This window comes from Ascaphus truei, chromosome 1 (genome assembly GCF_040206685.1).
Source record: "Ascaphus truei isolate aAscTru1 chromosome 1, aAscTru1.hap1, whole genome shotgun sequence".
NCBI lineage: Eukaryota > Metazoa > Chordata > Amphibia > Anura > Ascaphidae > Ascaphus > Ascaphus truei.
The window spans coordinates 506,797,889-507,086,246 of NC_134483.1; the positions used below are offsets into that span (position 1 = coordinate 506,797,889).

The 288,358-nt window shown below is 42.7% G+C and overlaps 3 protein-coding genes and 2 non-coding genes across 7 annotated transcripts; 3 read left to right on the forward strand and 2 right to left on the reverse strand.

Annotated features, from left to right (window-relative positions):
• The first annotated feature begins 11,503 nt into the window (after positions 1 to 11,503).
• Positions 11,504 to 11,587, forward strand: TRNAL-UAA (transfer RNA leucine (anticodon UAA)). Its single transcript has one exon. It is a non-coding gene; the product is annotated as a tRNA-Leu (tRNA).
• A 3,156-nt stretch (positions 11,588 to 14,743) lies between these two features.
• On the forward strand, positions 14,744 to 16,051 carry LOC142463022 (uncharacterized protein F54H12.2-like). The gene has a single exon (XM_075565262.1). The coding sequence runs from the start codon at positions 14,744 to 14,746 to the stop codon at positions 16,049 to 16,051; it is 1,308 nt and encodes a 435-aa protein (XP_075421377.1).
• A 10,240-nt stretch (positions 16,052 to 26,291) lies between these two features.
• On the reverse strand, positions 26,292 to 26,375 carry TRNAL-UAA (transfer RNA leucine (anticodon UAA)). The gene has a single exon. It is a non-coding gene; the product is annotated as a tRNA-Leu (tRNA).
• An 18,262-nt stretch (positions 26,376 to 44,637) lies between these two features.
• Positions 44,638 to 167,294, reverse strand: ACOX3 (acyl-CoA oxidase 3, pristanoyl). Of its 3 annotated transcripts, XM_075570008.1 has the most exons (19): positions 167,095 to 167,294; positions 166,150 to 166,350; positions 160,313 to 160,499; positions 157,873 to 158,106; positions 154,459 to 154,533; positions 150,549 to 150,638; positions 147,433 to 147,576; positions 144,223 to 144,311; positions 111,997 to 112,093; positions 110,527 to 110,709; positions 105,231 to 105,353; positions 99,472 to 99,592; positions 98,336 to 98,458; positions 96,465 to 96,578; positions 52,944 to 53,059; positions 51,545 to 51,719; positions 50,631 to 50,698; positions 49,403 to 49,489; positions 44,638 to 46,133 (listed from the first exon to the last, which is right to left on the reverse strand). In XM_075570008.1, exons 1-19 carry the CDS (start codon positions 167,277 to 167,279, stop codon positions 46,014 to 46,016), a joined length of 2,532 nt encoding a protein of 843 aa, XP_075426123.1. In that variant the 5' UTR covers positions 167,280 to 167,294; the 3' UTR covers positions 44,638 to 46,013. The 3 variants fall into 3 exon arrangements, with proteins under 3 accessions (XP_075426123.1, XP_075426136.1, XP_075426127.1); XM_075570021.1 differs by lacking the exon at positions 166,150 to 166,350; XM_075570012.1 differs by lacking the exon at positions 110,527 to 110,709.
• A 296-nt stretch (positions 167,295 to 167,590) lies between these two features.
• On the forward strand, positions 167,591 to 226,081 carry TRMT44 (tRNA methyltransferase 44 homolog). The gene is made up of 11 exons (XM_075570035.1): positions 167,591 to 168,044; positions 171,870 to 171,987; positions 182,261 to 182,480; positions 183,167 to 183,235; positions 184,765 to 184,872; positions 186,050 to 186,121; positions 195,607 to 195,713; positions 206,692 to 206,875; positions 211,253 to 211,667; positions 223,268 to 223,384; positions 225,776 to 226,081. The coding sequence occupies exons 1-11, from the start codon at positions 167,678 to 167,680 to the stop codon at positions 226,060 to 226,062; spliced, it is 2,064 nt and encodes a 687-aa protein (XP_075426150.1). The 5' UTR covers positions 167,591 to 167,677; the 3' UTR covers positions 226,063 to 226,081.
• The last annotated feature ends 62,277 nt before the right edge of the window (positions 226,082 to 288,358 follow it).

Below are 288,358 nucleotides of genomic sequence, written 5' to 3' on the forward strand. Positions count from 1 at the left end.
TAAATACTGTAGATGTTAACTAATCCATTATCTAAGAGCTATATCTGTCAGCAGTAAATATGTGATGTCAAACCCCAGTTCCGCTGTAAATGAGATGTTGGTTAAGGTGGCAATTTACAAAGCTTGCTAAATATCCTGTCATTCCATTGTTCTATGGTGGAGGGTTTTCGTAACTTTTTTTTTACCCATCGTGAATTATTTTATGTATGGTGGAATCCTACCCCAGCTTCATGTTGCAGAAGGCTACTTCAGCAGACATTGATACTAAGGGCATCATTATGTATGAACATAATGGGATACATTAGTTAAATCTAATCAAACAAACATTATATTATTAATGTTACCAGTATGATATCTCATAGAATTCCAGGTTCATTCCTGTTTAAAACTGATAGACATTTAAACATATTTTGAGGGTGTGGTACAAAATGTAGAATTACTATAAAAAACTCAGAAGACCAATTTCCATGGGCGGAGATGATAAGATATTACTTCCATCTCTACTCTTCTAATCTAGAAAACATGTTGTACTAGCTTCCAAAAGGTGACAGCGTGCCAAAAAACCAACATTATAATATGTGATTATACAGTACTTCAAGCAAACATTTGGCTGTTTAAGTTAAATAATGAATTTAAATCAATAGAAAAGATCATGGTGCCCTGTTCTATTATCGCTCACCATACCAGCTCTGCAGGAGTTCCAGCATCCTGAGAGACAAGGTGAAAGACCTCTAAGCATCGCCTACACATAAGCAATATCACTTTAGGAGACAGTGAATCACTTTGGTGTGGCCCCTCTTCTATTGGCCGGGGTAGATGTGTTACACATTGTGACATAGTTTCAGGATAGTAGGCAGCTTTCTGTCTGATTTATAACAGAAAGTGCAGACTTAGTGTGGATGTGATCTGCTCCACAGATTCACAGTCACTAAGGCTGGTGGATAGGAAATCCATACCAGACTTTACAATGGTTCTGGTTTCCCTCACCTGCTCTCCTAATTGAGGAACAGGAATATATTGCAGTTCGTTTGCCTGCTTCATTCTCTCTTAGAGCCTGGAGGCTGGGAGGATGCTGCTCCCCAGGATCAAGTTCAGGGTATACGGACCCTTCACGTTTTGCAGCATCTGAGAATCTATTGGGATGCTGTCCCCATCTGACAGTTAAGAATTGAATGTTATATCTGTATGTTATATAAAGTTGGTAACTGGCTTACCCAGCCAACATTGCAGAAAGGGATATGCTGTGAGTTAGACACCTGACAGGAGAAGATGTTATTTTTATGATTTCTTTTGTTTCTTAAAGTGACTGTGTTTGAAATGTTTCGTGTCACTAATGGAAAAATAAACCTCTGAAGGTTGAGGGCTGAGTGTCTCTTGTGTGTATACACGTGTTTGTCCTCCTTTTCTATAAATTAAACCCTAGAAGACTGTGTCATGAAGAGCCTGGCCAAACGGCAGTGCTACATAAAGGGAGCAGTTTGCCATAACATATATAAGAAAATCCTATTTATAAACTGAATTAATACTTCATTGACTTCAGATACCAAAATATCTAGCGAAAAACCTTATGAAGTTTAATAGTAATAACATATTGTAAAAAATCCTTAACTTGATGTTTTTTCCTAACAGTGAATTCATACTGTACCATCATAACTTCTTGTGACACAATGCAAAATTAGCATTACTGGTAAAGTTTATTTATTTATTTATTTATAAAATATTTTACCAGGAAGTAATACATTGAGAGTTACCTCTCGTTTTCAAGTATGTCCTGGGCACAGAGTAAAACAAATAATACATGGTTACAAGTACAGTTACATAAATGAACAAGGTATACATTATATACAAGACATTGCGTGCACAGTTAAAGAAAATATATATTATGAGCGTATGAAACAGTTACAGACCAGATTAAAGTGTGAGACAGCCTTAGATTTGAAAGAACTTAAGGTGGTGGTGGATATGAGAGTCTCTGGTAGGTTGTTCCAGTTTTGGGGTGCACGGAAGGAGAAGGAGGAACGTCCGGATACTTTGATAAGCCTTGGGACCATGAATTTTGGAGTCTAATCTCAGGTGATAGGTGCTGCATGTGGTAGGGGTGAGGAGCTTGTTCAGGAAGCTGGGTAGCTTGCCCAGAAAGTATTTGAGGGTGAGACAGGAAAGGTGAACTTTGCGCCTGGACTCTACTGATGACCAATCTAGTTCTTTGAGCATTTCGCAGTGATGTGTGTTGTAGTTGCATTGGAGAACAAAACGACAAATTGAATTGTAGAGGGTGTCAAGTTTGCCAAGGTGGGTTTGAGGAGCCGAGCCATATACTATGTCTCCATAGTCAATAATTGGCATTAGCATCTGCTGTGCAATACTGCACCGACACACTTTATTCGAGCAAATACCCGGTATGTACCTGGCAGATACCTGGAATGCGCCGCTCCTCACCTCTGACAAGCCCCGTTGCATTTGCCTTCCCAGCCTGGGTTCATGCCTGGCTGATGGGCGGCTGATCTGTTAAATGATAATGATTAGGATTTAATAGGCTGCAATGCTTCGCGTGTCTACCAGATGGCATAAATTCATGAATTGTAATGCAGTATATATATATATACTGTGCAGTATTGCAGCCAGCGGGAATAAAATGCTTCAATCCCTGCATGGAAAATAACTCAATGCACTCGGGCAGAAAACAGTCATAAACCTCAATACACCCGGGTATACCCGAATTCGTGGGACAAGCCGAGCTCGAATAAAGTGTGTCGCCAGTGTACGCTTTCTGACCAGGAGACTTAAGGAGGATTTGTTCCTGTAAAGTACCCCTAGTTTGGCATAGGTCTTGGTTGTCAGGGTATCAATGTAAATCCTGAATGTTAAGTGGGAGTCAAACCATAAGCCCAGGTATTTAAAACTAGTGACAGGTGTTAGGGTGGTGTTAGCGTTGGTTCTAATCAGGACCTCAGTCACTGGAAGCTTTACAAATTTAGTCTTGGTCCCAAATACCATTGTTACAGTCTTGTCAGTGTTTAAAAACAGTTTGTTTTGGGAAATCCAGTTTTCGAGTCTCAAAAAGTCAGACTGAAGTATGTGTTGAAGGTCAGAGAGGCTATGGCTGTGTGCATATAGGATTGTGTCATCTGCATACATGTGTATTGAGGCTTCCTTACAAGCTGTGGGAAGATCATTAATGAACACTGAGAAGAGTAGGGGCCCCAGAACAGAGCCTTGCGGGACACCACAGGTGATATCCAGGGGGTTGGAGTTAGAGCCTGAGATGGACACATGTTGGGATCTTCCTGATAGGTAGGACTGAAACCAGTTTAAAGCATGTTTCCCTATTCCAGAGCTCTGGAGTTTGTTAAGCAGGATAACATGATCAACTGTGTCAAAAGCCTTTGCAAAATCTAGGAATACGGCACCAGTGAGTTGACCCCGTTTCATTCCACACTGGATTTCATTGCAAACTTTTAGCAGGGTAGTTACGGGATCTATATATAGATTTACCAACTTTGAGAAGAATAGCCATAATGCTGTGCCAGCAAACCATTCCATTCAGCTCCAGACTGAGGAACATGAAAAACATATTTTTTGTTTCTGGCTCCAAGCCCAAGAATAATTAATTTTGAGAGAAAAATTGTAGCTTGGTATAATGTGCAAATTAAGCAGCAATGAGTCACCAAATTCATGACTGCACTGGCGTGGTGAGCCAGTCACCTTCATGAGATTGGTCTGACCAGATCATGTGTCACATGCCAAATATTTATGGTTGAGCAACAAAAAACAGCTGTACTCATCTGTATGGAGCAGTGCACTAATGTATGTTAGTCATTATCTGTGCTTAATCAGCTGCTGGCTCTAATCCAGCTGTCAAACATTGAGACAGCTCAGGATCAATCAGAAGTGAGAGAAATGTGCCAACTGGACATTATTCTGTTTTAATTATGTAACTATGAATGTAATAATGCCCCTTATTAACTATTTGCATGTGTTGTTTAATAAATGATAACACACAGCATGTAATCAGTCACTCAAACCCAATATTTGTTTTCTGATAGATTGTAATGGTTATGTTCAATGCTTATTTATGTTCAGGATTTATACTGCGACTAGACCTTTCAACAACAATATTGTTCTAAAAACAGGCAGGAATTTGTACAATAATTCCCTCTGTACAATGTAGCTTTACTGTCATATGGTAATGTATCTATTAATAACCTCTGTTTTTTTTAATACATATAAATACGATTATATATATATATATACTGTATACAGTGTTCGACAATTATATACATTTACACGCCCGGGGCATGTGGATTTAACCCCCGGGCGAGTAAATATTGGCCCAAGCAGCACACGTGTGTTTTTTAAATTTCCCGCACTCGCGCTGCTATTTTTCCCGCGCTCGCGCTGGAGAAAAAAAAAAAAAAGCCGGAGGCGGGTTCATGTTGTTGGGGGAGATTACCCCGCCTCCGGCTCTCTGAGCAACTTTCCCTCCTCAGCGCTTCCACTCCTCCCCCTTCCGGCAGCCAGCCCCTTCCATGCCTGTCTGCCTCAGGCCCCTGCAGGGCCATCTGTCGCCCCCCCCTCCCATCGGGCCATCCGCCCCCCCCCCAACCCCAATCTCTCCCGGCCTCAGTGACCCCCCTCACCCCAATCTCTCCCGGCCTGCGTGACCCCCCCTCTCCCCAATCTCTCCCGGTCTCAGTGACCCCCCTCACCCCAATCTTTCCCGGCCTCCGTGAGCCCCCTTCCCCCCAATCTCTCCCGGCCTCCGTGACCCCCCCTCACCCCAATCTCTCCCGGCCTCCGTGACCCCCCCTTACTCCAATCTCTCCCGGCCTCCGTGATCCCCCCCCCCGACACCCCAATCTCCCCCCCGACACCCCAATCTCCCCCCGACACCCGTGACACCCCAAATCTCCCCACTCACTCCCGATCTCACCTCCAACTCCGTGTCCCCGGCCTCCGGTGACCAGCCGCATCACTAGCCCCCCCACTCCTCTCTCCCCTGCATCCAGATCCCTCACTGCCACCCGGTGACCCGCAGCGACAGCCGCCGAGGCCAAGGGCGACACCCGGCCTGCTGCTTCCTCGGCTGTCACAGAGACCGGAGACCACAGCGATCCACGGTGAGTAAGGGGGGGGGGAGAGAGAGTGTGTGTAGGGGGGGAGAGAGAGTGTGTGTGTAGGGGGAGTGTGTGTGTGCGTGTAGGGGGGGAGTGTGTGTGTGTGTGTGTGTGTGTGTGTGTGTGTGTGTGTGTGTGTGTGTGTGTGTGTGTGTGTGTGTGTGTGTGTGTGTGTAGGGCGGAGAGAGTGTGTGTGTATGTGTGTGTGTGTGTGTGTATATGTATGTGTGTGTGTGTATATATGTGGGAGTGTGTGTATATATGTGGGAGTGTGTGTGTGTATATATGTGGGAATGTGTGTGTGTATATATGTGGGAGTGTGTGTGTATATATGTGGGAGTGTGTGTGTGTGTGTGTATATATGTGGGAGTGTGTGTGTGTGTATATATCTGGGAGTGTGTGTGTGTGTATATATGTGGGAGTGTGTGTGTGTGTGTGTGTGTATATATGTGGGAGTGTGTGTATATATGTGGGAGTGTGTGTATATATGTGGGAGTGTGTGTATATATGTGGGAGTGTGTGTATATATGTGGGAGTGTGTGTATATATGTGGGAGTGTGTGTATATATGTGGGAGTGTGTATATATGGGAGTGTGTGTATATATGGGAGTGTGTGTATATATGGGAGAGTGTGTATATATGGGAGTGTGTGTATATATGGGAGTGTGTGTGTATATATGTGGGAGTGTGTGTGTGTATATATGTGGGAGTGTGTGTATATATGTGGGAGTGTGTGTATATATGTGGGAGTGTGTGTATATATGTGGGAGTGTGTATATATGTGGGAGTGTGTTATATATGTGGGAGTGTGTGTATATATGTGGGAGTGTGTGTATATATGGGAGTGTGTGTATATATGGGAGTGTGTGTATATATGGGAGAGTGTGTATATATGGGAGTGTGTGTATATATGGGTGTGTGTGTGTATATATATATGGGAGAATATGAATGTGTGTATGGGAGTATGTGTGTGACACCAGAGGTACCCCCCCCCCCCAATCACTCACCTGCCCCGGTCAGTCAGTCACCCCTGCCCCGGTCAGTCAGTCACCCCTGCCCCGGTCAGTCAGTCACCCCTGCCCCGGTCAGTCAGTCACCCCTGCCCCGGTCAGTCAGTCACCCCTGCCCCGGTCAGTCAGTCACCCCTGCCTCGGTCAGTCAGTCACCCCTGTCCCGGTCAGTCACCCCTGCCCCCCTCTCTCTGGTCTCCCCCCGTCTCCCCTCTCTCTGGTCTCCCCCCGTCTCCCCTCTTTCTGGTCTCCCCCCGTCTCCCCTCTCTCTGGTCTCCCCCGTCTCCACTCTCTCTGGTCTCCCCTGTCTCCCCTCTCTCTGGTCTCCCCTCTCTCTGGTCTCCCCCCTCTCTCTGGTCTCCCCGTCTCCCCTCTCTCTGGTCTCCCCCGTCTCCCCTCTCTCTGGTCTCCCCCTCTCTCTGGTCTCCCCCCTCTCTCTGGTCTCCCCCGTCTCCCCTCTCTCTGGTCTCCCCCGTCTCCCCTCTCTCTGGTCTCCCCCCTCTCTGGTCTCCCCCCTCTCTGGTCTCCCCCCTCTCTCCTCTCTCTGGTCTCTTTCTCCCCTCTCTCTTTCTCTCCCCCCTCTGTCTCCTTCTCTCTCCTGTCTCTTGCTCTCTCTCCCTCCTCTGTCTCTTTTTCACTCTCCCTCCTCTGTCTCTTTTTCTCTCTCCCTCCTCTGTCTCTTTCTCTCCCTCCCTCCTGTCTCTTTTTCTCTCTTTCTCTCTCTCTCTCCTCTCTCTCTCCTCCTCTCTCTCTCTATTCCTCTCTCTCTCTCTCTCTCTTCCTCTCTCTCTCTCCCTTTCTTCCTCTCTCCCTCTCTCTTCCTCTCCCTCGATCCCTCTCTTCCTATCCCTCCCTCTCTTCCTCTCTCTCCCCCTCTCTGTATCTGGATATCTTATTTACCCTATATATCTTAACTGTCCTATAATACACCAATATAACTTATACTGCTTTCTTCCAGATCTGACTCAAACTTCACACGGAAGACATCGGAACCCCCCCTAACCCAGAAGACAGGTAGGGAACACATCCCCTCCAACTTATAACATTGCGGGAATGAGGTACCTGGACATTGACGGACTGCGGATCAGGTAAGATCCCAGGCGGGATTGCTGCTTTAGATATTGTGAAGCGGGGACGTCCAGACACTGGTTAAGGGGTTCAGGAAACTAGTAATTCACCTGTGGCTTTTATTTCTAGATCCGACATTTACACACTTACACACACACACACGTAACAAGGACTAATTGTAGTATAATGTAATAAATACATTTGTCAAAAACGAATGTTGTTCTGACTAGGAATTTATTAAATGTATTTTATTTATATATTTTATTTTAAAGCGGGGTTGGGGGCGGGACTAGGGGCGGGGTTGGGGGCGCGGTTGGGGGCGGGGTTGGGGGCGGGACTAGGTGGCGAGTAGATTTTTTGGTTGGGCGAGTAGATATTTGGGTGATTTGTCGAACACTGTAGATATATATATATATATATATATATATATATATATATACACACACACACACACACACACACACACACACACACACACACACACACACAGTGTTCGACAAACCTATACATCTACACGCCCCGGACGAGTGGATTTAACACCGTGGCGAGCTCCTATTGGCCCAAGCAGCACACATGTTTTTTTTTTTTAATTTTTCCCTGCTCGCCCTGGAGAAAAAAAAAAAAAAGCCGGAGGCGGGTTCATGTTGTTGAGGGAGATTACCCCGCCTCAGGCTATATGAGCAGTGCCTTCCCTCCTCCCCCGCCTCTCAGCAATACTTTCCCTCCTCTCATCAGCGCTTTCACTCCTCCCCCTTCAGGCAGCCAGCCCCTTCCGCGCCTCTGTCTGCCACAGGCCCCTGCAGGGCCATCTGTTGCCCCCCCATCTGCCCCCCCCCCCAATCGGGCCATCAATTTCCCCTCACCCAACCATGCCATCTGCCCCCCCTCCCCCAATTGGGCCATCCGCCCCCCCCACCTCAATCAGGCCATCCGCCGCCCCCAACACCCCCACCTCAATCGGGCCATCTGCCGCCCCCCCCCCACCTCAATCGGGACATCTACCCCCCCTCCACCTACATCAATCGGGCCCTCCTCACCTTAATCGGGCCATCTAACCCCCCCTCCCTCCCCACCTCAATCGGGCCATCCGGTCCCCCACCTCAATCGGGCCATCCGCTGCCGGCCCCATCATGTTGGGTCAGAGCATCCGCAGGTTCACCACCTCCGTCATCCGCAGGTCCCACTACGGAGAGGGCCCAGGCCAGGTAACGGGTGTGCCCTGGGAGGGAGGCGGGACATCACCGCAGCTCGTGCTCTTCCCATGTTCCGGGTGCAGTGAGGCTCAGGGCGGCCCTGTGTCATGTGTGAGGGCTGGGAGGCCTCACGATGTCCCTGGGGCGGCCTCGGCCTTGTCTCTGTGTGGGGGTCCCCGTTTCCCCCCTGTCCCCGTGTCAGACAGCGGGGCGGGAGATGGGATGTACCCTCAGGTCCCCGCTTCCCCCCGTGTCAGCCCGTGGGGCGGGAGATGGGAGCGGGGATGTCCCCCCAGGTCCCTCCCCCCCACAAAGGGAGATGGGCGCGGGGGGGGGGGGAGCGTGGTGGTGGTGCTGGTCGCGGCCTTTCCTCTCTCCCCCCCCTGTGTGTGTAGAGAGAGTGTGTGTGTGTGTATATATGGGCGAATGTGTGTGTGTGTGTGTGTGTGTATATATGGGAGAATGTGTGTGTACACTGGCGACACACTTTATTGAAGTGTGGTCAGTTCCGCAAGCCGGGAGATTTCCCGGCTTGCAAGTGGCATCCCCACGGCGTGCCGCGTGTCACCGATGCGCGGTCACGCGTCATCGGGTGCCTGCGCCCCCTGCACGCGCGTCCATGGGTCCCCGAGGGAGCCCTGGTGTCCCGCGATGTGGGGGACGGCGGCAGGGGGTTCCGGGGGACCCGGCGGACCCGGAGAGGAGAGGGGGAAGCCGCGATCGGCGGGCCTCTCCTCCGCTGCTTCGGCGCGCGCCCGGCACCCTCCGGCGCGCGCCAGGTAACTGCTGCGGCCGAGAACGGGCAAATGCTCGAATAAACTCGGCCGCAGCAGTATATATGGGAGAGTGTGTGTGTGTGTGTGTATATATGGGAGAGTGTGTGTGTGTGTATATATATATGGGAGAATGTGTGTGTTTGTGTGTGTATATATGGGAGAATGTGTGTGTGGATATGGGAGAGTGTATGTGTGTATGGGACTATGGGGGGGTACCTCTGGTGTCACACACAATCAGTCACCCCCCCAGTCGGTCAGTCACCCCCCCCCCAGTCAGTTACCCCCCCAGTCAGTCAGTCACCCCCCCAGTCAGTCAGTCACCCCTCCCCCAGTCAGTTAGTCACCACCCCCCAGTCAGTCAGTCATCCCCCCCTCTCTGGTCTCCGCCGTCTCCCCTCTCTCTGGTCTCCGCCGTCTCCCCTCTCTCTGGTTTCCCCCGTCTCCCCTCTCTCTGGTCTCCCCCCGTCTCCCCTCTCTCTGGTCTCTCCCCTGTCTCCCCCCTCTCTCTTTCTCTCCCCTCTCTTTCTCTCTCCCCTCTCTGTCCCTGTCTCTCTCCCCTCTCTGTCTCTGTTCCCTCCCTCTCCCCTCTCTGTATCTGGATATCTTATTTACCCTATATATCTTAACTTTCCTATACTACACCAAAATAACCTATACTGCTTTCTACCTGATTTGACTCTCAAGCTTCAGACGGGAGACATCGGAATTCCACCCTAACCCAGAAGACAGGTAGAAAACACCTCCCCTCAAACTTATAACATTGCGGGAATGAGGTACCTGGACATCGAGGGACTGCGGATCAGGTAAGATCCCAGGTGGGATTGCTGCTTTAGATATTGTGAAGTGGGGGCATCCAGACACTGGATAAAGGGTGCAAGAAATTAGTCATTCACATCTGGCTTTTTTTGTAAATCCGACATTTATACACACACACACACATGCAACCAGGACTAATTGTAGTATAATGTAATACAATAAATAAACTTATGTCAACAACGAATGTTGTTCTTACCAGGAATTTATTCTATTTTTATTTTTTTTAAAGCGGGCCTGGGGGCGGGACTAGGGCTAGGTTGGGGGGCGGGACTAGGATGGGGTTGGGGGCGGGGCTAGGACGGGGTTGGGGGCGGGACTAGGACGGGGTTGGGGGCGGGACTAGGTGGCGAGTAGTTTTTGTTGTTCGGCGAGTAGATTTTTGGGTGATTTGTCGACCACTGTATACAGTATAAACAATAACATGTATTTGTTCAAATATGTTTTTCTAAGGTACATTAAAAACATTTTATTCATTGTTGCCACCATTATTTATTGGAATGGTGACAATGGGAATCGGTTACCTAAATTCCAAATTGGAGAATTTGTCATTTGGTCAAAAGTAACATCTTAAGTAATTGGCACTGTTTTTATTCACGTGATGAGCCACAGCACACAATACTTTTCCTCTTCTATATATGGGTAATACATCCTACTACAGTATGGCATTTAGTGTGCCCTTAAAATAAATCCTTTATCAATTAAAGATTTTGGTACAGTTTTTGGTTAACAAGAAGAAAGCAAGTTTTTTTTTTTAAATGAACCTCAATCCAATTGGAAACGTCAAATTGCAGATACTTTCAAAGTAATTACAAATAGAAATCGAGACCTGTACTGTATGCAACGAAGTCTACAGGTGATCATTTCTCTTATATTTCCCTCTAATTTATCTCACTGCAGAGACTATAAATAGGACACACACACACACAATCTACATAAGTAGTAGGGAGGCATACATTATGTCAAACTTTTTTTGACAGGTACCACGCCCCCTTTTCCCCTAAGCCCCGCCCCCTTTTGGCCTTAAACCCGCCCTATGTCCCGCCCCTTCCGTATCCGGTCCCGCCCCATCCGTATCCGGCCCCGCCCCCTGCGCATTTTTAGGTTGCCGCCCCCTGCGCCAAAAAAACGCGGTTGACGCCCCCTACGCCAAAAAAACGCAGTTGACGCCCCCTACGCCAAAAAAAACGCAGTTGACGCCCCCTAAGCCAAAAAACCGCGGTTGACATCCCCCAGACTCCATTTTTTATTATGATGTGCATTTTTTATTCTTTTTTGTGATTGGTGCGTACTGTTGACGTAGATTGGAGGGGGCGTATACATACGCGGGGCATGTCCGGGCATGTTTATAGGCTTTTGGGGCATGCCCGAACATGTTTTTTTCATACTGGGGCATGTCTGGACATGTTTATTCTGAAATAACGCCGTGCGCATGTCAGAAAAGTTCAAATGACGTTGAAAAGAGGGCGTAGCATTTTTTTTTAAATTCAGACAGAATACGGCTTTAAGAGGCTAAACCCTCAAGTGTCAGGGTGGCCGAGTGGTTTAAGGCGTTGGACTTAAGATCCAATGGACGTATGTCCACGTGGGTTCGAATCCCACCCCAGACATAATATTTTTATATATTTTTTTTTTATTTGTATATATATTTTTTATTTGTATAGAGACGGTACAGGGATTAGCCGCAACAGTCGGGGGTTACATATAAATAAAAAGCACAATTGTATGAGTCAAAAATTGCTTATTTTATTTTTTAAAAGATAACACAGTTTTCACCAGGAAATAATTACAAGACGTATTTACAAGTAAAAAAGTAAAACGGCTGTTAAGGCCTTAATAGACTAAAATCATCTAGAGGCGTTGAGTTAGTACGATACATAGTATAGAGGGACAGCAATACAATGTCTTATTTTACAGAGGGAAAAAAAAAAAAAAATTAAACAGCTTATTTACAGTTTCAACCAGGCAATAATTACAATTCGTATTTACAAGTAAAAAAGTAAGTGAGTCATTTCAAAAGTCTTTGAAAAGCTTTTCATAGCAATTGATGCAATAACCTCATTAGCAGATGTTGTGGGGCCATAGTAAAAAAAGTAAATAAGTCATTTCAAAAGTCTTTGAAAAGCGTGTCATAGCAATTGACGCAATAACCTCATTAGCAGATGGTGTGGGGTCATAATGACAAGAAGCTAGACAAACACCATGGTTGTTAACTGAGTGCAGAGGTGTCGTGGGAACAGCCTCATTAACAGCGGTAAATAAGGCATTTCAAAAGACTTGGAAGAGCCTTGAACTGCGGGAGATTGTTTTAAACAGAAGCTGAAAACACCATAGAAGCATTATATTGTTTTATGAAATACTATTAAAGAATGCATAGCCATACAAGCTCAAAAAAAGCGGATGCACAATTACGAAAAATATATTACACGCCGAAAACGCCTGGTTCCTTTGGCGGCATACAGAGTTTAAATAATGCAGCACAAAAATACGGTATTTCAAACGCAACGGTCAAAAATTATCTTTCAGAGCAAGATGTCTATACGTTATACAAACCGGCGCGAAAAAATTTCAAAAGGAATATGATTTTAGTGTCCAATATCGATTCGCAGTGGCAAGCCGACCTCGTATCAATGATTGATTTTGCCAAGTGTAACGACGGAAATCGTTATATTTTGACCGTTATCGATATTTTGTCAAAATACGCCTGGGCAAAATTGTTGCAAAATAAAAAAGGGTTAAGCGTCGCTAATGCGTTACAAGAGATTTTTTTAGAGGGAAGGGTGCCTCAAAAGTTACAAACTGACGGGGGTAAAGAATTCTTGAATAAGAATGTTAATTTACTGCTCCAAAAATATGGCGTTAACAGGTTCATCGCCGGCAACGCCGTTAAGGCAGCCATTATTGAACGCTTTAATAGGACATTAAAAACGAAAATGTGGCGTTTTTTCACAGCACATAATACGCACAGGTACAGCGATGTGTTATCAGACTTAATATACAGCTATAACCACACGCCACATCGCACCATTAAGTGTGCGCCAAAGGATGTAACACAAGCGAATTCTCTCACCGTTTGGAATACTATTTATAGGTCACATGTATGTTCTAAGAAACTTAAGCCACTTTTAAAAATTGGAGACCACGTTCGGATATCAAAATATAAAGGAGTTTTTACAAAGGGTTATGAACAGTGCTTTACAGATGAAATATTTATTATTGCTGATGTACGCACGAAAGGCGTAAAACCGCTGTATAAGATCACAGATAGCGCTGGTGAGGCCATAGAAGGCTCATTCTACGCTGAAGAGATACAAAAAATACCAAAGATTTTAAATCGCGTTTACAGAATTGAGAAGATATTAAAACAAAAAAGCGTAAGGCGTAAAATCGTCTACTACGTTAAATGGTGTGGATACCCTACAAAATTCAACAGCTGGATAGAAAAAGCACAACTAACTCGTTTGTAAAAAGACGTCACCATGGAGGATATTGCCTTTTATGTAACGCTGCCTAGTAATGCGTCATACGAAACGTTCCCCCAAAATGACATTTCTAATTATACGACAAAACTAGCCAAGCCCATTATTTTAAAAGGTGAATGGGAGGTTGCTTTAACAGAAATACAGTATCCGCATACTTGGAATACATTTGAAAACGTGGACGGTAACGTATCTGTAACACAACTAAGACCGCCGTTACGGAATGCTGCGCCAGACAGCACATTACATGTATCAACGCTAAACGCCATTAAATCAAACTTCATGGTAAAAGCGGGGTATTATAGTGATATTAATGAATTGGTTAGGTCTATTAACGAGGCGATGGCCATCAGTAAAGTGAAATTGAAATATGACGACTTTGAAAGAACAGTATCTGTTCCGGGTTCACATCGCTTTACAGCCTCAGAGCGTATGATGAACATTCTAGGCATGGATTCTAATAATATCGATAAAATTGAAAAATGTGATAAAATATGTGCAGATATAAAAAACGGCTTTTATACAATATTTGTTTATACCGATATCATTATGCATCAACGCGTAGGTCACAGTTTTGTCCCCCTACTGCGGACTGTTGAAATCACCGGCAATAATAATGATATCATTACGCAGCGCTACATAAAGCCTGATTACATACCCGTCAGTAAATATCACATCGATTGCATTACAATCGAGATAAAGAACGACCAAAATAAGAACGTCTCATTCAAGTACGGGAAGGCCATTGTAAAACTGCACTTTCGCCCGCGCAAAGGCTCTCTGTATTGAGGGACCGGCAACATGGTGGCTGTTAAAAACTATGGAGAACCACAGGTTTACAGTATGTACTATAGAGCACAAGCGGGAAATGGCTTACAGGGCTTTCATGGGAGCCCTTATATGTACGGCCGTGGATTAGCAGGCGTTTTCCGCAGTCTCTTTAGACGGGCGGTGCCTTTATTCAGGCGCGGCTTTGATATTGTAAAACCTCATGTAAAAACTGCAGCACTAAATATCGCTAGAGATGTTGTGGGTCGTGTTTCAACCGCTGTGACGAATAAAATGGGTGGTGCAGCACAAGACGGATCAGGACTCGTGTACATCAGTAGAAGCAGTGCTAAAGGCAAACGCAAGCGCAGCGTTGCATTCCCACCCAGCACAACCCGTTATCAAAACAAAAAGAACAGTCGCAACGTCAGAAAGAAGAAAAAAACCTCGCGACAGAACTTAAACGACATCTTTTGATTCATTTGACAAGACAAAAAAATAAATAAAAGTTATTTCAGCATGGCGTTTATTCACACCAACTCCATAGAATGCGCTAAATCTGAACTGGATATCTTTGAAATACAGCCTACACAGACGAGCATAGAAAAAAGTCTGTATGTGGAAATACAACCGTTGGCCGCCCTTTCAGAAACGGCACCGTTGGAGTTTTATATCGCTGGCAACGGGGAACATTATTTCGACCTCAATAATACTTTGATTTACATTACGTGTAAAATCGTCAAACAGGACAATACACCGATTGCTGATGGAGCACGCGTGAGTCGAATCAATTATCCGATAGCAACGCTTTTCAATCAGTTAGATGTAACTTTGGGGGACAGACTCATATCGCAATCCAATAACCTGTACGCATATCGGGCGTATATTGAAACAATTCTGAACTATAGCGCTGATGCATTATCCACGCAGTTTACCACCGGTTTATTTTACAAGGATACAGCGGGGCAACACCAAACCCGCACAGTGGGTGGTGATAACCATGGTTTTACAAAGCGTTCCCAAATGACAGAACGTGGTAAAGCCGTAGAATTACTGGGACATCTACATAGCGATATATTTTTTCAAGAGAAACTTATACTGAACGGTCTGGACTTAAAAATTAAACTCACTAGAAATAAAGATACATTTTGTTTAATGTCTGCTGAGGCTGAGCCGTTTAAGATTCAAATTCTAAACGCGTCGCTGTTTGTCAAAAGGGTGCAAATTGCGCCGGCTGTGCGCATAGGTCATGCGCAGGGGCTTTTAAGCGGCAACGCAAAATACACTATCGACCGTGTGGGGATGAAAATTTATAGCATCGCGGTCGGAAGTCGCGTATGCAATCTAGAAAACCTGTTTTTGGGTCAATTACCCAAACTGGTCATTATAGGATTCGTTGATAATGACGCTTTTTCTGGTGCTTACGATAAAAACCCCCTTTGTTTCAAACACAACCATGTGAATTTTGCAGCGCTGTATTTAGACGGCGAACAAATACCGACAAAACCGTTTCAACCAGACTTTGAGAATGCTAATTCTATTAGAGAATACATGGCCCTGGTACAAATTGCCGGTAAACAAAATGCAGACGCTGGATTTCTCATTAATCGTGAAGAGTATGTTGAGGGGTACACGCTATTTGCGTTTGATTTGTCACCCGATCAGGAACGCGGTGGTCACTTCTCACTAATTCGCAATGGAAACCTGAGGGCTGAAATACGCTTTTCAAGGGCTCTGGATAGAACCGTTAATATTATTGTGTACGGCGTTTTTGATAACGTTATTGAGATAAATCAGAGAAGAGAAGTGTTATATGACTTTCTCTGAATAAAAAAAAAAAAGAATGAATACCGTGCAAATAACACAGTTTTTAAGCGCCGATCGATTCACCCGTGGATTGTTTCAAGGAGTTTACCCCTGCGATTTATTACCCCGTCGCGCGCTGACAAATGCACCCACATGTTTCATCATAAATACACATCCTCATAACGGTCCTGGTGAGCACTGGTTGGCGATTTGTTTTGATACAGATGGTTCTGGACATTTTTTCGACTCATACGGATTATCACCAAAAAGTGAACTCTTTCCTAAAGAAATTTTACAGTTTTTAAATACGAACGTGAATCGTATAACGTTTCAGAACGCACAGTTGCAAGATACTTTGTCTTCTGTCTGCGGTGAATTTTGTATTTTTTTCATTCATCACATGTGTAAAGGTTTAACATTTGAAGAGATCTTAAAAAGTTTCACTAATGATTTAAAAAAAAAATGACCGCATAGTCGCTAATTTTGTGAGAAAGCGTATGAGCCATTTTAAGCGGCGATATGTACACATTGACTGTACACAAAAATGTGTGGCCTGTTATAAAAATATATAAGGCCATTTTTTTAAAAACATGTGTCTGATGTGTAATGTTTAATAAAAGACTAATTATATTATACACTGCCAACAATGTCTTGTTTTGTTTTATTTTTATGGTCTTTTGCAGCACTTTGATAATATAGATAAGTTAGTAAAAAATAAATAAATATATATATAATAAATCAGAAGGGTTAAGAACAGACCTTATAATAATTAAAGCTATTAAACAAAGAACAAGACAGCCTCAAGAGGATTGTTCACACCCCCACTAGCCATTGAAGGTGGAGCTACGAATTGTTAGAGCCTCAAGAAAAAACTATTTAAGAGGGGGCTTTTGAAATACTTCTGTCTCTAGCCTCATTGATCGTGAGTGCCCTTACATCCAGTCTGTGCCTAGCAGTGCTCTCAATATAACGGCATGGTGAGTAAACATAATATTGACTGTATTGTTTTATTCATGTCTGTCTTTTTTTCAAAACTGTGATATAATATACCTAAACCCTGATATATTATTTTATAGAATGATAATTACTGTATTTTAATGGCATTGAATGTATTTTTATGTAAACTTTATGTAATATACAGGACCTTTTTTTTTATTAGCGTATATTGAGTGTATTGTTTTATTCATATATGTCTTTTCAAAGTAGCATTTAATGTTTTTCTAAAAAGTGGCCCCGTTGATAATATAGTACATACTGTAGAACCTAAGGCCATAATATATTAGACCTAAAAATGTGATATAATATACCTAAACCCTTGATATATTATTTTATAGACTGCTAATTACTGTATTTTAAGGGCATTGAATGTATTTTTATGTAAACTTTATGTAATATACAGGACCTTATTTTTTATTAGCGTATATTGAGTGTATTGTTTTATTCATATATGTCTTTTCAAAGTAGCATTTAATGTTTTTCTAAAAAGTGGCCCCGTTGATAATATAGTACATACTGTAGAACCTAAGGCCATAATATATTAGACCTAAAAATGTGATATAATATACCTAAAACCTTGATATATTATTTTATAGACTGCTAATTACTGTATTTTAAGGGCATTGAATGTATTTTTATGTAAACTTTATGTAATATACAGGGCCTTTTTTTTATTAGCGTATATTGAGTGTATTGTTTTATTCATATATGTCTTTTCAAAGTAACATTTAATGTACTTTATTTTTCTAAAAAGGGGCAAGTGTATTGTTTTATTCATATATGTCTTTTCAAAGTAACATTTAATGTACTTTATTTTTCTAAAAAGGGGGCCCCCGTGATAATATAGTATCATCTATTTTATATCATGATATTTAGTGTATTTTAATAGCATTGATTGTTTTGTTTTTTGTCCGTTTTTTTATCAGACTATATTGAAGGACTTTTAATGATAATATTTAAAGGCCTAGAATTGATTGTACTTTATAATACATGCAGGCTGACCGCTTCCAAACATATATTGCCGAAAATACACAGGGGAGTTCCACAGAGGCAGACCAAGAATGTAAGAATCGACAGAGGCCGCTTAAGACAGCTCTTTTTTTTATTTTTATTTCTTTATTATTATTTATTTATTTTTGTAATTTTCTTTCATGTAGTTTTGGCTGCTGCACTTCAAGCTGAGCGGTTGGCTAATGACGCTCTAGACTGTCGATTTGGAAAACAGGTTACCGATGGTGCGTATTTATATAAAAGCGGTTGCATATACTTTTTTTTTTTTTACTTTTAAAGTTACCTGTGTACATGAATAACCGCCTATGCGGTCTTTTATGCCGTACAGAACAAACCAAGGGGGGTACGGAAAACGGTGTACGATCTGTCAAACGTACGATCAAACAGCACAACCCTGATCCGTCCATAATGACAAATCAAAAACGGGGTATGTATGACAATGTATCGCTGTTATATTTAAAACTAACACTATAGACATGTTTTGAACTTATTTAAAACTTTATAGATTACGGCTGTAATTATATATCTAAGTGGACTAAGATAGTGTTTCTATTCATTTTATTACACTTTTTTTTTATAGCCGACATTAGGGGTCATGCAGCCACAATAATTGTGTAGTTATTTTTTTTATTTTTAAATGCTGCTGTCTATTATAAAACTTTTTAATAATGAGGTCATTGTTCACAGCTTCAAAAATGCACCGGCACCAAAGCGTTAGAAGCCCAAAAGTCGCCGCTGAAATGCAAATCCAGAACAAGAAACCACGGGCCCCGCAACCTGAAAAGAAAGTCAACGCTGAAATGCAAACCCCGAACAAGAAACCACGGGCCCCGCAACCTGAAAAGCATGGTGAGTCTATTGTGCTGTAATTCAAGCATCTATATACGTGGTGTTGCGTAATGTAGTACTAACATAGTTCCTCAAGCTGTCTGGACTTTAATCTATTAATGAAATGAGCTGACAGTATTCTTTTTTTTTTTTTTGTTGTTGATGTTTTTAGCCTCAAAGACGACCGTAAGGCATGCCACTAGACGTGTTCCTGATAAATGTAACCCTGCACACGACAATGAGCAGCCCAGCACATCAAAAGCTTTGTACGGTGTAAAGCGACCAACAACAACGGTTACGGTTACAATCGAACCACCACCAGCTACAATGTTGAACTCCCCAACAGCAAAGGCGGATATCATTTCGCGTGCCACCGGCGGTGAGTCAGCACGCATAAACACAACACCTGTATCAGGCCTGCAACAAGCCCAGTTGGAAAATATATTGCGTAGAATTGACTTTGGCAGACGCCCACGTGTAAATGACCCTGCTGTTGCACAGCCAACAATTAAAAGACGAAGGGTGCCTTTACAGGACATCACACCGGTCACAAACAGTAAAAGTCAAGGGTTTCCTTTACAGGACATCACGATTGTCACAAACAATGATCATGGGGCGCAGAAAGGTCAGTCGGGTAACTGTACGACGATTAATGACATTGATACACCGCATTATTGGCGATGGTTCTATAATCATTTTGTTTTTTGGATAGATTTAAATCGGCTTATAGAAAATGTAATAAGCGACTTGAAAACATTGATTTTTGTGAAAGAGCATGAACGCGATTTAGAGCGCATGAAAGCCTTGTTATTAAGGCTTCGCCGTTCAAGCGATATATTTCACAAGGGTGTAATGCATCTAAAGGGGGATTCAGGGGCCAACAACCAAAACATAATACACGACGTAATAATAACAACACCGTGTACTGACAATACACACCCAAAAGCCACAACAGCGCTGTGTATAGAGGACGAATCTGACATTGAGAGCCGGGGTTGTACTGAATACCTTTTCTGGGTGGATGTAAAGAGGTCTATCAACGCATTCATGCGTGAACTGTATTCACATTGTTGGGTGCCTCATGTCGAACGCAACATGTGTATGGAGCCGGCGTTCAAACTAAAACTTGATCGTTTAACGACTGTATTTAGCAACGGGGCCCAATTACTAACCAATTCATGACTAAATATGGTGGGCAGGGGCTTAGATCAACACCCCACGTTAAACAGAAGCACGCAGAGCAGCCAGCAGATAAATTATGTTGTAGACAACAACTCAGAACACACGCCAGAATGCTCATTAATGCCCGTTAGTACAGGTGATTTATCGACCCCCGTTATGAGCCCCAACTTAATTGCGGTCGAACATCCCCAGAGGGGTATAATGCCATTAATTTCTGTACAGTCAGAGCCATCTGTAAATGAAATTAATGTTGAAAGGTCTGTACTGCCGGTTGAAAATAGTGTTGAAATACATACACCACTGATAATACAGCCCCCTAACGATGCGGCGGATCAGTCTGTATTTTTGGAACGTGTAGCGCAGTACCAAAGAGTACGACAAAATTTTAATGCTGTGGAACATTTTGAACATTTTCAATTTGTAAATCTTGATCGTATAACATCATTTTCAGTGGCATTACAGGCGGTACATGATTCTATACAGTGTACATTGAATAGACTACTGCCCGACATAGGACCCCATGACATGGTGCAATTACGTCTAGACGGTGACACGTTAAATAGAGCTTTATACTCTATTAAACGCTCTAAGGACGCCTTAAGCGCTGAGACGTTTTTGGAACATGTGGCAAACATGTTACAAAGCAACGCGGAGGTTCTTGGTGACGGTACTTTAAGACTATTGGTCATAATTGTTAAGAACAGAGTTGGTGGTGTGATGCACCGTAGACGCATTAATTCAACGCCTTACAGTCGCATCGTAAACAAAAAAAGACAATTACTCTTTGACTTAAATAACGACAGCCATAACTTGTGTCTAGCAGCCAGTCTTTGTGCCCTGTTAGAAAAGAGAGATACGGCTGACGCTGTGTTACTGGAGAAAGCACGTTTGATACATCGCACCCTGGGTATTCCTGATGATCGTCTAGTCAGTTTTAGCGACATACCCGACTTTGAAAAGCACTTGAATGTAACCATTAAAGTGTTCTACCACAATCGGGGAGAATGGCAGTTTTTTAATACAAGTGAGCCCTGCAAAGAGAGGGTTTTATTTATATACCATGAAGACACACATTACTTTGGCGTAAAAAAAATAAACGCTTTCATCGGGGCCAATTACTTTTGCGATTTTTGTCATACTCCATTCGCTCACAAAAATAACCATTCATGCCGCTATTTTTGCCGATCGTGCCACAGACGGAATTGTGTTGAGGTCATAGCAGACATGCCTAGGTGTCCTATGTGTCGGGCATTTTGTCGTTCACAGGATTGTTTGAGTGAACACAAGAAACTAGCCCAAGCTGCTAAAATAGATTGTAAACGCAAGAAATACTGCGACCGTTGCGGTCGCTACACAGATGACGATCATGATGAATGCAGAGGTTTGCAGTGTAGAGTCTGTTATGCTTACATCGCCAGTTTTGACAATCACCTGTGCTACATGCGCCCATACAAACCACCGGTCCTCACTGACAACTACATTTTTTATGACTTTGAGTGCATGCAGGAGACGGGCGTACACATACCAAATTATGTCTACGCCATGCCTTTAAGGGATGATGAAGAAAAAGGTTGTGCCCAGTCTTTAGACGGCACTGTGGGTTGGGAGTTCCAGGGGCCAGAGTGTTTGGCTGATTTTGTAAAAAAATTCATAGACAGGCCCTTTAGGGAGTACACTTTCATCGCACATAATGCAGGCCGTTACGATTCCTATTTTGTGGTGCAACAGCTGCTTAAAGAGAAGATAAAAATAGAATTACTAGCACAAGGCGGTAAATTATTATGTGTAACAATACCTGATCTGAATATCAGATTTATCGACTCTTTAAATTTCCTCCCCATGAAGCTCAGTAAGTTGCCACAGGCCCTGGGGTTTACAGGCAGTAAAGGATATTTCCCACACTTTTTTAACACAGTACAGAATCAAAATTACAGCGGTTCTATGCCCTCTATAGAGCATTACGGCCCCCAGTACATGATGGCCGACGAGAAAACGGGGTTCATGACATGGTATGAAGCGAACAAACATTGTGATTTCAATTTTCAGGCTGAGCTTAAAAGCTATTGCATTGAGGATGTAAAAATTTTGAAGAAAGCCTGTATCTGCTTTAGAACCAGTGTCATAGAAATGACAGAGCATACGGTAATGAGCGACCGTGAGTCTCAGATTGGTGAGGAAGATGTCTATAATGTGGACCCCTTTCAGCTGACAACCCTCGCCTCTGTGTGCATGGCTATGTATCGGCTCAAATTTTTACCCAGTAACACCATCGCCATTGTACCCCCTGACAATTACAACATCACAAAAAAACGCTTCTCTACGCCCGCCACACAGTGGCTACTGTATGTGTCTTACAAGGAGAATATAGTCATACAACATGCTTTAAGGGGCGGTGAAAAGATGGTGGGTAACTATTTTCTGGATGGTTATGCGGTTATTAATGGTGTTCAAACAGCCTTTGAATTCAACGGCTGCTTTTACCACGGCTGTCCCATGTGTTACAATGAAAAAGATACAAACACTGTTACATCTCTCACATATGGTCAATTGTACCACAAAACAGCCATCAAAACACATTTTCTAAAAAACAAATGTGGCTATGCGGTGCGTGAGCTGTGGGAGCACGAGTGGAAACACATGTTAGAGACCGATACGGATCTAAAGGCGTTTCTACTTAAAAGTGATTTTCCACAACCCATGAACCCCCGTGATGCACTTTACGGCGGCCGCACAAACGCTATTAAGCTGTACCACAAAACGGCGCCCGGTGAGAGTATACATTACTATGATTTTACCAGCTTGTATCCTTTTATCAACAAAACCAAAATGTACCCCACCGGTCACCCTAAGATCATCTATGAGAATTTTCTCTCTTTTGACAGGTACTTTGGGATTGCTAAAGTAAAAGTCTATCCGCCTAGAGGCTTATTTTTCCCCATCCTTCCTGTTAAAATGAATGGCAAGCTCATGTTTCCGCTATGCAGCACATGCGCCGTCACCAATCAGACGACGCCTTGCTGTCATACGGATGAGGAGCGCTCATTGACCGGTACGTGGTGTACCGTTGAAATCCAGGCAGCGTTGAAGAAAGGGTACCGGCTGTGTAAAATTTTTGAAATTTGGCACTTTGCATGTTATACAAAAAAATTGTTTGCTAAATACATTAAGGTGCACCTCAGGGACAAACAGGAGGCATCTGGATACCCCAGCTGGTGTACAGACGAGGTCAAAAAACAAAAATACATCAGCGAGTATTTTTCAAAAGAGGGTATACGTTTACGCGCTGATAAAATAGACATTAACCCGGCAAAAAGACAAATTTCTAAACTGTTTCTAAATTCTTTGTGGGGTAAATTCGGTCAAAAGACTAATTTACAAAATACAAGCATTGTAACAAGCCCTGATGAACTTTTTGGTTACGCCTTTTCAACGCAATACGATGTGTCATCTTTAGACTTCCTAGATGATGACACGGCCATGGTTAGCTGGAAGTATACAAAGGAGGGATACACTGTAGGTCGTAATGTCAATATTTTTATTGCCTGTTTTACGACGGCCTATGCCCGTCTTGAACTGTACAATATTTTGGACAAGCTACAAGAGCGGTGTCTCTACCATGACACTGACTCTGTCATTTTTGTTAGCAAAACAGGTGACTGGAATACGCCTCTGGGTGACTACTTAGGGGAGCTGACTAGTGAACTACCGAATGGTACATACATTACAGAATTTGTTTCCGCCGGTCCCAAGACTTACGGTTACAAGCTTTCTACTGGTAAAACGTGTCTAAAAGTTAAAGGTATAACACTGAACGCTGCAAACGCTGAATTGATTAACTTTGACACTTTAAAAGATATTGTCCTGGACTACCCCTTACACTCTGATCCTGAAGATCAGAAAAAGATTGTGGTACAACAGGCTGGGATTGTCCGAAATAAACGTTACTGGCAGATTGAGACTCGTCCTCTACAGAAAACACAAAAGTGTGTGTACACGAAACGACAGCTGACCAACGACTTCACAACCCTACCCTTTGGTTACTAATTATAAATCTGTAATGGATATCAGGCTTCAACATCCTTTCTCGTGTATTTTAGCCGGGCCGTCAAATTCAGGGAAAAGCTATTTTGTTAAACAGCTTTTGCAACATTCTAGCACTCACTTGTCGCACCGACCTGATAATATCGTATGGTTTTATGCATGCTGGCAATATCTTTATGATGAACTGTTAAGCACTATGCCCCACATTAGATTTATTGAGGGTATACCCGCTACATTTAATGACGATGCTCTTTTTCCCCCTGGTAAAGTGAATTTGACAATCGTTGATGACTTGATGGAAGCAGCCAGTGAGAGCTCTGAAATTGAAAAAGCATTCACCAAGTATGTGCATCACAGAAACCTCAGTATCATGTACCTCGTACAAAATGTTTTTTGCCAGGGTAAAAAAAGCAGAACCATAAATTTAAACACTAAATATATGGTTCTTTTTAAAAATCCAAGGGATAAATTACAAATTAACACCTTAGCTCGTCAAATGTATCCTGGTAAATCACAATTCTTTTTAGAGGCATTTGAAGATGCCACACGGTCCCCCTATGGTTTTTTGTTAGTAGATTTAAGAGCCACGACCCCTGATGAGTACCGCTTAAGAACCGGTATCTTTCCGCCTGACAACCCCACAGTTTATGTTTTAAAAAAAAAAAGCGTTTCTAAAAAGAGATAACTATCTGTAAATTGTCATTACTTGTAGTCGCTCCGCCGTTGTAAACATGTCTAACCGACTACGCCGCAATTGGCATACTTTAAAAGCATTAATAAGGGCTTCACCAAAGCAAAGAAAAGTTATTCTGTGTTCAGCATCTAATGATTTAGTCACCGCCATATGCGAGATAGCCCTCAATGCTCTAAAAGGTAAAATACCTTTATCAAAACGGCAAATTGGCATACTTAAAAAGTGGCGTAAAATTATAAAAAAGCTGAGCGACAAAAAATTTACAATTGTAAAAAAGAAACGCCTGGTGAAGCAGTCCGGCGGCTTTATTGGCTCTCTTTTGGGTTTTGCTATACCGCTGCTGACTGGCCTTCTCACTAACCGCTAATGGAATATGCTGAGAAAATGTACCTGGTCCCCAAACAAGATATGGATCGTTTACAGCGCCCCCCACAACGAGTGGGCGACATACGTGAAGTTGCCATGCATCGCCTAGATACAGACATTAATGCGATCTTAAATAGCCATAATTTATCAGAGGATGAAAAGATAAAAAGATACACTACTGTACTGCAGAAATACTTGGTGCATGCTAAACAGAGCGACGGGGAGAAGAACCGCCTAACCCTTTTAATGCCCACTGATGAAACAGCCTCTCACCCTTTACATTTCCAGGATATTGCATCATCAGATACGCCTGACAATTTGATTCGTGAGGTTGTTACTAACGTGAATGTCCGCTTCAAGAAAAATGCAGAGTTATTGCTCAGTAAAATGTTTCAGGCTAAACATATTACAAGCTGGAATGACAAAGGGGAGTTTATTTATAAAAAACAGGTTATACCGGGCTCTAATTTACTGGATTTGGTACGCGGTGTTACACAAAGTCACACTGTTACAAAGCGTAAAATACCACAGGGTTGGAGCCCTTTTCTGGCTGCGATGGCTGAACTGAATATCCCCTCATCGGTTGTGGGTAATGCGACAAATAGAGAAAGCCTGGATCGCTTAAAAATACTGCCCCCCGATACAACGAACCCTCCTTCATCATCCCTTTTAACTCCGCAGAAAAGAACCTCTGATTTGCGTTACAGTTCTTTAAGTGCCCCTGGCTTAACATCCCCGCCGGGTTATTTACTAAACAAGAGGAGGGGTAGTCTATTATTGCCGTCGGCTGACTGGTTGAAACTGTAAATAAGCTGTTTAATTTTTTTTTTTTCCCTCTGTAAAATAAGACATTGTATTGCTGTCCCTCTATACTATGTATCGTACTAACTCAACGCCTCTAGATGATTTTAGTCTATTAAGGCCTTAACTGCCGTTTTACTTTTTTACTTGTAAATACGTCTTGTAATTATTTCCTGGTGAAAACTGTGTTATCTTTTAAAAAATAAAATAAGCAATTTTTGACTCATACAATTGTGCTTTTTATTTATATGTAACCCCCGACTGTTGCGGCTAATCCCTGTACCGTCTCTATACAAATAAAAAATATATATACAAATAAAAAAAAAATATATAAAAATATTATGTCTGGGGTGGGATTCGAACCCACGTGGACATACGTCCATTGGATCTTAAGTCCAACGCCTTAAACCACTCGGCCACCCTGACACTTGAGGGTTTAGCCTCTTAAAGCCGTATTCTGTCTGAATTTAAAAAAAAATGCTACGCCCTCTTTTCAACGTCATTTGAACTTTTCTGACATGCGCACGGCGTTATTTCAGAATAAACATGTCCAGACATGCCCCAGTATGAAAAAAACATGTTCGGGCATGCCCCAAAAGCCTATAAACATGCCCGGACATGCCCCGCGTATGTATACGCCCCCTCCAATCTACGTCAACAGTACGCACCAATCACAAAAAAGAATAAAAAATGCACATCATAATAAAAAATGGAGCCTGGGGGATGTCAACCGCGGTTTTTTGGCTTAGGGGGCGTCAACTGCGTTTTTTTTGGCGTAGGGGGCGTCAACTGCGTTTTTTTGGCGTAGGGGGCGTCAACCGCGTTTTTTTGGCGCAGGGGGCGGCAACCTAAAAATGCGCAGGGGGCGGGGCCGGATACGGATGGGGCGGGACCGGATACGGAAGGGGCGGGACATAGGGCGGGTTTAAGGCCAAAAGGGGCGGGGCTTAGGGGAAAAGGGGGCGTGGTACCTGTCAAAAAAAGTTTGACATAATGTATGCCTCCCTACTACTTACATAGTTGATGGTGAAAATAAAAAATGACTAGTGGTATTAGCCAAAGAGGAGTTTTGGGAAGGTGGCATACCATACATGGTGGTAGTTGTGGTAGAAACGGAGTGTGAGTATGGCGTGTTACCCTACAAAAATATCAGAAATACTTGAGCCCCAGCAGCCTTTTAGTCCTAAAAGAAATAAAACTGAAATGTAGGTTTTATTGACGTCATCATCATCCTCAATGCCAGTCTCTGCAGCTGTATCAACATTACTAGTATCCTATCTCTCTCCCTAAAAGTAGTAGTGGTGGTGGTGTGGGGGACAAATAGGACACTAGAGTGGAACAGGTTGTCCAGAAAGAACTGCATGTTGCTGGCACCACTCGAGGTGGCTTAGAGAGATTATCCATCCATACCAGAGTAAGCCGATGTGTCATTAGTGTGAATGAGAACCAGGCTCTGAATATACTCCCACAGTAGAAAAACCAATTAATCACAGTGAGGCTGATACAGAGTTAGCTGATCACATAGACAGAGAAGAGAAGGACTTTGAGAAAGAGTATTTATCGGGTGCAGCCGAGATAGCACAAGTAGGGGGAGGAGCAGGGCAGTTTCTGAAATGCAGTTTAAGTCAGCAGCAGCAACATCTACATTATATCTATCCCTCTCTTACTCAATCCAGTAGCCTTATTTAGCTTTTTATGTCAAGCAGCTAGTCTCCCTCCATTCTCTTATCCACTCAAAGATGAAGAGTGTGGAGATTTTTTATTTAACATACAGGATAAGGATGACGGTGAAGTCAGTTGTTATTTCTGCCATGCCATTGTGATGCAAAGGACAACAGGCACTAATCTGGGTACCTCTGCACTTATAGGGCATATGAACCATTGCAAATATGGCGGGAAATATTAAGTATTTTGATCAATCTGGTTCTTCAGCAGTGTAATGGGAGACCAGTACTTTTAACACCTTTATCTACAGGGATCATTCACTGGGCAAAACAAGGTAGTGGAATAAAATTAGGTTTATTCTGGTGAGACCAGCAGACATACAGATATTACACAAAATACAGAGAATATACACTTACTGGGGGTCTGGGGGAGACACTAGCCTAACTAGGTGCAGGGCGCCTGCTTCAGAAAGCTTACCCTGTCCGCTCCTGGTCCAGAAACTTCACAGTACCTTCCTCCGGTAAGATACCAGCCTATATCCCTTAACCGCTAGCAAAGCGGAAATAGAACTTGGCCGCAAATGCCGGACTTAGTCTCAGCTAGGCAGGCTTCTCAGGCTAAAAACGAAGCCGGTTGCTCTGCTATTCGCAACAGAGCAACTTTGAAAAGCCCACCAACACCTCACCGACCTAAGCCTGAAATCGACTGGTTCTCCGATCGGCCAGTACCCTTACATAGAACACCGAGGTCTATTTCCAACATGGAGCAGGGGTTGGTGACCAATCAGAGCACGGATCATAAGTCAGCCAGCCAATCAGAATGAGGGCTCGTCTGGCTGCTGACGTCAGAGGTGGGGGCGTGTCGACCCGGCTAAGAAAGCCGGGCGAGCGGAAAATATGAATTAGCCCATGGAAATCGTGCATATGAGCAGCGGTTTCCCACAGCAACCCATTGCTTCCCGCTGGGAAGGATCCACCAGGTCTGGCAGTCCAAGTCTCTTTCCTGCGGGAAGCCCTTGTTCTTCGACCCAGTACTCCACCGTTCCCCGCTCACCAAACTGTTCTGACACCTCTGAACTTCCCTTATCCCCTTTGACCCACGGTCTCTATACAGATATCCCGGCTCCTATGTAGATACCCGGGCTGACTGTATAGAGATCAATACATACAGTATAAAAAACAATACATTGTTTTATTAAACTTCTATCTTTTGGGGAACATCATATGGGGGAAATGGGGTCTGGGATACTTGTGGTCAAAAACCAGGATTCTGGGGGACATTGTGTAGCTCCGGTGTAATTCACCTCGCATACTCGCAGATCCTGCCTGCACGTTGAGAGAATTACGGGACTACCGGTAACTTTGTCCCCCGAACTCCTCCACAACATCTAAATACATTTTGACCCAAATATCCCCTTTGAAACTCCAACTCCCGAAATTGCATGTCTAATGTATAAGGGGAAAGGGTAGAACACACACCAGGACAGGGTTTAGGTATACATTACAGTGTCCCTGGTTTATGGTGCTACTTAGCTGCCAGGGACCCACGGTTTTCAGGGGTAACCAGTCGGGATTCACCTTTATTATGATGACTGCTACCCCCTACCATCACAAGCGGTTAATGTGGTTACAGTTAGTTTTAAAAATACAAGATATTGTGTTTATCACAGGTCACGACCTTTCCTGTGTCTGTGCTCGTCTACAAAAAGGGCCTAATTGGGATGGGGGGGGCAGGAGAGTATCATGGGTGGCCCAATAACAGTGAAATGTGTAGGCTGGAGACAATAACCAGTCAGCCTCAAAGAAAACTAAGTCTTGAATTATGACTTGTGCATCCCAGAGAGAGGTGACAAACAGGTCACCAATTAGTTGGAGGACTTTATTAAATAGAAGAAATTATGGGACTTATGGCAATTCATAAAAGTACCAAATGGATAATTGTCACCATTGCGAATAGACAAATCAAATCGTACCACAAACTGCATGGGTAAGAAGTGCAAAAGACAGTTAACTGTTTTTCCTGCGAAATTACACGCGAGGCTGTCAAATTGCATGTGGAGTACACAGACATAACCGTGAAGATGGTGTCTGTCTAAGTATTAGAGAAATTAAGATATAAGGTTTTTCATATATTTAGGCAGACTTTAAACGTCAAGAAATATAGTTTTTTTCTTCTAAGGCCTGGGACATAGTAAGCGCTTAGGTGCTGCTGCTCGCTCTCGCTTGCTGCCGCTCGCTCTACCAGGAGCTTTTTGCTGTCCTGACAGAGGAGACAGCAAGCGCTTGGGAGGCGGGTATCACTGTGTGTGTGTCACTTGGTAGCTGTCAGTGTGTGTGTGTCACTTTGAAGTGGTCTGTGTGTTTGTGTGTCACTGCGGAACCTGTGTGTGTGTGTGTGTGTGTGTGTATATATATTATATAATATTTTAAAAATTAAAAAAAGACATGTTGTGAGAATAAATTATTTATTAACATTGTGCAACTTTGATAAATATATTCACACGCGCACGCACACACACACACACACACACACACACACACACACACACACACACACACACACACACACACACACGCATACATACACACATATACACACACACACACACACACACACACACACACACACACACACACACACACACACACACACACACACACATACACAAACACACACACACATACACACACACATGCATACACATACACACACAAACACACATACACACACACACAGGAGACATGGATCGGGGCAGAAGGGAGACATGGATCGGAGCAGAAGGGGGACAGGGATCGGGGCAGAAGGGGGACATGGATCGGGGCAGAAGGGGGACATGGATCGGGGCAGAAGGGGGACAGGGATCGGGGCAGAAGGGGGACAGGGATCGGGGTAGAAGGGGGACAGGGATCGGGGCAGAAGGGGGGACAGGGATCAGGCAGAAGGGGGACAGACCGTCAGGGGGCGGGCGCGTCACTGGCCGGGGGCAGGCCAGTGACGTCACGGAGCTGGTTCGCCCTCATTGGGCGAACCGCTCACGTGACCGGCCTGTCTCACCGGCAAGCGGGGGAATTTTAAATTCCCCTAAGACCTGCGCTGTAATTGCGGCTGTAGGGGCTCAGTGCTGAGCGGGAGCGCGCGTCAGCACGCTTCCGCCAGCAAGCGCCAAACATGGCCAAGGCCTAAGTCGTAAAACTGTCAAGCCATTAGCTTATTTACATTAGGAGTGGGTCTTATATGTGTTTCAATGCAAGAAGGTCTGGGCATAAATGTTGGCATGTGTCACGTACAGCACACTTGTGAGCACGTGACCTGCATACATAACAAGGGTTAATACTCAGCTCGCAAGTGGTCCCACTTTTTACCTCTGCAAAGGTACCTCAACTGGACAATATCTCCCCTAAATCTGTCCCCATATACCACCTGTCATGAACAGCACACAAGTGGTCACATGACTTAGATATGCAACCAGGGTTAATACACACGGCTACTCTAGCCAAGTCACCTTTCGCCTGTGCAAGGTACCTCCAGTGAGTTAATATTAACCCCTTATTCAATTGCAATCATATCTATAGACTGAAACCACATGAGGTATGCAAATAAGAGATATCAAATTAATATTTGAAAGTGCCCCAGGTCCCTGTTTATTATAGGAAAAACTATGCACTTTAACACACAAAAATCAGTGGTAGCAAAATGTGTCCAAAAACATAAATACTCTCCCCAGAGCGTGCAACAGTTCATTCAGAGCCCAAAACATCACTTATTATGTCTGTGGGTGGTTTTCTGGGTATGCACCTTAACCCTGGCTGTGCTCAAAGCTGTGACCATGCAGCAAGCTTAAGCCTATAGGGAACCATGTTAAAAATGGTTATTGAGGCAAAAAGTGACACTGTGTGCTCATTTGCATGTCATTTCCCAGAATCCCGTGCTGCAGTGGAAGTGCTGTATGCTGGGTGATAATGGGGAAAGGCGGGGTTGCAGACCTGCCTAAGACATGCAGATGAGCATACAGTTATATTTGCATATATATATATATATATATGTAATTATTTTACACATTTACATTTTATTTTTCCAATAATATACAATCTTCCTACATTTATTTCACACATCCCAGGTACTTTTATCTTACACATGGAATTAATTTTAATATTAGATACACATTATAATAGCAGAGTTTAACCACAATTACAGTTCACTGTTAACTTGGATAATGCAACGAAGTTAATGATATGCACTGATAAGTTTTTGAGAAACACTTATGTAGGTATTTAGTTTTATATATGTCTTTTCTACATATATTATATATAGTATATATATTTTATTATATATATATATATATTGTTATACAACTAGAATCCTTATATATTTTATTATTATTTTTTCACCACATCCTCACTATTCCTGACAGCTGCCTTTGTCCGTGGCATAGGCATGATATATGTTTGTTATGTATTTCCTAATATCTCCTGGTCTATATAGGTCATTGTGACGTTTGTCATTTAAGGGGTTAATTAACTATCACGTATAGTATTTACATTATATGACTTTTGTGTTATCAATTTGTCATGACCCCTGTGATGTTTCATGTAATATTGGCCAGAATGAATTTAAGGGGGAGCTTCATAGGACTCATTCCTATCTCCATTTATCTGTTAGTATTAATATCTACATTGTTTATAGGTCTATTTAATTACACCTTGATGCTTTATCATCTAAAAGATAGTTCCCCTTTAGATTCATATATGGCGAGCTATATTTTCTATGTGACAAATGATGCACTCTATCTCCAATCCAGCAAGCTTCTTTAAATATTTTTAAATATTTTCAGACATATTTTTATGTTTAAGGCATTTGCATATATGTTGGAGCACTTAGCACTTTCAGCTGAGAAGGGGGGACGATCAAAGTAATTGAGATTATTGGACTCTCTATATAAATAGCGGACCTCCCCCATCTCCACATCACCCTTTGAAAAAGTTACCCGAGAGTGACGAAACGCGTCAGGGAGCGTCATCACGTCAGACGCATTGACACTGACGTCATCACCGAGCGCTGGAACGGACGGATCCATGCGCAACTGCTGCAGAAGCCTGTACTACACGGAGCCATCTTCCAGGACTCTAATACAGTTGTATTGAATACTATCTGCCCTGGATACCTGTTGGGACTACGATCCTGATACTGCAATACTGGGACTGCCCCAAGACGCTGCAGACACGAACCGGATGGTGGTGATTATATCACACAATGCTTGTTTTTATTGTACCCTTGTGAGTGCATTTTTTATCCCCCCTCTCCCCCTCCCCTCATTAAAATACTATTTTACGCTATGGGCGTGCGCTCTCTCTTCCTGTTTTTCCCCTAGATTCACTGTGGACTTGGTTTGACCACACTGAGAGCTGCCGGAGACCCCCCACACCGGAACCAACACCATTACTGGACTTATTTTTGAGGACTGGTTTTTATATATTTTTTTCTCTTATATTATCCATTTATTCCTTTTGTTTCTCTGTTTATTTATTTTTGTCATATATCTATATGTATACAATTATCATATTGTTTTCTGGTTTATAGTTTGATTGATTTGGTTATATATATGTAATTTTTACTATATGGTACATATTAGTTATTATTATTCATTAATTATATTATTTGGTTTATGAACTTTATAGATTTAGCTTAATAGAGGCGCTGCTTTTTTCTTTTTTGTTTGTCATATATATATATATATATATATATATATATATATATATATAAAATATATATAAATACGGTACCTAGAATACAGAAAAAGGATTACAAGAACATACAATTACAATAAATGCAGAACAGTTTCTCAAAATAACAGGATCAAAAAATAAACAGAAAACCCTATACACAACATTACCATATATCCAGATTTTCTCCCAGAGAGGTCACTGGTGAAGTAATTATGAGATATCACGTGTTTGGTCCAAAACACTACTTTGTTGAAATCTGAATTCCTAATATATCGCTAAGACTTAAATATTATTTTTCCCCATGGAAAAAACATAAGCCCACCCCCTGTCGTAAATTGGCTGTGAGATTATTTTTTTAACTCTGTAGTAAAACTGTCACTCTACAAGAATTACATTTAAACCTGCCTCAGGATATAGCCGCACTCATAACTTCCCTTCTGTAATACTTACACACACGTGGGCTACATTAACAGATTTGGGCGCTCATCATGTTAACAACGAGACTAATCATAACTGTCTTAATCCTAAATTTGAGTAACAAATGGATATCTGTCCCTTTGTACCTCTTAAACATGCTGTGTGCGGTGTCAGAATTTACCACTCTATGTCACGGATACACAAATGCAACTCCCAGCATGTTCAGCAGATTAAGTCACATGATATTCTAATTTTTAATAAAGTCACTCTTGGGTTGAATACTGTATTAGCCACGTCCCCTGAACCTTGCAGAACCCTCCAGAGAATGCCTTTGAAGGTAGCCCTAAACAGATCCTTTTTATAAAGTTGTTCTCCAAACCATAGGGGAACGGTGGTAAAAGCCATGTAAGAGAAAAAATGACATAGTGCAATAATGCTAAAAACAGCGATTGAAAAAGTGAACAAAAAGGCTATAAATTTCCTACTCACAATTGAGCAAGAATTTAAAGCATACATCCAAACAGTGGCAATGTTGTCTCTAGATGGTATGATGAACGTAGTCCTTTGGATCTCAAAGAGAGAAAGAAAGAGCCATGGTGCAGATCAACTAAAAATATATTTATCGCACAAACTCACAAATTGAGGCTTACACTGTGTAAAAGATCAACAGGCAGGATATATCAGACAATGTCAATGTGGTCAGTCATGATCTCACCGTTTCCACGGCTAACCGAGCCTCCGATCATATCCACATCAGTCGCAACCTCCGACATCAGTTCCGGTCATGCTGATTCGTCCATCCGCGAATGTCAGCAGGTGCTTCTCTCTCCGGATCACGCAGTGAGCCACACTCTATGCGTTTCGCTGAATGGGTTAACAGCTTCCTCAAGAGTGGTTCCCTACTGCATCATAGGTGGTATATATACCCACTCGTATAACGTAAAGCCCTCCTTGTTTCCTCTAAAATACAAGGGGCACATCTATGCTAAATCCAGCTTAATTAAATATACTAAAAGCATAATAAAGCACATAAAGAGCCATAATTTCATAGTAACTAAATAAAATACATAATGTAGTACAATACAATATAAAAGACCAAATGTTCAGATAAAATAAAATTATGATGTCTCCCAAAGACATACATAAATCGAAGATACAAGAATAAAACAGCTATTCAGAAGGAAATACATATATGCTAATATGTATTTCCTTCTGAATTGCTGTTTTATTCTTTTATCTTTCGATTTATGTATGTCTTTGGGGGACATCATAATTTTATTTTATCTGAACATTTGTTTTTTTATATTGCATTGTATTAAATCATTAACCTCTGAAGCACCAGATATATTAAAATACATAATATCTCATTACATTATCATGACAGCATGTTTGAAAAGAAAAGTAGAATTCAATAAAGGTGTGTTTGGGATCAGACACGTGAATTCTCATCTTTCTGCACCAGTGACCTCTCTGGGAAGAACTTAAGACGTGTGGTAACGTATAGAGAATTCCGTTTGTTTTATTCTAAGAAACTATTCTGCATTTATTGTAACTGTACAGTATGTTCTTGTAATAATCTTTTTATGTAATCGAAGCACTGTCTTGTTGTAAATTAAATCCAAACTTTAATAAGTTATGCTTTGGGCTCTGATTAAACTATTTTTGCTAATTTCTGAGCAATTTGAATTTAAGAACATTTTCACAAAAACGCAAACACTGCAAACAATTTTGCGAACTAAATTTGAAGACATTTATTTGTACAATTCTATTGACTAATTTCAACATGTTTTCATCAAAATAAATACCCAATAGAGTTTATGAAGACTGGATATACTGTATTTGGATGAAATTGCAAGAAAGAGATATTCCACTGGAGAGAAGGTGAGCAATAGTGTATGGGAGAGAATCGAGAGAGACAAATGAGGATATAAAAAGTGAGTGCATTCAATAGCAAGGGAGAAGAGGCAGCTAAAAAGGATTCTCGGCCAATCAGGTTTATGCCACCTCAATTGTATTGGTTATTTCTGATGCTGGGCCAAAGACATAGTTTTAAGTATTCCATTAAATTATGAGCAGTGTGTAAATCCACACTTTCTCCTAATATTACTTTTATCTAAATTGCACTCTGATGTAACCAATGCTACCAATAGACTGAAGCTAAGAAATTTACTGTATGTTCAATATGCCCTTCAATATCAGTTTTTAAACTTTATTCAATATCCTCAATAGTCTCACTGATTGATTTACTAATGCCCTTTCAGTACTACTCATTCTTTATAAAACATAAATAACTTTGAAGATAACTATACAGCCGTCCACCAGAATACGAAGTGGTTCACAATATAGCAAGGGTTTTCACCCTAGTATCCTTAGTGCAGGTAAAAAGTTCCAGACTTGCCAAAAGTTCCCAAAATAATTAGTATTTGTTCAGACTTGAATCTGAATGTGAAATGCATTTGTTGGTATAACTACTACACCTGTTATATACACCTTAGTATTGTTCCATACCAAAACTAAGTTCCTGTATCACAACTTTCACAAATGTGTAATGTCCCTTTCTTTGTATTTGCGCTCCCTTCTCACATTGCCCTAACCCATGTGTACCACTTGGATCAGGGCTGGGCAATTCCAGTCCTCAAGGGCCACCAACAGGTCAGATTTTCAGGATAACCTGTGAAGCAATAGAACAATTTCACAAGACAATATTTTTACATTGCAGAGATGTTATGCTCTTCTTTAATTGGCTAGTAGAGTTGAAAAGAGCTGACGTCTGGATGCCTGGTGTTCTTCAGCTTTAGAAATATGTAGACAAACAAAAATAATGGCGCCTCTCCCAAGGAATAAGTATTTTTCCAGAATAGTATCATAGTAAAATGTATCATGACAGCCTAGCTCTACTATGCCAACAATACAGCACATAAACATGATTTTTGGGGAATCATTTCCCATCGCAGTTACACACTCTAAAGATAATAACGGACATATTTCATGTATTCTGCATCAAACTTTTATTTAAACAATATATAAGATCTGAAATTGGTCTGTTACAATTGTGTTTTTGGAAGCTGTAATTTAAATAATCAATACATTTTAATGGAGAATATAATAGTAAAATAGTTTGCTTCTACTGGTTCAGAAAACAGCTCTCTTTGCTTCAAGAGATAGAACATATAAAGAAAAATCATAACTGGAAAACACAGACAGATTAAGAAAATAATACGATGTATCATATATTTTACAAAGAAAAGAGAGGATGGGTGCACCAACAACAGTGCAAATTATATCACATCTCTTCAGTCCTGATGAAGCGTTTGGTTAGATCGTGAAACGACAGTCGGCTTTTTCTACCAGACCCCTGGTCTAACTCCTAGGATGTGATGTAATTTGCACTATTTTTGGATCTCTCGGTGGCACGTGGAGGTTGATGTAAATATGTATTTTTACGTGTGACCTTTTGTATACTGCTAAATTTGTAAACCTTTGGATGAATAAAATGAGAATTTTTTTTTCAGAAACTGGTACACCCATCCTCTTTCTTTGTAAAACATATTTCGGATTATTTGATGGTTGATGCACAGAAGAGAATCTCCTGAATATGTGAATATGAACTTTCAAGTTGAATTATGTAGTCTTGGTGCCCCCAAATAAACTGCTGTTTTTTTAACATTGTTTATTTTGTCTCATCATAGCCACTATATCTGATTTAATATTACAATTTATTACATGCATCTTTAGCTGCTGTTGGGAACTGCAAGTTAACATACAGTAGATATTATACATTAGACAAAAATATAGGATTGTTGGGACTGCAACCCCATGAAAAATAGCCGAACCCACAAGATGTAGAAAAAATTAAAGAAGTTTATTGATTACACGTTAAATAAAATACAAAAAAAGACAAATCTCCTCCCGCGCGTTTCTCACCTTGTTGGCCCTTTCTCAAGGAGCACATTATTATCATTATATATTACTCTGGTGGCTTTTGTCCCATGGCGATATGTACCCGTCTTTTGAACACTGTACCTTACACATTACTGCAATGGCTTTTGGCACACAGTGATGTGTACCCATCTTCTGAATACTGTACCTTACATATTACTGCAATAGCCTTTTTCACATGGTGATGTGTACCCATCTGAATGCTTGTATCTACTTCACTACTACTGTCGACAACCATCTCTAGTTGCTGCAAAATGCAGAAATTGAGGATTTTATTTCTCTGTTTATTATATGTAATATATTATACAGTATGTAATGATCTGGACGTATATACTAATCATCACTGAGTGAGCACTGCTTTATTTTTAAGTCTTGAAACAGACTGTTTTTACCATCATATTTTCACTAGTCCTGTTCCTAGACCTCTGTTGCTAATTGAGGACATTGTGAGGGTGAACATCTGGCTGAGAAAAAACATGTCTTACTCAAAGCCTAGTGGTCAATGTTAATCTTACACATGTTGTGCCTTGCTGGACCTGATGTAAAGGGGAGATTCACTAACCACCAATGTGGGGTATCGCACACAATTCTGTGTTAACTGCTATACAAGTCAATGGCAGTGAACGCCAGATCAAGGTGTGCTACCCCGCATTGGCGCTTAGTGAATACCAACCAAAGAATATACATTTTGGAGAGTAATGCACAAAAAGGTAGAGTATATCGCAAAAAACTACATGTCAAAGACAATCTGGATGTTCCATTAACCCTATTTTATTAACAGAAGTGATCGTAATAAGCAGTAAACTGGTAAATGGTAACTTGGCAAAGAAAACTCACAGAGAGTAAGAGATGGAACAAAATGCATATAAAGTATATAAGATACATTTTATTAACATACAATGGATATTTTAACTATTGCTTTTTTATATGGATATATATGAACATTTGCTTATAAATTCATCATTGTTTGTGATAGAAACAGTTATTTAATATGGTGCATGTCATCTATCACACTGTCATATTCTCTAGCCTGCTGTTCCCATGCTTGGCCACCGGGACTGCTGCCACTCTCAATGTCTGGTTCTAGCCTGCAGTACCTATACTTGCCCACCGGGAGTGCTTCTGCTAAACTAAGGAACATTCCAGACTCTGATACCTGACACCTCTGCACCTGTGCTCCACCTCCCAGCCTGCCTATATAAACCTCCCTTTCCTGTTCCTCTTTGCCTGTTTATACTGGTTCTTAGCTTCTGCAAGGTTCCTGTGTTTACTGCTGTGCTAGCTATTGCTATCATCCTGTTCCAGTTTCCTCGTTGCCGACCTCTGCTTGTTTCCTGACTTCGCTACCTGCCGCCTGCCTCGGACCCCTGCTTGTTTCCTGACTTCGCTACCTGCCGCCTGCCTCGGACCCCTGCTTGTTTCCTGACTTCGCTCCCTGCTGTTCCTGCCACTGGGATCCACTTCAGCCGAAGTCCAATCCTTGACAGAATAAACAGGCCCTACCATGGATTCCGCCGGAACAGACCTGGCCCAGGCTCGGACACTGCAGGACTTACATGTATCATGGTTGGTTTCCAAGAACAACAAGGACACCTTATCAAACGTCTTGGTCACGTGGAAGAACAGGATACCCTCCGGAAAGAACAGGATGCCCGCCAGGTAGAACGTGATGCCCGCTGGGAATAATGTGTCGTCCGCGCGGAAGGATGTGCCCTCCGCTCAGAGGAACGAGCTGCCGCCGCAGAAGCTGAAAACCGTGAACTACGTGCAGCTTTAATCACCGCATCTGTTCAAAAGACTCTGACTGTGCAAACCGCGCCCCGTGTAAACCTTCCGGAAAAATTTGGAGGAAAAAGACAATCTTTTCGGGATTTCCTTAATCAATGCAGACATGTGTTCAAGCTTCAGCCTACCATCTATAATACCAACGAAGCCCAGGTTGGACTGATAATAACCCTGCTCAAGGATGAGGCCCTTGCTTGGGTCTCCCATATGTTAGAACAGGATAGCCCACTACTAAGGGACCTGGATGAGTTCATCGATGCCATGAGTCTTATTTTTGATGACCCAAATCGTAGTGCAACCGCTGAGGCAACTCTGAACAATCTTCGTCAAGGAAGACGCTCGGCAGCTGAGTACGCCGCTGAATTCCGCAGATGGGTTAACGATACTGAGTGGAATGAGGCCGCGCAGAAATATCATTTTCGGCAGGGTCTCTCGGAGCAAGTTAAAGACGAACTAGCCCGGGTGGAGACCCCAGAGAGATTTCAGGACTTTGTCCGTTTATGCATCCAAATTGATCGCAGGCTTACGGAAAGACGATTGGAGAGACAGGGGTTCATGCCAAGCAACCCCGGGTTTAGAGATGTCAGTACCCCAAGACGTTCCAGGGAGACTGAGGAGGAGCCGATGCAAGTAAATACACTGCGGGGACCCATCTCAACCGGGGAAAGGAATAGACGCCGAACAGAAGATCTCTGTTTATATTGCGGAAACGATGGGCACTATCTCGCTGATTGCCCAAACAAGTCTAGGCGGTCTTCTTTCCAGAGACCTAGAAGAAATCAGCTGCACGCTATTTCAAAAACTGTTCTCTCTGCTTCTCAAAGGAAAGATAACCCTCCTTCGCTACACCCTCATCTCCTGGTTCCTATTATCATCGAGGAAGGAACACATCGTTTTTCAACCACAGTAATGGTCGACTCAGGGGCGGCAGGGAATTTTATGGACATAGAATTCGCCAAGAACAATTCGTTATCATTTGTAGCCAAGGAATCGCCAGATAGGATGGAAGTCGTTGACGGTTCTCCCTTGAGCTCTGGACCTGTTACCCATGAAACCAGTAACTTAACACTAATCATGGAGCCCAATCACCAGGAGAAGATTTCATTTGGTCTCATTCCATCACCTTTGTTTCCAGTGATTCTGGGAATTCCATGGCTCATGATCCATAACCCACTAATCGACTGGAAGACCAAGACACTCACGTTTCCCTCGGAGCACTGTCACCTAGCCTGTCTACCTAAAACTCCTATACCAGAGTGTGTAGGAATACAAAAGATTTTCTCGTCTCAAGAAAATCTTCTGCTGGCTCCTTACTCTGAGTTTTTAGATGTGTGTGACAAGAAGAACGCGGATACGCTTCCCCCACATCGCTCTTATGACTGTCCCATTGAATTATTACCAGGTGCTGCTATTCCGTTTGGAAGAATCTATTCCCTCTCAGAACCGGAATTGAAGGTCCTCAATGACTACCTACAGGAGAACCTATCAAAGGGTTTTATCCGACCCTCTACTTCTCCAGCAGGCGCTGCGCTCTTCTTTGTGGGAAAGAAAGACGGTTCTCTACGCCCCTGCATTGACTATCGGGAACTAAATAAGATAACGGTGAAGAACAGGTACCCATTACCTGGGGTAACTGATTCCTGAACTATTGGAAAGAATTCGGTCAGCCAAAATCTTTACCAAATTAGATCTCAGAGGAGCGTATAATTTGGTCCGCATTCGACCCGGTGACGAATGGAAAACAGCCTTCCGAACCCATTATGGGCACTATGAATATCTGGTGATGCCTTTCGGACTCTGTAATGCCCCTGCTACCTTCCAGCATTTAATCAATGATGTCCTCCGAGAGTTATTGGACCAATTCGTAGTGGCATACCTGGATGACATCCTAGTCTTCTCAGATAACATCATGGATCACCAGAGACATGTCCGAATTGTCCTTGAGCGTCTCCGTAAGTACAAATTATACATCAAGTTAAAAAAATGCGAATTCGAAAAAACCAGCATGCAATTTCTCGGTTACATCATCTCTCCCGAGGGTTTGAGTATGGACCCAGGCAAGATTCAAGCCGTGGTGGAATGGCCAATCCCTCGGAATGAAAAGGACATTCAGAGATTTGTGGGTTTTGCCAATTTCTATAGACGTTTTATTAAAAATTTCTCTGGCATTATTGCCCCAATCACCAAACTCACACGGAAGGAATTCCCCTTCAAATGGTCTCCTAAAGCGGATGCGGCATTCGAACAATTGAAGTCACTCTTCACATCTGCCCCTATCCTCATCCATCCAAATCCAGAATTACCATTCATCTTGGAAGTGGATGCATCCGACTCCGCTGTTGGGGCCATTCTGTCACAAAGAATTGGACCCAAGATGCTCCTTCATCCATATGCCTTTTATTCATACCAAATGTCAACAGCTGAACGAAATTATGACATCGGAAACAAAGAACTCTTGGCTATAAAAGCTGCATTCTCTGAGTGGAGACATCTACTGGAGGGGGCCAATCACCCAATTACGGTCTATACGGATCACAGGAACTTAGAATTCATTCGATCCGCAAAGAGACTGTCTGCGCGACAAGCCAGGTGGGCTCTCTTCTTTGCAAGATTTCAGTTCCACATCTCCTACCGCCCTGCCTCCAAGAATGGAAAAGCCGACGCCTTGTCACGGTCCTTTCCTAATCCTAGTTCAGACAAAGAGCAAGAAGAAACTATTCTTCCAAAAAGAAATTTTTTGGGCGCCACATTCTCCGCCGATCTCCTCACACGAATAAAGGGAGCCTACTCAAATGACTCTTTTCTTAAAAACCCTTCTCCGGAAGCAGAACTATTTCTATGTGATGGTCTCTGGAACTATAAGGATCGTCTTTAAGGAGGTAAAATTAGAGGTGTTCCAATTAATGCATGACTCCCGACCCGCTGGTCACCCAGGTGTCCTCAAGACACAGGAACTGTTGTCTCGCTCTTTTTGGTGGCCTAAATTAGCACAAGATGTTAAAGACTATGTCCTCTCCTGTGAGACTTGTGCTAGGACCAAGACCCCTCGAGCATCACCTGTGGGTCTACTGCAGCCCCTTCCGGTTCCAACTCGTCCTTGGGGGTCCATATCAATGGATTTTATTGTTGACCTGCCCCGATCAAGTGGACATAATACCATCCTGGTAGTGGTGGATCGACTTACAAAGATGGCTCACTTCATTGCAGCACTGAATCTTCCTTCTGCAGACCAGACAGCCAAGTTGATTGTGAAAGAGGTGTTTCGGCTTCACGGGGCTCCTGATGAGATCATATCCGATAGAGGGGTACAATTCACTTCAAAATTTTGGAGGACCTTTTGTTCCTCTCTAGGAATTCGTTTAAATTTATCGTCTGGCTATCATCCACAATCCAATGGCCAGACAGAAAGGACCAATCAGACTTTGGAACAATACTTACGATGTTTTGTTTGTCATCTCCAGGATGACTGGATTGATTTCCTACCATTAGCTGAGTTTTCTTACAACAATTCACATCATTCTTCGACTCAGAAGAGCACCTTTTTCTCAAATTATGGATTTCATCCAACCTTTATTCCTCGTTTTCCATCTTCGGGCCCCATTCCGGCAGTTACAGAGAAACTGGAGACTCTGCGAGACATCCAGGAGACCCTCAAAGAGACACTTCGTGAGACTCAAGTAAAGTACAAAAGAGCAGCAGACCAACACCACAGACCCTCCCCAGAATTTCAAGTCGGGGATAAAGTCTGGCTTTCTACAAGAAATCTACGTCTAAACGTTCCAACCATTAAATTGGGCCAAAAATACATCGGGCCATTTCGCATCTCAGCACTAATAAATCCAGTGTCCTTCAGATTAGAGCTTCCTGAGACCATCAAAATACACCCTGTGTTTCATTCTTCTCTGCTGAAACCTTTCCGTGAGAATCCGTTTCCTGGATGGAGACTTCCTCCCCCTGAACCCGTCCTCGTGGATAACAAAGAGGAATTCATTGTGGAGAGAATTTTGGATTCCAGGTTACACCGAGGGAAACTATAGTACCTGGTTCACTGGGGGGGCTATGGCCCAGAGGAAAGGTCTTGGGAACCCAAAAATTTTGTACATGCTCCGCGACTAGTCAAAGCTTTTCACCGGAGATATCCAGACAAGCCTAGCAAGGATCATCCGGAGAACGCTCTTGGGAGGGGGGAGTAATGTCATATTCTCTAGCCTGCTGTTTCCATGCTTGGCCACCGGGACTGCTGCCACTCTCAATGTCTGGTTCTAGCCTGCAGTACCTATACTTGCCCACCGGGAGTGCTGCTGCTAAACTAAGGAACATTCCAGACCCTGATACCTGACACCTCTGCACCTCTGCACCACCTCCCAGCCTGCCTATATAAACCTCCCTTTCCTGTTCCTCTTTGCCTGTTTATACTGGTTCTTAGCTTCTGCAAGGTTCCTGTGTTTATTGCTGTGCTAGCTATTGCTATCATCCTGTTCCAGTTTCCTCGTTGCCGACCTCTGCTTGTTTCCTGACTTCGCTACCTGCCTCGGACCCCTGCTTGTTTCCTGACTTCGCTCCCTGCTGTTCCTGCCACTGGGATCCACTTCAGCCGAAGTCCAATCCTTGACACACACACACACACACACACACACACACACACACACACACACACACACACACACACACACACACACACACACACACACACACACACACACACACACACACACACACACACACACACACACACACACACACACACGATTGCCAGCTAATAAATGTAATGCACAAGCTATATATAATACATGAGAGACGTTCTTTGGCTCACCTCCAGATGAAGCACCTGCCGTGCAAAACGTGTTGGGATTGGTCGGACCCTGTCTGTGACTTCAGTTCCGGTTCCTACAGCTACGCCTTATGGACTGCACACATCTGCAGTGGCATCTTTTGCATGCCGGATGCCATTTACTTTGCTACCCAAAATGTGCATTTGACTGTGCTGCTGTGAACTCTCTGATGTTTTTTGAATTGTAAGTTCGGATATTCTCTTTTAATACTACAGAAATTTAATATTTTTCTGACCTTGCTGCGCCTGTCTCCCTGTTCTTATCTACTATGTGCTTATTCAAACATATCAGACTTTTCAGGACATATAAGAAGACGATAAAAAGAAACACAATGGCAAATAGTCATATTTTATTATATTAATTAGCTTGTCAAAAAGTTAGCACAGTATAACGGATATAATAGTATTGTCTGAAAATTAAAGCAGGAACAATTATTAAGTTTAAACATAGATTCTGTAGTTTAGTGCATTATAAGTAACATGCAGAAGTTTAAACAAAAAGATGAAATGCAAAAGAGCAAATATTCCACCACTGCTACTTTTCCTCCAATACTCAAGTAAAGTATATAAAGAATAAACTTATGTTCCAGGGTCAAGCACAAGAAGAAGAAGATGGTGTGAAGGCACATACTGGATTTCTGAACAATTGCCCCTTGTTGATTCATCAATTATACAATCCTCTATTTTAGATTACGGACGCACCATATTTTTTTTTTTGCAGTTGCACACTTTGAGGAATTTTTAAATCTCGGGACCCCATCTCATCAGATCTCCCTCACTGTTTCTCACTCACACGTAACACACTCTAACTCTCGCCTAAACCATGTCAGCTGTGCACTGTCTGAAGACATGAAGGCTACGATCTGTCCTTTGTTCCGGGTTTGGAGAGGATAGGCGTATCGTAGTCTTTCTATCTACGGATGGTGTTGGATGCGTTCGCTGAGCAGTAAGCAGAGAGTCTCAACATGGGGATACGCCACCCTTGGCAGGGGACCATGGCACACCGGTTAAAGCCGGCTTGATGGCGTTGCCGTCGGTGCCTGTGCACTTAGCACTGCAGTTACAGAAGCCTCTATAACACTTACCATCTCCGGCGGCATCTCCTGCATTGTCCCCTTATCATGGCACCACAACGTCAAATGGGTTGTGATGCTATGACAACGGGTCACGTGACGCTGCATCACGTTGCTATGAGAATATGCCGCCGCATAGTGCTGTGACGTCAGCTTGTCATGGCAACGCGACACCATTTGATGACGCAGCGCCATGATGGGATGCTGAGCAGGAAATGCAGATGAAGAAGGTAACAAGCCCTGCACCACATGTCCCTACACCAATCCCCGCGATAATCCCAGCCGGGCCCTGTTGACACCGGGGTACCTTGGTACCCTGGCTGAGAAATACCATTTTAGATGGACCTACTGATTGAGCCACCTGTGCTCAAGCAGGGATATCCTGAAAACCTGACCTGTTGGGGGGTCTTGAGGACTGGTGTTGAGAACCCCTGGGTTACAGCATTCTCTTAAAATGTAGGCACCCAATCAAAGATCGATTTTCTTGCTTTATCATTCAAACATTCTCTTGATCAAAGTTTAATCATGTTGCATCCATACTTATACTGGTAGCGTGTGGCAGACGACTGATTACATGTATGACACAATATTTCAGTGCTTCAAATATAGACACTCTCATATTTGATTGTGGTTACAGTTGTGATCTCAACTTGCCCACCACAGGTTTGTTCGTGCAGAATTCTGCCCACCAGGATGGCCTTTCCAACACTTTTTCTCCTTGCAGTACTGTGGACCACAGATTTTTATACAGCTGGAAAGCAAAACTTGGGTTAGATTTGGAAAACGTCACAATAATTTAAATGACACATGTAGTTCAAAAAGATCTATAAAAATACAACAGACCACAATTAAATGTCCTGTAGTGCTGAGACATTTTAGTGGATCTGCTCCATATTAAGTTATTGAGGATGGAATGTAGAAGTGTCATGGGTGGAATGGGCATGACTACTCATTTAGTCTAACCTTTAGCCAAAATGCTATTATGCTTTTATTGGGTGGTTGGGCATTGTCATGGACACAAACGTAAAGGGTCTGGTTTATTTGAATCAAAATGTTAGCAACACTCATCGGCTCAAGTAATAAAAATAGAAGTATTGGAGAGGGCCCTTACTTATTTGAAAAATGATACATCGGATATAAGCAATTCAGATGGGATACTGTATATTTTTAGTATTTGGTATATTTCATCAGTCTTGTTCACTTTAATAAAAGTAGCACACCCAGGGTACTCTAATACATATTGCACTATATAAGGTCTTGATTTTACATCATGTAAAATTAAAATCTTAATTTATTTATGACATTTTGATTTCTTTGTTATACTAACACAGGGGTGCGCAATTTTTTTCAGGGCATTTAGATATATCACCAGAAGGGGTCACTTAGGTCCTACAGATGTAGTAAGACTTAGTTGCCACCGTGACCGCGAGAAGGTGCGAATGACATTTGCTTGAACACGTTGTTGTCAGTCAGACAGAATAATTATTTGTGTGGTTATTTATGTTAGCGCAGTTTAGTATGTGTGGCCAGCAGGTGGCACACTGCATATCTTTGCCTATGATACTTGACAGTCATAAGGGAGCCGCAAGGGGGCAGCAGAGCAAATACATGCCAGGGATTTACACTTGGTGTTTTGCGGCACTGATAATAGTAAATCTTGCTACATCTGTACTTTCCGTCTATTGTGATTGTTTTTTTTTTTTTTTTAGAATATTTAATCATATTGGTTCTTTATGGGAAATAATATGTTTGAAATAATTGGTCGAATGTGCAATAATCAATTCTAAATTGATATCTAAAAATACCCTCAATTTGAACACGCTGACATTATTGCAAGTCTAATGCAGGTACTGTACATATATTCTGTCACCAAAAAATGAATTTAGAGTAAAGTTATGATTTTCAAGGCAAAACATATATAATATGTTCTACAATGTGGTCACTTGAAACACTAACAAATAGTGGTGTTCAAAGTGGCATTTATAATATCTATTTGCATGCTTCCAGGGGCAGGAATAGCTTTTTCCTTTTAGCTTGGTACAATGATCCCTGTATTATATATCCTGTATAATTACACTGTAAAGAGCTTCATACAGGCTCAGAATAATATAAAAATTAAATTGCTAATAATAAGATGGCTTCAAAGCTTCCAAATAGCAACATTCCCCTGGGGTTTTCCTCTTACCTGAACATACAAGTTTAATTTGGCACTAGCTACATTATTATACTGTATATTGCCTTACTAGCTGAGAGACCCGGCGCTGCCCGGGACCAAAACCCCCCACTCCTTCCTCTCGCCACCCACCCCCCGTTCCCCTCGTTTCTCTCCGCCTCCCCCCACCCATGCACAGCTGTGGTCCTTCCCCCCCCTCTGCGCAGGTCCGGTCCTCCCTCCCCCCCCTGCGCTGCTCCGGTCTCCCCCCCCCCGCGCAGCACACAGTGCCACAAACACCGTGAGACACACACACAAACCCAGTGAGAGACACACAGTGTCACACACAGTGTCACACACAGTGTCACACACACACACACACACACACACACACACACACACACACACACACACACACACACACACACACACACACACACACACACACACACAGTGTCACACACACACGTCCTCGGGCACCGACAACAACTGCAGAGAGGACCCACCCATTCCCCCCACCAGCGGACACCAGCCACCTCCGTCCAGTCTCCGTGCTCCCACCGGTCCAGTCGGCGCCTCTCTCCTGTCCGGGCGCTCTGACCGGTCGGGGGGCGGAGCATGCAGCGGAGGCCGCCGAGCGCAAGGCAACCCGGAGCTAGTGGAGTGACCGGAGGGAGGGGGGTTGGTGGGGGCGAGGTGAGAAAGGCGCGGAGGAGCGGCGGGTGGTAGTGGAGTGACCGGAGGGTGGGGGGTTGGTGGTGGGGGAGAGTCGAGGCCTGCGCCGAGGAGCGGCGTGACCGGAGGGAGGGGGGTTGGTGGTGGGGGAGAGCCGAGGCGCGACCGGAGGGAGGGGGGTTGGTGGTGGAGAGGTGAGGACGGAGCGGCGGAGGTGTGTGGGGGGTGAGGAGTGTGGGTTCGCCAAGTTGTTCTCCTTAGGTTCCAACTGCAATGCAAGTGAGATGATCCTTGCAATGTGAGGGGTTGGGTGAGGGGGGTGAGGGGGGCGGGGTGGTGTGGGGTGCGCCATGGCCAATGACACAAGGGGAACACAGGGCCAATCACACAGGGGAAGACATACACACACAAACATTATTTGAGACTTATAGATATAGATAATAATAACAGTCTTTCTTTAGCGGTGATGAGTGCTGGAACTCAGTGTTGACAAAACTGGGGATGTTTCTTTAAACATTCCACCTGTGTGTTGTAATAGATTATGCTGATTAATTACTTCCTAACCCTTTCATTGGCACACGGACCTATTGCAGTCCCTGGCAGCAAAAGTGTTAAAGACCAGATGAATAGTCAAAATTAATTATCCAAGGACTATGTTTTTTCTCTTTCAAGATGGTTATCAGCAAAGAAGGGTGGGGAGCCGTGTTGGTCTTTTCTTCCATGTAGTAACAGGAGGGAGAGAGAGTGGGTGGTATGATACCTTTTATTGGACCAACAAGTAGTAGAATAGTTACAAGCTTTCTAACCTCTCAGGGTCCTTCATCAGGTCTCACCCGATGAAGGACCCCGAGAGGTTTGAATGCTTGTAACTATTCAACTACTTGTTGGCTCAATGAAAGGTATCATACCACCCACTCTCTCTCCCTCCTGATGGTAACAAGATGGTAATCAGAATCAAAGTGGGGAAAGTGGGTGCTGAACCCGATCATCATTGTTCAGAAGAGGGAGTCAAAGAATTTAGCATTTCTGCCCTCTCTTTTTGTCCCCACAAACTGAGGCACATGTCATTTTAGAATTGAGCTTGAAGCAAAAAGTGTAAATAAGAACTGGTAAAATGATGTGCCAAAATAAAAGATTTAGAGCAGTCTTTCTTGGTTGTGTTTATTGAAGTGAAAAGAAAAAAAGTTATTTACCTCTCCATCAGCTCTGCCAATGGGCGAGTTCAAAATGAAGTCTGGAGGGGCAATGGCATCGACCAAAGCAACTGCATCATCTTTCAACTGTTACAAAGAGCATAATACGTTGGCAGGGCTTTTCACTTTCCATAGTAACAAAGGCATAATAGAGCAGCACTACTGCACCGACACACTTTATTCGAGTAAATACCCGGTATGTACCTGGCAGATACCTGGAATGCGCCACTCCTAACCTCTGACAAGCCCCGTTGCATTTGCCTTCCCAGCCTGGGTTCATGCCTGGCTGATGGGCGGCTGATCTGTTAAATGATAATGATTAGGATTTAATAGGCTGCAATGCTTCGCGTGTCTACCAGATGGCATAAATTCATGAATTGTAATGCAGTTTATATATATATACTGTGCAGTATTGCAGCCAGCGGGAATAAAATGCTTCAATCCCTGCTTGGAAAATAACTCAATGTACTCGGGCAGAAAACAGTCACAAACCTCAATACACCCGGGTATACCCGAATTCGTGGGACTAGCCAAGCTCGAATAAAGTGTGTCGCCAGTGTAAATTGTTGCTACAATTCACAACAAATTGTAATACGAGTGGTCACACTTGGAGAAATCTGTTACACACACCAATTATGTCGTTTTATTGTCTTGAAACCAAGGATCAAATATTTTCCATGTGCAGCATTCACCTTAAAAAGTCTATTTCATACCCTTGTCCAATTTGGTGGAGTGATCTATTAAATGTCCATACACAGTATATGGAACTGCTTTATAGATTTATAGCTGTGTAAAAACAGTGAACAACTTTATATAGTTCTGTTATTGTTCTAGTGTTTTATTTGTAATTTGTTTCATGTGCTTTTACTGTACGTCATTTAGATATTTGGGTTTCTGTAGCCAAGTTTAAAATGAGAAATCACCTGTAGCTGGAATTAAACAGAAGATAATGTAATGCAAATCTGGTACTGTTAAATACCCAATTGCTGGACTAACTTGTAATTCTATACAATATTCTAAGCAGTCCTAAACAGCAAATGATAATAAACATTCATAACCACTTTGAGGAGGTCAAATTAAGAGAATACTAGTATTACACGCCAACAGAACCGTAAGCAAATACAGACTTTGAAGACCAAGTATGAATTCCAAACTTTCCCATTTTTAAATGTATACAGTATGGTGTAATAATGGTTGTTCATTAAAAATATGAAGCCCTTTAGTTTACCTTTGCACAAAGCTCCAGGATAGCTCCTTGTGTTATTCTGCCAGCCAGTTCACCTGCACAGTATCCACCTGCAATTGCACTAACATGTAACAACTAATTGGAAACATATTCAGGTTGCCAATTGCATGCTGGAATGGCCCCCAAAACATTACAAATTACCGAAGGCACTGCAATGAGTTGCACATTTCATTACACTGTTGACTAAAAATCAGTTTTCCTATTGTTTTGGGCATCAGATTAAACAGCATGTTTGTCTGGGAGAATAAAGCTCTCAAAAATAGGAGCGCATGGAAAGGAAACCAAAAAGCCGGAATTAGTACATAAAACTTTATCGCATGAGAAAGACACATAACAAAAAATCACATAAAATGTATCACATAAATGGTCAAATGGCACCACATAGATAACACGTATATCTAAAAAATACCCTAATACATCCGCCAAGGATAAGGTGCTAACACCTATAAACTCGATTCAGAAGTCCTAGATAAGATGGAACAACGAGCACAGGCTGCTAATATGGTATCAAACAGACCTGGCGGCTACAAGGGAACCTCCTAACGGCGTCCTCACGGTGTATCAGGATAGCAGCTTGTAGGTTCGGCGTCACGGACGTAACGTCGCTGCGTATGACGTCACCACCTACGCGTTTCGTGTCAAATGACATCTTCAGGGTGCCCTTTGATCATTTATGTGATACATTTTATGTGTCTTTCTCATGCAATAAAGTTTTGTGTACTAATTCCGGCTTTTTGGTTTCCTTTCCATGCGCTCCTATTTTTGTGTAATATTGTCCTGAGTTTGCCCCGCTGATCACGGGAGATTAGGAGCTGCACGGAAGATCCGGAAGCTGAGGGAGAGCATTAGGAGGGACAGCGCGCTCACAATCCCCTTCCCTAGAATAAAGCTCTCACCTTGGTAGAGAACTGCCAAATGTTTACTTAACGACCACAGACCATACAGAGCACACAGCTGCTTTAGGACTGGCTGAAGGGTGGCTGGCGTGTTGGAGTCACAGGTATAGGCATGGTATCTTTCTAATACTGTATGTTCAATGAATGCCAAAGCTAAGGAACGGCAATAATAAACCTAAAAAAAAAAAAAAGTGTAGTGCATAAACTTTTGGAATGCAACATAACATAATATACTGTAGCTCTGCTGGTACTATGCAGTACAACCCAGCAATTTTTGCAGCATTACTTGTGTGCCTCCATCCTTCTTTTTTTTGTTTATAACATAATACCTATTAAAGTTCTTGCAATTCACCATGAATCATCTTTCAAGGTGAATTGGGGATTTCCTCTTAAAATCATTAGGCGGTGTCAAATTTTTCTCCATGTTGTAAATGCAAAATAAGTCATTTTACAATACGTTTGGCAAGGACATCCAGATCCTTAGTTCTTACTCCTTAATCTAGAGGAGATTCATTATTGGCTTAAACATTGGATTGGTTAAACAGTCAAAAAACCAAACACATTTCTTTAGTAATCAAGGACTTGTTTAAAATGATAATGCATACACTACGGTAAACAATGATGCATTTTGTGTAGAGCCAGTATATGGTATACACAAAGCTTTTATTATATACCTCAAATGTTATTTCAAGTATCTTTTAAACACACCCTACATTTGTTACAGTTCTTTATGTTGCTGCAAAAAACACACATTTGACTTTGGATGGATTAGTGTAATGATATACACATGACGTAGCAGACCTCTTAAAAGTAATATTATGAATTATTGATTAACAACTAGACAAGCGTCTCCTAATATGCCAACACCAATATCACTGAAATGATTTGATAAAAACATTCACTTTCCAGTCTCTCTCCTCCCACTTACCAAACTACTACTGTACATCCCTCAATATACCACTAAGCCCCATATTCGCTCTACATGTCTTGTCTATTGGAGCCCACCTCCTCTTGAGCAAGTATCACATACTGTAGCTTCCTTTACTCCTTGCTTAAAAATCTAAACAATGGGGGTAAAGAAAATATAGGTTTGAAAGAATCGCAATGTGGAAGCCTAGATATTTATATGGGCAGATACAGCGAGCTAGTGAGGACATCTTTTGTTGTTGTTTTGAGATGTCAGATTATATTTGTAAGAATGGCAGTGTTCTAAACTCATCAGATCCAAGTATGAGTAAAAGTACAAACTGTACAAGGCTGCAGACCTAAACATGTAATCCTAACTAATTCCAACTCAGTGAATTAAACAGCACTGATGAATATCCCTATTTTATTGAAATACATGAATCCCCCTAAAAACATATACAGTGACAAATATAACTTTATCAGCAAGCAATACCTGGCTGTTGTTTCTTGCATCAAAGTCATTACTTGTGGTTTTCTTCTCCTGCTGCAGTTTAAGATAACTTTCATGTAGAAGGTAACAAACCAGCCACCTGTAAGCTGCCAGAGAAACTGTAATAGAACAGACATAAGCATATTGTTTGTGTGGTTCACAATGCCAATTTTAACAATTTCGATACACAATATTAGCAAAGTTATTATGCCAACAGTTATTACAATAAAACATTCAGTTTTTACCATCTTGTAAAACTGAAGACGCCTGATATGTATTTGTGGCAGATGAAGACAAATAATCCTTATAGAGTAGCCGAAATGGGAATTACAGATGTATCACACATTATTGTGTGCCGTAGCGTTAAATAACACACTCCATCAACAGGACAGCGCATTAAAATATATCTATTTTTTAATTGCCATGAAAGTTACGGAATTTGTGTACATTTGTGTGCAACTTCCTTTTGGAATTGGGGGCTGTATATGCAATTTGCATAGTCGCAAATTTTTACGGAGTCCCAAATGAGAATTATAGTATAATCCAGGGGTGGCCAACTCCAGTCCTCAAGGACCACAAACGGGTCATATTTTAAGGATATCCCTGCTTCAGCACAGGTAACTCAGTCAAAGACTGAGCAATTGATTGAGTCACCTTTCTCCTAGAGCAGGGATAGCCTTAAAACCTGACCTGCTGGTGGCCCTTGAGAGCTGGAGTTGGCCACCCCTGGTATACACAGTTAAATGTAGCATTATGGTTGGCTAGGGTTAAGGTTATATACTGTAGAACCCCCCCCCCAAAAAAAAGAAGTAAATTGGGCAACTTCTGCTGCAGTAAAAAAAAATCTTTTTTTTTAACGTGTCAGGCTTGCAATGCAGTAAGCACATTGCTGTATGCCATGGCACCCAATACTTGGCGCTCTATCTGTACTTCCGACTTGTGCCAGTTTAAGCCTCAGCTGCTGTGAAACTGAATCTATCTATACTAGGGGGACACAAAGCAAATGTAATTTATCCCTAATAAGTTATAAAACTGCAAAAAGCATTTTCAGTTACGCAGGTGTTGGCTGTACAAAGCTAATGGTGAAAGTAACTGGCTTGAAGCCCAATGTGTTGAACACTTATTAGAACCAAAGCTCCCAAACAAAACTCTCTAATGAATACCCGTAAAGGATTAGCATGAAGAAGAATAAAAACGCAAAGAAAATAAAAACTTACTCTGGAAATGTTCAGTCAAAGTGTTTTTTTCCCCCCCCTATCTGCTACATGTGGAACAATTCTACTGATGTAATTACAAGAGTCCCTGCACAAAGCATCATAAAATGTGGGCACCAGAAACAAATGAAATTAAACTTTTCGTTTTTTCCATCAGAACAAACCAGTAATTACGGACACAAGCATACCTCTCTTGTGCTCTACTGTCTCTGCAGAGCACAATGCTGTAGCTACAGGAATGTGACATTACTTTGCATGGCCAAATATAATACTCCAAATGCAGAAACCATACATACAAAGTGGTCGGTGTTCACAAGTCTTGTGTCTGCTTTCTGTATTACAGAACTTCAACATTTCCCCAGGAGAGATAACAGGTTCTCTGGTTAACGTGCAATTAAAATTAGAAGACATTTGCGTCCATGCTTTTATGACGATAATACTACCATGCAGCCAAATCTGAGGTACTTATTTTATAAATTGTAAACCACCTCTTTCTCTTTGTCCTTTTAGCACTTCCTCTTCTTTTTAATAATACAACCTCTTTGCATTCCTTACTTCTTCACCCAACGTGCAGTTCATGCTTTTATACATTTTATTACAGCATTCCATCTTTTCCCTTCCAGTCATTTCCTTGCTACACTATCCAAGAATATTCAAAGTTCCCATATGACCAAACAAGTTCAAACTAGATCATGCCTTTTTGTCCTATTCACAATTACTTCCATTAGTTCACTGGAACAGCACGTTTAAAATGCAGACTCACTTAGATCACTAAACAGGCTTTATACTGTTTACCTGCCCCAAGCAACAACCACATTTTATCAGCAGAACCTTCACTACAATTACAGACATACCCCGGATTTACGTACGCAATGGGACCGAAGCATGTATGTAAAGCGAAAATGTACTTAAAGTGAAGCACTACCTTTTCCCCACTTATCGCTGCACTGCAATCTTCATATAAGTGCATAACTGATGTAAATAATGCATTTGTAACAGGCTCTATAGTCTTCCCGCTTGCGCACAGCTTCGGTACAGGTAGGGAGCCGGTATTGCTGTTCAGGACATGCTGACAGGCGCATGCGTGAGCTGTTTGCCTATTGGGCGGTATGTCCTTACTTGCGAGTGTACTTAGAGTGTCCTTAAACCAGGGTATGCCTGTAATGTTCGATGTGGCTGATCGACCAAAAAATGCCACTGGCTGATCAGTTGCTTTGGATCTGATTGAATAAAGCCCTATGGCTCAGTTAAATCTGGGTTACCAACGTGACGTTACCTAAAACAGGGAACGTCCATTAGTTTGCTTGAGTTTAATGGCTATCCACAAAGCTAAATATATGCATAAACAACAGCTGTTATTAAAAAAAAAATTGTAACTTAAATTTGATTGAATTTCAGAACAGTGAATAAATGACATTACATTATATCGTACTTGAAACATCATGTAGAAACAAAACATAAGACAACAAATAATAAATACAAATCATAGGGAAGGAAAGAGGGAAAGGGAGGGGAAGAGGGGGGGGGGGGGGGGCAATGTAAGGCACTCTTTTTTTATTTTCCCCTATACTGTTTCATGGTTCATAGCCTTTTTTGTCTCAATCTTGCTACTTCATCTCCTGTGCTGTCCCGTTCTCCCACAGTGGCACTGATTTCCTATTATCTATCCCTAGTGTTCCCACATCTAGTCACAGGAGAATGCATTTAGAACTATCATAGCAGCACTGTGGTGATGGTTCAATCCTGGGATGTCTGCCTGAGCTAGCCAAGGAAGCCAGACTTTTTGGAATTTATTGCCAGTGTCATTAACTAGACTTGCTAATTTTTCCATTTGACACATAACCCAGATTCTGTTCCTAATTTTGGTCAATGAAGGAATCTCTTTTTGCTTCCATAATGCTGTGATCTCGCACCTCATTGCAGTTGCAAAATGGACAACTAGTGTGTTTTCAACTTGGGCTAACCCCTCCGTTGGTATATTTAACAGAAATATCCAGGGATCCATAGGAATATCGAGGCCCAAAATCCTCTGTATCCAATCTTTAATTTGTTCCCAGAAGGGTGCCACAGGAAGGCAGGACCACAGCATATGTAACAGGTCCCCTGGCTCTCCACACTGTTTGGTACACAATGGGGAGTAACCTGAAACAAATTTAGATAATTTAAGTGGAGTGAGATACCACCTCATTAGAACTTTATATGCGTTCTCCCTTAACGTCATGCAGATTGAACTCAGCAGCTGCCATGAAAATCCCACCCCAATCTTCTTCCTCTAGCTCCTCACCTAGGTCTGCCTCCCACTGAGCCATATACTGTATTTTCGAGAAAAATCTAAACCAGAACAGGTCACTTCCTTGTAAATTTGAAAGGTTAGTCAACTCATGTCTGTTTCCAAAATATGGAGCTTTTCAAAATATGTCAATGAGGGGCAGGGTGTAATTTTATTATAACCTACTCGGATCTGGAGGTACCTAAAAAATTCAGCGTTGGAGATGTCGTTGTCCGACTTAATTTGGTCAAATGTTTTGATACTATTCCTACCTTCCAGATCTCTACGTCTAAAAAAACCCTTCTGTTTCCAGATTGCAAAATCCTTGCTATTCAGACCCGGAGCAAAAATCGGGATTATCAAATAGTGGGGTCATTAACGAGTGTTTAGCAGTCAGAGCATCTGAATCTGGAGGCCTTCCAGACTGCCAAAGAGTTGGTCATTGAGGAAAGAGTTGCACGGATGGATTTAAGAATCCTTTCAGTGGACCATCGTCAATTGTGTAACTCTAAAGTTGCATAGATTTCTCTCTCTAGTGCCATGCATCGTTTAATATTAGGGTCTATGTGCCACCGGCTTTTTGTATCTCCATATAAATTTTGAGATCAGAGCCTGAATAGAGCTAATATCCTTCAGTATAACTGGTACTAGCAGTGTTAGAAATAAGTACAGAATCCGAGGGAGCAGGTTCATTTTGATACAATAAAACTTGCCAATCTAAGAGATATTGTACAGTATGTTAACCACTTTCTAATATCTCCCTTCAAACTTACCTATACAGCGTCCTATAGTTATTTGTGATATGGACTCCCAAATATTTAATAGCCGAGGGTTAACAATTCAAATTGAAGTTTATGATTATTAGTTTTTCCGTTACCTTGGGTAAGTTTATATTTAAGGCTTCTGATTTTATTTGATTAATTTTGAACCCAGAAATTATATTAAATTTACCTAATAGATTGAAGAGATTGGGCAGAGAGGTGAGGGGCCTCGTCAGCATTACCATGATATCATCCGCATATAGAGCTACTTTGTGCATTTGGTTGTTGACTTGGATTCAAGATATATCTGGATTCCTCCTGATCTGAGCTGCTAGCGGCTCCATGCAAAGAACAAACAACAGGGGTGAAAGCGGACACCCCTGTCTAGTGCCACTTTTACTTTGGACGAGATCCGATGGGAAGCCCTGGATTTGAATGCAGCCGGATGATAATACAGTGCTGTGATTGCTTTTAAAATTCTACCCCCAATACCAAATGCCTGAAGTGTGGCCCTTAAATATGGCGAGTCTATCCTATCAAAAGCCTTTTTGGCATCCAGACTTAACGTCATTACTTGTATCTTTTTGGTGTTGGCTAAATCAACCATATCAATAATTTGCTGGTATTATCTGCCGCCTGCCTATCTTTAATAAATCCTACTTGATCCAGATGAATTACTTTAGGCAGGATGTGGCCCAATCTGTTAGCCAACAATTTAAAATATATTTTGTTATCCGAATTTATTAGTGAAATCGGTCTGTAACTTTTACAATTTGTTGGGTGTTTACGTTGCTTAAAGATTAATTAGATAGATGCCTGGAGCATGGGTTCCGGGTGATAAAGCACCCGCTAGCAGTGCGTTGTTTATGTGAAGCAAATGAGGGACTAATAATTTGGCAAATATTTTGCAGTATAGATTGGAAATACCAACAGGACCTGGAACTTTAGACGGCTTCAAATGTTTAATTACTTGCAGAACCTCTTGTATAGTGAAATCCTTTTGTGGCTCTTCTCTCTTCCCCCCTGCTCAATCTAGGTAGGTCGGAATCCGCAAGAAACTCCTTCAAAGACAGATCTGTATTAACATTATGTGTGATCTTCTCTCCGTTAAATAGATCCTCATAGTACTTTTTAAATTCTTCCACAATTAATTTAGGATTTGAAGTCACCTCCCCTGTCTTCAGGCAAATTGCTTGTATATTATAATTGGCTTGTCTATTTCTATTTTTGTTTGCTAGCATGGTATCTGGCTTGTTCACTTTTCCAAAAAACTTCCTCCTTGACCAACTCAGGGAATTTTCAGCCTGGGAGGTAAGAATGATATTCAGCTCTATTATGACATCTTTTAGCTCTTTCAGGGTGTCAGCCCTCCCAGTACGTTTATGGAAGGCAGAGAGCTCTTGTACTTTTGCCTGTAATTTGATTATTTTTGCCTCCCTCTCTTTTTTCCCACCCTTCTGCGATATTAACGAGGGTACCTCGAAGTGTCGCCTTATGGGCTTCCCATAATGTTATTTGGGACTTCATACTACCCTTGTTTATTCTAAAAAATTGACAGAATCAAGTTCTGGGTCCAACTTTAAGGTGCCCCAATGTTTGTGAATTATCTTGCTGAATTTTTCGTTTCACCTTTCTTATGGAGCCTTTCTGAAAACCGTAAAGCTACCTTAAGATATTTCTAACAAATAGTACCTATGAGAAAATGAAATCCCGGGCAACGTCGGGGATATATATATATATATATATATATATATATATATATATATATCTATACTAGCTGAAAGACCCGGCGTTGCCCGTGAGTTAAATTTCCCGCTAGGGGGGGACGGGGACAGACAGAGGACAGGAGGGGGGGCAGTCGACAGGAGAGGGGGGGGGCAGTGCACAGGAGGGGGAGGAACAGTGGACAGGAGGGGGGGGGGACAGTGGACAGGAGGGGGGGCAGTGGACAGGAGGGGGGGACAGTGGACAGGGATGACAGTGGACAGGAGGGGGACGACAGTGGACAGGAGGGGACGACAGTGGACAGGAGGGGACGACAGTGAACAGGAGGGGACGACAGTGGACAGGAGGGGACGACAGTGGACAGGAGGGGACGACAGTGGACAGGAGGGGGGGACAGTGGACAGGAGGGGGGGGACAGTGGACAGGAGGGGGGGGGACAGTGGACAGGAGGGGGGGCAGTGGACAGGAGGGGGGGCAGTGGACAGGAGGGGGGGACAGTGGATAGGAGGGCAGGACAGTGGACAGGAGGGGGGGAACAGTGGACAGGAGGGTGGGGGGGCAGTGGAAAGGAGGGGGGGGTTGCTTGAAATATTCCGGGTCCCTCCTCTCCACTCCCCCTGTATGTTTCTCACTCCCCCCTCTCTCTCCGCTCCTCCCCCCCCCCATGCGCAGCTCCGGTCCCCACCCTACAGTGTCTGACACACACAGTGTCACACACACACACACACACAGTGTCACACACACACACACACAGTGTCACACACACACAGTGTCACACACACACACACACACACACACACACACACACACACACACACACACACACACACACACACACACACACACACACACAGTGACACATACACACACACACACACACACACACACACACACACACACACACACACACACACACACACACACACACACACACACACACACACACACACACAGTGACACATACACACACACAGTGACACACACACACACAGTGACACACACACACACATTCTCACACACACACAGATATGTCACCTGTCCTTCCGGGCGCCGCCATTTTAGGCACTCGGCGCCGCGAGGCAGCTGCAGGCTGCCTGGCCACTGCCTGTCCCCCCCGCCGGGGAGGGAGGGAAGTGAGCGCCGGTGAGGGAGGTGAGTGAGCGGCGAGGAGGGAGGTGAGTGAGCGGCGGGGAGGGAGGTGAGTGAGCGGCAGGAGGGAGGTGAGTGAGCGACGGGGAGGTAGGTGAGTGAGCGGCGGGGAGGGAGGTGAGTGAGCGCTGGGGAGGGAGGTGAGTGAGCGCCGGGGAGGGAGGTGACTGAGCGCCGGGGAGAGAGCGGGACATTGTATAATGTAAATGTAAGGTACATGTTGTAAGTTGGTGTGGCGGCCATTTTAGAAAGTTTATAAAGAGTGCGTAGGTGAAGGTACGTGCGGCCATTTGTGTAATAGAAATTAAAAGTGCGCACGCCATTATTTTAATATATATTTATTGTAATATATGTGTTTTTAGTAAGGCATAAAGGTAGAGTGCAGGGCTACAGGGAGTGTTCAGCGTGCGTGGTAGTGTCGTCGTGTGTGTGCGATATGGGTGGCCATGTGCGGCTATAGGGAGTGCGGTTCGTCCTGCGGTTCGTCTCGCGGTTGAATGTGGGCGGCTATAGGCTATAGGGAGTGCGGTTCGTCTGGCGGTTTGTCCGGGCATGTGCACAGGGGACTAATCATAAGTGTTAGCTACATAGGTAGTGCGTTTCGTCCGGCGGTTCATCCGGCCATGTGCACAGGGAGTGTCGCGGTTCAATGTGCGCAAATATAGGCAATAGGGAGTGCGGTTCGTCCGGCGGTTTGTCTATAGGGAGTGCGGTTCGTCCGGCGGTTTGTCCGGCCATGTGCACAGGGGAGTAAGCATGAGCGGTTAGGGAGTGCGGTTCGTCCAGCGGTTTGTCTATAGGGAGTGCGGTTCGTCAGGCGGTTTGTCCGGCCATGTGCACAGGGGAGTAAGCATAAGCGGTTTGTCTATAGGGAGTGCGGTTCGACCGGCGGTTTGAGGGAGTGCGGTTCGTCTGGCGGTTTGTCCGGCCATGTGCACAGGGGAGTAAGCATGAGTGTTAGCTACAGGGGAGTAAGCAGTGTGTACACAGGGGTGACAGCATGACTGTGAGTTGTGGGATGATGGTGTGGTCCGTGTGAGTGTGTGGGATGACAGTGTGGGTGTGTGTGTGGAGTGTGTGTGTACACAGGGGTGACAGCATGACTGAGTTGTGGGATGACAGTGACTGTGTGTGTTTGTGTACACAGGTGTGTGTGTGTGTGTGTGTACAGGGGTGAGAGTGTGAGATGTAAACTTACCAAGGACTTTGCCAATGAGAGTCGTGTGGGAGGTGTGTGTCACAGTGGGGTGTACCTCTTGGCCAATGAGAGTCGGAGTGGCCACGGACCAATCAGATTCACCGCAGCTAGTACCAACCTTTCGATTTTATATATTAAGATATATATATATCTATATCTATAGATATAGATATATAGATATATATATATACACACACATTCCCAGCACGCTCAAGTTCCTGACTGGTAACAGTTGTTTGGAGGTAAGTGGCCCCTCCTCCCAGAGCTCACCCCTCCCCACCTTTTAAACTTGGGAGGTTGTAGCATTTTGCTGAATGGACAGGACTCACTATGGTTGTTTCCCCTTGGTCACTGATACAATTTTTATAATTTTGGCTCTGTACGCCACCACAATGTATTTGAAATGAAACAACCGAGATGCAATAGAAGTGCAGACTTTCAGCTTTAATTCAAAGGGTTGAACAAAAATATCGTATGAAACGTTTAGGAATTGCAACCATTTTCATACATTATTTCAGGGGCTCAAATGTAATTGGACAAATTAACACAATCATAAATAAAATGTTCATTTTTAATACTTTGTCGAGAATCCTTTGCAGGCAATGACCGCTTGAGGTCTGGAACGCATGGACATCACCAAACGCTGGGTTTCCTCCTTGATGCTTTGCCAGGCCTTTACTGCAGCTGTCTTCAGTTGTTTGTTCGTGGGTCTTTCTGCCTTAAGTTTCGTCTTCAGCAAGTGAAATGCATGCTCGATCGGGTTGAGATCAGGTGATTGACTCGGCCATTGCAGAATATTCCACTTCTTTGCCTTAAAAAACTCCTGGGTTGCTTTCGCAGTATGTTTTGGGTCATTGTCCAATCAACTTCGCTGAATTTGGCTGAATCTGAGCAGACAATATATCCCTATACGCTTCAAAATTCATCCGGCTGCTTCTGTCTTCTGTCGCATCATCAATAAACACTAGTTACCCAGTGCCATTGGAAGTCATGCATGCCCATGCCATCACACTGCCTCCACCGTGTTTTACAGATGATGTGGTATGCTTCTGGTCATGAGCCGTTCCAAGCCTTCTCCATACTTTTTTCTTCCCATCATTCTGGTACAGGTTGATCTTAATTTCATCTGTCCAAAGAATGCTGTTCCAGAACTGGGCTGGCTTTTTTAGATATTGTTTGGCAAAGTCTAATCTGGCCTATCTATTCTTGAGGCTTATGAATGGTTTGCACCTTGTGGTGAACCCTCTGTATTTGCTCTCGTGAAGTTTTCTTTTTATGGTAGACTTGCATAAGGATATGCCAACCTCCTGGAGAGTGTTCTTCACTTGGCTGGATGTTGTGAAGTGGTTTTTCTTTACCATGGAAAGGTTCCTATGATCATCCACCACTTGTCTTCCGTGGACGTCCAGGCCTTTTTGTGTTGCAGAGCTCACCAGTGCGTTCTTTTTTCCCTTCAGAATGTACCAAACTGTTGATTTGGCCACTCCTAATGTTCCTGCTATCTCTGATGGATTTTTTTTTTTGCAGCCTAAGGATGCCCTGTTTCACTTGCATTGAGAGCTCACAGAAACAGCTTCCAAATGCGAATGCCACACCTGGAATCAACTCCAGACCTTTTACCTGCTTAATTGATGATGAAATAACGAAGGAATAGCCCACACCTGTCCATGAAACAGCGTTTGAGTCAATTGTCCAATTACTTTAGGTCCCTTGAAAAAGAAGGGGGTACATATTAAAGAGATGTAATTCCTAAACCCTTTCTCCAATTTGGATGTGAATACCCTCAAATTAAAGCTGATAGACTGCACTTTAAGTCCATATTCATTATTTAACTGTAACTTGAATTTATTTTGGTAAACAGCCGAAATTACAAAACTTGTATCAATGTCCAATTATTTCCGGACCTAAAAAAAAATATGTATATATATATATATATATATATATATATATATATACACATACTGTGTACTTAAAAAAAAATTATATATATATATGTATCACATTAAAGTTATGGTGGGTGAAAAAGGCAATAAAAACCTCCACCGTATTGCATAAAGCAAATAAAAAGATCACTTGTGAGAACATTCACATGTCTTAGACCGGTCTGCAACCCTGCCCTTCACCATTATCACCTAGCATACAGTGCTTCCACTGCAGCAAGGGATTTTGGGAAATGACATGCAAATGAGCACACTGCGTCACCTTTTGCCTGAAAACCATTTTACATGGAACCCTTATAAGCTAATGCTATACATATATACACACACGCACACAGATTCCTATCCCCTCACTAACAGATGCCAATTAGATCGTTTGTATCCTAATATGATAATACTTAGTGTTTTAGACATGACAGAAAATAAATACATTTAAAAAAAAGCGTTATCAGCTTGGTAACTACATTTGAGAAATTCTTTTTTTCACTTTAATACTGTAAACATTGTATCCCGCCCTTTTCCTGTGTGTGACAAGGGCATGACATACAGTATTGATTACGTTTGTCAAAGGTTTGCCTCACAGTATACAACAAAAGACAGGGGTGCCCAATGCTACATCCAATTGACAAAACATATATGGTAATAAGTATAAATTTTAAATACTTCAATAATAATATTTTCTTAGTTATTTAGTTAAACCCTTTGGCCAAAGCATCATAAGCCTGCATACCAACGTTGGTATGGTTAAGGTTATACCTTGACGTTGGTATGCAGGCTTATGACGCTTTGGCCAAAGGGTTTAACTAAATAACAAGAAAATATTATTATTGAAGAATTTAAACTTTATACGTATTACCAAATATGTTTTGTCAATTGAATAAAAAAACAAATATATATATATATATATATATATATATATATATATATACACGCACGCACGCACGCACATAAAATATATATATATAATATATATATAATATATATGATTTGGTGGGTGTTGGAGTTTGAGCTAACTGGGAATGTGTGTGTTGACTCACAGTATGTAAAGTAATGTAAATTAGTTGGCCAACTAGAAAAACTACGGTGGGTCTATACACCTTTAAAAAAAATAATAATAACAAAAATGTTTTAATCATTTAACAATCATTTCAAATGAAAAAAAAAAAAGTTGTTCTCTGAAATATCAAAAACACAAAAATGTGTTTTTGATTAAATGTGAATGTTCAACCCGTAACTGAACTCAATGATTGTTGTATACAGCAATGCATTATACCACCAGACATCTCACCAGTGTTAGAAGACACATTCTTGGAGGTAGTACAAGATGAAGTGTGTTCCCTTTTTACATTACTAAAGAAAACGCCTAAAGGAGATGTGGCCGAGGCATACTGCACCATGCCCTCCAAACCACATTGAACTACTACTGACACCAGTAGTATTTTCAGGGAAAGGAGAGTTAATGGAGTAAGATTAAACACTAATTATTTCAACTTTGTATTTATTCCTGATCCCGCCTGCTCCTTTCTACCAAACACACACTGTTCTTTCTGACTGTCAATGCATCTACATCAATTACATTTTTACCTAACACCCTAGACCTAGAGGAACTAATTAATTAGTATATTAGTGAAGCCAGGTGTCCCCTCCGGTCCCCCGGTCCCCCTCCCTTACTTTGGCTGTGCGGGTGGCAACGGGCTCGCCAGCGGCTCCCTCCGCAGGGCGCCATGTTTTGCGTGCGTGCGCAGGTTCGCGGATGCGCAGAAGCGGCGGTTCGTCAGATAGGGGCCTTCCCGGTTTGCGCAGGGCACCCCCGCGGCAGCCATTAGGAGTTGCGCATGCACAGCACGCCATGCGCACGCAGCCCTCATGCAATGCAGGCCCCTTGGGGGCTACAAGCCCCATAGTGCTTAGGGGCTGTGTACACCTGACGCCAGGGAACCAATGGGATGGCTGGGTTTTCTCCTGGAAAGGGAAAGAGTATTGCATGCTGGGAGAAAGAAGGGCAGTTTTAGATCTGTGCAGAAAGGGTGCAGAGGACACCATTAGCCATCCATCTCCTAGGGAGGTGAAGGAGGGGCCAACCAGCAAAGAAGAGTATGATCATTATGGAGGAATGTACCTGTTCTATGTTATGTGAGATCTGCATGAAATAAAACCATGAAAAGACAAAGAAGTGTGTTTAATGTCTGCTGCTGGAAAGGAGAGTGTCAGTAGGAGCCACCCTCTGCTCAATCCCAGAGGATCCCTACTGTCTGGAGGCGCTGCACCAAACAAGAACTAAGGTAATCTGCACCCCTGTCCTGTTTCTCCCCAAAACACTGCGGAGCGCTCAGCCCTCCTGTTTGCCAACAGGTACACAGCACAACACCTAGAAGTAGCTGGAGAAAGCATACCCACCCCAATCTCACTTAGGGTGGGGGTACAAGGGCTACATTAGTAATTAATATATATTAACTGTAAACAAGTGATATTCAATACAGGCATATCCCGCATTAACGTACACAATGGGTCCGGAGCATGTATGTAAAGCGAAAATGTACTTAAAGTGAAGCACTACCTTTTTCCCACTTACAGATGCATGTACTATACTGCAATCGTCATATATGTGCATAACTGATGCAAATAACGCATTTGTAACAGGCTCTAGTCTCCCAGCTTGTGCACAGCTTCGGGTACAGGTAGGGAGTCGGTATTGCTGTTCAGGACGTGCTGACAGGCGCATGCGCGAGCTGCAGTTTGCCTACAGGGCGATATGTCCTTACTCGCGAGTGTACTTACAGTGATTGTCCTTAAACCGGGGTATGCCTGTACTATGGTAAAATACTGTTTATGTGCAAAACTAGTATACCTCACAAAATAATATCAGATATTAAGAACCGGCTTTAAGAATTCTGAAGGTCAAGGCTCCATTTTATCACGAGATTTGATTGGACTAGATTAAAGTGTAATTAGAACACCTCCAAGTAATCTTAATAAATATAATATTGTAAGTACCTACGTGGACATTTGATAAGGATTTCAAAACAGACAAAAATACTGCACACAGCGTTTATTGTTTGAGTGATTAAACCAAGAATTATTGACATGTCTGGCTGATGCACTCCAACATATACCATTAGCTAGTACAGCTAATTCTCTGATGGAAGCACACTATGTTACCAGACGGAGAGTAGTGGTTAAAGCAACACCAAAAAACATGGCAAGTACAGAAAAAAAAAAAAAATTCAATACACAAACATGATCTTTTAAAATATAATGAAGAATTTGGTACATATGCTTATTTACCAGTATAGACCAGATACTCAAATGTAGGCGTTACCAAAATGGTAATTAGATGATTTTTTTTTTTTTTTTTAAATAGCAATAATACTTGAGTAGAGTTGGGCAACATATTGGTATCATAGTAATACCATACAAGCCCACATTCCCATTGTGGGTGGAAGACACCTGATTTTGGGGCGAGTCTCCCGCCCAGTCAGCCAATCCTTTAGACTAACAGCTGAGTGAACGGGACCTGAAAAAAAAAATACACGTGCCTCCCTACACTCCACCTGCCCCCCTACACTCCTCTCTGTGGTTGCCAGGCAGGTCTAATTAACTCCCAAACAATGGATTAGATCTGCCTACAGCTCTGAGGGAGGGGGTATCAGAGAGTAACTGCTACAGGTGAAATCTGAGGAGCGGGGTCATGTCACTCTGGGGGTGGAGAAAAAACCTCCCGACCACCTGAACATAAAATGTTGGCATGTATGTAATACCACAGTAATACAAATTTACATCAGTCAATATATAACATTATTTATTACTGAGGTAATCTCCCGGGTGCTAGGGTAGCAGGGATGTTTACTGCATTCAAAGCTGCTGCATGTGGAGCTGGCTCTTGCTGCATAGACACACACTCCTCTCCCTTTCTGCTGCGCTTCTACCAATGTTACAGCGGGGCCAGGGAGCTAGGCAGAGAAGAGAGAGATAGTGTCTGGCAGCTCTGTGCGAGATGAGACGAATGACAGCAGCTTCAGTGAGTCAAAGGGAAGGCGGTGGGACTATGCCTGTGTGTGGCAGCTCAAAGGTTTTTTTTTTTAAGTAAATACAGGCCTCGCAATACTTTATAGTCAGTTTGAGAATAACTACAATTAAATACAATAATTTTGTTACACGAGACAGACAGGCAAAGACAGAATTAATATTATTATTATTATCATTATTATTAAAGGGCGCCAACATATTCCGTAGTGCAGTACAATAGGGTTGGAGGACGAAAACAATAACATATAAAACATTCACATACATTGTTACAGTAGGTAAGGAGGGCCCTACCCCAAGGAGCTTATACTCTATTAGGAAGGGTGACTGGAAACATAAGGTACAGGGGGTGCATTAAATGTACAGAGGTTATACATTCAGTTTACAGGCATTTCATGGACAGTTAGGGATAATAAATAATTATTGGAAATGTAACACAGAGCATTTCTAACATCAGCGAACGGCTGCCGCCTTTGGGGGAGACTCGTGTGGTCTCATATCAAAGAAGTCCTGAGGTGAAGTGATGGCAGCTGGAAGCACACAGACCCTCCCAGCAAAAATGAAGAGGGGGGACTGGAGGGAAGGTGGTGATCTCCAGGTTTTTCAAGCTGTGTATGTCCTTTCTTGATGAAATTAACCCTATCCATGCTGGCTTAGTGGACAGGAGCCATAAAGGTAAAGAATGGTGGGGAGACCCGTGTGGTCTCATATCAAAGAAGTTCTTAGGTGAAGTGATAGCAGGTGGAAGCTCTTACAAACACAGATAGCCTTCCCTGTTTTACAAGGATCAGCTCATCCTCACCCTCTGCTTTTAACACCTGCCTCCTCCCATCCCTCTAAAATTAATATTTTACTAATCTGACCTGCTCATCTTCTGCTCTTAACGCCGTGCACACCCTCACCCTGTAATGTTAACCGCTTTCCTTTCGTATCCCTGTTTACTTACCAACTCCCTAACTCGCCCCATGTTTTTACCCAATGCCTTACATTTTCAACCTCATCTTTTTCAACCCCTCTTCACCACTACACTATCACAACCCTTCAAGTCTGATACTTCCTCAAATAATGATGCCTTTTGCCACTGGCATGGAGCAGAGAAAGCGCTAATTGTGTGCAGTGGGAGAGAGCGGTGGCATAGTTTTATTTAATTTACTGTGTAGCCAGGACTGGTTTCTGGCTACCAGTCTGCCCTTCTCCTGGCAGTAAGCCCTGGTAAGAGCAGGCCTGCCAGGATTTATCATGGGTTTTCCCCACCCAAAGCAGCTTCAGTGAGTCACAGAAGAGGCAGTGGGATTATGCCTGTGTGTGGCCAATCAGGGCTTCAGACATGGTGCTTGCTTCCCTTGTACTTGAAGAGCTGCACACCAACATGTAGTTAGTTGTCTCTACCCCCGAGAGAGACATGTTCTCACCCAGATGTGCGGATTGGTTGTGCACTTAATGCTAAAAAGTTAATGTATTTAATTTATTTTCCAACATTAAGCATGAAATTTGATTTTAATTACTATTACTGTACATAAACAAACATGAAATGGCACAATTCATTTTTTTGTGTCTTCTTTTTAAAAGATATTATCGTGATTAATATAAGTATCGCCATAAATTTCTCTATACCATTATTGTGGGAATTTTTTTGTTATCGTGGGATAACCTTGAGTAAATATCTCACCAGCCCGGTATAGGAATTTTGAACGGTATAACATTTTTGAAGCCGTTACTGTGATAGCTTCCAGATGTTTCTAAACTGCACGTAGGAAAATAAATATATCATCTAAAACATAAAGAGTATGTAAAAATGTCCAATTATTATACCTACAAGCCAACAAAAAAATTAATCAGATCTGCCATTAAGTTGAAGGAACTGAACTTAATATGTCTTGGTAACGTAACTATTTTGGTCAGGACACTAGTAATGAAGCACAACCTCTACAATGGTGATTTCCATCCAATATCCATGACCCTTTCTTTCTTACATAGCACTGCATTGTGGACACCTTTTGACACATGTACCTGCCCTGTCTGGCATACCATTTTTTTTAGAGCCAGAGAAATAAAGAAGTTAACACTAGGCTTACCTGCTTTAACATCATGACTTTATCTGTTGACCACATGTCCTCTGCTCCCAAAAATAGAAAGAAAACAAACAAAACCCCCACATATGTAACCTGTTAATTTCTCTGTGATCATGCAAATAAAGTGTTCTTCTGCGTTACGGTCATTCCAGCGCTGTGGATAGGGGCTTATTTTATATCTGCCACAGTGACGGACCGGGCTATTTTCGGGCGAAATTCCCCACTGACTGCACAGGGGAATTTTGCTTGAAAACAGCCCGATTGGCTGCTGCAGCAAAAACGGAATAAGCCCCTTAGTTATTTATATCTCACGCAAATTGCCAGAAGAGAAGGACAGCGGATAAATGGGACATTTAAAACAGGCTACATCTGTATTTATTAATAAAGCTCCAACATAAAAGGTAAGATAGTTACCTGTACTTGAAAAATAACTACCTGCGTTTTATTTCTGTCACTGCACTACATGACCAGGACATAATATATAGATTATATATACATACACGCACACACAAACTCGACTTGAGCATCACAATAGGCCAGGGTGGACGTCTCATGACGGATATTTACTGGAAGGAGACGTCCACGAACACAATTCTGCATGCTAGCAGTTCTCATCCCCCTTATCAGATGAGGGGGATACACAATGGTGAATTTATTAGGCTTCGCCGAAATTGTTCATCACTGGATATCTTCAATGCCCAGACACAAGATATGTCTAATAGATTTAGGGCAAGGGGCTATGGTAAGACCATTATCAAACGGGGTTGTAACAAGTCGCCAGTTAGAAAGAACATCACTTCTACAACCAAAACCGAAGCAAGTTTCCAATAAGACAATTTGTTATATTGGAACCTATAACTGCAAATGGAATGCTCTTAGGGACATTCTCCAACAATATTGAGGCCTCCTTCTTTCAGATCAAGATCTTAAAGTCATCTTGGGTGATAAGGTTAATCTTACCAGCAGGAGAGCACCCAATTTGAGGGCCAAGCTAGTGAGAAGTCATTACACCAGTCCACATGTTGCCACCTATCTTAACCAAACTGTCATTAATGGTTATTTCAAATGTGGTCATTATTCGGCCTGCAGGTACATGAAGCAAACATGTACGTTTAAAAACTCTGCAGGTACAAGAGAACACAAAATCTTTTATTTTCTCAATTGTAAATATAAGAACATTATATATTATCTGAATTGTCCATGTGGACTTATCTACATTGGGATGACCACCAGAGAATTTAGGGTCAGGGTCTTGGAGCACACCAGGAATGTCAAAAATGCTAATAGGGACCTGACATCTTTTAAAAAAAAATCACAAGTGTTGCCAGACACTTTCGGGATGTGCACGGCTCTGACCCCTCTGTATTGGTGGCTTTTGCCATTGATACAATCAGTTTGGGTATCAGAGGTGGCGACATTGAGCAATCCCTTCTGAGGAAGGAATGTAGATGGATAGTCCAGTTGGGATTAATGATTTTTGAGTGTGATACTTTTAAATTGTTTCTCGGATTTTACACATGGAGCGTGTGCTTGAAATACATATATATATATATATTGTATGTATATGTGTGTATATATATATATTTCAAGCACACGCTCCATGTGTAAAATATTCCCCCTATATATATATATATATATATACATACATACACACACACACACACACACACATACACACACACATACACTGATGCCTTGTGCACTCCAAACACAAAAAATGGTATATAAGGGCTAATATGGGGTGCCAGAAGAAAGACTGGGATCCCAAACCAATCCAAAACAATATAGAAGAGAGAAAAATCTGTAGCACTCACCAAGATGATGTTGTCAAAAAAGGTATTTATTCACACCATGTGAAGTAACCAAACACAACAGTTTGAGCAACGTTTCGGACCACTATGGGTCGATAAAGGTCCCATAGTGGTCTGAAACGTTGCCCAAACTGGTGTTTGGTTTTTCATATGGTGTGAATAAATACCTTTTTTGACAACATCATCTTGGTTGAGTGCTGCAGATTCATTGTCTCGCTATCTCTCTATAAAAAAATCTCACATACTGCCACAAATGCAAACTGTTAATTGCATAATTAATTAGTTCAAAAGTACACAAATGTTCTGCAAAGCTCGCTGCACAGCACAAGATAATGTCGCTTACAATGTTCAGGTGCTGTAACGCAAATCCCTTCCAACTGGCTATACTTTCATCTGCTCAAAGAACGAACCCAACAAATATAATTGATGTGCTCCAAATTTTTTGCTGCTAATTACTGATCAAGCTAAACATACTGTAATCCATTTCACTATTCAAAAAACCTGAAGTGTAGCAGACTCTCCTGTTAGTCATTATGACCTAAGGGGCACAGAGACCAGCATAAAAGGGGCCCAGAGACCAGTGCCTGGCCCCTGCCCGTCCTTTCCTGGGGCTCATCCGGCCACCAAGCCCGGAGCTACCCCGTTTTAATATACCCAGAAGCCCTTTGCATACCCTGTAACTGTAATCCTTTTATTCCTGTGTGTATAAATGTACCCAAGCATAAAAATGTAATTGTGCATACTATAAATTATAGCCAAGGTTTCTGGACATGCGGGGCTGAGAACCCTTTTGTGCAGCATGCATGTTTGGAAAATGGGCTAGTGCTGGGACTACAGGGGGAGGAGAGGTGCAGGGAACAAACCTGGTGCACCTGGGGGCAGAGATCTGGCCAGGGGGACATCCACCCAAAAAGCAGAGCATTTGGCCATTCCTTCAGACATCTTGATATCAAGCTTTGTGGGGGATATCCTGCCAGCCAAGGCTGTGCCGGAGACATCTGAAAATGAGGCTGGGAGCCTATCCGAACAGGAGATTTAAAAGTGCTTCTGTGCTGCAGGTCTACGAGTTGACGGAGAAGCAGAGACCAGGACTTTTGAGCGGGGAATTTGAAAGTGCTCTGCCGCGTATTGCACCAGAGAGAGGTCTGGGCGGTCTCTACCCCCACAGTTGTGGAAGCAAACCCTGCGTTAGCCTTTGAAGTAGCACCTGGCACCTAGGTAGCTAGGATTCCCGCCCGTATCACTGGTTTGGTGAGTGTAAGCCCGGTTGGTGATGTTATGCAGTGTCTGCTGACTCAGGTCAGAAAAAAACTGCGTTATTGAACTGCTTTGTCCTGTCTGGTGCCTTAATCCTGTGAAAAAGTTCTGGTCTTTCGTGACAGTCATTACTATGGATTATAGTAGAATGTGGGAGGTGATCCCTCAGCCGGTGCTCTAGTATCAGGAATAGAAAAGCAATGTGTGCTGTGTGTAATCACTTTGTGGAATGATATCATATAAATAGTCCAGCAACTGCTTCAATGCTGCACACTTAAGATTAAAAAATGCAGGACTATAGAATGTGTGGACATAGATCACAGGTAGGGGGAGAGAGGTAGAGGGGGAGGAGAGAAACAACGAGTGCCCGAGAGCCCGTTGTAAGGTGAGCCGCATGGCCCAGATCGACCCAACCCCGATCGACTACACCTCGGACTTCTTGATATAATATAATGAAGCTCACGCTGTAAGAAAATGCTTGAGCTCCCACTCAACATTAATGTCAGAGGGGGTCAAGGTGTCCAAGATGTAGATTCAAAACATCTCTCTCCTGTTGAAGTAATTTAACCTATCACCTCCTCTTACATGATATGGAACATGCTCAACTCCTTTAAAGGAAAAATTATGTAATCCACCTGAAGAACAAGTGGAAAAGTGACGGGATACTGGATGGTTCATGTCTTTCTTTTTAATTAATCTGACATGTTCCATAATTCTGGATCTCAATGGTCTAATAGTGCGACCCACATATTTTTTATTGCAACCACATTGTAAAAGATATATAACGTAACCTGTATGGCAATTGATAAATGATTTCATACAATATTCAAATTTTGAGGGTAGCATATTGAGACATCGAACATTTACCACAGCGAAAAAAACCTTTTGCTATACTTCGTAGATTATTAGTACGACCAGCATCAAAAAAACTGGGTGATAAATGAGAAGCCAATGTTCTTGCTCTTTTGAAAACAAGCCTAGTGCCCCCCTGTATCGAAGGTCCTATGTCCTTTTCCAAAGAAAAAGTAGCCCAATGTTTTTTCACTATAGCATGTATCTGCAGTGCTTGACTATTGAATGTTGGAATAAAAATGGGGCAATTCATGTCATCCCCTCCTCGACTCTGATTGTTAGAGATATATTTGCTGTGTCTAGTCCTATGCTAAACAAGATCATCCCTGTTAAGGGAATCTGCATATAAAAAGGTTTCTTTGATATCACTTGGATTATAGCCCCTAACAATGAACCTCTGAGCTAGGTCCCTGGATTGAGTAACAAAAGCTTGTTGGTCAGAACATAATCTTTTTAGCCGAATAAACTGACCCTTAGGGATAACCCTTAATTAAGGGTCTAGGGTGATTGCTTTGAGCTTTTAAAAACGTATTTCTCGATTTAACCTTTCTAAATATGTCAGTTTGTATACGGCCCTCTAAATCAATGTAAAGGTAATTAATTTATGTGGTACTTATTGTGCTCCAAAGTGAAGTGAAGATTAAGATCATTGGAAATTAGTGTCTGAATAAAAGTGAGTAGTGAAGTTTTATCACCATACCCATTACTATGGGTTATTAGTACTTTGGGTAGGAAATGCACAAAATAAACAATTCAGGCATCTTTGTGCTAAATTCAATATTTCAGTTACTAGAAGTTGCATTTAATAGAAGTAGAATAAACTGTGGATATGTTTTCTCTATTTAAAAATGTACAACCTAAACAAATTTAGAGACACCTGATGTTTTAAAAATTTGTATGCACTATTACACCAATGAAGGAATCGCTTGCTGGTCAATTAAAAAGGTATCACATCATATTTCTAGTCTACTAAATAAAGCACATAATGAATGTGCATAAAGCAATGCATTTATTAAAGCACTGTCCTGGTTGAAACTCCCAAATTACTAGTTTTTGCACCCAAACCTGGGTACTGGTTTATAAGAAATATATCATCTCCAACTTTTACATACAGTGATAACAGTTTTATTCAAGTCCTTATAAGAGAAACTCTCTCCAAAGAATACAGTTTACACTTTGTACAAGAAGACAAAGTTACTAAACGAATGAATAAATGTGCTTATTTCAACTTTTGCCAAAATGTATGATGGATTAGCTGGGAGTAACTTGTGCATGCTGCCAACTACTCATTGCTGAGCAGTGACACAAATCTTGCTAGCTGATGGGTCATTAAATTCAATAACTAGACCTCATATGCAGATTTAAATGGATCTTCCCTTTAATAGCTTATAATTTAAAGACAACATTGAGCCTACGATGCAAGACCTTGGTTATCTTAGTGTATTCCAATGCAATATGAGATCAACAGATAAAATGTCTGTGATGATGTCAGTGTTCCTGTGGGCAACCATGGGTTACTTTTCGGCACTGGGGATTGCCTATGTATTTATGTACATTGTGTGAAAGCAGTGGTACAGCTCGGTTCATGAGGTTATGGACATACAGCAGTTAAAGTTGGACTTACTCTGCAAAAGTGCTACAATTACTGTGTTTAAGATCAGACACTGTATGCCTGGAGAAAGGGAATCCATTGTATGGGCAGGTAACCACATTTGAACATTGTGCTTGGTGTGTGTTTACGCTGAATTTACTTGTGCCCATTGTTAGGCACCTAGGGAACAATCATCAGCCTGCTGGGAGTCACAACGAACCAAAACCGGAGCTTTGTTCTGCTCCGACAGCATGGCAACTCTCCGCTACAAGTCATAATTTTTCTCCTACCGAGTTAGCGGGATTTTTGAATGTTGAGGCGGGTGATCGGAAAATTAGTGTTAAATTCTGGTCTGTGCCTAGATTAGCATGGGGCCCCTATGCTCGTGGGGCTCCCGGCAACTGCCCAGTGTGCCCATGCGTTAAGACGGCACTGTAAGACCTCCATCCTCCATGATTTTGAATGGGACCGGGGAGGCTGTAACTGCCTACCCGATTCAGAGTTCTGGGAGTTCAGCAGCAAGGAGTGCAGTAGAGGATCTGGACGAGACCCGGTGCAGAGGTCTGATGAAGTCAGCGGATCAGAATGCTCGGTAGCCAGTAGAGAGCTATCAGGGAGAATCCTCTCTGTGGAAGCTGCAGGTTTGGTGAGCAGTGTCAGGTGGAGCCGATTTGAGTGCTGGATCGTGGGTGTGAGTCTCAATGGAGAGACCCCCATGGATGATCCCAGCTCAGTGGAGGATATATGTAGTTTCTCCTGGAAAGCCAACTGGAAAGTCAAGCTTTGGCAGGTGGTGGTTCCCACTACACAGGACTAGATAGCCAGAAGGCCTGTTTGTTCTCTAGACTACACTTGGGCTCTGCTTGAGCCACTCACAAGGACTAAAAGAGCCACAGATCGCTAAGCCTCGCCGGCATCCTGGGAGGACAGTGATTAGCACGTCTTGTGAATATTTGCCCTTTTATTGCATCAATCCTGGGGATGTTGATTACTGTGTTGTTGTACACTATTGTCAGGATCCGTGATCCGCGAGGAGCTCGTCACTTACCCCAACCCGTGATCGGGTTCTCCGCTCCTTCCGTCAGTCATGACGCTTTTCCTCCTCCTCCTGGGACCAGCCACCATGCTAGGTGCGCGCATCCCGCGCGGAGTTTAATACCATTCTCTCCGGTCCCGCCTCCACCCACGCGGCAACGTTATCGGTGCGGGGTCAGCAGGTGCCACATCATCTTACTGCTTCTGAGATCCTCCTCACAACTGTCTCCTGCACCCTATCAGCCTATCACGGTCAGTCTTACCGATGCGCCTCTTCTAGCCTGTACCTCACTGGTTCCTGTCTCCTATATATGCTCAGTTGGCCCACTGGCAAATCGGCTGAGCATAAACCTTCCTTCACTGCTACCCTTGCCTCCATAGTCTTGTTGTATACTCCGGTTCTTAGTTCCTGTTTCAGACCTCGGCTATTCTTCTGGATTCCGCTCTTCGAACTCCTGACCTCGGCTACCAACGACAATCTGCACCTCTCCAACCCCGACCTTGGAAAAGTACCACGATGATCCGCACCACTCCGATCCTGACCACGGCTAAGTACCTTCAACAATCCGCACCTCTCCAACCTCGACCACGGCAAGCATCTCTAACCATCCATACCTCTCCAACCCCAACCCAGCTATCTCGACCTATCTACACTCCAGACGCACCCACGCGGCTGTGGGTTGGTGTTATATACAATTCCCACCTCGGCCTCATGGTCACGCCTTGTTTGTGGTGAGCACTCCGTTACAACTATCCATAAAAAATCCAAAGTGTATTAGCTCCTTGTGTCTGGCTAGTTGTACAGTACCTAGGTCTTGTGAAGCCCATAGGGGTATAACAGGATTGAGCCTACTCTACTGGCTCTTGTGGTTGCGGACAGTAATAGGGTCTGGGCACAAATCGGGGATCTCTGTTCGTGAGGTGGCCCCCTGACTTATGTATAATAAGATAAGCAAACATACACAGAAGAGGGACAAGTAGTTGTCACAGCATATTGAATAGAGGCCAAGGAGGAGAGAGAGGAGAAAGAGGTCTTAAAAAAACAAGCACACCTGGGACGGTTAATAGAAAATGGGAAGAGAGCACAAAAAATATAAGTAGCCAATAGTATTTTGTAGAATAGGCGCTCTCACAAGCAGGGCCCTCATTACATCTCTTTATCCGTTTGTGCATGTTTGTTCTCACCTGTATATCACTGTTTATGTTTTTACAACATAAATAACTCTGTAACCCTGTACCACGCTGCAGCATATGTTGGCGCTTCCCAAATAAACGATAATAATAAAAATGAATTGTCAATCTTCTTCAGTACTTGTGCTCAACTTGTTTTGACTACAAAACCCTCTCATCTATTTAGCCTAGTCCTCCGGCTATTATCTTTCTTTTGGCCCTAACAGTATAAGTCCTGTTATATACAGGCACTGTAAGGGATAAGCTCTCTCATGAAGGTCTAGCTTGTTGTTGCAGCCTGGATGCACTGTTGCTGTATTCAGGAGCGGGCCTAACAACAACCAAAGAGTGTCATCCTTTGGGAGGATACTAGCTGGGTCACATGCCCATGATGTGATGCCTGTCAGTATCGGACCTGCCTTGTTATGGGGCATGGTTACAAGCCCCTCCCCTAGGGGAACATAAGCTGACCCTCCCAGAAGTCAGGTCTCTCTCCCCTCCCCCTGTGGAGTGGGATCATTCTACCCTTTATCCCATCAGAGGGTAAAGGAGCAGAGAAGAGGCCTACAGGGCCTCAAACCCTGTGGGTGCTGCTTCAGGGAATGTGCCTGTTCTGGATATCTATATGCTGCTAATAAAGACCAGTTGAACTATACAAACGTGGCTGCTTGTCTAGACTACTATCTGATGTTGCCAGTGTGGACCATTCTGGCTGCACCAGGATCCTCACCGGCTGGAGGCGCTGCGCTACAACTGATCATCTCTGAGAACCTGTCCTGATGTCTCCCCATACCACCGTGGAGTTCTCAGGGCTTTCTGTTTAACCTCACAGGTATGCACCACACTAGAATACACGGTAGCTCTATGATCTCACTTAGGGTGGGGGAAAGGTGCAACATATATAATTAAATCAGCTTTACAGGAAAATCCAGCTTTACAGTTGAAGTGGTCTAGATCTCATTTCACTAACAGTAATTGCTGTACTGAATAATATTTTATGAGACTGGATCTTTAACTTTAAAACTCAGCTAATGTACAGTATGCATAATTAAATCTGATTATGGACTTTAAAACTGCCATATACTAAGGGCGATATTCATTCAACTTTAATAGAAGGTTTTTATAGAATCATGCCCTGATTGGCACTATTGCAATTGTATTGTGGAAGTATAATATTTTTATATTATTAACATATGTATAACTATAAGAAAAGCCATGCTTTGTGTTACAGTGTATTGTGGGTAGCAGTGAAGCAGTAGAGTAGACCTATCAAATAAGTTTTTTCTTCTCTACACTTAAGTTTCACTTTTATTAAAGCTGACTGTATTTGTTATCCTTTCCTAGATGGGCCTCTCGCTTTACTTCTTATCTGTCAAAATTCCTTTGAGAAGTTAGGCGAAGGCGGGAAAACAGCTAAGGGTTTTGGGGGATGAGGGTGCCATAAATGATATCTTTCTTTATCCTGTCTAGTTTGCAAAATATAATTGATAATTATGTACAAATAAAATAGGATGCCCGATGAAGTCATATTGTCAAATTATGTATACACGCCAATTACTTTTTGGGTATAAGGTAGACTGCTTGAGGCATATATAAAAGTTAGTACATTTATGTTAGATCAGACTCATGTTTGATTGTATATTAATGTCTCTTGCATACAGCTGTTTGCAATAAAAGTCTCTATTCAAATCGCTTATCCGAAAAGTGACAAGTGTGGAACTCAATTTTTTCAAGACAGTATGAATAACTACATAAGACAATTTAGAGGTTCTTGGGCTCTACATCTCAGCTGTAAATGGATGGTAAATGCTATTTTACGTCTTAGACTGCTAAAGAGTAGAAAAAGTCGTAAACTAACTGTGATTCCATTTTTTCATTGCCAGTTTTTAAAAGTGAACAAGAAACAATCAGGGCACTCACATCCTGTCCACGGTTGAATGAAAATGGGTAACCAGGTACTTCAGGAACAGAAAGGCTTCATTTGGACATACAAAAAAGGGTGATTCAGTAGGGAACAGTCCTCCCACACATTTCACCCAAGTGTTGTGCTTTCTCAAGGAGTGATCATATACCGGATGTAGACACGTATATATACTGAATACTTAATTAAAAAAAATCACATCAGACACAGCTGATTGTGGTCTAATCTATGTACTTAGACATTTAATCAATGAAAAAACTTAAAATATATAAAAGTGACTCATACTGAGATGAAATCATGAAAATATATATTGCAAGAAAGACCATTATTTCAAATATGCCATACTGGAAATAGAATTATAATGTTAAACCCTGGAATAAAGTCCATGGGCATGTTACTGTATCTGTTAATGGCTTTAAATTTAAAATGTATACCACTGGAACACATTCCAACTCCCAATAGAGTGGGGGACAGAACCAGATTGCTGTATCAGAGAGAAGCGATCTGGATCTTTACGCTAGGTACGCTTCAACCCCATGGTCTAAACTCTGATTGGGATCTGGGTTGTTTTCTCTGATGCAACAGTCTGGTTCTTATTGATTGCCTCAGTATGTACATTGAGCATGGCCTCATTGTCTATTGATTTGTTATTTCATATGTAGGTTAGACTCCCATTAGGGATTATTAGATATGTTATTATTTTTATGGACATCATTCTATACAGTATTCCTAATATGTTGTAGAATGATGGCATATTCTACATATTGGATATCCAGCATATGTAAATGACTTATGCTTCTTGTGATACTTTATAGGCTAACTATTGCATGTTATATGACATATTGAATGTTATGCGATTTACAGCTTTATGCTCTACTTGTTACAATTTATATATAGGCTCTCTTTGTGCCTAACGTATGGTATGTTTATGTTACCATTCCATAATTTCTTTTTGGAATGGAACATTGTATTACTATTGATTGTTGCTATTGCAAAAGTCTGATCCATTTAAAGCCATTAACAGATAACATGCCCATGGACTTTATTCCTGGGTTTAACATTATAATTCTGTTTCCAGTATGGCATATTTGAAATAATGGTCTTTCTTGCAATATATATTTTCATGATTTGATCTCAATATGAGTCACTTTTATACCATTTTAATTTTTTTCATTGATTAAATGTCTAAGTACACAGATTAGACCACAATCAGCTGTGTCTGATGTGGTTTTTTAATTAAGTATTCAGTACATATACACATCTACATCCGGTATATGATTACTTCTTGAGAAAGCGCAACACTTGCGTGAAATGTGTGGGAGGACTGTTCCCTACTGAATCACCCTTTTTGTATGTTCAAATAAAGCCTTTCTGTTCCTGAAGTACCTGGTTACCCATTTTCATTCAACCGTGGACAGCATGTGAGTGCCCCGATTGTTTCTTGTTCACCTCGATCTGCTGTTTTCATCGGCAGCACCTGGAAGAATGGGAGGAGGGAGGAGGATCTACCGACCATACGATGAGCGGCTTGGATCGGGACAGTGAGCAGCTGGACCCGTAGTTGAACGAGAGGTTACACATATGAGGTAAGAAGATTCTCGTGCATACACCTCTAGTACCTCTCACTCTGCCCTTATATGCTGCATCTATTGGCGCGATCCAGCCCCAGCCTCCGCTGAGTTTAGCTACAACACTGCTATCCCGAAGATGTACGCCTCACTGACGGAGCATATATCCTCCCCCCGCTCAACCCCTCCGTGAACCACATCAAGATACAAGCTCATGTTCACGCACCCCAGAGCACAGGACGGCGTCTTTTTCACTTGAACCTTATACCGTCAGCTGCTTGATTCATTGCGTTTTCTATATTTGACTTGGTACCAGGTACAGTGACAGGGACTTTTTTCCTCTTATACTATTGCTGAGGATCGATTTCATACATCTCGATCTGCTATATATTTACACACATTGGATTACAACATAGTGACATACAAATTAGGAGTTTTATTATGGATTCACATTCTGAGATCACTTCACATATTGCGTTCAACTGTTTTAATACGACTACCAGAAGGGCAGAATCTGTTTTTGATCATACAAAAGAACTTTATTGTGAGGATTCCTTTGACTTAAAAATACACTTTAATCGCTTGGAAAAATATCTGACTCAAGATTTATGTGCCTGGTGGGACATAGTCTCTCTTGAGAATTATATTAAGAACAAACGTATACCCAGGGGGCTTCGTCTCACTAAAGCACCATCGTTTGGATTTGAGAATAGTGAGTTCGAGGATGATTGGTGCAAAATTCTTGATGAGTGTAGCTTTAAGCTAATGAATTTAATAATTCAACACAAACAGCGAGAAAAGATTAATATAGAAAAACTAGTCAAAGATTTGCAAACCCAATTACATACATGCACTCGGTTTGACAGCTTTAAATAACTAGATTCCAATCTAGCCACTAGAATCAACAATCTAGACAAAAACATCATGATTACCAAACAAAACATGTTTGAAAGGGATAAGACTGACTACGAACACAAACAAGTTTATGTATGGCACAAAACATTAAAGAACAAGAAAAACTCTAAAAATCTAAATCTTTCAAGGAAATCTAACACACAGTCAGCTACCAAGTCTATCCTAAAAACATCTTACAATGAGGACAGACCAGATCATGATGTTTCTGACCAAGAATTTTCACATAGTGTCTCCTTCTCCGAAAACGAGTCCAATTTATCATCTGGTGATGAGAATCGACAAGCTAGACATTCTACACTAGCAAGACATAATCAAGAGAAGGGACATCAGTCAAAAAATATCACAGGACACGAAGAACAGGACAAAAGGAGGCAAACCAGCCAAACGCCAGAGACATTGAATTATGATCAAATAAATGTCATTAATCTGTCTAAATAGTGCCTTACAGATGCTGAGACATCTGTACTTCAATTTGGGCTTTCGTTTGCTCCAGACCATAAGTTTAACTTGTTTTCCACTACAGTAGATTTATACAAATTCTTAGGTAAACTCACATTAAAAAGGTATTTTTTCAACAAGTCCATAGCTCCAGACAACACGACTACTTTGGAGAATACTAGGATTTCTATTTTTGATTTAGATACGTCTCCGAAATCAAGTTCTAACTTTAGAGAACAATGTGATATACAGGATTTAACGGATCTCTATCATGAAAATGTGTATGATGATACTAACCCTGATTATTTTCTAGGAAGGAAGGACTCCGGTCTCAAGAATAGATCCACATGTAACCCTATCTACATGAGGTCAGGCTATCAACACTTTTCAGCAACTAGTAGAAAAATATCTAAAATATCTATTTTTACTATCTGAAGGTATTGGTGTATCAGGCATCCCAAGACCGTTTCATAGAGCTAATAATCTGTCAATAGATCAAAGAGCTGCTATTCATTCACTTGCAGAGAATGATTCAATAACAATAAAAATGCAGATAAAGGGGGTACTATCATAGTCCTTGATAGTGATTATTATAAAGCCGAGGCACTCGGGCAACTCAATGACACCACTGCTTATTCCAAACTTGGTAGTGACCCCATTCTTGCTTATCATTTAGAATTCACCAAGCTCATTGAAGAGGGTATCATACTTCATATTTTGTCCAAAACTGAATGTGATTACCTCAATATCACTCATCCGGTCACACCTCTCTTCCATCACTTATCCAAAGCACATAAATCACTCCTTGCACCCCCGGGTAGACCTAACGTGTCTAGCATTGGGTCCCTTGGGGAACACTTATCCATTTACGTTGACCACTAGTTACAGCCACTAGTTCGCACACTACCTTCTTTTTTACTGGACACCAAGCACGTTTTAACCTTGTTTAATGATTTCACTTGGCACTCCAATTATATATGGGTCACATTGGATGTGACCTCACTTTACACTATTATTTCATATACACATGGCTTCACAGCCATTCGTTAATACTAGAACACACCTCCACCCTATCACCGGCTCACATCACCTTTCTACTGGATAGCATCATATTTCTACTTCACCACAATTATTTTCAGTTTGATGGTCAGTTTTATCTCCAGACACGTGGGACCGCGATAGGGGCTTGTTTTTCACCATCTACTGTATACGCAAACCTATTCATGGGTTTGGTGGGAGCTGTTCCACGTGTTTGAAGATAAAAAAACGTTCTGCCGCAATGTAGTGCTAGACAAGCGCTACAGTGACGCTTTGCTTATCATTTGGGAGGTTACCACACAAGACCATCAGTCTTTTTTCAATTATCTCAATGACAATCCGTTTAATTTACAGTTTACTCACCATTTTCACAGACATCACATTCAGTTTTTGGACCTGCCATTATTCATAGATCTAGATCGCAAAGTCCAGAGTGACATTTATCGTAAGGACAACTTTGCTTCATGCTGGGAGTTAACATAAAAGATCCCTCTTCAAAGCTATTCCTAAAGGACAATTCCTGCGTCTTCGTAGAAATTGTTAATCATTGGAGGACTTCAAAATTAGATCTATTGATCTAAGAAATCGATTCTTACAGAGGGGTTACAATAAGCATGATGTAGAAGAGGCATTTGAGTATGCACTATCAAGGAATAGGACTGATATCTCTATGGCTAAAGGTGAATCTGGCAAAGAGAATCAGGTTGTAGGAAACACTATGCACAATGTGCCCTACTTCATCACACAATATAGTAATCATAAACAAACATTGGTCTCTCCTGTCATTGGATCCTCTATTACGCAATATTGTATCTCACAACCCTAAATAGTTGCCTATGGTTTGGGATTTTGAAAAAACTAGGTGTCACCTAGTTTATTCAGAAGGAATAAAACCATCAAAAACGGGGGATTTTTTCCTCAACTTCAAGGATCACACACATGTGGACACTGTACTATTTGCACATATGTTCAGAAGACACGAGTATTTGAAAATAAAGATAGGACACACACTTATACCATCAAATCTTTTATTACATGTCAAACTAGTTTTGTGATCTATCTTCCCAGTTGTGGTTGAACAAACAATATGTTGGGTTAACCACAAGACTACTTAAAGTACATGTCTTAGAGCACGAGAGATTAATACGCCAATGTGATGACAACCACCCAGTATCTAAACATTTTACAAAGTGCCTTTTAGGTTCTCTGTCTTCACTAAAATGTATACCACTGGAACACATTCCAACTCCCAATAGAGGGGGGGACAGAACCAGATTGTTGTATCAGAGACAAGCGATCTGGATCTTTACGCTAGGTACGCTTCAACCCCATGGTCTAAACTCTGATTGGGATCTGGGTTGTTTTCTCTGATGCCACAGTCTGGTTCTGATTGGTTGCCTCGGCATGTACATTAAGCATGGCCTCATTGTCTATTGATTTGTTATTTCATATGTAGGTTAGACTCCCATTAGGGATTATTAGATATGTTATTATTTTTATGGACATCATTCTATACAGTATTCCTTATGTTGTAGTATTTTGTAGTATGATGGTATATTCTACATATTGGACATATTGAATGTTATGCGATTTACAGCTTTATGCCCTATTTGTTACAATTTATATATAGGCTCTCTTTGTGCCTAACCTATGGTATGTTTATGTTACCATTCCATAATTTCTTTTTGGAATGGAACATTGTATTACTATTGATTGTTGCTATTGCAAAAGTCTGATCCATTTAAAGCCATTAACAGATAACATGCCCATGGACTTTATTCCTGGGTTTAACATTATAATTCTGTTTCCAGTATGGCATATTTGAAATAATGGTCTTTCTTGCAATATATATTTTCATGATTTGATCTCACTATGAGTCACTTTTATACCATTTTAATTTTTTTCATTGATTAAATGTCTAAGTACACAGATTAGACATCAATCAGCTGTGTCTGATGTGGTTTTTTAATTAAGTATTCAGTATATATACACGTCTACATCCGGTATATGATCACTTCTTGAGAAAGCGCAACACTTGCGTGAAATGTGTGGGAGGACTGTTCCCTACTGAATCACCCTTTTTTGTATGTTCTAATAAAGCCTTTCTGTTCCTGAAGTACCTGGTTACCCATTTTCATTCAACCGTGGACAGGATGTGAGTGCCCCGATTGTTTCTTGTTCACCTCGATCTGCTGTTTTCATCGGCGGCACCCGGAAGAAGGGGAGGAGGGAGAAGGAGGATCTACCGACCATACGGGTGAGCGTCTTGGATCGGGACAGCCAGCAGCAGGACTCGGAGTTGAATGAGAGGTTACACATATGAGGTAAGAAGATTCTCGTGTATACACCTCTAGTACCTCTCACTCTGCCCTTATATGCTGCATCTATTGGCGCGATCCAGCCCCAGCCTCTGCTGAGTTTAGCTACAACACTGCTATCCCGAAGATGTACGCCTCACCGACGAAGCATATATCCTCCCCCCGCTCCAGCCCTCCCTGATCCACATCAAGCTAGAAGCTCTTGATCACGCACCCCAGAGCGCAGGACGGCATCTTTTTCAGTTTTTATAAGTATCTGAAATGCACTGTGTTCCCATAAAAATAAATAAGTTATATCGCCAACCATGTGTGCATACAAAGGGAAATAAAAGAATCCCTATACGTAGCACTATACCTCTACTGAAGTCATTAATATTCTAATGAAATTTTTATTATATCATAAGAGGAAACATACATATATTTAAAAACTAAACAAGGCTAAAAGAACCGAGCTTCAAGGGCCACAATGGGTCCTGATTATTGTATAGCTTTATTGATGTATATATAAGAGAAAAGCCAATGCTACATCCAATGTGACACAAATACACAGTGAAATACTTATATATTCTCTTGAATAAGGGTAATTTAGTTAAACCCTGTGTACATCTGTGTTGCCCCAATGGCGGACAGCCCGATGGGGCTCCCCAAGAGCTGCTCCCCTCGGCACAGGACTAGCGTGCTAAGAGTTAACATTTACTTGTACTTTGTGGAACATCCACCCCACTGGAATGTTAATGAGCCAAGAGGACACAAAGAACTTTGTTTTCACATCTCAACCACTCCAGTGTACATCTTTGTTGCTCCAAAGGTGAACAGCCTTTGGCGCAGCTGAAGGGCAGCCAAATGGTGTGAGCCATTTACGGATGTTTAGTGATGTTAAAGCTTTTCTATTTCAATATGAAACTCACAAACCCTATATCCCCTGTACCCAATTTTCCAACTCTATCTGTCCATGAAATGTCTGTGAATTGACTGCATAACCCTATTATCTTAATGTAACCATGTATTTTTATAACTCTGTGCCCAGGACATACTTGAAAACGAGCGGTAACTCTCAATGTATTATTTCCTGGTAAAACATTTTTTATAAATAAAACCCTTTGGCCAAAGCGTTATAAGCCTGCAAGTCACATCAAAACATGACCAATAAGCAGGTCCTAAGACTACCTATGCAAATTCTCATTTACCTCTGCTGAAGGGAGAATAATCTCAATGGGTCTGTACTGCACAGGAAGATGAAAAAACCTTGCTACTTAAAAAGTAAGGTGGGGTGAGCTTAAACCCAGGGAGGAGGGGCCACTAACCTCCAAACACCTGATGCCAGTTGAAAATAAATTGAAATTAAGGCTTATAATGCTTTGGCCAAAGTGTTTAACTAAATGACCCTTATTCAAGAGAATATATAAATATTTCACTGTGTATTTTTGTCACATTGGATGTAGCATTGGGCTTTTCTGTCTTTTGTTGTACACATTTGCCCACGTTCAGGAGCACTCCTTTTGACACACAAACACACACACACACACTAGATTACTTCAGTAGAGGTAGAGTGCTATGTATAGGGATTCTATTCTTTCCCTGTATATGCTCATGTGAACATTCCCTGTAGCACCCCTCTAGTATGAGATTGTTACAATTATTATACTAGCTGAGCGGGGGCCCCTCCCTTATCTGTGTATAACAAACCATGTGTGCAGCAATTTATATTCCAAGCATACAGACAAATAAAAATAAATAAAAGGGTGTGATATAATACAAGTAAAGAGTTCCAGACAATAGTAATAATAATAGTAATAATAATAATAATAATAAAAAGACATGTGAGTGTCTGACCTGAACACGTAAAACACCAACTACAGTATAATGAATATTAGACAAGAACCCACCACAATGAAACAATAACATGAGAAGCTGATTATTGAAAGTTACGCTATAAAAAAAGTAACTATTCAATTGGACCATAACCCCATACCATAAATACACTGCAGAATAATTATCCACATCACGGCATAGTTTATACTTTTGGCGAACAGCCTCTTACAGAAGGGCTAAAAACAGATTGAGACCAACCTTTACTAAATGGTGCCAACTAGCATCACTCCTTAAAGCCCGTTCCTTAACCCAAGCAGTGGCATAACTATGCCTTAAAGGTCCCCCGGGGCGATGTCATTAAGTCGCTGCTTCATGTCGGCGCATTGCCACGGCACTGTATCGCCATGTAACGTCGTGTTGACATGGTGATGCAGCGTCACGTGACGCCGCAACATCATGGAGGAGGGCAATCTGTTTTATTGCTGTGGGGAAGACCACAGGACCACTTTAACCGCTTGGGGGAGGGGGGGAAATCATCAAGATTCCGGAGAGAGGGTCCCGACTCCCTTGGCCCCCCGTCCCACCCCAGACCCAGGGCACCCCGGGCGGTAGTAACACCACTGAACCCAAGCCATGGCACGTTTACTATATGTAGACTTGGTTCCTTTATACAGCATATTCATCTGAATTACTACTTCAAATTACAGCAAATAAAAATATCACTTGTAAGCACATTCAGGTCTTGGATAATGGTGAAATGCCGGGTCGCAGACCTGCCTCTTAGCTTACAGTGCTTCCACAACTGCCAGTTATTCTGGGTAATAACATGCAAATGAGCACACAGTGTCACTTCTTATGCATTTTACCATGGACCATTATTAACTTATGCCTGCTGCATTACACAGCGTTCCAGCACAGCCTGGGTTAAAGGACTGCATAGCCAGTAAAATCAACTCACAGACAGCTGTTTCAGCCTTTTGGGTCTCATCAGTATGGCTGGTTATACTGGCTCTGCAATTTAGTCACTTTTTTACCCACCATAAATTACTTCAAATTAAAAATCTAATATTCTGCACAAGTCTACATTTTTATAGACCAAGGTATACAATAACAAAACACTGCCATCAAAACTATAATGTTTGATATTACTATATATTTGGTGAGCTTGCCAAACTGAGAATTGCAGTCCATTTACACAGCATGTAAAGAGATAGTTGCATTCACGCTACAATTTGTTTCCAGTAAAAAAAAAAAAAGACGTTTGCTAAAGAGATGAAAACATCTGGTGTTCATTCATCCCACTGGTATTCTTGTGACTCACAACTGTGCTCTGCGTCAGTAACATTGTGTGCAAATGAACTTTGACAGATAAAGTGTTTTTCTTCTAATTTATCACTACAGTGATTATCAATGTTTTTATCTTTATATCGCTTTTACAGAAAGCTTTAAAATGCCAAAGTACAAAAGTTATATACAAAGTTTTACTTTACATTTACGTCACTTAAACCAGGGGTGCTCAACTACAGTCTTCAAGACCCCTCCAACAGGTCAGGTTTTAAGGATATTCCGGCTTCAGCACAGGTGGCTCAGTCAAAGACTGAGCCTCTGATTGAGCCGCCTGTGCTGAAGCAGGGAAATCCTGAATACCTGACCTTGAGGACTGCAGTTGAGCACCCCTGACTTAAATAACACGGAGGCTCTCGGAGTTGGTATTAAGAAGAAACTGAAGGGCAGAGCTTACTGTTTTAAGCTATCACTTTTAAAGTAAAATATAAATTAAAATTATTTTCGGTCAATAGCTTTGATCCAGTCATCCAACTGTCCAAAAAGCACACAGACTCCGTCCCCGGTGGTCACGGCGGCGCGCGCTACGGTGTGCGCGCCACACACCACAGCACCCTATGGGGCAAGCCCCAGTGGCTGTGTGTGTGGGCGCGCAAAGCGCTGTGACACTTACCCTAGCAGGGAAGACAAGAATTTTGCCTTCCCATGCCGCGACGCGGTCACATGGTCGGCACGCAGCCAAACGCAGGGCAGATATGTCCCATCATGGCTGCGCCCCCTGTGCTCCTGTAGAGCTCCCCTACAAACCGCCAATCGTGGCTGTAGTCTCTGCACGCACCGCCATGTCACCAGGCGCGTGTGCAGCAGGGAGGGCTGGGGCCGTAGCCTAAGCCGGTCATGTTAAAATTGGATGGTGCTCACTCTAATTACCCTTAAAGCAGACCCCTGGTTGTATTGTTTATTTTGTCCCCCCTTAGTTATAGGTTTGAAGTAGGGGGTCTCCTGAGCTAAACTACACTAATTTCAGCTCTGGGGATCCCATGCTTCCCGAGATACTTACCTCCGTATGGGGTGCTGGTATCTCTGCAGGTAGCAGCTCCGACGGTGCTTTTTGCGGCTAACATAATGGCTGCTTAAATATCCAGCATATTGCGGGCCAGTAGCAAGCCGTGACGTCATCCCTTGTGGCTTCCTATTGGCTTGCGTGACGAGGGACATTTGAACATGAAGCAATACCGGCACCTCCCTACAGAGGTACAGCAAGTATCTCTGGAAGCAGGGGTCCCCGGAGCTGAAATGAACACAGTTCAGCTCTGGAGACCTTTTGCTTCAATCCTAGAACTAAAAAATAACCAAAGCAAGGGATCCAAACTGGAGAGCTGCTTTAAATCCGCCGCCATAGTCCAAAGTACAGTCCTTTTCCATACTAGGTTGCACTTTAGGCGCAAAGGGTTTCATAAAGCTTCAAACAGCAAGCTATCATGCTCTGCACCAAAATAAATGTATCTTTCTGGGTATATTTTCAAACAGCTGGTACTGTTCTTTTTAAGCCTGCATGTTCCATCTTGTATTCCTAAAATCCTGGAGGTTATTCATTATACTGCCATAAAAATCAGCACAGCCAATTTACTACTTGCATACAGTAGATAAAATAATAATAAACCACCTTCATCATAATGCATTTGTAAAATGTTACTGATCTATAGCAATAGTTGATCTGTGTGGCTGCAATTGAGGGAAGAGCTGATTCAAATGTATTTATTGCATATTATATAATGAATAAGCTAAGCTCCAAATGGATGGAAATGGTGAGTGATCCACATCATTGTTATATGTAGCAGCATGTTCATTGTCAGCAGGGCTTCCAACCACTAGCTGCTGCTTTCATCTCCTATAATATAAAAACACATGTATGTATGATGCTTGTCTGGTGATTAGCCTGTCTGTGCTACGTAAACTTTATTGAACTTTGCTTTTCTCACAAAGATTTTCATTTTACAAAACGGTTTTTGATGCCTAGCAACACATGACAAGCACACAAAATATATGAATACCAGTCCCATGGAGAAGGTGGTGTCTAGACTGAGATGTTCTCCTAGTGTTGCAGACAGTAAGGGTGTGGACCTCATATCCAGATCAACCACCAGGGACATTCTTTTCCAGCGATCTTTTACAAAAAAAATGATATGACCCAAATACTAATGAAACGCATATACTGTATATATACACACAACTCTGCTATCTGAACCATGATGCAATATTATTAAAGGACCCTCTCCACAAGCACAGCTGCCAAATGGATATCAAAAGACTAATCCCTCACTCTAGCCTATCAATGGTTCATAGTGGGTCCGGCCTAAGCAGGGCTTGCAACTTTCCCGTGACAATGGAGGCAAAGAGTTATTTGGTATTTCGTAGGCAGAGCAGAAAAAGGTTGGTTGCTTTAGACAAGAAGGAACAATTAAGACAAACACTTTAGTGAGAAGACTGCTTATGAAATCAAACAACATGTGAGTGTCCACTTCTATACTTTATACTGAGTAAATGATGATGCTATCATAAGACAAACAACGAAGAGTGACAAACATTAATAAAACTTTTTTTGTTTGCTAAATGGACGTCTCCATTTATAATGAAATTACAATATTTCATAAGTCTTCTTAATTAATACTCTGTACAGTTATAATTTTATATAAATCTACTGGTATAACAAAGTATACACAGACCTGTGACGTTTTAAAAGTCTGATACAAAAAAAATGTTCTATGAAACTCTTTGTATAGACCTGCAAACCTTCTCAAAGACCCCCCACCCCTTTCAACAGGTAAGGTTTTCAGGATAGCACTGCTTCAGCACAGGTGACTCAATCACTGCTTCAGCACAGGTGGCGCAATCAGACCCTTCTTCAGCATTGGTGGTTCATTCAAAGGCAAAGTTGGAGCTGGGATATCCTGACCTGTTGGGGGGGCTTGAGGACTGGAGTTAAGCACCCTTGCTCTAGATTCCAGTCTCGCTTTCATTACAAGCTGCACAAAAGGTCTACCATTCAAACATAATGTAATTAAAAAAATGTTGTACATCTTAATGCAATGCAACGTGCTACATAAAGTCTGCAATACAATATCATAAACATATCCCATAAACATGAAAAGAGAAAACTGGGGAAGTTTAGCGCATCAGACAACATATCATTCAACCCAAAAAAGAAATACAAAACGTTGTTTTCAATCATTTGTGACTAATTCTACAGTATATTGACTGCGTAAACACACTGTATTGTTTTTCCATGAATTAAATAATACAATATCGTACTCAAGGGCCTATGTTACAAAAGCAATGCTGAAGAGAATTGGTTGTCTGATTGTCTGATTGTTTGAGGGAGTGCAAGTTAACTTCAGAGTTATACTCCTCGGTACTTCTGGTCCCTAGATCCTATGTATTCTCCAAAAGGGATTTGATTAAAATAAAACACAAATGTGTTGGCTAACTATCTGAACATATGATACCTCTCCCTCACTTATAATAGGAGGGAAGTCAAATGTGGATTTTTTTTTACTACATGGTCTGATTACCTTCTGGAGATTAATTACTTTGCCAAAATCATGTGCTTCTCTTAAAAGACAGAAGGTTCCATTTGCAGCAGGTACTGTATGTCAGGGTAGCCTCAGTAAAAGTCATTAGGATCCGATATCAAATTATAGTTCATTTGTTCTACAACATACCAAAGAGGCTCATCTAAAAATATATCATGTGCATACAGTTTTACTCATATCATTTAGACACAAATGTGACATATAAAGATTTTAAAAACCAGCAGACATAAAGTAATAAAAAAGGCATTTCTTTTAAAGTATGTATATATATATATATATATATATATATATATGTATGAAAGAAAAAAGAAAAAAACAGGCGCACACCTAGTGCATTAAAGTATAACAATGATTTTATGGAACATTAAAAACAGACAAATGCCCACTCACAAGTATAACGGTTTTAAAATGCAGTTATGAGATAGGCCCTCATATGCCAGTGGTAGCGTTCGAGCCAGCAATGGTGTCCTCTCGTGCGCGGTCTCCTTCTACCGGAAGTGACGTTCACCCGGTCTGGTGTCCCGCAAAACGGAAGTCCCTCCAGGAAACCGAGCCCTCGCTTGCCTGCTACTAGCTGCTGCACCACCAAGGGAGCCAGAGATGTATATATATATATATATATATATATATATATATGTATATATGTATGTATATATGTATTATATACATATATATATATATATATATATATATATATACATACATACATACTTTAAAAGAAATGCCTTTTTTATTACTTGATGATATATACATACATACATACTTTAAAAGAAATACCTTTTTTATTATATATGCTGTATATATATATTTTAATATATGCTGTACATATACAGTTAGGTCCGGAAATAATTGGACACTGACACAATTTTCATAAATTTGGCTCTGTACGCCACCACAATGGATTTGAAATGAACCAACCGAGATGCAATAGAAGTGCAGACTTTCAGCTTTAATTCAAGGGGTTGAACAAAAATATCGTATGAAACGTTTTGGAATTGCAACCATTTTCATACATAGTCCCCTTATTTCAGGGGCTCAAATGTAATTGGACAAACTAACACAAATCATAAATAAAATGTTCATTTTTAATACTTTGTCGAGAATCCTTTGCAGGCAATGACTGCTTGAAGTCTGGAACGCATGGACATCCCCAAACGCTGGGTTTCCTCCTTTTTGAGGCTTTGCCAGGCCTTTACTGCAGCTGTCTTCAGTTGTTTGTTTGTTTGCGGGTCTTTCTGCCTTAAGTTTTGTCTTCAGCAAGTGAAATGCATGCTCGATCGGGTTGAGATCAGGTGATTGACTCAGCCATTGCAGAATATTCCACTTATTTGCCTTAAAAAAACTCCTGGGTGACTTTTGCAGTATGTTTTGGGTCATTGTCCATCTGTAAAGTGAAGCGCCGTCCAATCAACTTCGCTGAATTTGGCTGAATCTGAGCTGACATTATATCCCTATACTGTTCAGAATCCATCCGGCTGCTTCTGTCTTCTGTCACATCATCAATAAACACTAGTGACCCAGTGCCATTGTAAGCCATGCATGCCCATGCCATCACACTGCCTCCACAGTGTTTTACAGATGATGTGGTATGCTTGTATTCCAAGCCTTCTCCACACTTTTTTCTTCCCATCATTCTAGTACAGGTTGATCTTAGTTTCATCTGTCCAAGAAATGCTGTTCCAGAACTGGGCTGGCTTTTTTAGATATTGTTTGGCAAAGTCTAATCTGGCGTTTCTATTCTTGAGGCTTATGAATGGTTTGCACCTTGTTGTGAACCCTCTGTATTTGCTCTCGTGAAGTCTTCTCTTTATGGTAGACTTGGATAATGATATGCCTACCTCCTGGAGAGTGTTCTTCGCTGGGCTGGATGATGTGAAGGGGGTTTTCTTTACCATGTGTAGCCTCCTGTAAACAGCACAGGCTATACCTATCTCCCTTCTACTGTGGTAAGTCCTGTTAAGATCAGGCACCAGTAATCATCATGGGTTTTCCCCCTTCATAGCCCTGCCCTGAGTGGTAGATGCAGGCCTGGACTCTTCTGCAGGCGTGAGCAAGAGGGGAGGTTCTGCTGACATCACGAGAGGTGGGGCTAGCTCTATATTTAGCAGCCAACTCCTGTAAGTGACGAGTCTGCCGTGGGACTGTCTGAGTAGTGAGTCCTGCGGATCGGTACAAGGAGTTGGAGGAGACCGCGGTCTCACCTGCGCAGCCGTGCAGGAGCAGAGAGAGGAGTGGAGAGACTCAGCCACTTTGAGTAGAGCTGATAGCATTATAGACCTGGTGGACCAATGCCCTCACCCCCCTGCCTGGGGTGATGGGGAGAATCCAGTCCCCACCGCGAGGATAACCTCGGAGGTGGGCCGCGGGGTATTGAAGCCCCAGCCCAGACCATCCTGTCGGAGGAGAGACTTGGAGGGAAGGAGAGGAGGAAATATCTGTGTGGAGGAGAGTGGAGCAATTAGCAAGGCTTTGCTGTTGTTGTTGCGGCTGCTGGACGCCACTATATTTGGGAGTCGCTGATCTGCCAATAAAGAGACTATCCTTTGTACCAAAGACTGTGTGTGAGTTGGAAGCTATTACCCTGGGACCGAAGGGGTTCTTCTATACAGGTCCTGTCCCATATTCCTGGGAGTATAGAAGATGGAGGCGCTGCACCACTAAGAAATCATGGAGGCTACCACCCCAAAAGCCCGGTCCCAGCTCCCCAATAACATCGTGGGAAGCTCAGGCCCCCCTGTTCCGCACAGGTATGCACCACCACACCGCATGTAATCTGCCCTCATGCACCTTAGACACCACCGTAGAGTCTGGGGGGGCGGGGGGAGAAGCAGGGTTACACATGGAAAGGATCCTACGATCATCCACCCCTTTTGTCTTCCGTGGATGTCCAGGCCTTTTTGTGTTGCAGAGCTCACCAGTGTGTTCTTTTTTTCTCAGAATATACCAAACTGTTGATTTGGCCACTCCTAATGTTCCTGCTATCTCTCTGATGGATTTTCTTTCTTTTTTTGCTGCCTAAGGATGCCCTGCTTCACTTGCATTGAGAGCTCCTTTGACCGCATGTTATGGGTTCACAGCAACAGCTTTCAAATGTGAATGCCACACCTGGAATCAACTCCAGACCTTTTACCTGCTTAATTGATGATGAAATAACGAAGGAATAGCCCACACCTGTCCATGAAACAGCTTTTGAGTCAATTGTCCAATTACTTTTGGTCCCTTGAAAAAGATGGGGCTACATATTAAAGAGATTAATTCCTAAACCCTTTCTCCAATTTGGATGTGAATACCCTCAAATTAAAGCTGTTATACTGCACTTTAAGCCCATATTCATTATTTAACTGTAACTTGAATTTATTTTGGTACACAGCCGAAATAACAAAACTGGTATCAGTGTCCAATTATTTCCGGACCCAACTGTATGTATGTATGTATGTACTTTGACAAATGATCATTAACACATCTTTAAAAGAAATGCCCAGGGACGTGGCCAGGACTTGCCCAGTGGTTGGGCAGATAGTGAAACCAGGTAGGAGCCCAAGCACGGGGCAAATATCCCTCTCTGCTCATTGCCACCCTTGGGATGGCTTTCCAGAGTTATGGGTAGAGTCTGACAATCATCCCCAGGCCCAGAAAAGCTGCGCCTCAAAATTCAATTAGGCACCACACAACTCTATACTGTTAGCAGCAGTTGCAGTAACAGGGAGGGCCTGGTGATTTAATTTTTTTCTGATCCATCCCTTTCCTAGCTACATCATTGCTAGTACCCAAGTTATTTTATAAACAAAAATAGAAGTTTCAGCCGCACTGGATGTAGACAAAAATATGTAGCTAAATCATGTACTGCATTTAAAGGAAAGAAATGTTGTTTATTTATGCGCGGTTGTTTAGAATGCACGTAAATATTGTATATGGCTCAGCAAATGAAATTTACAGACACTGCAGGCAAAAATAGCTTTTATAAAAAGGATTCGATATTAAAAGAAAGTTCACGTGCAACGTATCATTATGCTAGAAGGGTTTCAAAGAATCGCATGACAATTTAGAAATGATCAACTTAATAACAAAGGAAATTATGGTCCTGTACATTTTTAATATACAGTACAATAAAACCCCAAAGCAATAGCTCAAATGTACGTTTAAGTTTTCCTGCTCCCTCACAGAGGATGCGGCCACTAAACATGTATACCAAAAATATTGTGATATACAAATGTGTTACAAAATGTGCACACTGAAGGATATCAGCTAATGAGAAAAACTCTTAGAACATGATATACATCAAAAATTACGTATAATAATGAATCGTGCCATCTTGAAAATGACCATATGTGTATTTGAACATTACATGGTAGATGCTCAAATTAATTCTTACAACGTTCTAGTATGTACTGTGTAAATGCCATTTTTCCCATTCAGAAATCATTTTTTCTGAATATATAGATGTTGATCCTACTTTTCTAACAGTAAACCTACTACTGGGATATCCCATAAACTGTGCCCTACTTATAAAAAAGGTCTACTCTAAAGTAAATACCAGTGACATTTATAGCACCAAGTTATATTACACTATTACCTGTAGACTCCATGCATTCTACAACAGTGGTTGCTGTGAACTTTTGTCCCAAAATGTTCTTGAAGTCTTTAAGAAAATGTATTGATCCAAGAGGGGACTCAACAGGAATGTTATCTGTGAATAAAATGAATGTATTACTTGTTGGAGATGGATATTCTTTTCTATTAGCAACAATCAATTGCCAATCTGGATGCCGACACACCCAGTTCACTAGGGAGTCAGCCTAATATAATATGACTAAAGGCTTGACAATAAATAATCCAAGTAGGTTGTCTCCGTTTAGAATTTATTCTGCCTTTCACAAAAGGGACCAGCAGAATGAAAAAAAAAAAACTGTTACAAAGAAATATATAAAAGCAATCAAACGTATAAACTATTCATTATCATGTGATTTGTATCATATTAGTCATGCATTTAGTAACCGCTCTAATAAATATTATAATTTCAATAGTTCATTAGAGTTTATTCTTATTTTCCATCTAATCAACAAGATAATTTTTTTTTACAAAACAATTTGTTTCTGTCTCCTTGTTGTCTGGTACAACCAAAATATATTACCCATCTTGACCTTGCTTTTACCAGCTTCCCAGTTCTAATCCCCCCTTATCGCCTTTGTTTTACATTCCAATTGTCCGACTGAAATATATTGCTACAGATGCAAGGGGTCCTCTAAAAATGTTAGAACACTAGAGTGTAAGCTCTTTTGCAACTAGAAATAAGTAATGCCAAGCTAAAGCAATCACTGCAATAATAAAGAATAACAGCATAGACAAATATAAGATAATCATTATGTGCTCAGTTATCTCTCTCCTATCCACATTAATGTGAGCACGTAATATAAAATAATCTAAGACAGGGCTCTTCAAGTGGTAGGCTGTGGGGAAGGGTCTTGATGTGGCCCTTCAACTCTGCTCCTGCTAATTTCATACTAGTTGTTTAGGCTAATGTATGAAAAACTGCATACTGAAACTAACTCGTAAGTTAAGGTAATATAAATAAATATACATGGTACAGATGTTCGCAACATTTTTTAATATAATAATTTTCATGTCTTTAAATGTCTCTAAAAGTGCATTACAATTAGCTTGTGGCCCTTCTACTCTTAAATGTTTTCTAATTTGGCCTCTTAGGAGAACTAGCTGAAGAGCCCCGATCTAACCTATTAAAATCAACAGAAAGACTGCTTGAAGGCTTAAAATTAATAATACTGTGCAGTAGCTATAGTTTACAAATGAACAGGTAGCTGGTACACTGATCATGCAGATCACATTACCTACTGTGTAGCCATTATACAATATGGTTCACCAAGTGTATAGTAAAATAGATTGCTCCGGAAAAGGTTTACATGAGTCACACTGTATATACTAATTTAAAAGTATGTATTAATATATGTAGCAACAGCTTAATTACAGGGGGCTATCTCCCAGCTGCAAAACTAGGGAAAGAAACTGCACCAGAATTGTTATGGAAAAACATTCCTATTAGAACAAATAGGGGTTTCTCTTTCATTAATCTGTTACAGTATTATTGCACCAGTTTTGCCCTATTTTTGCAGCCGGGAGACTTTTGATAAATGAACCCCTCAGGACCTTATTCAATATGCCGTGAAGCTGCTTCCCCAACTTGGAGAGGCTTTTAGTCCCATTCATTAGAATAAAGCTGCACTGGGAAGACTACTTCAAAGACCATTACACGAAGGCCTCGCCAATTATCCAGTGGGGGCTCATTATACTGAACATCGGTATTTATTATAAAGAGGAATGGGAATGGTTATTAAAGTGCGTGTGTTTGTCTGATCTTGTGTTATCGGACCAGCCACCCTATAAGTATTATATGATGACTGTACTGTTCTAGTATAACCATATACTAACCTTCGTGTACCGACTGCACCAAATTCAGTAAATAGTTGCTAGTTTGTTGAAGCAGGACATTATTGTCTCCTTCATATGTGCAGTTTGGATCATTGTCATTGCGGATGTCACCTAAACGGTTCACTTTATAACAAATAAAACAATACAAAGGTTAAACACCAGTATAATTAGAAGCAGATCTAGAAATGTGAGCACAAAAATAGACTTTGAGGTTGTGGATTCATATGGTCAAGGACTAATAGCTCAAAGGAGGATGGGGTATATGTCGGTCACAGGGCAGAACAATGATTGTCACCATCACCAAATGTATTTCCGAGATAGAAATGTATCTAAAAACAGCCAAGGTCTGACCCAGAGAGCAATACATTTAAAAGAGAAGTTGAATGTTCCTTAAAATGGCTAAAGGGAATGTGTAATCTTCTAGTTGTATTGTACAGTCAATAAAATAAGCCAATGTGTGAATGATATATACTGTAAAATACAAAGAGGGTAACACATTACAGCTCAGTACACAGTACAGACCTACTGTACACAAACTATAACCTTCTCTTGCTTAACAAGGAGTATTGCATTTTGTACATTATTTCTCTTTGTCATTCTGCCTAAACAAAAAAAATTATTCCAAGTCAGATACTAAACTTACACAGGATATGCTGACGAAAAGGAGTAAAGATTGTACATAATAAATGGATTTGACATTACTACATAGGGAGAAAAACTTAAAATCCTTTTAAGTTTTAGATGAGAAATCACCGAATACAAAAACCACATCAAGTGAGTAGTCATCGACATTGATTTCAACTGGAATTTTTCTTGAATAGATCTGGTGCTGTTTTTTGCACCTGTATTCCATCTAAAACACATTGCCTGTCAGCTTTGAGGGATGATTAGCAAATGAAAATAATTTTGTATATCATTCATTATTAAACATACTTTGCTAAATCAGCCTTAAATACTGTATATAAGAATACAACAAACTGAAATACCTCAGCCCCTAATCATTTCTTCAAATCACTTTGATTTGTAAGCTAACAGAGGACTGAAGGGGCCAAAATCGTCTGGAATAAAATCATATCAGCAACTGAGACAAAACATGCCCACTTCTGTAATAATGATAATTCAATGTGAACACTCACTAGCTAAGAAGCCATGACCTCCACAAGCTTCTCTGCATTCCTGTGCCCCTTGCTGTGCAGTCCAGGATGCCAGCGGTTTCCCAGCAGAGGACAAAGCATGGATTTCCTTGCCAAGTTCAGCCTTAGAAAAATTAAATAATTGGTGCTTAATGAACAAGATAAAAACACTTGGTACCATACAGTACAAAGCATCATGGGTGACAATTTTTTTTTTTATCGAACTTCTTCATTTTTTTTTTAACCCCTGTAAAATTATATTTGTCATATATTTTTAACGGACAACACAGTCCCACTGTATCACTATGTAACTTCTTACTTCTTGACGTTTACATAAATATGGATGAGCGAGCAACACAACATTGGGTTAGAAAGAGCAGCAGATCGTGTTGGAGAAATTATTTAAATTCCCCCCACCCACCACATGAATATTGCGCACCATACAGAGATAACACATTCTTCCAAACTAGTGTTTTTCTATTGACTGAATTGTTGAGGCGCCCCATGAGATTATCATTCATTTGTTAAATTAAAGTTCTCCCAAAGCTGGTTGGAAAGTGAAATTAAATACCATGTTACTGCTAAAACATACATTTACAATCTTAGACTGATCACTATTACAGTGCTTGCAAATTCACATTTTCTAGTACAGAAGTGGACAGGCTTCATTGTGTCCTCTACTGTGACATGATGGGATATATGGTGATATAATCGGCCTTTGCGAGGCCCCAGGCAGCATGCTGGCAGCCCTGTGAACAAAGTTAAGGTTGACTTACCTTGGAAGAGTGGCCATCCTCTGGCATCGTCATTTGATGTTGGTCACCATGGCAATGCGATGCTACAGGAGGCGGCACGCTCCAAAAACGTAAGTCCCCCCTCACCTTGTGTTGAGAAGCGGCCCTGCCAGTCCTGGGGCCCTGTGCTCCATCCTCCAGCTACTCCCTCCGGTTGAGCGGAAGCTGGATCCCAGGAACCGACAGGAGGAGGGAGAGGGAGGATGGGGCAACCGAAGGTGCGGGGCCTGAGGCGACCCGCCCTAAAACCAGCCTAATCCTATGTGATATTTAAGTGCTGAGATATGTTGTGTAATCCGGAGAACTCGCTACTATGTATTTTAAAGGAGCAATCCATGCAATAGCCTATATTTGTGTTTTTTTTTTTAAAATAAACAAATCAGTTCTGTAATATTAGACACTTTTTTATTGAACTCTTAATGTCATTTCTAATGAGTTTTAACATTCTCAGCATCCTGTGATTTCTACAGTAGGTTTAAGCCCCTCCCAAGCATTCCAAGATTTTTGCAACACTTTCCTGTTTGTGATCATTTGTTGCCAATATTCAGAGCAGCTTAAGCTGCAAACTGTAACCTTAGTAATATCAGGATACATTGTAGCTGCTGAGTTACACTGACTGAAGGATTGATTGAAACTGAAAGGCAGCCATTTAGTGAACCCTGGGAAGCAGGATCTTTGCTGAAAGATCGCGGGAGAATTAATCGATCGGCAGCTTAGGCAATTAGTTTCCAAAGGCTACATATATATATAGATATACATTTATTTTTTGAAGTGCCGCTTGCATTGCCTCTCTAACTTGTAAATGCACAATCTTTAATAAAGAATATGCTAAACTCATACCTCGTTTCTCTTCACATGGAGAACCTCTCATTAGTCTGAGGCACCTTTGGAGAAAAGGCATCCAGGCTGAGAAACACTATTCTAAACACTCCTAGTCCCCATAGCTACTACTACTACTTTCGCTACTGTAATAGTTTTATTATTGGTGTGAGTAGTGGGATATAAAGTATTAGTGGGGGAAGTTGGTCAGTTAGGATTGTATTAACAAGCTACAGTAATTATATAAATTCTCCAAATAGAAGAAATTGTTAACATTGGAAATACAGATGACATTAAACTATAATGCTAAATAGAGCACACTCATCTTCACTCATTGAATTATTCGAAATTAAAGGCGCACTCCATGCTAAAGTCGATAAAAAAAAATCAAATTATAAAGCAGGAGCGCTGAACCGAATTAATTTCACCCCAGGAGAACCCCTGCTTTCCGCGATACTTACCTCTGTAGGTACTGCCAGTACATCCTGGTTCTTAAACCTCTTGTGTCATGCGGGCCAATAGGAAGCCGTGGCAGATGATGTTGAAGCTTCCTGTTGGCCCGCCTACTGCAGGAGATATGAATCTCCATTTTGTTTCCCCAGCACGGGATTGTACTGGGGCACCTTCAAAGGCAAGTATCCCTAGAACTGAAAGTCAAGTTTAAAAAAAAACCTAGGCGGAATGGCAACTTTAATATAAAGTGCAGAATTTCAACTGCTTTGCGGAGATCACTTCTCCTGGTTTGTACTGTAGTGCATTCAAGCTTTCCCTTTGTCAAGATGCCACAAATATTTGACAATTTTGGTTTGAAAATAAGCTATAAAAATAATTGCAAATCAGTGTAAATACACGCGCACATAACAAGCTACTCAATTAAATAACCAACCTCAAACAAGTGTTTTCCACGCACAAATATAAAACAGATGTACTCTGCAAAACATTGGATTTAGTGTTCAGGTGGCTAAAAATAAATTTTCACATATTCGAAAAAATAAATCCGGTTTCATCTCCTTAACAGCAAAAACAGTTCATGACCTTCAGTTACTTGGGAATGTGCAGCACGTGCTCTGCTGAGCCTGCACTGGCAATTCCTGTAAATATTCAAACAATAAATACAGAAAGGGCTGAAAAGATCAAAGGCCGGTAATATGAACTGACCGACATTGGGAGATTTGATGATAATGAAGTGCGCTCAGGCAGTCTTCCAGTAAATGTTACCGCGGCTGCAGAAAGATTGTGATGGTGTTGGGCTTGTGTGGATAATATGTCAGGTGTGAGGGAAGAATACCAACAATGCAGTGCTCCCGAGCTGAACGATTCCAGGAGTTAAAGCAATCAAGTACATCATCCATTAAAGAGGTCAATTCGTAATGAAAAAAATCCCATAAGGAGTATATTAAATGGTTGGGTCAATCAGTCTGAGCTTGCAAATGCAAGTAGTAATATAACCACTCGCAGTCCAGATGTAACTGGATATATATTCAAGGTGCTGCGTGCGGGAACATGGGAGTTTAAGACGTATGTGAGACATTGGAACATCTGTGAAAGCGTTTGTACCGCGAAACGCGTCAGTTTGTGTACCTGCCTTACATCATTGGGACGTGTCATTAAACGGTTTTTATCCAGCTCGTGTGTCTAGCCCTGAACTTTTTGGCCATTCAGCAGTGCTCCAGGTTACTACAGCCTGTCAGCTGGGGATCTTCATGTTCAGAATACTGATATTTGGTCCCATAGATTGTTGTGCGATATCCTTTTAAATAAAGCTAACAGCATAGCCAAATCTATCCACATAATTGAATAAATGTACAAATACTTGAAAAATATTTATTCGAGGAGGATTCTAACCTTATTTGGGGGTTAGTGGGCAGCAATTTGGATACGCTTATTTAAGCCGTAAGTAATTGAAAGCTTACAAAGAAAAACAAGGATGTTTGTCATTAAAGTATATATGGACTTGTTTATTTTCTTGAACTGTATGTTCTCTAAAACCAATAATGTACCAAGAATCTGAAAGATATCCAAAGAAATCATTACTTTTTAAAATATGGATATCCAGAGTCCCATTTTACTAATATCTTACAAAAATGCAGCTTCACAGTAATTGAAAAATACATTTTCAAATACAAACTGCAACACATTTGTCTCTGGCCATTGGGAGGTGAAGTGTTATCACGTCTAAAGCCTAGACCAAGGGTGGCCACTGCAGTCCTCGAGCTACCAATAGGTCGGGTTTCAGGATATCCCTGCTTCAGCACGGGTGGCTCAGTCTTTGAGCCACTGATTGAGCCACCTGTGCTGAAGCTGAAGCAGGGATATCCTGAAAACCTAACCTGTTGGTAGCTCTTGAGGACTGGAGTTGGTTACCCCTGGTCTAGACATTAGATTATTGCAGGGGTGCTCAACTCCTGTTCTCAAGTACCCCCCTCCCCCAGCAAGTCAGGTTTTCAGGATATCCCAGCTTCAGCACAGGTGTCTCAATCAGTCCCTACATCAGCACATGTGGTGCCTCTAATTGAGCCACCTGTTCTGAAGCTGGGATAACCTGAAAACCTGACCTGTTTAGGGGGGCTTGAGGACTGGAGTTGAGCATCGCTGGCCTTATAGGGAATGATCAAAAGTAAAAATGTTTTCCTTGATTGAACTAACAAAATACACAGTTGCCACAGACTGCTAATGTCAGAATTGCCCTTTCATGAACACAAGTTACCCCCATAAACTTCAATAGCATTACTCCCAGAAATGCAAGGGTGAATGCCTTACATTTTGTCAGGATCTGAACCCTGGGTTCTCCAGACCTGAGCCACGTTCTTTTTAGCTCAGCCGACCCGATTCCAGAGATTTTTACCTTTTCTTCTTTGCTGGCGCCTAGAAAACGCTTGCACAAATTGCCTTCATGGTGATGGAAGTAGAGTAACGGAAGTTATGTCATTGTGGACAAAAGAGACCCGCGGCACACGTCATTCTGGGCAAAAGTGCCTGTCTGATGTGTAACAGCCGCCAGGGCTGGCGCACATGCGCAGAAGCAAGGTGACACACACACAGTGTTACCCAATAGCATGAAAGGGGTTAAATGTAAATCATCACATGGGTAAAATTGAACAAAAGGTGAAATGTTTAATGGGTTTAAAATGAAGTGATGGACGATTGTGTTGTCCTGGCAAGCACACACATACACACAGACACACACACTAGGAATTCAAAGTTACTATAAAAATAGAAGTGCAATTAGCTAAAAAAAGGGTGTATGCCACGCACGAGTGTTATAAGTCAAACTTCTTTGCTTTTTGTCACTGAAATTGTGTTTTGATTTTTAATTAAAAACATCACCTTCGCAAATACAATTTCTGTGACAAAACAGTGACAAAAGACAAATAAGTTTCACTTAAAATGTGCATGCTCGGCATACACACACTTTTTATTATCATTTATTTAGTTGCCAGTAATCTTTCCATCGAGGCAATCAACATGGATGGTGCTGCGGCTTTCTATTGTATGACCCTGGTGGCCATCTTTTTTATTTTTTTACATAATGATTACCTGCAAAAAAAGATAAGTATCTCGGAAACTGAGGGGTTTCTGGATCTAAAAATGGGGCTATGGGAGGACCCCTCATTAAAGAACAAACAAAATAAAAACATAAAAAGGTTCTGATGTTGGAAATCAAAGAGAGTCTGCAGAGAGAATCAATAATAATGATTCCTATATACGAACCAAGAGATCAGCTCTGTACTGGCCCTAAAAACTGGCCTTTTAGAATGATGCTAGTTCATATAGTACGCATACAAAATGGCCACACTCAAACTGTATTGCCTTAGAAGGCCTACATTGTGCTCGGTAGAAAAATTGCTATAGCAGTCAAGCAAGATCAGGGGGATAACATATTTTATTGACCCATCTGACACTAGATAGCCCCTCAGGCTATCTAGTGTCAGATGGATCAAATATTTAACTTTATACATTTTGTCCTGTGCTGGTAACCCTGACCACTATTGATGACCTTGCATGACCAAGGTCATACAGTAGACATGAAATAAAAAAAAGAAAACAGGTTGACAGCTACGCCAGGATTATACAGAGACAGGACATTTTTTGTCGATTACTGGAATCCAGATTTCTCCAAGAAGAGTTGTGTGCTTTTTGGTGCGTTACCTGTCTCGGGCTCTTTTCTTTCATTATAAGACCTATTTGAAGTTCAATTAAATTCATGAAGAGGCTCTTTGAGAAATGGTCAAGTGCGTATGTGGCAGCCAGATAAGGGATCAGTCGCCATTGCTGGAACAAAGAAAAAAATATATTGTTCTGTAAATGGACAAGAAACGGAAAAACTGCTATGGGGTCACTGATATTATTTAACAACAAGGTGCTAAGACAGTTTAAAGTGGGTATGAGTGAGAGACTGGGTATGAGTGAGAGACTGGGTATGAGTGAGCGAGTGCTCATGAGTGAGCAAGCGAGTGGCCAGAGTGAAAGAGTGGGTGTGAGCGAGAGAGAGTGGGTGTGAGCGAGAGAGAGTGGGTGTGAGCGAGAGAGAGTGGGTGTGAGCAGGTATGAGCGAGAGAGAGCAGGTATGAGCGAGAGAGAGCAGGTATGAGCGAGAGAGAGCAGGTATGAGCGAGAAATCAGGTATGAGCGAGAGAGCAGGTATGAGCGAGAGAGAGCAGGTATGAGCGAGAGAGAGCAGGTATGAGCGAGAAATCAGGTATGAGCGAGAGAGAGCAGGTATGAGCGAGAGAGAGCAGGTATGAGCGAGAGAGAGCACATATGAGCGAGAGAGAGCAGGTATGAGCGAGAGAGAGCAGGTATGAGCGAGAGAGCAGGTATGAGCGAGAGAGAGCAGGTATGAGTGAAAGAGAGAGCAGGTATGAGCGAACGAGTATGAGGGTGAAGTACAGCAATGTAAAAATAACAATACACAACAGCATAATAAGAGACGGTGAGACAATATGTAGGCAATTCAGTTTAAAATCTGCTGCACAATTATTTTTATGCCTCCAAAGAATACCTTTTTTTCTGATAAAATATTTAGCTGAGCTACATTTAACTAATGTTATTTATGTAAGTACATCATCATAGTTCCAGTAACTATTGTTTTTGGAGTATAGAATTGTTGCAGATTGTTACATTTTAATGGCCCAATATAACAGTGTTTGATATTTGTAGCTGTATATTTTGATACCTACAGTACATGCCTCTACGTACACCTGCATAAGTAACTTGTTAACTCTCCAAAGGCAACATGTACAATACATTACTGTGCATTTTTCTTCGAAAGTGGAATGTAGAGAATACTGTATATGCAAATCTTAAAATGTGAAAACGTTTTGTTTCATTTAATTCAGACATTTACCTCCTTTTGTTTGTTTCACTTAGTTTTTTTTCTCCCAATGGGACTCAAAGTGCTTCACAATTACAGTGTAGTGCGCGGTACGCAGCACATACAATTTTTGCAGGCACAAGCCCCTGCCCAGGTGAGCTTACAATTCATGATTATGGCGCCTCAGGGACAGGATAAGAAAGTGACATGTCCAAGGTCACAAGGAAATGACACCAGGTTCCCCTGATTCAAACTCAGTGTCATAATTATCAGTCAGCGTCTTTACTCACTGAACCACTCCTCCTAATATGGTAAGAATCTGTTAACAAACAGTAGCTTTCAGCCATATGGTTAATTGTGTCTACCTGTTTTCCCAGTGTCAGAGGATGTCTACCAACACAAACTGTAAAGTAAAGATCATATTATTTCCTATATAAATATATATTTCATTTACATACATTCACAACTTTTTCAATATCTGTCATCTAATATTAAAGAAAGGCAAAACTCTGGGAACGGTGCTTATTACATTTTAAACTAAAATCAATGGGAAAACCATTTTACTGAATGATTAACACTATTCTTTTGATTACAATCTGCAACAAATCAAATGATATATCTCATAAATAAAGACGTGTACAATAAGCATGCAATTACATCTATGTTCTAGCTTCAACTAATGCAGGCTACTGACAGACAATGGAGCTTTCAACTCTGGACATCCTATACTGATAAAGGCAAAGTTAAAAATCACCTTACTCAAAACCATACATAGATAAATAAAGTTTATTCTGTGATCAACATTTTTGGTGAATACAATCTTTTTCAGTAGGTTTGTGGTGAACATAATCACTTTTATCAGGATTGTACCAAACACTGATAATAGCTTTGAGTGAGCCGACTTGATCATGCTAATTAGTGTCTAAATAAGACTAGCCAGCATTATCCATTGGCTGCTCCCTGGATTATTTGAATAAAAAAACACTTCAAGGGTTTCTCCAAACAAAAAAGGTTGGGAATCACTGGATTATCCTATGCTGTCAGGCAGCTGCAAACTGAAATTACACACACAGATACAATAGAATGCCTTTATTTAAAACAAATCCTTCCTGAACACTTCATCTATCTTTAAGTCTTTAAAAGGGTGCATGTGCTAGGTGGCAAATCAACATACGCCTATAACATATATTATCTTTAACTGTGCATGCGATGTCTTGTACATAATGTATAACCCTGCTCATTTAAAGTAACTACTGTATGTATTTGTAACCATGTATGTGTCATCATAATTCTATGCCCAGGGCATACTTGAAAACGAGTGGTAGCTCTCAATGTATTACTTCCTGGTAAAACATATTATAAATAAAATAAATAAATAAATCCCACATACAATTTGGGGAATTTAAGTAACACAGGGCGCAGAATACTTTTTATAATAGTGCATTGTAATTTGCTTTGCTAATTCAATGTGCATATTGAGTGAAATGGCCACCCTTAATATTGCCTTTCAGAATCAACCAATTTGTTGAATGAGAAGGAAAAAAGGCAAAGCAATACCTAATGCCGATCACACCGTTTTCCTGATACTACTCAACCCATTTGTTGGGAGTTTTTTTATGAATTCACCCAATTCTTTCTCTTGTCCCAGTTTGGAATAGCACTGCTACTAAGAACAACGATTTTGAAAGCATGAATACAGGTAAAAGTTATGTTTTGGTCCCAAAATGAAGGAGTACTTCAGTGATACTTTAGTTTTTATTTGTGCTAACAATTGATATTTTTGGACACACTTTCTAGAGTTGCTCTCTCTTCCTCGGGCCAAGCAATGCTGATTTACAAACGTTTTGTTGCTGGACCTGAGAAAGAAAGAGAGTAGAACTCTAGAAAGTGTGTCCTAAAATATCAATTGTTAGTCCAAATAATAAAAAAAAAAGATATTACCTAATACTGTAGATATTTACTTTGTCCTAATGCAACCGGACTAACACTTCTACTTCAATTTAATTCATGTTTTGGTCTCAAAACACACTTTTATATTTGTAACATGACTCAGGGGATCTGTAATACATTGTTCTAAATGTGTTTAACACTGTCTGGTGGATATCATCTGGATGAATATACGGTAATCCTGTGTTAAAGTAATTCTACCTGACTGTTAAACTACTTTCTGTGTTACAGATTCTATGGATTCTGTTAAATTGTCCCTTTGGTCTCTTAAAAACATGCTCATAACTGTATTACAAGAAACAACATGGCCTAGGTGGAAGTCAGATACTATAATAAAGAAACCGCCAATCTAGTGGACTTGATCAAAAGTCCACTAAAATGCTGGTTCCTTTATTTTAGTAACTGTTGTAGCTCATCAATTTGGGGCTTACAGAGCATCCGTGGCAGTTCTCCACGGTAATTGCTAGTGCACCTATTTCTTCCTCATATAGTGTAGGTGGAAGTCAGGACAGCATTGTTGGTGAACGGTGTTGGTGCTGGGGAATCCTGCTGACAACCTCATAGGTTCCCAAGGTAACCTTAAATATCAAGTCTGCGTGACAAAAACGGTTTTATTTCTGCCTCTGGAGCCTATTCAGAGAATTTACTTTTTACATTCTACTAAAGCAATCTGCACTCTACCATTCTTTCCCTTTTCAATTTCCTGCATCTGTAATAATGTGCACAAATTGTAGTTTTCCAGTGTATCTTAAAGTATATGCTCAATTCGATCTCCTCCCAGGACAAGGCATGGTGGAGCAACACAACTGGGGCGTTTTCTACCAATACTTGTTTTCTACAAATCCCATACTTCCGGTAATGTACACAATATTTGGGGGGTGAGCGGGGAGGCAAGAGGAATACATCAATTTCAGCTAATATATTGGGGATGAAAATGAACTTAAATATTAGGCAAGACAGATCTATATGCATGTCAGAGCAAGCAAGACAACATGACGTGGAATATTGTTAGCTGTGATTTCATTTGTGAATTAATTGTAAACCTAAAGAAGGTAGAAGTATTGATCGGGCTGAAAAACCTATAGCTATATACTATATTTGTACGCTTCTAGATGTATGAGTTATAGCAATCATGATCTTCTAATAAGCTTTTCATTTGTTACATTTTATTGATGTGGTAATAGTATCTTTACATTTTTACGTTTGGTTAAATGTTTTAGAGATTGTTTCAATGAAAAGCTAATTAAATAAGTTTGCTCAACCATTAAGGATTGATAATGGGGATAATTAAACAAGTACAAGAGATTTACATTATTAAGCAGCTCTTCAAATCATACAACACTTTTCAAAAGCAGCATTTTTGGTTTAATTATTAGTTTTGTGCAAGTTAATGCTGCAATCTAATATCATAAACCTGCGGTCTCATTTTCTTCCAAATATTCCAACTGCCTCCATCCGCTGTGCTCATACCTTACTTTGTATTGACCTTTTTGCCCTGGAATCCACCTTAATATTTAACCTCTCCTCCTCCTGATCCATCTCGGACCCGGACATTCTTGTGAAAACATAGAATTACATCCTTTCAAGGAGAACATTTTTTTTTTTTTTAAACATAGATTTGAAGAAAGGGGGCTCCGGATCTGAACCCCATTAATTTCAACTCCGGGGATCCCTCCTCCGCAGATACTTACCTCAGAAGGGGACACCAGTATTGCTCTGCTTTTTAAAGCTCCCGCATCACGTGGACCAAAAGGAAGCCGCACCGGATGACGTCACGGCTTCCAATTTGCGCGCAGGGGTCTGTAACTTTGAAAAGCGTCTGTCCTACCACCACTGCTATTCTGTCCACATACACCGACTTGTTGCTCTCATTACCCTCTTTTGGTTTCAAATTTAAGCTTGCTGACGATATCCTATCCCCAAATCACCGATTGTCTCTCTGGATCCGTGCGGTTTTGTTTTACTTCCTGTTTAATGCACTAGTGAATCTATGTATATTACCATCTCCCTGTATGACCTGTCTTATAATTCTCTAAAGCACTTCATACATTAGTGGAGCTATATAAAAAACAAACAAACCGTACATAAAAGACTTGTTCTGACTTTGCCCTCTAATTATAACAATCTGCCTTAATTTCCCAAAAAGACGTAAACAAATAAAAGTACAAGAAAAAAAAAATATACCTGCAACTGATATTCAAGTACAGGTATTTCTTCCTTTTCAGTTGGACCAAACTGACGACGTGTTGCAGAAAAACGAATAGCGATGGACAGTGCAAGCTTCAGGTTAACTACGGACATTCCAATAATTGAAACCCTGCCACTGGACAAAGTACCAAGAGAAGCACCAAAGCGCTGCTTGGGATCCTAAGGCAAATCAGACACAAAAAGATGAAGATTACAACCAGCAAACACATCATCTGAATACTTTGATGTATGTTGAAGTAAGGAGGACTACAGTATACTGATACTAGCAAATGGGCAGGTCCATGTACTGACAGGCATCACACCTAACTGATGTGACCCAGTCAGTACCCTCCCCAGGTATGACACTCCAACTGCCGGTTCAGGCCTGTCCCTGGATATGGCAACATAGTACCCATCCTGGCTGCAACTGCAGGAGTTTAACCCCAACACTGCCTGTTCCTATCAGGACTTATAGTTTTGAGGCCAGTGGAAGGCAATAGCCAGAGGCACTTGGCTACATACAGCATAATGAAAGACAGAACAAAAGTGGGAAAGAGAGCATAATGGAGACAAAAGGCCCCAAAGAGAAATTGCAAAAGAGTGGGCATATGAAAGGTGGCAAGTTACAAGGGATGATGGTAAGTTTGTTAAAACAGAATTGACTCATACGTAATTTACTCTTGGCAAAGTAGGTGGCACTACATGAGGAGATTCCAAATGAGACCACAATGGAGCTTTGTACTGTGAACTGGAGACAACCAATATCAAAAGATCATGCTTTGTATTACTGCAAGCTATATATGCTCCATTCCTGTTCATGCAGCCTACCATTAGAAGATTATCACTCAAAACACACAAGGAAAGGGGCCAAGTGGAGCGAAGGGTCTTTTCCTACTGAATAACATTTTACAGATATAGATTTTGCACCCAATTAACCATTGTCCAATGGGTTGATGCAGTACTAATGAACGTATAGAGTGCCACCTATTCACCTTTTGTAAAAGTGCCCCTTCTGCCTTTAATAAAATGTTTACTATGTAGTCTGTTATAAATCAGGGTAAAATGGCCTGGGTCGTTACGCATTTCATTACAATATTGCAAAAAATGCAATTTGTCAGTGTGAAAAAAAAAGTGTCAAATAAAGCATTTCTGTATTGTATGCCACTTTTCTAAGCCACTGACCTACAATCTCTCATATCTTAACATTTGATACTGTGAATACATTTAAAAAATATATATGTTTGTGTGCGTACATATATATATATAGATCTTTAGTCTGCAGGCCAAAATTCGAAGTTCAGCATACTGCTTTAGAAAGATTCTATCCTGTATTTTCGCATGACAAAATTACCTTCCGATGCCTCGTCCATGAACGTAAACCTTTAAATGAAAGCAAAACTTTTTGTGGTTGTACCTTTAACAATGTGGAAGGACTAACAGAAAGAGGTAGAGAAGTGGAACTCCTACCTTGTATGCACTAGAGTAGACACCACTAGGCGTAATGTCACCTGTGCGGTTCAGAAGGTTTTCTTTAGGAATTCGAACCTTATGAAACATGGCAAAACTGTTGAAAAATAAAAATATATATATTAAGAGTCAAAACACCTCTTTTTAAAGATTTGTAAATTCGTAGCATCTTTACAGTACATGTACAATTATGTTAGATATTCTACTTCCTATTGATATATTATATTGAGTCATTGAAATATCTGATAGTATCTTCTGGTAGCATTTTTGTATCTAGGAATTAGACGATGATTACAAAAAATGGAATAGTCATATGATCTAAAAAATAGTTCCTACTGAAAATTGTCGCAAATTCTTTTTCCTCACAAGCAATGCCATTTTCCCCAAGTATCAGTTCAATGAAACAACCAAATAAATAAAAGCACATATAAATTTGTAGCTTTCACTTGTACCCGACTAGCACCCTCTCTATCCACCTTTAAGACCCACCTTAAGACACACTTGCTTAAAGAAGCATATGAATAGCACTGTGAATATTCTGAACACATCATACATAAAGCTTGGCCCCCTGCAGACGCACTTACCAGAACTCCTACTCCTACTGTCTCTGTACGTACTCCCTACCTACCAATTAGACTGTAAGCTCCTCGGGGCAGGGACTCCTCTTCCTTAATGTTACGTTTATGTCTAAAGCACTTATTCCCATGATCTGTTATTTATATTATCTGTTATTTATTTGATTACCACATGTATTACTACCGTGAAGCGCTATGTATATTAATGGCGCTATATAAATAAAGACAAACAATACAATACAATTAAAGCAATTACTTTGTTTTATTCAGGCACTTGTGTTGCAAAGTGTGTCGGATATTTACAGTAATGTGGAACATTTATCTGGCCACCCAAATTATTGACGCCAAGGATACTTTATTTACAGGTGTAGCCTCTAACTTTTCTTGCGGCTGGCGAACGTTGGGGGAATCTGACCTCAGCTGTGGGGGGAAAGGTTGCGGGCAGTCGGTACGCAAATATGAAGCGGCTATGGTTACCCGCGGATCTCCTCTTCCCAGGAGCTGTGGGAACATCTGTATGTTTAACCAACCCAGAAGCTTGAGAGTGGCTACAGACATTGAAATGTAAAAGTTATGTATCCTGCTTCTACTCCGCGGTAAGTTTTATACCTTTGTATTCAACTACAGAAACAGAATTTACAGAAAGAAAATTCACAATGGGACATTATTTGATTAAGACATACTGTTTTTCTTTATACTCTTCCATAAATATATGCAAACGAAGAACTACTGTAAATAAAGTGCATTCTTCATTAAAGCAATAATATGTGTTAAAAGTTCTACCATTTTAAAGTGGAGTTCCAAGCAAAAGATAGATTTTTATACATATACTAGTATCCCCCGACTTACGCAATTTCAACTTAATGCAATTTTAAATTAATTTTTTTGGACATTTATTAAAAACAACAATGTATAGTGCGTTTGTGCCTTGCTTCCAACCCCGCGTGGAATATTTGAGCGAAGGATAATAAACAAGTATGTTTTTTGTCTCGCGAGAAAAACGCTTGCGAGAAGACACCACGTAAGACCGTCAGTCAGTGTGACATGTGGTACTACTGTCTTAACATTTGTAATTGTTATTTATTTCTGTAACCCTGATTGAAAATAGTTCTAGGCGATCTAAAACAAAAAGCAATGGACTTTTAAGAGGAAGAGAATATTCCTCACTTTGGAAGTAAAAGTAAAAGTTTTGGTATGAATGAGGAGACTGTACGGCTGATATATAACGTGCTACAGTATGTGTTTGAGTGCTTCCACGCCAAGGACAATCGGTGCCAATGCTTCCCAAATTAAGGAAAGTTGTAAAAGTGCAACAACACTGAGTTCAGCCCGATCTCCGATTAATCATACGTCCATTATGGAAAGTTAGAGAAAATGCTCACTACCGTACATGGATTGAGTATCAAAATCGGCGAAACATGTGTAATCCACCCTGCCAGCTCCCTAAGAAAGTTACATCAGTGTAGTGCTGTATTGATATACTTTGTCTCAGGGTGCTGTCTGTGGTCAGCTGGGCGATGGAAAGGATGGGCGCCAGGAGTTTTTATAGTACAACTTCAATTATTATCTATTCTCAGGCTTGCGAACACTGCAGTTACAGAACATGTAGATTGATATAGCTGCACTTCATTTTCATTCATACTGCGATCATTCTTGATACGGTCTTCCCTGGGTGCCCACTCTTAACACACATGGGAGGTACATTTACTTGTTACTTAACTGACTTCATATTCTTATTGTCTCTTTTACTGTGAGCCCATGCTGAGATCCTGGCCTGCTTTATGCAACGTTACGGTTGCTTTTCAACCCCTGCTGTACAACTGCCACTTCATCAGGGGAAACTGAATACTGTGGGTGGGGATCTGCAGATAGGGCTGATCCCCAGACATCCTGCGGGCACTTCTGCTTGGTCCACTGTGGCATGTCTGCATTCCCGTTACTGGTTCATGCTCCTCTCCTTTGGTCATACTATTGTACCCTAACTGAAGGGGCACAGACCCTATCTGAAACACAATAAAAAGGGGGGGGGGGGGAGAGAGCTAATCTATGCTATCCCCTGTGGAACATGTTCCCTAACTCTACTCTCTGAAGCCTTTCTTTCTTTCATGCTGGAACTCTCTCCCAGAATCCTCTGCTCCTGCCCATTATACATCCTATCATACAGTACTGAGGTGTCACCACTGGGTGGAGCTTAACCTCTACTCTCACTGTTAACTTTTTTAACTAGCTTGCCCTCATGGTCAGGGGCTGTAACCGAGTACACACTCTTGGGTCCCCGCTCAGGTATATACTCTATCTGCTCTAGGTGTATGCTTCTACCTGCCCTCCACACATTAGGTAGCAGATTTTCTCCTCATTATAATAACGGGAGTAACTGCACTTAGAGGATAGATATTCTAAAACTGCATCCCTCAGCTAATCCTCTCTGTTGGCCTCTATCTCCCTCATGATGGGCTAGGGGACATAGTGGTAGTCGAACCCATAGGACTGACGGTACCGTTGGACTATTAACCGATCAGCCCTGCTGAGTTTTGTTAACCCGGTAGCACCCAAAATAATGGCTCATGGGAGGGTGGTTCATGGTAATTTAGGGCTAGGCCTGTGGCTTGTATTACCCCTATCTTGATCTCCTTCTCTCGTTTCCTGAGGGCCTCCGCTGCCTCTTCTGCCGTCAACTCCCCTTCTTCCCAATAGTGATCTACAATGTCCCCACTGATTAGCAGGAACCTACCACGGCCTGTTAGCGTCAGCACCTTGTGTTTATCATGGTTTGTAGAGACATTACGCCCTCGGCCCTTGACACGGTCATGGTGTCATTGTAAGGTCCGGTCAAGTGGAGCTGTAGTCACCGGAGCGGGCATAGTAGAGTCCTCCACTGCCCCGGCGGTCGCCTCCATGATGACGTCATCCAATTGCACGAGAAGGGTGTTGTCGTCCTCTGCGTAGGAAGAAGTACCGACCGGTCGGTACCTCTCCGCTGGATCCTGGAAGGAAGAAGACACATCCTCACTGCTCAGTTGAGTCCCGGCAGTCTCGTGGTCCTCCCGGCCGAGAGAACGCATGTCCGACGCCATCTCCTGAGGAACCACCACAGCCGTGGCGCTCCTCTGCTTGGGATGCACCGTCGCTGTTGCTGACATCATCAGCACAGGACTTCGCTCCCGTTTGGCTGGCAGGTGGGCATCTCCGCGGCAGCCGCCGCACTGGAGCGATGCTCCCGCCAGAGCATCACCACGGATCACCTTCCGCCGCTGTCATCGTCCGACGTTGGATGGGAAACGCTCTCAGGGGAAAAGGACCAGGACAGCTCGCTGTCGCTGGCTTGCAGGCAGTGGTCCCGATCCTGCACCACCAGCGGAAGTGCCTCAGCCTCCTCACGGGCGGTCACCTTACCTGGTAAATCTTTAGATGGTTCTTGAACAGGGACACTCGGGTCCTTTGGAGCGTCCGCTCCCGAGGTCGCAGTCCAGGCCGCACTTCTCTGTAGGAAGGCCTCCTCTTTTCTTCGGTCCGGTAAAGTAGGCAGTGACACCTTTTGGCTTTAGGTGTGGGGTTAAACACCGCGGGCACTTCGATGTTAGATTCGCCTCTCTGCCCGGACACAGGGAATGAAAAATAGTCTCTAGAGCGGCCAATGTTCAGGAAATAGCAAAATAACCTTCTACACATAGATAAAGATATAATCCTACGCGTTTCGTAGTAAACACTACTTCATCAGGGAACGCGTAGGATTATATCTTTATCTATGTGTAGAAGTTTATTTTGCTATTTCCTGAACATTGGGCGCTCTAGAGACTATTTTTCATTCCCTGTGTTTTGGTTATTGAATACCACGACTGTGACGTCATTCTACAGCGCGCCAAGACGGAGCGACGGTTTCTCAAGCTGGAGCCACTGCTGTAAGAGAGTCTGCCTCCGTCTGTGGCTGTGACGGTCTGGGAGCACTTTGGATCGGTTGAGTCCTCATTGTTCGATCTGGGGACTCTCAGAGTGTGACTGCAGGCTGTGGAACGTTCGGATTCTTCGTGTTCCACCTGACCAAAGGGAAGGTTTCTACAGAGGCTGTGATTTCGTGACCGGGTGTGCATATGAAGGAGTAACTCCACAGCTATTACCTAAGACGCCTGCCAAAGAAACCAGCTCCTGACTCCTGAACCCTCAGCTGCCGAGTGGTAACTTGTGTGCTGTGCACACTCAATGTTTATGTTCTAGCTCCTCGATGTACGCAGAATATTTATCCCTATTTTAATATACATTTATATTTAACATACTTCACGATTTGCGTTTTGCGCTGTTTTTTTTTGTTTCCGTTTCCTTAGTGTTTAGGGGGTTGCCGAGCCCCTGGTTTATAGCTGCAGACGTCTTATTATACCACACTTCACGGTTATGTATTAATTTTTTATTTCACACTGTGGTATTATGTGGTTTTACTATTTAGTTTAAATTAGAAGGGTATATGTTATTACACAATTGATCACTGTTATCACCATTAGAGGTTAGTTAGTTGCGCACTGTATATTCTATTCACTCATGGCAGTGTATTGCACGGGATAGAAAGTGATTAGCCCATGCTAGCTCACCACGAGGAACCGAGGGTGCGGTAGCTCGCATCTGGCTCCTCCCCCAGTGGTGACAGTCTCTCTGTTAATTACAGTGCCTATTCCCCCTGGTGGAATAAGGAGTACAAGCACAAGACAATTGGGTGTGGCTTCGGCTTTCACGCCGAGCCACTCACAGCAGGTGGGCGTGGCTCCAGCTTTCGCCTAGAATCGGACACTTTTCAGGCCGTGGATTAGCTCTGCACCAAACCCTAAACACATTTTGCACGGAAAAGCTTGCAACTTGAAAACTCCTCCATGCGGTCCTCCCGTTTTGGCAAGAACCACGCTTTACACATGCTGCAGTTCTTCTGTGGCAGGAAAGGTACCCCTGGCTAGGCAAAAAGACCCTCCAGTACGCTGCACACGTTGTCAGCCCAATTAAAGAACACTTTGGCTCCTTGTGCTGTGAGCGGCAAATAGCATTGTTGTAGCTCCTCAAACGGAGGTTCTGGCATCCTGACTTTCAAGATTCCCCCCCCCCTCCCTTGGACACTACCCACAAATACTGTAACAACACCCTGTTTAACCATGATACTCTTGTCCCCTTCCTGAGGTTTCTGGGTCCCAGACAGCCAGAACATCCCCCTCCAGGCGCCCTACATATCAGTCCTCAGGGTGATACGAACTAGAACATTTAGCACATAGACTCAGCACAGGTTTCCTCACATTAGGGATCAGCACAGGCTGCAGCTCCACTGGTGGGGAAGTTGGTCCCTTGCTGAGCAAGAGTACCCTGGACACTACACCTAGCTTACCTCCTTCTTGGTACTTAGACTTGGACCTTTTACTGGCTTGCTTCACTGTAAAAGCCTATCCTGATGAGCATCTCAGCAGCACCTCCAAATGTAACAGGCTTTCCCCCACCCTCTGGGAGATCACACTATTACAGGGTGTGTTGTGCTAGTTACCTGCTGTCTCACAGAAGCACTGAGTTTCTGCTGGTGTTAATGGGGAAGTCAGTTTTAGGGTGACGGTTGATTCTCTCTCACTAGTGCGGCACCTCCATCTCTAGCAGGTTCAAGCAGCACTGGAGGCAATCCCTACAGGCGAGCTATCTTCTGCTACCACCCTGATTCATTCCAGTCTCAGGCAGGAATATATGTAAACTGAAACGCTTTATTCTTCACATTATTTATTTATAAAATATTTTACCAGGAAGTAATACATTGAGAGTTACCTCTCGTTTTCAAGTATGTCCTGGGCACAGAGTAAAACAAATAATACATGGTTACAAGTACAGTTACATAAATGAACAAGGTATACATTATATACAAGACATTGCGTGCACAGTTAAAGAAAATATATATTATGAGCGTATGAAACAGTTACAGACCAGGTTAAAATGTGAGACAGCCTTAGATTTGAAAGAACTTAAGCTGGTGGTGGATATGAGAGTCTCTGGTAGGTTGTTCCAGTTTTGGGGTGCACGGAAGGAGAAGGAGGAACGTCCGGATACTTTGTTGAGCCTTGGGACCATGAATAGTCTTTTGGAGTCTGATCTCAGGTGATAGGTGAATACATCACTGAATACAGCATATAACTGGGTTCACGTCTCTTCCCTCCTCAGGGTGGTCCCTGTAATAAACCCAGGAGGACTTGAGGGCCCAAGAGTCTATCCTACGCTCTTCCCTCATCCCCTGGTGGGACGAGGGGGAGCTGCCCCACTCCCCTAAGGGAGGGGATGGAAGGTGGTCAGAGCCTTGACTCCACACTCCCTGGAACTCTCTCTATCAGGGGAGAGAACTACTAAATTTCCCAGGTCTGCGCCCCTGATTGGGCAGAACACAGACCTTAGGCCCACCTCTCCCCTGTCATTCAAGGGAGCTCCTTACTGCTGGGGGAAACCCGGATTAATCCTAACACTGCCTGCGCTGGTGCAAGGGCTTATGTGTTAGGCAGGGCAGATTAGTAGCCAAAAAGAATACATGGCTACACAAGAAAAGGCAAATTAATTGTATGAAGACTTTAAAGAATCTGAACCGCAAGAAGAAGTAAAACCTTTCACTGCTAGCTCCGGGTGGTTTGAGAGATTCAAGGACTTGTACGGTTTCCATAACCTAAAACTGAGTAGAGAAGCTACTGTAGCAGATACCGTTGCTGCGGAAGTTTCCTGCAGTTTTGAAAACCATGATTGATGAAGCTTATAGTCCAAAGCAGGTTTTCATCCTACAGTAGGTAAAAAAGGTCTTAATTGGAAGCGGATGCCGAGTAGGACTTACATCTCCTTAAAAAAAAAAAATCAGCATCCGTTTCAAAGCTGCTGAGGACCAATTTACATTGCTGTGAGGTGGCAACATGTTAGGAGACTAAAGAGATAAAGTCAAATTGTTAATGGTCTACCACTCTGCAAATCCAAGGGCACTCAAGAAATACTCAAAAGACCATCTTCCTGTAGTGTGGTGAGGAAATAAAAAGGGATGGATTACTGCTGCCCTTTTCACGGATTATTTCGTAAACCAAATGTCTTCTCCTAGATAATGTTCATGGGCACCCCCAGGAAACAGAGGGGAAATATAAAAAGGTGCAGTTTCTGCCTCATCAAGCCAAATGATCAAGACATAATTGTCACCTTTAAAGCCTTCTCCAGACTCATAAAAGACATAGAGGCCTATTCTAGTAGCCTTCATTAAAAAAAAATAATAAAAAAAAAAAAATTGCTAGGCCGGTTAGGTCGCCAGTTTTTTGAGCATTGCTATCACGGTATTCAGAAAGCCTCGAATACCTGCAATAGCAGAATGTTCAAAACTGGCAAGGAGCAAGCGACGTGATGTTCGTCTCTCTCTAAAGGGCTCATCCGGTGATCTGCAGTGACCTTGCCCAGCTGCATAGAAAGCTGCACACAGAGAGAGCCACCTCTCTCTGTGCATATCTCACCAGCAATCTCAGTGTTTTAATAAAAATTTTAATACTAGTGTACGTGAGCAGGGGGTCTCCGGAGCAGATAAAACACAAAAAAAGGAGCGCATGGAAAGAAAACCCAAAAAGCCGAAATTAGAACATAAATCTTTATAACATAAATAACACAAAAATTGTATCACAATGAAGGTCACATAACACTACATTAAGATATAGACCACATAGATCAAAAGAACCCTGTGACACACACTGAGGATCGGGTATTAGCACCCAAAGCTCACACCAAGAGTACTCCCTAGTTGGTAAGTAAGGGAGAGAAAAGTCCAAGACTGCCAAGATGTAAAGAACAGACCTGAGTACTCCAAAACCTCCTGATGGCTTCCTCGTGGTGTCTCAGGGCAGCAACGCTAGAGTCCGTCGTCACAGACGTGCCGTCGCTGCGTAGGACGTCATCTACGCGTTTCGTGTCAGATGACACTTCTTCAGGGGTAAGTCATGTGATCTAAGTGTGATGCTTAAATACCTATATACTGATGCAGCGGCCGTTATTCGAACACTTCACGCGTCATGTACATCGGAATCCCGATTTGAAACGGTGGGATGAATTCCAGCCTCCCCGCACTAAGATGCGAGCGTGGCGAGTGCAGAAAGCCCCCGGACGAAGCAAGGGGTAGCGAAACGTACGTCGGGGCTGTGTTTATACTCCCCAGGAACCCCCTAACCTGACTCAGGACTCAGCGGACACAAATCTCTGCAATCTTGCTGCCACACCACCTCCTTCACAGGACTCTTACACCTATCATTATCTGGTGACTATTGTACAGACATAGTATGGTTTTTGACTTGTGTTATATATTCTGTTGATGGTTGTTCGGTGGTACTACATTGGTAGATTACTTTAGTGTCCCTTTCTTCATTAACCCTTATCATTTTTGACTGGCCGGTCAAGGGTTTTAAGAGCAGGTCTTTCTTACATTCTCTGGTCTCATTATCCATGTTAGAATGCACTATAAACTATTTTTGTGCATTAACCAGAATTAATGTTTCTTTGGGTTCCGTGGGGACTGTTTTAACATTTTTTGTAATCCATATGTGTTTTTTTCATTCAATAAATCCAATTACTATTTATCTTTGCTAGAGTGCTTCTGGTGGGATTCTTTTCTCTTCTTTTTCCCATTATAATTTTGTCCCCAGCACCATCATTAGGTCATTATAGATGTATTATTTATCTGACCTTATTTTTTGATTATAGCATTTTTGAGTTACTTTTCCAGTTAGTTGCAGGCTTATCTGTTTGTTGTGGATATATAATGAGTACAGTTGACAGAAAAGAATTATTAAAATATAATAAAATCCAGAATGCTGACGAAGTTAAAAAATTTATAGATTTGACCCGGTGTTAGCAGGCGCGTTGCAGCACGGGGGTGGCGCTTTTTACCCACAGGCCTTTGGACCTGGAGCGGTGGCGCCCGACGTGACGTCACGCGCAGGCGCAGTAGGGATTGACCCGATTCACACAGGTATGTGATATCATTGATGATTAGATTTGGGGTATTTAAGACACATATTTGCTCCATATGCCAGACTCCTTGATAAAGGACCTACCGGTCCGAAACGCGTAGGAGGTGCATTTTTTGTCCCCATGGGGGTATTTTTGTCATCAGTCATGCACTGAAATGAAGGACATTTAACTTTTATTTCACCTGGCTCCCTGGCTGTGTGCTATTTGCTGTTGTTTGTTGCTGTCTTTGGATTCATCTTCATGGCTGGCACGCCACTACTACCTTCCTTGGAGATTACAGTAGTGGGTAAGAGACATTATTTTTGACTGCAATAGTTGAGTACTTGGATGCTATAATTTATTATAGTGACTCACATGTCAATTCATTTATATACCCACTCCTTAGATCCAACATTGGAGTTATTATCTATTTAGAATTGTCCTATTGGATGGAGTGTCACTGGGTGGAGCACCCTATTTTTCTCTAGATTTGCATAATGCCAAAAAAACTCGTGATTTTTCTTCAACTCATACAGGAAAAACATATGAAATTAAGCATTTTATAAATTGTGATTCATCAAATATTGTATCAAGCAAAAGGAGGGGGAAGGGGAACACAAAATGAATGAGTCCCCTAAAGAATTCACTAACTGCACACCTACATAATGTAAAATCTAACTTTTAATAAATTTACTTAAAACATATATTACCGAACGTAGTGTACTATGTGTTTTTAAAAAATGAATTAAATATTCAATAGCGTGCAACCATGTCAATTAATGTATGATTGTACAAACCCAAATACAATATTCCTGGGTTTGACAGGACAGTGGATGCTGAAAGTCAGGGTATTAACCCCTCTGGAGTATGTATGCAGACTGTAGGGAACCGTATCCTACTCAGTGAGCCTTTGACTGGTCAAAGACACAGCAATCCTGCAGTGATATATATATATAGCAGCGAATACCTATGGTTGTATTAAATGTATATGCATGAGAGGTGACGCTGACACAGGCGCAATCAATCCACAATAACCCTCAGTATAGTTGAGCTGGTACTCACAGTACCACTGACATAGAGTTACCCAGCAGAAGGCTCAGATTGTATATATATCATGTATTGTATATAGCAGGGAGGCAGACTCACTGTCTGTTGTTGTATTTATCAGGCTAATGCCGTCTGCATAAATAGAGCCAGGAGACTTAAGGCACTACATTAAAACAGCTCCAAGTAGGAGACTGACACAACTGCGCGTCCAACACGCGTTTCCCTCCAGCAAAGGAGCTTCTTCAGGGACAAATTATTATCACTCCCCAATCCTCCCCTTGTTTTCTAAGATCAAATATTGTATACTTAATTCAATGCCCATGTAAAAAACAATATATAGGGCGAACAACTAGGAAACTAAAGTTACGCTTTTCAGAACACATTACCAACATACAAAAAGGTTTTTTGCAACATACTTTATCTAGGCACTTCTGTGAGGAGCACAATGGCAATCCAGCAGGTATAAAATGTATTGTCATATATAAACTAGCCAAAAATTGGAGGGGAGGGGATAATGTTAATGCCATCTCCAAACTGGAAACCAAGTGGATCCACACAATGAAAACTTTGGTTCCACTTGGTTTAAATACAGACATAGACTTAGGTGCTTTTCTCTGCTAGTGTCTGTATTTAATAAAATCAGTTTACGAAACAAGTTTATAATCAGTTAAAACATATAAATATAGAGGCGCATGCGCGATGGCAGTGAGTATGGATGCATGATTCCAGTGCTCCATGCCCCGCTCATAATATAAAGAATTAAAATACCTTCACTCTATACTGAACTGCTAGAATTTAACTACCATAACTCTACTAAACTACCAGGATGTCAAAACGGGCAACAAAAACGCCGAAATCAAAGGGGCTCCCGCTATATTTTAACAGCGCAAGGAGCAGCGCGGCGGAGGCCATAATGGCGCCGAATTCAAATCAGGGCTCTGATTCGGAACGGGAGGGAGAGAAGGAGGACGGCGAGAACGCTGAAGACAGGCCAGTTAGGCTTGGCGATTTCAATCGTTTATATACCGACCTAAAAACCCTCTTGCAAGCAGAAATTAAAGAGCAGGGGAGGGAAATCTGTAGCCTGGGAGAGCGCACAGGTCGAGTTGAGACCCAACTTGACATCGTTACCACTGCAACCAAAAGCAATGCAAAAAAAACATCAGAGATGCAGATCCAAATTAATGACCTGAAAGAAAAGCAGGAAGACGCAGAAAATCGGGAGCGTCGCAATAATATAAGGATACGGGGGGTCCCTGAAGAAGTGGGGGATTGCGAGGAATTTGTCCTGAGATGGATGGGGGAATTGCTGCCGGATACCCCCAGGGAAAGACTGGAGATGGATCGCTGCCATAGAGCCCTGAGAACGAGGCCGACGCAGTCAGATCAACCGCGGGATATCATAGCGCGGCTGCACTTCTACAAGACCAGGGAGGCCATCCTCCAAAAGTCCCGCGCCACCCCTACAATTGAATTTGAAGGAGCAAAATTGCTCATCTTCCAGGACTTATCCCCCCTAACCTTGCTGCGACGCAGGGCCCTGCTCCCAATCACAAAAGTGCTGAGGGACAACAACGTCCGATACCGTTGGACTTTCCCTTTTGGTTTGTCTACCAGCAAAAATGGACGGGCCCTTCACATGAAGGAGATTGGGGAGGGAGTGGTGTTCCTCCAGAAATTAGGCCTCAAGGGGACCCCGCCAGTGCCGGTGGAAGAAGAAGAGGAGATCCCGGGCCCCAGCTGGGCAACAGCGGGACAAGCGCCCCGGTCTCCACGGAATCAAAGATGAGTTGCAACAAGGCAAAGTCTCTCTAAATAATCCTCAGTGTTGGGGTATTAAGTTTCCCAGTTATCAGTTTTAAGTTCCCTGTTATATCGCTACGGACTTAAGCCCGCTTACATTACAGCAAGATCGAGCTTGATTTAAGGTTCCAGCTGGAGGGGCAAAAATCCTCGTTTTCCCACCTGTAAAAGACGCGGTACTCACCTGGACGAGAGAAACAGGAGGCCCAAAGATGGAGGCACCCACGAGGTGAGAGAAAAACCCAGCTTGGAACGCAGGAGCAGGAAACCACCATCAACCTGGAGGAGAGCGCGAACACAGCCGTTCTGGACGAAAGACGCTCCCAAAATGGCGGCGGCCGGATGTCCGGGCGCCAGTAGAGGAAGTGCGCGGGCGGCCATCTTGGAGGAGGCAGAAAGATCCTAAGGACGTCAGGAGGCGGCGACGAGCGTCACGCGGGCGACCCGGCCTGGCGGGATTTTCAATTTTCGCCGGTCCCAAGCGCCGCAACTGCAGGGGCAGCAGCAGCTGCAAGCGACACACCGCCGGAACGAAGAAGGCCCAGCGGACACACCCCGGGAGGGTACCCAAGGGTGGAAGGCCTAAGAGGGGGGGGGAAAGGAGTCCCACACAGGGCTATAAGGGAGGGAAGTTAAGATCAGCGGCGGAAGGCAGGATAGAATAAGGGTAAGGTAGGTGGAGCATATAAGAAGGCAGATATAGCCGGGGGGAGGCAGAGAGGGTGGAAGAGGTAAGGGAGTAAGCGGGGTGGGGCAAGAGGAAGGCATAAGGGAAGGGATGGAAACAGGAAGGAGACAGATGGAAGAAGCAAGTGGAGTAGCAGTAGAGAAGAGGGACGGGAGGGAGGAGGGTAAGGACAAGGACAAGGTAAGGACAAGTGGTTATACCAGAGGGAAGAAGGGAGAGGAAGTATTGAGAGGGCAATAGCAAGTAAATGAGATACAGGGTAATGGAAAAGGTTAGTAAAGAGTTCGTCAGGGAAGGGAGTCCGAAGAGAAAATAGAAGGGAGAGATAGTACACCAAAGAACGTTCTCTAAGAGAGGTGGAAGATAAAGAGGCCACCCGTCCAGTTAGGGAAATAAAGGGCAAGGACGCAAGCGGTAGCACTTAATACTGTGGTTAGCGATAAACCCAGGAGTTATAAGTTATAAGTTATATAGGTATTGTGCAAGTTTTTGGTTTAGGAGCGGGGCGGGAGCTGAGGGATCTCTGCCTGCTCTGCGGTCCGCATGGGCCAGGGGCTGGGAAGGGGTTATCCCAGCGAAGTCCTTTGGGAGGGAGGGGGTTCACGAAGTGAGATAACATCGGAGAGGGCCCAGTGGCAGGTGCCCAGCCCCCAAAGGCAATGGAATCTGAGCCAAGGTGGCGGGGCCACAGCTCGGAGGACACTAATTGTTTTTTGTTCTATGTGTGTCTTTCCCCATGTTTCCCTATTGTTTCCCCCCAACCCACAGGACCCACCATCCAAAGATCAGCGTGAGTGCTACAGGTCGGAGACGGCTCTTCCTCAGTCTCGGTTCCTGGCGAAACATACGCCTCCACCGCCCCCCTGCTGCAGGTTCAGTCCAAGTCAAGGATGAGTAACGATTTGATCTTTATTTCCCATAATGTCAAGGGATTCAACAACCCAATAAAGCGCAGAATTGCATTCAGGGACTATGTTCGCAAAAAAGCGGATATAGTATTCGTTCAGGAGACACACTTCTCCAAGTCGAATCACCCCAACTACCTGGACAGGCACTATAGGACAATGTTCATGTCCTCTGCGAAAGTTAAGAAAAGAGGAGTGGCAATACTAATCCACCGCAGAGTGCCCTTCCAGGTAGTTAAAACATATAAAGATGTGGATGGACGCTATGTTATCGTCACGGGCACAATTAACAACCAAGAGGTCACTTTGAGCTCAATCTATGCCCCCTGCGAACAGACACCGCAATTCTTCACATCATTTTTTGATAAACTACACAAGGTGGCAATAGGTTGTATATTCCTGGCAGGAGACATGAACCGCACCCTAGACCCAGACTTGGACAGATGCACGGGGACTAACTTACCACAGAAACAAGACGTACTAACTATACATCAAGGGCTCCGTGATTGCCAGTTAATTGACATTTGGAGGGAACATCACCCCTCGGAAAGAGCATACACTTTCTACTCACACCCCCATAACAGATACAGTAGGATAGATTACTTCCTGGTCTCTAACAAAGCGGTCTCCATGGTCTCCCATTCTGGGATCCATGATATTTCATGGTCAGACCACGCACCAATTGAGCTGCGATGTGCTTTGCGGCTGCTGGACAGACCGGGGGCGAACTGGAAATTAAACGAGCTGCTGTTAAAAAATCCAACATCGGAGCGGGCGATAGGAGATAAAATTAAGGAATATTTCGAAATCAATACAGGGAGCGTATCTTCCCACTCTACTCTTTGGGAGGCCCATAAGGCGACCATGAGGGGACTCCTAATGAATTTAGCAGCACAAACCAAAAGAGCTAAGGAGTCCCAGATAAAAGATTTGCGAGAGAGACTAGCACACCTCTCCGCACTTCATAGTCTCAATAAACAGGGCGCTACCCTAAAGGAACTCTCTGACACTAAAACTAGACTCAATTTGTTGCTAAACTCCAGAGCCGAGAGGGAGTTGGCGTGGTCCAAGCGTAAGTTTTACGACAAAGCCAACAAGCCAGATACCTTACTTGCCAATAAATTACGTAACAAACTCCCTAATTATAGTATCTCCTCCATCCGCACCAAGGGGGGGGACCTTACCTCCGACCCTAGAAGAATTGTCGCGGAATTTAAAAATTTCTATGAAGTTCTCTATGATGGAGATAAGGTCAGCCACACACAGAAAATAGGAGAAAAAACCCAGAAGTTCCTAAAAGAGGCACGCCTTCCCAAATTGAGCAGGGCAGAAAGGGAGGCACTACAGAGTGACTTTACATTTGAAGAATTGTCAGAGGTTATAAAGGCCCTTAAACCAGCCAAAGCTCCGGGACCAGATGGTTTTTCAAATTTATATTACAAAAAATTCCTGAAAATACTAGCGCCACAGCTTCTAAAATTATTTAACGAAATTCTAGCGGGGGGCTCCTTTCCATCCCAGATGCTCCAGGCCTCAATCTCCCTGATCCACAAGCCAGGTAAGGACCCGGTAGACTGTAAGAGCTATCGGCCCATATCCCTGATTAATTCCGATGTGAAAATATTCTCTAAACTATTAGCTAACAGGGTGGGCATTGTCCTACCAGGGCTAATCCACCCGGATCAGGTGGGATTTATTGGAGGAAGGCAGGCGGCAGACAACACAAGACGGATCATAGATTTGATCGATCTGGCCAATAAAAAGAATATCCCGTCTATGCTGTTGAGTCTGGATGCTGAGAAGGCCTTCGATAGGATCGATTGGTCCTATCTGAGGGCTGTACTAGGAGCATTCGGTTTCGAGGGACGCCTCCTAGAAGCCATCTTGGCCCTGTATAAAGGCCCCACAGCTAGGGTGCGCCACCAGGGCTTCCCATCGGAGCAATTTAACATCTGTAGCGGGACGCGACAGGGGTGCCCCCTGTCCCCTCTGCTGTTTGCATTATGTATAGAACCCCTGGCGGCTCATATTCGCCTAAGCCCAGATATATCAGGGATAGACGTAGGGGACCAATCCCATAAAGTGGCATTATACGCTGATGACGTGATACTGACCCTGTCGAAGCCGCTCACTTCCCTGCCCAATGTCTTTGAGATTCTGGGAGCGTTCAGCCTCATTTCTGGGTTCAAAATTAACCAGACGAAGTCTGAAGCCCTAAATATTAGTCTCCCGCGCCCAATGGAGAAATTACTTGAACTAAATTTTAATTTTAAATGGCAAGCCTCCTCTATCAAATACTTAGGTATCCAAATTACCAAGACATATGACTCATTATACAAAGCAAATTATCCCAAATTATTCCAAGCTTTAAGAGAGGACCTGAGGGTGTGGGCGGGGTTTGGAATTTCCTGGTTTGGACGAATTCATAGCATTAAGATGAATCTCCTGCCAAGGGTGCTTTACCTGTTCCAGGCCCTGCCAATACCATTGGTGCGGGCAGATATCCTCGCCTTACAGTCAAAGATCATGAAATTCATTTGGCACAAGAAGAGTCCACGAATTGCTAAGAGTATACTAACCAGGCCCACGATTAGAGGGGGACTAGCGGTACCTTGCTTGATGGCATATTACAAAGCAGCAAGATTAGGTCAGATTGTCCAGTGGCACCTTGACCCGTCCCTGCGGAGATGGGTGGCACTGGAGAAAACCTGCTGTGCTCCAATAGAGTTGAATAATTTAATTTGGCTGCCAAAACGCTGCGACAACACAGTGGGAGTGCTGCTACGGACCATGGTGAACTCTCTGGCGGTGTGGAGGAGTTCCAAACTTAAACATAAACTAACGACAAAACACTCCTTGATGACCCCGCTATTCGATAACCCAGATTTCGCCCCGGGGATGGCCGGAGGGCGGCACTTTAAAATTTGGATACAGTCGGGATATAAGCGATTAATGAATCTGAAGGGGCCTCAGGATATTAAAACATTCGAACACGTCAAATCAGAAAAAGGCCTTCCAAACACTGAATTATTCCGCTACCTTCAGATAAGAGCATTCTATAACAAATTTCCAATTAGACCAGCTAGGACCAATTTTGAGCAGCTGTGTTCCAGAGCAACGGACACACGGGGACTTACCTCTAGATTATACCGGGAAGTGATCTGTCCAAGTGGACCTGACGTCGACAAACTGAACTACATGACTAAATGGGAGACAGACCTAGGGGAGACTTTAGAGGACAAAGACTGGGAGTGGATCTTGCAGGCGGCGGCCAAAAGCTCCATCTGCTCAACGTTAAAAGAGAACGCATATAAAGTCATGATGCGCTGGTATCACACCCCATTACGTCTGTCTAAATTCGTCAGCGGGTATTCCCCGCTCTGCCCAAAACAGTGCGGGGAATCAGCAGACCTAGTCCACATGCTGTGGTCCTGCCCGAAGGTACTCCCGATTTGGGAGAGCATTAGAGCTTGGGCACAAGGTATCCTCGATTTAGAGGTTCCCCTGGACCCGTGGCTGTTCTTACTGGGCAGACGGGCCCGGGGGCTGCCAAAATCGGCACAGAAATTGGTGGCACATATGGCCACAGCCACTAGGTGCGAGATCGCAGCAGTGTGGATACAGCAAGATCCACCAGTCTTCCCCAAAATTCGAAACAGATTATGGCAAGTTTGCCAGATGGAACAGTTGACTAGCTGGGTCAACGACTCTGGCCGAAATTTCTTAAAAGTGTGGGAGCCATGGCTCACCCAATCCGACATCCCCGGGGTAGATGCCAGCACAATTTTGCAATAATAAGTACAAGTGCGTTCTCTGGTGACGGAGCGGAACATACTATAACATAGGCACGTAACAGGTAGGATCCCCTCGACTATTAAATCCAGAACCAAGAGGAGGAGTCGTCAGGTGTCTCAAAGAAGGGCGCAGCACGGACCAAAAGCAGACCTTCCACTACCGAAGAACACGGTGGCAGTCCATTCCCCCCCCCCTACCCCCCCTCCTTCTCCCTCCTTGTTGTTTTTTTCCTCTGTTGTCTAGTCTTTGGTCAGGTGAGTCAGGTTTGTCTAGTCTTGTGAGTGCATGTTGTAAGTCCCTTACTGCTTTTGAGTGATTTTACCCTTGATTGTGAGAGCGAAAAGGGTAAACCTCGGGGGGTTTCAAATTGTTTTATTATGGGATGTGGCATAACGTACCTGTTGTGAAACCCAATAAAAATTTTGAAGTTGAAAAAAAAAAAACATATAAATATAAACTTAACCTGCAGGTATGCCCTGTGTGCCAATAAGAATCTTTCCAATTTATTAAATATATATATTTTCAATATATGTATCTATTAACGGAATATATCACATTAAGTGATTAATTTCCACAAATTCAGGTAAATTAATTTGATTTAAGGTATCTATACCATCCATACCTATAGGGAGATAATATGTCTCTCGTTTATTACATCAATCTGCCATTAATGAATTACCTTTCTCTATATATATAGCATTTTTTAGGATTAGTAAAATACTTTTGAGTTCTACTTCCATACATTATAGGTTCATTTAAAATATATATATATATATTTTTATCGTTTATTTCATTTTATGTTTTTCAATATAAAGATTTTATGATCATGTGTTATTAAAATTGTATGTAATTTTATTTAATTATCTGTACAACGGTGGGTTTCACTATTTGTATATGGATATTAGAACTAAGTGTGTCCACCTGATATAAGCTTGAACATTGGTTGTGTAATTAACCTATGAGGGATTACAATATGCTAGTCAGACACACTTATTCCCCAGATGAAGTCCTAGTTCCAGGACGAAACGCGTAGGGGAGGAGGCTCTACGACAAACTCTCAGCTCCCCTATTCAGTATCTACATTCCAGCAGTATCCCCTGATCATTCCTGGACAGTGCACTCGAATTACGGCCGAAATCTCGGCTGAGTGACGTCAGCGGGCCAGTCGCGCGAGATCGGAGGAACAACCAGGAAGTCAAGGAGATAAGCTGCAGCCAGAGGAGAACCAGCACGGAGGATTTCGGCGTTCCACGTGGAGGACAGATACATTGTAACTCAAGGCAGCAGGACGGAGAGGATTATTATATCCTATATGCTTGTTAACATCTGCTACTTTGTAAATAGCGATCTACTTTTGCGCATATACTTTTACTAAACGTACTTCACTATATTTTGTTCTCTCTTCATTTCATTTCAGAGTAACCAGCAATCCAAACATATCCTCAGTCTATTCATGCTCAAATTCATTGTATAGTTAGCAGTTTTGCGCCGATGTTTTCCCCTTCCCATATATATATATATATACAGCTAAACCCCGTTATAACGCGCCTCGTTATACCGCGATTCGGTTATAACGCGGTTTTCCCGTGGCTCCCGTTTTTTTTTAAAAAAAAAAAAAAAAAAAAAAAAAATTTTTTAAAAAAAATTTTTTTACATTTTTTTTTTTGCACACTGCACACACTCACTGCACACACACTGCTCATTGCTCACACTGCCACACTGCACACACACTGCACACTGCACACACACTGCTCATTGCTCACACTGACACACTGCACACACTCACTGCACACACACTGCTCATTGCTCACTGCCACACTGCACACACACTGCACACTGCACACACTCACTGCACACACACTGCTCATTGCTCACACTGCCACACTGCACACACACTGCTCATTGCTCACACTGACACACTGCACACACACACTGCTCATTGCTCACTGCCACACTGCACACACACTGCACACTGCACACACACTGCTCATTGCTCACACTGACACACTGCACACACACTGACCACACTCACGCACACTCACACACACTTACGCACACTCACGCACACTTACGCACACTTACAGACACTCACACACACTCACACACACACACACACACACACACTTACACACACTTAGACACTCACACACACTCACACACACTTACACACACTTACACACACTTAGACACTCACAGACACACACTCACACACACTCACACACACTTACACACTCACAGACACTCACACACACTCACACACACTTAGACACTCACAGACACTCACAGACACTCACAGACACTCACAGACACTCACAGACACTCACACACACTTACACACTCACAGACACTCACACACACTCACACACACTTACACACACACTCAGACACTTACCCACACTCACACACCCATATACACACACACACTTTCTCTCCCATATATACATACACACACACTCTCTCACTCTACACAGACGGGCCGCGACCAGCACCACCACCCGCTCCCCCCCCCTCCTCCCGCGCAGGCAGCGGGAGCACCGGGGACAGCGGTGGGGAGAAGAAACCCCCCGCTACAACCTCCATGCAGGCAGCATGGTTCTGAGGTAAGCGGCGACCTGAGGGGACATCCCCACTCCCATCTCCTGCCCCGCGGCCTGTCCCGAGGTGACAGGGGGAAGCGGGGACAGGAGAGACATCCCCGCTCCCATCTCCTGCCCCGCGGCCTGTCCCGAGGTGACAGGGGGAAGCGGGGACAGGAGGGACATCCCCGCTCCCATCTCCTGCCCCGCGGCCTGTCCCGAGGTGACAGGGGGAAGCGGGGACAGGAGAGACATCCCCGCTCCCATCTCCTGCCCCGCGGCCTGTCCCGAGGTGACAGGGGGAAGCGGGGACAGGAGGGACATCCCCGCTCCCATCTCCTGCCCCGCGGCCTGTCCCGAGGTGACAGGGGGAAGCGGGGACAGGAGAGACATCCCCGCTCCCATCTCCTGCCCCGCGGCCTGTCCCGAGGTGACAGGGGGAAGCGGGGACAGGAGAGACATCCCCGCTCCCATCTCCTGCCCCGCGGCCTGTCCCGCGGTGACAGGGGGAAGCGGGGAGCGGAGGGACATGCCCGCTCCCATCTCCTGTCCCGCGGGATGAATATGCGCTAAAGCGCGGCGGCCATTTTTTTTTCTCGCGACCCCGTTAGTAACGCGGTGGTCTCGGGGTGGACCCCGAGACCCGCGTTATAACGGGGTTTAGCTGTATATATATATATATATATATATATATATATATATATATATATATATATATATATATGTATATGTATATATGTATATATATATATATAATTATTTAAAAAATATATATATGTGTGTCTCCGGAGCAGAACCGCGTTGATTTCAGGTCCAGGGATCCCCTGCTTCCCGAGATACAGGCCCCGATATGGGGTGCCGGTATCTCTTGTGCATTTAAATGTCTCACGTCACGTGACTATGGGATTTAAATGCATAGGAGATACCAGCACCCCATAAAGGGGCCTGTATTGCGGGAAGCATGGGATCCCTGGACAACATGCATGAATGTCTAGACGAGATGTGTGAATATCTCACAGTTCTATTCACCAACTTTTTTGTGATTTTCTCAAGAAATGTGAATATTGCCATTTATTCACTTGACTCAATCAGCCAAACTGTATCACTTGTGCTTTGTTAGTATCACTCAATGGTATATTTCTGTGTTTGTGCACTATGTCTGGTATCTGCAGTAAAACAGGTCAAACAAATTTGCTAAAAAAAAAAAAGGGGGAATTTTCTCACTGGAATATCACACTTTTAAAGCTCTGCAAATATTGACATTTCACAAAAAAATTTCCATGCGGTAAAAGCCCAATATTCGCCTGTTTTGCAAGCGTGTGCGAAACCTTCACATATCTCCATGCCACACCTCAATTGAAGTTGACATTGGGGGGGATCGGTTGCTTCAGATTTCCACAATCTTTACCACTTACATCATCTTATAGCATAATTTAATCTTATTAGTTCGTGTTTGATTTCACGGACAATTATTTATTTTACACGATGGAGAAAAATCAGAATTCTTTTTTTTTAGTAACAATTTTAGATGAAGTTAAATAAATACAACTTGAAGAATGCAAAAAAAATGAATCAAAACCGATATAAAGCACATTAAAAAATAAAAATAAAAAACAGTTTGCCGATTCTATTTTTCTTTCCTTAAGGTATTTCTTTTAATCTCTTCAGTGCAGGAGAGCTTACATTGCTTGGCTTTGCAATGTATTTCAGATCTCTCTGGCGCGGGAGAGGTTCATTAGCAGTAAAAGAAGTTCTAGCAAAAACAAACCAGATTTGTATTGCACAGTGACCCATAAGACAGGAGCCTGCTATAAGAAGACAGTAAACAAACAGAAGTCAGACTGCAAAGAAGTCTGGAGAGATCAAAATAAATATAATTGCTGCCTTCAATTTCTTTAACATAATATATTGTCGGTTCTTTGCCTGCTGAAATAAATGGATGCTCCTCAGAGACCTTCTGATATAAGAGATCATTTGTTGGATGTAAATGATATATTTCTTTCAGTGCCAATCAATTATATTCATCTTTGGTATTTGCCATCTGCAGAAACCATGAAGCGTTAATGCAACAATTTATTTGTTGCAAAATGATGATGCAACAAAATAGTTGTGTGTACCCTCAAAAACAATGGCATTTAGTTTTTTTTACTGCATCTAATTCCTTGAAAAGAAAGTGTTGAGTTGCATGCCCTTGTTTCTCTTTTCTGTTATCAATATACAGAAGCAATCAACATTCATATTTGTTAACATGCCAGATGAAGAGAAGATACAAAAAAAACCTGTTTAAATAGTTTTTTTTTAAATAATAAAAAAAATAAGAGATACAAATGAAGAACTAAATAATACTAAAGAGTTCTCAAAAAAGGGTCAATTTGTGAAGTTACTGTAAGACCTGTAAAACAAGCTAAATTACTAAGGGCTTGTTTGAGATGAGCTAATGAGAGCTCACAGCCACCATAATAATGAAGCACACATTCATACCACAAACCTTGCAACCTATACGATACCCATTAGGATAAGAAGTTATTAGTAAGCGTAACCTACGACAGGGCAATCTGGATCTGAAAATGTAACCATCTAAATATTTGAAGTGAATGACTGACTGCCAGCTCACTGTGACATTCAGCACACTGATCTTGCCTCAAAAGATCGCTTGAGACGGTCTGAATAAACAAATCTTACAATATATGCATAGTATGCAGTGCTGAAAGTAGGGCGGTACACAGTGCTGAAAGTAGGGCGGTACACAGTACCAGTAAAACAATAGGTGCCGGAACTGCGCACCGGCAGAAAACTAAACTGTCTCTCCCCCTGCCTCCCTCAAGCAGAAGTCGACCCTGGTTAGTGACGTAGGATGCCCTACTATGGGCATATTCATATTAGGGCATCCACGTCACTAACCAGTGGCCTTCTGCTTGGGAGAGAAGAGAGAGAAAGAGGTAGGTGTGTGCTTGTGGTGAGGTGGGGGTGGGGGGAGAGGGAGGGAAGATAGAGTAAGGGAGGGGTAGAGAGAGGGGAGAGCAAGACGGAGGAGAGAGTGGAGAGTAAAGAGGGAGGTAGAGAGAGAGATGGGAGAGTACGCCGAAACACCCCAGTCCCCACCGCCAATATTTAAAATTCCTGGCTGAGCAGTCTAGAACATTTAATCACAGCTATTTCACTGCAACCAAATGACCGCTGGGACCTGTCGCCGCCAGCCGCTTCGCCGCTAAGGTAAGTGCCTAAACACCCTCCCCTAGCACCCCTTAAAATAACCCTGTGCCTTAACCGCTAAAGCCCCTTAAATTAACCCCCTTCCCTAACTACTAAAACCCCTTCAATTAACCCCTTACCCTAACCACGGAAACCCTTTAAATTAATCCCCCTCCCCAACCAGTAAAACTTACCACCAGTGGTCATTTGGAAACGGCGAAATGGCCGCGACCAAATGTCCCATTCTGTTGGCAGAGTACCTGTAGGAATAAAAATCATTTTCACCACTGATAACATGTAAAGGAGCTGGACCCTTCTGACTGAAGTGTACTAATGCTAATGGCAGGTTTTATTTTCAAGTCCGAGTGATTAATGCTTTTATCAAAATTTGATCTTTAAGGCTCATTTTAGCCCATGTATAATGTATTGTGTTTAACCTCTTCCAGATGAGAGCTATATCACTGTGTGATATCTGGAAGGGAGAAAACTGACTTGGGGAACGGGATTGTATATGTAAAAAGCACTTCTTTTCCCTGTGGTAATATGTTCCCCATACAGTTAGTAAGGCAGCCAGCCTTGTCTTCTGTGTTGCTAGCATTTCTCTGCATGCAGACCCAATAATTCACTTAGCTGGGCTGCCTGAAGGGAAATGTCGGCTCATGACAAGAGGCTGGGGGCGGCATGAGCATCGGGACAATGGTAAGTGGGGAAGGGCTGTTAATCACGTCCAGGAACTGGCTCTCGCTGGTGCAGAGCCTTTGTTCACCCGAGACGCTGAGGAGCCTACCCAGCAGGAGGTATGGGGCTGGCGAAGGGAACCGTTGCCGTATCTTAGTACCATACAGTAGGCACGATTTCCATTGGCCAGTTCGAACTTACCGTTTCCCAGCAGCTCCCTCCTCGAGGGGTGGTCCCGAGTGCTTAAGCCGGCCCCTTCCTCTGTTTGGTACAGCCGGACGAGCCCTCGTACGCCGATTGGTCAGCGGCCTCTGCTCCATGAAAAGGAGCATGCCCGATCAGAGTACCAGACAAGTTGAGACCGAGTTTGGAGTTTGAACTGAGACGGTGACATCACGACTGGCAGGCGATTCGAAAGTGCTTTGTGTGGAATAGCAAGGAGAAAGTACTGAGAAGCCGGAGAAGAAGCTGTTCATGGCAAGCCTACTGAAGCAGGCCACAGTACCTAGTTGAGGCTTGATTCTTCTCTCCCAGGCCACAGTTGTTGAGTGGGATTGCATCTTCAAGATGGGAGGGAAAGGAACTCATAGTGACAGTATACAAATCTAAGTTGTGTTTGTTTAAACAGATTATGTTGTTTTTGAGTATTATACGTACTGTAACTAGACTATAAAAAGCCATTTTATGGACACCAAAATAGGAACTGCCAACTTAATGATTCCAGGAAATGCACACAAGATGTAGAAATTTGAAATGGCAATTGCAGTGAGACTTTTAATTTTAAAATTGGGTGTTACATGATAAAAAAATAATAATATTTACACAGTATATACTGTATCTCTGCAAAAAAAGAAGCGCAGAAAAGACCCCCTATGGTGAAGTATGTCTTTATGAAGCATAAATTAACACAAAAACTCCAAAATGGACACTCACAAACGTGTCTATGTAAGTGCGCATATGCAGAGCAAAACCTGGCTTCTCAGTCCTGTGTATCTTGGCACACCTCCGTGCTCAGCGCCTCTCGACACGAGCCTCAGATCTTCCGGATAGTGTCTTGGTGACGTCACAAGGGACTATGGATGCTCAGGTTGGCAAAAAAAAACAACACGTGTATCCGTATATGAGCCTGAATCTAGTCACAAATATCTGACATCTCACAAGCTCTCCCTGTGTTATTGGTGCCACTTAAACTAACAATGGATCATTAGTTAAATATTTGCTTAATTAAAGATTACCTGCACATAGTATTTAATGCACAGGACTGGGGGACAGAAATTAATAATCCATGGTGAAAATCAGCGCAAGGCACAGCCCAAGTGTTTCATTTAATGTGTATATTCATTTGTGTATGTGCCGTAGCCAAACCGCCAAATTCACTCAAGAGAAATCTGCCTAACAATCCGAGTCATTCTCAAACTCATTCACATGGCTATACCATTTTTTGTTTTACCTAAATCCGTTCTGCACACCAAAATCCATCTGCAGAACCCAGCATTAGATCAAATCAAATCCAACTTCAGGTTCTTTTAAATTCGAGTGGAATACCTGAAACATGGAGGTTGACTTCCATTTTAGTAGAGATGCCTGTGCTGAAAAAGGAGCACACCTGATGTACCCTGGGAGATATGCTAATGGCTATGTGAAGTATATTTAAAGGAGTCCCATCCAACAATGCCTAAAAGGCAATCCATAAGAACTATACTGAGTTGACAAGTCTAAGGTCAGACCCAGCAGGATTAGAACCCACAACATCTGCTACCCTGGGCCTCAGCTCTAGCAGTGTGAGCTAAATTAACTTCATTAACTATATTAACTTGCAGTCACTGTCTATTACCATATCTCCAAGGGATATCTATTTAGCTGAACTCTGATAAGCATTGTAACCTTGAAAGGTCTTCAAGCGCAAAGCCATAATATGTACTGAGGGCTACGAGTTACCAAGGCCAGGTGAGATTAAATATAAAGTGCGCATTCTGCTGATTTTACATTTGATATATAAATAGAAGTTAATACCATCCGCACTATTGTGTCTTATCTACTGTATGTTGTATAGTAGTTGAGCTCTGAGGGACCCGGTGTTTCCAATTCTGTTTAAAAAATAAATAAATGGGGTTTTGCAACTTTTTTTTTACATTCATATAGATGTAACCCAGGTCCCCCTCTGGGCTCCCAGTGGCACCACTTACTTCCGTCGGTTGCGCGGTGGGCAGTGGAGCTGGGCGCGTGCTCGCGGTGAGCGCCAGTAGTGGTGGCGGGAACGCGCAGACAGGTGCAGGCGAGCGCATCGCCGGAGACTACCGGCGGCTCAATTAACAGGGCGCCGCCATTTTGACTATGTTCACGCATGCGCAGGAAGGGCTGCAAGGCAGACACTAGCCAGAGTGGGCTCCATGGGGACTACAGCCCCCAGCATGCACGGGCTGCAGGACCAAGTGACACACAACAGCCAATAGGACTGCAGAATTCCCCTGCTGAGAGAATTGATACTTTTCGCGCGTTGGCTATCACACCAGTCGGAGCTGGGACAAGGAAGGGGTAGGTTGTGTGTGCAGGAGTCTGTGGCTCCTGCACTACGCCAGATACTCCCTGTTAGGCCCCGACTCCCCTCAGTTTGTGGTTGCTGCAGGGACAGTCCCATAGATAGGGACACTGCCCCTGTAGTACCAGTGTGAGGGACACAGACAGGACACGGCGGTATCCTGTTCACAGGTGGTCTGGGACCAGACACCTGCTGCTCCTAAAGGTGGTACCATCCACGCGGGACCCACCCAATGTAGAGGCGGAGGCTTCGCGGGTTATGGCACCGGATCCGTAGATCCCATCATCGGCAATACAGCATTAGCGCGCCCGGCAAATACTAAACAAAGTGCACCAACTAACTCTTACACTTAACTGGGCAGCACTGTACCATACATTGAGTTGGGGTATTGACCTTTTGGACATCGGATTGGTTGGATGCCCAAGGGCCCCTAGGTACTTTGGGAGGTACGGCCGTGCGAGGCCTGGAGGGTAGTTGTACTTTATTAGTGACATATAGTAAACGGTTATGCTTGTCATGTGTGTATTCTTTATTGTCCTGTAACGGGGTAATTCCACACAGTAGAATCCCATACAAGTGGAGGCGCTACCGAGTACCAATTCAGGTATACCCTAGGCTCCCAGCAGCGGAGGCTCAGGTTTCCTGTGAGCCACAGGTATCGCGTTGCATCACACACACCGTAGCCACACATCTCCCAATGGGTGGAGGAAAGTGCGTTACATAGACTTTAGAAATCAGTTACCAAATACCAGTACAAGAATGCCATCTACAGTACAATAATGCCACCTACTGGATAACATTATGTGATACAAGACATAAAAATAAATTTCAAACATAGCAAAAAAGGATGTTCATGGTGAGGGGAAAAGAGGTGCACAGGGCAAAGAAACAGACACTGATGACACACATTCCAAATATGCAAAAGGAAAACAACTGACAGCCAGTGGTCACAGAAGGTTATGTTTATTTAACAATGTGGCAGCAGTATCAAGGGGATTGGGAACTGAATTGCAGGGCACAACATAGCTGCCTGCCATCTGCCAATGGAGAGGAAGGAAAGCAAGAAAAAGGGAGACATACTCCGAGTTCATATATAAATTGCTCAAACAGATACATGTGGGGAAAGGGGGGGGGGGGAAATGGAGGGTGGGGGGGGGATCTCCTTCCAGGGTAAGCCGATTTGCTGCCTCCCAGTTATGACCTGCCAATAAACACTGTCTGGGGATGGAGTTCATGTTAGGCTGCTTCCAGGGTGATGCCGAGCGGTCGCGCATGCTCACGCTGGCCATGATTAAACACATTGCTGCAATGTGTGTGGCCAGTGTGAGCGAGCGCCTGCTCAAACACGGCGCTTAGCTGCTTGGCGAGACAACCAAATTTGATTTGGCTGCTCAATGATGCGTCACATGAGCGGTTTGCCCAATGAGGGCGAACAAGCTCTGTGATGTCATTACCACGCCCCCCCACGCGCGCAACTGGCTGGCCAGAAAACGCCCAGCACCTTATGTCGCGGCGCTCGAGCGGTAGCGAGCGCACTCCCACCCTGGCCGCAGCCTTAGATCTGACAGTAGTGCTAGTTATCATGAGGGTCAACTGATGTGGCGATACCTAAAAGTGAACGTGGGAGAAACTGATGTGGCGATACCTAAAAGTGAACGTGGGAGAAACTGATGAGACAGCTTCTATTTTTTTTTTTTTACATGTGCTTCAATAAATAAATCAACTGAACGCAGCAAACTATGAAAATATTTTAACATCTTAATTTTAGAAGATAAAAAAAAACCTGTAAATTGGCCAAACATAACTGGCCATTTAAAAAGAAATTCACACCCTGGAATTTGGTTTCAGACCCTAAGGCTACGGTCCCAGCGCCTGCGCTGCACGCGCGCCTGCCAGGCCTGCGGCGCGTGCAGCCGAGTTCCCCGGTCTGCAGCGAGCTGCAGGGGGAAAGACGGATGCGCGGCCGTCACCCAACAGGTTTAACCTCATTGGCTGAACCGCCGGGGGGGGCGTGGCGTAGTGCTCCGACGCTAGTTCCAATCTCAATTTTCCTGTCTGTCTGATAAACTCACCGCGCAGCGCGGCGACCGCCCCCTGCAGCGGGCCCGGCCTCATTGAGGGGCGGCTCTTGTCACTGCAGCGCCCGCGCAGCAGCCAGCGGGGACCAAGCCTAAGGCTGGGAGCCATCAAAATGCGATGCAGGGTATCGCGCCCAATCTGCTGTAACTGCTATTAACATAATCAGAACGCGACACTCCACATTTACCTTTGTTGACCCCCGGCCTAAATTCCACAGCCCAGACAGCAATGCACTGTTAGTACATCTGGTTAACTGGATTACACTAAAACAAAAATGTGAAGACAAGACCATCCTGCACTAATTAGGTGCGTTAATCCCTTGATGTTTGGATTGAATTAAAAATAGGCAGAAAACCAACACAATAAAAAAAAGAAAAAAGAAAAAAAGAATCTGTTCATGCTAAACACTATGCAAAGTGTAATGTTTCAGACACTCAAACGTGTAGGCCATAGATTTTTGGGGGCAAAAATAAATTGTAGGTGAGGTTTGGGAAGCGCCCTCTGAAATATTTCTATGTTTCAGAACCCCGATTATTCTAAGCTGTTATACTTAACTATACACATGCACAAACATTGATTGTTAATTACTTCACAAGTCCCCATCATAAAAATGTCATGCTAAACGAAAATGACATTATACCCATCAGTGTCAGAGGGAGCTGCAACATGTCGCTTTAAAAAAAAAAAAAAAAAAGACCCCCAACAAGCCACAGTTCTTGCTTCAGGGAGTGTTCAGCCAGCCACAACAAATCAGTACTTATTCGCTGCAGAAATACAGTAACCCACACTGATATTCATTAGGGCAGGGTTGAGCAAACTTTTTATGACGAGCCCCCCTTTTCATCCATGAAATTTCTCAGGCCCCCCCCCCCCTGCCTGATGTCATCAAAATCACATGACGTCAGCGCACGTGAGCTGGTTCATCCAATGAGGGCGAAACGGCTTTGTGACGCTTCCGCCACGCGTCTACAGTCTCCTGCAGCCAAGTTCACAAATCGCTTGGGCTGCAGGCGTGCGCGCAGGCAGTATACTAGTATTAGATCACAGTTTATTTTATTGTTTGCTGGGATCTGGTAATATTTTTTTTCTGGTGCACAAAGGCAATCCATATGAGGGGACATTCATCCACCTCTTTGCTACCTCCCTTCCCTCTCCCCCTCCCTTTTTTCATTCTCCCATTTGCTTTCCCCAGTGTCTTCCACTCCTACCTACCAGTTTTATGTATTATTTATTTATTCCCGTTTTAAATCTTGCCTAGGGATCAGGGATCCCCATAACCAAACTCAAGGGGGTATTGATGAATCTCCCCTGCTGCTCAATACTCCCATGTCTCTCTTTGTCACACACTCAATCAGAATTCAGGAAGTCAAAGCCTGTGCTGCATGAGCTGTGCAGCACAGCACCACCCAATGGCTGCAGAAGAAATTGCAACTACAGTCTGCTTTTCTCTCTGCTTCTCTGCAAAATCGCCCCCACCGCCTGTGCCCCCACCTAAACAATCTTGCGCGCCCCACAGTTTGCACACCCCTGCATTAGGGGTATCCATCCTAACAGGGAATTATTAGCAAAACGCAGCAGGGGATGGGCACTCTTGTTGTTCAAAGTCTCCTAAATAAGTTCAAGGACTCTTTCAGTAAAATACATTTTTGGCACTGAAAAGATTACTAAAAAAATGCTTACTGAGCCTAACCGCCATCTTTGCCCTCAACATAACCCTTTTCCAAGATGAAAAGATAGAATTATAATTCTAAAAACAAACTAGCTAGGCTAGTGTTTGGCATAATATTAAACTACTATTAAAATTGATGGCCTTTAACTATGAAAATCCCATTTGACACTCAAAGGTCTATGTGCCAATCGATGCTAATGCCATTTTTTCTATATTATTAAGACAGCACAAAAAGAATTGGCGCCTAAAGTAAAAATGTCCCCATTGTTAAAACTCATGTGGGACCCCAATATACAGGATTCCATGGAACACAGATTGAAAACCCCTGTGAATGTGTATAAAGAGCTTTCAAAACAAGCTCTAAACACATTATTATACATCTCAAGGACCATACACACTTCTACTTTAGACGAACAATACCATGTTAACATAAAATCATTCTGAAAGAATAATATATTTCCTATAAGCATATGTAGCGCATGTTCCCCCACCCCTGAGAGAGATGGCTGCTACCGTGTGTGTGCTGCGTTACCTGTGGCTCATAGGAGGCCCAAGCCTTCGCTGCTGGGAGCCTGGGATGTGCCTGATATGTCAGGTGCAAGCACCTCCACCTGTAGCAGGATCGTAATATGTGGGATGACCCTGTTACAGGACACAAATAATAATATACATGTGGTAATATGTAACAGTTTTACAATAGGGAACAGAATAACAGTGCCACACCAATGTAGGCCTCGCACAGCCGTTTCCCCACAGTGCCCGTCAACCCAACTCTCACACCCCGATGGAATGTCCGCTCAAAGTACTGAGGTGCTCCTGAGGCAGCTAACCTCCCTGATGTCCACAATAGCAAACCCACCTAAATGTGTGAGACAGCGCTGCCCACTAGAACTGAAGGTTTACAGTTGGTGCCCTTGGTAAGGTGAAATACCTGCTGGGTGCTCCTACACCCGGTAGCGCTGATACGGTAAGGTAGGATCCACTGATCCAGCGATGTCATCCACGAAGCCTCTGCCTCTATGTTGAGTGGTGTCCCGTGTGGATGGTTCCACCATGAAGTGTCTCTGTACTTATGATGATGAACCAGTCCCAGATCACCAAGGGCCCAGATCGCAGCCACGTCCTGGCTTTTCCTCACGTTAGTGCTACAGGACAGGGTCCCTATCTATGGGGGTCCCTGCAGCAGCCACAAGCTATCACAGTTAGTCGGGGCCTAGCTGGGGCCTAGTGATCTCTGGCCTAGTACAGGGGTCACCGACGTCATGCACCTACACATTCTACCCTAACCTTGTCCCATCTCCGACTGGCGTGCTCCTCAGCGCACAAAATGTATCCTTTCTCCGAGCAGGGGAACCGAGCAGCCCTATTGGCTGTGTAGCGTCACATGGGTCCTGCAGCCCGTGCATGGTGGGGCCTGTAGTCCCCGCGAAGCCTTTCTGAATAATGGCCGCCCTGCAGCTCTCTGCGCATACTCAACTGCACAGCACATGCACGAGCATACTTAAGATGACGGCGTCCTGCCAAGGGAGCCGCTGGGAGTCTCCGGCGATCCGATCGCCTCTGCTAGCTGCCCGACACTGCCGACACCTTCCCCCTGCCTCCGCTGCCTAGCGCACCCACGCTGGGAGGCAAGGGGCTTACGGAGGACCAATGGGACCCGGGCTACACATATTAAGGGTTTTAAATATGTAAAAGCACCAGTACATGAAGAATATCACTCACCCATTGTCTAAACCATTCTGGCCAATTTTCTTGCCTATGTCGCCCACCATCACTCCTGGCATAGACAGAAGGGTTTTGGCATCTCGGATCTATATAGGACATTTAAAAATATATATATATTACTACTCATTACTGATTTGCTTTTAGCTTCAAGCAACAGAATAGTTAATCAATATATGAAGTGACAAGGGTTAACCAGGTTATTTTTATGCAACACTGTACTTTTATTTTAAGATTGTTAAATTAGACCAAAAGTAATACTGCTCCACATGAGATGTCAATCAGGCCAAAATCTATAACTAATTACAGCCCAATGCTAGCACACACAGTACATACCAAGAAGCGTAGCTATTATACACAATTTGCTTAGTAGAACGTCAAACATAACTTTCACTTGGATTTAGAAGGTTAATTGCAATGGTTTGTTGTAGCCAAGAGACAAATGCAGCTGTGAAGTGCAATTAAAATAATGAACAATACTTCGAACAGCTTACAAGATTTAGCATCACATTTGGACTCAAGAACAAAAGATATGTTTTATACTTTGGCATTTGAAAATGCGTTCAAAATTCATACCATTTATCACAATAAAAAAAAAACGTAAGCGTTTTTGCAGTGTAGCAAGAGGCAAAGTTGGGAGGATACATATTGTAATGTTGTGCATCACATATTCTGTGTTATGTCTTCTCTCAAGTTTCAGTGGGGACCAGAAGAGGAGGTGAAGGGTCTACAAGATCTGAAGGATGTAAATGGAACTGTAAGAAGCTTGATCAATAAACAGCACATGTGGTGTGTGCATGGGTGGTTTGTTTTTTATATATATATTTTTCAATGTACCTTTTATTTTTAATTCTTATTTTAAATTCTGATTTTAAAAAAGGGGGTTTGAGTTCCCTAAAAACAGAGAGAGGGGCACAATTGGGTTGAACATAAAATTACAATCAAAAGTATGTATTTAAAAAAAATATATACAGTATAGTTGGGGGATAGGAAGAAAATCGGAATTACCATATGTAATTAATATACCTTGAAAATATTCCGTATTTTAATAAACGGGGACACAGACAGTTAACTTGAGCTACAAGTAAAAATACAGAGAATTGGTTTAACGGCAGGTCAAGCCACTGACCGTACCTGGTTTTACTGTATGTGTTTTTATAGGCTTGAGGTTATCTCATGCCAAGACCTGTTTTTAGCCACCACATACTGTTTGGACAATATAACATGGTGTTTGTGTTTCTTCAAAAGAGCAACATTTGGATCCCTCACTTGCATCTTTCTCAAAACGATCTTGATAAAATTCAAAGTAAAGGACTCAAATATCAACACTTTAAATACATACCCTACCATATTGTCTATGTGAGTGCTGGCTCCATCTTCTTATGATCTTGAGCCCTCCTTTCCCACGATATTAATTAGACAGCAGTCACGTTTAGGGAATGTAACCTTTCATGAGCAGCGCCCTCAGTACATTTTGTATCAGTTTGCATCGATTTGTTCTTATTTGTGTTTCATTCTAGTTCATTTAACTACTGTTACCCCACTGCATTGCGCTGCCCAATATCTCAGCACTTTATATACAAATAAATTATAATAATATTTGGATCGACTTTGTAGTCGCAAAGTCCTGGGAGAACAAGGCAAGATGGAAACGACATCATTTTTTACAAGGTAGGTTCCAAAAGGAAGCTGAAAAGATCCTATATCTTGCACTCACTGTGGAAAGGGATACAGTAGATGGACTCAAAGTCCGTGAGATTCCAAATATCTCTACAAGGGGGTCGTTAAACCAAAGGTTAGCCAGAAACTGACATACATACATATATATATGTCCACATAGGACTAGAAGTTAAAAAAAAAAAATACAATTTTAACAATAATAAATTGATAAACAAGTGAACATATAATTCACATTGTGAATATTAAAATTCTTCATACGAGGCCAACACCTAGGTGTGTATAATTGATGCAATATAGCATATACCTCTATACCATTTAATAAAGTCAACTGGTAGGGTATGTATAATGGGAGGTGCGTGATATAATGTAAGATAACACACCTACATATCTAATTGATGCAGCAGCGCAGTAGGTAACCCGCAGGCTCAATAGTCATATATAAATATATACACATACATACATACATACATATACACAAACATCAATTCATATAAATGAATGTATATGTCCACAATACAAATACACATATCCCCACAGTATCAGCAAATAATGTGAATAAAACTATTGTGTATCTCTCTCACATATTCACCATAGACAGTCACGGTAGGGCAATACGGATATTAATACAACTACCTAACAAGGGGTCAGTATATGAGGATTGCTCAGTTAGATCTAATGCAAAAGTGTATGTGCCAAGGACAGACTATTATAGCCTGGTCTCAAAAATCAGCGATGGAACACACAGACATATATAATATATACAGTAGCTGATTAAATGGGTAAAGGAAGCTAGTACAATAGTTCAAAGGTATAAATGAGAAGCTATGACCCAAAGCGAGATCACCACAATCGTTTCAAGATGTAAACTACTGTAGAATAGAACAATGGGTCATTAATATATTTTCTTCATGATTCCCAAGCAAGTTGGAACCGACATTGTTCGCTCTATTGATCAGGAGGAAGCATGCTTTTAGTAAGGAGTTCTCAGTATTAGAAACTCCCGGGTGTGTTTGGATCGACCTCACCAGAAGGTCCCTTCTGCAATCCTGATCAGATGGGTATGGAAGTAGAATGTGGTACACAGTAGTGGGTTCCTAGCAGCATTTAACATGGGATATCACCAACTCTATGCAAGAGACTGACAGTTTAACCGTTAGTGCGGGTAACAAGCCAAGTAACTCCCCAGTGTACGAGTGAGAGCTACAAAAAGGATGAAGTCCTTCATATTATTATTTGCCATGAGTTATCAGTCAAGTGAGAAGTATGTCAATGTCTTTGAAGCACAGTACTATTGACGGATGTGCAATAAAGCACTAAATGTTTTATAAATATTCCTGGTGCCCATCCTTGTTACCTTCAAGCACCTACCCTGCACCCTGAACAGGTATGAGAGACTGAGCCCAGCCATGTATATAATCTGATGTAAACTCCTCTGGAGTCGGGTAAGGAGGGCTACAACAGGATCAGTTAAATAGTTAAATAGATTCAAACATGGACAGAAAACACAAGCAAAAAGAAAGTTAGACTCACCTGTACAACAAAGGAATGTAACCCATGGCATCGGCCATCAGATGTATATAGCTGCGCATAAACAACAGCATGTGTGGCATTCTTTCCCATGTTACCCACCCAAAACTTAGCAGCCTCAAAATCGGGTGAGTTGATGACAAACTCCTAAAATAAAAATTAGATTACAATTATAAACGTATTAGGGGTACCCTACATTTAAAAACGGTCTAGGAAATTTGGTTGCGGCCATTCGACCGCGACCAAATTGCCACCAGCCCTCTGCCGCCAGAACTACTCACCGAAGGTCACCTCGCCACCTTTAAAATGTCCTCAGATCTCCCCTCCCACAAGGCACCTCATAGCCCCACCCCCTCCCAACACTGCCCACAACTTTCAATTTGGTCCAGTATCCGAAGAGGAGATTACACAAGCGCTCCTCAAATTAAACTAAGCAGCCAATGTGGACCTGACTTACTACAATCTAGGTTCCTACGACTTGGTGCCCCAGCCATTGCCAAACCAATTGCTTCCATAGTCAACTCTATCCTGTCTGCAGGCCATATCCCTAAGACCTGGAAAACTGCCAGAGTTGTCCCAATCTTCAAAAGTGGGGACAAAAACACTGTCTCAAACTACAGGCCAATCTCACTTCTCCCAATTCTATCCAAAGTCATGGAAAAATGTGTCTACTCCCAATTAAGCTATTACTATACCAAGACAAATTTCCCTAGCCAATTCCAATCTGGCTTTCGCCCCAAACACTCCACCGTAAATACCCTGCTAAAAGTTTGCAATGAAATCCAGTGTGGAATGGAACGGGGACAACTCACTGCAGTATTCCTAGATTTTGCAAAGGCTTTTGATACTGTTGATCATGCTATCCTGCTTAACAAACTACAGAGCTCTGGAATAGGGAAGCATGCTTTAAACTGGTTTTCAGTCCTACCTATCAGGTAGATCCCAACATGTGTCCATCTCAGGCTCTAACTCCAACCCCCTGGATATCACCTGTGGTGTCCCGCAAGGCTATGTTCTGGGGCCCCTACTCTTCTCAGTGTTCATCAATGATCTTCCCACAGCTTGTAAAGAAGCCTCAATACACATGTATGCAGATGACACAATCCTATATGCACACAGCCATAGCCTCTCTGACCTTCAACACATACTTCAGTCTGACTTTTTGAGACTCGAAAACTGGATTTCCCAAAACAAACTGTTTTTAAACACTGACAAGACTGTAACAATGGTATTTGGGACCAAGACTAAATTTTTAAAGCTTCCAGCGACTGAGCTCCAGATTAAAACCAACGCTAACACCACCCTAACCCCTGTCACTAGTTTTAAATACCTGGGCATATGGTTTGACTCCCATTTAACATTCGGGATGCACATTGATACCCTGACAACCAAGACCTATGCCAAACTAGGGGTACTTTACAGGAAGAAATCCTCCCTAAGTCTCCTGGTCAGAAAGCGTATCGCACAGCAGATGCGAATGCCAATTATTGACTATGGAGACATAGTATATGGCTCGGCACCTCAAACCCACCTTAGCAAACTTGACACCCTCTACAATTCAATGTGTCGTTTTGTTCTCCAATGCAACTACAACACACATCACTGCGAAATGCTCAAAGAACTAGATTGGTCATCACTCGAGTCTAGGCGCAAAGTTCACCTTTCCTGTCTTGCCTTTAAATTCTCCTCACCCCTACCACATGCAGCACTTATTATCTGAGATCAGACTCCAAAAGACTGTTCATGGTCCCAAGGCTCAACAAAGTATCCGGCCATTCCTCCTTCTCTTACCGTGCACCCCAAAACTGGAACAACCTACCAGAGACTCTCACATCCACCACCAGTTTAAATTCTTTCAAATCTAAGGCTGTCTCACATTTTAATCTGGTCTGTAACTGTTACATACGCCTATAATATATATTATCTTTAACTGTGCATGCAATGTCTTGTATATAATGTATACCCTGTTCATTTATGTAACTGTATTTGTAACCATGTATTCTTTGTCTTAACTCTGTGCCCAGGACATACTTGAAAACGAGCGGTAACTCTCAATGTATTACTTCCTGGTAAAATATTTTATAAATAAATAAACCTCTGTCCTCGGATCACCTGCATTTGCGAGTGCGCCCGTGCATGCGCACGAGCAAAAACACACAGCGTGGCCGCCAGCACACATTGTTTTATTTCTCGCGGGACATTTTAAAATGTGTCCTGGCTGCTGGTGGCCGCGCTGTGTCCTGCTGGTATGCTTCCACGGCGCGCTCACAAATGCCATCCAAGCGGCGGATGTGCGAGTGGCCCCCCGCGTCTGGGGAGATCCAGGGACAGAAGTTCTCTGTGGCTGGGGAGATACAAGGACATTGTATGGTGGAATGCAGGAAGGTGGCAATTTGGCCGGCAGCAAAGGTGACTTGTGATGAATAGTCCTGGCGGTGGAGAGCCAATGGCGATGTGGTTGCAGCCAAAAGTCCCATTCTGGTGAAAAACTGCTAGAATGCCGTGTGCGATGATGCACATTCACTGTATTCATGAAATGGTTCTCGCTTGTCCAGGCGGCATTCTAGGTTACAATAAAATGTAAAATGGGACATTGCATTTCGTGCTAAATGCTTGATTCTCCCACGGCTGCAAGATAGTGGATTTTAAAGAACGGGAAAGTCCATTATAGTAATATCCCTCTTTCAATATATGTCACAAAATGACTGAACTTGTTCAAGTTGGAGTGAGAATCAAATAATACAAACAGTTGCATATTGTTGCACATGTACATTTCAGCATATATCATGCATGTCAAATGTTTCATTAAAAATATTTCACTATGGCAAATAGATTGAGTATTTTGTAAGTATGTAAGGATGATAATTATTATTATTATTATTATTATAATGAACACTTCCACATGCGCTCATTCTAATCGGTTCAAATAACCGAGGAGTTGGTGCGGAAAGTGCTTGCAGATAATCTTTCTGCATCATTTGAAATCAATACGGCAAAATCTCCTGATCGTTACGCCATCAAATTGAATTCTGATTTTGCATGGCAAAAACTCATAGCTTAATGAATAGGTCCCTAAGAGTTTAATAAAAATATGGATCATTTTGTTTTCTCCACTGTACCTTGGTAGAAGCATCAAACGTTGCAGTTGTTCTAACAGCCTTGGTATTGCTGCCATGACTAAGTTCAGTCAGTGCAAAGCATCCAAATATCTAAAATCAAACAAATATATTCTATTAAAATGAAGTTTGCAAAATATCACAAATTCAATAAATACATTTACTTTAAAAAACAGTTGGGCCCCTTAAGGCACCAGGCCTCAAGCCCCAGTCACTAGTCCTAGCTCTGCCAGCGGAACTGTATATAGAGGCATAATTACTGTATGTTACATCTACACCATATATTTATGCAAGATAATATCCTTATAGTCTTTGCATTACTGTCTGACACTGAAAACTATGGTTAAGCCTGCAACCTCCAAGCACTTCTAAATCATTCTGAACTAATTTTGTAACATTTAGTTTGTTCGTAACATAATTATAGTTAGAGATGGGTGGAACAGTCCAAATCTGTTTCGTGCAGATTGTTTTGACCAAATCCGTTCCCCCCCTCGCCCCCCATCTGCAGATTGGGTACAAAAAAAATCCGAGAGGAGGAGAGAGGGAGAGACCAGGAAGTGGAACTGGTCTGCTTTTAAAGGAAGCCAGGGGGGTGGAGCTACTACAGCTATGAGCACTCATTTTGGTGCTACATGATGGATATGCACAAAGGTGGCTACGGCGTAACAGAACATGGATAAAAATATTAACTGTGCCATCTGCCAGAGTGGCAAGCACATGCTGAAATGCAATACTTTATTTTTTTTACAAAACTCTACAAACTATAGAAACTGATTCCGCTTGAGATAGAGAAGCAAATCTAATAAGCAATCTTTTCCATAAGACACCTCCTGGCGCGGCAAGAAACCTTACAGTCCATTTATTCGACTAGGCTGTAATGTATTCCAGCACCAAAGGTGCCTTATGGAAGAACACTGCTTAGTAAATATGTACCACTGTATTTATCCTATAAGATTACAAGTACTAACGCAAGTCACAAGCTCACTTTCTTATATTACTTTCTCTCTGCACCTGCTGTATTTGCTGTGCTTAACCTTGTTTTTACTTGTGTGTGTCAGAAAACATTTGGTTTATTTAAATCACTATTAGAATATGAAGAGAGAGAAAAGCCAATCCTTTAGAGGCGGTCTACTTCTAAATACTCCAAGTGGGTAAAGTACCCCTTAGAGATATATAATGACCATAAAAAGTAACTTTTAATACATCTACAATTAAAAAGAATGAGAAGGAACCTCCAAAGAGCAACAATAGAGTATAAATTAACGTAATACAATGTCCCCGTGATATATTAATCTAAGTGAGTTAAAAGGTAATACATTTATTAAGAGACAGAATTAAGTGAATGATAAAAGAAAACTTGATTATAAAAAGCGCAAAGATCGGAGGGTGATGAAACCACAATATATACTGGTCCTAGTAGGGAGACTTTGCACCTAGTAGTAATTTAAGTAACATGATAAGCAATGAACGAAGCCTGTATATTTCTATTTGCCGAAAAAAAGACTCCTTATTTAGAGCTTGTTTGATATTGCAGATTTAATGCATTTTGAATTTTCAAATCACAGGTTGGCTTCTTCAGAGATGCAGTCACCCTGAAAGAGACCCTATCCCCATAAATACAAGGGATTTAATGCCCCCTGTACAATCTATATAAAACGAGATTGCACAGATCTAGTCTAATAAAATGAACATGTATAACATCCAGATGGTACCAAGAATATTCGTCTACAAATAATAATAGTGCTTGCTTATTAAACCGCAGTTATAACTGTGTAATCCATAGAGCAGCAAAGGTGGCACCCATTCCTTCTAACCCAGAAGAGCAAGGTAGCCCATGTTCTGTTCATCTTTTAGTTAATCTCAACTGGGCTCAGTAACTCATAGAAACCAGTACATATGATTACTTTGTGCTTGAAGTGCTTTCAAGCTTACAAATCAACAAAATAGATATCCCTGGGAGATGTGGCGTTAGTAGACAGTGCGTGCTGCTAGCTATCAGCTGGTTTAGCTCACAATTCTAAAGCTGTGGCCTACAAAAGCCGTGGTTGTGGGTTCTAGTCCCGTTGGGTCCGGCACCATTACAGTATATTGTTTGCCTTAAATGTTGCTCTATTGTGCACATATAATAGTGTGTGTCTGCTAACATTTCCTATCCCTGTGTGTGCTGATTTTTTCTGTATTACTGCTTTTCTTGATACATTAAAGAAGAAACTTGGCAAGACCAAAAGCAAAACGTAAGTCCTTCATTTTATTTGATTTAATTTTTGAGCGCTGATACAGTTTGTTTTTTGTATAGTTTTATGCATCTTGCGGTATAGATGCAGGAGCATAGCACCTTCAGCTGAATTATATTAGACAGGGCGAGAGATAGTTAATTCTATTTTTGAAGTGAAACTTCTTTAGTGTCACCTCATTCGTAATGGGACAAAAATGCATTGTGGAGAAAGAAAATGAAACGGATGTGACGTCATGAAGTAAGTGCTGTGTTCTGGCTCAGCCCGACCCCAACACTGACATTCTCCCACCCGCCCTGCTAACCTAAAAATCACATGCGGCGGCGATAGCCGCCAGCGCCGCTCCCAACGGCTGACACTCCCCCCACACGCCCACTGACATGCGCCGCCGGCGCCGCACCCCCCACCCGCTCAACATCCATGAAACCTGCATCGTGGAGATGCAAAAGTGAAACAGATGTGAGGTGCGTGCATGAGCACGAGCGGCACCGTTGGAAGGCACAAGTGACGTCAGTGCTGGCAGATGGGGTTGAGCCAGAGGGGAGGGGGGGAGGAGGAAGGAAGAGCGCTGAGTGCGCACACACGTACGTTACCGTGCCCTGTCGCCTCCTGCTTTAGTAACGGGGAGCGGGGGGTTGAGCGCGCTGCGTCCCCCATAGCACCACCAGAGGGGGAGGAAGAGCGCTGAGGGTGCCCTTCAGTGCCCTGTACCTCCGCCGGGGGGCTGGCTGCTGCAGGACACACAGCCATGTCCGCAACTCCGCCGGGGGTAGAGAATGGGGTCTGCTCCGATCGTGTACCTCCGGAGGGGGGGTGGGGGGGCTGCTGCTCAGGAGACTCAGACAGAGCCCCTTGTGTCCGCAGCTCCGCTGGGGGTGGGGAGGTGTCAGGAAAGGGGGGGCAGGACACCAGACAGAGAGACATACACACCATATATACACACACACACAGTGACTGACACACACACACACACACACACTGACTGACACACACCCCAGTGATGCGCCGAACACCGCCCCCCGAGTGATGTGCCTATCCCCCGCAGTGAGCTGCCGAGCACCCCCCCTCCTCCCAATGTCCCTGTACCTCGGCCAGGGTGCTGGCTGCAGCAGGACATAAAGCCCGAAGCTCCGCTGGGGGGGGGGAAAGAGACTCAGACAGCGTCCCCCGTGTCCGCAGCTACGCCGGGGTGCGGGCAGTCAGGAGAGAGGGAGGGGGGGCAGAACACGACACATAGAGGGACAAGTACACCACACTCCGAGAGAGAGACACGCACACGCACACACACTGACTGACACATACAGACACAAGGAATTCAGTTACTATAAATATAGACATGCAAATAGCCAAAACACAGGGTCAAACTTCTTTGTGTTGGAACTGAAATTGTGTTTTGATTTTTAATTAAAAACATCACCATCACAAATACAATTTCTGTGACAAAAGACAAAGAAGTTTCACTTAAAATGTGCGTGCGCGGCACACACATGATTTTTTTTAAATTAATCCAATAGTCTCTAATGATTGCACATCTGAAAGATAAATATTAAGATCAGTGGAGAAAATAACGCCACTTGTTGTGGTAGCAATTTTATTTTTCCAGTATTGATACAACATGCCCTCTCAATATTCCAAGCTATTAATGGTTAAGCTTAATTTTTGTGTGTTTCTGAACTTACTTCCATGTTTTTTGTTTGCTGTAGAAAATTCTTATGCCTCTCTGACCCAGCATTTCCTACAGCACCACTGAAAACCTAAAAAAAAAAAAAAGGAATAAAACATAAGGTAAAAATATGAAAACACAAAAATAGATTTATTTTTTAATGCACATCGTCCAAAAATGTATTAATTCAAAAACGCACATCTGTTACCCAAACTACATTTCTAACTGCCAAAAATATAGTTATGGGATCAAACTAAAGAAAAACACAAATGCTTTTGGAAAGTTTGTATAACATAGAAGTGTAGGTTTTCCAGATGAAAAAAAAGGACTGTACTACAGTATGTGCAAGTATCTGTATACTGATGATATAACACAGTAGCATCTCAAACCTCCCTGATCTCTGTAACTGATCTCAAATGGAGTTCTCCAGAGCTAGTTGACTAGTTAAGCTAGTTTTTTTTAACATCTGGTGCAGATTGTTTGCCAGGGATTTTTACACCTCCCGACACATAGGAAGGGGAAGACAAAAAAACGACCTACAATAAGTCCCATGCCATTACAATCTTTAGAGAGTGTAAATCTCCAATACATCATACTGAAATCCTCAAACAGCAAGATGATGTACAGAAGGGAAACAGTGGAGCAAAGTACATTGATAGACTTGAGTAAGATGAAAATGTCTCTGTACACACTGTATACGTATATGCTCCAGAATGGGATGAATATGTAGTCTGTCTTAATATCCATTTTGGTTATAAAGCACAGACACGTACAGTAGGAGTCTGGCTTGACTCTAACTGGACAATTGGTTTACATATTGGAAAGTGTAATTAAAAACCTGCGCCAACATTGCAATATCATTAAAAAAAATACCCCTTTACCTGCCTATGGTACGAGCCAAGTGACACATTGGGCCATATTTACTAAACAGTCTTTTGCTATAAAAAAAAGACACCATCCGGCACTGGAAGACACCTTTTCAAATCAATGGCCTGTAAGGTGTCTTATAGCAGAAAACCGCTTTTTAAATATGGGCCATTGTCCTACAGACATTAATGCCGAACCCCAACAGGGACATTAACTACGGCACTGCTGACACACTCAATGAGTTTGAAGCAACACTGCTTGTTTTTGATATATTTATTTGTATTTATGTTTTATTATTTTTTTGCCATTACCCTATACACACACACCCCGGTTTAAGGACACTCACTTTAAGTACACTCGCGAGTAAGGACATATCGCTCAATAGGCAAACGCAGCTCACGCATGCGCCTGTCAGCACGTCCTGAACAGCAATACCAGCTCCCTACCTGTACCGAAGCTGTGCGCAAGCGGGGAGACTATAGAGCCTGTTACAAATGCGTTATTTACATCAGTTATGCACGTATATGACGATTGCAGTACAGTACATGCATCGATAAGTGGGGAAAAGGGAGTGCTTCACTTTAAGTACATTTTCGCTTTACATACATGCTCCGGTCCCATTGTGTACATTAATGCGGGCATGCCTGTACCTCTGTTAATATAAATCTACTGGAAAGTTTTGCTTTCCTTTTTAAGAATTAAAAGGGACCACTGTTTATTTGTAAGATCCAGAAGGTGTACGGATTTTAGAGTTTCATGAAGGTTGTCATATGGCTCACACCCCTGACAATGCCCAGATTCTGGCACCAAAGCACAAAAAAAAACAGAATGATTTATGGAGAATAAGTCTGAAGAATGTTTCATGACTAGGACAAAGAGCTCAGGACCTCTCAGCTAGCAGAGGGAGACCCACTAAGCAAGGTATGATATAGCCAAGTTTCCCCTACTAGGCTGAAGGTGGCGTTATATATACACAGTACATACTCAAGGTGCAGGGTACATAGTCATGATTGATTTAACGCCAGACTGGAGTTGGTCATAAAAATCTTACAGATTTTTTTTTGTTGGTGGTAGACTGATATTGCCGGGCACCAGACCTTCATGAATACCTTGTAAATCGTTATGTAATCATTTTATACTTCCAAGTGCCATGTTAAAAATATTGTTGAGGGTCATTATGTAGAATTGCATTTTCCAGTTTGTTCTCCTATGTGACTATAATAATATACTGTACATCACTGTGTCATGTGTCACGTTTGCTGAACTAGCAAGCCTCACGCACAACTTGTATTTCTGTTTAGGTGAATAAAAACAAAAAAAATAAAGGTCCCAAGTACCTGAACAGCCTTCTCATTCCCTGAAGCACTTACCAGATAAGAACATCCACCAAATATTTGCTTTTGACAAAGAAGAAGGGCCGCTCTTGTTTCTCATACTAAGCCTGTGGGACAGTTTACCTGAGTCTCTGAAGGCCCTTGTCAACTAAAGAGCATTGAAAACCACTGATATGTGCTATTGTACCTTCACCCTGCAATCTGCAACTGCTGATCCTGCTTTCTGCAATGTGTATTTGTACAGTGTCTTTGTACTGAGCAATGGACAGGTTTGAAAACAAGATATGTATGACAATGCATCTTGCTTGGCATGATCTTTTGAAATAAATAAAATGAATACATCACGTTTCTACCTCACCCCCTTATTACCCCTCTCTCTATCTTTGCCAACTCTCCCTTAAAAACAATATTTACTGGCCGATTTTAGCTCTACCTCCCCATCTTGACAAGTCCCTTGAAATACTAAGCTCAAGACTGTTTGTGGGCATATACTTTGTACATGTCCAGTTCATTGCCTCTTTCTCTGAACTATATTCAGCAATCCGCTAATATTTGGTTCTAGATTGTAAAGGGAAAGCAAGCGTAACATGGGAGGAAGGTTGAATGATTAGTAGCCTGCTAGCTCGGTCACCTGCCTAGAAATGGGAAGCAATGAAAACTTCTATGCCAGGGGTGCTCGGGGGGTGGTGCTTTTGGCAGGAGGGGTCTTGAGAACTGGAGTTGAGCACCCTTGTCCTATGCTTATGGTCCTTTTCAATATGATCAGGGATATTTTGCTGTGGAAACATGGGCTTGATTCAAATGTTAAACCTCTATTAGTTCAGGTTCCCACAGCATAGAATAATTGTAAAACAAAGCAGTACAATGCGAGTGAATTTAAGTGAAAATGAATTAGATGGAAAGTGTGCACAATTTCCCCCATTTCTTATCGCAGAGCTCCAACATATAAAACATTTTGGAGTGACCAACTCCAGTCCTCAAGAGCCACCAACAGGTTAGGGTTAAGGAATATCCCTGTTTCAGCACACGTGGCTCAGTCAACGACTAAGCCACTGATTGAGCCACCTGTGCTGAAGCAGGGATATCCTTAAAACCTGACCCAGGTGGCCCTTGAGGACTGGAGTTGGCCACCCCCTGGTCTACATGTTTGCCACACACACCCACAAACTAAAAATAATAAGAATAATTAGAAACATGCATGCATGTGGGAGAGCCCTTCCAGAATTTACCTGAGTATTCAGAAAATATTTAGCACCAAGGGACCAATCGTACATGCCCAAGCAGTTAATCAGGACCAATATTTTCTGCGGATTCTCCATGATCTCGTCAAATGTCAAAAAATCATATTCAAAGATCCTCTTGCACCTCAGAAATGTCAGCTCCCTGTACTTCTCCAAAGGCAGCTCCTCCCCGGGGTGCCGGTAGAAAAGGGGGTCATTTTCTAGAGCCGTGAAGACGGTTTTCTGAATGTGGCGAGACAAAAGAAAAGAATATTGCTGTAATGTGTCCCACTTTTGCCTTAAGTGGAAATGTGTGTGGTAGAAGCAATAAGTGATCTAATGCAGCTCTACTCTATAAAAAAAAAAAAACACAACCAATAAACATGCTTTTATTCTACTGTGAAAGGAGCATACATGCAGATCGAATTTCCTCTTTGGAAACAGTCTATTTACCCCATTATAGAATGGAATATTAATAAAGAGTATAAATACAATTTATCAGCTCCTTCTTTTGCATTTCTCTTTCCCATATTGACATGGTATGGTCTACAGATGCAGCCGTTATTGCAACCACTGCCGCGGGACAAGCGCAACAGCAGGAGAAGACGCCATTCTCTTAACATCAGTCACGCACAGGAAGGGTCGGGGTCACCGCGCTATTTCACTCATGGGAGCGTTGCCAGCACGTGCAATAATGTTGGATACTTCCCATAGAGGATGTTTGATAGCCAACGAGTAGTATACATATACCATATTTCTTCCACAAAGAGAATTCATTAAGCACATACAAAATAATGTCCTAGGATATGCTATCCCGGAAGCAATGGGTAATGCACATGGACTGTACTTTTCTGGGTATCCTCAATATGGAAAGGAACAAATGGGTTCTGAGTCTTTACAGTACACAGAAAACCAGTCGGACTAAGTGGGGAAAGTAGTATTTATCAAACAACAGTTTCTATGGTTCTGTGTGTACATGTGTTGTCGATTAGGGGAACGAGTAGTAGAGAGGATGTGACTCTTACACAATATTAAATTTAAATGTTTTTTTCAGGCAAAATCTGTACTGTTGGACTCTTCTACTAGCGGCCTTCATGTGGCATTTAGACCAGTGGCGGATTTCCCACTAGGCCCGGGCCTAGGGTGGCAACAATTTCTGCCCCATATACATTTGCCGGGCCTAATGGGAATGCATCTACATGTGACGGCCGTATCCTTGCTGCCGGCCTCTATCTCCTTTGGAACGGACGTCCCAACGTGACGTCACATGGCGTCTCGTTGCCATGGCAACGTGACGTTGCAACATCAAATGACAATGCGACGTCGTGCGTCGTCACGTTGATGACATTCATAGTGTCATTTGACGCTGGGGTTCTAAAGGAGATAGAGGGCGGCAGCAAGGAGGCGGCCGACACAGGAAGTGCCAAGAGGGGGCGGATTTTCAAATCAGGGAGGTTAAAATGGAGCTCTCTCCAGCTGCTTTAGCAACTGGTATGAAATTAGCAGGAGAAAAGCACAATTTTTCAAACAAACTCATTTGCAAGTCAGCTAATGGAAATATATACTGTATGGTAGAGATGTTACAAATGCAGTTCTGGCCCTTTATCTCCAAATTGTTTTCTGATCTGGACCATTTGGAGAACTGGTTGTAGAGTCCTGCTGTACTGAATTGGTAAATATATTGTATTTAGATAGTAAGGACCATATTTACTAAAAATTGCTCCACTATAAAAACAAAGTCCGCGCTGGAGGAAATCAACCAACCTCATTCAACTTAATGTGCCATAAAGGGCCATTTTTTACTAAGTACATCGGACACCTTACAACCTATTCACTTAAATGGGTTGTACTTAGGAAACAGTGATGGGAGATTTTTAAAATCCGCCCTCATGACCCTTAGCTGTTGCGGCCACCTCCTCCTCCTTCTTCTGAACCGCGGCGTGTTGCCTTGGTAACGTGACATGACGCCATTTGACGCTGCGGTTCAGAAGGAGGAGTGCAGCAGGTAAGGAGGCGGCTGCAACAGCTTCGTGACTTCCCATCATGCCCGAGAGCGCGGCAAATATTTATGGGGGCGGACATTTCTGCCGCCCCAAATTTTTGCTACCCTAGGCCCGGGCCTAATGGGCTGGGATGCAGCCTATGAAATAGCACTTTTTAGTACAAGAGTGGCCAACTCCAGTCAAGGGCCACCTACAGGTTAGGTGTTAAAGATCTCCCCGCTTCAGCACAGGTGGCTCAATCAGGTCAACGACAGCCACCTGTGCTGAAGCAGGGAAATCCTGAAAACCTTAACTGTTGTGGCCCTTGAGGACTGGTGTTGGCCACTCCTGGTTTAGTATATACGACCTGAAATGTTCTACTTTTGCTAAAGACATTTTACATTAGTGAGACAGAGCCATGTAAGCGATGACAAATCCCAGATCACAACACGGTTTGGGTGTCTCACCTTAAAATCAATAAGATCTCTGCCATCCAAAAACATTACCATCTCCTTCCAATTGAAAGAAGCCTTTCCTCGGTATGCAGAGAGCGGCCCAATGGGTAAATCTGGCAGCAAAGTATCCTGTTGGTCACTATTTGTGTCACTTGCATTCGTTGCTTTGGAAATTGAGTCCATTGTGAAGAAACGCTGTCTGAAACCACAAAAATAACAACATCAATATAAGAAACACTAAACTTTATTTGCTGGTTCTGTATAATACAATAGTTGTTCCAAATCAGGGGTGGCCAACTCCAGTCATCAAGGGCCACCAACAGGTCAGGTCTTAAGGCCACCCGCTTCAGCACTGGTGGCTAAATCAGTGGCTCAGTCAATATGACTTAGCCACTTGTGCTGAAGCAGGCATTTCTTGAAAACTTGACCTGTTTATGGCCCTATGAAACCGGAGTTGGCCACCCCTGTTCCAAGTAAAAAATAACCCCTTAAAAAGCAGCAATCCCCCAGAAGCCTATAGGAGTTTAACACATACTGTTTTAGTGTTATAAAATCATAAACCTTTAGACTGCACTGGGCGCTGGAGAGAGCTTCATTTTAACATGACATAGTAGTTACGTCACAAACTGGCTGCTCATTTTTGTAGTTGAGATTGTGTTTTGTGCTACACGTGATCGATCAGGAAGTGGGACAGAAGAGGACCCATCTTCCGCACCGTCATCACGTGATCGAACGTCGGAGGGGCCGGGCTCCCCCCGGCACACAAAGCGTTAGACAGATGTGCGAAGCCATCCAAAATGCAGCCACACTTGTTACGTTTTTGTTCTCAAATTCGATTCCTGGTGAAATGTTTAGTACAACTTTAAAGAGCTAACATTTTCTGCAGAATTCGCACGCACGCACACACACACACACGCACGCACACACTTCGCAGTATCACCCAAACAAAATTGCAGCTCGGAGTAAGCGATGAGGAGTCAGGCATCAATGTGCATTGCTATCTATTTAATATGCTAACTCACAATCACACAGCAGAGAGAAGGGCGCAGAGAATATGCAGAGTACACTATATTCAAATGATTTCAATTAGCATATTTCTCAGGTATCTCTCTCACTCTCAAAAAAATAAATGAAATGGCTGTGTGCCGAGCACACACATTTTAAGTGAAACTTCTTTGTCTTTTGTCACTGAAATTGTATTTGTGATGGTCATGTTTTTAATATAAAAATCAAAACAATTTCAGTGACAAAATGCAAAGAAATTTGACGCGTGCTCAGCCCCTGGCCCCCCGTTTTAGCTATTTGCACTTCTACATTTATACTAACTGTGAACTTGTGTGTGTGTGTCTCTGTATGTTTGGTGTCTCCGTCTCCCAAGTGTGGCGGGATTGCTGCTGTTCCTGCGCATGTGCGCCAAACCGGCGACTGCGCGCCCAGCTGGTGGCTAACACTAGGTGATGGCCGTTACTGCGCATGTGGCCGTGAAGAAGGGCGGTATTGCGCATGGGTGGGACAATATCGGCTTTTGAGCATATGTGGCGCTGCCTTCAACCTCCGTGTCGCCTGGAACATTGAGGTATGTCCATGCGCGGCAGCGCAACGTCACTTCTGACATGCTTTTTCGTTAAAAGCTAATAGATTTTTCCCACCCAAACTCTGTAGGTGCAAAGAAAAGAAGTTTCACTTCAAAAAGCGATCAGCATGGACCGGCTATCAACCAGAGATGAATAGACTTGTCTGAATCCGACCTGCAGATTTTCCTGGCTATGTCAGATCCAAATAATGAAATCCGAGGTCAGATGTCATCATCTTTAGGCCGTGCAGATTCTTCTAAATCCGTCAATAATGCTTGGATTCACGGATTTTAAAGAATCCATTGACGGATTCAATTTAAATCCAATCCTCAGAATACAATGACTTCAACTTGAGGCTGCATCCCTATTTATATACTCCTTCCATAATAAATCAGTTTACGGATTCTGATTCAGTTTTGCAGGTTCGGATTCTGAATCCGTTGGATGAATGTTCAGTAATAGGAACAATATTTTTTTAATTATCTGCCTTTTTGAGACTAACCCGTGGACAAAAAGAACTGGCTAATCGGCGGTGATTCAAATTCTGGCGACGATGTTGCCCATCTCTAATGCCCGTAATATAGTGAGAGCGCTTGCTTTGTCGTGCGCGCGGCACTTATAATTGGCTGTGGTTAGCCAGCCGTTTTATACTAGGGCCACGCGCGCGCGCACACGGCAGTGAGCGTGGAGCCGGACGATCGGGGGAAAGACGCTGAGAAGTATGTTTTCGCGCTGCTAACCAAACTGAAAGATACAGAATGCGTCAACCCCATGGTCTCAATACAGATTGGGATCTGGGATGTTTTCTCTGATGTAGCTGCCTGTCTCCCAATGGATTTGGTATAGTCACATGATCAATTTAGGACTGTATCTTTCAGTTTGGTCTCTCTCTCTCTATAATCATATCATTACTATGTATGATGTTTTCATATTGATGCTTTACATCTGTGATCTAGTCACTTAATAATTCGCAATAGTTGTAACTTTGGAGGACATATTTAATGTCGTACTATGTATATTCAAATCATGTGTCTTTTTCTCTTTATCACCACCAGGTGGTGTCTAAATGTAACTTGCTGTATTTCTACTTACAAGTTTGCTGACAGCTGACATTTATACAGACATCTGTCTTTCGGTTTTTAAAGTCATTGCTTCAGCAACATCTATTGCCTGTATGTACCTTTTGTTGCAATCTAGCTCTTCAAGCTCTGCTCTATATATTTAGAATGTTTCCAATTACTAGTTTAGCCGTGAAGTCCATGCACTACACACAGTGCAGCTTATGGCGTTAATTACATTCCTTACCAGACCCCGAAATCTAGAGACTAATTGTTTATAGATCACATTATGTGCAGTCAGTGTTTGATATCCGAGGTTATTATGTTTATTTTCTCCGTTCTGGTCTCATCATGTGATAATGACAACATTATTTTACCTGTTACGTTTTAAAGAAGTTTTTTTAAAATTTGATTAAAAGTTAATTATTTTCTATATACCGCATACAGCTGCGTCTGATGCGGTTTTCAAATGAGTTTGTCTATTTAAATATACCTATTTCCCGGTAATCTATTGCTCCTTGAGAAAGCGCAACACTTGCGTGAAACGCGTGGGAGGTCCCTTTTTTTCCTTTTTGTGCACCTTGATGTTTCATTAAAGCCTGGTCTTGTGCCGAATCTTATCTGGTTACCCCTTTTTTTCTATTTTTGGATTACGACGAGTGTCCTATCTATTGCTCAATTTTTCTTTGTTGTGTTCTGCCGTTTGGGTAATGTGCAGTACAGGTAAGTATAACAGGTAAGTAAATACTTACCTGTACTGCACATTACCCAAACGGCAGAACACCACAGTGCAAGGAAATGACCTTCCTGATGTCTGACACACAAACATGAATCCCAGTAACTGGTGGATCCTGTCAGCTTGACTCCTATGGTATAACTGACTTTCCTGTAGTGTGGAATATAAAGTACAATGCAGTGTTTGTGTGTGCAGCGCACACACAAACACTGCATTGGACTTTCCCTGACTTGAACAGCAGCACGCCGATGGAGAGAGGGACTGGTGATACAGAGTTGTGAGTACACTTACCTGGGGCCAGCCCAATGAGGTAAGGGGGGTGTCTCCGTGCATCTACCCCTACCTTCAGGGCATCTGGAGCTCAATCTCAGGTTCAGTACAATTATTTATGATTTCCCAGTACTTCCTCTCTCCTTTCATCTTTCATTATCAAGACTATAGGTCTCTGTACTTGAGCACCAGATACTCACTATTGGAATATAAAGTACAATCCTAAACAGTCACTAAGCCAGTGCATTGAGGAGTGTAGGAGTGGGGCAGAGGTGCTCACAATCCACCTGGCCAAATATCACTCCCACAACACCAAACCCAGCCACAAGATATACATATTAATATATCAGAACAATAGGCATCACAAGAAGTCTACATAGTGGTCCACATAGCTCACAACTTTTAGTTTTAGATCTACTACATTTGTAGATGTTTATGTTATTCTCTGTTAAACGTTATTAATAAAGAAATATTTTAGCAGTTAGTGTGTAAGCCTGTTAAGACCTTTTAGGAATAACTATATATAATATTATGATCTGTTGTGCGCCCTGCAAGGGGATTCTTTGTGTGGTTCGTGCCTCTTTGACACGATCCATCTCTTTCAATATTTCTCCCAATTTACTTCCCTGGCAGCACACAGTACATATATTTGGAGTTAGAGCGAGGTACATCTTCCCATTCTGTTGATTGGAAAACAGAAATAAAATGCATAATTATCCAATACTACAGAACTGATAAAAAAAAAAAAACCCCTGCTACGATTTTAAATGTTTTGCTGGCAACCACGTCTAAGAGATCTGAAGACAATGTCATGTTTAACATATTAAATGTAGCAGACTTTATTGTACAAGTATTAGTATTATTTTATATTTTGGTCCCAAATGTATCCATTTCCGTGGTAAACAGTTTGGATGTTCTTTTACAATCTGTATGTAATTGGTGATAAGACTATTTGTCAGAAGGAGAGTGGGCAATTAATTGGCAGCAGTAGGTAAGCCCCCCAGTGCCACCTGTTGTCCACCTATTAGTTAAACTCATGTAGGTGTCTGGAGGGGGGTGAGGTGGCTGCTTAAAATGTAAATTAAAAAATTCAGTTGATTCATTTGTGCTCCAGTGCACTTATGCGCTCATTTAAGTAACAATATAATGGATTACTTGCACAATATTATTTGCTGACAGATTCTTATCGATAAGCTGTTATGAAGTCTAAAGTTTTGTAAACATACTACTTTATCATGCCAGAGTCTCAAAGTCCATTCAATTGTGTTACTTTAAACCAAATTAAAATCTGACCGTTATACGGTCTCTGGGATGTGCTCAAAGTGGGTGGGGAAAGGGTGGGTGGGGGAGGCTGTAAGCCTTTGGTTCCGAACAACGAAAAAAGTCAAACCAAGTGTCAGTCGTTACATATTAGATCATGATCATAAGTGGTCTCGTAGACTTCAGTCAATCTTACAAAGTCACAGATGTCCATTAAAAAAATTAAAAAAAGTATTTTTAGTTTGAGTTTTGTTCCCCGAGCCCCCAACCTCAGTCTCGAAAACTCCTGAACCTTAACAGCAACACAGTTTATTTTAACCTCAGCACTTTTGGGGGGCTCGATCTTGAACCCTTGGCTGTGAGGTGCTAGTAGATTAACGCCCTCGCTGCAAGAGCAGCCAGACTCTGGCAATGAAGGGGGTTAACCCACCAGCTGCCTGTCCTTAACCTCCTTCACAAGGAGCAGCTATCAAGAGGACCTGCATCTCACTGCCTTGCCAATGAAATAACTAGGGAGAGTTAAAGCCCATAATCTGACCCAGCTATACAGACCCCTGTGCTGCGTGTCCCCCATTCTCTACCCCTGTCCCAGACCCTCCAATATTTTGCACATACAAATAGGTCGGCGCCTCCAAAAAGAATAACAAATAGAGCCTGACCAAAAATAAAGTCCAATAAGTCTGAGTGGAAATCCAGAGTAGAATCTTCGATGAAGTCTCATGGAAAGACAAACAAACATATAGGACAAACACACAAATAAAGAAAAAGAACATAGTGCAACTAAAAACAACTAAAACAAATAATCACTGATAAGATTAACGAGAGAATAATTACAAATTTAATGCAAATGAATTAAAATAAATATAAAAAGAAACAAATACTTGAATGTTGTGTAAGAGACACTATTAAAGCGATGACATCCGGTAGGGATAAAATTGAAACCCTACTTACAGCAAAGCTGCTAGGTATAAGCCCGTAGCACAATGTCCTAGACTGGAACCGAAGCCTGGTAGGTAGTTGGTATTACACAGCCTCTGGAGATCCACGATGCCGGGGACTGCCGCTGCTAACACACTGATAGATGTCCTGATGTGTGGGGGGTGCCACAGGTGAAAACCTGGACCCGATGCTGCCGCGGGAATCACCGAGGTGCTAGACACAGACCAAAGGACCAGGCAGACATCTTAGTGACTGCATTTACTTTTTGTCTGTGCCATATTGTACTCGTTTAGAGGTGCTTAGTTTATTTTATCTGTATTTATTGCCACATATCTCAGCATAAACTGATCCCAATGTATTTTTTATAAATTAATTTTGATGACGGTGACGTCACCATGCAGCGCGAAGGCAAGGGAAGTAGCCGGACAAAGACCGGCATGCCCCTGACGAAGTGACTGACGTCACGAAATGCGTAGGGTGGTTTTTATTTTGCAGAGACTTTGACATTCTCCCCCGGTAGCCCTCCTGTCCTCCCTCCACCCAGCCTGAGTCCTCTGGGCTTCCCGGTCATTGTCCGGGCTGCATTAGCGCGTGGCTGATGCGCGCAAAAAGCGTGCAGCCGTAGCAGGTAGTGTGAGCTCAGCCTAATTCCTCTATTCGTGGTGGATGGAGGTTCCCACCAAGCAATCCCTATTAAAGCCCTATAACCCAGGGGTGTTCAACTGCAGTCCTCAAGCTCCTGCCAACAGATCAGGTTTTCAGGATATCCCAGCTTCAGCGCAGGTGGCTCAATCAGTCCCAGCTTCAATCTCCGACTGAGCCACCTGTGCTGAAGCAGAGACTGAATGAGCCATCTGTGCTGAAGCTAGGATAACCTGAAGACTGGAGTTGAGCACCCCTGCCCGAACATGTGCAGCTCAATACACACACACCCCCGCCGCCTGTGTCCCCTCTCACCTGTCCGCTGATCGCGACACCTCAGCGCGCGGGCTGGATTCGGAGGTTAGGCAGTGACAGCAGCAACAGGGCAAAGTTTCAGGTGACAGGCGGGCGGGAGGGAGGAGCGCGTGGCGGCCATCTTTGTTTCGGGCAAAATTCCGGAAGGAAACGGGAAATAAGACACAACCACAGCGGAGTAACATTGCAAACAGGCAACGGAGCATGCGGTATGCATGCAAGGCCACCTACACTGTATCACGAAGCTAAGACATTTAGCGTTGTACTATGTATATATATTTCATTTGACACGATTGTTTATTATTTTTAGAAAAGACGTGTGATTACACTTGGTTTCCGAGCTTTAGTTTCTGCAGTTTCCCAACTCGCCTCTCTTTTGCTCCTCATAGGTTTGTGTGAAGCTAGGCAGACCGCTTTGCCCGAGTCCAAGATGGCCGCGACTGGCGCTTCGCCCGTAGTGACGCGAGTACAACGTTCCCATAGAGACGTACTTTACGTCACCAGCCAGTTTCTCCAGGAAGCGACAGAAGTAGATTTACATATCATCACCGGGCGCCGGCAGACTTCCCGGTAGTGTGTGAGCATGCCGGTGCTGGGGGCTGTGAGGTTGCGAGACTCCGGCTCGGCTTTGCCCGGCGGCTTTTGGGCGGCGGTGGGTGTCTGGCTGGAGAAGCCGCAGGTGCTGAACAAGAGGCTGTGCGGCTCCAGCACCGAGCTGCGGTGGGGAGTGAACGAGGCGGCGGGAGGAGGCCCGGAGCCCGAGGTGCTGCGTGGGCTCCGCGGCCTGATCTCCGGTCTCCCGGCGGGACACGATGAGGAGATGCTGCAGATGATCAGAGGATACGGGAGGAGGAGAGGGGAGGACGCCGGTGTCACCCTGCGGACTCTCATCCCGAAGGCCAACCCGTACTACTCGCCCACCGGCCCCAGGAGAGAGGCTGTGATTCAAGGTACGGGCGCCGCCTGACCGCGTGGCGAGGAGCTCTTGGTAAACCCCTCCCTGCCACAGGAGGCCCCCTCCCTGCCGCTGGGGCCCCCACTGGCGGTTAAAGGGTTTAACCCGTTGGCTGCCAGCCCTTAACCTTTTCCACAATGAAGCAGTTTAGCTGTCAAAACGACCTGCATCTCGTTGCCTTGCCAAATTAATTAATTAGCGAGTGTTACAAGCCCATAATGTGATCCTGTCATACTCCATAGCAATGTGTGGCTGGATCCTCTGGCAGCGTTAAGGGGTTAACTCGTTTGGTGTAAGTTCTTAAACCTCTTAACACAAGCACCTGCCTGGATCCGCCTGATCACAAGGAAATCATCTGGCAAAGCACATGGCAGCTTGTCAGGGACTGAGGAACCTGCAGGAGATGTATGGGCCACGAAGACATTAAAGGGATGTGTGACTCATGGATGCATTGAAGTCTTTAAGGGGGTAGTCCCAACGCTGTGTAAGGTGGTGGATGTTGAAGTGGATGCCATTACATTATTATGATTGTGTACTGTACATTTAGAAGGGATTATGGATGCAAGGTGTAGTTCCCAATTTATATTGGAAGATACATTGTAAGGGTCTGCCGTATATCAGGGGGGCGAGAGAGCGCGGACGGTTTTCATGGCAACAGAATGCCATGAGGGACCCTACAGGAGGCGATTTAGAAGGTTAGGCTGGGGCCATAGAGGGGTGAGGAGGCGGGGCAGTGACGTCTATAACTATTAGGATAAAAATTCTCATGTACCTCTAGTAGAAGGGAGAAGGGAGAAAGACCAATATTGGATCTATATACAGTAAAATGAAAGGGACCTGCTGACTTGGGAAGTGGGGAGGGGTGGGCTTAAAACCTGGTAACGGGGGGACCGGGAAAACCACAGTAACAAACACACAGAACCCCAAGCAAGCTCTTTTTGGGAACCCCTGAGCCCTCACAAAATGGGGTAAGGCCCCAAAGACGGTAAGGCCAGGTCCCCGCTAGCTACTTAAGCGCCTGCTGTGGTGGACGCTGCAGGGACAAGAGCTGCCCCACAATGGGGCCAGGCCCGCTGCGACGGTTGGGGGGCCAGGCCCGCTGCGAGGGGGTGGGGGGCCAGGCCCGCTGCGAGGGGGTGGGGGGGGGCCAGGCCCGCTGCGAGGGGGTGGGGGGGGCCAGGCCCGCTGCGAGGGGGTGGGGGGGGGGCCAGGCCCGCTGCGAGGGGGTGGGGGGGGGCCAGGCCCGCTGCGAGGGGGTGGGGGGGGGCCGGGCCCGCTGCGAGGGGGTGGGGGGGGCCAGGCCCGCTGCGAGGGGAGGGCCAGGCCCGCTGCGAGGGGGGGGGGGCCAGGCCCGCTGCGAGGGGGGGGGCCAGGCCCGCTGCGAGGGGGGGGGGCAGGCCCGCTGCGAGGGGGGGGGGGGGCAGGCCCGCTGCGAGGGCGGGGGGCCAGGCCCGCTGGGGAGGGGAGGGGGCCAGGCCCGCTGCGAGGGGGGGGGCGCCGTGCTGCACGGTGAGTTTTTTTCAGCCTGCAAGAAAATTGAGGGGGCAACTAGCAACGGAGCGCTAGGCTACGGGCCCCCCGGCGGTTCAGCCAATGAGTGCAAACCTGCCGGGTGATGTCACGGCCGCGCCCCCGTCTTTCTCCCTGCAGCTCTCTGCAGACCGAGGAATTCGGTAGCCTAATGTGTACTGCTTATTCTCAGACTCTGCCCCAGCAGGCAGCACAAAACTGTTTTCTATGCAGACTTTGACATATCCAAGGTCTGTTATCCTGTAAACAATCACTTGCAGAGGGTATGACACCTTCATTTAACCCTAGGCTACCTGATTAATATAGGTACTACGTCATGAGAGCCAGCACACCAGGGGCGGGGGGTTGCATGGGGGGCCTATTGAGCGCACGTCGAACACTTTTTTTTTTTTTTCCCTTTTCAAGCTTTGGAGAGCGCGCTCTGCGTGAGTGGGGACGTAAGAATTCATTTTACACAAAGTGAACTCTGCAAGTGCCGCGCACTCGGCGCTAGCAGGGACGCAGCCTTGCATTGGCTATCTGCACGTTTTCTAGGGACGTGAGTGGTGAAGCCGTTCCAAATGAGGTGGACCCTCTGCAATGACCGAAATCACACTTTCACCAAGGGGCAATGGCACTCTGGTGCTGCTGGCGATCTGGCATTCAATGGGTTAAAGAGGCATCAAAGCAGCTTAAAAAATACATATCATTTTTTTTTAAATGTATGCAGCATTTGATTACCTTTTTATTGAAAACTAATACCTAAGCTGACTATCGATTTTGGTTCTCCCGTGATCAATTGGCAAAGATCCTGCTTCCCAATGTTCACTAAATAGCTGCTTTTGTGTTTCAAATCAAACCTTCAGTCAGTGTAACACCGCAGCTACAATATATTCTTATATTACTAAGTTAACATTATCTATTATTACAGTTTTTAGCTTCATCTGCAGGGAACATTGGCAACAAATTATCACAAACAGGAAACTGTTACAAATATCTTGCACTGCTGGGGAGGTGAGCTGAAGCCTGCTATAGAAATCAAAGGATGCTCAGTATAATAATTTTATTCTAGATCATCCGACGCACCGGTTTGGGATGTTTTGTGGTGACAATCGCCATTTCTCCCGAAAAAGGCTGCACAGGCTGCCGAAACGTCAGTTTACCTTTTGGCTTTATAAATAAATAAATTTGAAAATCCAAAGTGCCGTAATTCTCTCATTATTTGGGATGGAAATCCCCATTGAAGTTTGACTATTTTAACGACGACGGCTGCTTTTGCAGATGTAGATTACCCACTAAAAGTTTAAACAGCTATTTTTTTTTTTTTTTTAAATGGTGTTCATTACCTTTTTATTTAGCCCCATTAATTCCCTTTCCTCTAAGGAGGGACTGTGCTGTTAAGACGTGACCGAAACCTTACATACACATATTGTGTACACACACACACACACACACACACACTCTCTCTGTTCCACCTCCTCCTCCATTGTTCTGATTACCCAGTCAAAGGAGATTTGTTGGGCATGGTGTGAGACTTGCAGGATGCTTAGGGGGTTGTGATAGTGCTGATCCAGGTACTAGCACACACACCCACCCTCTTTTTGAATGACATGGAAGTTTCCGTGCTATCGCGCCCCAATAGTAACTGTTGCAGTTAAATGAATTACAACCATCGACTCTTTACAAATTAGTTCTGAGATGCATATTTTGGGATATTAGTGCTTTTTTACCCCACTAAATACATTAAGACCAGTGACTGGGTCATAGAGAAATAACACAAATCTGAATTTCTTATTTCAATATAAATCTTTAAAGTTTGGGGAATAAGGGTTGAAATAAGTCATTGCTTTGTAATGCTAATGTAGAACTATACAGGCATACCCCGCATTAACGTACGCAATGGGACCGGAGCATGTATGTGAAGCGAAAATGTACTTAAAGTGAAGCACTGCTTTTCCCCACTTATCGATGTACTGTACTGCAATCGTCATATACGTGCATAACTGATATAAATAACGCATTTGTAACGGGCTCTATAGTCTCCCCGCTTGCGCATAGCTTCGATACAGGTAGGGAGCAGGTATTGCTGTTCAGGACGTGCTGACTGGCGTATGTGTGAGCTGCCGTTTGCCTATTGAGCGAGATGTACTTACTCGCGAGTGTACTTAAAGTGAGTGTCCTTAAACCGGGGTATGCCTGTACTCTAACGTCTTCCATATGCCACTGCTACGAATTTATTTGTATTAAGAGAAACCTTTTTAGTGCAGCCGAAATAATTTAATATGATGTGCTCTTTCTAAAATTCTTACAGATATCTCCAATGGGGTTGTGACATTTATACCTTTGGAAGAACCAAATCCGGGGCATTTTAAGGTCAAGGAAAGCAACATTTATCAAATACGCCTTGTACATGTCGAGGATGATGAATGGTGAGTACTCCAGTGATAATACTCCACACTGCATAGCTTGGCATTAAACCTCTTCCTCTTATGATGTTTAACGCCTGTTCCTCAAACAGTTGACCTGTATGTTTATGATCTGGAAACGTGTACATGTATAGGCTATAGTAGGGATTTTGTTTAATTTGATAGTTCTCTCTGGACCATTGAAATGATGACTGGGTTGTACATATTTATTTACTTTTCATGATACCAAATGAGGTCTGTATATAAAAAATCTTAATAAAATGACAACCTAAATATCATAGTTGGTGAAAATGCTGAAGCGTAAAAACTGTGTGTGTCTGTTTATAAATTAATGTGCTCAAATCTAGTGGTTGTTGCCCTCACGTGCCCCATGACAAATGGACTTTTTGTTTGTTGATATATGTAGTCTTCCTCGAGGGTAATATGCTCCTCAGGGCACAAGATTAAAAACAGAACATACTGTAATATTGTTTACTCAGAATAGTAATAGCACAGTTGGGAATGAAAATACACTCGCAAATCTTTTCTAAGGGGGCTGTGGCAGAGGCCCCTGCGCTCTTCCTCAATGCATTTAAATTAAATGCCGGTGGAGGTGTGAGGCTTCTGTAACTTCTCTCACCTGCTCTCAGCCGGCTCTTCGGTGACCCGTTGCCATGACAATGTGGCATCAAATTATGTCAACGCGATGTCACATGATGCCGCCGAAGCCCGAGAGCAGTTAAGGTTTTGTCCGTAGTGCAGGATACGGCGCAAGCTGAAACAAACACTAGGACGCCAATGCATTTGTACATAATGCGCGCGTGTGCTAGCACATGCACGTGCTACAGGGAGAGCAGCACGACGCCGGGAGGAGGAAGCGCGGAAGCTAGCACGTTCCACTATGGACGCAAGGGGGGGCGCGCAGACGGGGGCACGAACTGAAAAGTTTGAGCACCCCTGCTCTATTACATAGTTCTGAATCTATTATTCCTTAATGAATTGAAATCAATGGTTTCTAAACGAATGAGCTTCATAACTTGAGGGTCGCTCTTGAGTTTTAGTATAAAGTGTCTTGATACCGCATGTAACGTGTATTCATTGAGGATATTTCTCCTGTGCTCCAGGAAACGCTTCCTAAGGCCTCGGATATAGTGGGAGCACCTGTCGGCCAAGCGATCTGTGGCCTGAGCTCCTTAGCAATGGGGAGGCATGGTGGTGATGTCACAAGGCTGGTTCACCCTCATTGGCTGAACCGCTCACCTGACCCGGCCGTCGCGTGACAAAAAACAAGATAAATTTGTCTCGCGAAACATCTGCCGCGTGGTTGCGGGCTCTATGGCCTGCCTCATTGAGGTGCGGCCTTCTGTTCGTGCCGTGCGCAGTATGAACGCGGCCTAAGTTCTTTTGGGTCTGCTGATTTTTATATTTGAGGCCACAGGGGCACTTCAATAAATATATCACAAATGGTGATAATAAACCCATTGATTGGAAAATAAATCTTAGATGTAAAAGGTTTAACTTTATCCTCAATTAAACAACATGTCATACCATTGCGTCTTCCCACATTTAAAACAGCCCTTAGACTTGTTTTGGTATTCATGTGTTAATACTTTTTCTTTTTCTCCCAGTTTAAAGCTCTTGGAGAACTCGCTACCATCCTATTAAAAAGAGTTTTTTATGCCAAAGGCTTTGTGTAGATGCCAAGATAATACATTTCCATGTTTTATCTCCCTTAAGAATAAAATATTGACTTTGCACTTTTAGTAATTGATTTTCTGTTTACCTTGTTAAAATTATATTGAATTTCTATCCACTAGCTTTTTATTCCCATTGTTTTTTTTACCTGAATAGGTTACTAAGCCTGTTTGCTTTTCTGGTCATATTAAGTTTCAGATTTTAATTTTGAATTAAAAAATACATACTGTATGTTGTTGCAAGCTCTTTCATGCCTTCTACAGTGATCATTGTACTTTTAGACTTTGACTAATTGTATCTTGTCACAGAAGTGATACCTTCAGAATAATGAAGAAACGTATTTAAATCTTAAAATAAACCAAAATGTCATTTCCCGGAATCCCTGGCTGCAGTGGAGGCACTGCATGCTAAGAGATAATGGGGAAAGGCAGGGTTACAGACCTTACTGAGACGTGTGAATGTGCTTACAAGTGATATTTTTAATTGCTGTAAAATAAACCATTTAAAACCAGAGACAGAACAAGAAACATAGACAGAGCTCAGTCTACATCCATTAACACAGATACACGGTACAGTGTATGTATGTATGTATGTATGTATGTGTGTGTATATATATATATCTATATATATATATATATATCTCTTTTGAATAAAATGGTCTTTTAGTTTAACCCTTTGGCCAAAGTGTTGTAAGCCCTTGAGCCCCTCCAATGCAGACCACATCTCAAGGGTCCTAACACTAAAATACATTCTTAATAACCTGTAGATTACCAGGAAGAATGATTTATAATAAATCTGTCAAAATTAGTTGCATAGTTCCAAGTCTGATTGAAGCTCTTATTAACCTGTACATTACCAGGAAAAGCACTCTGTATTAGATTTGTCACAATCAAACTGTATGCAGGTTCCCATGAGTGTGGAGGTGAAGTGGAGTGAGCTTTTAACCATTTAAAAGTGGGAGGGAGTGAGCTTCAAAACTGGGAAGGAGGAGCCACCCTCCAAATGAGCCAGGACCAGCTGAACAGAATTGCAAAACATACAGAACCCCAATAAGCTCATATTGAACCCCCAAAATAACCACAATATATATGCGTATAGGTGTCAGAGGAGTGCTACTGAGCATGGCAATATATATTTAAAACCAGAGACAGAACATGAAACACAGACAGAGCTCAGTGCTACATCCATTAATGTATGGATGTACATAATGGATGTAGCACTGAGCTATGTCTGTGTTTCATGTTCTGTCTCTAGTTTTAAATATATATTGCCATGCTCAGTAGCACTCCTCTTTGACACCTATACGCATATATATATATATTGTGGTTATTTTGGGGGTTCAATATGAGCTTATTGGGGTTCTGTATGTAAAATAAACCAGTAACATTTTTCACTGGATGTTGCTTGCCAGCAAATTGCCTTCGATTTGACATTTTTCTTTCATATCAGGATGGACACAACGATCCAGAACCAATTTTGAGAAACCTTTTGTTTATCCATCATGTTCCCTTGACTTGTACTATATTTTTATTTTTTTTATCCTACTTGTGTTTCTCCTAAGATAATACAGGCTTCACAAACAATATTTCATACGTATGTATTTTCCAAAAGGTGGTGGTGGGGGGGGGGGGGATTGCAAATAAGTGTTTTGAAAAGATCTGCTTGAAGATAAAAAACCTCCCACATCGGCCTCAATGTCTGTTACAAGGTTTGGCCTGTGAAAACTTCCAAAGTATCTACCATGATAGTATGGTCTAAACTGTGTTTTCACTGCAGCTTTCAAATGTTTTTGAGTGTTCGAGTGCCTTAAAATAAAATGTTATAATAAAAGTGGTGGTCAAACAACACTATCTATCATTCGCAGGTGATAGTCAACAATGTTGGTGATGGTGAGATGCATATACCAAAATTTGGGAGGATTTTCTCTTTGTCTCTCATACCAATACAACAAACAATACAATACAGGCATACCCCGCTTTAAGTACACTCACTTTAAGTACACTCGCGAGTAAGTACATATCGCCCAATAGGCAATCGGCAGCTCACGCATGCGCCTGTCATCACGTCCTGAACAGCAATACCGGCTCCCTACCTGTACCAAAGCTGTGCGCAAGCGGGGAGACTATAGAGCCTGTTACAAATGCGTTATTTACATCAGTTATGCACGTATATAACGATTGCAGTACAGTACATGCATCGATAAGTGGGAAAAGTTAGTGCTTCACTTTAAGTACATTTTCGCTTTACATACATGCTCCGGTCCCATTGCGTACGTTAATGCGGGGTATGCCTGTATACAAACAAATAGGGATTAAGCCTTGCTCAGTAGGAGGTCGTACCAAACTTTCAATGAATTCGGTCCCATTATCCCCTGGGGACTCCTTGCTCTCCTCACATCAGTAATTATTATTCTTTGTCAAGCGCCAACTTATTCTGCAGTGCGGTACAATGGGGGTACAGAGATATTCTAATTAAGTAAACTGTTGCATACAAATACGCACAAACAGATACAAAGTGGTAATGAAGACCCTGCTTGTGAGATCTTGTAATCAAGAGGGAATGAGGGACAATGTTGAAACAAGTGGCTGCTCATTGTGGAATGGAGATTGGTCCGGGCAGGGGCAGTGGGGTGTTGGATTTTAGAGGTATGTTAAATAGGCTTCCTTGGAAAGCTGCATTTTTCTAATGAGTTTTTATATTTTGAAAAGCTGAGGGAGAGTCTGGTGGTTAAGAATTCCAGAGAGAGGGGGCAGCACAGGAGAAGTATTGTAGGCGGGAGTCAGATGGTGAAAAGGTGGATGTTGTGGACAGAAATGAGGGGGTGCTTAGGGCTATATTTTGGGATGGGAGGTGGCAACGTTGAGCGTGATAAGTCAGATCTAGGGTTTTTTACTTTTTGATTCTAGAGGCTATGGGAAGCCACTGTAGGGATTAGCATAGTGGAGCAGCAGAAGTGGAGCAGTGAGTGACGTAGCTAAGTCTAGCAGCATTTTGAATGGATTGTGGTTTGGATAGGCGGATGAGGAATGCCAACTAAGAAGGTTGTAGTCCAGGCAGGTGGAGATAGGTTGAAAGGAACACGTTTATAGGGCGAGATGATTAGAGGAGCGTGGAGACCTCATTCTCCATCACAGAGGAAAATGAGGTTGTGTGTGTGTCTACACCTACACATCCAAGGATCAGAAAAGAGACAGCAAACTGCACTGGGTTAATCCAAAAGATTACTTGTGTCTATATTTTGAATACATATCTTTTGGATTAACCCCGTGCAGTTTGCTCTCTCTTTTCTGATCCTTGGATTGGTTCGTATGCTGTGTGTATGCAGACTAGCATCTGCTTTTTTGTTTCATTTTAGTGTGCTGACTGGCCTCTTGTGGAATATAGATACACACACACACACACGCATACACACATACACACATACGCATATACATATATATATATATATATATACATACTAGCTGATATACCCGGCGTTGCCCAGAGGCAGGGAGGGGGGGCGTGAAAGGCAGGGGGGGGGGCGTGAAAGGCAGGGGGGGGGGGTGCGTGAAAGGCACACACAGTGTCCCACACACACAGTCCCACACACACAGTCCCACACACACACAGTCCCACACACACACACACGTAACCTAGAGCGACACACACGCGACACCTACCTCTACTTCCGGGCGCCGCCATCTTCTCACTCGGCGCCGCGAGGGAACAAGGGGGTCCTTCCGGGCGCCGCCATCTTAGGCACCGTGAGGGAGGAAGGGGGTCCTTCCGGGCGCCGCCATCTTTGCAGCCTGCCTGGCCACTGCCTGTTCCCCCGCCAGGGATGGAGATGAGCGCCGGGAGGGAGAGAGGGAGAGGTGAGCGGAGGGAGGGAGGGGAGAGGTGAGCGGAGGGAGGGAGGGGAGAGGTGAGCGGAGGGAGGGAGGGGAGAGGTGAGCGGAGGGAGGGAGGGGAGAGGTGAGCGGAGGGAGGGAGGGGAGAGGTGAGCGGAGGGAGGGAGGGGAGAGGTGAGCGGAGGGAGGGAGGGGAGAGGTGAGCGGAGGGAGGGAGGGGAGAGGTGAGCGGAGGGAGGGAGGGGAGAGGTGAGCGGAGGGAGGGAGGGGAGAGGTGAGCGGAGGGAGGGAGGGGAGAGGTGAGCGGAGGGAGGGAGGGGAGAGGTGAGCGGAGGGAGGGGAGAGGTGAGCGGAGGGAGGGAGGGGAGAGATGAGCGGAGGGAGGGAGGGGAGAGATGAGCGGAGGGAGGGGAGAGGTATGTGTGTGTGTGTGTGTGTGTGTGGCGCCGAGGGGGAAGAGAGTGGCAGTTGGGTGACGTCAGACCCACCAATCTGATTGGCCAGAGGCTGAGGACCAATCAGATTCACCGCAGCTAGTACCAACCTTTCGATTTTATATATTAAGATATGTAGAGGTATCAGTACCGTGTTAGCCGAGCTTCAATAATCAAAAAATAAATAGATGATACCGTTCTGTGGCTAACTAAATGCTTTTATTTGTGCGAGCTTTCGAGATACACAGGTCTCTTCTTCCGGTGACGTTACAATGAAGTAAGCAAAGGGTATACTTAAAAACAGTGTCTCTTGGAATGTTATCTGTGCTTATCCTTCCCCCGGTGTGGATGAGATATATGGCTAGAGGTGTAAATGGTTCCTGAAAGTAAGTGATGTAAGAGTGTGTGTGTGTGTGTGTGTGTGTGTGTGTGTGTGTGTGTGTGTGTGTATATATATCTGTGTGAATATAAATGAATGGAGAGCCCACAGTGTATACAGTGCTTTACAAAAGGGGTGTGTGGAGTGGGAGTTAATATAAATGGTGTGGGTAGGTGTGGAAATGTGAGAGATAGTAGCATAACTAAATGTGTGTGGATACTATGTGGTACCTATTGGTGTATAGGGATGGAAAAACAAGGAGTATTGGTGTGTGTGTGTGTGTGTGTGTGTGTATGTATGTGTATATATATATATATATATATATATATATGTGTGTGTATATGTATATGTATGTGTGTGTATATGTATATGTATATATACATATACAGTGTTCGACAAACCTATACATTTGCACGCCCCGGGCGAGTGGATTTAACATCGTGGCGAGCTCCTATTGGCCCAAGCAGCACACGTGTGGTACTAGGTGGCGAGTAGGTTTTCTTTTTTTGTTCGGCGAGTAGATTTTTTGGTGATTTGGGATTTGTCGACATATATATATATATATATATATATGTATATATATATATATATATGTGTGTGTCGACAAATCACCAAAAAAATCTACTCGCCGAACAAAATAAATTACTCGCCACCTAGTACTACACGTGTGCTGCTTGGGCCAATAGGAGCTTATGGTGAGTAAAAAAAGTGACAAACCCTCCACAGGAGCATAGGCAGGTCTGCAACCCCGCCTTTCCCCATTATCACCCAGCATACAGCACTTCCACTGCAGCAAGGGATTCTGGGAAATGACATGCAAATGAGCACACAGTGTCACTTTTTGCCTCAAAAACCATTTTTTTGAACTGTGTGCTCATTAGCTGCTGAACGAGATCCTTCCTGTCCTGCAGTACGTGGCCCAGGCATACCCGCCTTCGACCAGAACCTGTCAGGAGATCTCCATGGCAGTGTTCCGCTTTGTCTGGGGGGCCAAGTTTGAGAGGGGAAAGCGCGAGGTGATGTACAAAGAGCCGCACAAGGGGGGTAGAGGAATCCCCGACATCCCCACTATGCTGCGCGCCTTCTTTGTAAGCAACTGCGTGCGGATCACCCTGAGAGACTGCGACAAAGACTCCTCTGGCTACTCCATGTCCCGCCTCCTACTCCTGCCGCTCTGGAGAGCACTGGGGTGGGACAAGTGGGACAGCTCCATCCCTTACAGCTGGTGCACGCCCTGGTTCTACAAGGACGTGAAGAAGTTCGTGAGGCAGAACAATCTGGAGGGAGTAAAACCAGACCTGGGGAAGGCCAAGGTCATCTACAAAATTATCAGGGCTAAAGACATCATGGAATCGGTCCCAGGTCTCCACTCCAACACCTTTTGGAACGGTGTGGAGAAATGTGTCATCGAAAAGACTAATGAACAAACACAAAGACATTGCTTGGCAGGCCATACACGGGGGACTCCCTGTGAATGCGGACAAGTACCAGAGCAAACTCAGCCTCGTGAGGCACTGCCCCAGGTGCAACCCAGTGGAGGAAAGCATCATACACCTCTTCTGGAACTGCCCCTTTGCGCAGGCCTTGCTGCGCGCGCTTGACACTGACTTAAAGGATTGTATACCGAGGAAGTGCGTCACGTACTACTCGGTGTTCCACGGACTTTTCACAGGAACACACACAGAGGACGCAATCGAAGCCGGTTGGCGTCTAATGTGCTGTTTCAAAGACGTTTTACTATTCGCCAGGGAACGTTTGACCAGGGGGAAGAAGAGGATGTCGGTACAGGACTGTCGCAGGCTGCTCCACAGCCTGCTCAAGGACTATTCCATCTTTGACGGTAATGAGGAGGAGGACTAAACACCCCCCTCCCCACCCACCCCCTTACTCCCCCACCCCAAAAGTTTTTCTGTGCAATAAAGTTGGAGATGTTTGTATGATATGTCATGTCTGTGGTGCGGTGCATATGTATAAATGCACTGCACCGCCGTGTTCGTCACAGTTTTTTTTTACTTTTGGGGAAACCATTAAAAAAAATGTATGTGGGATATGCACTGCGCCGGTGTTTACGTCGCGTTTTTTTTTTTTTCATTTGGAAAATGATTTATGTACTGTTATAATCTTGTTGTAAAGATTCGCTGCATAATAAAAGAATTTTCAAAACAAAAAGCTGTCTGTGGGTGGTTTTCTGGGTATGCACCTTAACCCTGGCTGTGCTCAAAGCTGTGACCATGCAGCGAGCTTAAGCCTATAGGGAACCATGTTAAAAATGGTTTTTGAGGCAAAAAGTGACACTGTGTGCTCATTTGCATGTAATTTCCCATAATCCCTGGCTGCAGTGGAAGTGCTGTATGCTGGGTGATAATGGGGAAAGGCGGGGTTGCAGACCTGCCTAAGACATGCAGATGAGCAACCAGTTGTATTTGTGTATGTATGTATGTATATATATATATATATATATATATATATATATTTTCTCCTCTCTGAGAAGGGGTCTGCATTATGTCCCCATTCATTTGTCCTTTCGTAGGAGTGACGAAGGGAGGAAATGGGCTTTATTCCTATCATTAATTGCTTTTCTTTTAGTCCCTCACTTCCAGTACAATTTTCCCTTCCTAGAGAAATGTTTGTTTATTTTGCTGTTTTCTTCTTGTGTTGCTTATCCAGAGGAATACTTGCTGTGAGGATATTAGGGACTTAGGGAAACGGTTATTGAACGTTTTGTCGGTTTTAATTCCTGTTTGTGCTGGCTTGCAGGGACGGGAAGAAAAGGAATTAATATGTATGGAGACTGGCTTGCCTTTTCCCTGCATTCTTTGCTTCATCCTGTATGTGAATACAATATTTCAGTGCATTTCAAAATATTTTCTCCAGGAAATTAAATTGGCTTTAATTTATATATGGCAGGGATTCCCATGCTTTTTTTAATTTGGAGGAACCCTTTAAGTGTCAAGAAAAAATCTTGAGGAACCCCTACATATTGGAGATCTGTTCTCATCTTTTCCAAAGCTGTTTTTATTCAAAAGCATATGGTGCTTTAAGGATCTATTAAGTGCTTGGCAGGTTAAAATGAAGCTTTCCCCAGAGCCCACTGCAGTCTAAGGCCTGGGACATAATAAGTTCAACCTTGCCGAGCCGCGCTGAGCAGATGCACTAACCCCCTGCATCTATCATCAGCGCGGCCATTGTTTCCCCCTCCGCATGCGTGCTGATGCGTGCAGAGGCTCAGAAACTTTGCCGAGACAGGCAAGTTTCAAATTTGCCGCTCTGGGAAGTGAAGGAGCGGTCACTTGACCGCTCCCATCCAATGGGAGCGGGGGACTTGCCCCGCCTCCCGCTCTGCCTCCTGACACGCCTCTGCCCCGCCCCCAGAGTGGGCTCACTGCCTCGCCTGCAAAGACAGAAAAAAGCACAATTTTCAGCAGGCGAGGCAGAGCAGGAGCGCGGCTCAGCACGGCTGAACCCTCTATGTCCCAGGCCTAAAGGTTACAATGTGAGCCTCAGAAGCTAGAGATTGTGTTTGTTTGTTTGTTTTTTAATACACCTTTATATCACCTCTCATTTTATTCTAAAGAGTAGGACATGCTCAGGGGGCAAGATACTGACATAAGAGTTACATTTATATACTGTAGGCTAATGGGGGGGATTTAATGCTTTAACAATAGGTTCTATATTTGTAGTGAAATTAAACATTAAAATTATAATGAACGGTGACTATTTACTAAAGTCTCCCAGCTGAAGCACTAGCGTAAAGCCAGTGCACCAGATTTAACAAGAACTTAATCCAATTTCAATCATTGGGAGCTTTAACCTTTTAAACCCCACATACTGCGGTTAATTGCACAGCCAAAAAAAAAAAACCTTTTTATTTATGCTTTTTTTTTTGTTCATTTTTGTTCAATTTTGCAAATAAATTCAAGTAAATTTTATATATTTTTTTTTTTTTGTTTGTTTTTAAGGTCAATTTCTCTCTTTACATTATCTTCAGAAATCTGGGATTCTGATGGAGTTGTATACCCTAAAATTACCTGGATGAAAAATGAACTGCTGTCTAAACTAGCAAAGTGGTCCACGGAGGACAAGAAGAGCGAATTTAAAAGCACCCTATCCCTTGTTTCTCTGGACAAATATAGCCAACTTTATCAGGGCCTCAAGGAAAAATACAAAGATCTGGTGAAGGTACTTGCCATCTTTATATGTACAGATGCCATGGATTTCTGAAAATCATACAAATGAAATGTTTCCAGCACTCACACACACACGACATTTCTATTTCTTTCTGCATTCCAGCTTAATAGCAAATTCCATATAACGTGGCACTGCTAATAAATGATGGCAATAACATCCCACTGTGCTTCCAGTCTGATTATCTGACCATTTTATGAAGTAAAATCTTACCTGGAAACACTTAGGAATGTCACACGCTGGCAATGGCGTTCGTGTCTGCGGTTGGGAGTATGATGTACTTTACTGTGTCCAGGTTTTCCACCTTGATTTTACAGATAGTTCAGTTGCACATCATTAGGTTTGGCTTAGCAGTTTTCATATAGCTTTGAGGAAATGGTTACTGGGTGACTAAGGAATATTAAACCCAATGTGTTTCTGCATTTTCTTCTAATACGTAGCACAGACGTATATGTATTAAAACACGGCTGTTGTAATGCTAATGAAAAATGCAGGCACAGGCTAGTTTTAACGTTGAGTGAATTACTCTTTAATCCACTCCAATGGTGGTGAGGGTACCTGTAGGTTATGAAGCCCATGTGGTCTTATTGATTTTGTTTTCATGGATCTCGTCCAGAAAATCAATCATTGTTACAACTGTAATAAAAAAAAAAAATGTCTGCCTACTTTGTTGCCTGCAGGTCTGGCCAGAGGTTACAGATCCTGAGAAGTTTGTGTACGAGGATGTTGCCATAGCAACCTACTTACTGGTAAGGCCAGAAATTTTGTTTTTCATCAGCTATCCAGGTTTTCTATTAAGTTTCCCTAGTAAGGCATACAGCAGGTTTCTTTCTAAAAAGCATCCATATTCATCCTGATATATTATGTATACCTCTAAAATAAAGCAATATGTGAAACTGTTAGACTTCATAGAGCAGGGCTGGCCAACTCCAGTCCTCAAGGGCCACCAACTGGTCAGGTTTTAAGGATATCCTTGCTACAGCATACTAAGCCACCTGTGCTGAAGCAGGGATGTCCTTAAAACTTGATCTGTTGGGGGCCCTTGAGGATTGGAGTTGGCCAGCCCTGTAAGTGTTGGAGCTGCTGTGTATGGAGAATGGTTTCTCATCCAGTTAAGAGCTGCAGAACCGATTTAAAAAGTCCTGGCAAATGAGTAATTAGTAATAACAAGAAAAGAAGGTCACCAATAGATATGGCCGGAAACCAAGGCATTATGCAGGAGGAGTTCTAATTGGTGCTGTTGCTAGGTGCTGACACTTTTTTTTTTCTTTTTTTTCTTTTGTTCTCTAATAATTGACTCTGTATTTTCTACAATTTTTTGTGTTGTGCTACACATTAAATATTGATTAATATTTTGAGATACCCTCAGAGTGCCTTCCATTTGATGTTTCCGGCCATATCCATTGACTTATTTTTTTCTTGTTTGTGCCTTAATTATTACCTCAGAGGAGCGCTGACACAATTACTTCATGAATAGTCTTGTATTCTAGTGTTCGAGTATATGTTTCTGATGCAGGTCCGCCCCATTCTTTTTGTTAAATGAGTAGTACTGTCTGATATTGTTCGGATGCAGATTAGTGGGAAATAAGTCAAGGAATCTCCACACTGTCAAGCACAATGTTTGCTTAATCCAGGTTTTCTGTCCCCTGTTATAAAAATGATACTAAGCATTCTAATGAATGAGGTGTGTACAACAAGGAGTAACCCAGAATGTCGTATCTGCAGCCAGTCCGTTATCTTTTATGTTGCTGTCCTCTGCAGTTGGGGTGCCGAAAAGTTTTTCATACATTATTAAAATGAAAAATTGGTCAAATTAAATTATTTACGAGTTGTCCCAACTCGGTCCTTATACTTCCAGACCGCATGTGCACTATACATAAATAAAATGAATTGGAAATCACATATTAAAATTGATCTTATACAGAGAAGTCCTAGACATATTTCCTCTTTGTAGCCTCTAGCATTTCTCCGCTAAAAGATGGATTCTCAATGTGCATTGTAAATACACAGCGCACATATCATTGCTATGATTGTAATAGCACTGATGGAGCTAAACGGAAAAAAATACAGTATTGCCTTTCCAAAATAAACACCGTCATTTAGCATTGTTTGTTTAGTGGAAGAGTAAACATTTTAAAACTTATGTATACAAGAAAGTGTGTGTGCGCATGCGTGTACACATTTAAAGACACTAAACAGAGTGTATTACCCTTTAACAGTGTGATAGCCATGAACATTTAAATGTGTATAAGTTAATAAAAGATTAGATATGTTTTAGGTTCTGTGGGAAGAAGAGAGATTACAAAAAACCCTAATTAAAAAGCAATCATTTGTGGACTTGGGTTGTGGAAATGGTCTGCTGGTCCATATTTTGAGCAATGAAGGGGTAAGTATATCATTTCTAATTGCTCATTATTTCATCAGCATAACAAATTATTAATACTCGGACCAAGTTTAATCCCTCACACAGTGAGGATAAGTTACCCTCTTATAGGGCAGCTAATATATTTATGAATCTTTCCCTTCAGAAATCATTTTCTTCTCTAGTATATTTCAAACTTTTCAGTATATAACATACAGATGCAGCCACAAGTATTAGAACTCTTGCCTGGGAGAGTTCTGGGGCAGTCTCACAGTAAATGCCTCAACATTGCCTCAACATTTCTGTGAGATTCTTAATGGCCCATCGGATTAACACTGAATGGGACTGCAGGGACCCCCCGCTGTGTCAATCCGATGGGCCATTATGAATCTCACAGAAATGTTGAGGCATTTACTGTGAGACTGCCCCAGAATTTCCCAGGTAAGTGCTCTAATACTGGTAGCTGCATCAGTACACATTTAGTTGACACTGTTTTCATAAAAACCTTATCTACTCTTATACAGTAGATTTGAAATTGAGACACAACTCATTGCTATAGGCTTTCAGATTTTAAAATATACCGTAGCTACCTACCTTACCAAAGAAGGTTGTTTTCTCCAACTATGACCCCATACTAATAACCATTAAGGATTAACAAGTCTTTTCGGTATCGTCCATAATTTGCAAAAAGCCAAATATACCAGTAATGTAAGCATTACAGATAAGTTCACAGTGGCAATGGATTACCTTAATTTTTATATTTTATGTATAGAGATGTCTTCTGTTTATGTATAACCTCTCTGTACCATAGTATTGCAGTTATGCATTACCAACGTTAACATTGTACACATTGTCGGGTAGCAAGTCAGAGGAAAGGTACACTGGGAACAACATTGTTTACATTTTGTACTATGTACCTATAAAAAAGTATTTATGTAAATTATAGTCAAGATATACAAACACTTACAAAAAGAACTCAAGTTAATGATCGCTCCAAATAGTTCCCTAACTACAGCACTAGTTCTGTTGCTATTGCCTGACTTGCCGCCCTTAGTGTTCAAGTGAAGTCCCTGAGTTGCATTAGACCTGCTTCCCATGTTATTTCATGGCCAGTAATAATGGATACATCTTTATTTATTTCCTTGTACTTTGCAGCAGTAAAATGCATTAACTTTTTTTTTTTTAATCTAAATGTATAAAGCATCCCGGTTGGGGAATCGATGTGAGGAGAAGAAAAATCTGGGATATGTATGGACCACAAACTAGTTTGGAGGTATTGTGAAATTTGCATGAAAGCTAAATGTGTTTCCTGGATTCAATTTGTACTTGTACAGGCCTGCAGTAAATGCAAATGTACATTACTGGGTGTAAATGTTGAAGCAGATGTTTATCATGGGAAGACAATGCATAAGATTTCATGGTAGATGTTGGACATTTTTTTTGCATCTTGATCTTTTCTGGTTTTAAAGATGATTTTGTGTGTGACTTGAATGTGTACATAGTTTTTTAAAATATAATCCTAAATGAGCATACAAAGACATTAATTTTCTGTTTTTAGATATTTAGTTGTTCACGGAAATATATGGTATAGAATTATTGATAATACTTTGATTGGTAGTAGATAGTGTTTTTTTTATATATATATATATATATATATATATATATATATATATATATATATATATATATATATATATATATATATATATATATATATATATATATATATATATTCAAATTGTAATGTTCAGTCCGTTTTATATAACATATTTTCTTCCACGGAGTAGAACTGTAGGGAGGAAAGCCTTCTTAAAGATAGTGGGGAGGGGCTCATTACACTGATATGGGGTATTGGAGATCATTATGGCATTAGCCATGACTTGTTGGAGCGGTGTGAATCCTGACGAGGGAGTCGCAAGTAGTCCTACATATGTTTAAAACCATGTCAATGGGCTTGGGTTTCTAGTCCTATGTATGTAGCCTGGGTAAGGAGATAATGCACTCGTTATATAAGGCGTTGTTTTGTTATTTTTGCATTAACGAGAGCTGCAATGCCTTCTCTGTTTGGAAGTTTCCTTTCTCAATGATGGCACTTAATATGTTCTTAACATAATATCCAGAAGCAGGGTCTCAAGATGGAAATCTGTGGTAAAAAAAAACTACCATTCAGAAACCTTAGAGTTCCCAGAGCATAAAATAATGCAGTGCAGATTATGTTACAATAAAAAATGTATTCATGAATTGCTGCTTTAGACAAACCCTCAAAAGGAATATTTCACCTTGAAATATTTTCACCATGGTTTCCTTGAAAAATAAGTATTCTTTTCAGCAGACACTAATAAAGCCCAAATTTACTTAAGCGGTGCTATTACGTAAGACCTCTTCCAGCGCCAGAAGAAACTTTGCAGCCAATTCAAGTGACTGTGCTGTATGGTGTCTTCTGCCCCACAAGGTGTCCTACAGAATTGCACCACTTGGTAAATATGGGCCTTCAATTTCTGCATTGTCAATCTGCAATTTCCTTTTGACCTTGGCATGTTTGTTCCTAACCCATAATGTCACCATAATGTTATTTTTAGTATATTGGATTGAAGCAGTGGTCTCCGGGGTGAACAGCCTTAATTTCAGGGCCGGGGAACCCCTGTGTAATAAAAAGAGTTAAAAGCAAAGCTTCATTACCTTGGTGGGTAACCCCCACCCCTTCACCGGGTGGCCTAATCACTCACCCCCTGCTAGACTAATACCCAATATCCCTAACTGCTATGGTAATTAAGGGGTTAACCCTCCTGCTACCCCCTGGGGGACCTAACCACCCTCCCTGGGGCAACTAAGGTTATAAAAGGGGGGGAAATTATTCATGTATTTTTATCACAACTTAATGTTTATTGCCAATTTGAATATCTCCATTTAGCGGGTCTTGTTATCCACAGTGACAATTATTGGTTTTATGTTTCAAATGTATTTTATTTTTTTCTGGTAATTACTTTTCTATGTGTATTTTATTTTGGTTAATGCCCAAAACCACTATTAGCCACATTTGGCTAGTAGGAACATTGGTGTGTGGTGTGTGCCGGTATCTGGGCTGTTTAATTGTCCCGGTCACGTGAGCCGTGATGCGGGAGATTTAAACTTGCAGGAGATACTGGCACCCGATAAGGAGGCCTGTACCTCAGGAAGCAGGGAGTCCCCGGACCTGAAATTGTATTGTATGTCTTTATTTATATAGCGCCATTAATGTACATAGCGCTTCACAGTAATACATGTGGTAATCGAATAAATAACAGATAATATAAATAACAGATCATGGGAATAAGTGCTTTAGACATAAACATAACATTAAGGAAGAGGAGTCCCTGCCCCGAGGAGGTTACAATCTAATTGGTAGGTAGGGAGAACGTACAGAGACAGGAGGAGGGAGTTTTGGTAAGTGCGTCTGCAGGGGGTCAAGGTTTATGTATCATGTGTTCAGAATGTTCACAGTGCTATTTGTATGCTTCTTTAAGCAAGTGTCTTAAGGTGGGTCTTAAAGGTGGATAGAGAGGGTGCTAGTCGGGTACTGAGGGGAAGGGCCTTCCAGAGGTGTGGGGCAGTCAGTGAAAAAGGTTTAAGGCGGGAGAGGGCTTTAGATAAAAAGGGGGTAGAAAGAAGACATCCTGGAGCAGAACGCAAGAGTCGGGGTGGTGCATAGCGAGAAATTAGGGCTGAGATGTAAGGAGGGGCAGAAGAGTGTAAAGCTTTAAAAGTGAGGAGAAGAATGGAGTGTGAGATGCGGGATTTGATTGGAAGCCAGGAGGGGAGATGCTGAGAGAGATCTAGGAAAGATTAGAGTGATTCTGGCAGCAGCATTTACGCTTGTAGATACGCCAGGATGCGGAGGGTGAAGACTTCTTAAGGTATGTTCCTGATGCTGAAACCCTGTGTAAAAGCCTGACTGTGGCCTTGTAGAATTGATATAAGTTAGTATGTTTGAATGTAAAAAGTTTTTTGTTTTTTTTCTCCCTCTTAACTCTGTGCTGTTAATTGACCAAATGGAACAAGCTGACTGATTGGGGAGGGGGAGGGTCATGTGACTGCTTTTATCTGTATAATACCAACACCTTTCCTGCATCTTTGCAGGAACTGCATTAGGCATTAGATAGTGAGGCATTTAAAGTGAGGTTTTTAAGTGATAAATACAGTTAGACTACAGTTTGACTATAGGTGACTGGGGACTGCTTCTTTCTGCAAACTCTTTTACTCAAGACAACAAACGGTAAGATATTCAGATTACACTATGATCCCATGCTTGCTAACCTGCCTATTTCAACCCCCCACCCCTTTACAACTTATTTACTGCAGTCTCTCCCATAACTGACTGCACAATACACTGAAACCCTGAACTGACTCTAACATTGCAATACAGCTAAACATTTGACAAGGAACAGCCACACACCTGCTGTTAGTCTGCTCACACACACTCTGCTCACAACAGCTCATTGCAGCACTGCCTACCTCTGGCATCATGAACCTGCTATGTATTTTAAATTTTTTTCTTTCTCCTGGTCTCATGGAGATGTTACTCCCTCTATCCACTACAAACTCCTCCATCCTGGCCCCCACCCAACATCACCATACACCCTGGACTACTCAAAAGCCTTGCACTATCTACTGAATGTTGGTGGAGAACTCTAAAAACCAGCATACCAACCACCTCTCACTGAAATGGCAAACATCACAAATCTACAACTTGCAAACAACTACCCAAATTTCTACTCATACTATTACTCTCTTTAGCAGGTGATATTGAAACTAACCCAGGTCCTCCCATTTCAGCTCTGTCCCATGCCCCTGAGAATTCCACCTTTAAATTCCAAAAAGGGCTATCTGTCGCCCATATAAACATCCGGAGCCTGCTGCCCAAACTGGATGAACTAAGGGCATGGTGCCTTATGCATAAACCCAAAGCCATCGTTCTTACAGAAACATGGCTATCCCCTAAAACCCCTGATGCAAATATCGCCATTCAGGGATACTCCATTTTTAGGAGAGATAGGTCAAAGAGAGGAGGGGTGTTATTTTATATTGCAGACACCTTACAATTTACACTGTTAAATTGCCCACCAAGTCCACCCTCTTTTGAAACTCTAGTTGGCAAAATCTGCCTCCCCTTTTCTAAGCCCATCTTGCTTGCTGGCATCTACCGCCCCCCTAAAGCCCCTCTACAATCCTTGACTGATATCACCCAATTTCTTGGCTCCATTTCCTCTCTGAATGAGAAGAGTGAGCTGCTAGTTCTTGGAGATTTCAACTTCAATTGGCTTGACCCTAAAAACCACAAAATCCAGATACAACTCAAGTCACTTAACCTATCGCAACTCATTTCCCAACCCACACGGATAAACCTGAAATCGCATAACCTTTCCTTACTAGACTGGATTCTCTCCTCAAACCCCAGCAGAATCCAATCCTCTGGCATCCTTCCTGATATTTTCAGTGACCATGCAATAGTGTACTGTGTAAGGAAAATTAAACCGCCCCATTCAAGCCCTAAAGTTCTCCTCACTAGAACATTTAAAAACTTTAACCCACAACAGTTTCTGGATGACCTTACCAACTGCCCATGGCACAGAATCGATTTAATTCCCGACCCCGATTCTGCGCTCGACTATTTCCAATCCGAGTTCTTAAAACTCTGCGATACCCATGCTCCACTACGCAAAATAAGGGTACGAGGGGCCCACCTTCCATGGGTTACACCTGACCTTATAGCACTCTACCAATTCAGGGATGCCTTGTGGAAAAGCTACAAAGTAACTGGCACTACCAAGGATCTCAATCACTACAGATGCATGCGGAACATGTGCACAAGGCAAACAAGGCATGCAAAAGCACAATATTACTCTGACAATCTCCACCAAAATACATCAAACCCAGCTAACTTCTGGAAGGTTATCAACAATATATTCCAGCCTCCTAACCATCAACAACCAAGTAATATCACTAAGGGGGATATTACTCTGACAAACCCCACTGACATTGCAAATGCATTCAATGATTACTTTGTGGGGTGTGCCACTAACTTATTAGCGAAACGCAGCACAAACCCCAAACATGAATCTCATCCTGGGAGTATCCCTACTGTCCCACCCCCTCCCAACACTGCCCACAATTTTCAATTTAGCCCAGTATCTGAAGAGGAGATTACACAAGCGCTCTTCAAACTAAAACTAAGCAGCCAATGTGGACCTGACTTACTACAATCTGGGTTCCTACGACTTGGTGCCCCAGCCATTGCCAAACCAATTGCGTCCATAGTCAACTCTATCCTGTCTGCAGGCCATATCCCTAAGACCTGGAAAACTGCCAGAGTTGTCCCAATCTTCAAAAGTGGGGACAAAAACACTGTCTCAAACTACAGGCCAATCTCACTTCTCCCAATTCTATCCAAAGTCATGGAAAAATGTGTCCACTCCCAATTAAGCGATTTCTACACCAAGACAAATTTCCCTAGCCATTTCCAGTCTGGGTTTCGTCCCAAACACTCCACCGTAACTACCCTGCTAAAAGTTTGCAATGAAATCCAGTGTGGAATGGAACGGGGACAACTCACTGGTGCAGTATTCCTAGATTTTGCAAAGGCTTTTGACACAGTTGATCATGTTATCCTGCTTAACAAACTCCAGAGCTCTGGAATAGGGAAACATGCTTTAAACGGGTTTCAGTCCTACCTATCAGGAAGATCCCAACATGTGTCCATCTCAGGCTCTAACTCCAACCCCCTGGATATCACCTGTGGTGTCCCGCAAGGCTCTGTTCTGGGGCCCCTACTCTTCTCAGTGTTCAATAATGATCTTCCCACAGCTTGTAAGGAAGCCTCAATACACATGTATGCAGATGACACAATCCTGTATGCACACAGCCATAGCCTCTCTGACCTTCAACACATATTTCAGTCTGACTTTTTGAGACTCGAAAACTGGATTTCCCAAAACAAACTGTTTTTAAACACTGACAAGACTGTAACAATGGTATTTGGGACCAAGACTAAATTTGTAAAGCTTCCAGTGACTGAGCTCCTGATTAGAACCAACGCTAACACCACCCTAACACCTGTCACTAGTTTTAAATACCTGGGCTTATGGTTTGACTCCCACTTAACATTCGGGATGCACATTAATACCCTGACAACCAAGACCTATGCCAAACTAGGGGTACTTTACAGGAACAAATCCTCCCGAAGTCTCCTGGTCAGAAAGCGTATTGCACAGCAGATGCTAATGCCAATTATTGACTATGGAGACATAGTATATGGCTCGGCTCCTCAAACCCACCTTAGCAAACTTGACACCCTCTACAATTCAATTTGTCGTTTTGTTCTCCAATGCAACTACAACACACATCACTGCGATATGCTCAAAGAACTAGATTGGTCATCACTCGAGTCTAGGCGCAAAGTTCACCTTTCCTGTCTCACCCTCAAATACTTTCTGGGCAAGCTACCCAGCTACCTGAACAAGCTCCTCACCCCTACCACATGCAGCACCTATCACCTGAGATCAGACTCCAAAAGACTATTCATGGTCCCAAGGCTCAACAAAGTATCTGGACGTTCCTCCTTCTCCTTCCGTGCACCCCAAAACTGGAACAACCTACCAGAGACTCTCACATCCACCACCAGTTTAAGTTCTTTCAAATCTAAGGCTGTCTCACACTTTAATCTGGTATGTAACTGTTTCATACGCTCATAATATATATTATCTGTAACTGTGCACGCAATGTCTTGTATATAATGTATACCTTGTTCATTTATGTAACTGTACTTTTAACCATGTATTATTTGTTTTACTCTGTGCTCAGGACATACTTGAAAACGAGAGGTAACTCTCAATGTATTACTTCCTGGTAAAATATTTTATAAATAAATAATAAATTTTGGATAGATTGTAGGGGAGACAGGTGAGAGGCAGGAAGGCCGGACAGCAGGAGGTTACAGTAATCAAGACGGGAGAGAATGAGGGCCTGAGTCAGAGTTTTAGCAGTCGAGCAACAGAGGAAAGGGCGTATCTTTGTGATATTGCGGAGGAGAAAGCGACAAGTTTTAGAAATGTTTTGAATGTGAGGGGCGAATGTGAGAGAGGAGTCGAGTGTGACCCCTAGGCAGCGTGCTTGGGCTACTGGGTGAATGATCGTAGTTCCAACAGTAATGTGGAAGGAGGTAGTAGGGCCAGGTTTGGGAGGAAGTATGAGGAGCTCTGTTTTAGCAATGTTGAGTTTAAGGCGACGGAGGGCCATCCAGGATGATATAGCAGAGAGACATTCAGAAACTTTGGTCTGTATAGCAGGTGTAAGGTCGGGTGTTGAAAAGTATATTTGTGTGTCGTCAGCATAGAGGTGATATTTAAACCCAAAAGATATTAGGTCACCTAGAGAGAGTGTGTACAGAGAAAAGAGAAGAGGTCCCAGGACAGAGCCCTGGGGTACCCCCACAGAGAGATCAATAGAGGAGGAGGTGTTAGCAGAAGAGACAGTGAAAGTACGATGGGAGAGGTAGGATGAGATCCAGGATAGAGCTTTGTTCCGAATACCAAGAGTATGGAGAATGTGAAGGAGAAGAGGGTGATCCACAGTATCAAATGCTGCAGAGAGGTCGAGTAATAATGCAGTTAAATGAATGCAGTTCAGCTTCAGCGACCCACTGCTTCAACCTTATGTACTAAAAATATTAATAATAGCAGGAACTGCTGTAAGAGCTACACTGAGAGGGACTGCTTCTGATCTCTCTGCGCAGCTCTTAGACTGGTGGCGGCCCGGTAAGATTTATGCAGCAAGAGTCCCATTCAAAAACGGACCCTCGGAATTAACCTCTTCAGGGCAGCCAGCAATACTGGACTTGTGGGCATGGGGACTTCGAGCGGGCTCCGTTCAACAGCTGTTTCCCTTGCGCCCAAAGTGTGTGAATCTTTATTTTGTTTTTAAAGTGCCACTCGAATTGCCTTTTTAAATGCTCCATTTTTTTTCTATATAGATGCGTAGTATTATTTTTACCTGACCAAAATTTGTTGCATGTATAGATTTTAAATCTTAAGTTTATTTCTCTGGCGTCTCCATCACTGTACAGTACCTTGGGATATTAAGTCACTCCAAGGTGGAAGTAGGACACAGGTTTGCTCATTTAATAGTGCCATGTAAAAGGTGCTTCTTCTCTCTTACTCTGTCAGTTGTCTGTACCTCAGTCATTCAAGCACTCCTTTTGTGGCTCAAGCTCCTTTTGAACAGCCCAGAGTTCATACCAAGCATGGGTATCATCTTCTGGTAGCGATATGGAGGACCAGCATGAAGACTATTTCAAGCCTAAATAATAAAGATGTTCTATTGTCTATATACATATATATTCAGCATGTTAAAATAAGTAATTTAGTATTGAGTTAGAAATTATATTGGAAAATTAAAAGCTGCCGCTGCAAAAGATAACAAGAAGATAAATCAGTCTGAACACAGGCAAGTGTTGAAATGTTTTGTTATTTAAGAAACTTGGTATGTTTTAATGTCCGCGGAGTTGAATAGTATATGGTTTTGAGTTTGGAATCAAGGTTAGTTAAATAGTTTTAGTAGTAAAAGACAATACAATAGAGAGGTCTTAAAAGTTAAGGAACATAGGATTAACTATAGTTACTTAGTGACAGAACAAAGAAGGGTCTTCTAAATCAAAGTAAGTGTTGCTAAATGAAGAAACGGTGTTCTAATGTTGATAAATAACGAAGAACATTTTGAGCTGACAGTGAGAAAAACAGGTGATTGCTATTTTCTGACTTAAGGAAATTTATAAAGACCTGTATTTGGATTTTATAGAATTCAGAATCGTTTAACACAACCAAGCTAAAGATTCACCACTCAATAACTCAATAACTAAATTCTATATGCCTGAATGATGCAACTGACAAAATGATGCTGCAAAATATGTTTTCTATTGTCTCTTAATAAATTGAGAAAAGAACCGGACCATGGACTATTTGATATATATTGAAAGGTGGGTTATTTATTATCACCCACCTAATGAGCAAATGTTCACAGAGCACTCCTAAATGCACAACACCTAAAGAGCAGGAGAAAGAGAGTCCACAGCACTGTTCATCCTTCTGAAAGGAAAAGTATGGGCCGAGTCTAAATCCATTGCAAGATGGAGTTGGAGCTCTTCTTATGTATAAAAAAAAAACCCCATTTAAGAATAATTGCTTGTTCTACCAGGTTAATAGCAACTGGCAGCATCGAAACAGTTATACAAAGCAGCAACGTGGGCATGTCCACACACATTCACCAAATATTACAAGTTGGAAGTTCAGGTATCAGCAGAAGTTGGCTTTGGGAGGAAGGTTCTCAAAGTTGTCATTAAATAACTGTCCTTGCCTACTTATTCTTATAGCTGCTTTGGGATGTCCCCAAGGTAATGCAGGGTCATGGAGAGATTCCAGAGAAAGCGTTTTTTCATACCGATACATTTATTTCTCGTAGTCTCCTAGTTATTAGTTTTTTCCTTTTTCCATTTTAATTTTCTTCTCTTCTGTTTTGTAAGCTTGGCAAGACGTACAACTCTGACAGTAGGAGAGAAGGAGCACCTTTTTATATGGCATTGTTTTAGATGACGTGTATTAGGCTACTGCCCGCTGGAGGTAGGACACAGAAGTGCACTGTTAGGGAGGGACTACGAGCAATGAATTTATCGGTAAAACAAATATTTTTGTTTACAAAAACTAATTTTTTATTTTTTTGCTTCCCAATAAGGAATGTGCCATCATGCCAAATGACGATCATTTATTTCCAGGCACAGATTGGATAATTGGTAACCATTCAGATGAGCTTACACCATGGCTTCCAGTCATCGCTGCTCGGTAAGCAGAAACCTTGCCCTACTGTCTGGCATTATTTAATGCTTAATTTCTTATTTGCTTATGCTTTGTGCACATGTTTTCTCTTTTTTGATTATATAGTAGGGCACAGGCCAGGGCTCAAATTGATTCTGAGGGTTTACAGCCAATAGTAAAATAGACAAGGAGATATATTTACTAAGCCTGCAACTGACAAACGTGGTGTCGCCTTTAAATTTTATGCAATGTGAATCAAGGGGTTTGTCTCTTCCTACCCGGACTGTACATGCTAATTTTGTATTTAAGTGCTGATGGCTGTATTTTGTAATAACTGATTAATGTGACTTGTTTTTTTTATTTTTGTTGTGTGAACGTGCAGTGTATTTGAGATTGGAGATGGTTTTTGTACTGTATATATTTGCTGTCACCCTCCATGATCTGGTAAAACATTTGTTGAACCTGCCTTACTCCCCCCCCCCCCCCCCCTAATTTCTGATGAACAAATCGGGCTCTTTCTAACTTTACTCTTTTTGAAGCTAAAGCTTAACCTTCAAGGTGGCTTATGTCTTAGTAAATGCCGTGCTAACTGGTCCTTATTTGCTGACTATTTCCAACTTCAATTCTTGATGTGCCTATGGATTTTATTTTCGATTTCCATCACACTTCCTTTTTGGCTCCGGTATGCTGCACATGCTACAGATGTAACCAACGTTATCGCAACTATACACGCTGGAAATTGTGCGTAAGCATATCGCGTCAATGGTGCAACGCAGTGTGAGCGTGATTTTAAGGAATGTATTTAGTTGGCTCAGTCACAAGGTGGTGCTATGGGTGAACTGTAGTGTGCATGCATTGTATTCTTAAGTGGCCACCATGTAGCTCACATAGACTAAGTGAAGGAGCAAGAACCTTCTTTCTTTTTTTTTTTTCTCCGCATGGTTTGCGTTGTCAGTGGCGGAAAACAAATACAAGATTGTATAGAATTATTCAGTGCTTGTATGATGTAACAAACATGCTAATACAATAAATATATCTATACGGGCAGTTTCCATGCAAGCCTGCGCTCTCCGAAGATCTTTCCAATCAGGGACACTGCAGGCCGCTTGGTAGGCGAGTTGCTGACCTTGCCCTGCCAATCCAAAACTGATTTGATAAAAGGCAGGAAATACAGTGATACTAGAGCAAGTATGGAGTGAGGTTTTTGGTTTTGTTTTAAGGTGCTACATGTCTGATACTTTTTTTTTTTTATTTATTTTTATTTTTTTCAAATCCACTAAAGGTCACGTCCTGACCCCCACCCCCCCCCCCCCCTTTCCTCAGACCTGCAAAAGGAAGTAAGACAGACTTACAGAAAAAGCAGTCTACTTAAGGTTCGAGGGTTAATGAGGTTGAAGTTTATTCAAGCAGCCGCAGGGAGAGTTGTACTCAAGCAAGCTGCTGAGTACTCATCTGCTTTTACAATTCTGTACATTGATATTTAAGGACAATGCTTCAGGAGACATAGGTCAGCATTACATCATACCAGTTACTACAAATACCATAAAAGGATATACATTACTATGCTAAAGTACAGCTCAAATCCACTAAAGGTCACGTCCTGCCCCCCCCCCCTCATTCCTCAGACCTGCAAGAGGAAGTAAGACAGACTTACAGAAAAAGCAGAATGCTAGCAAAACACTTTAACTCTTTACATGCCAGCCTAACGTGCAACCCGGCATCCATTTTAGGTAAGGCATATTCTACACATTCACACCTCATTCTCAAACAGTACTGGCTGTCACAATGATACTGTGAAGGTTCAGGTACCTGTAGTGGTTCTTCTGAGGTACAGGTACCCGTGTGTGCCACAGCATCACTCACAGCATCATTGATCAGGCTACGTATTTGGGTAGCAAGATTTGTGTTGCCTTCTCTGAGCTCCCGTATTTCCCTGCAACGGTCCCTGAGTGGTATGCCCTAAAAGTAGGTGGAGCCAATTTGAGGTCTTGCAGAGGGGCCTACCGTTTGTTCATCCTGTTGTCCCTCTGTGATCGGGTCCGCAAGGGGTGCTCTTGAGGCAACGTCCTGTTCAATGACTAATGCGGTATGGCTCTCCAGGGGCATATCCAAGCCACCTTACCACTCGATTCTTTGGCACAACTGACGCCCTGTCTCTTTCTATCCATGTTTCTCTACTAACGTACAGGATATTTGTATTTATAGTACACATGACCAAATGTAATATATACAGTAGAGTGCATCTTAACATAGAGGATTTCCAAACATCACTTTTTTTAAATCCCTCTACAATGCAATTTATGTCCACAATTTTTATACGCAAACTTTTCTCCAGACATGACCGTAGTGTAACCTCGGCTCCCATTGCAAGGGTTATTTAAAAAAAAGATTTAACATTGTATTGCCTGCTTCCTTGCACAGGTACAACTACTGCTCAAGGATCTTTATAGTTATATTTTATTACAGTACCTCCGTTAAATATAACTATTATACTATAAATATTTCAACTACCACATTGTCATTGTTGTGTCTTGTACAAAAACAAAGGTATAGATGGGCGGGAGTAAGGAGTCTGTTGTACAATGTTAATGTCATGGTGTATTTTGAGTTAAAGTAACCTGCTGTGTCATTAACTGAGTTCTCTAATGAATGCTGATTAATTGGTTACACATGGTGCAGCTCTAACCCCTTCCCACACACAATAGTAAGCAATTTTTATCTTTCCAAGATATTTAACATGCAGAACATGCACTTTTTTCTTTGCACTGTAGCTCGTGCAAAACTGCTCTGATTTTATTCCCACAATGCACAGCATTGGTTTATTTATTTTAGAATATACATAATTGGCGGGTCTATGGTGTTATGAGTTGAAGGTTTCACAGAGTGCTTAAAGAGGGAAGAAGAGGGTCTCCTGAGCTGCGTTCATGTCAGCTCTGGGGACCCCCTGCTTCCTGAGACCGTACTTAACTCGGGGTACTGTGGGGGTGTAAGTCAAGAAGCGGTGGTACAGCTGGGCACGCAATAAGGCAGTTTCAAGCTCCTTCGGGCCCACAGGAACACGCTGTGGCTTGCACTTTTTGATGACACAAAAGTTTTAAAGAGCATTGAGATGCACGCTTCCCATCTAGTGGAAAAAAACGCTTTTAAACAGCATCTTGGTTTCTAAATGTGGCATATTATATACAGTACATGGATTGTATTTTAAAATGTGGCATATGTTTAATGAAAAGGGTTGTGGTGGAATTAATGCTACGGTATAAGCAATGCTCTACCCTATAACTTCCCTGCCATATAGCCTAACATTACATGCAGCAAGTATGGATATGGAGCTGCCTACTGTACGTATTTAAAAGGGCTTCTCAATAAGATGTGCTAACACGCATAGGTGCTGTACACTATTGTGCAGTGAGCCGTGCGTGGAACACATTTGCATTCCCTGGTATACAATAAAACGCCTACATATGTAGTATGTACGATGTATGTATGGAATGCATATGCATTTCATTTACAGACTGTCTGTAAAATTCCTCTGTGCTGTGTACCGCGCACTATACTGTAATTGTGAAGGGCTTTAAGTCCCATTGGGAGATGAGCGCTATATGAAATAGTTATTAAGACAATGGGTCACCGAGAGGCCAACACTGGTATTGCAAGTAAATAACGTACTGTATTGTATTGTATGTCTTTATTTATATAGCGCCATTAATGTACATAGCGCTTCACAGTAGTAATACATGTGGTAATCAAATAAATAACAGATAATATAAATAACAGATCATGGGAATAAGTGGTTTAGACATAAAAGTAACATTAAGGAAGAGGAGTCCCTGCCCCGAGGAGCTTACAGTCTAATTGGTAGGTAGGGAGAATGTACAGAGACAGTAGGAGGGAGTTCTAGTAAGTGCGTTTGCAGGGGGCCAAGCTTTATGTATCATGTGTTCAGAATGTTCACAGTGCTATTCGTATGCTTCTTTAAGCAAGTGGGTCTTAAGGTGGGGCTTAAAGGTGGATAGAGGGGGTTCTAGTCGGGTACTGAGGGGAAGGGCATTCCAGAGGTGTGGGGCAGTATGTATAGCTGTTAGCGATTAGAGATGATATTCTTTGACAAAGAGCAGTTGCGCCCGAGCTTTTCTCTTAACCAACCATGTTTTTGGATGTCCCCCATATCTAGCCCTTAAATAAAATTGTTTTTAACCTCATTTTTGGGTGTGCGATACCCCTAATTTTTCAACCCTGCATGCTTGCTCCACATTTCTCCACTGAGGATTCTACTATCTATATAGCGATTAGATGCCACATTACCATGCACCGGCGAGCAGGAGAAAAAAATATCTTTTTTTGCATATCATAGCGCAATTCTAGTTGCAATAATGTGTTCTACCTCTATGTTACCATTTTCATTTCACAATGAGCCTTGGACCAGGATTTAAAGGGAAGGAAAAACTATTTTTTTTTTTTTTTTTTTTTAAACCAAGAAAAAACCATTGGAGTTGTTGCATCTTTTTAATTAAGGGCAAAGTGCACAAGCTAGGAAAATGGGAACATTGATTTTTCGAAGCTATCCAGTGACTCCGTGAACTTGCAAAATAAGAGCCTATTGGTCAAAATGAAGTGGCTTGTTTAAAAATAAATAAAATCTGTTGTAATATAAAAAAAAAGCTTATTGAGCTTTTTTTTAGAAAAGCTGTTAATATTTATGCTCCAAAGTATTAAGCCTATTTAAGCCAACTTTCCTTTTACTGTAATTGTTAACCTACAGCTTTATTTCCGTTATAGAATAACTCCTGAGATGTAATTAAAAAAAAATGATGTTTTCTATGTTTACACTTTGATTAGTGCTGCCCCAATAAATATACTTCTTTATTTACTGTAATAGTTTTCTGCCTTGTGAAAATATCAAGTAGTATTCTATTAGGATAAATCTTGATTTTTAAAATATTTTTTCTGAGTGTTCCAATATCTTTGATTCCAATTCTTAAAAAGTTACTTAATGTAGTCGCTGCAATTTTGTGTGTTCTTAAGGTAGAAGTTTTGAGAGGAGTTTGTATAGTTAAGCTGTTTGCAGTTATACTTTTGAACCTGCACTATACATTTGTAGTTCAGATTTCTCGTAACTGTATTGGTCCTTGAGAAATGTAGGTTGTGGTACCTTTTTTAGGAGACCAATTAAGGTCCTTCCCAAATTATGATTGTGTCCAACATGACATTTGTTTCTTTGAGGTAATAGGAATTTAGACCAGGGTAATGCAGTTGATGTGGTCTACTTAGATGTTGCAAAGGCTTTTGATATGGTTCCACACATGAGATGGTGTACAAAATAAAGAAAATTGGACTCAGTAAAAAATATATGGACCTGGATTGAAAACTGGTTAAAGGACAGACAACAGAGTGTTGTCATAAATGGAACTTTTTCAGGTTGGGTTAAAGTCGTGAGTGGAGTACCTCAGGGATTGGTACTGGGACCCCTGCTTTTTAACGACCTTGAGGTTGGCATCGAGAGCAAAGTCTCCATCTTTGCTGATGATACTAAATTGTGTAAGGTAGTAGAATCAGAGCAGGATGTAATTTCTCTTCAGAAGGACTTTGGAGAGACTGGAAACGTGGGCAGGTAAATGGCAGATAAAGTTTAATACAGATAAATGTAAGGTTATGCATTTGGGATGCAAGAATAAAACGACGACTTACAAATTAAATGGGGATAAATTGGGGGAATCCTTAATGGAGAAGGATTTAGGAATGCTTGTAGACAGCAGGCTTAGCAATAGTGCCCACAGTCATGCAGTAGCTGCAAAGGCAAACAAGATCTTATCTTGCATTAAACGGGCAATGGATGGAAGGGAAGTAAACATAATTATGCCCCTTTACAAAGCATTAGTAAGACCACACCTTGAATATGGAGTACAATTTTGGCCACCACTCCTTAGAAAATACATTATGGAACTAGAGAGAGTGCAGAGAAGAGCCACAAAATTAATAAAGGGGATGGACAATCTAACTGATGAGGAGAGGCTAGCTAAATTAGATTTATTTACATTAGAAAAGAGGCGTCTAAGAGGGGATATGATTACTATATACAAATATATTCGGGGACAATACAAGGAGCTTTCAAAAGAACTATTCATCCCACGGGCAGTACAAAGGACCCGGGGCCATCCCTTACGGTTGGAGGAAAGGAGATTTCACCAGCAACAAAGGAAAGGGCTCTTTACAGTAAGGGCAGTTAAAATGTGGAATTCATTACCCATAAAGACTGTGATGGCAGAGATACAATAGATTTGTTCAAAGAAAGGTTGCACATCTTTTTAGAAAGAAAAGGTATACAGGGATATACCAAATAAGTAAACATGGGAAGAATGTTGATCCAGGGATTAATCCGATTGCCAATTCTTGGAGTCAGGAAGGAATTTATTTTTTCCCTTATGAGATATCATTGGATGATATAACAATGGGGTTTTTTCTTTGCCTTCCTCTGGATCAATAAGTATAGATATAGGATAAAGTATCTGTTGTCTAAATTTAGCATAGGTTGAACTTGATGGACGTACGTCTTTTTTCAACCTTATCTACTATGTAACTATGTATCTGTGATGTACTGCATTATGCTAACTACAGAGGCGAGAAAAAGTTTGTGAACCCTTTAAGATTTTCATATTTAAAACCTAAAATGTTATTCGATTTTAATCTAAGTCCTAATATTAGATAAAGATCATCTGATAAAGCAAATGACACAAAAATATGATACTTTTTCAATATTTATTTATCCACAAATGATTCAACATTCAATATCCATGTGGGAAAAAATTTGTGAACCTTTAGATTCAGTACCTGGTTGCGCTCCCTTGAGCAGCAATGACTTCAACTAAGCGTTTCCTGTAACTGCTGGTCAGTCTCTCACATCAGTTTTGAGGAATTTTGGCCCAATCCTTCTTACAGAACTGCTTCGACTCAGTGATATTTGAGGGCTTCCTTGCATGGACAGCTCACTTCAGGTCCTACCACAACATTTTGATGGGGTTTAAGTCAAGACTTTGACTAGGCCATTCTAAAACTCTGAATTTTTCCTTCTGCAGCCATTCTTTTTTTGATCTGCTTCTATGTTTAGGTTCAATGTCTTACTCCATCACCCACTTTCGCTTCAGCTCACGGACAGATGGGCTGACATTCTCTTCTAGAAACTTCTGATACAATGAAGAATTCATGGTTGTGTCAATGATGTCAAGCCGTCCAGGTCATGGGCAGCAAAGCAGCCCCAAACTGTTACACTCCCACCACCATGCTTGATGGTTGGGATGAGGTTCTTCTGTTCGACCGCAGTTTTGGTTTTCACCAAACATCACGTTTCTCAAAAAATTTCTACCTTTGACTCGTCTGTCCAGAAAAAATTGAAGGGACCATTCTGCAAATTTGGTTATGCCTTGATGTTGGCTTGCAGGCTTATAACACACAAGATGAGTAAAATAAATTGTAATTTATTTCTTTCCCCCTCGTGCAGAGAGATATGCTGCAGATGCCGGCCGGGTCTTAGCATAACAGCATAGTTGCGATCACAGCCCCACTCCCCTCTGTGCAGAGAGATCATGGCCGCCCCCCTCCATGAGGTGCAGAGAGTTAAGTGGAGATCCCACGGACAGGGGTATGTCTTCACAGCAGCCCCTCTCCCCCCTCAAATCTGTGTGAGCAGCACATGCAGAAGGAGCTGTCTGTGTGTGTGTGTGTGTCTGTGTGTGTCTGTGTGTGTGTGTGTGTGTGTGTGTGTGTGTGTGTCTGTCTCTGTGTGTGTGTGTGTGTGTCTGTCTCTGTGTGTGTGTGTGTGTCTCTGTGTGTGTGTGTGTGTCTGTGTGTGTGTGTGTGTGTGTCTGTCTCTCTGTGTGTCTGTCTCTCTGTGTGTCTGTCTCTCTGTGTGTCTGTGTGTGTGTGTGTGTGTCTGTCTCTCTGTGTGTGTCTGTCTCTGTGTGTGTGTGTGTCTCTCTGTCTGTGTGTGTGTGTGTGTGTGTGTGTGTCTCTGTGTGTCTCTGTGTGTCTCTGTGTGTCTCTGTGTGTCTCTGTGTGTCTCTGTGTGTCTCTGTGTGTCTCTGTGTGTCTCTGTGTGTCTCTGTGTGTCTCTGTGTGTGTCTGTGTCCTTCCATTCTCTCTCTCTCCCCATCCTTCCTATCTCTCTCCCCCTTCCCTTCTATCTCTCTCCCCCCTTCCCTCCTATCTCTCTCCCCCCTTCCCTCCTATCTCTCTCCCCCTTCCCTTCTATCTCTCTCCCCCCTTCCCTCCTATCTCTCTCCCCCCTTCCCTCCTATCTCTCTCCCCCCTTCCCTCCTATCTCTCTCCCCCCCTTCCCTCCTATCTCTCTCCCCCCCTTCCCTCCTATCTCTCTCCCCCCCTTCCCTCCTATCTCTCTCCCCCCCTTCCCTCCTATCTCTCTCCCCCCTTCCCTCCTATCTCTCTCCCCCCTTCCCTCCTATCTCTCTCCCCCCTTCCCTCCTATCTCTCTCCCCCCTTCCCTCCTATCTCTCTCCCCCCTTCCCTCCTATCTCTCTCCCCCTTCCCTCCTATCTCTCTCCCCCCTTCCCTCCTCTCTGTCCCCCCCCTTCCCTCCTCTCCCCCATTCCTTCTCTCCCCCCCTTCCCTCCTAGCCCTCTCCCCCCTTCCCTCCTAGCCCTCTCCCCCCTTCCCTCCTATCCCTCTCTCCCCTCCCTCTCCTTCCACCCTTCTCTCCCCCCCTTCCCCCTCTATCCCATCTCTCTCTCCCCCTTCCCTCCTATCTCTCTCCCCCTTCCCTCCTCTCCCTCTCTCCCCCTTCCCTCCTATCCCTCTCTCCCCCTTCCCTCCTATCCCTCTCTCCCCCTTCCCTCCTATCCCTCTCTCCCCCTTCCCTCCTATCCCTCTCTCCCCCTTCCCTCCTATCCCTCTCTCCCCCTTCCCTCCTATCCCTCTCTCCCCCTTCCCTCCTATCCCTCTCTCCCCCTTCCCTCCTATCCCTCCCCCCCTTCCCTCCTATCCCTCCCCCCCTTCCCTCCTATCCCTTCCCCCCCCTTCCCTCCTATCCCTCTCCCCCCCTTCCCTCCTATCCCTCTCTCCCTCCCCCTTCCCCCCTTCTCTCCCCCCTTCCCCCCTCTCTATCCCATCTCTCTCTCTGCCCCCTCCCTCTCTTTCTCCCCCCAGAAAAAAAAATTCAGCACATTTAATATAATGTTTTTTTTCCCCAAATTTTTTTATTAAATCAAGCACCGTCTTAGAATCGATGGCGTCTTAGAATCGAGGAAATAGGGTAGTTAAATTCTTTGGCCAAAGCATTGTAAGCTTGAAAACCACGTCAAGCTGTGCCCTCTTTTTTTTGCATGTCCTAACACTATCGCCGTGAACATTTTCTTCACCTCTCCGATGGAGGAAGAAGTCTTAGTAGACTGGCCATTCACAGCTGCATCTTATTATACCATTTGTCATGTTGGATGTAGCATTGGGACTTTCTGTTTTTACAAACTTGTCTGTCACAAAACCAGTAGCACTCGGTTTTGACATAAATATATAGTGTGTGTGTGTGTGTGTGTGTGTGTGTGTGTGTGTGTGTGTGTCTTTTGTTTCCCCCTCACTGCCCTTTACCTGTGGAACTCCCAAGCATTCGGTATACGCCAAGCACCTTCTCTCCCCACCACAAGTCAAACCTTGTTAATGAAGCATTTAGATAGCCTAGATCAGGGGTGCGCAAAATTTTTGCCCTGCAACAGTCTGCTCGCCCCCCACCCCCTAGCCTTGTCTGTCAAATGTTGCCGCGGGGTCATGTGACGTCACTTGAATGACGCCATGGAGACGCGTCACTCGAAGCAGTCTGAGTCAAGGTGAGGGAACTTGGAGGCATCTTGCGGTCCCTCATCAATTGATTTAAATGCTTTAGGGAAGAGCACGGGGTCCCCCAGTTTGCACACTCCTGGCCTAGACGCATGACTGCTGTTCAACACCTACAGTAACTCCTGCCCACCATTGTGGCCAAGCACTGATTACTGAGTACTGCACTTATTCTCTCCCGCTGTCTAAGTTTCCCAACATGCTACTTAGATTGTAAGCTCTCTGGGGCAAGGCTTTCCTTTCCTATTGTCTGATTTTGATTGTTGCACTTTTGTATTGTATTATTATTATTCCCTTATCATATTGTCTCTTTTGTAAAGCACCAAGTATACTGTGGGAGCTATATAAATTAAGCTGTACATACATAGCCCATAGCTAGCCCATAGCCCACAGTACCAAAAGTGAAACCTGCCCTGCGTATCTGACCCTTGCATTTTAAAGCTGTCCTACTGTTTTTAAAGTATTGTGATGCTAGAGATCACCTGTCAGGATCTAAGAAGCCAAAAGACAATATTTTTTTGCATATGATTTGGGAAGTTTCAGTTTTTTTTTTTATTGCATTTTTCAAAATGTTAAAATGTGATTTTTTTTATCATACTATATAAACATTAGAACTGTGCAAATATGTTGATATATTGTTATTTAATATACCATTTCATTTATCAGCTTATGAAGAAATTGAATGTCCACAAAAGTAATAGTGCTGATTTTTTTTTTTTTTTTAAACAAATAAAAAAAAACTACCAGTGTGCCCAATGTGTGCCAAATATGGACCTGCTTCTACTTTTAATGGAGGGGTTCGAAAAGCAACATATTATGGTGTTCAGAGAGGCTTTGGGTAGTTTGACTGTCATCAGCCACAATGTTGTCTCCATGTCTTGGAGGTAAATTGCAGTGTAGCAAATGTAGTTATTTGCTTCAAATGAAAAAGGGAATTTCTCAACTTTCAAAATGATTTGTCCCAAAAATAGCAATATTGGCCAGATTAAAAAGGTGTTTGAAATGTTACAATGTGTCTTGTAGCATCACCTTTTTATTGTATTCCGACTCACAAATGTTAATATATACTGTATTATGTTGCTATTTGGTGTCTTCTCTAGAAGTAACTATGTAATTATTTGTAAGAGACTTTTAAAATACTTTCATTTATTATTTCAACCTTACTTTGCAGGTCTTCATACACGTGTTGCTACTTTGTGCTACCTTGTTGCTTCTTCAATTTCTATGGAAAATACAACCGGAAATCAAGTAAGAAGACTCAATACAGAGAATATCTTGATTTTGTAACTGAAGTTGGTAATCGCTGTGGATTTAATGTAGAAGAAGATTGCCTTAGAATCCCATCTACAAAACGGGTACATTTTTAATGCTATTTTTTCCCTGTATCTTTTAGAGCTCAAAGAAAGGTGTAAGCTCATATTCAATATGTAGCTTTTGCTGATGCATTAATTTCTTTTTAGATGTACATTTCCTATCTGAAGATAGACATAGTACATCTGTACAGACCAAGGATCCATTGTGTGTGTGTACAGTATGTATGTATGTTTGTATGCATGTAACACCCCTATCCCCCCTAAGGGAGATTTTCTGGTACTATGGATATTATGGTCTTGTGATGCTCACAGAAGGATGAGTCTCTGCGATGTTGTAGGGAACTTTGGGGAATAGCATCTCTCTTAGGATGGTGCAGCGTCTTGTCAAAGTTCCAAATTGGCAAACGGGGTTCAGTTGATAAGTAGTTTATTGCAAAGTATGATCATTCTCATTCAAAAGTCTACAAGACTCTCTCTGCCAGGGAGTGTCCAGGCAGCCTCTTCATAGATTTCATTTCCTTTGTCTAAAATGTGTTACTAGGCAGATTATACTAACCACTCCTTAATTCTTAAACCAATCATCTTACAGCTCATTAAACCTGGTTAGAACTGGCCTCAAACAGCCATGAATAGGTTCCTTGGTACTCACTATCACTAGAATGTGGGTGTTACTTTAGTCACAGTCGTAAATCTACTAAGAAGCGAAATCACATCACACCACATACACCACACATTCCTTCACACAAAATGGATACTGAAAACAACAGTTCACAAAATGGAAACTGAACATTGCTTTCAATCCTTCTCCAGAGACCCCTCCAGTCCATTTCAATAATATATCAACAGTATCTTCATTTCAGCAATATTATTTCGTCAGCCTCCATCCAGCAGGGCTCCTGCCATAAAAAGGGATTTATCCCCACTGGAACTTCCATGATGTAGATAAATGACAGGAGTACCAGTATCAATGCAACAGATTTATTATAATAGCAGTTCCTTAACAGTCCCTCTCTGCAGGTATTCCCACCCAGGGGTACCATCCCTTCCCTGGGCAGGACATGACTCCTCACCCCAGGGCTTGAGTTCTAGGCCAAGAGGCTAGTCTAGGCCTTCCTCTTTGGCCATGCCGGAACACAACACTACACACAGGCTAGAACAGAACACTCGAGGGAAGAACTCCCATTAGCACAAGGATTCCTCCCAGGACTCAGAGAATTAATAGGGGAGCCATCTTTTATACCAGTGTGTGCCCCACTCCTAAGTAACTGGGCAGGACCCACCAGGGTAAGCCCGCCTGCCCCCCACCCTCCCTGCACAAGAATTCAACGGTTTTCAGGCACCTACCTGGCAACTGCAACAAAGTATAAATTGAAAGATGAGGCTCATATGCTAGGCCGTGTGAGAGGGGTTTAACCCTAGCATTGCCTGCTCTTACCAGGACTTATTGTACTAGGGCAGAAAATGTAGTAGCTATATGGCTACACATAGAGGTCTGTGCTCTGGTGTGTGGCGCGCACGCCGTAGAGTGCGCTGCAGCGGCCACCATAAAATCTGTAAACAGTGATGCGCACGGCTAGGAGGCGTGGCCATGGCATCACAACGGTAGGCCGCGCTGTGATTAGCTCACAGTGTCACGTGGCAGCCGCTTGAAAATAAAAATGTCTTTGTATTTCCACAAAGCTACCGCGCCAACGCTGTCTGCTGTGCGCTCGCGCGCATCGGCACTGGATAAACGGTCATAGGGAGACGGGTATTTATCATTGCCTCGCGTGCGGCCGCACGCACACTATCGCTTGGCATACCAGCCATAAAGCGGTCATTTACATTTTTGCTACATTAATGTCCCTATGATAACTGGGAAGAAAAGTGTTAATGTAATTTTCGGTGGAATGAAATCATTATTACACCAGAATTTCGAAAAGGTGCCACTCAAGGTTTGTTCACTCTGCCTGTGAAGCATCTGTTTTTGAAAGTGTAAGTTTTAAACAGGACACAAATCTACGCATCATTGTATGAATAGTGGTGGGAAGAGGAGGGCAGAGGGTTTATTCGATATAGCAGTTGCAGCTGGATAGATATGGGCCTATATAAGAGAATCTGTAATCCTACATGAGCAAGTATTTAAATTAGCTTAAGGTGTCAGAGAAATGAGCAAAGATAAATGTTACCGCTCTCCCCTTTCCCCCCTGTAAGGAACCATACAGTATTACATATTTCCACTGTACCGGCATGCAGCCTGAATTGAAGGACTAAATATTCCAGGCAGAAGCATTCATAGGAATGGTTTAGGAAAAGTAGTAACAAATGTCTTGTGACTTTGTGCACAAATTATCATAGTCTGAGAACTAAAATCCCAAAACTAATTGTAATAATATGGGATGGCTTGAATATTTTGGCAAATACAGAGACATTTTTACATTGATTATTGGTGAGTATTAGCTAATCTTAAATTTCAATCCGGTGCTCTGTGTAAAGTGACTGGCCAGACATTCATTAATACAACAACAACAAAGAAAAATAGCACAGTTCAAATACTACCTGTCACGGGAGATCAGAACGTAATCCTGGGATCTAGGCACCAGGAAATTAAAAAAAAAACAATGAGAGCAGCGCCTACAAGAGGAGTCTGCAATGACTTCCCCCGGCCGACAGGATATCTCCCTCTGGTTTGGCGCCGCTCTGGCTGGGGAGGCAGCCATTTGCTTTGCTTTTTGGGCTGATTTTCTCCACCCCTGAACACCCTCACTTTTGTCTGTGCACCTCTCCTCCCCCTCCATACTCGGCAGCAGTAATGTTCTCTGGACATACGGGCTGCACAAAATGTTTATCAGCCCTGCATGTCCAGAGACTTTGGCTCTGCTTTATTGTTGCACAAAACACTTTTTTTTTTTTTTTTTAACTTGCAGTTACATTACACACAGGAATAAAGAGTACATTTTTACATCAGATGCTAGGGGCTACCGGGCATGTTAGAACAGGGTAGCCCAGGGGTCTGGTGGCCAGATGAGCCCCAGGGAACGATGACAGGGGTTGAACATTTATTTTACTGGTCCCTGGACACCTTTGCCATCACACTACCAACCACCAATCTTTCGTCATATTGAACTTTGTTTTGTCTGTGGTCTCTTTTTTTTGTGAGAATATAGATATAGTACCAGGTTATTGCAAAATAGGAAAGAAGTGTGGAATAGTTGCTCTTTATGTGAAGAACATTAAAACTACTACAATTCAAGGAACCGTGGAAGAGACTGAGACATTTGATAACCCTCCGAAATGGTAACAAAAAGGTGGTTCTTGGTAAAGTAGTGCTCTACAAACTTTGCAGGACAAGGGAGATCAATTAAACACGTTTTTAAATGGAGGATATCACTGATATGGATATTTTAAAGGAGAGGTAATCATTATGGGGGTCTTAAATTAGGCAGATTTGAACTAGGGTCCCTGCTTTATGTTCAGCCAGAGACTGGAATATCCCAGATTTGTTTACAGGTAGCATCTCAGATGCAATTTTAGGTTCCATCAATCAATGTGGTTACATATAAAGACTAGGACTCCTCAAAGCCTGAGTGCCAGGTCACGATGAACCCAACATTTCTAAATGTAAAGACTAATGAACCACAGCATATAATTTTGGAAGAGATCTTAAAGAGAGGGTTTGATAAAAAATTCTATATGAAGATAGAATGTATAAAGGAGACACTGTAATATATCTGACAAAGGGAGTTTTTTTTTTTCAAGTGTATGTGTATCTGTCATCTACAAATGTAGCAAGACTTGCTGTCCCCAGCGCTGCAGACAAACGAGCAAAAGTGTATGGTGTCGGGTACTGTGTCTGCGCATTTGAGCTGGGGGGGAGGGGGGGTCCATATGGGGTCCTCTGCAGCGTTAGTCCTTCAGTGCCGCAACTGCCACCTTCACGTGACCGCGGCACCAAAGTCAGTAAGGCTTGCTGCACCTGTATGTAAAGGTGAATAAATGACGGCAGTGAGCCGTTGAAGTGGCAGTACCCTAGCTTGCGGCTGTCTTACTTTTGCTTTTGAGATACAGTAGTCTGTTCGTCCACATATTTGCTGTTTATATTAGAAGGAAAGCAATAACATTAATAGAGTACATTTGCAGTTGTTCTCAATCCACTGTGCTGTTATTAGAATTACACATTGTTTTTAACCTTTGTGTAATGATTCAGATATACTAATAAAGCTGTAATTGTAAAGGCACATTTTCACTTTCTTTTCGTCAGCCTTCTGTGTATAGAGAATCTGTTAATTTCATTTATCTATATGTTCCCGAATGCATAGGGCTTTCATAAAGATTGTAGCGTTTCCTCTGTGAAATAACCTGTATTGTGGGTATATTAACATTTTGAAATCCGAATACTTTCAAGAAAACCTATAATTGCTTTAATTTTTTTCTCAATAGGTGTGCCTTATAGGAAAGTCCAGAACATATCCATCTACACAAGAAGCACTGATTGATGAGCAGAGAACACAGTATATAAAGACCCAATATTCTGACACTGTAAACCCGTGTAACAAGCCATCTATTTGTATGACAAAAAACAAGGAAAATGTTGTCCACAGTAATTGTCATGCAGACTTTATCAATGAAGAAGAAAGTGCAAACTCTTGCCGGGTTCTTTCAGCAACAGGAACTAGAAACTGGATATCTGGATTCCAGCCACGGGAAAAAGTAGAACAAATCAGGAACTGTGCTTTACTTCCTAGAGATTTTATTGACAAAGTTGTTCTCCAAGTGGCTAAATTATTGTTAAACACCAGTAAAGAAGAAAAGGACGAATATATTGACAGAGGAGAAACCACCTGGAATACAGGAAGTAAGTTTGACCTTTCTACTGGGGTTTTAAATAATCTGAACAAATATTACTCATAAGACATGTACTGTAAGTGAAGTTGCTTTTCAAAACATGTCGTTTTTATAGCACACCTGAGTTCATTCAGAATTACAACATATTCTAATAAAAAATAAAAAGATATAACTATACATATTCTGATTAGTCACAGTATTAAGCAGTCAACGCTTAAATCTTATGATTTCAAAATTGTGTTTTGTTCTGGTTTGTTTTCGAGATACCTTTTCAAGGTCAATGATAGAGTATTACTGTCCCAGTCCCACTGAGTTAATACAAATAAAAACATTAGGACCAGGTCAAACACCTATAGAGAGAACATGAGATATGCAAAATCAGAAAAGAAAAAAGGTGTACAGAGGAATGACACAACGATTCTCTAGTATCAATAGTAACACAAATAGAAAGTCCACAGATCCAAAGTTGCAAGAGTAAAAAAAAAAAAATTTGGTTTATTCAGCTGTTAACAGACATCCGGAAACAGTGTAATAATCAAATTGAAACACAAGGAGGGGAAAAGGGGAAGTGGAGGGGGAAGGAATACCCTCGCTACTGCTTGCTGGATGTGGCTATGTGGAGGTGCTACTATCAGGGGTAATGTCAAATAGAAAAAACAGAGAGAGGTAGAACCCCAAGGAGAGCACTCTACCAATGTGTAGCCAAAATGTATCAGAACCTAGTAAGGTGGGTGAGTAATGAATTAATTAAAACCAGAAACTTTAATTGAGTCTTAACTCTAAATATAAAATAATATGGGAAACACTATAGGTCAAGTAATATACTAATGATAGCCAGTGTACAGTGAATTAATATTAAAAATGAGCAAAGCAGACCACAATAACCTCTGTACTGTAAACCCAGAGTCTGGGATATGGCCGCACGATAACACACTAGTGGTGTAGAGTAGATCCAAAGGATGGTTATAGGTCAAAACAGGTAACGGTAAGTGTCTAGTTTGTACTATGTCGTATGGCATAAATCAGCATGTCGATATCAACGCTGACTGTAGCAGTATACAGGTATAGCTGGTTACTTGTACAGGTTAGTGGTATTATACCTATATCAGTAACACAGCACACAGTCAGTTATCTGTGTAAATAATGCCAAAAGCCGTGCCTGTTGGTGGTGGATCTCTGTAAGTATAAGCCACCTGGTGTTAGTGCGGTGCGTGAGTGTTGTACACACACATACACGTAGCAGTATACAGGTATAGCTGGTTACTTGTACAGGTTGGTGGTATTGTACCTATATCAGTAACACAGCACACAGTCAGTTTATCTGTGTAATTAATGCCAAAAGCCATGCCTGTTGGTGGTGGATCTCTATGTACAAAAACCACTGATGTTAGTATGGTACGTGAGTATTGTACACACAAGTTAGTGGTATTGTGCCTATATCGGTAACACAGCCCACAGAGTCAGTTATCTGTGTAAACAATGCCAAAAGCCGTGCCTGTTCATGGTGGTTCTCTATATGTATAAGCCACTTGGTGTTAGTGCGGTGCGTGAGTGTTGTACACACACATACACACCATATCAGTGTCAGTATTAATCTAAAACAGTGCACAAGTACTGCCTGTTAACATGGATTGTGGTAGATTCGCGAAATTCATACACTCACACACGTCAGAGAATATATTGACTGAATCAGTATTAATCTAAAACAGTGCACAAGTAGTGCCTGTTAACATGGAGTGGAATCACGAAATGCTTTGCTCATAACACACCAGACATACCTCCTATGTGGGGGGCTGGGCGCCTTTGGCAGCATGCCAGGAGCTCTCTAGTATCAGCCTCGGTGCGTCTGGTGATAGCTAAAAGTTAAGTTGATACCATCGGTAGCACAGCCATGCAGCTGAAGCTACTGGGTGCAGGAGGCGCTCCGACCACCAGCACATATCCCACCCCTTTGACGCGATGACGTCATAACCTGCCGACGTACGTGCCGTACGTTTCACTCGTACTGCTTTCTCAAGGCTGGGAGGGAACACCCATCATGATCCCATTTAAATACCCTCAGCTTGGCTTGAGAGTGGATCATGTAGATCCGAAACATTTTGGATTGTTACACGGTTTCCAGATGTCTGTCTTAACTGCTGAATAAACAAAGTTTTTATACTCTTGCAACTTTGGAGCTGAGGACAGAGACAGACAGACAGATGGGACAGGGAGTAAGAGGGCACAATAAAAGGTATAATACTACCTACTATAGTGTGTGTGTGTGTGTGTGTGTGTGTGTGTACAACTGTATGCTCATCTGCATGTCTTAGGCAGGTCTGCAACCCCGCCTTTCACCATTATCACACAGCACTTCCACTGCAGCAAGAGATTCTGGGAAATGACATGCAAATGAGCACACAGTGCCACTTTTTTCTACTTAAACCATTGTTAACATGGTTCCCTATAGGCTTAAGCTTGCTGCATGGTCACAGCTTTGAGCACAGCCAGGGTTGAGATGCATACCCAGAAAACCTATATATATATATCTCAACCCCCTTATAACGCTGTGCTTGGGGTCCAAAGAATCACATTGCGATAGAAATAATGTACAATTGTATGCATTGTACAATAAAGTATTTAAGATACTAATAATCGTGTTGTAAAGTATTCATAAATATAAAAATTGGGAGCCACACTTGCATCGCGTTATAAGCGGATTCGCGTTGTAACGGATCACGTTATAATGGGGTTGTGCTGTACATACTGTACTCATTTGCAAGGCCTCAGAACATCATGAAATGATCAGTTTGGATCAGACTTGAGGTATATTTGTGAGACGACGATGTACTTGAATATTATTAGTGTTTACCTTACAATATACCAAAGTGAAATATCTCTTCAAAGGCATCAAGCATTTCAGTGCATAACTTTTCTTCACTGAGAAATATGATGCGACATGGTCGATCAGAAATGTAGAGAGAACAAAAAACAAATGATTCTTACATCTTTACTACGCCAGATCAAATGAATGGTGAATTAAGCCTCATCCAGCTTGGGGATAAGACAAAACTTCCAATAAATCAGGTTCAATCAGCCCCTTCAAGGCTCTCTGCTCTTCACATGACTTATTTTTGTCCAACCCGTCATGAGGTTAAACTCCTCAGAGGGGTTGTTTTTACAATCAAACTGCCTTCCAGCCTCTAGTGATAAGCTCGCCCACTTGCAGTCTGTGTACTGCTCTGCTTTCACCCAAGCACCGTTTCCTCACTAGGGTTGCTTTCTAGTTGGCGCGGCAGACTAATGCCATGGAAAGTCATCAGCAATCATAGTTCAGGATGTTTCCGAGACTTTAGCAGCACACATACTAAAATTGGAATGATACAAGGAAGATTTTAGTGCCCTGATTAAATGAAGCAGATGTTATCTTAACACCATGGCTAGGACCATGGGTAAGTATTGTGTTTCCTGAATTTGTGATATTCCGCAGCAATCTATATTCACCCTCCAGCATACCTAAAGGTTTTTGCTGCTATAATTTGATGCTACACCAATATTATGTGTAACTCTATGGTTATTGAAACAGGCTTCACTGGGTTGCCTTGTATTCCACAGATATAGTATGCTTTCTATGATCTGTATGCTATATTTAAGTCCTCATCATATTACAGTTTGAGCGTGAATACATCGTTCCTATATAATGAAATTTCTGCTTTAGAAGCAGGTAACGTGGGGACCTTGTTTTGTTTCATTTTTCTTTCTGATGAATCTTATTATCCTAGTCCCTCCATTCCAGTACAACCTTCCCTCCCTAGTGAGGGATGTTTCTTTACATGTTTTTTAAATGCCCTTTTCTTTAAAGAAAGTTAAAGGAAGCGCAATCAATTGGGTAATGGTATAAGAACACCTTTAGTGACTGGGATGGGCAAAATTAAAAGTAATAAAAATTCAATGATGGACACAAGTGTAGAGTCAATGTGAGAAGAATGCCCTAAGTGGTGCCAAATGATGCAGACTGCTGCTGGTGAGTGTCAGAGTAATGGCCACGGGAGCAGTGAAGACTCCTCGTGATGGTCGCAGTCATAGGACCAACTGATAGGCACCGATGGAAGAACAGGAAGGGGGAACGGGTGTAAAGGGGGTGCCGATGTGAGCCACAGTGCTCAATGAGCTCACCAAACCTCCGCTGGCTACTGCTCCGGCTAGATGAATCCCCCAAATCCGCTCCTCAGACCTTGGTCCGTGCACGGATTTCCGGGTATGACGTCACTTCCGGACGTGACGCGATGATGTAATGACCCTTCCCGGCCGTGTAGTCAGCTGTGTGCTCCTCCACACCAGCAGTGGAATGATTCAGATGCAATGTCCTCACAGGGCGCACATGCAGTGCGTGATAGAAATGCCCCTGTGGCAAATGGGAACGCAGACCCTTGGCTCCTCCTTCTACGCGTTTCACCAAACTAGTTGGCTTCGTCAGGGATACTGGAGAGCATACTCAGTTTATATACCCCATGCAATTGATTGAATACTTAATCGATTATAATGCTCATTTGATAATTTAAAGAGAATTCATTAAGGGGGTATCTATACAATAAAATTGAGATGCTACTCACAGTATATGGATTGGTTCATGTCACAGACCAATGAATGAAAATTGAGATTAAAATACATGAATACTGTAATACTGTGGTTAAAATGAGTAATGATGATTTCAAGCAAATATGTAAAAGAGGGTAAATATTCAAACAAATATACATAACAAACTCAAACGCAAAATACTTTTTAGGTTTGAACAAAATGTTTTTTGATAAAAAGCAATATGTGCAAAAAAGAGGGGGGGGCAATATAAATATGATATTTTAAAAAACTCATATAAATATAAGGCGGGGTTGCAGACCTGCCTAAGACATGCAGATGAGCATACAGTTGTATTTACATTTGCTTTGCTGTGGAGGGTTTTTGTCACTTTTTTTTTACTCACCATAACTTAACTCAGTATGGTAAACCCCATCCTTTAGCTTCTCTGCATACCCAGTTTACCAACCCCACACTGATGGGACCCATAAAGGTCGAAACAGCTGTTTTCTTATACTTTTTTTATATATTCTTTTCTCAATATTTTTTGTTAATATTTCATTATACATTTTTTTGTTAAAGATTTATCCAAATGTATATAATTATTTATTTTGTGATTAATTTTGTATTCATATAATAGTTATATATTTATTCATTTTTTGTATATGTTATATTTGTAGTTGCCTGCCTGGTGATTTTCAGCAGCCTGTAAATGTTCCCATACAATTTAATGTTTATACATGCTTCCTAGTTAGTAGTGGATCGCATGTCAGGTTTTTTATCACTGGGGGAGTTGGAGGTAGCATCTGCGCATGCGCCGATGCGGGGAGTAGGAAGGAAGCCTTCGCGGCTCTCTGAGGCGTGCTCTCAGTGTGGAGGCCGTCCTGAGAGGCGTACCGATCGTGATGAGCGCGGCTGGGGCTTGCGGGGACTCCCAGAATGCTCTGGCGCGCGGCGCATGCGCGGCATGCACGATTCCCATTGGTCTGATGACACGCAATGACGTCACTATTGGCGCGAAAACCCGGCGGGCAGCTGCATTTAAACTGATGATTTTAAAGTATACAGCACTTCTTGAAAAAGTTCTTTCTGAACGAAACGCGTTGAAGTTTGCTGCTGTCCCACATCCAGATGATTTACAAATAAAGGATTTTTACTGCAAGACCTGCTCTTATCATCCTTGCTGTGCGCTGCACACCCTGGCCTTTGGAACTTTCACACGAACAGCTGCACGCTTTGGAAGGGAGATTCTGGGAAGAACAATACGTGAGTACAATACCTGGGGCTAACCCAATGAGGAAGGGGGGGTGTCTTTGGACAACCCACCCCAACCTTCAGGGTATCCTATGCCCACTTAAAGGTTCAGTACTATTATTTCACTTATATACCCAGCCTATACTCCCTTCCATTATATATGGTCCCAGCACTTTCAGAGCACCATCACACATACAAACTAATATATGAATCTACAAGTTTATTTGAATACATCTGTTTAGCCAATGTTTAATGCTTACATTTTATACTCAAATCAATTTTCACCTTAATTGTTGATTTTGTATGGTTATACTATAAGATTATATATATATATTTCTATATTTTTCCATTGTATTGATATATATATAATGCTATTAAATTCTTTTTTGACATTTAATGTGTATGTATACCAGTATCTATAGGGATTAATTTAATTCCCAACCACACATCTGATATCCATTTTGTATTTAGCTCTTCTGTTGTTTGATTGGTCAAACTGACTATAAAAATATGCTTCACATCTATGCTATTATCCCCTGACTAAGTCTTTTGAAGACGAAACACGTAGGGTGTGTTCTGTGGACTTTATTCTGTCCAGTTTTATTGCATTTATGCTATCTCACCTACGGGACTATTTCTATCCGGTATTAAATTACCAAGCATAGCCGTATACATTGCTATCCTTGCGGGGGTTGCCGCAGTCTATCCGGAGAGCCCAGTGACGTCATTGAAATCTCGCGAGATTGTGATCAGAGACCCAATGCAGTGACGAAGGGCTTGGAGTGGAGAGATGCTTCTTACCTCTTCCGGTACACGGAGTACACCGCAGTAGCTGTTGTTTCTCCTCCACACTAGACGGCTACATCGAAGCGGCTGGTATCCTGCATCACGGCTGGCGATTCAGTTTTACTCATGAAGGCTTTTATTCCTGTTATGTTTCAGTGTAATTTTTATACAACCAACTCCATATACATTTTGTAAACTTTACTACACTATGAGTGCGCCTGTTTTCTGTTTGTCTTTTCTGTAGATATATAGATCTATATATCTACACACACACACACACACACACACACACACACACACACACACACACACACACACACACACACACACACACACACACACACACACACACACACACACACAATGCAAAGAAACAGGTGCATATATGCCCACAATAGATAAAGTTAATTTTGTACATAAAAATATAAAATATATTGTATAAAAAGTATATTGAATGGATCCACAAATATTTACTGAAATGCTAAAAGATCTAAATCTTCATTGAGACTCGCTGGACTAGATGTTTGTAATTTAAAAATCCAGTATGTCTCCTGTTTCCTAAGCCTTAGGAGTCTATCACCTCTCATACTGGTTTTGTTAATGTGTTCTATACCTTTGACAGAAAGTCCATCGATACTCTGTGTGGTTAAAAAATGTCTAGAGACCCCATGGCCGAAAAAACCTTTTAAAATATTTCTTCAATGCTCAGTGAAGCGTTCTTTTAAACTCCTTTTTATCCGCCCTATATACTGTAAGCCACAAGGGCAAGTGAGCAAATAAATGACATATTCAGTGTTGCAGTTCATAAATTGTTTGATTTTGAATGTTTCTCCTGTGACTTTAGACATAAACTGATTGCTCTTATTGATAATATGTTTACACGTCAAACAGTTTAAACGTCCGCATTTGTAACATCCTTCTGGACATGTAGGTAACCACATATTGTTTGGAATTGATTTTTATTTGATTGCTGTTACCTTTTCTCAAAGTTGGTGCTAACATATTGTTGAGATAATTTGCACGTTTAAATACAATTTTTGGTCTCTCTTTAAAAGTGTTCCCAATGATGGGATCATTTAAAATGATTCCCCAATGTTTCTCAAGTACCTTCTTAATTTCATTTGAGGCCCCATTAAATTTCGTAATAAAAAGACCAGTATCTTTTTGTCTGAATCATTCTGACCCTTTAGGGTTTCTTGTTCTAGAAGAACCTGTCTATCTTGACCCCTAACTCTTGTCATGGCTACATCTAGTTTTTCCTTTTTGTAGCCTTTTGCCAAAAATTTGTTATATAATACAAGAGATTGTTCCTCAAAATCGGAGTCTTTAGTACAATTTCTGTGAATTCTTGGGAGATGACCATAGGGAATGTTGTTAATCCAAGCTTTGGAATTTTTGCTTTTATGGTCAAGATAACATTTGAATCAACTGACTTAAAATGAGTTTTTGTTAAAATGTTGTCACCTTCACTGAATAAAACTAGATCTAAAAATTAATCATTGTCGGATTGTGTTCATGGGTAAAATGTAAATTAATATCATTGTTATTCAGGTATGTATAAAAAATGTAAAGTTCTTCTGTCGTACCTTTCCATATTATTAAAAGGTCATCTATAAAGCGTTTAGAAAAACAAATGTTCTTGTGAAAGGGATTGTTGTGCCAAATGTTATCAATCTCCCATTTCCCCATGAACAAATTGGCAAAGCTAGGGGCAAATTTCGCCCCCATAGCTGTACCACAGGTCTGTAGGTAGAATTTACCTTCAAATAAAAAAATTATTATTTTTTAAATAAAATCTATACTTTTTATAATAAATAATCTCCGTTCCGTACTCATAAAGGGATCTTGTTTTAAAAAATAATCAACGGCATAAATTCCTTTCTCATGTACAATACTTGTGTATAACGCCGTTACATCACAAGTAACCCATAAAAGATCATCCGCCCATTTTTGGTTCATTATTAGATCCAAGATATGTTTCGTGTATCTTGTATATGATTTTTACATTTTTCACATGATCTTGGAGAAATGAATCAACACATTCCGAAAGATTGGACTTAATGGAGTTTATCCCTAAAATAATTGGGCGTCCGGGAGGATTGATTAAACTTTTATGTATTTTTGGTAAATGATACATCAAAGGAGTCCTTGGATGTTCAACATTAAGAAATTTAAATTCAGCTTTAAGAGCTCCTTTTTCCAGGCCGCCTTTTAAAAGTTGTAATTCAACTGAAATTTAATCAGAGGATCTGCACTGAGTATGGAATAAGAATAAGTATCTCCTAGAATTCTGAGGGTATCAATCATATAGTCAGTTTTGTTCTGGATCACTATTCCACCCCCTTTGTCTGCCTGATAAATGACAATATTTTGATTATTTTTAAATTCTTCCAGTGCTTTAGTTTCATTATATGTTAAATTCAAAGTTTTCTTAGGGGGGTGTTCACATAGTTTCACAAGATCCTTCAAAACATGTTCATGGAACACCTCAACATTATGTCCTTTGGACTGAGGTGGATAAAAACTCGATCTAGGTTTAAATTAGAATGTATAGTTTCTTCTGAACTTACTAGGGAATCCAACAAAATCCCTGCCTCTATAGGTCCTTCATTTTCCTCTAAAAGGACAACGATTGATGAAATGTATTCCTGTTCATTGGCCTGTATTGCGCTATCAAAGATTGGAACACTTTGGGTTCCATTTTTCAAGAAATGCCGTTTGAGTGTTAATTGTTTCGTAAATCTATGCAGATCAATGAACAGGTCAAACAAAACCGGCCCACTAGTGGGAGCAAAGGATAAACCTCTCTCGAACCTTACTTTGTTCCACAGTAAGTGGAAATGTTGACAGATTGAAAATGCTTCCCTTTTTAGTTTCTCTGGCTTTTTTACACTGTCTCTTTCTTTGAACTTCCTTGCCCCCTCTGCTACCTCTCTTTCAAGTTTTTTTTAGTTCTTTCTGCGTCTATTAATTGTCTCTTCCGTTTTTCTAGAAGCGTTTTTTCTTTCTCCTGAGACTCCTGTAATCTTGGGTCCTTTCCTTGCTCTAAATCTGGATGGTTTTTCTTCCCTTTTTTGTCTTTCTTCTAAATGTTTCTAACAGCCCGGACCTCATCTTTGGTTTTGCTCCCAAATTGGCCTCTCTCTGTGAAACTACATTAGTTCTAAATGTATCTGAAGAGGGTCTTAAAGAATCTGATCCTGGATCTTTTGGAGTTGACAGGTCAAATCCTCTCCTAGTTTGGGGTAAGGGATTATACCTGGATGTTTTTAGGTTTGTACTTTCCTCGATATTCCTCCTAGTCTTTGAAACTATAGGGACCTCCCTATGTTGATGATGATGAGATCTATAATCATCCCTCCTTGCATATTTAGGATTGGACCCTCCCCTTGTCTGGGGAAGAAAATTCGGAGCTCTAAAATGCTCCTTTCCTTCTCGTTTGGGTGCCAGTTTCTTTGTTTATTTGTATTATAATCAAGAAAGTCCCTATTAAACTTCTTATCTTTATTCGATATCAATTCTTCAAATCTCACTAGTTTGATATCTATTGCTTCTACTAGATCATTACATTCAACAGTGTCACTAATGAGCTTTAATTCCCCCTGGAGCTGATCAATCTCTTCTGCTATATTTTCCAAAATCTTCTCTCTATATAGTGGGTAACAAGTAGTCTAATGAGAGCAAAAGAACAAACACCTAGAATTTCATTCCAGGACTTAGTGAATTCTGAATCATCAAAGGTTGATTTCTTTAGAAGTCTAAGTCCCCTTGGGATTCTTCCCTCATTTAGATATTGTTTTAAATAATAAACATCCCACCAATGGCGTGCCTCTATTTTCAGGAAATTCTCAAGTCTAGTAAATTCAGAGGATAAATCAGACATCTTCCTCTACTATTGTAGTTGTATTATTTTGTCTGCCCCCAATTAGATTTTTCCTTCTCTTAATTAATCTATCACTTCCTGACATGAAGCTTGCCATTGTGTGAGGGAACTTTAGTATAAAACAATATAATGCACAATAATCCGAACTATATAAAGGTAAAAATAACCCAGACCCACATGGATCTCAAATGTATTAAAAGAAAAAGATTCACAAGGCAGCACTCAAGAGTGGTAGTATATAGAGCAAAAACGAAAAGAAAACGAGTGCGCCAAGAGATTCCAAATCTAAGGTATCTAAAAAGGCAATAATAAAAGATTGACCAATCTTAAAAAAAGAACATAAATTGGATACCTGAATTAGGATATAAAAAGTGTTTTTTTTTTTTTTTGTTGTTGCTCTTCAATTTTCTGCTAGATTAATTGCTTGAAATGGAGAGACTAGGAGATATGGAATTGTTGGTAAAAAGGTAAAAAAAAAAATCACTTCATGTATTGTTTTCTAATTTAAGAGAAATGATCACTTACTGCACAGCATTTCTCTACAATGTTGCATTAAGTCTTAGGATAAAAAGGTGTGCAAACTTTTTGCATGAGTTAGCAAACCATGCGACATTTGCCCTTTTTCGCCAAAGATGTGCGTTGCAAGCTGTTAACCCAATAAAATACTCCATTCCATAGCCTGAAATACTGTAGGGCTCCTTTTTTTTTTTTTTTTGTGTGTCTCTTTCAAAAATCATGTTTCAGGATCTGAATGTTTGAATCTATTGAAAGTAAAATTTGCCAATTTGCTAAAATTTAGACCAGTTCCAGCCAATTTTTCAGAACTTTTTGGCCAAAAAAAATTAGAACTTCTTGCAAAGTTTCACTATGGTATAATTGTGCCCCAGCATCGGCGTACAGTACTTATTATGACACAATGCAGCAGTTGACATTAGAAATTAATTAGAACTAAATATCAAATGGAATTACCTGTGTCTACCTGTATGCTGAAAATGTTTTTCTTGATGACTAGGCTTGAGCACCACTGAACTACTAGACGATAACTGATCATTTCAGCAAATTGCTTCGGTTATGAGTTTTGTTCTATTGATTAACCAGATTGTTTGATAATGTGTTGTCATTTCCTTTAACAGGGTGTCTTACTTTAAGAGAAGTAGCTGAAGATTTGGACAAGGAGGTGTTACGAAGGTTAAAGAATGAATGTGGAGGATTACAGACTCTACTTAGGAACAATCATCAAGTATTTCAAGGTAGGTTGTAGATTTACTAGGCCCCTAATGGATAAATAAGATTTTTATTTGAGGAAAAGCTATTTACCACTAGAACTACTGAGGCTGTTTTTATGCTGGGGGTGTAGTGTTGGAAGGAAACTATATACAGCAATATGTTTAAGTACTGTACCTTCTTTTGTCCTCTTTCCCTCTTTAGCTGTACTTGTCAACCCTCCATGCCTTTTATTGTTCATTATTTCTACTGTTTTTCTCTTGCTGAGTCATCATCAGACTTGTCGGTCATGTTAAATTGTTATCTGTCCTATGTTCTGCCAGGTAGGGGACCTGGGGATAATTGTCACGGTACATTTCTCTGAGAAAGTAAAAATAGAAAATTCAAGCCGCAGTTCACATGCATATGGAAATACTGTTAACACCGGTTTCCTCTTACTTAAGAAATAGCTTTAGATCAGGAGTGTCAAACGCCAGGTCTCAAGGGCCACCAACAGGTCAGGTTTTCAGGATATCCCTGCTTCAGCCCAGGTGGCTCAGTAATATGGATTGAGCCACCTAAGCTGATGCAGGGATATCCTGAAAGCCTGACCTGTTGGTGGCCCTTGAGAAGTGGCATTGGGCAACCCAGCTTTAGATGAGATGTAGATGTTTTTGGTTTTCTCCAATTTTTTACGACATAAAGTGGCTTGGCAAACTGGTTAATAGTTTCCATGAAGGACCACAGGAGCGACTCTTGCAGCCATGAAAATAGAAAACATTACATAGTACAGCAATGTTTAAATAAGGAATACAGTGATAGTGTAGGGCTAACGAAGGGCTACTCACAATAAAGCAGCCAAAACTGAGCAGTCATCCAACTTATGGGGTGGATGGTCCCTGTGATAGATGCAGCAACTGCCCGCAGACAATCTCCAAAGAAAGAAAAGACCATATAGTGTAGATTGTAAAATATAATGACAAGGCAAAATAAAAATGGAGGCTTACACTTAGGTAGGAATAATACAGTGTGGTTGGCAACAGATACCAGGTACACAGGGGTCGCGATCTCTCCGTGTATCTTGTGGATCTCCGCTGTCTCTATCCACTTCCGCACCTCTACCGGGCTTTGTGTCACTTCCGGTGTGTCATGGAACTCCGGCGTTGGTTGGTACGTCACTTCCGGCGCGTCGTGGAACTCCGGCGCTGGCTGGTGGTGATGCGGTCTCGATCTTTTCCTCAGAGCACTGGCTGACAGGACACTATTTTTTTCGTCGTTGACACGACTTCATCAGGAGACTCCGTAGAGTGTCCGGTCAGCCAGTGCTCCGAGGAAAAGATCGAGACCGCATCATCACCAGCCAGCGCCGGAGTTCCACGACGCGCCGGGAGTGACGTACCAACCAACGCCGGAGTTCCATGACGCGCCGGAAGTGACGCGAACCCCGGTAGAGGTGCGGAAGTGGATAGAGACAGCGGAGATCCACAAGATACACGGAGAGATCGCGACCCCTGTGTACCTGGTATCTGTTGCCAACCACGCTGTATTATTCCTACCGAAGTGTAAGCCTCCATTTTTATTTTGCCTTGTCATTATATTTTACAATCTACACTATATGGTCTTTTCTTTCCTTGGAGATTGTCTGCGGGCAGTTGCTGCATCTATCACAGGGACCATCCACCCCATAAATTGGAGGTCTGCTCAGTTTTGGCTGCTTTATTGTGAGTAGCCCTTTGTGAGCCCTACACTATCACTGTATTCCTTATTTAAACATTGCTGTACTATGTAATGTTTTCTATTTTCATGGCTGCAAGAGTCACTCCTCTGGTCCTTTTTGGAAAGAATTGAACTTGCAAGACTTCTGAAACAGTCTCCCACCAAGGGTTGAGTGTGCTTGCTAAGCCCCTTTATTGATTTGCACCTTATAGATCACCATAGATTGTCACTTACATTGTGTCACTTATATGAGTTTATTTGCCCTTAATTATATGTATTAAGCTCTGGGTTTTTGTTAGAGCGCTTTTGAGCACCTTTTTCTTTCGTTAAACTGGTTAATAGATTGGATTTGCATTCAAAAGGGAATTCATTCTTTCTTTGCCCTCAACAGGCTATGTGACCTTGGTCCAGCCACTTTACTTGCACTTAACTAAAATTGTACTTGAATCATTTCCCATTTCTCCCTTGGAAACTTCCATACATACTGTACAGCTGCATAGCTATGTAAATGTCTTTCAAGGAATTCACCTAATATACAGTACATGCAAGGAATTTCTGAAAAAATGTAGCTGTTGAGACCCAATTGTCCAATACAAATGACCACACACACTTAATTTTGCTAACTTTTTAATGTGTATTAAACGTGTTGGCATTGAGTAAATTCATTGTTTGTAAATGGTTAATCATGACAAATATTTATGTTAATACATTCTTGTTCTCAGTGATCAATTCAAGAGTTTCCATTCGTGACTGGCGGCAAGAAGCATTAACGGCAACGATTAAACGCAAACCTGAAGCCAAGAGAAGAGACACTTCTGATAATTTAAAAACACGCTTATGTTGGTTTTTTATAAATCATCCTGACGGGTGTCCCCGCATTGCAGACACTTGTCCATATGCTCATGGAGCTGAAGAGCTAAGAACATGTCCAGCTGTGCAAAGAAAAAAACACAAACTAACAGAATCGTTCTTCGATTCTTCTATTGTTGCGTCTGATTGCAAACAATAAAAGATAATGTTCCAAGTTATTTTTAGTATTTTAATCTCGTTTTTCAAATGAAACGAGCTTCTAAAAAAAACAAAAAATAAATAAAAAAAAAACTTATGTGCACACAAGTGGTTTAGCGATTAATGAAACTAGGCATTGCTGAGGGTGCCATTTCATAGCAATTCTATCTACTGTAATTCCTTCTTTGATATTTTTTTATTTACATTTGTCACAGCACCACATGTATGTACCTGAGGGATGTACTCTGGTGCAAGAGTGAATGGGCTAAAATACGCAAAATATATTTTATTATTTTAAATGCATCACATTACACTTTTTTTTTTTTTTTTTTTTACCGTATTCACAGTGGTTTGTTCCTTTTTTTTTAATTTTAGCTTCATGATGTAAGGTCTAATTGACTGCAGCGTTTTACATTCTTATCCATCACTTGTGGCTAGAACAAAAGGTGTGCGATAAATTTATAGCTTGCTGTACTCGGTGTGAACCCATATTTTAAATAAAAGTGTGTGTGTGTGTGTGTGTGTGTGTGTGTGTGTGTGACTAGAACAACTTGTAGCAATTGAACCTTCATTTCACATTGACATGTTAGAAAAAATGTTTCTTTTCAAACCATGTGTATATATCTGTTATTTGAATAATCATTGCTGATACAATCTCATGCTCATATTTTTCTACCTTCTGAGAGAAATACCTTTTTGCTAAATCACATAAGTATTGTTTATTTCCATTTTCTTTTCTTTTGCCATTGAAGCTGAGGTTTAGACATCTATCTTAGGCTCTAAATGTGTTGATTTTGTTTCTAGTGTATATTTGGAATACTATCCATTGCATATTGCAGAAGGCAAGCTTCAACATAAGGGGTATCTACAAGCTATTAGATTATTCTATGTTCAAAAACAAAAGTTGTATTTTGTCAGTTTAGCAATTGTGACACTGAGCTCTAAAAGTGGAAGTCTTGTTCCACTCCTTATTTGGGGGAGGGAACTATACTAATATTGGCAAAGCCTATGGGGGCATAAATATTATGGCAAAAGTGGTGCAACTCCTGGGAGAAAAGATCTGTACCATGTTGTCACGTACAGCACACCTGTGCACACGTGACCTGCATACGGTTCTAGGGTTAATACACAGCACACTTTGCACCTTTGCAAAGGTCCCTCAAGTGAACAATATCTCCATTTTAATCTGTCCCCATATACCATCTGTCATGAATAGCACACAAGTGAGCATGTTACTTAGATATGCAACCAGGGTTAATAATCAAGGCTACCTGTACTCTAGCCAACTCCCCTTTCTCCTCAGCAGGGTACTTTCAATTAGTTATTATTAACCCCTTAGTTGCAATAGTATATCTACGCTGTCACAACCTGAGAAATTATGCACAAAATGTAAATTAATATAGCTGCCAGGGTCTCGGGTCCCTGTTTTATTATGGAAAACTTATGCACTTAACACTCAAATCTGTTGTAAAATGTTTATGAAAATGTATATACTCTCCAGAGCATGCAACAGTTGATTCAGAGACCCAAAGCATTACTTATTAAAAAATAGTTTAATATATAAAAATATGGTGTTTCAGATTACAGAAAAAGATAAATACAAGAACATACAATTACAGTAAATACAGAAGTTTCTTAAAATAACAGGATAAAACAGAAACCCCTGTACAGTAGATTACCATATCATAGGTTTTCCCCCAGAGATGTCACTGGTGTAGAAAGATGAAAATTCAAGTGTTTGATCCAAAACACATCTCTGTTGAATTCTGATTTTCATAATTCTTATGTCTGTTTTTTTTTTTTCCCCCATTGAAACCATAAGGCCACCCCTGTTGTATATCAGCTGCTAGGTTGACTATTTCATGGCATATAAAAAAAACTCTGTTCTAAAAATGTTTTAAAATGTTTTCTTTGATGGATCTGGTACTGTTTGTTTTTGCCTCAGAATTGCACCACTTTTACTTTGATATACAGATATAGCATCATTTACTGGCACATTTGTCTCTTGTTTAGTATGCAACCCTGATCATTTTTTGCTGCTCGCAGTTTACCCGTGAATGCATTGTGGCCGGTGATTTTGAGTTTTAGCATTGGTTGCAATAATCCACAGAAATGATAGTAGGTGCAATGCAATGTAACCTGTTACTTATTCATGTTCATTTCTTACAATACAATATATCTAATGGTATTTTTAAATGTACAGTGGTGGCCGCCTTTATCCTAATGCGGCCGGATCCGCGGCGCTCTGATAATCGCGGGCAGATGCAGGTTTTTTTTGGTCCGGAGTGAATAGCGTTATTTTGGCGCTCGTAATATTAGCATTTTATTATCGCTGTCTGCAATACTGCTATACCGTCAAAAAACTCAGGGGGGCGTTCGCGAGCTGTTGTCTTCAAAGTCTAATACTTTAGCAGTTCAACCTACGTCTGTACACAGTCTGCGTGTGCCCACGCAGTAATTGTAAATTTGCATATTTATACATGCATGTGCAGTGCTGTATGTCTCCTTTGAACATTGTTGAAACGCATAGGCGTGTACTGTAACAGTATCACATTTCGGCATATACAGCGCTCTCCCCTCACTCGCCCCCACACACACAGGATAATGTACTGCACTGCAGGGTATTTCAACTTCTTATCTTCTCTACAGTGCAGTACACCTCTCCCACACCATTGCTTTGAATGTGTGTCTTTCCGGTTTCAATCACATTCCTGCTTCACAGCTGATGATTACTGTGCATGCACCTGTAAATTCACCACAGCTTGAGTGAGTGACACAAAAAAAAAAAATTCTCCTCATTTTTATTTCCTCCACAAGCCTGCAAAATCATCTTGATATTACGATATTCAATCTGTGCTGTAGCTTTTGACTGCGACCCTGTGCGTTTGACTGCACATGGTTGATTTGTGTGCTTTTTATGTACTGTATTTGGGGGTGTACGGATCATATTATTATTATGATTAACTGCCTTTTGAAATTATGTCATTTCTTTGAATTGCTGCACAGCTTCAGTAATCCTTCATGCAGCTGTACCATGTTCCCCCACTACCCCATGCACACACACAGGGCTCGCTCAAGGATTTGAAACTCTTATCGACAGACATCTCCACAGAGTCATTCATTTTCTGAAGCTTGCCATTGTTTTTTTAATCCGTCCCTAGCCGAGCGTCACCTCACTGCGCCTGCGTATAATCCTCTTTGAGATGGGAGCTTGCTGATTACTGCGCATGACTCACACAACCCCCAACCCTTTGAGGCTTTGTTTACGGTAATGCTTTGGGAAATCCCTTCTCGAATTTGATGTGTAAATCTGATTTGCACAGCACTGTGAGAATTGAGAGTTAAAAAAACCATTAACTGATTCATGTTGTTTTGTCATTCTTTCTTTTTCTTTGGTGTACTGTAGGGGGGTGGAGGGGTTGTTGTCAATGATTATGATTATGATTATCATGAATGTAAATAAATACTTATTTTATCCGGAACAAAAAAAAAATATAAAAATAATCATGAATAATACGTAATGCAGTCTTTATTAAGTTCTTCTGTCAGATGGAAATTGAGGGCAGGTGGATAATCATGAATAATGCACATTGATAATAATATTAATTAATTATAATATATAATATGTATATATAGTAATATAATTTTTTCTGTCTATCATCTTCCTCATTCTGTGTACAGTACAGTAGTTCATTGAGAGGAGAGGTTTTGTGTACATCATGACTGTACAGTTAAGTGTACAGTATCTAAAATACAAACAGTTTAGACTTTACACAATACCCCCCTCTCTCCCAGGCCATCCTTTTTTTTCTGAAAAGACAAGAAAACAAAAAATTAGTGCAGTTATGTGTATACTGTAAACAAAAAGAAAACAGCGCACAACGCCAAATAGTGAAGTAAGTAATAGAATGTATTACAATGTTAAAGGGGTAATAAATCTGCGTACATCAGATAAAAATAACATGTGCATTTAGTGCATAACACACTGGTTACCACTCTGTAGCTGTAAAACAGGACGGTCTGGCACTCAGCTGTCTCTGCAGGAGCCTCTATGATGGTTCTGGGGCATGGGATCCTTCATGCACTCCTCACACAGCAGGACGCTGCTCACAAGGGGATTCCTTTCAAGCAGCCTGGTAATACTGCAGATTCAGACACTTAGTGGGACCGCTCCTCAACCGGCGATATACTGTACTGCCTCCAGGGGAATTCCCCTACAGTCCCCCGTCTCTCCTGTGTAGATTTGCTGCTTTTCCCAGCTGCTATGATCTTAGGGCAGTCCAGAGCTGTTGGAATTGCTCTGCAAACACTTCCGCAACTGCAGGGGCTTACACAGCGTGCCACGATGCCGCTCCGTCATGTGGTATAGCGGAGTGACGTCACAGTTCTCGTGGCAATGGAGGAATCAATAGGGAGGAAGAAGGAGAGTCCCTTACAGTCTCTTACCGGCGCAGAGATCGCTCAGTTAGCACGGTGGCAGCCAATATAAGCTGATAGTGATACAAATCCAAAGGATGAATATAGGCAAAATTATGGCATTAATACATCCAACATGTTTCGTAGATCTAACTACTTCTTCAGGGAATAATTTGGCCATTACCCAGAGGTCTTAAATACCTCTCAGAGATGTCTCATTGGTCAAACAATTAGAGTTAGACCAATCATCTGAGCTATGGTCAAAGTATTAGGGAAGATTTATTTCTACTTTTAAAACAACAACTTTATTAACAAATGAACAATCACATATATAAAAAAACACTAGCATATAATCAAAACCTAACATGAACATAAAACCATGCTGGAATAAAAAGAAACACATTATTAGTATATTAAAAGATTAAAATAGACATCATAAATTCCTTAAGCAATATAAAATATATATATATATATATATAACTAGAAATAGCAGGTAAGCTACAGCAGGGAGAAGGAAACACATAGCAGTGCCTTATCACTAAATCTAATGAGGACGTGGGCTGGAGGTTTTAATATAATGCCCAAATATCCACATCCTCATTGAGCCCCTTGGGGGACATGGTATCTAGCTTATGTATCCAATAAGTCTCCTTAGAGGATAATGTTTTGACTCTGTCTCCCCCTCTTCTATTAACTGGAATAAACTGAATCCCCTTGAAAGTAAGACTAGAAGGGTCTTTACCATGATGTAATGAAAAGTGTCTTGACACACTATGTTTGTCAAACCCAATTTTAATGTTTCGGACATGTTCCTGGATACGGATTTTAAGGCTACGTTTGGTTCTGCCTACATATTGGTATCCGCATGCACACTCCAACAGATATACAATATGTGTCGATGTACATAAAATAAAGTCATCAATATTAAAAACCTCTAGTGCAGCGTTTCCCAAATGGTGGGTCGCGACCCGGCACCGGGCCACGGCACCAAAATTGCCGGGTCGCAGCGAGGCTGGCCGCGCGGTGTCTCCTCCCAGCCCCCCCTCCCGCCGCTCGAGTCTCCTCCCAGCCCCCCCTCCCGCCGCTCGAGTTAAAAAAAAATAGCAGCGATTCCCCCTGCGGTCCCGCGCGCATGCGCAGGGCAAGCAGGGACCGCTCCCTTCCTCCCCCCCGCTCCCAACGTGGGACGGAGGTGGAAGTACTATCTCCTCTGCGGCCCGCTTCCTCCCGCGACCCGCTTCCAGAGCTCACCTCCCGTGGCACCCCCTCCCGAGCCCACCTCCCGTGGCACCCCCTCCCGAGCCCACCTCCCGGGGCACCCCCTCCCGAGCCCACCTCCCGTGCCACCCCCTCCCGAGCCCACCTCCCGTGCCCCCAAGCCCACTTCCCGTCCCGGGCAGCAGGGGATATCGGGGGCAGCAGGGGAAAGCGTCCGGCCTCAAGGTAAGTCACCCCACCCAGTCACTGTCACCCACCCAGTCACTGTCACCCACCCACCCAGTCACTGTCACCCACCCAGTCACTGTCACCCAGTCACTGTCACCCACCCACCCAGTCACTGTCACCCAGTCACTGTCACCCACCCAGTCACTGTCACCCACCCAGTCACTGTCACCCAGTCACTGTCACCCACCGACCCAGTCACTGTCACCCACCCACACAGTCACTGTCACCCACCCACCCAGTCACTGTCAAGTCACTGTCACCCACCCAGTCACTGTCACCCACCCACCCAGTCACTGTCACCCACCCACCCAGTCACTGTCACCCACCCAGTCACTGTCACCCAGTCACTGTCACCCACCGACCCAGTCACTGTCACCCACCCACACAGTCACTGTCACCCACCCACCCAGTCACTGTCAAGTCACTCTCACCCACCCAGTCACTGTCACCCACCCACCCAGTCACTGTCACCCACCCACCCAGTCACTGTCACCCACCCACCCAGTCACTGTCAAGTCACTGTCACCCACCCAGTCACTATCACCCACCCAGTCACTGTCACCCACCCACCCAGTCACTGTCACCCACCCAGTCACTGTCAAAGTCACTGTCACCCACCCAGTCACTCACCCACCCAGTCACTGTCACCCACCCACCGTTACCCACCCACCCAGTCACTCACCCACCGTCTCCCACACACCCACCCAGTCACTGCCTCCCACCCAAGTGTCCCAGTCCCCCCTCCCAGTCCCCCCTCCCCCTCCCACCCAGTCCCCCCTCCCACCCAGTCCCCCCTCCCACCCACTCAGTCCCAGTCCCCCCTCCCACCCACCCAGTCCCAGTCCCCCCTCACACCCAGTCCCAGTCCCCTCTCACAACCACCCAGTCCCAGACCCCCCTCCCACCCACCCAGTGCTAGTCTCCCCCACCCAGTCCCACCCAGTCCCAGTCCCCCCTCCCTTCCACCCAGTCCCCTCTCCCACCCACCCAGTCCCCCCTCCCACCCACCCAGTCCAAGTCCCCCCTCCCACCCACCCAGTCCCCCCTCCCACCCACCCAGTCCTAGTCCCCCCACCCACCCAGTCCTAGTCCCCCCTCCCACCCACCCAGTCCCCTCTCCCACCCACCCAGTCCCAGTCCCCTCTCCCACCCAGTCCCCTCTCCCACCCACCCAGTCCCCCCTCCCACCGTCCCAGTCCCCTCTCCCACCCAGTCCCCCCTCCCACCCACCCAGTCCTAGTCCCCCCTCCCACCCACCCAGTCCTAGTCCCCCCTCCCACCCACCCAGTCCCCCCTCCCACCCACCCAGTCCTAGTCCCCCCTCCCACCCACCCAGTCCTAGTCCCCCCACCCACCCAGTCCCCTCACCCACCCAGTCCCAGTCCCCTCTCCCACCCAGTACCCCTCCCCACCCACCCAGTCCCACCCACCCAGTCCCCCCTCCCACCCACCCAGTTCCCCCCTCCTCCCACCCACCCAGTCCCTGCCCCCCCCCTCCAGTCACTCACATCCGTCATTGCCTGTAATTCACTGTTTGTGTCTGTGTATGTATAGGGGAGAGCGAGTGTGTGTGTGTGTGTGTGTGTGTGTGTGTGTGTGTGTGTGTGTGTGTGTGTGTGTGTGTGTATCAGGGGCTGTGTGCGTGTGTATCTGTATCAGTGTCTGTGTGTGTGTATCAGAGTGTGTGTGTATCAGTGGCTGTGTGTGTGTGTGTGTGTGTGTATCAGTATCAGTGTGTGTGTGTATCAGTGTCTGTGTATCAGTGTCTGTGTATCAGTGTCTGTGTGTATCAGTGTGTGTGTATCAGTGTGTGTGTATCAGTGTGTGTGTGTGTATCAGTGTCTGTGTGTGTGTATCAGTGTCTGTGTGTGTGTGTATCAGTGTCTGTGTGTGTGTAGCAGTGTCTGTGTGTGTGTGTGTGTGTGTGTGTAGCAGTGTCTCTGTGTGTGTAGCAGTGTGTGTGTGTGTAGCAGTGTCTCTGTGTGGCTGCGTGTGTGTGTGTCAGTGGCTGCGTGTGTGTGTTTATCAGTGGCTGTGTGTGTATCAGTGTGTGTGTGTCAGTGGCTGCGTGTGTCAGTGGCTGCGTGTGTATCAGTGGCTGTGTGTGTGTATCAGTGGCTGTGTGTGTGTCTGTGCAGGCCCTACAGGCCAGTATAGGCGATAACATTTTTAGTGGGTCACGAAGGAGAACTTCAAAAATAACCGGGTCACGGAAAAAAACGTTTGGGAAACCCTGCTCTAGTGTATTATTAGATTTAAACGTTTGCTTTACAGGGTGTTGATACTTGCAAATACTGCATTTACCACAGGTATAGTTGCCTCTTGGTTTGGTTCCAAGCCATTGTTTGGATGATACGGTGTTGTTACATACAAAAACATCACTAGGTGCTAGTATGCTTTTAATGTTTTTGGCTCTCCTATATATAAACCGTGGTTTGGTGTCTAAATGAGATCCCAATATGGAATCTTTACACAGTATACCCCAGTGTTTACTAAAAACCTTTTCAATGTCCCTATACTTAAAACCTTTTCAATGTCCCTATATACCGAGTTGTAATTGGTAATGAAGGCCACATCTACCAATCCGCCCTTATTTTGTTGGCTCTCATTATTTCTATTTTTAGATCTATTTTGAATCAGCATCTCATTGCGATCCAGATTACGTACTCTTTTTATCTCTCTATCTAAAAGCTCTTTAGGATATCCCCTCTCTCTAAATCGTAAAAATAATTTGTTAGCCTGTTTATTAAAAACCTCTATATTGCTGCAGTTGCGTCTGAGTCTGACAAATTGCCCTCCTGGTATGTTTTTGATGCATGTGCTCTTGTGACTGCTATTTGCCATCAGCAAATTGCTGGTATCCACCTCCTTAAAGAAGGTCTCTGTTTCCACAGTGCCATCCACTCGCGAAGTGAGTCTTAGATCTAAAAAATCTATCTGTGTGGCATCCAATTTATGTGTGAATTCGAGATTATAATCATTTTTATTCAAGTCAGCCACAAATGCACTGGCTGAAGCACAATCACCATCCCATACACACAGGATGTCGTCTATGTAGCGCCTCCACACAACGACATTCCTGTGGTGCGGGTTATCGGGCATAATAAACTGTGCCTCCCACTTACCCACATACAGGTTTGCGAAACTGGGGGCAAATCTAGTGCCCATTGCAGTACCGCAAACCTGCAGGTAGAAAGCGGAGAGGAACAGAAAATAATTATGTTTTAAAATAAAACTAATAGACTCAAGAATAAACTCCCTATTTAGTGGATGCAGTGTATGATCATCCTCCAAAAAGGAGTTCACTGCTTCTAGCCCTTTCTGATGAGGTATGTTGGTATATAAGGCTTTTATATCACACGTAATCCATACATATGAATTCTTCCATTGAAAGTCCTTAAATAAGTTTAAAACTGCAGTAGAATCTTTTAAATAGGAGGTTAATTTTCCCACATAAGGTTGGAGAAAGAAATCCACATATTGGCTAAGGTTGGCTGTCATTGATTGTATACCTGACACGATAGGACGTCCAGGGGGATCAGCCAGAGCCTTATGTATTTCCGGTAGATGATAAAATATGGGGATCCTTGGGAATTCAGAGAATAAAAAGGCAAATTCCACTGTAGTGATAACAGAGAGGGCGAGTGCTCTGTCTAACAGAACCCTCAATTCCTTTAAAAATTCAGCTGTAGGGTCTTTGGATAATTTCACATATGATGATGTATCGTTAAGAAGTCGTGAGGCTTCTTTTTCATAGTCGCACCTATCCTGGACTACTACGCCCCCACCTTTATCTGCTTGCCTTATAATTAAACCTGTATCTTCCTTTAGATTTTTAAGGGCTATTGACTCACTAGCACTGAGGTTGTGCTTAATATCACCTGACTTAAAATTGCGTGATAAAACATTAAAATCATTGATGACCATATTAAAAAATGTATTGATGTGATGACCCTTGGAGTGTGCGGGATAAAATTTAGATTGACTTTTGAAGTCAGAATGTCTAATAACCGATTCTGAATCAAGGTTACTTGCAGCAACCAATACGGCCTTGCCTTGATTAATATCCATATCTTGTTTCAGGAAATGTCGCTTAAGGGTAATGTTGCGAGTAAACTTATGTAGATCCTTGAACAACTGGAAGGAGCTTGGTCCACAGGCCTTAGAGAAACTCAAGCCCCTTCCAAATATGTTCATTTGATCTTTAATCAAAACTGTGGAGGAGAGATTAAAGACCCCTTTATTGGCTAAGGTGTCCCTTCCCAGGAGTACCCTCTTCTTTTGTGTTCTGGTCCCTCCTCGTGTTCCTCGTCTGACACATCCCTTATCTTTCTTTTCTCTTGTGGGGTATTCTGTATATCTTTTACAGTTTTCACCTTCCTCTCCAATCTGGTTTTGATCAGATCTAAAAAAGAAGGTGAATCTGTATTCATAGTTCCTATGTTGGCCCTGTGGCCTTGAACCATATCTAAAGCCCTCAATGTAATTTTTCCCTTTAGAATTGGGATTGCGATACCCCTTACCATGGTTAGAGCGTGATCGATCTCTATTTGATTTATAATTTTTATTTGTCCTGCTCTCTCTCTTTTCTTCATAGGTGTGATTGTTCTGTTGCCTGTTTCTTGAATGTGCAGACCCCCCTCTTTCTTTCTTATTGGGGATATATTCATCACCTACTACCCTTCCTCTATCTTTTTTCGCCCAGTCTCTCTGTCTCCCTTGCTGATAATCTAGTTTGTCTCTTAAAAATTTATTGTGTTTCGTTTTTAAAAGTTCATCTTCCTCATACTCTAACTTTACTTTAAGATCATGCTCAATCTCTGAGCAATCAGTGTCTATCACTATAGGTTCTAATGCCTTAATCGCTTTCAATATCTCTTTTTCTAATTGTTTGATCTCACGGTTCCTTTCATAAATAATTAACCTAATGAGATCATTAGAACACTCATCCTGGATCCTATTCCACTCCTGCATAAATTTTAAGTTATCCTTACCGAAGGTAGGGCTTTTAGAAAACCTGAGACCTCTTGGTATTCTACCCACATCCAGATAACTCTGAAGGGTTTTTGTCTCAAGCCAATGTTTACCCTCGGTAAGCAATAACTTTTCCAATATTTTAAAGCGGTCTTTTGCTGTTAAATCAATTGGTTCATTAGGCTGACCATGTAGCACTTCATCTGTGAACAGGAGTTTGAAATGTTCCTCCCTTTTCTCTCCCTTTTCTCTCTACAGTTAACCAGGCTCCAAACCATGTTAATGCACTAGTGATGTTAGCAGAAAAATTGAATGGTAAAGGATTAAAAGACGTGCTGCAACAGTAAAGAGCAAAACAGTGGAAAAACAGAAATAAACTGTGCGCTACTATCTATCTCCTTATAATTGAATACAGTGCAGTGACTAAACCATATATAAATAAAGTAAACCACAATACCACAGTGAATAAGTGATTAAATAATTAAATTATAACATAACCGTGTGGTTGATAAGGGCGTCTGCTGCTATAAACATTAGGGGTGGCTCAGCACCCCACACACTCTAAGAAATGGAAACAAAAAGAAAACAGCGCACAACGCCAAATAGTGAAGTAAGTAATAGAATGTATTACAATGTTAAAGGGGTAATAAATCTGCGTACATCAGATAAAAATAACATGTGCATTTAGTGCATAACACACTGGTTACCACTCTGTAGCTGTAAAACAGGACGGTCTGGCACTCAGCTGTCTCTGCAGGAGCCTCTATGATGGTTCTGGGGCATGGGATCCTTCATGCACTCCTCACACAGCAGGACGCTGCTCACAAGGGGATTCCTTTCAAGCAGCCTGGTAATACTGCAGATTCAGACACTTAGTGGGACCGCTCCTCAACCGGCGATATACTGTACTGCCTCCAGGGGGAATTCCCCTACAGTCCCCCGTCTCTCCTGTGTAGATTTGCTGCTTTTCCCAGCTGCTATGATCTTAGGGCAGTCCAGAGCTGTTGGAATTGCTCTGCAAACACTTCCGCAACTGCAGGGGCTTACACAGCGTGCCACGATGCCGCTCCGTCACGTGGTATAGCGGAGTGACGTCACAGTTCTTGTGGCAATGGAGGAATCAATAGGGAGGAAGAAGGAGAGTCCCTTACAGTCTCTTACCGGCGCAGAGATCGCTCAGTTAGCACGGTGGCAGCCAATATAAGCTGATAGTGATACAAATCCAAAGGATGAATATAGGCAAAATTATGGCATTAATACATCCAACATGTTTCGTAGATCTAACTACTTCTTCAGGGAATAATTTGGCCATTACCCAGAGGTCTTAAATACCTCTCAGAGATGTCTCATTGATCAAACAATTAGAGTTAGACCAATCATCTGATTGTTCATTTGTTAATAAAGTTGTTGTTTTAAAAGTAGAAATAAATCTTCCCTAATACTTTGACCATAGCTCAGATGATTGGTCTGATTTGTATCACTATCAGCTTATATTGGCTGCCACCGTGCTAACTGAGCGATCTCTGCGCCGGTAAGAGACTGTAAGGGACTCTCCTTCTTCCTCCCTATTGATTCCTCCATTGCCACGAGAACTGTGATGTCACTCCGCTATACCACGTGACGGAGCGGCATCGTGGCACGCTGTGTAAGCCCCTGCAGTTGCGGAAGTGTTTGCAGAGCAATTCCAACAGCTCTGGACTGCCCTAAGATCATAGCAGCTGGGAAAAGCAGCAAATCTACACAGGAGAGACGGGGGACTGTAGGGGAATTCCCCTGGAGGCAGTACAGTATATCGCCGGTTGAGGAGCGGTCCCACTAAGTGTCTGAATCTGCAGTATTACCAGGCTGCTTGAAAGGAATCCCCTTGTGAGCAGCGTCCTGCTGTGTGAGGAGTGCATGAAGGATCCCATGCCCCAGAACCATCATAGAGGCTCCTGCAGAGACAGCTGAGTGCCAGACCGTCCTGTTTTACAGCTACAGAGTGGTAACCAGTGTGTTATGCACTAAATGCACATGTTATTTTTATCTGATGTACGCAGATTTATTACCCCTTTAACATTGTAATACATTCTATTACTTACTTCACTATTTGGCGTTGTGCGCTGTTTTCTTTTTGTTTCCATTTCTTAGAGTGTGTGGGGTGCTGAGCCACCCCTAATGTTTATAGCAGCAGACGCCCTTATCAACCACACGGTTATGTTATAATTTAATTATTTAATCACTTATTCACTGTGGTATTGTGGTTTACTTTATTTATATATGGTTTAGTCACTGCACTGTATTCAATTATAAGGAGATAGATAGTAGCGCACAGTTTATTTCTGTTTTTCCATGTGTATACTGTATTATGGCATTGTGTGCTGTGTAGTACTGTCAAACTACTCTATATTGGAACTACTGTATAATGTGACTACTGTTAAATACGTTGTAACCAGATGGCTGGTGCTGCTCTCTCTGGAAAGAAAAAAATTGAGCAGTTACTGTAGGCGCATAATGTATTATGGCATGGTGTACTGTATAGCTACTCCATATTGGACTACAGTATGCAGTTAGTACTGTCAAACTAGTCTATACTGGAACTACAGTATACTCTGACTACTAGGAAAGAAAAAACGGTGCCATACTTACCTGTATCATACTGTACTTACAATACTACAGTACAGTAATATACCTTACTACCTTCCTGATGCTTGCCCATTACGAGCGATCACAATGGGCAACACAGTCGCAATATGGTCAATATATTTATTGCATCGTTCCACGGTGAGTACGTCATTCCAAAAACTCAGTATGCCTTGCGCCAACTAATCCTTTTTGAAGGGTTTCACGACTTTTCGGATATGGTCCTGATGCCAGACCATTTCGATCGGATTGAAGTCTGGCGATCTGTCATTGGAGGGGGGAAAAAAGGACAATTAGTTTAAGAGATACAGTACACAGTAAAAACAGTGGGAAAAAATGAGACACGGTTACCGCACTTACTCCGCTGGCGTCTTCACCCAGTTGATACCGAGGCTCAAGGATATGCGCTGTTGACGCGGTGTGCTTCGGATCGTTGTCCTGGTAGAAACGATGACCATCGAGGAACTCACGTGTGATGTATTCCACAATCTCAGCCACTATTTTGTCTTGGAAGAAAGCTTTATTCATGATTCCTATAACAAGAAAAGAAAAGTGCTCAAAAAACTGCACACCAGTACAGTGCGTAAGGCAAAAGCGTGACATACATTTTACTGTACCTTCAAAGATGACGATGCATCCTGGTCCACGCCTAGAGATGGCACACCACACATGCATCTTCACTGGGTGTTTTGGACGCGGCTTCATAGATATGCGACCTTTTTTGTGGAATGCAAAGGTGGCAAATCTCTCCAGCGATACAGTAGACTCGTCAGTGAAGATGCAATCCTGGAAAGTTTCTCCACTGTCGATCGATGCCTGGGCCTGGACCACTCTCTTGATTTAGTTAACGTCCCTTATCATGGGGTACGCTCTGTAATGACAAGGAAGAAATAATTTGAGGTACAGTACAGTTTCTTAAACAACACTTTTACCTCATGTACTAACCTCACACGTCCATATTTCCATCCACTTCTGCGTCTCATCTTCTTTATGCTGGTCTCGGATACAGTGAGATTGTGATTTTCCTGCAGAGTGTATTTGACCCTTAATGCACACTTCTCATCATTCTCCTCACTTATTTTGTCCACCAGAAGAGTTGTCTCCCTACAATGTACAGAAAAACAACAATCTGGGAAGTTACAGTGCAGTAGGCCACAAGCACAGCACATCATTTGCAGTAAAAATAGTATACAATGAGATAGATCTACACAATATATTGTTCTATTAATATGCAGCAATATAAAATATATATATATAAATGTTATCAAAATATACTGAAATAACTATAAATTTAGATAGATGTATACAATATATTGTTCTATTAATATGCAGCAATATAAACAATGATAGATATACTGTATTATATAGTTATATAAATATACTTACGCGTTAGTTACCGTTGGTGTCCTCATGCGTTGTTTGATTTTTCCGTGTGCATGATAGCACACGGTGGTTGATGACACAACGAAGCCAGAAGCAGCTAACCAGCGTTGGATATCTGCAATTCATTGTCCGCTCGTTTACATCTCCTTAATTCTCGTGCTGAGATCCTTTGAAATCTTTTAAACAGGCATTGCTGTGATTAGAAAGAAATTCAAACACAAGAATGTATATTCGATGTTTAGTCGGTGTATTCAATGTGCAGTGAATCCACAAAATGGATGGTGTATTTATACGTTAATGACTCACATTAGAGTACTCCCACTTATAACACCTGTACCTCGTTGCCATGCATTAAAGGTTACACACTTTGCATAGCCTCCCACTCGATGATCTGTATCTGAACTTGCCCTTGTCCAGTTACTGCATTGTTCCATCTGCTTCCATGGATCAACCCCGATTCTACGGACGCAGGAACCCACTCGCCTCTGCCGTGCCTGTGCCTGTCATGCAGAAAAAGCGAAAGGCGGCGGCGGCGACGGCCGTTTCCAAGCCAAGGCAAAAGCGACAGGCTAAGGCCAATAAAGAAAACCTGCTGACCCCAAAGGCTAAGGGTTTTAAAACACGTAAGCCTTATGTCAGGAAGAAATTCGGTGATGTACACATAACGCAAAACAAATGGCAGCCAACCCATCGAACTCGCAGGCCACTTCTTCGTTTATGCTTCAACGACTCTGCCGCCGCTCTCCCTGAAATCCACGGGTCACTTTCTCCATTGCGCTTAGACGACTCTGCCGCTTCTCTCCCGGAAATCCACAGGTCACCTCCTCCACCCTTTTTCGGCAATGCTGTCGCTTCTCTCCATGGAACCCCAATTTCATCCTCTGTAGCACCCATCCACCCAGATGTCCACAGCACGCCATGCACAAGAACCAGCTCATTAGACCGCATGCTGAATGGGATAAGTGTGGATATCCCTGGGAATTCTATTGTGCTGGCAAAGATAGATCAGCTTCTGGAGACCATGCTAAATATGGATCAACGGATGCAGAAGATGGATCAACGAATGGAGAAGATAGAGACTGACAGTGGGGATACGTCATTTGCTCGGTGTTCATGCCCTTGTATCCCTGACGCCGGAGCAGGAGGGTGGCATGGATGTGATGAATGGGACCTTCGACCACCTTCCATCAGCAAGCGCACCCCCTCCACCAGAAGAATTTGTGTACATGTATGCCGTTGAGGAGGAGGATAACATGACAACCCCGTCAAGACCACGCCAGGAGACAACACGACGACCAAGACAGGAGGAAAGCTTCCTCCCAGACAACCTACCCTCGCACACCCGCTCACAGAAGCACACCCGCTCCCAGAACCCAACCTACACACGCTTGCATCGAGACGGTGCCCGACATCATCCTGCGCGAGCTGCCCCAGCCACTTAGGGAGAAGTATAGGGTGATGAGTGCTGGTTTACCCCACAAGTATGCCATTTTAATTTTTAAGCACCACGTGTCCTACTTGGTGCACTGCGAGTGGGCTTACAAAGTGAACTATGAAGGAAATCGCGAAAAAAAGGCGCTTCCTGAAAATTTAAGAAGGACTATTGTGGAGGAATTGTGTTTTTTTTTTCAATTACAGATCCTTTAATGAAAAGCGTTCAAGACTGCATTAATGGCATTTTGCGCCATACAAGGCATCGGCCCTGGAAGGACAATCTGATGGGGTACGCATTTGCGTGAGTGTTAAACTTTTTTTTTTACTTGCTGTATTTACTGTAAATAAAGGAGATGTTGGTGTTTTAACTTGTATTAATAAAGAAATGTTTTTACTTACTGTACACACAGGACCTGCACAATTCCAGTCCCCGAGGGCCGCAAACAGGCCCGGTTTTCAAAGGTTATCCTGAAAACCGGGCATGTTTGCGGCCCTCGAGGACTGGAGTTGTGCAGGACTGACTGATTGTTCTGTACACCATCCTACTGTAAATGTTTTGACTTGCTGTACTTTAATAAAGGAGATGTTGCGTTTTTTAAATTTTCTGACTAAAGAATTTTTTTTAATAACAACATGTGACTGTAAACCATACTGACTGACTGTAAATGTTTTGACTTTATGTACATGTTTTCACTAGCAGTAAACCATACACCTGTTGATGTTTTGAATTGCTGTGCACTTAAAATGTTTTTACATTGTACAGTATTTGTAAATAAATGTTTTTGTACTTTCTCCACCAATAAAAGAAAATGTTGATTTGTTTTAAATTGTTCCATTGTCTCCTTTTATACTGTAACAAAATAGTGTTTCTAGAATGTACAGTACTGTATACTGTAGGCATGCTCAGTACTGTACTGGAATACATGTAGAATAAATGTATACTTTTTATTTTCTCGGGTTTATTATACAGTATATATAAAAAAAGTATTGTATACGGTCTGAAAACATTAGCATACTGTTTCTGGTATTCTATCCTAATCAATAACAACAGCCACTAAACTGTAGACTCCGGTACGTGTTTTTTTAAATCCGATTCAGCAATGTGCAGGCATTGTTACACAAAGCGATATTATCCATCGAAATCCCTCTTTGCCGTTTTCCGCATGAGATGACAACATTTTCTTTTCTGAGGAAAAAAATAAATAAAAGTTCCCAGTCAGTCCCACCAATAATTTTCTCGGGGGTGTCTCCTGTTTGCATGCGCCTACCGTCGATGTGATGACACGCATATGCGTTGCAAGAAGTTTCCAATGCGCATGCGCCTAGCGTTCCACCAATTGTTCAGTATCTACAGTACTGTAGAAGCCGCTCACCCAATGATATTGCTTACAGGAGAATCGCATGACTTTTGAATCGCACTGATATTGATATATTCAAAATAAAAAAAACAGAATAAAATACGGCAACATTACTCACCATAGAATTTTCCATTCAGCTGGCGCCGGCGCCGGGCCACTGCCAGTCCAGTATTCTTGATCATACACATTGACAGGTGACAGCGGGACTACTCCACCTGTAGTCAGCTGTTGAGGCTGGAAATCGCTTAGGTACATGCAAGCTTGCTCGAAACTGTATGCGTAATCCGGCTCAGGCTGCAGGTATCCGTGCGTGGACAGACAGCAAGGGTTGTCACTGACGGTCGGACCGTTATTGGAAGCCGGTGCTGGCGCATTGCTTGCCAGCGACTGACGTTTCTTACTTGGTTTTAACACGACCTTTTGCCGTCTGCATGATCATAGATACGGGAAAAACCCTGTGATACACACCAATACCCTCCAATAAAATCGGGATCGATACGAAAAAAACATGGATCGCTACATAAATTTTTCCCTTTTGCACGCTTCTACACAGGAGGAGCTGGCAAAAAATTGTAAAAGTCATAGTTTTCGATAAAATACTGATAAGATGGGAACAGTTGTTCAAATGTATCTGTTGCATTAATCACGGCCCATATTAAATAAGCGTACGTTCTGTCGGGTTTTTGGAACATGGGCTGGACAATAACCAGAAACTGGTGTTTGTCTTTCTTTAATGTGAAAAGCCTAAATTGATACATTATTGTAACCTCTTCCTTCAATCTCAAGGCCAATTTACAATAGACCACTGTGGTATCTTTTTTAAACGAAACACCTGCAAGTCGACACATTACTGAAGCACATGCGCATTACAATTTATGAATATCTGCCATCTGGCGGACACGTGAAGAATTGCAACCAATTAAATCCGAACCATTCTCAATAAACACATCAACCGCGCATCAACCGCGGCTGTGAATGCAACATGAATGCGGCATAAATGCGGTGAAGTGCGTGACATTCGGAAAAAAATCCCGGAAAAATGCGGTGATGTTGGAGAATAAAAGGGGCTGCGACAATTACCCAGTACTTATTTCGCTAAAAACTTCAGGTGACACATTTTTTTCATATTATAAAATATTTTTGAAGTGAAACTTCTTTAGTGGCACCTATTCTGATGGGGTAAAACGGGAGAGTTGGGGGCGAAATGTGAAACGGAAGTGACATCACGGCTCCCCATCCCACTCCCCCCCTCACGCCTGCTGTGACATATCGCCGCCGGCGCCGCTCCTAACGGCCGCCATACGTCTGCTGCAAAGGCCCGCATGCGCATTACTAATGGCGACTACGGCCTTCTGCGCATGCGCAGAAGCGGCTGGCAGCGGCTCCGTTCCCCCCAACATGTCCGCTGCCAGGCCGCGCATGCGCAGTAGTCATGGGAACGCTGTGGAAAGACACGCATGTGGCTGGCAGCGGCGCCGTTTCCCCCACACGCCCCAGCACGGTAGTCATGGCGACACTCAAGACGCCACGGCTCTCCTCATAGGAACACTGCAGCCCACACTGCTCCCCGGGGCCCTATGCAGGCCCTGATCTCCCGCAGCCTCTCCTCCCGGTGCATGCCCGTGTCCCTGCAGGCCTCCCCCGACCGCTGCCTGTGGGATGAGCCGCTGCGGGTTAGTCTCAGGCCTGAGCTCTGGGCAGGAGGTGACTGTGACTGGTGAGGGCGGGGAGCGGAGACCTCCCTGGGCCGGTACCGGGCGGGGAGCTGGAGCTGAGCCGCTCCCCGGCCCTGCAGGGCGGCAGCTTCTGTGGGGTAGAGCCCAAGGGGCTCCTGTGGTCCCTGCAGCCATGGACTCCCTTCAGGAGGCTGCTCCGGAGGGATGTGCAGACGAGCCGTCCGGCCGCTTGCTGGCCACGGCCGCCCAGGAGAGGAGCTTCATGTGGGAGGGAGTGACACGGAGCACGGTGCGGGAGGGAAGGGTCCGGGGCAGCCTCTTCCTGCCGCCCGGTGAGTGCGTGCCTAGACTGGGGAGATGGGGCGTATCATTAGGGGGAGGGCAGGGTTATTGGTGTGGCTATATCATTTGGGGTGGGGGACAGGGGTTATTCTGGTGTATCATTAGGGGGAGGGCAGGGGGTATTGGGGTGGGAATCATGGGGGTGAATAGGTTGGGGGTATGTGAGGTGCAGGGGGGCTGCGCATACGTCACGCAGGCGCACGGTCGCATGCACAGTCACACGCACACAGTCGCACACGCACACACAGTCAGTCACACGCACACACAGTCACACGCACACACACACACACTGATACACGAGGAATTCACGCTTAGTGCAAATACAAGGGATGTGTACGCACGTTCGAAGTCAAATTTATTTGCGTTTTGTCAATGAAATTGTATTTTGATTTTTAATTAAAACATCACCAATACAAATACAATTTATGTGACAAAAGTCAAAGAAGTTTCACTTACTATGCGCGTGCACAGCACACACAGCTTTTTTTTAATTAGATTACAGTAAATGACTATGAAAAATACAATACAAATTTCTTTACTCTTCCCAATGTACAATCTTCAATCGCCATTTTCTTCGGGCTGGTTGGCTCTTGAACATTTTCACCTGTAAATATAATAATGTGTATTATGCCATATATAATTGAGAAACGACGCATAGATTGATCACAGAGAGGTAGGAGTAGCAAGTGTAGATAACTGGCTGATAATTGTTTGACCCCTTAGGGTGCTAATCTCCGGCCGGCCACACAATGCTTGTATAGTATACAGTATTTGCTCTGTGCTCTGCAGGATATCTGCAATTTCTGTCGGCTACTGTATACTAATGTAAATACAAAGAATTTACTCATGGTGTTTTGGTTGTATTGATCAAGTATCAAGTTTGTTGCAGCCAAACACTCATACTAAGGCTATGCTTATAGTGCCGGTGACGCGATGGTCGCTGGAAAATGAAATAGAGATAACTTTCAGCGATCGCGACAATCTGTTGCGTCGCACTTACTATAAGCGCACGCGACGGCGGCAATACATGCGTTTTGTCGCATCTGTCGCCGGCACTATAAGCGCAGCAGAAAGATATCTTGCTGCATTTATAACCCATTTGGTATCAAAGTATACCAAGTAGGGATTTCCAAGAAGAGCAGTAGTACATTTCAATTTATTTACTGACCTGTGATATGACACAGACCATTGGAATTAAATTAATACTAGTTATTTGTCTGTACAGTATGCCTGTGCAGTAAGTCACAATCAGGGAATGTCCCCTTTAAATCAAATTCAGCAGCATGCATCGCTGCTGTCCACATTCGTAGCTTGATACCTGCAGTACCCACGGCAATGCTGCTATATATCCCGTGAAGTGAGAGGTTGGTACAAGGTAAGTGCCTTCAGTATTTAAGATATGTTGGTTACCAGTGCTGTATATGATAAGTGAATTGCATATATAGTTAAATAAACAATGTAGTATGCACTCAACCTAGAGAGAAAAGTACCTCCTGACTAGCTGAGTCCCTGTTGCCAGTATATTGCCTTCCTCAGTGAAGATCTATCTCTGCAGTGATCTAAATTAAAACCAAATAAAGTTAAATCTTTACATGAGGGAAAGGTAGAGAATAAGTGAGGCGGGATCTTGGCCACTGGTGTTTCACCTCGGAGAGAGTTTTCCACTTGGTAGAATTGAATTGGGGGAGGGGGGACTGCTTTGTCTACTTTGAATTTGCAATGTTAGACTGTATACATTGTAACTTCTTATCTGTGCCCACTATGATTAAAATATTGACAATATTAAAAAGTTTAAAATTAGACTTCAATTGACATCTTCTGGCTGTCAATGTGACTGCTTAAATTCTGTAAAAAAATTGTAAGATTTACTGTACCCTATTGATAAACGAGAAATAAATGCTTACCGTATGTGCGCAAGTGTGGTCTATGGAACACATATACGGGTCATTTGGGAATGACGGTTCTACTATACATTACTGTGTTAAATTGTGTACATTTGTATTTACCTTGATTAGACACCTTGAAAAATTGTGTGGCAGTGACCCATTGTTGATGCAAGGGGTGTGCTGTACATAGCTGATAGTCGATGTAGGTTCATCTCGTTTTTGGTGTTGGTTGGTCCGTGCTGGTAATTGTATTTGGGCAGGCACTCATGTTGGAGCAGGTACTCGGGTGGTGGGAGATTGGCTGGACCGGTTCGGGAAGGTTATTATTCAATCTACTGGTCCCAACCAATCTTTCTCATTCAAAAATTGACATCATCGAACATACCCATCCATGATGCGTACAGTGCCCAGCACCCGCCCCTCTTGCCGGGACGCAAAGTTTTAATCAAGCAATCATTTAATACTGTACTTAAGTTGTGTTGAATAGAATTCCTCCAGCTTTACCCGGAAGTGCTGTGATCGCGGAGAGCAGAGGAACCGCAAGGCGCATCGAATCCTCTGAACTACCAGCGACACAAGTTGGATTACACACCCTTCACCAGAACGCTGTCTGCCACATGCCCTTATCCAGAGTATTCCTGTGAGTTTTCATTGCCTACCGCTGTTGCGGTTTTGTGTACATCAATACACTGTTTTCTGTCTATTACCTTCCCTGAGTATTTTTTATGTCACTGCTGCATTGTTATTGCCATTCCGCTGCAGTCATTGGCTGCCTTTTTCTGATGTTTGTATGTTCCATCAGCTTTTATCCCATCACTATGAGGTGACTGGGTTTCACTATTGTTTCAGCTACCTGTTTTATTTGTATGAGGGTACCTATATGTAACGGGTATTCCCCCCCCCAATCGCAGATATAGTGTGGGGTGCAAGGGAACATACGATGTTACCATAGGTGTGGTGCATTACCTGTTGGCTCACAGGAGGGCTGAGCTTCCGCCACGGGGAACCTGGGGCAATACAATACTAGGGACAACCACTTACTCGTTACAGCGCCTCCACCTGCGATGGCTCCCACCAGAGGGGGAGTGGTTCCTTGCAGGACAATCAATAATAACATACACGGTGAGGTATAATAACTAAGGACTTTACTAACATGCAAACAACGTATCACGGCAGTACCACAATATAACCTGTGTCCCTCTCTAGAGGAGACACCTACTGCGTCGCGCAGGACGCTTCCCCAACACCAGGTGATCCCACCCAGTGTCCCGAGAATCCCACCCAATGTCCCGCACTCTTGGAGAGAACGTGGGTGACTGCGCAGTCACAGTTACACTAAGGGGCCCGTTGGTGCACTTATGACTGTATGGTACCTGCCGAGCACTCCGGTACTCGGATCAGCAACTGGCTTCGCAAAGGGTCAGACGTGTGATGAATCCGTCTGATCCTCCAACCGAACTCCTAGCACGCGGACCGCCAGTGGCGATCCTATTCTGATGAAAGTCTCTGGGGACCCCAATGTGGGTCCGAACCTCTTCACAGGAACCGCAGCGTCCGCTGAGTCCCTAACTAACACTTGGCTCTAACGTGACAGGAACCCTAACCTAGGGCCTGTCCCTGTAGTACCGCAACCTAAAGTGGCTTTGGGGATAACTCCTAGGGGCCTAACAGGGGTTAATAACCTGCCCCACTCCCCTAACTCTTCCCAGCCTGACTATGCTTAATAACACTTAACGAGTCCCAGTGCCTACAGCAGCAAGCTGTAGCTCACTGGATGCTGGCAGCCAATGTGCTGCGCAACAAGGTGCCTGCCTGTCAGACCTCACAGCACTAACCGCCGTGACTCTGACAAGGCAGCACTCTACACTAAGGGCAGCGTCCCTATCTTGGGCCTCCCTAAGCACTTACCCACTAAGCTAGTGGGGAGTTGGGGCCTACCTGGGGTGTGGGTACCTATGTGGGGCAGGAGCTGCACTCGCTCCCCGCACCCTTCCTTCCCTCACAGCTCCCTGACTCCAACTCTCTGTAACCTTTCTTTCCCAGCTCCCACTAATGTAAGTGGCAGGGTCCCTAACCTGAGGGCTGTCCCTGGCAACACTCACCTTACTGGGGAGCTGAGCTATCTCGGGCCCTGGGGGTGCTGGCCTAGTACAGGGAGTCCCCGACTCCTGTACCCTACCTCCTTCCCTGGGGTGCTCCGGTCTCTGCCCACGCAGCTGCAAGCCCGCAAAACTTTATCCCCTTGCCTCTCAGACTCTTGGCCCTCATTGGCCACACTGTAGCACCTGGTGTGCTTGGCCCTAAGCCTCATGGGAATTGTAGTCCCGTGGAGGCTGTACTTACATTGGGGCCGCGTGCGCACCTTCCCTGCGCCTGCACTAACCCCTAATGGCCACCACAACATCTCCCCCTCTATCCCTACTCTCGTGCGACTCTCCTGGCCTGTTCCTACACTAGCGCGATGTCTACCTGACTCGCGGGGCTCCCTGGCGCGATCACTGCGCATGCGTGAGTGGCTGGGTAATGGCGGCACCCTCTTCGCCGGCCGCCGGGACCTTGGAGACGCGACCGCGGCCTTAGCGACGGCCCGATCGCGTCCCCGGCAACCGGCCCACTCGCGGAGAAGAGGCGCTGCTCCCTCCTCGGCCCCCACCCTCCGGAATGGCCGTCGGGTCTGCCGCTGGCCTCCGGCAGTACCCGACATCGGTCCTGGCCACGGAGGTTCCCTGGGAGGTCGCAGGGGGCCAAGGGTGACCTGGCTACATATATATTAGGGCCATTTTAGATCATCTATTCAGACAGGGTTGCACTATTAGTGTGTGTTTTGTTTTGCATATTCCTCATCGGTGAACTACGCTCCCTGACTCCGCTCCACCAGTACACCCCAAGGATCAACCAGGAAGATCCAGTGAAGGTTGAGCTGCATCGTTTCACCGTCTATCATTTCTTTGTTTTCACTATTGCATTTTATTGCTGTTTATTTATTCAGCCTAGACACCTGTAGAAGCGCCTGGTGAATTTCTGCTTCTAGAATGGATACATGTCAGTGATATACTTATAGATCATACAGGACCCCTATGAGCTTATATTGAACCCCCAAAATAACCACAACATGTATGTATGTATGTGTATGTGTATGTATATATATTGGCGGCCGATCTGAGTCCAAGTCGGCTAGATCCGCGGCTATCAGATTATCCCGGTTTGGTGCGTTTTTTTGTCGTTTTCTCCAGGAGTGAACTGCGTTATTTTCGCGCTCGTGATATTAGCATTTTATTCTCGCTGTCTGCAATACTGCAATGCTGTGTAAAAACTCAGGGGGGTGTTTGCGAGCTGTTGTCTTGGAAGTCTAATACCTTCGCGGTTCAACCTACGGCAGTACACAGTCTGTGTGTGCGCGCGCAGTAATTGTAAATTTGCATATTTAAAGTATACAGTACATGCATTTGCATTGCTGTTCTGAAGTACAGTATGTCTCAGTATGTCTCATTTGAAAATTGTTGAAACGCATAGGCGTGTACTGTAACAGTGTCACATTTCGGCATATACAGCGCTCTCCCCTCGCTCAGGATAATTAACTGCACTGCAGGGTATTTCAACTTCTTATCTTCTCTACAATGCAGTACATTTCTCCCACACCATTCCTTTGAACGTGTCTTGTTTCAATCACATTCCTGCTTGACAGCAGGAATTTACTGCGCATTCGCCTGTAACTTCGCCCACCACTGCTTGCTTGCCTGAGTGAGTGACCAAAAAAATAATTAATTTTTTTTTTATTGTAATTTTTTTTTCTCCACAAGCCTGCAAAAACCATCTTACTGTATTACGATATTCAATCTGTGCTGTAGCTTTTGACTGCGACCCTGTGCGTTTGACTGCACATGGTTGATTTGTGTGCTTTTTGCGTACTGTATTTGGGGGTGTATTATTATGATGAACTGCCTTTTGAAATTAAAGTATGTCTTTAGCTTTGAACTTCATGCAGCTGTACCCTATAGCCCGCTCCCCCACGAACGCTAGCTCAAGGATTTGAAATTCCACTGAGTCGTTAATTTTCTGAATCTTGCCATTGTGTTCTGAATCCGTCCATAGCTGAGCTACAAAGCCTCACTGCGCCTGCGTGTAATTCTCTATGAGATGGGAATTTTGAGGCTTTGTTGACGGCAACGCTTTGGAAAATCCCTTCTCGAATTTGATTTGCACAGAGCATCACCCCTCTATGCGCCTGTGTGTAATCCTCTTTCGGATGGGAGCTAGTTTATTCCTGCTCATGCACCTGTTACTTCACCCACCACTGCTTGCTTGAGTGCCCCCCAAAAAAAATTTCATTATGATTTTTTAACTGTTATTTTATCCACAAGCCTGCAAAAACAATCTTGATATTACGATATTAAATCTGTGCGTTTGCCTGCACATGGTTGATTTGTGTGTTTTTTATGTACTGTATTTGGGGGGTGTAGGGATCAAATTACAATATTATGATGAACTGCCTTTTGAAATTACTGTACTCTACAGTACAGTATGTTATTTCTTTGAACTGCTGCACAACTAATCCTTCATCCCTCCCCCACGCACACACAAACTCTTATCGACAGACACCTCCACAGTCATTAATTTTCTGAAGTTAGTTAGTCATTGTGTTTTTAATCCGTCCCTAGCCGAGCGTCAATCGCCTCACTGCGCCTGTGTGTACTCTAATCCTTTTAGAGATGGGAGCTTGCTGCTTATTGCGCATGAGTCACCCAACCCCCTCTCTCCACAGAGTCGTTCATTTTCTGAATATTGCCATTGTGTTCTTAATCCGTCCAAAGCTGAGCTACAAAACCTCAGTGCGCCTGCGTATAATCACCCCACCCCCCCCCCCCCCAACCCTTTGAGGCTTTGTTTATGGTAACGCTTTGGAAAATCCCTTCTCGATTTTGAAATGTAAATCTGATTTGCACAGCATTGTGAGAATTGAGAGTTAAAAAAAACATTAACTGATTCATGTTGTTTTGCATTCATTCTTATTCATTGGTGTACTGTAGGGGTGGGGGGTTTGTGGTTGTTGTCAATGATTATGATTAGCAGGAATATGAATAAATATTTTATTTTATCAGGAACCAAAAAATACAAATATAAAAATAATCATGAATAATACATAATGCAGTCTTTATTAAGTTCTTTTGGCAGATTGAAATTGGATAAACATTTAGAAAACATGTACTACTATACATGGCTGGTGCTGCTTACTCTGGAAAGAAAAAAATTGAGCGGTAGTAGGCAGTTACTGTAGTACTGTCAAACTAGTCTATATTGGAACTACTGTATACTCTGACTACTGTTAAATACTATGTACTGTAACCTTATGGCTGGTGGTGCTCTCTGTAAAGAAAAAACTGTAACTACTGTATACTCTGACTATTGGGAAAGAAAAAATATGTGCCATACTTACCTGTATCATACTGTACTTACAATACTACAGTACTACTTTCCTGATGCTTGCCCATTATGCGCGATCACAATGGGCAACACAGTGGCATATGGTCTAGAAAGAAAAGTGCTCAAAAAACTGCACAATATTACAGTACAGTGCATACAGTAAGGCTACACTAGTAAAGTACAGTGCATATGGCTACATTATATTTCATATATTTTACCTTCAGATATTACAATGCATCCTGGTCCACGCCTAGAGATGGCACCCCACACATGCAGCTTCACAGGGTGTTTTGGCCATGGCTTCAAAGATATGCGGCCTTTTTTGTGGAATGCAAAGCTTGCAAATCTCTCCAGCGACACAGTAGACTCGTCAGTGAAGATGCAATCCTGGAAAGTCTCCCCACTGTCGATCCATGCCTGGGCCTGGACCACCCTTTTGATTTTGTTTGCGTCCCTTATCATGGGGTATGCTCTGTAATGACAAGGAATAAATAATTTTAGCGGTGCAGTACAGTTTCCTAAACAACACTTACCTCCTGTACTGTCCAGTACTAACCTCACACATCCAATGCTGCGTCTCATCTTCTTTATGCTGGTCTCGGATACAGTGAGATTGTGATTTTCCTGCAGTGTGTATTTGACCCTTAATGCACTCTTCTCATCATTCTCCTCACTTATTTTGTCCACCAGAAGAGTTGTCTCCCTACAATGTAAAGAAAAACATTCCGGTAAGTAAAAATATTAGAGACAGTAGATCAACAGGATACAATATATTGTTCTATTAATATGCAGCAATATAAAACTGTTGTAATATAAATATACAAAATATATATACTATTGTAATATAAATATACAAAATATATATACTGTTGTACTGTAATATAAATGTACAAAATATATATACTGTTGTAATATACTGTAAATATAAATATACAAATATATATACTGTTGTAACATAAATATAAATATACAAAATATATATACTGTTGTAACATAAATATACAAAATATATACTGTTGTAATACAAATATAAATATACAAAATATATATATACTGTTGTAATATAAATCAACAGAAATAACAAAAATATTAGATACAGTACTGTAGATGTACAGTACATTTTTGGATCGAAATTTTTTTTAGAAAGTTTTAGAAATATACTTACGCATTAGTAACCCTTGGTGCCCTTTTGCTTACTCTGTTTTTTCCGTGTGCATGATAGCTCACGGTGGTTGCTGGCACAACGAGGCCAGAAGTAGCTAACCAGCGTTGGATAGCAGCAATTCGGTGTCCGCTCATGTACATCTGCTTAATTCGCATGCTGAGATCCTTGGAAATCTTTTTTTTTTTTTTTTTCAACCAAAAAAGTTTTTATTGAGTGCATGGTACAATTATCACATTTTCTACCAACCCATTGTCTTATACAACAGTACCCATAACATCTCATTTTATAAGTAGACTCACACAAGACATACTGGGGTTACGTACAGACCAACAAGACTTACAGTCATAGTACACCAGGGGGGAGGAAGGGAGGGGGGGGGGAGGTTGCCACAGAAAGATTTCAACTCAGCTGGGCTCATCTTGGGAGCTACGGTTCCCGCAAGGCTCTGGGTCTCTTGGGTTTTGAAGACTTCCGGTCCGACAGATCTCCGGTTAACTGCAATCGTAGTGTTGGCGTCTGATCTCTCTAATGTATCCTGGCCCCTGCTTGCTCATTTCGCTTCCGAATTTAGTTATCCCCTCTCGCTGACAGTATTCTATGTCTCCCTGTCCCCTACACTTCATCCAAGGAGAACGCGCCTAGAGCTATTAGAGCAGTATGTTGGAGGCATTGATCCCTGGGATATCGTTCAGGTCTAGCCATAGAGACCAGACTTTGAGAAAGTTTGTGCCGGTGTCGTTAACCAGACTCGTTAACTGTTCCATCCGGCAAACGTGCCAAATTCTATTCCTGATTTTTGGGATATTTGGTAGTTCCGGCTGCTTCCACAATGCTGCGAGTTCGCACCTCAGGGCAGTTGCAAAATGTGCAATTAATTTGTGCTCCGACCTGTTTAACCCCGGGGTGTGTCTGGCCAGCAGAAACAACCAGGGGTCTAAAGGGATCGTGCAGTCGAGAATTCTCTGAAGCCAATTTCTGATATCTTCCCAGATTGGGTGTACCTTGGTGCAACCCCACAGCATGTGCAGCAAGTCTGCCTGCTCCCCACATTGTTTAGGGCACAATCGGGGGTAACCCCTGACAAACTTTGACAATCGTAGTGGGGTCAGATACCACCTCATCAGGACCTTATACGCGTTCTCCTTCAAAGTCGTGCAAATTGAGCTCTTAGCTGCCGCCAAGATGATATAATCCCAGTCCTTGTCCTCTAATGTGTCTCCTAGATCTCTTTCCCATCTATTCCTATATTTTAATGTCACGTCGGCGTCAGGATTCGGACAGACTACCGCCTTGTACATCGTAGAGATAAGTCCCTTGGTTCCTGTTCCAGTAGAACAGAGCTGTTCAAAATTAGTGCGTTGAGCTCGAATGGGAAATTTATCATAAAAAGCTCTTAACTGGAGGTATCTAAAGAATTCTGAATTTGGAACTGATTTTTCAGACTTAATTTGCTCAAATGGTTTGATAGAAATTCTACCCTCCAGGTGTAAAAGGCGAGTGTAGCCCTTCTGTATCCATATAATGAAATCCTTCTTCTGCAGGCCCGGAGCGAAATCAGGGTTTCCCAAAATTGGGGTCATCAAGGAGTGTTGTCTCATTAAGACATGTTTATATTTGCTTTTGTCCCAAACTGCTAAGGAGCTGACAATCGCGGGGAGCGGGTGTTTGAAGTCCTTACGGACCTTAATTGGAAGCCAGATCAGGTCCTGCAGTGCCACCGGGGCACAGCAGGCCGCCTCCAGCTCCACCCAACGCCTCCGACTAGGGTGGGTGTGCCACTGGATGATTTGGGTTAATTGGGCCGCTCTATAGTACGACAACAGGCAAGGTACCGCTAGTCCTCCTTTTGTAGTGGGTCGAATTAGTGTGCTAGTTTTGACGCGGGGGGTTTTATTACCCCAGATAAATTTCACCATTGCGGACTGTAACCGAAGGATCTCTTCCCTGATTATAGGGACCGGAAGAGTCTGAAATAGGTACAGAATTCTGGGAAGGAGATACATTTTTAGGGATTGGATCCTTCCAATCCAGGATATGTTGTACCCTGCCCATTTCCGGAGATCTTCCTTCAGTGTCCGAATTAGTCTGGGGTAATTAGCTTTATAGAGGGTGCCTGATTGTTTTGTGATATTTATTCCTAGGTATTTTATGCAGGAGGTTTGCCATTTGAATTCAAAGTTTACCGTGATCAATTTCTCAGTTGCTTTAGGTAAATTGATATTTAGGGCTTCTGATTTTGCCTGGTTAATTTTAAACCCCGATATCGTATTAAATTCCCCTAATAATTGGAAAACGTTCGGCAGAGAGGTGAGGGGCTGTGATTGTGTGAGTATCACGTCATCAGCGTACAGGGCCACCTTATGTGGCTGGTCACTGATTTGGATGCCTGTTATATTCGGGCTAAGGCGGATGTGCGCCGCTAGGGTTTCAATACAAAGCGCAAAGAGAAGGGGTGACAGAGGACATCCCTGCCTGGTGCCGCTCTTTATCTGAAATTCTCCCGAGGGGAAGCCCTGGTGTCTGACCTTCGCCGTCGGTCCCTGATACAGAGCGAGAATTGCCTCTATCATTCTCCCTCCCAATCCGAATGCCCCAAGCGTCTCTCTCAAGTAGGGCCAGTCAATTCTGTCGAACGCTTTTTCTGCATCTAAACTAAGCACCATAGACGGGATATGTTTTTTTTGCGCCAGATCAATCAAGTCGATAATCCGTCTGGTGTTATCAGCTGCTTGTCGACCGCATATGAACCCTACTTGATCAGGATGGACCAACTTGGACAACACCTGGTTAAGGCGGTTAGCTAAAAGTTTGGAAAATATTTTTGTGTCAGAGTTTATTAACGAGATGGGTCTATAGCTTTTACAGTCCGCCGGGTCTTTTCCTTGTTTATGGATTACTGAGATAGACGCCTGGAGCATCGAGCTCGGGATGGGGGCACCATCCAGGAAGGAATTACATAGTTTTAGGAGATGAGGAGCTAATATTTTGCGAAATTTCTTATAATAGAGATTGGAGAAGCCATCTGGGCCTGGGGCCTTGGCAGCTTTTAATGACTTCATTACCTCTAGAAGTTCCTCGATAGTAAATTCTGCCTGTAGTGCGTCCCTCTCCTCTCTGGTCACTTTAGGCAATTGAGCCTCCGCTATGAACGTCTTTAGTCTTGCTTTTGTGGTTGGCGTGTGTGCCACCTTCGCCCCATCGTAGAGGGTTTCATAGTATTTTTTAAATTCATTAACTATTTTTTTGGGGTCAGAGGTCAGATCCCCCTGTTTTGTTCGAATTGTCTGAATTTGGGAGACTTGGTTTTTGTCTCTTAGTTTGTTGGCAAGTAGGGTATCTGGCCTGTTTGCTTTCTCAAAAAATTTCCGCTTAGACCATGTCAGCTCCTTTTCAGCGCGGGAGGTCAGCAAGATATTAAGTTTGGTTTTAGTGTCTAGCAACTCCTTAAGGGTCCTTGCATCTTTGTTCTTTTTATGCCGAGCTGAGAGGACTGCCAATTCTGCTTGTAACTGATTGATTTTTTTGTCCTTCTCCCTCTTTTGTCTGCTTGCAATCCTTATGAGCTCTCCTCTCAGAGTCGCCTTATGGGCCTCCCATAAGGTAGCCTGCGAAGTCACACTTCCCATATTCTCCTGAAAGTATTCCCTGATTCTATCCCCTACATTTTGTGCAATTTCAGGGATTTTTAGTAAGACTTCATTGAGCTTCCAGTTCGCTCCTGGTCTGTCTAGAATAAAATCAGAGCACCGCAGCTCAATCGGTGCATGATCTGACCACGAAATATCGTGGATGCCCGTGTGGGAGATCTGTGAAACCATTCTACTGGATACAAACAGGTAGTCTATCCTACTATATCTGTCATGGGGGTGGGAGTAGAATGTAAAACCTTTATCCTGTCGGTGCTGTTCTCGCCAAATATCTAAAAGGTTATTGGTGCGCAGCCCTCTATTCCAAGTTTGTCTTATCTTTGAGTTACTTTTACCGCTCGGGGTGCATCTATCTAGTATTGGATCTAGCGTTTGGTTAAAATCGCCCCCGAGTATTACACAGCCCTGAGCTATCCTCTGGAGGATAAAGAAGAAACTTTCTAGGAACATTCATTTGGAGCATAAACGCTTGCCAGCGTGATTGGTTGACCTCTTATTTCACCGCTTATAATGAGAAATCGGCCGTTGTAGTCTTTTTTAATGGTCTTAATCGTCAAGGGCAAACGGTTATGTACCAGAATGGCCACACCTCTCTTTTTTTTGGTGGCTGAAGCTGAGAACCAGTTCTTAAACCTATAATCAATAAATTTCGGTGAACTAGATTTAGAAAAATGTGTTTCCTGTAAGAGGATGATGTCAGGGTCAGTGTTTTTGTAGTCCGCCATAGCTAGTCTGCGCTTCCCTGGATTGTTAAAGCCTTTCACATTATGTGATATAATAGTAATCCCTTTACTCATGATTGCAATTCCAAACCTTTTCTCTTGCGTAAGCAACCGTCGGAGCCTCTGATGTCGGCGGTGAGGGTGTCTGGTGTTTCTGGGATTGATTCCACCTGGCAGCGAGCTGGAGCCGTGGCATGGGAATACAGAGGGGAACACACTGGGAAGACACAAAAATACACAATTCAGCATTAATTTCAACATGTAATAACTGTCCGGGGATTGGGCGGGAACTAGCTCCCCCAATCTCCTTCTTTGCCCTCTCCAGGCGTGCAGCCTGGACGGAGTTCGGGATGGCCCTCCAACCCCCTCTCCCGTCCTGCTCGGCTGGCCTAGACGGGACTTCCATGGGCCACTCGTGGGCCTTCTCTCCCACGCCCATGAGGAGACTCATGCACAAAGCCTTCGCGAGGGACAGCATCCCTCCCCCCCTCTCTTGCCTGTGCAGTGTAATGGTGTAACGGCAACTTTTTGTTACTTAAGCTCTTAACTGTAAGATCAACTGTAATCTTTAAAAGTAAAGTGTAAGGTGAAGAGAATAACTTCTTGCCCCTGATCGCTAGCCGCTCCTGTACCTTCCTGCCTGTCTCTATGTTGGTGCGTGTCTCAGCAAGCTGTTGCCCTGGGATTCGGTATACTCAGCTAGTGTTCTGTTCCTTATCTGGGTCTCCTTGTTTCTCTAGCTGTGGCCCCTGGACTAAACTGTGTGCTGTGAGTGGTGCGTCCCTGTTTAATGACTACCGCTGTAGTGCCCTTGTTGCTATGTCCCACTCTCTATTATCCCCTTTTATCTGTTGGCTGGCCGAGTGAGCCTCCCCCGCCCTCGTTGCCTCCACTGTCCGGTCGTCTCCGCTGCTCTCTGTGCCACATGTGGCTCGTCGCTCCTTCCGCTACGTGCCGCCATAAAGTAGGCAAGTGTTCTGGCTACGTCTCGACAGTGCGCGCCGGTATTTGCGGATTGGTGGCCTCTTCCGGCGTTGAATGATGACGACTTCCGATATCACCTTCAGTCTGCCTCCTCCAAGATGGCGTTCGCTCCATTTCCGGCGTCGGATTTCCGGCGGCCGCCATTTTCCCTCAGTTAGCCCGCGAAGAAGGACGTCTCCTCACCTGCTCCCGCGTCTGGAAGCACTCCACTTCCGCAACGAAGCCATGCGGTGAGACGCTTGCTGTGGCGCCATGTTGGATGCCTTGCGTTCCACAGCGGTTCGCCATTTGCAACAACAGGTAGGAGTTTGTAGATTTGTTATTTTTCCCCCTTTTTTTTTTTTGTCCCCCCCTTAGGAGGGTTACAGGTTTTCATTGCAGTCACTGGTGTCTCAGATCCCTCTTGCGACAGGGCGCGTTTCATGGCAAACAGTCTAGCATTCTTAGTGGCATCAACAGCAGGTTAGTGGCCCTGTCAGGCAGTGTGGCAAGCTCTCTATTCAACAAACTGGTGGGTAAACCTCTGCCCCAACTTTTAGACTGTGTATTCAGTCAACTAGATTTAGGCATTCACCTCAGATTACTGCGGGGATCACCGGGTCTCGGGGTGATTTGGAAGGACCTACGGTGCTCCACTCTGGCTCCTCTCGTGCCTCTCTCCTGGGGCTTTTTGTCGGGCCCTCCTTCAGCCCCAGTCTATTGAGGAAATCCTCACTCTCTCCCGGGTCCTTCATTGATATGGCCTTTCCGTTCCTTATGACCAGGAGGCCGAACGGAAAGGTCCAACGATATCGAACTGCCCGGTCCCTCAGCAGTTTAGTGACAGGATTCAGTGCTCTTCTCCTCGCTAGGGTGATCGGGGATAAATCTTGGAACAATTGCATCGTGGCTCCCTCAAACCGGCAGGCCCCCTCCGCTCTAGTGCATTTAAAGATAGCGTCCCTTGTTTTAAAGTAATGCAGCCTTGCGATAATATCTCGCGGTTGTTCCATTGCTGCCGGGCGGCTTCTAAGGGCCCTGTGACAGCGGTCCATAGCTCTTTCTGTTGCAGGTATGTCGGGCAGGAGTGTTTCTAGCCACCTGGCTATGAATTCCTCCACATCAGTGATTGCCTCTGGGACACCATGCACTCTAATATTGTTTCTGCGGTCCCGGTTTTCGGCATCCTCCTGCCTGTCCAGTATCTCCGCTATCTGGGTTTGCATGTGTGTGGTTCTTTTATCCGTTTTCTTTATTTGTTTAGATGCGGTCGCCATCTTTTCCTCGAGGGCCCCTGTTCTCTCTCCCAGACCCTGGACCTCATTCTTTAAGTCCTGGAGCCCGACATAGATCATATTTTCCATGTCCTGATATAGGCGATCAAAATCGCAGATTCGGACAGGCATCTGTGTGGGCTCATTTGGGGGGTCCTCTTCCCTCTCTGATTCAGACCCCGCTGTTGATTCTGGCGCCCTCGCTGTAGCAGCGCCTCGTGGGGTAGAGCGACCCAGATACCTCCTTAAATCTCCTTTTTTTTTCTTTGCTGTAAGTGGGGCCATCACGGGAGTATCTACTACTCTGTCACTACTTTTATTGGGGATTTTTGTCGTCGATTACTGTCTTTTTTGTAATGTTATGGGAGGTGGGGGACGGAGCTCTGATTCTATGCTGCCATCCGCTCCAGCCTCGCGCATGCGCCTTTCCTTGGAAATCTTTTTAACAACCATTGCTGCGAGTAGAAAGAAATACAGTACAAACACAAGAATGTATATTCGATGTTTAGTCGATGTGTATTCAATGTGCAGTGAATCCACAAAATGGATGGTGTATTTATACGGTAATGACTCACATTAGAGTACGCCCACTTTCAACACCTGTACCTCGCTGCCATGCATAAAAGGTTACACACTTTGCATAGCCCACCACTCGGTGATCTTTATCTGAACTTGCCCTTGTCCAGATATTGCATTGTGCCACCTGCTTCCATGGATCAACCCCGATTCTATGGACGCAGGAACCCACTCGCCTCTGCCGTGCCTGTCGAGCAGAAAAAGCAAAAGGCGGTTGCCGTTTCCACGCTAAGGCAAAAGCGACAGGCTAAGGCCAATAAAGAAAACCTGCTGACTCCAAAGGCTAAGGGTTTTCATAGACGTCAGCCTTATTATGTCAAGAAGATATACGGTGATGTACTCTCGACGCAAAACGATTGGCAGCCAACCCATCGAATCCGCAGACCACTTCCTCCCATACGCTTCGACGATGACTGCCGCCACTGTCCCGGAAATCTTCAGCCCGTCTTCTCCACCCCTCGTCCTCGACACTGCAGCCGCCCTCCCGGAAACCCACAGGCCATCTTCTCCAGTTCTATCCGACGATGCTGCTGCCTCTTAAATCCATGGGTCACTTTCTCCTTTGCTCTTAGACGACTCTGCTTCTCGCCCGGAAACCCAAAGGTCACTTTCTCCATCCCTCTTCGACGACGCTGCCGCTTCTCCTCTACCGGATATCCACAGGTCACCTCCTCCACCCTTCTTCGATGTCGCTGCCGCTTCTCTCCATGGAACCCCCATCTCATCCTCCATTGCACCCATCCACCCAGATGTCCACACACCATGCACAAGAAGCAGCTCGTTAGACCGGATGCTGAATGGGATAAGTGTGGATCTCCCCGGGAACTCTATTGTGCTAGCAAAGATAGATTTGCTTCTGGAGACCATGTTAAATGTGGAGCAACGGATTCTACATATGGATCTATGGATAATACATATGGATCAACGGATGATACATATGGATCGACGGATGGAGAAGATAGAGGCTTTCATAGCGGGTATACATAATTTGCTCGGTGTTAATGCCCCTGTTTCCCCGACGCCGGAGCAGGGGGGTGACATGGATGTGATGAATGGGAGCATCGACCCCCTTTCATCACCAAGCGCACCCCCTCCACCAGAAGTGTAGTGTACATGTATGCCGTTGAGGAGGACATGACAACCCCGTCAAGACAACACCAGGAGACAAAACGGCGACCAAGACCGGAGGAAAGCTTCCTCCCAGACCTACCATCCCCCGTCGCCTCAAGCACACCCGCTCGCAGAAGACCTACCTTCGCTCGCATCGATACGGTGCTCGACATCACCCTGTGCGATCTGCCACCGGCGCTCAGGGAGAAGTATAGGGTGAAGAGTGCTGGTGCACCCCAAAAGTATGCCTTGTTACTTTTTAAGCACCATGTTCCCTACTCGTTGTACTGCGACTGGGCCTTCAAAGTGAACTACGAAGGAAATCGCGTTAAAAAGGCGCTTCCTGCCAATTTAAGAATGAACATTCTGATGAAATGCGGCGCTTTTATCCAATTACAGATCCTGTAATGAAAGGCGTTCGAGACTGCATTAATGGCGTTTTGCGCCATGCAAGGAATCGGCCATGGACGGACAATGTGGTGGACTTTCTGGTTTAATCACGGGAACTGTAAGAACATACTGTTGTGCTGAACTGTGCTGTACTGTACATGTTTTGACCTGCTGAACTTAAATAAAGGAGATGTTTTGACCTGCTGTACTGTATTTAACTTACTGTTTTAACTTGCTGTACACACACACAGGACCTGCACAATTCCAGTTTATTGGGCTAAATATTGAATGGGAATTAAAACATTTCCTAGATGTTTGAGGATTGTTTTTTGGTCTCTACTGTTTACCTCCTTGTTCCCCTTCTTTCTTCTTCCCCCCCCCCCTCCTTTCTTCCCCTCTCTCTTATCCATTTGCTTTCTAGGTGTATTCAACATTATATTTGTATTTGTCATAGACGTATTTCAACACGTGCTTTGTTTTAAGTTATGCATTTGACATGAGGATTGTATGACAGATCGTATTACTTACAAAATTTAATATTGATATTTATGCCTGTATATGCAATTATACTGTATGATATTGTTTATTGCATGAAACCTGCTGTGCCTATTCCTGTCATGCTATTGTATTGTGTTTTTAATCTTTTGTGTTCCTTGTGGTGATTTTGTCAATCAGGTCACCTGTTGTCCACCTGATTGGGGTGGTTAGACAGGTGTACCAGTTTGCACTCACTATTTAAGGAGGATCTTTTCAGCTGCCAGGTCACTCTTTGACAAAGGTCCCCCGGACCGAAACGCGTCAGAGGACCTGTCAGCACGATGTCTGATTAAAGTCTATTTTTAATTCACCTCAGCCTCTCTTCATCTATTGCTGTGCTGCTGTCTACCTGTCCCGTTGGGGGAAGATTTTCTCTGTAATACATGTAGAATAATTATAGTATAGTTTTTATTTTTTCGGGTTTATTACACAGTATACTGTTTATAAAAAAAGTTTTGTATACTGTACGGCCGGAAAACATCAGCATACTGTTTCAGGTACAGTATTCTATCCTAATCAATAACAACGGCCACTAAACTGTAGACTCCGGTACGTGGGTTTTTAAATCCGATTCAGCAATGTGCAGGCATTGTTACACAAAGCGATATTATCCATCGAAATCCCTCCATTAGCCGTTTTCTTTTCTGAGGAAAAACAAAAAGAAAAGTTTTACTGTAATGGTCAGCCCCCTAAAGAAGTTCCCAGCCAGTCCCACCAATAATTTTCTCGGGGGGAGTCTCCTGTTCACATGCGCATTTGCCTACCGTCGATGTAATGACACGCATACTGTATGCGTTTCAAGAAGGTTCCAATGCGCATGCACCTAGCGTTACACCAATTGTTCAGTATCTGCAGTACAGTACTGGAGAAGCCGCTCAGCGCTCAGCCAATGATATTGCTTACAGGAGAATCGCTTGACTTTTGAATCGCACCGATATTGATACTGTATTGTCGAAATAAAAAAAACAGAAAAAAATTCGGCAACAATACTCACCATAGAATTTCCCATTCAGCTGGCGCCGGCGCCGGTCCACTGCCAGTCCAGTGTTCTTCATCATCCACGTCGATAGTTTGCAGCGGGACTAGTCCACCTGTAGTCAGCTGATGAGGCTGGAAATTGTTTAGGTACATGCAAGCTTGATCGAAACTGCATGCGAAATCCGGCTCAGGCTCAGGGTTCTCACTGACGGTGGGACCGTTATTGGAAGCCGGTGCTGGTGCATTGCTTGGCAGCGACTGTCGTTTCTTAGTTGGTTTTAACACGACCCTTTGCCTTTTGCCGTCTGCATGATCATAGATACAGGAAAAAGCCGGTGATACTCACCAATACCATCCAACAAATTGTGGCTCAATACGATAAAAACAGGGATCGCTACATAACCTTTTCCTTATTGCACGCTTCCACGTATGAGTAGCTGGCGAAAATTTGTTAAAGTCATAGTTTTCGATAAAATACTGATAAATTTGAACAACTGTTGCCATCTTATCTGTTGCATTAATCGCGGCCCATATCAAATACGCGTAACTTCTGTCGGGTTTTTGGAAAACGGGCTGCACTTGAACACTCATGGCGGGCGGCGGGTCTCTGGAGAATACTGTAACCGAAACTGGTCTTTGTCTTTCTTTAATATGAAAAGCCTAAATTGATACATTTTTGCAACCTCTTCCTTCAGTCTCAAGGCCAAGTTACAATAGCACACTGTGGTATCTTTTTTAAACGAAACACCTGCAAGTCGACACATTACTGAAGCGCATGCGCATTACAATTCATGAATATCTGCCATCTGGCGGACACGCGAAGAATTGCAACCTATTAAATCCGAACCATTCTCAATAAACGCATCAACCGCGCGTCAACCGCGCGTCAACCGCGCATTACCCGTGGCTGGGAACGCAAAATGAATGCGGCATTCTCCAGGTGAAGTGCGTCGCATTCCAGGAAAAAGCCAGGGAAAAAACGGCGATGTGTTAGATGAGCCGCAGCAGTATATATGTGTGTGTCAGAGGAGTGCTACTGTGCATGGCAATATATATTTAAAACCAGAGACAGAACATGAAACATTAGACTTAGAACTATGCAACTAATTTTGACATATATATTCTAAATCATTTATTATAAATCCTTATTCCAGGTAATGTACAGGTTATTAAGAATTTATATTAGTGTTAGGACCCTTGAGACGTTGTCTGCCTTGGAGGGGCTCAAGTGCTTACAACACTTTGGCCAAAGAGTTAAACTAAAAGACCATTTTATTCAAAAGATATCTATATATGTATATATTTAGGCACTGTACTGTGTATTTTTGTCTTTGGATGTAGCACTGGGCTCTGTCTGTTTCATGTTCTGTCTCTGGTTTTAAATATATACTTAGATCTCAGAATTGCACCCTTTTCTGTCCCAACTGACCTGCAATATAGGCATAACTGCAAGCTGGTCCTGTGTGGCTGGTGTAAGTGCCATATCCCATGCCATGTACAGTACAAATGTTGATACATATTTGGTTAATGCATTTTTTTTATATTGTGTGTCTTTATATAGTGCCATTAATTTACATAAGAGTTTACAGCAGTAATACATGACAATCCATAGATAACAAATAATATAAATAACACAAAGGGGAGAAGTTCTTCTGACATAACAGTAACATTTTGGAGCGGGAGTGCCTGCTTACAATCTAATTTGTTTGTAGGAAGGACGAATAGAGACAATAGGAGGGCATTCTGGTAAGTGTCTGCAATTGGCAAAGGTTTATGTATACAATGTAAAACTCACTCATAGAGCTGCTTATATGCTTCCTTATGCAGGTGTGTTTTGATTTGTGTCTTCAAGTTTGATAGAGAGGGTGCTTGTCGTATGTTGAGAGGAATGGCATTCCAGAGGTGTGGGGCAGTCAGTGAGAGGTTTAAGATGGGAAAGGGCTGTAGATACAAAAGGGGTAGAGAAAAGACATTCTTGAGCAGAACGTAAAAGTCGGGATGGTTATAGCGAGGAATTAGGTCTGTGATGTAAGGAGGAGCAGAAGAGTATAAAGCTTTAAAAGAGAGGGGGAGAATTGAGGGTGTGGAACGTCTCTCCTGCTGAAATCCCTCTCATGGCTTCCCGTCAAATGATTGGAAGCAATGAGAGGGATTTCAGCAGGGGAGACGCTGAGACAAATTTAGGAAACAGTAGAGTGGTTTCAGACAGCAGCATTTAGGATAGATTGTAGGGAGACATGTGAGAGGCATGAAGGCCAGACGGCAGGAGGTTACAGTAGTCGAGAGTGGAGAGAATGAGGGCCTGTGTGAATGTAGTGTGAAGCTGAACAGTAGAGATGTACAAGGTCATTAGATAAAAATGTGTACATTTTATCTTCTCTTCAGGCACCTGCTTCAGACTGCACTGTATGTAGCATTCAGAGCATCGTAGGCAAATATTCAGAGCGCCACCTCTGGACATACACTGAACTGCAACACCACAAATAATACAATTCTGTCTGACCACAAACGATGTCTATGCGGCAAGGCTGTGGATGAGGTGGGCACTTTTGCATGGCTGTTGGATGTAAATCATACTTTATCTGTACAGTTCCCATTAGCTGCAAAAGAGATTTTACATCTGTGGGATAGAATGTACAGTACTTGGTGGTTACTGATGTGAAAGATGTTTAACCCAAGTGCCAGAGGTGTGGTAGTACCAGGACATGACTGATTATGGAACAAAAGAGGAGTCTTCTATTCCTTTGACATCACGTGCTGCGCTCCAGAACAAGATCTGTCATAGATAAAACAAGCAAATTGAATATGATGTAGCTACTATGTCATGGGAACGCTGTAGGGTCAGACCCCATGACGGTAGCTATGTCAAATGTTGCACAAAGGGTTAAAAGTAGGGGATAGTAAATATTAAAGGTTTCAGGTATGAGAGAGTAGTCAACAAGTGTGTCAAAATAAGCAGAGTCCAAACGACAAGCAATTGTATATAAGTGACTAGAACTGGGAAGAAGGGTTAAAATAAGACTTGCAATAGTTCTCCAACAGGCCATATTTAATATGGTCCAAAGTGATCTGCTGAAAACTGCGCCATAATCGGCCACGATTATTGAATAAAACCCAGATTTGCTCATCTCTGGTGGTCCAGAAGAAACAATTTGGCCACTGGGATCAGCCTCACTGATGGCCAATAGAAAGCAGTGACATCATTGTGATATGGCATTGCAACTTCAGATTTGGAAAGTAGTTATTTTTAGAGGTGAATGGTGAAAAGCAGCTGCGGTGATAGCAGGTACAGATGTAGAAGCGCTGTTACCCTTGTTAACACAATGTATCACAAAATGCCAGTTGCGTTAAAGAGGATGCACGCGTTACCATTATTTTCAATGGAGCTATGGTATTTCTTGCGTTAACTATTGTAGAATCGTTAATGCATTGTGTTGCCTTCATGGGTGCAATAACCTGCTACATCTGTAGACAAAGCTGCAGACAAAGCGCCATGGTATGCACACTGATCCATGATCATAGTATTATGCATCCTAATGAGATGCATACAGAAATGTACCCTGTTGAAGCACGTGGCAACAGCAGCAAGTTGTGTGGACTATAAAATCAGAAATCTGGGTAGAAGACCTGAAGGGCTACTAAAATGGTGCAAGGTCTACATCATAAATATCAGGAAGAACTAAAGAACCTGAACATGTAAAGCTTAAAGGAGAGGGGCGGGGGGATAGAATTGACATTTTCCAATATATCAAGTGTTTCTATAAAGGTAAAGATGGGAAACATATTTCAGAGGTAGTGATAGTGTCTTACACAAAGGGTGTTAATAGTACCCCACTGTGGGATGTCTATTCATAGATTTACCCACTTTCTGATGTTTTGTGTATGTTAATAGGGAACACCTGTCTGTGACAGGGGTAAGGGAAGTACCTAGGTTGGATTGATCTAAGGGAACGGGTCAGAAGAAGGGGCTAGGTGCCCCAAAACGTTGCCCCCCTTAATCTCCTGTTTATCCCCCTCCCCTTCCTTTCCCCCTGTGTTCCCCTCCCCACTATTATTTATTGTTCTGTGTGCTTATGTATCTTGTAACACAGTAGTGTGTATATATATATATATATATATATATATATATATATATATATATATATATATATATTTCTGATGTGTTATTCAGTTTGTATCAAAATTACATGTATCATGGATATGTGTTGATGTTTGCCTTCTGTAATCTCTTTATATATAAGTAAAAATTATATTTTAAGACGTATTCTATTTCAATCATTTTTTTCTCTGAGTTCTGGGAACATAATCCTTTGTTTTATATTGTAACTTTGGAGGAAATCAGGGTTCTTCCTTCTTCCTGTGCACCATTTAGGTTTTCACCTAAATGTGACAGGGGTAAGGGAAGTACCTAGGTTGGATTGATCTAAGGGAACGGGTCAGAAGAAGGGGCTAGGTGCCCCAAAACGTTGCCCCCCTTATTCTCCTGTTTATCCCCCTCCCCTTCCTTCCCCTTGTCCCCTGTGTTCCCCTCCCCACTATTATTTATTGTTCTGTGTGCTTATGTATCTTGTAACACAGATGAGCATACAGTTGTATTTGCATATTTGCTTTCCTGTGGAGGGTTTTTGTCACTTTTTTTACTCACCATAACTTAACTCAGTATTATGGTATAGCCTATCCCATAGCCTCTCATGCGTATCCAGTTAAAATCAACCCCACACTGATGAGACCCATCAAGGTCGAAACAGCTGTCTGTGGGTGGTTTTCTGGGTATGCACCTTAACCCTGGCTGTGCTCAAAGCTGTGACCATGCAGCAAGCTTAAGCCTATAGGGAACCATGTTAAAAATGGTCTTTGAGGCAAAAAGTGACACTGTGTGCTCATTTGCATGTCATTTCCCAGAATCCCTTGCTGCAGTGGAAGTGCTGTATGCTGGGTGATGATGGGGAAAAGCGGGGTTGCAGACCTGCCTAAGACATGCAGATGAGCATACAGTTGTATTTGCATATATATATATATATATATATATATATATATATATATATATATATATTTCTGATGTGTTATTCAGTTTGTATCAAAATTACATGTATCATGGATATGTGTTGATGTTTGCCTTCTGTAATCTCTTTATATATAAGTAAAAATTATATTTTAAGACGTATTCTATTTCAATCATTTTTTTCTCTGAGTTCTGGGAACATAATCCTTTGTTTTATATTGTAACTTTGGAGGAAATCAGGGTTCTTCCTTGTTCCTGTGCACCATTTAGGTTTTCACCTCTCTATATGCTTCATTTTAGGTGCTGCTAAAAGTGTTATGCTTTCTATATTTCAGAGGAGGGAATGCTCTGAAAGTTGGGGGGGGGGGGTATGAGGAAGTACAACTTTACAGAAAGCGTATTGGATTAGTGGACAAGCCCCCCTACAGAGGGTGGAGAAGAAAGTACAATACAGGAATGAAACAAAATGCTTTGGATAGGCATACAGCTATCCTAAATATGAAAGCAAGACAGTAATTAAATAGGTTCCCGAGGTTTTGAAACATACAGTAGAAAAAAGGACAGATTAAGTGGGCCAGGTGTTTCTTATCTGCTGTGACATTCTATGTTTCTAAGTATATATGAGTACAAGTGACAGTTCTGACTCGGTCTCATCCATCATCTTCTTGCAGTGATGCATTTCAAGATAATGATCTGTTTTACATGATATGAAAAGTCTATAGACTATGAAATGTCTGTTTGTAAAAAGAAATGTAGCTTTTGCTATGTAAATAATAATGTACAATTATTGTTACTTAGAAGGCAAAAAAATCTACTTGCAGAATGTCGTCGCTTATTTATCGTCTCTTGCACTGTCATATTAGATTACAAATATATTTATAAAATAAGTAATATACTTGTGTTCAAAGATCCAGCAAGGGTACCTCATATTGCCAAAAGCTGAATTCACCTTTTCCCTCATATTATTGTCAAAGATTCAAATTGCCTTTTTTGCAATTTTTTTTATTTATATGTTTACTTGCTTGCTGATCACTATTGTACCAATCCAAATAAAAAACATAGAAAAGGAAAATCATGTTCTGTGAGCTTCCCCTTTTTGACTTTGGACTGCTGAACAATATGTTTAAGACCCCTTTGGCATTGAACCAGTCAACCAGCAGAAGTACACTGTGATCAGTCTACAACTACTCACTAGTCTATACTGCCACTAGAGAAAGAAGCATAAATTAACATCTTTGGTATAATCGGTCATGTTATTCAAAATCCTAGCCTGCAAAGACACTCAACTCTAACATTGTTGGTACAAGCGATGGTTTGAAAATCAGGAAATGGTTTTTCCCCCAACAGTCTCTTTAGTTGTGTGAATATGTATATTTTTGATGCATAGCTCAAACTGACTTCAGCGTCCTTTGTTTCCTGCAATCCCACATCTATAAACCAATTATTACAAAAAAACAGCGCATAACGCTCATAGTGTAGTAACTTTAGTAAAAAAAAATATATATAAAAGAAGGGTAAGTAATCTGTGTACATCAGATCAAATCTTTAAAGCATGTCATGTAACGATACATGTTTTACCAACGCTGCGTCCGGTCAGGGGAAGCACTTCATCAATCTCATAATAGGGGTCTTCCAGAGATGTCCCTCTCTCCAAGGTAGGTGGCTCCAAACCAGGGGGCACAAGATATCCTCCTCGGAATGATGTAGAATTCAGAAGCGTCCCAAATTACAGATCGAGTCCTTCAAACTGCAGGAAATCTATTTTCTCCGGAACCGCAAGTAGAAATATACTGCTTCAGTAAATAACAGCACTCCACCTGAATGGCGTCACTACCAGCGTGAGCCGGTGGTATGCATGTATCAGGAAACAAGTAAGCAGCGGAGGTAAACGTCCCAATAGGGAAACAGTCACGGTACACTTATCTTCTGCCCAAGAGTGCCTGTAGTATCCGTCGACGGGAGGTGACGTCACCATACTGACACAGTTTCGTGGCTCAATAACGCCACTTCATCGGAATGCTCCCCTGATGAAGTGGCATTTTTGTGCTACGAAACGTGTAGGATTTTACTGGTTTACTGATCCACTAGCTTCTGGTACTGTACCTTACTGTGTACCGTGTGATTCCCAATTATGGGTTTGTGTGGGTCTCCGACTAGGGCACTTTTACATTGGTGTCAGTTCGGTGACGTCACCTCCCGTCGATGGATACTACAGGCACTCTTGGGCTGAAGTTAAGTGTACCGTGACTGTGTTTCCCTATTGGAACATTTACCTCCGCCGCTTACTTGCTTCCTGATACATGCATACCACCGACTCACGCTGGTAGTGACGTCGTTCAGGTGGAGTGCTGTTATTTACTGAAGCAGTATATGTCTACTTGCGGCTCAGAAGAAAATAGATTTCCTGCAGTTTGAAGGACTTGATCTGTAATTTGGGACGCTTCTGAATTCTACACCATTCCGAGGAGGATATCTTGTGCCCCCTGTTTTGGAGCCACCTACCTTGGAGGGAGGGACATCTCTGGAAGACCCCAATTATGAGATTGATGAAGTGCTTCACCGGACCGGTTGCAGTATTGGTAAAACATGTATTGTTACATGACATGCTTTAAAGATTTGATCTGATGTACACAGATTACTTACCCTTCCTTTTTTTTAATAATTTTTTTTTACTAAAGTTACTACACTATGAACGTGGTGCACTGTTTTTTTTTTATTCATTCTCTGCTAGTGTGTGTGAGGTGCTGGGCCACCCTGTTCCTACAGCTGCAAACTCTCTATATTTGCCTATTAAGGTTATGTACACTTAATTTTTTGTACACAAGGGTATATGTGTTTATTATTCACGTTATCTATTTGGATATTTGGGATCTGAATCACTTAACATAATATCACTTGTGTGATAATAGGCTATGTCCTTGAATTCACATTTAGTAGCACACTTTTTTCCATTTTTTTTAGTACATCTATAAACCAATGTTTGTCAGGAATATACAATGGTGCCCCTTCACCTTGTGTCACTGCAAGTGACACACTGTTCAACCAATCTCCAATTATACGCTTCCCTGGTGGGTTAAAAAGAGTGAGGGAAACATATCCTCTGCCCATTCTCTTTCATCCAAATGTTACCATCATAAATAATTCCTAGGTTTAGATGTAAGGATGATTACTTTATATTGCTGTCACTTTATACTTCATTTGTGCTTCAGTATTCATGGCATCCTCAAATATTGGTCCAAGTTTACACTTCTGCAGAAAACTTTTTTTCAGTGTTTTGTGCTTGCTCCATAGTAACGGTGAAACTAAATATTTGAGGATTAGAAATATATTAATTCCAGTTATGATTTAACAATATTCTCAGGGCAAAAATATGGCATTTGTGTCCAGAAAAATGTGCTTATGAAATATGGTGTTTATTTCATATACCACTTGATTGTTATGGAAGTTTTAATAATTACAAATAATTACAAAAATATAATTTTCTTTAATTGTTTAGTCTGTGTGTATAAAAAAAAAAAAAAAGGGGGGTGTACCATTGTTATTATTTTTATTAATAATCCCCCGTGGCACGCCCAAAAATGTGTGACCATTTATTGGGATGCCTGTGTTAAAGGTTAGCCACCCCTGCTTTTAGAAGATCGTTCCTTTGCAATCCCACTGATGGGCTCAATTAAATCCTCAGTGGAATTTATTTTGGGGTTGGGAAATAGTGGTGTTGGGTTAGGCCATCTCTAATATGGTGCTTTGGTGAACTAAGAGAGTGTATCACTTAACTACTTATATAAGCAATGTCTTCTGTCTAAGCCTTGTGAGAGAATTCATGTATCTCCTTCTTGTCCTTAATCTCTTGCAGCAAACAATTATCAGTAGATCTGATGAAGTAATGACTGGTATAGACAGGTTTTTTTTTTTTTTGGAGAACTTCAGGGAGCTTTCAACAAACGAACAAAATCAATACTCTACAGTCCTACATATTCTTTCACCTTAGTATTACATACTGTCTAAAATGTTCACCAAACTCCTATTCATAACTTCTGAAATTATAATATATTTATATAATGGAGATATTACATCTGAAAAACGAATAATTGTATGCCATTTATGTATTGAAGCTATTCATTACAAATGCTATGCTGACACACATCTATATCTATATTATTCAAATGTCTTAGACAGGTCTGCTACCCTGCCTTTCACCATTATCACCTAGCATACAGTGCTTCCACTGCAGCAAGGGATTTGGGGAGATTACATGCAAATGAGCACACCGTGTCACCTTTTGCCTGAAATCCATTTTTACATGGAACCCTTACAAGCTAATGCTCGCTGTTAACACAGCTTGGGAATCACATGCAAAGCCAGAGAAACCACTGAAAGATATATATAGATATATATATATATATATATATATATTTTTTTTTTTATTTTATTTTTTTTAAATAATCTTCAGTACATGAAAAAATAAATAGGAAAAATAAGCAAATAGGTTAAATAAAAAATAGTCGATTTTTAATATGCAATAGCATAGAAACATACAATCTATGGAAAGTACATAAAAAGACAAAAAATGTCTAGCAGAATAATTAATAACAGAAATTCTTATCCACAACGTAGAAACAATAGCGAGAGGCAAGAAAATAGTTGTGCAAAAATAAAGCGAAAGAAAAGAACATAGGGGAAAATCAGAAAAACTGGGTCAAGATAAGGAAGAAAGCTAACCACTATCAAAAGGGTGGAAAAAAACAAAGGAGGCACTAATACTAAATGAAAAAAGGGGGGCACTGTTTTGGGGAAAAAACACTTCTCTAGGCCCATTCCCACATGCACCTATTGGACCGTGCTACTTTCCTTTCTATTTGAATAAGAAATCCTCTATTTTAAAGTTACAGTATGTCCTGGATAGCGCACACTGTCTCCTGGGCATCTGACATCAAATTAAACACTTTCATGCGGGCCTTCAGAGCAGTCACATTAACCATTCAGCCTGACACTGTGGAGGAGTCTTCCATTCCCATTGATAGAGCGAGTCCTGAATTTGAGGGAGGGCCCAGCTGTGATCGCGTCCCTGGTTACCATACGAGTCATATTGTGTCCTTGGTTCCTATGATGACCAGTCCAAACCAGCAGATTAAGGCAGAATTCTAAATAGTGTCAGGTTCTGCAGTACCCATGCACGGCCACCATGACAGCTGTTGCTCTTATTAGTGTTCTCAAAGACTGTAACCTGATACCTCTGCACCTGTGTTCTGTCTCTCAGCCTGCCTATATAAACTTCCTCTTCCTGTCTCTCAGTGCCTGTTTCTACTGGTTCCTCCAGCACCTGTTTTGTTCCTGCTTTGCTGTTCCCTGTGCTGTGCTGTTTGCTGTTGATTGTCCTGTTCCCTTGTTCTATCTGGCTACCTTGTCCAGCCCTGTTTCCTTGCCCCAGTCCTGTTCTTGCCTCCTTGCTGCTGACTTTTGCATGTGACCCCGATTATGCTACTTGCCGCCTGCCTCTGACCCCAACTACGCTGCTTGCCGCCTGCCAACGACCTCTGCCTGTTACCCCGATGAGCCCTGCCTGTTCCCTGCTGTTCCTGCCACTGGGATCCACTCCTGCCGTAGACCTCTCCTTGACAGAATAAACAGGCAATATCATGGATCCCACCGGAACAGACCTGGCCCACACACCTGGCCCTGGATCAGCAGTTTGCTTCCTGGCAACATGTCATGGCTGGCTTCCAGGAACAATGAAGACATGTTTACAACCGTATTGACTGCTTGGAAGAACGTGCTATCACCACAGAAGCTGAATTATGTGAACTGCGCACCGCTATAACCGCTGTGACTTTTCAAAATACTGTGCCTGTTCAAACGGCTCCCCGTGTACCCCTTCTGGAAATGTTTTAGCAGTAAAAACAATTCTGGGGTTTCCACAACCAATGCAGACTTCAGTTTCAGCCCACCATCTTTAATACCGACAAAGACAATGTGGGACTAATTATCACAATGCTCAAGGATAAGGCCCTTGCTTGGGTCTCCCCTATGTTAGAACAGGATAGCCCACAACTAAGTGATCTGGAGGGATTCATCGAAGCCATGAGCCTGATTTTTGATGACCCAAACCATGGTGCGACCGCTGAGGCAACTCTGAACAACCTTCATCAGGGAAGACTCGACAGCAGTGTACCTCGCTGAGCTCCGCAGATGGGTTACAGATACTGAGTGGAATGAGGCCACTCAGATATCACTTTCGTCAGGTTCTCTCTGAAAAAATTAAAGATGAACTTGCCCAGGTGGTGCCTCCAGAGGCGTTTGAGGAATTTGTCAGTTTATGCATTCAAATAAATTGAAGGCTTACTGAAAATCTTATCTGTAGCCCTCTCCCAACTTAAACCTTTCTCACTTACTGCCCCACACCTATGGAATGCCCTCCCCCTCAATACCCGACTAGCACCCTCTCTATCCACCTTTAAAACCCACCTTAAGACACACTTGCTTAAAGAAGCATATGAATAGCACTGTGGATTATACTGGACACATGATACATATGGCCCCCTGCAGACGCACTTACCAAAATTCCCTCCTACTGTCTCTGTACGTTCTCCCCACCTACCAATTAGACTGTAAGCTCCTCAGAGCAGGGACTCCTTTTCCTTAGTGTTACTTTTATGTCTGATGCACTTATTCCCATGACCTGTTATTTATATTATCTGTTATTTATTTGATTACCACGTGTATTACTACTGTGAAGCGCTATGTACATTAATGGCGCTATATAAATAAAGACATACAATACAATAGTGAAAGGAGATTGGAGAGACGGGTTTATGCCAAACAACCCCGGGGTTAGACATGCTAGCACCCCAAGACGTCCCAGGGGAACTGAGGTCAAGCTGATGCAAGTAAACACATTGCGAGGATCTCTTGGAGAAAGGAATAGACACCGTTCAGAAGATCTGTTTGTATTGCTTAAATGAGGGACACTATCTCACAGTCCAGTTGCATGCCCTTTTCATGACTACTTTTCTCTGCCTTTCAAGGTAAAGATAACCCTCCTTCCCTACATCTACACCTTCTGGTCCCAATTATAATCGAGGAGGGATCACAACATTTTTCAACCACAGTAATGTTCGACTCCGAGGCGGCAGGGAATATTATGGAGATTGAATTCTCCTATAACCATTCGGTACCTTTTATACCAAAGAAATCATCAGAAAGGATGGAAGTCGATTATTGGTTCACCGTTGATCTCTGGACCAGTCACCCATGAAACAAGCAATTTAACAGTAATAATAGATCCCAATCACCAGGAGAAGATTTCATTTAGTCTTGTACCTTCACCCTTGTTTCCTGTGATCAGGGAATTCCATGGCTCATGATCCACAACCCACTAATTAACTGGAGGACCAAGATACTCACCTTTCCCTCGGAGAACAGCTAGCCTGCCTACCAAAAGTTCCTACACAAGATTGTGTGGGAATACACAAGATTTCTTCTTCTCAAGAAAGTTAGCTGCCAAATCCATACTCTGAGGTTCTGGATTTGTGGGACAAGAAGAACGCAGATACGCTTCCCCCACATTGTTACTACGACAGCCCTATTGAGCTATTGCAAGGTGCTGCCATTCCCTTTGGGAGAATCTATTCCCCCTCAGAACCAGAATTGAAGGATCTCAATGACTACCTTCAGGAGAAACTGTCTAAGGGTTTCATCTGACCCTCTACTTCCCCAGTGGGTGCTGATCTCTTCTTTGTGGGAAGAAAGATGGCTTTCTACATCACTGCATTGACTATCGGGACTAAATAAGATCACGGTAAAGAACAGGTATCTGTTACCTCTGATTCCCGAACTACTGGAAATAATTCAGTCAGCCAAGATCTTCACCAAATTAGATCTCTGAGGGGTATATAATTTGGTCCGCATTCGACTCTTGCCGAATTGAAGACCGCTTTCCGGACCTGTTACGAGCACTATGAATACCTGGTGATGCCTTTTGGACTCTGTAATGCCCCTGCTACCTTCCAGAATTTTAATTAAGTATGTTCTCTGGGAGTTACTGGTCCAATTCATAGGGGCATACCTGGATAATATACTAGACTTCTCGGGTAACAAGTTTCAAGCCGTGGTGGAATGGCCAATTCCCCACTTTTCACCTCTGTTCCTATCCTCAGTCATCCGGACCCAGAACTACAATTTGTCATGGAAGTGGACGCCTCAAACTCCACTGTTGGTGCCATTCTTTCACAAGAATTGCTCCGTCATCCATGCACCTTCTTTTCGTACCAAATGTCTGCAGCAGACGAAATGACATCGGAAACAAGGAACTTGTGACTATAAAACCTGCATTTTCAGAGTGTTCCCTTGTCCCAGTCCTGTTCCTGCCTCCTCACTGCTAACCTCTGCCTTTGACCCTGACTACATTACTTGCCGCCTGCCAACAACCTCTGCCTGTTACCCCGATGAGCCCTGCCTGCTCCCTGCTGTTCATGCCACTGGGATCCACTCCTGTCATAGATCTCTCCTTGACATATAGTTTTATCCATGGTAACTATCTGGGTACGCTTTCTTTGAATGGTATGTGAGGAGAGATTGAGGATTGTCACTCTTTCCTCCAGGCATGGGGCACCATGATGCGATCATAGTATTATAGGCGGGAAAAGGAGAGATTTTTAGAACAGAGAAATTCATGTACAACAATGTACTGTAGTGTTAAACTTAAATAGACAAGAACTCACTAACCAGTTAAAAAAAAATCTATGTTCATACCGCTGATGTGTGATTAAATCAACAGATCAACTGTTCTATTCATCAATATTCAAAAAACATACAGGAACAAAATTAGAGATATGAATTTCTAGATGGAGAAAAATCACTATTTACTTTGTGCTCATAGATCAATTGTATCATAAATGTGCTTGTCACGGTGGAACAGAATTTATATATAATAACCGGGCCAGATTGAACAAGATTAGGATATAGTAAACTGAATGAGTTTATTTCTTATGAGCAGAACAGACAATACATTAAGCAAATAACATTACAGAAATATTTACACTTACTGGGGTTGGATAATGAGATATTCAGTCAAATAGCAACTCATTAGTTGTTCAGTCACGACAAGCACAGGAATAAGGGGTGCAAGCAATTATATAGATGCAGAACCCCATTCCTAACATGGCAGTTCAGTTATTGGTGAACAATTACCTTGTCCCAATCACAGATTGACAGGTAACACGAGAAGCATGGTTTACCCAGCCCCTCATTAGTATACCCCTCCCCTGGTCCTACTTGGCCAGCCCATTTATAAAAAAATATGACAAGAGGCCTGGGTGCCATTATGTCTAGTAAAATGGTTATTGGGGCAGATATCTCTCCTGTAGAGGTGTTACATTTAACAGGTCACAATGGTTAGTATCCATCTGTGATATCTTGCTGCATATGCAATTAGGGTTAGTCACCTCCATTGGTGTACAGGTTTTCCTCACCTCTGGCTAACTTCTCCACAGGGGACCGGAGGAGTCAAGTACATCACAAAGCTTTTCAAGTATCTTCCTTTGATTGTACAATTACATACCAAAGCTGCCATCTGGCAAGCTTTTGTCCTATGTCCAAACTCATAGGAGAAACAGAGATAACTTATAACTATATTTCCTGTGTAGTAATCAGGTGGGCGACGTGTTCTTGGCATAGTAAAACATATCCAAATTTCATCTTTCTAGCATAAACACATACGGAGATATGATTCTATGGGGTTTACATTATAACAAATACACGGTTAACCCCTATCTCCGCAATGACTCACCTTGATTGCCCCATTAACACATCAGAGGGCTCATGTAACTTGCACTGTCTTTCTGAATAAAAATATGGCAAACTATTACATGGTGAAATCATACTTTCTATTAGTATGAAGGGGTTAACAATCCATGGGCCGCCTGCTAAAGGTGGGATTTAACTTGTGTCCAAATATCACCTTTCCAGTATGTATACAGCCAAAGTTATAATTTGACACTTTATCAATTGTCAGGGATACAATACTATTCCCCCCCTCTCCATGTTAATACATAGCACCATTACTTTCAATGGGGCTGAAGGCTTTTGAACCTTTTTGACAGGATTTAGACATACTGTACATAGTAATTACCACACAGACTGCCGGAGTTTGCAGCCATAGCCTGGAACAAAACAGATGGGTGAGGGGGATGCAGATCAACATATACACAGATCCCATTAACCCCTCATATCCCGATCATAACAGGATATATACAATAACACACAGTACTGCTGCGGAAATTCATCTAAGACCTGAGACAATTCTGCTGAAGCAGGGGAATGCAGATCAACATATACACAGATTCCATTAACCCCTTGTGTCCTGCATGATTGCAGGGACTGCCGGCTGGGTGTGACCCCTTTATTCCAAGCCTGGAAGCCTTTCTCATGACAGTGCTCATAAAGCAAACTGGTATGTCTGTCTGATTGGAACCCTTCTATCAATTTTAAGTCCATCTGCAATTGATATCTAATGAACAACTACCTCGTTTGAGCTGAATAGGCAGACCCCTCCCTTAATTGTTAGTCAAGTGAATGTGTTTTAGAGTATATAAGGCAGTCTATCTTCTATCTTGGCTGTGAGCCATATGGCTGTGTGTAACATCAAAAGTGTCACATATAAAGTGTCTGTGGACTTCAATAGTGGGGAAACTACTTGAAGGTTTAATACGGGATAATATTCAGGAATACCGAATGGAAAACAAAATTATTAGTAATAGTCAGCATGGATTTATGAAGGATAGATCATGCCAAACTAACCTTATTTGTTTCTTTGAGGAGGTAGTAGGAATTTAGACCAGTGTAATGCAGTTGATGTGGTCTACTTAGATTTTGCAAAGGCTTTTGATACGGTTTCCCACAAGAGGTTTGTGTACAAAATAAAGAAAATTGGACTCAGTAATAATATATGCACCTGGATTGAAAACTGGTTAAAGGACAGACAACAGAGCGTTGTCATAAATGGAACTTTTTCAGGTTGGTCTAAAGTCGTGAGTGGAGTACCTCAGGGATCGGTACTGGGACCCCTGCTTTTTAACTTGTTTATTAATGACCTTGAGGTTGGGATCGAGAGCAAAGTCTCCATATTTGCTGATGATACTAAATTGTGTAAGGTAATAGAATCAGAGCAGGATGTCATTTCTCTTCAGAAGGACTTGGAGAGACTGGAAACGTGGGTATGTAAATGGCAGATGAGGTTTAATACAGATAAATGTAAGGTTATGCATTTGGGATGCAAGAATAAAAAGGCGACTTACAAATTAAATGGAAATATATTGGGGGAATCCTTGATGGAGAAGGATTTAAGAGTGCTTGTAGACAGCAGGCTTGGAAATAGTGCACAAAGTCATGCAGTAGCTGCAAAGGCAAACAAGATCTTATCTGGCATCAAACGGGCAATGGATGGAAGGGAAGTAAACATAATTATGCCCCTTTACAAAGCAATAGTAAGACCACACCTTGAATATGGAGTACAATTTTGGGCACCATTCCTAAGAAAATACATTATGGAACTAGAGAGAGTGCAGAGAAAAGCCACCAAATTAATAATGGGGATGGACAATCTAACTTATGAGGAGAGGCTAGCTAAATACTGCACCGACACACTTTATTCGAGCAAATACCCAGTATGTACCTGGCAGATACCTGGAATGCGCCGCTCCTCACCTCTGACAAGCCCCGTTGCGTTTGCCTTCCCAGCCTGGGTTCATGCCTGGCTGATGGGCGGCTGATCTGTTAAATGATAATGATTAGGATTTAATAGGCTGCAATGCTTCGCGTGTCTACCAGATGGCATAAATTCATGAATTGTAATGCAGTATATATATATATATATACTGTGCAGTATTGCAGCCAGCGGGAATAAAATGCTTCAATCCCTGCCTGGAAAATACCTCAATGCACTCGGGCAGAAAACAGTCACAAACCTCAATACACCCGGGTATACCCGAATTCGTGGGACTAGCCGAGCTCGAATAAAGTGTGTCTCCAGTGTAATTTTTATTTACATTAGAAAAGAGGCGTCTAAGAGGGGATATGAGAACTATATACAAATATATTCGGGGGACAATACAAGGAGCTTTTAGAAGAACTATTCATCCCACGGGCAGTACAAAGGACTCTGGGCCATCCCTTAAGGTTGGAGGAAAGGAGATTTCACCAGCAACAAAGGAAAGGGTTCTTTACTGTAAGGGCAGTTAAAATGTGGAATTTATTACCCATGGAGACTGTGATGGCAGAAATAATAGATTTTTTCAAAAAAAGGTTGGATATCTTTTTTTAGATGGGAAAGGTATACAGGGATATACCAAATAAGTATACATGGGAAAGATGTTGATCCAGGGATTAATCCGATTGCCAATTCTTGGAGTCAGAAAGGAATTTATTTTTCCCCTTATGAGATATCATTGGATGATATGACACTGGGGTTTTTTGTTTGCCTTCCTCTGGATCAATAAGTAAGTATAGATATAGGATAACGTATCTGTTGTCTAAATTTAGCATAGGTTGAACTTGATGGACCTATGTCTCTTTTCAACCTCATCTACTTTGTAACTATGTAATGTGGAGTTTATAGTGGAGTTAAAAGTGGAGGTGAATACTACAAGAAGATCTGGATTCTGCACTTCAAACACAACTATAACCTTGTAACTGTGATAACTTGATTTTCTAAATGCTCTGATAATTTGTACTCTTCCTATCCTCCAATACCTTGTTTAGTCTCTCCGCCTGCATCTCATTATGCCCTCCCTATTGCTTTTTCTGTTTACTGTTTGCTCACTCCTTTATGAGCGTTTCTGTTCTCTTCAACTTCCCCATTCCCCACCTATCCGCATTTCTTCATCTCTCCTCCCCTCCACCTGGTCCTGTGGACATACACTGCACCATTATTTATACACCTCTCCCCCAACAACTTCTTTACCCCTCAATAAAAAGCACCCCCACAAATCCTCCTTTCACACCCTCTTATCTACTCCTTCCTGCTGCTGGGGATATCTCTCCTAATCCTGGACCCAGCCATGTACACACCTGCTCTCATCCACACCTCCTTGCCACTTCTTCCCCTGCTAATGGTGTTAAACTACAGTATCTAGTTTAATACTGACTAACCTTAAAACTCGCCTCACAAATCAGACATCCCAATAGCCTGCACTCATGGCTATTGTCTCACACTACCAACCATTGTGACCAAGCACTCATCTACAGCACTTATTCCCTCACCATCTGTCTCTGTAAGTTTCCCATCATACCATTTAGGTTGTAAGCTCTTCGGGGTAGGGTTTTCCTTCCCTATTGTCTGACTTTGCTGCGCTTATTGTATTATTATAATTCCCTGTATTGTATTTTTTTGTGAAGCGCTGAATACACTTTTGGTGCCATATAAATAAAAACGTTAAAAACAATACATAACGGGATATGGATCAGGGCATAGCCACATCCAATAGGTAATTAAGGCCTGAGGATTCCGACAATTACGTTAATCACCCAACAATCTGAATGTTAACAATAGTCTTGGGAACAAGGGATAAAAGTATAATAACTTCATCTATTGAGATAGAAAAATCAGATGAGGTTTTTTTTTTAAAGTAATAAAGTATAATCTAATAAGAGGTTCAATATGATATAAAGCTGACGAGAAATCCTTGGACCCCAGAAAAGCCACATGTACACATGTCATAAAAAGAATACATAAAAAATGTCAAAAGATCATTTTAGAGTTCCCACAGTATGGTACTGTATATCCAAACCCACATCTAATTACCTAGACACAGGGTAGCGGTGAGAGAAGACCACAATTGTCAAAGACATGGATCACATGCAATTAGGATAGAGACAATAGAACATGAAAGGAGGCAAGGCTCTTCCATCGAACTTTCAGTGTCTCATTTGCCAACACCTCCACCTCCTCTACCAATATCTCTGTGGGTGTACTACTCCAGGGCTCTGTCCTGGGACCTCTTCTCTCTTCTCTCTACACACACTGTCTAGGTGACCTTATCACATCTCTAACGTTCAAATATCACCTCTATACATGTGACACTCAAATTTACCTTTCTACCCCGGACTTTACACCTGCTGTACAGACCAAAGACTCTGAATGACTTTCTGCTATATCAACCTGGATGGCCCCCTACTGACTCAAACTTAACATGTTCAAGACAGAGCTCCTCATACTTCCTCCCAATCACTGGCACAACAACAATTTATCTTAGTATCAATTTTATACTTCATCACAATTATTTTTTTGTTTGAAGGGCACTTCTATCTCCAGACCACTGAGACGGCCATGGGGACATGCTTTGCCCCCAATTATGCTGGGCTGTTCATGGGGAAATGGGAACTGGATTTCATTTGGAATGATAATGAATTTAGTAAACACCTCAAATATTACCGAAGGTATATTGATGATATCCTGATTGTTTGGGCAGGGACATTAGGAGATCTTGGTAGTTTTATTAGCTATCTTAACTGTAATAATAGGCACCTCATACTGAATGGTGAAAACAGCAGTAAGGAGATTAATTTTCTAGATCTTAACCTGACTATTGAGAATAATAACATTATTACGAAAACCTTTTTTTAAATGGTTGATGTCAATTCTTATCTACACCGTAGGAGTACTCATTCAGGCAGTTGGCTAGATAATATTCCATACGGTCAGATGTTGCGGGTCCTTAGAAACTGTTCACAGATAACAAATTTTGACACACAAACAGAAAGTTTGGCTAAGAGATTTACTGACAAAGGTTACAATAAACAACTCATAAATAAATCACACAAGAAGCAAAAATTTCCTAGAGAGCAATTATTAATTCCCCAAAACAGCAGAACCCATTTAAAAGAGAATGATATAGAAACTACGGGGCATCTTGTCCCCCTGGACCCCTTGACCTTCGTGCTGAGCAAACCTATAGACGACCTGCCCCCCCCCCCCCTGAGTAGACTAGTATCAGCTATCCTAACCGCAGCCAGATGCTCAATAGCAGCGGCATGTAAACACCCCAAAGCCCCAGCGAGAAACACGGTGTTGAGAAGAGTAGACGAGGTCATGGCCATGGATAAACTTACAGCAATGCTCAATAAAAAAATGCCACAGTTTCGGAAAACCTGGGACCCCTGGAGAGGCCAGCTAGGACTAGGCCTGCATTAGGCCGTCCTCGTACTGATGGAAAGGATGGAAGAAAACAGAGTTCCAACATCCTCCCCCCACCACCCCCAGTATGTCTTCCCCCCCACCCCTCTTCCCCCCTTAGACCTTCCCTCCCCCCCCCCCCCCACCAACTGAAAAATACCCATTTTGGGACAACATGTTGTTTAATTCAGTTGAAAAAGTCAAGTCATGTACCTATGACATTGTCATTGTCATTTAGATGTATGTTGTTCTCAATAAAAAAAAGTGATACAAAAAAAAAAAAAAGAATGATATACCTATATTCATTACAGGATTTTGCAAACAGAGAATAGGATAAGAAAAATCCTTAAACATTGGGGTATCCTTCCGATGAACCCCAAGTTACGTGATATACTTACGTCAAATCCAAAGATGGCATTCAGGAAGGCCAAAAACATTAAAAATCGTTTTGGCCCCGAGTGCTCTGAAAAAGGATTTGAGTAAGAAACCAAATAATGGTAACTTTCTTTTGAAATCTGTGGGGAATTACACATGTGGCAGATGTGTAATGTGTAAGCACGTGAAGCGAGATAAAAATATAAGTGATCTGAAGACTGGTAAAATGCATGAGATTGGACAAATCATCAATTGTCTTACTACATTTGTTGTATACATTATTGATTGCACTTGCAATCTCTTGTATGTAGGGAAACCGACTACACCACTGAAGGTCAGGATTTGTAAACATGTTAATGGAACTAAAAATGCCTTATTTAATTTGGATAAAGGCAAAAAGATTCACAACCAGGCACAACTTTTTTTTAACTTACCATGACGGCAGAGTAGATGAATTACACTTCAGAGGGATAGAAGTTGTGGCAGGAGAGATGATAGAGAAAATCTCCGTCTCCAAAGGGAACAATTTTGGATTTATACCCTCGGAAGAAAAGGAATTAGTTCTCTTTCTGAAGTGATATATCTCTTTTTGGTAATTATTAAGATCAGGTCTGTTCATTCCAGTGGTTTTTTCCTATAGGGTTGATTAAATGTGAACACATACAGTAGGAGTTTAGATAACTGTTTTTTCTGTGTACTAAGGTATCTAGGTTCTTTATTAAGACGTTCACCTATTGCATTAAGACATTCTCTGTATTCTGCATTAAAACATTCTCATCCTCACCAGGACATTCACTTGTTGTATTAAGACATTCTCTATATTTTGTATTAAGATTTTCTCAGCTTCATGCAAAAAATATATATATTTTTTGCTCTATAGATGTAGTGGGAACATGATTAATTTGAAGATATTCACTATATCTAGTCATGTGATATATATACATTTGTTTAATCATTTGACAAATAGCTAAATGTTTCATTTTGGAAATTGATCTTTTTAAAGAACATGCATCACTGTAGGTTTTATTTCAATACCCAATTAAAGTTTGGGATATTATCCACTTTAGGGGTGAAGGATTGATCACAGTTTTTATCCCTTATGTACCTTCAGACTTTTTATCAATAAATTATAATTGATGGTATGAATATATATATATATATATATATATATATATATATATATATATATATATATATATATATATACAGAAAAAGAGAGAGAGAGCGCACGCCCCATAGCATGACACTGTGTATTTATTATGAAAAAGGAAGGGGAGGGGGGGGGGAGGAATCACACTCACTTGAATAAAATGGTTAAAAGGCAATTTGTGATTATATCCCCACCATCCGGTTCTGTGCTGCGGAATTTCGTCTATGTAGGCTCCTTCAGGACTGCCTGTGGAAGTCACAGCTCACCGGATTCCTGGGGTGCCGTTTGCCGTCAGATTGCCGTCCAAGAACTTAGCTCTCCACTCCGAATGGCCGCCGTATGGATCCCACGCTGGATGTGGCCTCGTGCGCGTGCGCAGCGTCGTAGTGACGTAATCGCGCTATCAGAGTCCCAGACGTGTTTCGTCACCGCTGGGCGACTTTCTCAAAGGGCTGATAGTAAACGGAATGAAGTCCTGCACATTTATAGCCAGTCCATCGCTTAGCAACCCACAATAGGATAATTGTTTAACCCATGGTAAGCTGGTGAAGTTGGGCGTAACTAGGTGTGCTGCACCCTCATTAAACACATGAACAAACGATATATATATGAGGCGCATGCGCGACGGCTGGCTGCATGGACGTGTGAGTAATTAGCTCCGTTCACAGCCGGCACGAAAATCAATAAAAATAGCACATAAATCTCTCCGAAACCCACAGAAAAGCTCCCATAGTCATCCAAAGCTGCAGGGATGTCAAGGGCAACGCGCTCGAAGCGGACCTCGTCGGTCTTAACCGACTACTTTGCCAAGGGAGACGCGGGCCGCGCCAAAACCCACGAGGGGCCTATACACAGTGGCTCCGAGTCTGAAGGAGAGGACGGGGCTGATCACGCAATGGATGATCAGATAATGCGCCGACGGGACATGAGGGAGTTTTGCATGGACATAAAACGCTGCTTTCAGTCTGAATTGACCGCTCTGCGGGCGGACTTAGGCAGCATAGGGATCAGAACAGACTCCCTTGAAAGGAAACTCGACTCCTCCATTAAGGCCCAACAGAAAGCGGAGAAAAAATTTGCCCAACTGAAAGAGGAGGTGCGGGACCTCGCCGACCGACAGGAGGACGCGGACAATCGAGACCGCCGAAACAATGTGCGGATCCGGGGGGTCAGGGAGGAAGAGACGGATCCGGAGGATTTCGTGGCCAGATGGCTCCAGCAGCTTATGCCTGAAAAGTCGGAGCGTGACACCCATCTGGACAGGTGCCATAGAGCCCTGCGCTCGAGGCCACAGCCAGGAGACCCCCCCCCCCGCGACATCATAGCACGTTTCCATTTCTTCAGGACCAAAGAGTCCTTTTGCCAGCTGACCCGGAATGAGGCACTATTTGAAGGCCACAAGATGCAGGTCTTTCAGGACATTTCCCCCGCTACCCTCCTCAAACGGAAAAAAATTACACCCATCACGAAGGTACTACGTGATGAGGGGGTCCGCTACCGCTGGTTATACCCGTTTGGCCTAATGGTGATCCGCAATGGCGTCCCACACACCCTGCGGCAGCTAGAGGAAGGGGGGAGTTTTCTGGCCAAACTCGGGCTGCAGGATAAAGCCCCTGCAGAGGCGGCTATTGAACATGCAACCCCAGACCCAACATGGCGGGAAGCGGGGAAAGCTAACAAGAGCCGACAGCCTCGGAGCCCTAAGTGAGGAGGGCTGGTGACAAAGATGATAACTGACAACAAAAATAAACCTAAATCGTTAAAAGACTATATTTACCCATGACAAAAGGGTAATCCGGCTAACTAGACATCGCCAAAGTTAACAAAGTTTGCAGTGTTAAGGCTCTAACGTTGAGAGCCGCCTGGGGAATTGGTTGCTCCAAGTTGCACTTACCTCCAAGCCGCCTCCGCAGCCCAGCAGCAGTGTTCCACGTCTGGCGGCCATCTTGTTTCCTCTCCGACTGACCATCTAGCTGAGGGCGGTACCTGATGATGTCACTGGGAAGTAACGGCAAAACCCCGCGAGAAGACCTGCGGGGAGACAAACGGGACCCTCCAAGATGGCGGCGACACTGATCAAAGGGGGAGGAGCCACAGCGCAAGCCTACGGAGGCCGGGAGGAGCGCGGGAGAGGCCCGAGGAGGAGGATGCCAGAGACGATGAGTGGCACGGGACCACATCAGACGGGGAATAGAAGAAGGGAGAGTAGAAGGGAGAGAAGGGAAGGTAGAAGGGAGGGCAGGAGAGGGAGAAGGGAGGAAAGACGGGGGAGAGGGGAAGGAAG

Coding starts and splice junctions, on each gene's coding strand:
- LOC142463022 (XM_075565262.1), top strand. CDS start 14,744: ATGGCGTTTATTCACACCAACTCCATAGAATGCGCTAAATCTGAACTG.
- ACOX3 (XM_075570008.1), bottom strand. CDS start 167,279: ATGTTACTCCGCTGTGGTTGTGTCTTATTTCCCGTTTCCTTCCGGAAT. Junction 112,094..144,222: donor CAGAATGGTTTAGACAATGG/GTGAGTGATATT, acceptor ATTTTTCAACAG/TTTTGCCATGTTTCATAAGG. Junction 98,459..99,471: donor AGGTCATGGCTTCTTAGCTA/GTGAGTGTTCAC, acceptor TTTGTTATAAAG/TGAACCGTTTAGGTGACATC.
- TRMT44 (XM_075570035.1), top strand. CDS start 167,678: ATGCCGGTGCTGGGGGCTGTGAGGTTGCGAGACTCCGGCTCGGCTTTG. Junction 171,988..182,260: donor CATGTCGAGGATGATGAATG/GTGAGTACTCCA, acceptor TTTGTTTTTAAG/GTCAATTTCTCTCTTTACAT. Junction 211,668..223,267: donor AACCACCTGGAATACAGGAA/GTAAGTTTGACC, acceptor TTCCTTTAACAG/GGTGTCTTACTTTAAGAGAA.